Raw genomic sequence first — 288,358 nt, 5'->3', positions numbered from 1 at the left:
CTTAACGAACTAGGCTATGCCAGGCCTAGGTTTGAGAAATGTTTAAAATGTGTAGTATAAAACTGACTTTATTACCTTTTGGAAAAGCTTGATACAATAGAAAAAAAAAGGATGAGAATTAGCATCATTGATGATGGAAGAAGTTTCAAAGACAGCATAAGATGTGGAACATTGTTCTTATAGTGTGATTAACCCTCAATAGTCAAATGCCAACCACACTGATAATGCATTTCTTTGGTATTTCTAAATGTCTAGTGTTTAAGTTCATCATACTAATTAAGTAGTATTATGTGGATTTTTTTAAGGTTACAGCAGTGCTCAACATGAAATAATTCTACATTTCTGGATGTTAGACATTTAAGGTTGCCATGGCACACAGCCACAAAGAAAAGCCAAAAATGTCCAAGCATCAAGTGTTTAAGATCATCATACTAATCAATCCAATTGAAAATTTGATCAACTTTTTTGTGAATAGTCTGTTTATAGTTACATTACAACCAAATTCCTGTACATAAGGTTTTCAGTATAATGGGTTTAGGATTACTACTGTTAAGAAACTACAAGAAAGTTAAACAGTGAGCACATGTGTTTAAAATAATTATAATACTCATTATGGTAGAAATTCCAATCTGGAATTCTAATTTTGTTTTATTTAATTAAATTTAAGATATAAGATTCTAAAAGTGTTTCTGCTGTACTAAAGGTTTATTGTATAGCTAAGACAACAACAGTCTATCACACTATGTAACAAAATTTTTACTTTTTCTTGTTCCTGGGCAGAAAGTGTTATTTCCCAATTGCTCATGCCTAAAGTGAATGGAAAACATCTATTTTTCTCTTCAAACTTTGCTTTTGTGACCTGGGTAATGAAATTTTCAAATGTACCCTTTTTCCAGAACATTCCAGGTAAATTAAATGCTGATAGAGAATTTTCAAGAACTTTCTAGAATGTTATAGAACTTACAGGAATTTTCAGGAATATTGTAGAGCTTGCAAGAATTTCCTGTTTGATTTTATCAGAGATGGTCTCAAGAAGCTGCAAGCATTCTCCAGATGCATTCTGCTATGTATGTGGCCAAATTATCAAGACAAGAGTGAAAAAGTACTCTGTGACAGCATCTGCTAAAATGTGTGAAGCCTACAAGGTATATTTTGGCATGCTTGTCAAGGATGAAGACAAACCCTTGGCACCTCATTTTACCTGCAAGCACTACAAAACAACTCTGTGCTGCTCCATAACAGGAATAAGTATCCATCTATTCCCCTGGCTCATTCAGTGCACCTCAAAAAGGAATACAACAGTGTCAAGACCTTGCTAGAAGCCTTGAAGTATGATGAGTATGGCTGGGAGGTTATCGAAGACTCCAAAATGGTGGCATTCATGATAGACCTCCAAGGAGGCTTCACCAAGTTTTCCTGTTATTTTTGCCTTTGGGACAGCAGGGACACCTCAGCTCACTACAACAGGAAGCATTGGCCACAACGGATCGAGTTCTCTGTGGGGAGGCACAATATGAAGTGAGCCACTAGTGGACCTCCAGAAGGTGTTTTTCCCACCATTGCACATAAATTTGGGTCTTATGAAATGAATTGTCACAGCTATTGATAATGAGTCTGCACCCTTCAAGTACCTTCAAGACTTCTTTCCTAAACTGTCTGAGGCAAAGGTCAAAGTTGGTGTCTTTGTTGGACCACAAGTAAAGAAGATTCTGGAGTGCACAGAATTCCGTAAGAAACTCAGTAGGAAGGAAAAAAAAAGCTTGGGCAGCTTTGTTGCAGTGGTTTGGGGCTTCTTGGGCAATAACAAGGCTAAAATTATGTGGATCTGGTTGAGGCTCTGGTGTAGAATTATGGCAAAATGGGCTGCAGGATGTCCTTGAAAGTCCATATCCTTGACACTCATCATGATAAATTCAAGGTAAACATGGGAGCATACTCAGAGGAGCAAGGCGAGTGCTTCCACCAAGATATACTGGACTTTGAACACCGCTACTAAGAGCGTATAACGAAAACATGATGGGAGACTATATTTGGGGGCTGATACATGAAAGTCATTTACATTACAGTCACAAATCTTGAAAAACTACTCACTTCTAAACATTTTTTGTATACGTTTAGTATAAATACTTGTAAATCTTGACTCATATGTTGTTTTATTCAAACCTAATGTAAATGAAAATGTGCAAATTTGTCCATTTTTACAAATAAGATAGGTCAATTTCTAAATTTCATTATCCAGGTCGCAAAAGCAAAGTTTGTAGGGAATAATGACCATTTTCTGTACTTTTACAACATAAGGAATTAAGAAATAACACATACTATCCAGGAACAAAATTTGTGTTACATAGTGTTATAAATTAAGGAAAGGCTCTATGGTGCCTAGAAATTTCATGTTTAATACGTAACTAAACCAATCTGAAAAAAATATCTTTTTGTGTTTCACTAGTTTAATTAGTAATAGCCACCAAAAGGTGTTAGAAAATAATAAATTATCCATACTATAAAATTAATTAATTAAAGGTGAAGTTACCCTGTGCTGTTTGAACCTTTATCAAGTTTTACTTTTTATAATTCTTCTCTTGTTTCAAATTTAACACAAAGCCATAACACATTTGTGTACTGCTAAAAATTACTGCCTCAAAACTAATACATAAACTCTTTATTATTTGGAAAATTTGCTAGTTGTGATATAACTTTGGGATTTTTCTATTTCTGTTTAAACATTTACAAGTCAACTCTAGGAACAAATAATGATAGTTATGAATATTTTTTTGCATAAATTTGCTAATTAACTCTGTTTAGAGATGCATCTTAATATAACAGGCAACAGCAAACCTTTGTATCCTTTTTGACTTAGGTGTGCTAGCAATAAAGAAGAAAACACAAATATTTGACAATAGTAAAACTTTATTTTGAGATCTCTCAAATCATTATTATACTAGAGATTTGAAATTGTTAATGAAAAAATAGATTAATTCATACAAAACTACTGCAGTTACATCTTCATTAGCTCAACTGGTAAGATCTGCCTTGATGTAAAAGACTTAGACATTGCATTCAACAATGCAACAGAAAATACAAAACTTTCAGGAAATGAATCGTAACAGCAACATTACAAATAACATACTTAAAATATACCAGTAACATAAAATTATAATTGATGTATATAACAAGGTTACTATGGGTAACTTTTAGACAGTTTTCAGTCAATAAACCTTTTTAAATGAGACAATCTGATGACTTATCTTGGTAGAAAAAAGTATTGGATGAGCTGCACATAAGATTATAGGCATATACAGTCTATGAAAAGATAGTCAGGGACTGCAAAAAGGTAATACAAACATACATAATGAATTTATAGAACAAAGTAAGTTCAATTACTGTAATAAACTATACAAGACAAACTAAAAGATTCAGCTTCCTGCTCTGCAAATGTTTATATATGTTAAAACTAATTTTCACTTATCATTTCATACACAACTATTTGCACTAAAAGTACTTTTAAATTCAAGATTTCTAGCATAAGTTCAAATAACAGTTTTCTTAATCTGACATCATAGAATATATGGAGATAGTTAACATCCTAAGCAGACAGTGAAAACAATGTAACACGTATTTCACCTCATTCTTAAATGGCCTGTGAACAATAATTATCAAAAACATTATAATGTTTCCACACGTATCCCAAAACTCAAATCACCAAAGGAAATTACATGAAATTTAAATTTTTCTCTCTGGTTAATTTTACAAATTATATGCCTCCCAACCTGTACACACACACATACATACATATATACACACAAACAAACAAGAGCACTTCAGAACATTTTTAACATGGTTAGATTAATTTCTACAGATAATTTTCACAACTATCTTTTTATAAAATTGTTGGACAACCTTTGGTAGTCTTTCTCAATTAGGCACACAATTCAAGAAATAGCTACACAACATTTTCTCTATTAGAAAATATCCTACAATGCAGCAGCAGCAGCATCTGTTACTGGTTGTGTACAATATCGGAGTCCATTGATCTGAAACCAACATCGCGCGATAAATCACAGTGCATTGTACCAAATTAGTAAAATTTAAAATAAATATAATTTCACAATATACCAATATTCAGCAACAGGTTCAATTAATTTCAACAATGTTTTTTTTTATTATTTCAATTTCCTACAGGATACACTAGTAACATTTTGTTGTTTCATACTTATTGCTAAAAAAATATAATTACAATTAATAATTATAATTTATGTTATTTAAAGCTACCTTGTAAAACACTTAAAGATCCAAAGTAAAATTTCTGGGTAAACTTCCATACATACACCATTAATAGCTATAGTGACTGTTAAACTGTATCTAATTCCTTCAAAACATATGATTTGGAATCAGCATACATGTTTGATATCAATGTTTTAATTAAATACATTCTAGATGGAATGTCATACTCTAGCTCCAGTACATTGATTACATTTATAAAGCCAAGATTTCCTACAACAGGGAAAGCCTTAGTTTCTTTACAATAAAATTTCCAATACTTTTTTTGTGATTAGCTATGGTTTGGTGGAATTCAAACTAAGTCTGGATTTGAAATAAGCATGTAAATCAATTTGACTTGATTTTCATTTTCTTTTCATAGCATCTTTTAACATTTCAGGTAAAAAAGAATATTTAATTTCCTTTTTATATTTGTCTTGGGACATTTCCTTTATTTGTTAAGTTACCAGTATAGTTCACGAGTTTTGCATATTCAGCAAAATGCAATGGATTTATCAACAGTTCACCAACTTTGAGCATGTTTTACAGTTAGAGTTTTCATGGTCCATATTGTAGTAGTTTCATCTACATGGCAGTGGTGTAGCCAGGTTTTCCATTTGAGGAGGAGGAGGAGGGAGGGAGCAATAAATTAAAATACTGCAATTGATCTACATAGTTAATAACATTAAAACAAATCAAGTTAAATGTAATAGTGTTTATAGAAATTTTATTTTTTTTAATTAAATGACACAAGTTTATTCTACATAAAAGCTGAAAAATTATGTGTGGTCAATATGCCAACATTTTTCAGGGGGAGCTAGGCAATATAAGAACAGTGTTTCAGTACATAAAATGTGCAGGATTGGAAAGTATGCCAAAGAAACGTACATTCACGTGCATGGAAATGAAATTTCTTGGTTACATAGATGGGTAAGGACATAGTATCTAGAGATCCTACAAAGAATGTTGTGATAAAAAACTGGTCCCAGCTTGACACAAAGCACAATATTCACAGTTTTCTGGGTTTTTCATTATATTGCATGAAGCATTCTTTGGTCAAAGCATCAGTGCCATCTTATTTTCATCATGATTGCCCATTCTTCCTTGATACTGATGGCAGTCATGATAGAATTGGAACAGTTTTGTGAAAGGTATATAAGGTTTGAAATGTGTAACTGTGTGTTCTGTACATTTTTAATAGTATATGATAAAGGGACTACTTTCTGTTGAAGTATTTATTGTACATTACTTTTATGGTATTTACCATTCAGGTAGGCTATGCATCACTGAAATGGCAAAATAGCCATTAAACTTGAAAAGTTTTAAAGGTGTAATTATTTATTGAATAACAGCACTAAATTAAAAAAAAGAGAGTAAAATTTTGTGTTACAACACATTCAGTTCAACAACATGGAAATGCAAGTGTATTATCTAGCCTCTTCCTGGCATGTTCAGAATCTGAACACTATTGCATCAACAGTGATAAAAAATTAAATGTGATAATTCTTTCTATGTTTTAACAATACTTTAATATACACAAATTTATATTTTAAATATTCATAACATTTTATTTTTAATTCATGTATGTATACTATAAATAGGTTTTCATGCTTTTCAATGTTATACATTTCTTCAATGTTGATTTAATAAATATATCATTATTATTAAATAGTGATCTTGTTTTATTTGTATATTATATTATATATTATAAAGGTTTGTGTTTGCTACAAAAAACTTTTTCTAAATATTTTCTTTCATACTTTAGAAATGCATAAGTTCCCTGGCTTTTCATCTGTTTATTTGTTGATATTTGCATAAAGCTACATGAGGTCTCTCTGTTCTAGCTGTTCTTAATTTTGTAGTGACAGGCAAGATGGAAGGAAGCAAGCACTAGGCACCACCAACTCTTGATAGAGATGATGGAGCTTTCAGCATGGTTTTGAAGATCCACAGATGTCTGGTGGAAGAATGTAATTCAATGGTCAGAGACGTGCTACATCTTCAGAAGAATCATCAGATCTGTAACCCCTTAAAAAGTAAAGCATCAAATAAAAGATAAAAGCCTCTTCCTCTTCTCAATCATTAAGAAAGCAAAACTAACAACAAAAGTCAAAGAAACAGCAGTCAAGGAACTACTGACACTTTACTAATGACTACCCCAGAGGTTATTTCAAGCCATCTGAGAATGAAAGAAGTGTTACAGAAATAGTTCAATCAGCAGCATGGAAGAAACAGTAGTAGGACCACCAGCTACCCACTGTGAGCTTCTCATTAAGCCAAGATGTACCATATCTTAATGCGGGCTACAGAGAACACTCCAGAAAATCACCACTGAAATGTGACAATCTAAAGAGAGCCTTAATAGACTTTTGTTCTAGTTCTTTTATATTTCATTGAACATATTTTATCAAAATTGGTTTTCTAGAATCTTCAGTCAATCATTCTGCACACAATTTTCTCAAATTTTTGGAGTTTCTTCTGGGACTTGAGGTTTGTTTTTATTTTTATCTAAATGTATATTTGTTTGTTTTCATTTATGTTCATTTTGAATTTTCAAATACTGTTGTATGTTCAAATTTGTTTTTGTGTGTGTATGTGTGCACTGTTGTAATTTTAATGATGTGCATGTAATTGGTTCATCTTTTCAGTTTCTGATGGTTACACTTATTTCAGTTTTATATCCAGTTTTATTTATCTTATGATGTTTCTTATCTTTGCATTTAGTGTTGTAGTAATACCAGTGTCTCTGCAATATTTTCATTTTGACATGAAGTATCCTATTCTAATGACAATCACATTTGGACCATTTTAATGTGTAACTTTATTCAGTTTCTTAATGTTTGTTTTCACTGATTGTAACTTGTGATTTATAACTTGGATCAAATTGTATCAGTTGTGATTTTGGTTTATTACTCCTTAGTTTTGCCTAATTAACTATTGGAGCTTATATGTATGAATACAGTTTACCATTGCTATGTTTAACACTCATGGATGTGCAAATACCTTAAATTTGTGCTGATTCTCTAACTTAGACAGTTATGTATGACAGTGATTGTCCAATGAGTGTTTACACTGTTTTATTGAAACTTCAGAAGTGTACAACACAAAAGAGTAAGGTCACACTCATTTCCTGGAGTGGTACAGAGATTCATAGAAGTTATTATCAGTTGTGAGTTTTTCTCTATTGATTATGAAAGTAATCTAAGGATTGTAGTATACTGCAGTAGAACCTTGGTCAGTTGGTTGATTTAGTGTTTTATGGCACAAAGCTGCTAGGCTATCTCTGCCAAACACCCGGTAAAAAGGTAAAAATAAAGTAAATGTAGTAAAATTCATAAAAAGAAATGAAGGTAAAACAAAACAGCATTTAAAAACATAAATAGCATAAAACCAATTTTGACATCTAGTCTACAATGTTAAGAGAAACCAGAGTAGGAGAAGTAGTAAAAAACTTTCTGTAGCATAATGGTAATTATCATAACCTGCCAAGAAGATTAACAGGTAAGTACAAGAACCATGTCAGTCACCTGAAGTTGGCCTTTCCAGTCCCAGTTCCGGGTTACGTGTCATTACAGCCATTTTCAAAGAGTAAAGTAATAAAAGTGTTAAAAGACATGCAGCAAAATTGTAATAATAACTCATCAGAATGACTAATGGGTAGTTCAAACAGCAGCGTTACTCACCTAAAGTTGGTCTTTTCAGTCCTGGTGTTGAGTTATTTAATGTTATGGCCATTTACTAATTTCAAATTGAACTATAGAGATTGTGACTCTGAAAAGGGAACCACAAGAAAAAAGGTTTGATGAATAAATATGAAACACTTAAATGACATTAAAAAGATTAATGGCTGTTAAAAAACTAAAAACTTTATCAAGGTGGACAGTGTCACCATCACCAATAACACTGTCTAATGTTAGACAAACCTTGGGACAGAACATGTTAAAAATGGTGTCATCGTTGAGAGTCGTAACAATGGCAAGAAAGTAAAATGTGGCTTTAGTGATCTGAGTGTTACATAGACTACACACTGGTGGATCAGTTTCAGATAAAAGAAAACAATGAGTTAAAAAACTGTGACCAATGTGAAGTCTAGTTAGAACAACTTCCTCCTTCCAATACTTATGGAAGTAAGATGGCCAAAGTCCAGTATAGCGTTTTATTTGGAAAAGCTTCTTTTTGTGTTGCTCACTCCAAGTCAACTGCCAGCTCAGCCTTGAATACAGGACCATAGTCCATGTATGGAATAGGCACAGTGGTGATAATGCCAGAGCAGACAGATTGAGCTCCTGTGTCTGCAAGCTCGTTCCCGTGAATACCAACGTGGCCTGGTATCCGGAAAAACTGGATAGAAGTAGATGTTAATGAGAAATGGGCCTGTCAGTATTGAATATCAGTGAGAACAGGGTGTGAACTTAGTAACAGAACTAAGCGAGTCAGTATAAATAATGCAGTTGGAGTACTGCTTAGCTTCAATATGATCCAGGGCAAGAGAAATGGTGTATAGTTCAGCAGTGAACACAGAAGCTGTAGAGGGGATTCTGTGCACAACCACAGAACTGCAACAAACCATGGCAGAGCTCACAGAGTCATCTGATTTGGAACCATCCTTATAAATTGGAATGGAAAGATTGTTCGAAAGATGTTCAGTAAATAAAAGATGGTACTTCCAATCAGGAGTATCAGCTTTTCTCAGATGACTTAAAGAAAGGTCACATTTGGGGACTGTAATAAGCCATAGTGGGATGGGATGACCAGTGGATTCTTCAATGTTATCCAAGAACAGACCCAATTCATCCAATTGCACCTGGATGCGAAAGCTAAAAGGAGCAATGGCAGATCATCTGTTCTGAAAAAGTATGGCCCACCAAGGAAGGCAAACACAACCCCAGGTGAGATGCTTTGGCAAGGAACAAAGTTTCAGAGAATATAGTAAAGACAGTTGCAAACGGAAAAGGTGCAAAGAAGGTTAATGAGATTCTACGTATAAGCTCTGAACTTGGGAGGTGCGGAAAGCTCCAGTGCAGAGTCAAAGTCCTTGATGATGAATGAGGTCCAGCATCTTTAAGGCCAAGGGTCTGGCAGAGCCATAGACAATTGATCCATAGTCAAGTTTAGATCAAAAAAGAGCATGATATATCTTTAACATAGAACATTGATCAGCTCCCCAACTGGTGGTAGAGAGGACACAGAGGATGTTCAGTGCTTTTGTGCATTTGATCCATAGCTGCTGTAAGTGTGGTATAAAGGTCAGCTTACGGTCAAAGATAAGTCCCAAGAACTTGGTCTCAGGGACCACAGGCAGCGAAACTTCACTGATAAGGAGTTCAGGATCAGGGTGAATACCCTGTTGGCAGCAAAAGTGCATGCAAACTGTTTTAGAGAGTGAGAAATTAAAACCGTTTGCCGTGGTCTACTTTAGTACACGATCAAGGGCAGTTTGTAGTTGCTGCTCAATACATCTCATGTTCGACGACTGACACGAGATGTGAAAGTCATTGACATAGAGCCTGTTTGCAACAGTGAGAGGGAATTGTTCAGTGATGACATAAATCTTTATACTGAAAAGTGTGACACTCAAAACACAGCCCTGAGGGACTCCAAGTTCCTGTAGAAAAGAACAGGAAAGTGACAAAGTCATCCCAACTTGGAATCTCCTGTCTGTTAAAATGTTTTTAATAAAAATGGGTAAATGGCCACGTAACCCATATATATGGAGGTCTCGCAAAATGCCAAACCTCCATGTTGTGTCATAAGCCTTCTCAATGTAAAATAATATTGATACAAGATGTTGTCGTTTGAGAAAGGCTTCTCTGATTGATGTTTCATGTCAAATTAGGTGGTCCATGGTGGAGTGCTGTCATTGGAACCCACACTGGGTGGGCGAGAGGAGGATGTTTGATTCAAGGAATCAAACAAGACGAGCATTAATTATCCTCTCTAAGGTCTTGCAGAGACAGCTTGTCAAAGCAATTGGACGGTGGTTTGAAGGAAACTTGGGATCTTTCCCAGGATTAGAGAAAGGTAAGATAATAGCCTGGCACCAGGCATTAGAAAAAACATTCTCCTGCCAGATCCAGTTAAAAACAATTAGAAGAATATCAAGAGAAGCAGGAGATAGATGGTGCAGCATGTCATAGTGTACATCATCTGGTCCAACAGATGTACCGCCAGACCGATGAAGGGACAGTTTCAGTTCCACCAGTGTAAAGGGATGATTATAGTCAAAGAGACAGTCAGTTCAAAAGGAAAGAGGTGAATGCTCTGCCCGAGTCTTGATGGCCAAGAAGGTGGAGGAACGAGCAGAAGTGCTAAATACCTGGCAAAAGCTTTCACCTAGAGTATTGGTGATGCTCTGGACATCAGCTACTTCTTGGTCATCTGAGAGTAAGAATGAGAGGGGGACAGAATTGTAGTGCCCATTGACCTTTTAACCCTGTCCCATATGACCTTGTAACTGGTGGTAGAAGATATGCCAGTTGTGAACTTAATCCATGATTCCTTCTGGCTTTGATGTCTTACCCACATAGCATGTGCATGGGCCCACTGGAAAGCGATGCGGTTTGAAAGTGTGGGATATCTACGGAAAGTATCCCAGGCCTGTTTTTGAGCCTTCCATGCCATGTGGCAAGCAGGATTCCACCATGGACAAGGAATGGACACGTGGAAAATGTGTTGAAGTTTTAGGGATACATTGAGCAGCTGCTTGTATAATACAGTCAGTTACTGCTGCCACACAGTCGTCTATTGATGGCTGACAGACAATGGCAGGATCAAGTTTTGCGAAAACAGTGAAAGTGAACCAGTTTGCCTGATCCAACTTCCACTGGCGCACGCAGTTAGGGTGGCATTGACCACAGCCAGTTTCTCTCAAAAGTATGGGAAAATGATCACTGCCTCGTGGATTATTGTCAACCCTCCATGAAAAATGGGAGAATAATGAAGGGGAGCAAAATGAGAGATAAATAGCACTAAAGGACTGACTAGGTGTGTGAAAATAAGTGAAAGAACCAGTACTGAAAAAGAAGGATTGTGATCAAAGAGCATACACTCTATAGAGCGACCCCCCTATCAATAACAGCACATCCCCAGAGGGGATGATGTACATTAAAGTCTCTCCAGGAGTAGAAAGGAAAACGGCAACTGTTCAATGAGAGCATCAAGGTCTGATTGATCATATGTCTCTCCAGGTGACAGGTAGAGAGAACAAACAGTGATGGTATGACCCAAGGAAACATGGATGGCTACAGCCCCCAAGGGTGTGTTGAGTGACAAAGACAGGGTGGGCACATGCTGATCAACCATTAGTGCCACCCACCATGTACTCGTCCATCTCACAGCCTGCCATTTCTGTACAGAGAAAACTGCTGAAAGGTGACTGTATCGGCAGGTTTCAGAAATGTTTCTTGTAAGGAAAGACATACAGGATGGTAGGAAGCAATCAGTGTTTTGATGCCATCCAGATTAGAATGTAACCTTGACAGTTCCATTGTATCAAGGTGGCCATTTTTAATGATGCGTAGGTGAATTGGCTGGAGAACCCTTCTGTTTACGACCACATCTTTTTTCTCTACTGTCCTTATTCGGGGGAGGTAGATCGACCTCCATGGATCCTGCCCTGGATCGATTGGGCAGGTCTTTGTTGTTGGAAGGGGATTCCAGTGACTGAGGATGCGAACGAAGGATTGATTTGCATCTTGAGGTGGAAGAAAAAGATGTATCTGAAGAAATGCTTGTACCTGGAACCAAAGGATGTGGATCATGGGGTTTGTTGGAATGTATGGGAGGAACAGAGATGGGTGTAGAAGTTGATTCATCAACTTTTTTAACCATGAAGGTCAAAAGGCTTTTCATCTGTTTTGAGAACGATTCTCTTGAAGGCACAGAGAGATCCGTCTGCACTCCCACTATAGTGGTGTAATGAAGTGCAGCAGCATATATGTCCGAGATGAAGTAGTGGACAGCAATTTCTGAGCCTCAGGATAAGTAATGTTATGAGTCGTTTTCTTTTTCCTCCAACCATTTAGGGCAAGAACAAAAGTAGGAAAGATGAGAATCATTGCAGTTGACACAATGTGGGTCCATTTCACACTCATAGGCATCGTGGTCCTTTCCACCACAATGAGCACGTCAGGGAACCACGACATGACGTCTTTGAGTGGCCAAACCTCTGACATTGGAAACATCAGAGAGGGTTTGGAATGTACGGCCATACCCTACAATTTAGTTAACCTGCCTTGATGGTGGCAGGTGCACGTAGTGAGGTAAATGTCAAAACGAGGATTTTTGTCGGCAGTGTAACTCCATCTTTGCGAGTGGAGATGCGCCTCACTGCAGAAACTCCTTGAGTGGAGAAACCAGCAAGAATCTCTGACTCTGGGATGTTCTACAAATCCCTCTCAACAATAACTCGTCGTGATGAATTCAAGGTAGCATGAGGGGTAACCTCAATAGGTACATCCCAAATTGCCTTTGAATTCAGGAGAAGTTCACTGTGTTGGGATGTGGATATTTCAACCAATATTTTCCAGATCGAAGCATCTTTACTAACTGTGGAGAGCCAGCAAGTCCTTCCAGTCCCTTCTGAATAAAAAAGGGGGACATTTGCCCTAAAGGTTTTTCTGAAAGAGAATGTAGGATGAAAAAATGAGGTACAACTGGTGTTACAGATGTTGAAGATTGCTGATCAGAGTCTTCAAGACGTGGTCATTTACCTATTGACTGTTGCTTTCACTATTTTATTTAAATTTTTAGTAGGAGGATCCACAAGAAAAAAAGAAAAATTTTGGTACCCACTGACCCCACCCACCATGGAGCCCTACGAGGGGATGCACTACAATCTCAAGCAAGGACAATGCAGCAACACCAGGGATTCGTTATCACTATACCCAAACACCAGCATCAGATACAGAGCCCTTTATCATTTGCAGCTACTAGGCCTGACCAATGTCTCTAAGCTGTTTATTATTATATTATTATTATAACTATTATTGTTTATTACTGCTATAGATTGCTCATTTATGACTGTGTTTTGTGTATTTAATAAATAAATTTAAAAAATTATTTTGAAATTTTTTTTCATATTCTGAATTCTTACTCATAAATGTTGTTATCTGCATCGTTTTTGTCTTCGCCTCAGCCTTTTGTTGGTGAGATGCCGATTTTGTATGTCTGGAACAATCGTTTATCCTGCCATGCGCCACAGAAAAATCGATGTGACAAACTGTACAAAATGCATGACTGTCACTGACTTTTGATGCAATGACTGGATATTTTGCACTATACTCTTTCCTAAATTTTTTATTCACAGTTTTAGTCCTTTTAGATTTGCCAGAAATGAGACAATCTGGTAAATGAGGCCTCTTTTTTCATCTTGTGAACGATCGCATTGATGTTTCTATGCCGCTTAGAAAACAAGAAATACCCATCTACGCGAGCGCTGATTGGCTGACAATAACTGATGGCATAACTATGGATTCCCCCACATACCCATTATGGAGAAGCACTGCACTCAAACTATTGGTAGATGCTGGAGATACAAATATTTTTTATTATTTCAAGCACAAACATGATTATCGCAAATAGCCATTTGGACTATGTCTTTTATTTGTTATCAAAATTTATTTGTATCTCACTAGAAATTTTCTTTTCACCCCTTTCAAGCCATGGGGAAACAATTTATCACTTTACTGTATAGGCCTATATAATATATAATAATTTGGGAGTTGCAACAAGTCGTAATATTTGTCTGTATGGGTGTATAGTCGTAATGTATACACCAAAATCGTAATGATTACACTCAAATTATAATGGTTGGCATCTCTGCAGATGCAATGTCTACAACACCCATTGAGAAGTTCCAACACTGGCACTTGGTTGACTCTAGCCAAAGTGGACCAGCCATTTAATAATCAGAAAATTTAAATATGCATTACTATTTCTGATTATTTCAGCTAACGAGATCTCTAGTTTTTATATCTGTTTCCAAAATAGATACTGGATAAAACAACTGATTTCCAAGATAATCTTAAGAATGTAACATTTATCTGATGTTCAGGTATATAGCATTTACTTGGTATTGATATGCAAAAGCAGCTACAGGAATGTAATGCTGCTTACCCAATATTTATGATCAAGGTTAATTTCAGAGACATAGTGCTTGCTTGTTATTCATATGTAAGAATAACTCTGTTTATGTTTCATTAAGCCTGACGGTCAATTACTCCCAGCCTATTGAGTCAATCTCAAACAATTGTGTCAGGTTGATGGTTCAGACAGTGTTGAATGTTCTAAAGGAATTCAAGGTCAATGTATGAAAGTTACTGGATTGTTTCTCACACATCCATGCTTTTCACAATGCCAATGACATGTAGGGTGTCCAAAGGTGGAATCATCTCAAAATTTTTTTTTCTTGGTAGATGGAAAGCAAACTAAGTGTTGTTTAAGAAGAAATTTTGTTATAACTTTAAAATTTTGAGACAAAGTTTATGTTCAAGTTATTACTTTGAAATATGATTGCTGCTAAACTTATCTTGTTGTAATTACACATTCTCTGTCAGTTGAAAAGTGTTTCATCTTGTATACTGCTATTTCCAAGAATGCACTCTACAAAGCTTGTGTATGAAACTGACATTTAAAGCTGTGGTACAGCCCTCACACAAACTTTTATATAATTTTCTCTGAAAATGTAAAACAGGGAGTAGTCATACAAAGTTAATTTTGTTGTAATGGTTATCATGTTGCACTGGGGGTTGAAATTTCTGGGGTTCAAGATGTGTTGGTGCTGAATGTGACATGAGCTTTTGGCTGTGAGTGAATTATAAAAGTAATAGTCAAACTTGTCACTTGGTAAAAAACGAAAGAGCTAGACAAAGCCTTTGTAGCAACATGTGCTGGCTACTTTCTTCTGTAATATGTAGTTCATAATCAGGAACAGCTTACATGAAATCTATATGGCTGTTAAATTACAGATAAGATATCTTTAGGTTAAATTTCCTATTTCAATTTCAAACTTGAACTAGAATTATCTGTATTGTTAGTGTTTATAACTTCCTGTGATACTGAATAACTTGCATAGCTATTGTGAGCTTTTTTTCTAGGTTCGCAGACTGTTTTTAAATTATGTTAACTAGTTGACACTAAAAACATGGGAATGGCAAATAATTCAATCTGCAAAACGAATTTATCTTCTAAGAGTATTTTATGGCATTTTGTTACATTTATCACAATAGCTAAATTGATGTGCTATTTAATTTGTAGTTTTACTTATGGGTAGTATTTCAAGAAAGTTTAACACGTACTGCTTACATTACAATCATAATTAAAAACAATTCCAGGGATGAAGTGCCTACCTTACAGTCATATTCAAGGATATCTTCAGGGATGTCTAACTGTTCAGGTGGTATGAGATAATATAAATATTCAATGCCACCTAGTGATTGAATTTTGTTTTTGATTGTGGAAGCTGTAAATGTTGTAAACCACCAAGTCATCACCTGTTATAAGAATAGAGAAAACAAAGATACTAAAGACACAAAAAAGTGCTAAATGTTTTGAAGAAATGTGTCATATAATAAAATAACGCTTTATTCATGACAAACTTTCCAGAAAAAGATACTGAATATAATCACACAAAATTCTGACATGGAAAAACTTCAAGTTATTGTAATGTCATAATATACTGTTTTGTCATCTGTTTTACATTACACATTAACTCTGTACTTAGTGGCAGGCTAGTTGTGTTACTGTTTAGTGCAGCTAATTTAAATCTGCTCCTTTTTGATCAGTTTAAATTAAACTCTAAATGTTAAATAATCATGTACAGTTTTTGTTACCATGAAGAGTATACAGCCCCAAAATTTACAATTTATTTTATACAAAGAGATGGCAGGATTTCATACATTAATCAATTCCAGTACCACCCACAGCAGGATTTTAACATTAACCAATTCCAGTACCACCCACAGCAGGATTTTATACATTAACCAATTCCAGTACCACCCACAGTAGGATTCATACATTACCCAATTCCAGTACCATCCACAGCAGGATTTCATACATTAACCAATTACAGTACCACCCACAGCAGGATTGTATATATTGACCAATTCCAGTACCACCCACAGCAGGATTTCATACATTACCCAATTCCAGTACCATCCACAGCAGGATTTCATACATTAACCAACTCCAGCACCACCCATAGGAGGATTTCATACATTAAGCAATTTCAGTACCACCCATATGATTCATTTAAGCACTATACTTACTCTGCTCCAAAAGGTAGGGTGCACAACATAAAAAGAACGGAGATTTTTTTTATATGTACAGTCTAGGAGGCTATATATATCTTTGAGAAATGAAAGGGGAAGATGATTTTCTTTAGTTGTTAGTGAGTGGAAATAAACAACTACATAGTCCCGTCTTACTATCTGGTCCATTGTGTGGATCAAATATAATATTGCCTGAAAGAAAAGAAAATACTGTAGAAATTAATACCTACTATACAAAAAAGTTATTATAACTGGGTTATTTTTAATAAAAACCATCACTTCAATTAGGCTCCTACTTAATACTTGATTGAATCATCTTTCTCCATGACAATAGCTTAAACTCAATTCTGTCATATGTTACACAAGACACCTTGTGATATCTTATGCAGTGTATGCCAGACTTGAATTCATTACTATTTGGGAGTCAGAGACCTCTCTTTTTACCTATTTTCTTGCAATTATAATAAGATTATATTTTCTCATTTATAGCACTCAATCAGTCATTCAACACATTATATGATCAATCTCTTTTTCAAACAAAAATATAATTGGCATGTCCTCCAAATGTGTGTTGTGGGAGTTCTTATAAAGAAACCATTCCTCATGTACATAAAATTCACACTTTAAAATTAACAGCACACAGTTGAAACACTTTTTAACATTAAAATCACAAATTTAAATTTATAACTGTCAACAACTTTGGGCGAGAGGAAAAAATAAAAATACACAATATTTAATTCAGCATCTGAAAAACTTGAGGCACTAACAACATCCACTAGGAAACATTCAGAGTTTCAAAATACATAATACCAAGCTGACAGAAACCTAACACCTCATGAATGTTACTTCAGTTTCTGGATTCAAAAGCTTGTTTTTCAAATATTATAATGTAAAGAAGACAATCACTCCAGTGCATGGAAAGAAATACAACCCAACATCTGTAACACAAGTATATGCAAAACAAAAAACACTAATAAAAAGCTCAATAATACCTATTTAATATCTGCAAAGATTCAAACATTAGAATTAAAATTAAAACTATAGAAAATGATACCTATCATAAGTTATGGAGGGATATTTGGTTTAGCAAATGAAAAGACTAATAACTGTAGCATGCAGAGACGTTTAACTAAGTATCACAGGATAAGTAATTTGTCATGTTTGGCAGAAAACAAAATCTACCAACCTAGAAGTTTATCCTAGCACACCGAGAGAGAAAAGCAAACTACCATTACAATACAGTTATAGTTACTGAAGCTTCTAGAAGTTCAGATGTTTTCATCTTGAAGGACCCAGTTAAAAGCCAAATATCTCAGTATACGAAGAGAACCCAACCACCATTGCAAATAATCTAAAGTCAAGATGATGAAAACTCAAATTAAAAAGAGTCTTCATGACTAGTAACTGAACAAACAAAGATTACAAGAATTGAAAGTTGTTTATAGTGATTGCTTTTAAGAAACCATATTTTATAGTCATTAAGAAAATCCAAAGAATTAATTAAAACTGTTTTCTACTTACTTTGTCAATATTTACTTCTGACAATCTTAAACGGTTACCAATAAATACCACTACTGGACGACCAAACCTGTCTTCTCCACAGTGATACAGACAGTGGAGGCTTTCTATTGATCTGAGGTCTTCTGTCCTGGATCGCCGGACCAACCTCTCATATCTAAACAAAGGATCCAATATTAGATACTGGGTGATGCATTCAGAAACAAATGAATCTACTATTCTAAAATTAAAAGATGTCATGTTTATTTAAAAATAACTTTTAGTATATTTCAGGTTTTACAGTTAAGTCTGTTTGTACAAAATTAAAAGTTTTGATTTTAGAATTACATTAGACATTTTTTTAATTTCTGTATCTATAATTAATTTGACTTAACAATGTTTTCTTAGAGTATTAGTTTCATCTTTTGGGTATCATGGTATGCTTAACTAAATGTTGCTATATTATTTTTGGTTAAACACTAAGCACATATGGTATAACTGATTTAGGGTAATGAACATAGGAGGAAGCAGTAAGGGAAATCCCAGGTATCTGTCAGTGTTTTTCAATTATGTTTTCTTGTCTTAAACTATCTCTTAATGAGAAAAATTCTCATGTAAAGATGTATTCTTATATAAAATTATAGTTCAGGCCTTGTTATATTACATTATGTAACTGCCAATATTTTCTTCACCAGAATTTAATCAGTCTACTTTTTCTCTTGCTACTAACTAAAAATTCCTAATTTAAAATAGTAATTTAAAATTAATATAATCTAAGAATTGTTCAAAATTGTCCTGTAACTTAACAGCATTGCAATAGAACTATTATATGGCATAAGAGCAAATCTTTTGGAAAAAAAAATGAAATAGATTTTTCACAAATAATTTAAAACATTATTCTAAATTCTTATTTTCCTAGCTTTACTTTAATTAAAAATAATGGTTTTTAATACCACTTTTCTTTGTATACATAATTCAAAAAGCACAATATTATATAGTAATACAACTTATGTGTAGCAATGCTACAAGTGTATAACTTCTTCCCATTCATTCTATTGTTTGGGGATTATGTTTAAGACAAGTTTAGCATTATGGATTATTATTTTAATTTGCAAAATAGTACCCACCACACAGTGTAATTTATTGTCAATTATAAAAAACCTTTTAAAAATGGAAAAATACTAGAACACAACATTATAGAAAACACAAACTAACCCAAGATAACCTGGCCACTAATGGAACTAGAATATCACTAGTATAGCATTCACACATTATTTAGATAAAAGATCCCTTACAATGTAATGTAAAGGGAAAAAATGGCATCTTGTGGTTCAAACTATTTAAATCAATGCAAAAGAAACACTAATTAAGGAATTCCACTAACATTAAAACTGACAGATAAAGTTGAGTATATGAGATGTCAAAAGCAGAAAATGGACACTACGATAGAAGTTTTATTCAAATGGAAGCTTCCTGGGTTCAAATAGACATAGTGCAAGGCATTGTAGGAATTACGTCTGTCATGTTCACAGCATTAAGATCTAGATGCAGTAACTAAGCATCCATTACCTTGGCATGATACCAATGAAAGGTTAAAAAGGTATTCATTAGAAAAGTGTGAAGCTTTGACAGTGAAGCTGGCTATCAGTGTAGTTTTAAGAAGTCACTAGAATAACTTACTGATAAATAAATCTAAGCTTGTTGAATATGTCATTGAAAAAAATCTAATTAGGTGAGAAAAGTTCTGTTTTATCACTTGGAGAAAATAAATTCAAATCCCAAATAAGACTTACAAAACCACAATTTGAGGTTGGAGATATGCATTTTAAACTTGAAATAAACTATCAACAAATAACTAAATTGAGTAAAGATGAGCAAAAATCTGCATTAAGTGTTCATTGAGATGTCATTGTCCACTGTCTTGCAATGAGCAGTGAATTAAATGCTGAAAATAGATATAGATATGACTGAGTGTATAGTAATTCTAAAAACCAATGTTAATATTTAGTATCATTATTTGGTAAACACTGTCCCACTATTGTCGAACTAGAAAACTACATCCAATGTTGATTAATTTCAATGCAATCTTCACCTGTGATATTCAGATGAAACAAGTCTATAAGAAAGTCATTTTGTATTGAGCAAACGGCTGAAAAAATATTAACATTGTGTTCTCCCTGTGATAGTACTATCAAACTTTCATAATAAAAAGACAGACCTTATTCAGAAAGAAGTTGTAGATGGATTGGGATAAAAGATAAAATCAGAGAGTATTGGTCACTAAACAAAGTTACATCTGTAATAGAAATTCCTATTACAGTAGTTAAATAAATGGACAATTACAGAACTTTCAGTACATTACAAAGAGAAAATTTATTATAGCATGAAAATATAGGTTTTTGTCGGCTCATTAGCCAGAAAAATATAATTTTTAAATAAGTTTTCTGACTAACTTCTTTTGCCACACAAACAATTTGCGAACTTGAAGTACTAATAAAATCACAATATTATTGATAACAAATAGGTTATGTTTTCCAAAGAATATTTATCAGTTTATCAGGCTTTTGTTTCCTATTACAATAAAGAACTATCCTTTTCTCCAAAGTCCTGCTTTAAAATTATGATATATAAACATAAAAATACATGTATATGTCATTAGATTTGTTGTTTTATAGGTTATTTTCACACATAAAGATATAGCTGATTAAAAAAAAAGGCTTTAATAGGTATTATATGCTTATCTACATTCATTTGGAAGTTGAGATTCATTAAATTGAGATCAACTTAAGTCAAACAACCCTTAAGTTTGATGCAATGAAATAATTTGTTTTTTACAAAAGGGATAATACCTTTATCTGCTTTCTTGTCATAGAAATTTGACACCAGGTAACATTATTGCAGACTCTAATCAACCAATAAATAGGAAAAATGTTTTTTTTTGTAGTTATTATTATAATCATTGATTTTTGTATGCTCCAAGTATTTTTTAAATTATTTTTATTCTGGTAAAAGAAAAAAGTAAAATTAGATCTTGTTGGCAAATGTAACTCTGCCAATGGAACTTATGCCTAATATACGAATAAAAAGAAAAGTCAGTAATTGCAGGCCGACAACATTTTTTTTTTTTTGTACTATGCACATTATACCATTGCTCACTGGACTTGTTGAGTATTAACTGATTTAAATTTACCCAATTGACTGATATCCCCTCAGCCACGAGGTAAAGGTATTGCTGGGATTGGTAAAGGAGAGCTTCTCTGAACAGAAGTCTGTTAGTTACGTCATTCTACATGTAGCTTTAATAATGATTGACATGGTTGTAAAGGTTTCAGGTTCTATTTTACCTCCTGTCGCAAGGTGAATTAAAAACGTAATAAATTCACATCCATCATTTCCTTCCCATACATGTCACACACCACTACTTTTATGATGCTAAATGTGTTGTCTATGCAACTTTACAGTTTTTACCAAGATCCATCAAAGCTTCACTATACTTTGGATTTTATGTGACCAGTTTCCATGGTTTAGCCTTCCTTTTCCACAAAAAGATGAGACACAGTCACATCCACTAAATTCATGGAAGCCAATAAGGGATTTTAAGAAGTATTTGACATTTATTTCTTTGCAATATATGTTTTTCAAGTTGTAAATGATCATGCATAGTTTGATCAGTTACTTTTTTTGATCCTTTACTAACAGTCATGATCATATATACTATCATGTTAATACTGTGGCCTAGAACAAACATATCAGTGCCATCTGCATGAATAATAACTGGACACCCTTTTCATAATGTATGGTTGGCATACAGAATAATTCTGGAATCTGCCTCTTTTTAGAAACAAGGTAACTATGAAATGGTTTCTGCTTTACTTCAAACACCAAGATTTTGATAGACAGAGTGGGGAAGTGATTAATGTAAGGATTTTATTCTCCATGTAGAGTTGAGGCAGCTTAGTCTGCTATGTGATCGATAGCCAGATCAAGTGATATGTCCATCTCCATCCTTATCTTGTTTGTCTCCTTTTTTTCAAGTTCAGTAGCCAGCCCTACTTAGCTTTGTTATTTAGTGACAATATTTTCCCCTAATACTTTTCATATAAGAGGCAGTATGTAACTCATAGGATCCAAATATTACTTTATTTTTGTATCAAAATAAATATTTACCAAATTATTATGGCTAAAATACTGTTTAAAATGAGGATACCCTTTTGACTAAACAATGCATTCTAATTTTTATAAGTAGAAAATAGTAATCATTTTCAATCAGGGTATGTAATTCTGTATTTCTAAATATTTAACTCTAGTATTCAAGCTTTAAATAACATAACTGATCCAAGATTATTAAGAGCATTTAATAAAGCCAAAATTACCCATTAGTATTCAAATATGTATACAAGTTGGTGCCAGGTGATAATAAATGAAGTATGCAAAACAAGTGTTTTGTTTTTAAATTTCATGCAAAGCCACACTAGCTTTCCCTAATTTAGCAGTGTAAGGCTAAAAGAAAGTCAGCTAGTCATCACCACCCACCATCAACACTCTTACCAATGAATAATGGGATTGATTGACACATTATAACATTCCCATGTCTAAAAAGGAGAGCAAGGTTGGTGTGACAGGAATTCAAACTCATGACCCTCAGATTGTGAGTTGAGTGCCCTAACCACCTGGCCACAAAATATGTGAATAAATCAAAATGTTTAATGTAATTTATGGCATGTTTATATTGTCAGTGGGAAAGACAATAATAATAAAATAGCAAAAAAACAACAACAAACTAATTTGAGATACACAGTAAATCATAGCTGTACAAGAAATCTTTGTTGTGATTTCTTAGCACCATTACAATCATTGGAACAATAAGTTAGATTAACTATTTATATTTCTAAAATCTGAAGTAGGGCTAATATTTTCTTGAATAAAGGTTAATTATTTTAAACAACCAAACTTGGAAAATGTACATTGTCACATTCAAATAAAAAAACAGTAAGTCTATGAGCTTTAAGTTTTTAACATATCAAATTTACAATAACATTGGCCCTGTTGTTCAAATTTGTCAGTTATCAACAGAATAAATTTTGTGGTTTACATTATCTGTCAATCATTTTTGTTTTTAAATTTGCCAACAATTTCTGTGAAATAATGTTCTTATATTGACAAAAATAGTTACCTCCTACACTTCTTTTATAACTTTATTTATTCAACCTTCCGAGTCCTGTTGCACTAAAACTACAATTTTTGTATGTTTTGTTAATGTAGCATCATGTTTAATTCTTGCATTTGTACATAATAAATCAATGGCATTCTGTGACAAAAAAAGTGTTAAAATTTAAGACATAAATCAGTACTTTTCCAATAATGCCCAATGCTTCATTTTACACATTAAAACACTTTGAAGTTACTAAACATTCATAAACTTATTTTATGTTTTCTCTTTTCCTGCTTGAAAAAAATTAGATACAAAATAAAATTGTCACAAAATTTGTATATTTACTTACACTGAATTGAAAGGACAAATCTGAACTGCTGAATATACTCTACTTAGAGGTACTGTCACTAATCGTAATACTTTGCTACTAACCAGTTCTGACTATTTATTTATATACACCTGGTGGCACAATAGTAAGTCTTCAGGCTTATAATGCTAAGAATTAAGTATCAATACCCACTGATACTATAGTAAAGATAGCCCATTGTGGAGTTTTGTGCTTACCATCAAACAAAAAAAAATTTTACTTATTTATGAAAACAAATACAGCAGTCACATATCCATAATATAATATTAATGAAGTATGAGGTAACAGTAATAGACTAATGAATACCATAAAAAATTATAAGACTTATAACTGGTCTGGAAAATGCTTGAAGAACAGTTACAAGTAATCAATCACATAACACAACCATTTTACCTAACACCTAATGCCAGCAGATATTTACACTTTATCAAAGTTTAATATTATAAGAGTTAATTTCTCAATTTAAAAGTAAATATTAGAATAACACATCTAAATATAGATTTTAGTGTGTCACATGGTATGTTGAATGCAGCACTGTGTAAAATTAGATGTTTGTGATGTTAAAATACCAAGTCTATAGTTTTGTACAAATTAGGAACTCAAATTACCAATATTGACAAGTGAGAATATAAAATAAGAACTTTATATTTTTTTCTTTTGCTGAAATATGGCTTATGTACTAAATTAAACACAGTGGTCTCACTCACCTCTTTCCATTTTTCAAAACGGTTCCTTGTATACACTGACTTCAATATATGACATGTGAATACCCAATCAACAGCTTAGAATGTCCCCAGAGTGGTTTTCTTAACCACTTTAATCTGTGAAAAGGCTACCATATTCTTTTTATCCACAATTTCAAGGAGGTGGGTTGTGTCTTTAGTTTACTCGAAGTTTCATATGTTTTAAAATCTAAATACATCTCAGTTACTAAGCTAAATTATAGTAGAATTCTATGGTATCAATATATAGTTGTTTATGATTTCTTGGTGATTCAACTGTATATACAAAACCTAAAAAATATTTTTTGATATCCACCACATGCAAAATTTTAAAAGGCTTAGCAACTGAGTACAAAGGTTGTAGCGAGAAGAGATAATTGTCTGCTTTGCTTTTTGATTTATTGTTCCATATTTTAAGAAAAATAAGTTTAATAATTTAGTTCTAAATTGTAATAATCTATATATCATATAATAATTGAGACAGGACTCTATTATACTAGTCCACTAAAATATAGCTAAAACACGGAAGGCAAAAGGTAAGTTTTATATTACAGGATACATAACATGAATGTGTGTGCACCATGTCAATGCAAGTTATGTAATGCCATCTAGGCATGACTGGAAGGCCAATATATTAAAAAATAATAAATATATATGTAAATATAAAGCCTTATGAGACTTAAGCTATTTAGATTAAACATTTGTATTTTCATGTTATAATATGTAGTCATTCTAGCACTAAAAAAGGATAATTTATATTTATTTCCTAATGGAATCTGTCGCTTGACCAACCCCACATAGTCAGAGTATAGAAAATAACAAAATATAAAGCCTTAATGAAAAGTTAGATTTGAAATATATTTAGGACGTTCTAGAGATTATGCAAATATTTTAGATTTTTGGTACGAGGAATAGACTTTTTAATCATTATATGAAATCTCTTTTCACTCAGACTTGAAACAGACTACTTTCACAAACAAATTTTTAACAAAAAATATTTCATTATAAAATCTGATTTTTTGAATACAAAATTTTTGTAATCATGACTAAAAGTCTACCAAATTTTGTGAAGATACACATGTTGTATGAAAAGTTATAGTGCAGCATATCCCAAACTTTCTCAGTTCATGGCACTCTTAGTGTTTCAGCAATGTTTTCCTGGTGCCCCTTGGCAACACTAATAGTTCTGTTTATTAAGTAGTTTGGTCCAAACAACTCAATACTTAATAAGTCATTATGGTTCTAACAACTTAGTAGCCATTTGAAAGAATAATACATGCAAATTGAAAGTAAAAACAATATTTTTATTTCATTTTTAAACAACCACAATTACTAATGGAATGTGTGCACCTGTTGGGCACTGCAGCTTCTCAAACCTTGTAATCAGATTGGATACTGCCACCCTCATTTTCTGTTCCACATTGATTTTCGCACAGCACTTCCTTTTATTACAGCAAACACTGAAAACCCAGGTTTGCAGAGATATGATGTTGCAAATGGAAGTAGGATTCCCTAAGCTTTAGCACTTAGCAGTGGATATTCATCTTTTACTAATATCCAAAACTCAGTTAGTTCCATGTTGCCAAATTGTTTTAAAAGTCTTGTCACAAGACAGCTCAATAAGGTTTTCTTCTTCTGCATAGGTATTCAAATGAAGCCTGTCTTGGATCCATGTAAACTTCTCCATGTCTTCTAGAAAGTGATTTTCAAACCAGTCACTGACCTGTGTTAGGTGCTCCTCAAAAACAGATTTTAGTTTGTGAGTCAAATAAACTCCATTGGATGTAACAAACAGCTGCAACAGGGGGAAATAGTCTTTGCCACCATCTTCATTCATTTTCTTCTCCATAGTAGTGACTTTTTCTGAAGGCTGAAACCTTTTCTGCAAGTTTCAGAATGTGTGTGTTGCTTCCCTGCAAAGAGATTCAATGCATTCAGTTTTTTGAAGATATCACACAGGTATGTTAATTTTGACAAAAAATCAGTATCCAAAAAGCTTTTAGCACATTTGTTTTCTTCTTCTTTGAGATAATAGTAGAGTTACTGTCATAATTTGAATACATGGGAAAGCCATTGTGAACTACAGTAGTACAACAAAGATGTGCATTCAGATCCCATATCCTCACACAATTTTTCAAAAACCTTGCTTTCTGTGGCTGAGTTTTTATAAAGTTCACTACTTTCAACACACTTTTCAAGACTAGGTTCAATGAAGGACTCAGGTGCTTTGACTCAAGGGCTTCCCTGTGGATTATGAAGTGGGTCCACGGTGCATCAAGAGCTTTGCTTCACGAGTGTCTGCAATACTCCATAACAGCTGGACAGAGCGACCACCATTGGTACAGATGCTAATGCACTTAGTCCAACCTAAGTTGTTTTCACAGATAAAAGTCTCAAGGATCTGAAACAAGTCTTGAGCCTTTGCACATGCAGTGATTACTTTTACAAAAGAGAAGGTCTTTCACAATTTTGTCACCATCTACAAATCGTGTGTAACAAATGAAATGAGCACCCTTGTTACTATATGTTGCCCCATCTAGCTGTGACTTGAACTCCTTCCATTTCATTTTTTTCAATTAGCTGATCATTGAGATCTTCAACCATGTGTTGGATTCTACAACTTATTGTATTATTGGATAAAGGCACCTTAAAGCAGGTTTCCCACAGATTTACCAACTATAATGTTCACCATCTCCACTGCAGCTGTTAAAATCAGTTCTTTTGTGATTGTGTGAGGCTTTTTACATTTTGCAACTCTATATGCCACCTTGTAGGATGCTAACAAAGTATTGCTTGGTATTAATGCTTGTTTCAAAAATATAACTTTTTGTTCTTTCAATTCTGTTACCTTTCTGGTAAAATACTCATAGGATTTACTAGCCATGTTGTGATGATTGGTCTTTAAATGGAATTTTAGTTTACTTGGAAGCATGCACTCTGGAGCCAAAACTTTTGGACATAATATATGCTGCAGACACTCTTCATGATTGACATCTACCAAAGTAAAACCAAAATCTAGATAACTGTCACCATATTTCCATTTCTTCATAACTTTGCCACTGGTCTGTGGTTTGCCATCCTATTCTTCACTCCCACACTTCTTATTAATGTTCAAAAATCTTTCCATTTTTATGCCCAGGGACTAAAAATCAACTAAATAATTCACTGAACTTCACTAGACCTTACAGGCACTTGACCATGACACCCTCGAGTTATTTCGATTATTAATGAACCCAAAGAGTCAACAGGTATTTATATACAAAGTCTAAGAAACAAGAAAGTTCGAGAAGTTACTAGCATAATTGAAAGTACAATAGAACAAAAACATATCTCAAACATTTGAGAATGTCATTGAAAGGAATGTGGTGTGATCTACTGTTAAAACTGTGAACTGCCTCGAGCTAGGAGTTTGTGTGGTGTCCGAGAGATGTCGATATCACTGTTTCCTTCAAAAATTTGAAATATCCCATAGCACATCAGGTCACCATGGCACACAGATTGGGAACCACTGTTATAGTGCAAATACTTAATGTGTGCAAATATGTAGACAAACTCATGTATATTACACCAAGCCCATAGCAAAAGAGTTAGTAGGTACATGACTGACCCCTTTAACATTTTATTATTATTAATTTTATTTATCATTCTGATTTTAATCTGTTTTATGTTATTATAGCATTTGCTCCATTTTTATGATCAACAACTCAAGACTGTTCAATACTTTTATCATGTACACTTCTATTATATTGTCGTAGCTGTATTTTATTTTTGGTTACAGTCATATAAGATCAGTTTTGTAACCTATGACATTCACAGACCGTTGATAAAGGCATAAGCCAAAAGATGGGGTACAAATAATTCAAGTTATTTTCTGAAGTTGTTTATTCTCTTTACATAATAGTTTCTGTTCTTCATCAGCACTTAAAACTAAAAAAAAGTAGTGATATTTGCACAGTTATAATACTTAAATTGTTCCATCTCTTGTAAACAGAGTTTCAAAATGGTACATAATTCACATGGATATTGTGTGACAAACTATGTGCAGTTCCTATCATAAAAAATGCCACAGAGCATATTCAAAGTATGGGTCTAAGAGAAACAGTTTCTATTAAGATAACAGTCATATCCACAACTGCAAAATGTGTTTTGTAAGGTAACATTACCTTTTAGTGTTACAAAATTCTAAAGCTGAAGGGAATTTGAAACAAATTTAAAAGAAAATGCATAAAAACACATTTTGCAGTTTATACACATAAAAACATGACAGTTATGAATCTCATGTTTTGATTTTTTTTAAACAAGTTATTGATAAGCGTAACTCCAAAAAGTTTGTATCATATATGGAATATACCATTTTGGGGAGCAAATGTTGATGAAATATGTTTGAAATAGTTTATAAAAAATGGTACAAGTGCTGGAGCCAATATGGTTAAATACTTGTGTTAGCTATACAATTTTTACCTGTTAATCAACACATGACCAAGTTAAAAAGATACAAGTTTCATATCACATAATATCCCTGTCAAGCATGTCCCAAAATCATTTGAAATCACCACCCAGACTCTAACCTACATCTAGACCTAACAGCTTTTCAAACATATTATACTTTCTGCATATAAAAATTACCATATTTTATGCCTTGTAAGATGCTACATCATGGAAGAAGCACTCTAATTCTGAAAAGACAATTCTAAAAAAACATATTTTCACTCAGCAATCAACACCTTGATGCATACTTGACATTTTTCAACTTACTGAGTACAAACAGTCAAATACATCATATTCTGTACAGTATATCAACAACATTAGTTAAATTTAATGTTTTATGCTCTTGAAAATACTTATAATTGGTAAATAATGAGATATGATCTGTATGAGAGGCCATTTTGAGTAAACCATAAGCTAACCTCTTGCCTTAACCCCATCACTTTTGTCATGGAATATATATGGGAATTTTTCAATGTATTTTTAAAGAAAAAAGTGCATCTTACAAGACATAAAATACAGTATATGTATACAAATTGTGGTTTCATTGAGCAATGATGATTTTATAGCAAGTAATATATGTTTAATTTCATACTTTTTCAAGAACTAGTGGATAAAATAGAGAAGATGAGTTGCCCAGAGAAAATGTGTCATGTCTGTCACACCAGGGGAAATTCAAGATCTTTTTTAATATTGCATTGTAGAATTAAGTACAAGTACTTAAAACTTATATACTGTTAAATTATGAATTATTAGCTAATATTTTATACTATACTAAATGGTATGACAAACAAAAAGTAGCTTAATAAAAGTTTGAATATAAAACACAGGCTTTGTGATATGCACAGTAAAGGATGCTCAGGGCAGAAGAGTTAGTACTAATTTAAATTAATCAACCTTATATAACTGAAAGATGTAATAATCAGAAATATTCATTTTGATGAATCAATTAGTTTATGTACACTAGTCAGTGTAATTGCTGCTTGTGGATTACTGATTAAATCACCCAGCTCTAAGCATGACAACTTCTATAACTTTACAGAGTTAACCAAATGGACAGCTTTTTTCAATTACCAAGTATAATTACCAGAATCATTACAACTCAACTCTATCAATACACAATAACACCACCACCAAGACATCTCTTGTCTACCAATATGGATAGGGCAGTTGTTTTTATTAACACCTTAGTTGCAGAACACACCACATGATGCTACTGTAAACTAAAAAAGCAATTGTGAAACACACCACACTTTAATTTCTTTCGAGCAACAGCCTGCTGACTGCACCCAACTGATTACTAAATTTTGATTGGTTGATAAGTTATTTTCATTGATATAATTGGCTCATAGCATGCTGAATTACTTTTTAAAAAATTACATGCAATTTTCATTTACATATGTAGATATACATACTGAGCGACACTAAAAATGCAACAAATAATAAAATGAGTTGTTTCATACAGGTTGAGCAATAACAGTGCAACCACACCTGCATTCTACTCATGAGTATTCTCTGAAAACAATTGAGTAGTTCAGATAATTTTAATTACTGTGATCATGTGTCAATATTTAAACCAGTCAAAACTTACCCATCCCTTGCTGTTGTACATAATATGAGAGTATGGAAAAACTTTTTTATGCAGTACACACTGTTCCTTCAGCCTATAAAATGCCAGGTTTTAAAAGATTAATTTCACCACAAAGGAAGATGCCACAGATGCAAGAAAGTAGAGATCAAGGGGTCGGGATGCTAGTGACAGGGATGACACCAGCCAGGGTCGCAGCACATTTTGGGTGCACCTTTACGTATGACAATGCACATCTGCACACAGCAAGGGTGTGTACAAATTGTTTGAATGAGAACATTATGAATGTTTTGGACTGGCCTCCATATCTGCCTGATATGAATCCCACTGAGCATCTCTGGGACATTCTGGATCAGCACATCCATCATCAGGATCCTGTTCCCAGCTCTCTCACTGAACTACGTGCAGCACTTCTGGATGAGTGGGACATCATCTCCCAAAGGCAGGTTGACAACCTGATGCCATCAATGCCATGCAGAATCCAGGCTCTTCTCATGGCAAATAGAGGACATACTCATCATTAGTGTTCTGGATGTTGAAATCCTGCTTAAACTGCTTGTGTGCAGTTTCTAATCAAATTTGAATATTGTGTAGTGCAAAGACATGATGATTTCATGATATGTACATTCAAAACTTATGTTTAATCTAGGATATTAAAATTGTTTAACTGTATGTACATTGCTGCCTTTTCAATGCCTCTCAGTATATATATACACATACTAATATTACATAATACAAATGAAACATATAAAAATAAAAAATTATAAAATTCTGGGAAAAAATGTTCCACTCTGCACTGTCATTTTCAGTAAAAAAAATTCTGCAGCTTAGGGGTTAACATATAACTTTACCAGCAATGAAATAAATCACTTCTATTAGTGTGTGGTTTTAACAGCAATAAAACACATCCTTTCTCTTAACAAACAGTGTTAACAGCAACAAAATAACTACTTCTAGTAACAGACAGCTTAAACAGCTGCAAAATCCAGTTATTTTCTATAAATATAGCCTTAACCACAACAGGACAGCTCTCTTCTATCAATAAATACATTATTAGTAAAATACAACATTCTTCAATCAAGTATTTACATACTTGTTCTTTCTTTGTACTTCTGTTATTAGAGTATCGGGATTGAAACTAACTTTCTGAGAACTGGTTCTCCTCTTATCAACATCTCCATGCATTTTTGCAAAAGATGTCTTTCCAACATTGACTGAAGACTCTAGTTGCTTTGCTAAATCAACACTTTGTTCTAAATCTACAAAATGAAAGGGTAAAGAAAAAATAGAATATAGAAATTATTTTCAAGTAAATGAATGAAAATTAATTGCAGGAATTATGCTGAAAGTTCAGAATAAAAAGAAAATAACAAATCAGAATGGCAAATTAAAAGGTAAAAGAATAAACCATATTTAATATTACATAATTAGCAGGCAGTTAAAAGATGTGCACATTAATAGAAAATTAACTCGTAAATACAGAGAAATAATAAGGTTAAGAAGAAATACAAATACCAAATTATTTAATTGAAAATGACTACTTTAAGAACACATGAACATAATTTAACCTACCTGATAGTCATTCTAAGCAGACTAACAAACATATTCCATTTTTCTTTGTTTGATATATTTTCACTGTAATACATTATTAAACATCTCAACTATAAGACCCAACTAATTTCAGCCGAAGGTCTAGATCAGAGATATCTGCCAACTGTTCTACTCTAAAACAAGCATAAGATAGCTCAAGGGAAGTACATCAGAGACAATAACTTTACAAAATAACATATCCATTAAATAAATAAACATTGAAGACAATATCCTTAAACAATACACCACAGCACCCATAGATAAAAATGAATGTGCAATCATAATAGCATTATAAACATGTTACAAAATGCTTTTTACAAATTTCTTTGACATCTAGCCAAGTAAACCTATTACAAATTTCAGCTTTTCTTTTCTTGCAACAAGATTCATTTTTTTTCTGTCTAAAAAACATTAAAACTCCTGATTATTACTTAAGCCAGGAATTGAAGTGAACTGGCTCAATCAGATGCAAAATTACAAAATGCAAGCCAAAAGGTCTAGTTGGCTGAAACAAAGATGCTCTAAGTTTACAGAGAAACTAAGATCAATCAATTAGTAAAACAAACACATGGCAGATGGTGTTTGATTATGATACATTTTATATTGTACATGTGGATTATCATAACATAAATTATGTGCATAATTTATATGGTAATCCTTTAATTATGAGTATGAAAAAAAATCTTGAGGCATTAGTTAATACAATTCTTTTTGTTGAATTCTCTGGGCCTTAGAACAAAATAGCACAAAGTTAACATATGGAAAACAGTTGAACACAAATTCAATTTGGCAGTAATTTTATTTTTCTGACAGCACAATAAATCTGAGAAATGAAATGCAATTTAATGGTAAAGGTGGAAACCTTAAATGAGTTTAAGAAAAGGACTGATGAGTATTTACGAGATCAAGACTAAATTTAGAACTATATTTTCTGTTTGATGAGAGAGGATGGGAGTCAGGACATCTTTGAAGGGCCAAAATGTCCCACAGCTCAGAAAACTTATTGTCCATCTTCTTAAGCATAACAAATTTCATAAGCTTTTCCACAACAAGTCTGGAATTTTGAAGTACATTAATTTTACTTGAGATGTATATGAGATATCTAAGAGTTTGTTAAAGCAGGTTAAAAGGATGGGGGGATACCTCGATCTACTTACAGATCATCTAAAAGAATGTTAATATAAAAATTTATCATGCTCACCATCTTCGTCATGGAATGGTTTATCAACAATACGGATTTGTCTCTCAGGTAGGAAAGGTTCTCCATTGATGCCACCCACATCTGGGGGAAGATAATACATTGCATATTCTTCTTCTATTTTGGAACGTGGATAGTAAAGAGGCATCAAGAGGTCATATATTCCCACATCCACATCATCCACAGCAAATACAACAACTTCAATATCTTCCCCAAACTTTTCTATAAACCTCCGTACAGTTCCTATAACATGAGTTAAAATACAATAATATTCATAACCATAGTTTCCTTTACACTTTATCATAATAAATTCAAGTAATGCACATTTCTGAATTAATACTTTAACAACTCAATGATACACACAAGTCATAACAATCATTTCTGATAAATTTTAATATAAAATCCTGCTATCATATTAAGCACCATTGTATCATTCTCTTAAAACATGTATTAGCAAATAATTAAATGTTGTAAAAACATTGTCAATTTCATTAACATATAAAAATATAAAATATTTTTCCTTTTAATTCTGTATCCAAAAATTAAAAACTACCTCTTTATACTCAAAACTATTATAGCACATTAGTGGAATTCATTCATCAGTTAATTCTTGGGCTCATTAATCTAATATATTCAACCAACCAATTATTCTAACAGGAGACTTGGATAGGATAGTTGCAATAATAAAAAACATTAGTTTCAATTAATTTAATATAATCATAACCTAAGCTAACTAATCATTTTACCTGACACTAATTAATGAAAATGATGCTCATACATGATCAATTAAGTTAATTAATCAAGCTAGTTGTCTATTGATACAATAGGTATTTCACTTCTTCCTTGTTTTAAGTTCTAAAACCAAAAACACTACTATAGCAAAACATAGGTTTAAGTCATGCCATATGTTACAAATGTATGCATAAACTTGCAGTAAACTATGTGATTATACTGCATGAACTAAGACCATTCAAACTCATCCAACATTTTGGTAGCCTTGGTTTGTTATTATCTCTGACTGTCATAAAAAACCATGGTTCACAAAACATGTTTGGTCAATATGGATTTTTTTAATTCATGTAGTATAATGTTGTCACCTTTCTACTGTTTTATGCCAATTTAGCATTAATTGTTTTTTGCATCATTGCAGTTAGCAATTCTTAAGACCACATTTCCTCTTATTATAGCCTTCTTCTTTGGCTTCATCCTTCAATATTACAGTAGGACCCACAACATGAAGCTCTTCCCAATGTGAAGAGATAATTGATTCAACTATCCTAAAAATATGGACATAATACAACTTTACATACTCGTACAAACGTATTATGTGAATCTAGATCATTATATTTTATAATACATGGCAAATCATTCTTTAATACACACCTTTATTTAATTGTATGTGTTACCATTTTTCATGTGGAAAACTTAACCACCAGTCATAATTGATACCTCAGGTCTCACCCAAATAATAAATTGTGAGAGGTTGACTGATTCTTCGTATTGAGATTTGAAGGATCTGACAGATGTTTCATCTTATAAAATATTACTAATTTAAATTAATAAGCATTATTATCACACACACTCACACACACAAATATAAATAACAATTACATATACTAAGTCACTAGTTAATCAGTGTCAGTTGGTGACACTAAAACAATTGGTTAAAAATCACAATAATAACTGATAACAAACTTAGACAAGTCATACACAGTTAGTATTGCAAGTGGTGAAATAGTTAGTTAAACCAACAAGTTAGATAGTTATTTACTAAACCTTATGATGAGGTAGTTACTTACTAAACCAATTGGTGAGATAATTCACAAACAGTCAACTGCAACTCAAGAGACAGTTACTTACTAACACAGGCTAAAATAGTTACTAAATCAATTGATTGTTAAGTAACTTTCTACATTCACTGATAAAATGACTTATTAATAAACCTAAAGGTTAATCTGATGCTTATTAAGTTACTGATTAAACAAGCATTTCTAAAAAGATATTTGGTAAAACAGATAATGAAAAAAACAACAGGAAAGCATATTCTTATCACATTTAAGAATGTGTTAGACAAATACTTACTTAATGCAATATGTGCACCTTCGTGTGGAGGATAGCCTCTTCTCACAGAGTTGATAACACAAAGTCCTACTGACATCAATGAATGTTCCCTATAAAAAAAATGAATGCTATAACTTTCTAAATTAATGTATAGTGTATGAATGTTACATGGTCTTAATATTCTGTATTGTTGAGGTATTTTTGATGAGATAAAATCTATACAGCTTCTAGAAAGATAATACAATTCAGTTACAGATTTGTGTGATGGAACCTGATGATAAAATCTGATGATTTTGAGAAGGCTGGGTTATAAAATTGTTTTTTTTTTCAGGTTTTACTAATGAAGATTTATTAGACATTCCAAACAGTTGAGAGATGGAAACAGGACTGAACAAGATGATCACGTTAATTATTTACTGGTTAAGAAAAAATTGGGATGTTTAAAGAATAATAAGACTCCTGGCTCAGATAATATTTTCCCAGGAATTTTGAAGGTTAAGTACTGGATATGTCAGCCACCTGCTATTATTTTTGTAAGTCATTGAACAGTAAACAAATGACAGAGGACTGGAAGTTAACTAATGTCACTCCTCTTTTAAAGTGATTTGATAAAAATTGCCCAACTAATTATAAGTTTATTAGTCATCAGTTGTGGGAAAAATTTTTAGAAAGTCTGATAAAATATGTTTTACAGAGTCATTTAATGAAGTTTAGAATTTTGTTGGACAGTCAACATGGTTTCACTAAAGTAAAATCATTTGCTTACAAAGCTTTTGACATTCTTCAAATAGTTAATGCCTATACAGATGAGGATAAGAATGTAGGTTTGGTGCACCTGAATTTTCAGAAAGAATTTAACAAGGTTCACATAAAAAGCTGATAGAATTTTTTTTACAGGGAGATAATTTGGTTAATTGGAGAGAAAAGTGGTTGGAGGAAAGAAAGTGCAGAGATGTTAGAAATGGAGTTCAGTCAAAATAGATTAATGTCACAAATGGAATGGTTAATAAGTTGTTTAAATTTACAGATGATATTGAAGTCTTAGGTGTTGCTGATTATAAAGGGAATGCTGTTGCTTTACAAAAGGATTTAGACGATCTAGTGAATTGAGCAAATAAATGACAGATGGATTTTAACTATAATATATATAAGTTAATGCATGTGCATTATTATGATTTGAATTACAAGTAATTTGGCAGTGTTGTTACTGTTGTTAACTGTAGGCAAATAGTATTTTAGGTTTTAGAATACAAAGCTAAAATACTTATAATTTAATTGAACAGTTCACTGATTAGGCTTCATTTGGAATACTGTACCAGTCTTTAGCTTCTTACCTTAGGAAGGACACTATACTGTTGAAAAGGGTTCAGAAAAGGACTATTAGGAAGATACCTGGCATAGAAAGGTTGCTATATGAAGATAGGTTAAAATCTCTGAAACTGTTTTCTCTTGTAAAACAAAGAACAGGAGAGGATAGTACTGATGTATTATCTTTTTCATATTTGATGGTGAAAATGATAGTGCTACAGGGGGCATAAGTGCAAACTTTAGCAGTGTAGGAGTCATCTTCAGCTATGACATCTTTATTTTTCTAACAGTATAGTTAGCCTTTGGAATATGTAATGGCAGCAGTAAATTTAAGGGAAGTATTGATAAAGATTTGAATGATAAGAGCTTGCTTTCATTATTTTATATATTTTTTTATAGTTTTGGTTTAGTTTAGTAAATAGGACAGTCTAGATGGACCAACAAATCCCTTGGTGTCTCTAAATAGTGTGTTATGTTAATTATAAAATTATCACTATATCCACTAAAGCAGTTTTAATCCCTGTTATTCAGAAACAAATAATGCTTATCTCTTGAATGTCATTTATTTAGTTATAAATACATTTGTGATATAATTCAAAATATGTGTAAACACTTTACAAGTTTTTTTTTTAACTATTTGAAACGATGTTATTTTGGAGTTACAACACATCTGAAATAAATGATAGAGCAAAAGGTTTGTTGCTTTTTTTTTCTTCTTAAAAAACAAGTCAGATAAAAAAAAAAGATAAAATATGAGAATTTGTTGTCAGTGAATATAATTCACCACTGTATTAGTACATATAACCAATTTGTGCTGAAAAACAAAGGTGTACTGGTTCCACAGAGTTGATTTTCTATTATCATCAGTTATTGTTACTTGAACAACTGATTAGATTTAAGGTATGTCGCTTTCAATTGGTGCTGTTAATCAAAACAAGATTTTAAAAATTTGGTATGTCCATGTGTCATTGCATTTCACTTACCTGAAATCAAATAATTGTTAATATGCATTGTCAATATACGCTTTTATTGTTAACTTGATGTAATTGTATTCTAATACAACAGACCTCTGTATACTATCAAAATATTCATGGGATATGATATAGAATTTCATACCATGTACTAGAAAATTAATGGTAAGAATCTTTAAAACTCTTGCACTTGGATAATGAAATATAATTAATGATGAGTACACAACTTTAATCTAGAATTCTTGGATTACACAAAACATTCAGTGTGAGCATCTACAGTGTATTAAAAAACTTTAAATGCTTGTAAACAGCAAAAATAGGGTTAATTTTGCCAAATTAAGGCCTTATTTGTCATATATATATAGGAAAAGAAAGGATACTGCAAGGACTGCAGTATGAACATTTGTTAGGTATGACATTATTTGATTAATATGTGTTGAAAGTTAAAAATGCTGAGATATTAAAAAACAATACATCCTTTCACTACATTATAACACAAAAACCTACCTTACAAGCTGTAAAATTTTGAAGTAACTTGAAAACAATGCACTCTCAGCAGCAGTTTGGTATTTAACATTGTACTTAGGACCAACTGTATGTATTATATATTGAGCAGGAAGATTATATCCTTTGGTCAGCTTGGCTTCACCAGTCCTACATCCTGAAAAAAAAAAAGAAAGAAAATAGTATAAATATATGTTTTCAATTATACGTTGGGTATTAAATCAAAGAATTGTTTTAAAAATTATAAACAAGCTTAATTTTTTAATAGAGCACATAGAAAATTGATGAATATACAAAGTCCCAATATTTAAATAAACATTTATTCTTAACGTAAAGAATTACAAATCCTAACGTGCATTATACTGAATATTAGCTATAATACCATTTCCCTGGACAGTAATTATGTAACTTCATGATTAAAGAAAGGTTATCTTAGGACATGAAAGTCACCTCCCTTATATGAAATTGTAAAAAAATGTAAAAAGGCCCATAAAAACTGCAAATCTGTATGTATCTCCCCAAAGACTCAACAAACCTTCATGCCAAATTTGGTGAAGGTTTATCAACAGAGAGCGTGAAATAGTGGTAAAAACATAAAATGTAAATACTCCCATAAAAACTGTAAACCATAAAACTGAAAATTTGTATGCATCTCCCCACTCACCCAATAAACACCTCCATACCAATTTTGATAAAGATCTATCTGATCTGCACCCTGCAAAGTATTTACACGGACATACAACAAACAGTACTATTATAATTATGCAGATGCAATGCTGTATAACCTTCTAAGTCTTTTCAACTAATGAAATTCCACTTTCTTTGTTCTTAACTTTTTAATATGAAGGTAAATAATTGTGTTGTTTATGTAAGTTATAATTTCTTCAGTATTGCTTCTGACCAAAGCTGGATTATAATGAAAGGTATATGATAAACAGGATTTTCTAAGAGTGATTGTAATCGAAAATATACAAAAGTACATACATAACAATTGGATCCACCACCCAGCAACTTCTTGAGGGCTATTCACACAAAAGAATTGCATACAAGTACTCAATATAGGCTACAAACAGATATTTAGAATATGAAACATCTTCAATATCAACAATGTAAAAAAGCATCTTTTTATGCTTCTTTTTCTTTATGAAAGCTTAACTATATCAACTCAAAACAGGTAACAGCAGATCTGACAGCTATTCAGACAGACGGTGGCTATTCTTGAAACATTTCTCTTGCCTTTTATGTTTGTATGGAGGTCAATTTAAGTTGCAGACCAGCTCGACGTACTATGCGTTCACTTAGCGAGTTTTTGTCATTCAACGTCTCATTTGTTGAGTTTACTATAGCTTGAGCACGAAGACAAGATAAATCACCTGCCCTGAAATAGATTGAACAAAACAACACAAGTGTTGTTTCAGCACTTAAATGGAATAAAAAAATAATAATGTTGGAACATTTAGAGAATGAGATGTTTGGCATTAATAGTACAATGCATATAAAATCAATGGTGATTGATGGACTCAAATCAAATGGCCAAAGAACTGAAATCAATGGCTTTGACTCTTTATTTAATGCAATTACATATGATTATATAGACTTATATTGAATCAAAAAGACATTCAGGATCTTCATACCTTGGATGACTATCAGTAATGTTCAAAAAAGAGCATATACTATTTAAGTATATTATTTATAAACATGCTAAAGAGTTCTGACTACAATAAGAAACTTGTTCATCATTCCACATGACATACTCCTCACCATAAAACAATTTTCTTATTGATGTATTCACTATAAGGAAATGGACTGATCTGATGAATCTTCTCTTGATTTCCAAAATTGCTAGCATCAGGCAGATCTCTTGGTGTGATTTTGCTCCAGCGTTTCAAAGAATTTATTTCAACTACGTCAACTGGCACTTCTAATGACTCCATCACCTATAGAACAAATTACAGTGAAATGACAAACTGCAATAAATGGCATTTAAGAGTTATAAGCAATTATATCTCATGAATGTCATTTCTAGTAAAGTAAGTTTTATTCACTTTAAGAGAAAGATGTATATAATTAAATATCTCACTGTATGTGATACAGTTTTCTAATGAAAATATATCTAAAATGCAACTCTTGTTAAGAAAGAATAATATGAGCTCCACAAAAATAGAAATTGACAGACATTCCATACATTTACTTGTACTAAAATAATGTCCTGTGTGAGTCACCTGAGACTATTTCCACATACATGTAGTCAAAACCCAAAGTTGTGGAACATACTGAAAACTGTGTTAATTACAGGATTGAGAAAGAACTGTAAAAGAAAAGGGATATTTAAAATATGATTCAGGGCAGACATAACCTAATATAAAAAAAAAATTGTATATTCAATGAATTGTCAACAACAATGTTCAGACCAAATGCTGTGTGTGTGTGTGCTATTGAAAATATAATGGAACCTACAAAAACACAGCTTCTAAAACACTTAGTCTTGGTTGACAAAATAACAACTCTGCACAAACTATGCATAAAACAAGTTATTTACCACAGTTTTCATAATCTCTTTGTAATTACTATTAGCATATTAAATTACAAATCACAAACTGCCATGTCAGTCACAAGAATGTGATAATGAAAACATGTGCTAATTCATGTTTGATTTTAATCTAAAACTGAAAAGTATTATACCATATTGTTATTCCTAGTTTATATATCATATATTCTTTGTACACTTCCTATCCAGTATCACATACACACTAGGTAGTCATTATAATAATCCTCCTCAATACATATTACAACAGCTGCTGGAGATAATAATATACCTTGAAGTTAGGAAATGCTACAGTTTATATTTAAAACAGAAAAGTGACAGAAACTGTACATACTGAATAAATTATTCTTAATAATACTACAATATACAGAATCATATATATATATATATATTGTTATGATGCAAGTGTTATGAATCTTATATGATGACAGATGTAAAAAAGTAAGTAGGATTATGAACAACTCTTAATAATTATTGTTTATAATCAAACTCAACCCCAAATTTCACATGAGAGTAGCTACATGTCAAAAACACAGAAATAATGTATATTTTTGTGGTTTTTAATTTATTTGGATAGATTTAGTAATGTAACAGCAATGATTTCCATATATAGATATTTTAATAACCTAGGTACTAATTTTCCATTTAGTGTTGCTGGTATTTCATTTAAAAGTTTCCTTCCTATTTGATCGTGGACAAGCAGTGAAGGAAAGTGAGAAGTTTGTAGTGGTTTTCCTGTCAATAATTTATTGCTGTGGGAAAAGAAGCTAAATGTACAATTCTGCATTTTTGAGCTGAAAAGTGATCACAATATTATGCAAGATATATCTATTCTTTGTTTGCTTTGCATGTTTATTGTAGAAACTGTTGGTTTCCATGTAATACTTTTTCTGATAATAAAACATAGTTTGAAATAAAACATTTCACACAAGTGCATTACAAAACATTCACTAACACAACCTTAAGATACATAAAATGACACCCTGTAACAGTCAGTTAAAACAAGATTACCTACCATGTTATATTTTAAGACCTCAAATGGTGTATGGGTTGTGAATTTTTAATCTGAAATTATCAACACCATAATGCATAACCAACTAATTTTTCTAATCTTTACACTCACTCTACTTAAACACAAAAAGTATAATAACAAAGAACCTTTTAATAAGTATTTTCCCATTTTACAACTTATATTCAAAATATTACCCTAATGAAGTTAGAACTTATGCATATTGATATTACTTAATATCACCATATGTGAAGATTCAATGTCAAATTACTAAAGCGTATTTAAAGAATGAAGCGGGTTTTTATGCAAATTCAGCATTTAATTGCAAAAATGACTACAAATTAACAAAACATAGTATGTAAAACTCGTACTACTACTAAGGTCTGTGATGTTTTGTTAAATCTTTTTTATGCGTAAACAAAACTAATCACACAGTAACACTTATGTTTAAAAACGAAATATACAATAACCTTATTAAATATTACTAACGAATCGCTAATTTTAATATTACACGAACTGAAACAATAAAGCAATTGTGTTACCACTGGTTTACTTTTTCTGTTTTCAATTAGAGAGCTGGACTTTCATCAATGTGTCATCACCAAAAACAAACAAACAAAAAATATCACCCTGGTGAACAGAGTAATTAAATACGTTAATTAACCACCAGTAACAATATTGCACATTATTTTATGATTAGAAAGTTAAAAGGGAATGTGTCTTGATCAATTAACGTATTTAATTTTATTTAATGACTTTTCACATAGCTTACACTACCTCTATCTTAGATTGTTTCAAATAACTTGAAGGCTAGTCAGCTGACCACATGATCTGTACACCCTATTTACTTGAGCGCCCTCTAGTGTTAACATCTATGACATCAAAATATTATGTTAAATCAAAACTGTCAGAGAGTTTGTTTTGTGAATTTCGCACAAAGCTACAGGAGAGCTATCTGCGCTAGCTGCCTCTAATTTAGCAGTGTAAAAATAGATGAAAGGCAGCTAATCCTCACTACCCACCGCCAACTCTTGGGCTACTCTTCTACTAACGACTAGTTGGATTGAGAGGATTTTAAAATGTCCGTACAAATGAAAGAGCAAACATGATTCATTCTCGCAACCCTCATATTACGAGTTGAGCGCTCTAACCAGCTGACCATGTTGTCAAAGAGTAAATAACTTCAACTGAAATATGTTTCATTAAAAATAAATATTCTATGAAAAGTATTATGTATAAAGGGCAGACAAGGCCCAGTTGTTATAATGCTGGACTCACAATTTGGGGACGGGTTTCGAATCTCATAAATAAACATGTTAACTCTTTCAGCCATGAGAACATTATAATGATACAGTAAATCTCACTTTCCGTTGGTAAAAAGGTAGTCCAAGAGCTGGCAGTGGGTGATGTTAACCAATTGATTTGAAAAAATTAAAAAAAAAACAGACAAAACTATAATTAAGACATTTTATGACACAAATAAATAATTTAAATTAATTGCAATTGTAGCAATAAATGCAGCAGAAACTATAATTTTTGTATACCTATTCTTCTTTTTATAGCATTTTTAAATTCACACAAGAAGTTCGTGATTTTCAAAATGTTCTCTACCGAAATAGTGTGTATGTTTTTTTTATAGCAAAGCCACATCGGGATATCTGATAAGTTCACCGAGGGGAATCGAGCCCTTGATTTTAACGTTGTAAATCCGTAAACTTACCGCTGTACTAGCGGGGGAACTGTACAAAAAGAATCATATTATTTGCTTATTCTCGGTTGAAATCTGCACAAATGACTTTGTTTTCACCTTACCCAATGAATCTGAACTTGGCCCGGCAAGGCCAGGTGGTTAACGCTCTCGACTCGTCATGTTCTGTAAGTTTTCGCTGATATCTACATGTTTTCTTACTATACAAGTAAATTTCAAGAACAACACTAGGTTAAGTAATAGCAAAATAAAACTTACTTAGTTTATATTATAGTGGTTTTAAAATTAAGATTCAATTTACTCATAAGCTTGTTTTTTTTTTAATTTTGCTCAAAGTTGCACGAGGGCTATCTGCTTTAACCGTCCCTAATTTAGCAGTGTAAGACTAGAGGAAAGGCAGTTAGTCATCACCACCCAACGCCAACTCTTGGGCTACCATCGAATAGTGGGACTGACCGTCACATTATAACGCACCCACGGATGAAACGGTGAGCATGTTTGGTGTGAAGGGGATTCGAACCCGCGACCCTCAGATTACGAGTCGAGTGCCTTAACCGCCAGGCCATACCGGGCCTATGTTCATAAGCATTCATCTAAATCTGTGCATGACTATTTTGCGCGTTCTCTAGTAGTTACATTTTTATGCACAATAATAATTATTCAACTGTAATTACACAATTTCTGAAACTTAAGTATCACAAAGAAACTGTTTAAATATAATTCTTGACAAATAAAAAAGAAGGAATATTTATACAATGCAAAAGGATTAAAAAGTGAGCATTTACTCATTAACATTTTCATGTTTTGGTACTTCCACTCATTCACACATGTTTTAAGACAACAACGTGTAGGATGTCTGGTCTTCAACCGAATTGACCTTATTGTTTTGCCAGTTATACATCGTCTGGATTAATTCCCTTAATATTTTTAGAGCTATACATAGGTGACGCTGTTGTATAATTCCTTTTGTTTGTTATAATGCTTTGTTTGAGTCATATCAGTTGTATGAGAATGTAGGAGTATGAAAGACACTGCTTGCTTTTAATTCTAGACAAGTGATCAATAATAAGGGTTACGGCTCACTCTACGAGATTGAGTCGTATACATGCTTGGCTATCATTCTCAAGTACTAGTGGGTTGGTCATCTGTGCTCTTTTAATAAATACGTAATGTTTTGTTTCGTGATTAACATTACTGTTCCAATGAAATTCATCTTATACACACTCTACAAACATATCATACTTGAGATTCCAGATAATAGATGTTTGGATTGTGAATCGAAGGTTTTATGGTTCACTTGTGTAGCTTTGTACTAATATCCGAAAACAAAGACTAATAATATGTGCGAACAAGACACAAAATATCAAAATATTCAAGATATTTCATATTTTTATGATGGTCATTTCCTTATAATCAGCTATAGTGGTTTAAAAAATACTGCACCACTCATTTTCTCATACTTTTCTTGGTTCCTGTGATTTTTACGAGACTGCATTTTGTGTCAGGACTAATGTAAAACAGCTATGCACATTGCAAGGTGTCAGCTGGCTGATATTTCACTCATTCAAACACATATATGCATTTTGATTAACAAATCACCCGTGATAAACATATTAAGCAGTTGATCAACAAATACTTGGCAAATAGGAAATGTTTTGGAATAAGAAAATCTAGGTTTAAAAAAGTTGACAAAAAGTGGCCACATACAACGTTTCTTCTTTTAATACTTGTACGCGCTCCCTGGTCTTGACAACTACTTTACATCACCATAGCATAGAGAGCGCGTGAGATTGAAATTAAGAATTGGTACATTCGTGAACAACACGTGCATCTTGGACATTTGCCTCACCTCTTTTGACATGAGTCAAAAGTTAGTGAAATTTAATGTAGGAAAAGATGTTAACAGTGATCATCTACCTGTATGGTTGTCTTCGATCTCGCTCCCCATAAAAATACAACCTTTAAACAAGATAAATTCGATTACAAATAAGCAAATTGGCAAGAATATAAAAAAAGAATTATATTACATATTACCAGACAATATTAAGCATAAAGACAACAACCAATCAGAAACTGACAGCTACAGCCAAATAATCACAAAGTGTCTCCTAAAAGCAGCAAATGACACTATACCAAAGCAACAACAGAAAACTATAAATAATACATGAAAACCAAACAAACAACTGATAACACTAATTAAACAATAAAGACAATGAAGAAGAAAGTTTATGGCAAGAAGAGATAAAGAAATAAAAACACAGGCTAATAGTATTAGAAATCAAATCAGAGCAGAAATAAAATTGCTAAAACAAGATAAATGGGAAAACTTCTGCTCCCAACTAAATGAAAACACAGATTCAAGAAATATTTTGGTCACATCTAAAAATACTCACCAACGAAGAAATAACAAGAAAATGCCCAACACTAGAACATAACAACATCTTAGCGCATACCAACAAAGAAAAAGCTGAAGCCTTCAGACAACAACTACAGAACACTTACAAAACACATAACGAACCAAACATGAACAACTACTTTTACAATACAGTAAACAATCATGTAACAAATAACACAGAACTATACAAACAATATTTCCCAATCAATATCAACACTAATAACACAAACGAATATAATAATATACTGCTAACAAAAAAATCACAATAACAGAACTTAAACAAGCAGTAAAAAACTCACAAAACAAATCACCAGGAAATGATAGCATACAAGCAATTCTCATAAAAAAAGGCACTCCGAAATTAGTTGACCATCTATTAGCAATCTTTAATTTATTATTTTACTCCTGCTACATCCCAGTTTCTTGGAAGCAAACAAATATATTAGTGTTCCATAAAGAAGGAAATCCAGCCAGTAAAACCAAAGAGTTATCGACTAACCAGTCTGACCAACTGTGTAGGCAAATTCTTAAACGTATAATAAGCAATAGACTTTCCACATTTTTGGAGATAACATCAAATTACCCGAGCAACAAAACGGATTCATAAAATTTAGACAAACAACAGATCACTTAGTTGGATTAACTGAAACGATAGTAGATAGCTTTAATAAAATACTTTAAATTAAGAAATAAAAAATATGTTTCCACTTTTGCTATTCTTACATTTCATTTTATATTCTTAGTATATAGGCTAACGAGTATATAAGACAATATTTTTGCTGCTAAGTGACACGACATAAAAGTTGTTGTTGGAACGTAGTGTTACAAAAACGTACTGACTTTACTGTATTTTTGAAGTTGTTAATCTAACTCATTTTTTACCAGTAATAATTCTATGAATACACCACAAATTCATTTCACGAATGATCTTAATTTTGATTGGCTCAAAATGGAATTTTATCGACGTTTGACTACCTCGAGTGTACTTTTCTGCTTCGTGGCTGGTCAAGCTTGATTACGGAAAAATTATTTAATTTCAGTTAGCTATACGTTATTTGATAATAATTATAGTTTACATACTTAATTTAGTTCATTGTTGTTTTGTTTGTTTGTTTTTGTTTTTTGAATTTCGCGAAAAGCTACTCAAGGGCTATGTGCGCTAACCGTCCCTAATTTAGCAGTGTAAGACTAGAGAGAAGTCAATTAGTCATCACCACCCACCGCCAACTCTTGGGCTACTCTTTTACCAACGAATAGTGGGATTGACTGTCACATTATAATGCCACCACGGCTGAAAAGGCAAGCATGTTTGGTGCGACGGGGATGCGAATCCACGATCCTCAGATTACGAGTCGCACACCTTAACCCCCCCCTGGTCATGCAGGGCCGGAATCTAGTTCATCCTGCAAAAGTGGTTGTTTATGAAAACTGATAATATAAATAGCGTCTACTATTATGTCAGTCGTATCCCAGCCGGCCTGACCTACTATGTTATTGCTTGTTTATTTGTTTTGAATTTCGCACAAAACTACTCGAGGGTTATCTGTGCTAGCCGTCCCTAATTTAGCAGTGTAAGACTAGAGGGAAGGCAGCTAGTCATCACTACCCACCGCCAACTCTTGGGCTACTCTTTTACTAACGAATAGTGGGATTGATCGTAACATTATAACACCCCCACGGCTGAAAGGGCGAGCATGTTTGGCGCGACGGGGATGCGAAACCGCGACCCTCAGATTACGAGTCATACGCCTTAACACGCTTGGCCATGCCGGGCCTGACGTAAAGCCTAATCGGCTTTGGATATAGCAGATGTAGTGCAATTGACACTTGATAAAATATTCTTCTTTATTTTCACTCATAAATTTGGTGAATTATATAATCCAACGGATGTTAATGTTACAGTTGGTTAATACTACGAGTGTCTTATAATACGAATTAATTATATTCACATCATCAACCTATCTGGGAACGCTAAAATTATTTGACAGGAAGTTAGTAATATTTCTATTTGTAATTATTATTGATACACTATTAATTATATTGTTTCAATCAGGAAAAAAAACGTCTATAAAGAAACAAGCAAAATGTAATTGTTTTGTAAGAGACAGAATGCTGAATAGATATGGATAAAAAAAAAAAGGCAAATAGTTGGTAATTTCACATGCTAAGCACTCATAAGTTGTTTATGAACAAAGAACCAGCTTCCGGTAGCATTGCCCAATGAAGAAAGATGTTAAGTAATAATACTCAAACCCCACCCTAATTCTGACCTACTTTCCAAACTTGCTTTCAAACTTTTTTGTTGTTTAATTTTATCTTCTGTAAATAACATAAAAGTGGCTTTATATAACATCTGACTATTTCTTATGGTGTTCTAAAGGTCGTAAGGATTGGTTTTATGATTATAAACTTTATGGAAATATGGTTTATCCTGCAAAAAGGTGAAACAAACCAGAAAACAAACAAAAACTACCCGTGTAACCGTCTGGAGAAACATTTAATATATTAAGTAGATATGGTGAAGTTAAGTACTTTGTATCTCCAAGATATTCTGTTAACAAAAACAATTTAACACCTGTTCCGTGGCACATCCAGGTACAAAATTAGTAACTCAGATTTAATCTAATTATTCGTCCTTCAATATACTCTTATGCAAAGTCAAGATCACAAGTGGCCCAGTTGTTAACGTAACGGACTATGGTCATCCCAACATTTGCGTCATATTACCGCAAGAATGAGCAACTAAATACATGAATCGTGTTTTGAATTTTGAAATAGTGGAAGTGTCATAATGGTGAGTATTAAATCCCACTAATTGTTCGTACAATAATAATCCAAGAACTGACGGTGTGTGTCTTATATTCGCTGCTTTCCCTATAGTCTATCAGTTGAAAATTAGAGATGGCTAGCGCAGATAGATCTTGAATAACTCTGCAGTAATATCCGATAATAAACAAACAAGATCACAGGTATCATGTACTGCTTTGTCCCGGACATTACGTGGGGAAACCTTGAGTATTTTTCTTGATCAAGCGAAAACAAGAACAGGTAAGTGAAGTGAAACCGATAACCTTGAAAGATGTAAAAAGTTGAGTTCTGAATCGCTTTAGAAGTCTATATAAAATAGATTCGTGTTAGGGCGTGGTCAATTTTTGTGAGAAGTCTCTGAAGAAGAGAAAGATTTACCAGGTAGGAAAACAAGTTCCTGATTTATATATGCTGCAGCTCATGTGATATAAACTTGCGAAACGAAGAGTTTTTTAACGTGTTTATTATAGGTCTCAGGGAAAGAGAAGATCTATACATGAAAGGTGATTTAATGGTATAATCAAAGATTATATTACCAAAGGTTTATGTTTACTGAAAGAATATTGTGGCAGTTTTTTTTTTTGGTACTGAGAACAAAATAAGAGTGAGTTCGTTATTTCAGCATTTTGCAGAATAAGAATTAAGCTTCTATGTGCCACATAATTAGTTAAAACTATGTTACCAGGATATTTTTAATTTATGCTGATAATAGTACATAAACAATCCAGGGAAGTAAGTTATTCTAACTTTGAAATGTAATTCTATGTATGGCAAATGTTCATTGTCATTTGTTCTTTAAGGATAAGAAACAGAAATCATGATAAATTTTAACTTGTTCGGAGAGTTTAATTTATGATAGAGTGATGTATAAGCAATTGTATTAAACACTATTCCTTCTTTGTAGATTAAAAACCCTATCTACAATGAAGACAGTTGTTTTTCTTATTGGTAAGTCGAAAATGTATTTCTATTCTTGAAATATACATTTTACTTAGAATAGAAAATATAATAATCGTGAATGGTAATTTCACACAAAACTTGCAAACTATTAAGTTTAACAAAATTGTGATATTGTTTCTGAAGTAAGGCTTTAGTTATTATTCTTTGATATTAAAACATAAAAAACTATTTATTGCCGAAACGATGGTAGATGGTGATATGATGAAAGCCTCTAACACTGTAAAAAAAACTCGATTGCATAAGTCAAACATTTTATAGAAAGATAATAAGATTCCAAGATGTTGATATTATTTATGAAGTTTCAAATCATAGTTTTTGTTTTAACTGTCCAAAATACTGTCACTTGGAAGTCAGAAATTTTGTTTGTTTTGGAATTTTGCGCTAAGCTACAAGAGAGCTATCTGCGCTAGCCGTTCCTAATTTAGCAGTGTAAGACCAGAGGGAAGGTAGCTAATAATCACTACCCACCGCCAACTTTTAGGCTACTTGTTAATCAACGGATAGTGGAGTTGATTGTGACATTATAACGCTCCCACGGCTAAAAGGGCGAGCATGTTTGGTGAAATGTTGATTCAAGCTATCGACCCTCAAATTACGAGTCGAGTACCCTAACTACTTGGCCATACCTGGCTGAAAGTCGGAAATAGTCAGTTTTTTAAAGTATAGTACTGGGGTAAAGGTAATTAAATCATGAACGAAAGCTACAAGTCAACTAACTATCTTAGGTTATACGTCATGATTTTCAAAAACAAATTAAAGGAACCTGGATATAAGCGTGAATTGAAAGTTATAAAAACACGGTTATACACCAAAATTTAAAAAAATCATAAACTTGAATTACGAGTTTTTAAAACCTGGTTGTAAGCCACAAATTTCAAAGATCTGACTGTAATCTTGAGTAACAATTTTTTAAAGTTTCAAAGAAGTAGCTGCAAATGTAAGTCATAAGTGTCTGAAGTAAAATCATAAATTCCAAAGATCACAAGTGTCATTAACAGTATTTTATGGGTATCTTTTCAATATGTAGGCTAAGTAGCAATACCAAAAACAAAACTTATATCAAAGGTCAAAATACATAGGCCTAACATGGTCTGATGGTTAGGAAGCTGGAATTGCAATCTTTGGCCCGTCGGATCGAATCCCATTATCATTCATGCTAATTCTTTCAACACTGAGAACGTTATAATGTGACGGTTAATCCTATTAACCAATTAGTGTAGTTAAATAGTCCATCACTTCTCTATTATGGACGAGTAGCTTTGCTCAATATTTAGCAAACAAACAGCCAAAGGAATAATCATACACGTGAACCACAAATTATCTAAACATGATCAGTATTTGTTATTGTTTTGTGTCTTGCAGAATCTCGAGCAAAGCTACAAAAGGATTATTTTATTCGAATAGTAGTATTTAATCGTTATTTAAAAGAACCCAGGGTCGTAAGTCATAAATTCCAAAGATTATGTCGTAGAACATTACTTTGATTATCAGTGGGTTAAGCATAGTTTATGGATAGCATTCTAGGCTGTGGATTGAAAGGTATAAGGTTTACACTACAATGTCGTTGGCCTTATTGTGCAATTCCAACTGCTTAATCCCATTATCCTTTAACAACAGTCATTCCTTTTGTACTGTTCAAAGCCGGAAAAATTCATAATAATTGCGGGTGCTGTTGGTTGGCTTCATTTCTCCTGGGTAGAGGTTCAGAATTAGGGACAGTTATATCTGAAACCTAGAGGTTCTGACTTAACCATACAACCCATGCGTGCATCAGATACCATCTAGGTTGAAAATACCATTAATCACACTACAAATTCATAAAAAAGTTAAATTAACTATAACAGCATTTATTTTTGTTTAGTATGAAAAGAACTATTGTTCATAACGAACATATAAATGTTTTTAAAAAGGATTTCAAACACGTAAAGCTAGTATTATCTCATCACAACATTTTAAAACTAAAACTCATACATATAGACAGTGTTACTGGTGATATCAAATCTGACTGGCTTGTCAGCACAGCTAGAGTCTGAAAAACTAATAAATACCATTAGGCCTCTTATAATGATGAAGTAGTGAGACTGCAATACACAGCAAATAGTACGGCCAATCATATATTAACGGGGATTCAAACCAGGGATCCTCAGATCGAGTGCCTTAACCATCTGGCCATGCCGGGCCGTACGGCCAATCACGGAATAGTATTAGATTTCTTTTATTTACAGATGAACTTTTCAATTTCACCTCTGGTAAAATAGGAAAAAAATCTTTAAAAACACACACCTATATATATACAATCAACAACTGATCCTCCGTGTTATATGGAATAACGAATTCGATGAAATGTTATAACATTATAAACACACCTTAATTAATTTAGGTCACTCTATGGTGAAGCAAAACGGACTCAAACTCCAATGTATAATAAAATAATTTCTTGTTTCAATGTAACTTTGAGCAGAACATACAGAGTAGGTTAAGAACTTTAAGCAAATTAGATCTACTAGTTGAATTAAAAGGTAAAGATGTTTCGGCCTCACTATAGAAGCCACAACTTCGTTACCTTTTTATTCAACTGGCAGTTGTTGTTTTTTAAAGTCCTAAAACCTAATAAAAAGGGGCCTATTGGTACAGATCTGCACAATAAAGGAACAATAATTTAAGGTATACATTGTTTAATCGATTTTGTGATTTTTACACATATGTTCTTAAACAAATTTATTATCATTTCTTAAAATTAAGAATGCAGGATGTCATGTGTTTTCTTTATAACATTGTTAATTCTTTCAGGGCTAGTGGTCAGTGTCGCTGGTCAAGGCTATGTATATGTTAACGATAAGCAACGTGACATAGAATATAATCCTTCTAGTAATTTGTTTGACCTCAGTTCTTATGTATACAAACCACCCTCGGAAGTACATCAACACATTCCAACTCGAGGATCAACACCAAACGCTAAGACATCTTCGCTAACCGGGCCTCACATTAGTCAGTCTCATCAACCACCTCAGAACCTTCCTTTAAGGTCTTCTGGAGGAACTTTGATTCAAACTTCATCAGAACTGACAGGCCTTCTATCACCTATAACAGCTGGAGGGGGTTCTTCCTTGGAGGACCTTTATGCTTCCTTAGAGAAACGTGTCGATGAGTACCACAAGAAGGAAGCTAAACGTCTACAAAATTTTGTTCCCCTCACGCTATCTCATTTCGATGGACAACCCCAGTTTACTAACAGACGGCTCCGCCTTATTCATCAACAGGGCAAAGCCTACCCACAACAATATACCAGCAACCAGTATAGGACGACTCAATATGCTCAACTACAGCCACAACCTAACACCAGTCCTCAACAATATACTAGCGGGAAGTATGAAGAGAAGCAGTTTGATGAACACTCGCAACAGCCTAACTACAATCCTCAACAATATACTAGCAACCAGTATGAACAGAACGAGCCTTATCAATACCAGCAACAGCGTAACATATATCCTCAACAATATACTAGTAACCAGTATAAACAGAACGAGCCTTATCAATACCAGCAACAGCGTAACATATATCCTCAACAATATACTAGTAACCAGTATAAACAGAACGAGCCTTATCAATACCAGCAACAGCCTAACATATATCCTCAACAATATATCATAAATCAACAGACACAGACTGATTCCCAAATACAGCAACACACGCACAACAATGAGTACGAAAACACTCCAAACTTTATTTCCAAAGGTCGCCTTCAGTCATCCATACTTGAAGCATCTCAAGATTTGCCACAACTCAGTTCAGATGATAACTACCCGACAAGTGCTACATCCTCTGATCAGTTCCAATTCTTTGGCCTTCCACCCTTTATAATAAATGGCAAAGAAGATAAATCTTTAGAAGAGTTGTATACCGAGTTCGATGGTAAGGTTTTGGAGAAAGAAAAACAACAAGATAAAGTTATGCAGATGAGGCCAAAGGTACGAGGTGGTCAGCGACCTAGGTATCCTGAAGTTTCTCAAAAAGAGCCAGACACTCAACAAAATCATTATACTCCTCAAAACTCGCCTCCAGGAAATGAGCAAACTGATTATACACCACTCTTTCAGAACCAGTTTCAAGACGCTGCGAAGGGAAGAAGCTCACCGTTTAGTCCACAACCAGCCAAAAGAAAAAGACAGCCACAAATAAGAAGAAGAACGCGTCAGAGGCAGCGTAGAATGAAACAGGAAACATTTAACACAGTTAAAGAACCAGAAGACACTAGTCGTCTCACATTACCACTTCCAGTAGGATCTCGGAAAACTAATTCACAGTATTCATCCGAAGTGAGTCACCACTACGTAGACTTATCTACGGATTCATTACCTCAGGATCTGGATGGAGATGGAATTCCTGGACAAGCAGGAGTGGATTATCCCACACTGAGCTCTGTCCCACAGACATCGTTCTCTTGTCGCCAGCAGCCACTTAATGGATTTTATGCAGATTTAGAAACATCCTGTCAGGTAAAACGTTTGGATTACTTACACGCTTCCCTAGTGTATTTAACTTACATTAGTTCAGGTGTTTTGGAACAAGTATTAATATTCAGGACTGGCAAATAATAAGCTAGGGCAGAAAGTATAGGCGGTGGAGAGATTATTCCATCTACGGTTGGTAGAGGTGTATGAAAATATATATATATATATGGAATACATTTATGAGAAAGCACAATCACAGGTGGCGCTGCATGCTAAACTTGAAACACTATTTTATATTATCTTGAGAATAAAGTTGCGTGAATGTAAGGCTTAGAAAATGTTTAATGTGTCTTCCGTAGACGAGATCTAATTTAACAGACAAGGACACGAAAAACATATTCAATGACGCTTATCCCTTAATGTTGATCGTAATTATTTACCCATGTGTTAACACTGAGTATTTGTAACAAACTTTCTGAGCATCGAGTGAATGTTTTTATACACCTGTAACAATCTAGCAAAGTTGTAGGTTGTATGACTTTTCCACGACTTATACTTTTTACTGAAACATATTTTGTGATAATTCTGTGTTTCATTGTGTTGTTATAATAAACAATTAGTTTATGTTGTAATGTATTCTAAGTATAATTTAAATATATTGCAGCGTAGTTTTTAATTCACACCGTGATAATATATTATTATTACACTGTATACACCGTACCGGTGGCGTTGGGGTGTTTGTTGTATTTTTCTGCCACTTTCACAAGTGGTTCTAACAGAGTTCGGTAATGAAGATTGATGGACCACAAAAGTGTGTTGTATCTTACCTCAACATTCATGTGAAAGCATTTTGTGACATGTGTTCATTCAAAAAAAATATAATTGTAAACTGTATTTCTAACAGTAAAATCAAATACTGAAAATATATTATTTTTTTATAGGTAATGCATCTATGCCAAGCCGGCGGGGTTCAGGATAGCTTTCTGTGTCCGAATGGAACGATCTTTAATCAGGAAAAGTTCTCTTGTCAATGGTGGTACAAGGTGGACTGTACGAAATCTGTTAGATTTTATAACCTGAATGAAGCACTGTACAAGGTTCCAGAGCGACCTAAAGAAAGAAGACAGAAACAATGAGAACTGACTAATGAAACTAATTTAGTTTCATTCCGAAACAGGACTAGCCCTCTCAAACCAATTTGTTGTTCAATGTATAACGTCACTGTTATTTATACTCTTTCAGGATATTTATTTAACGAGTAAAAAACTGCACTTAATATAGGATAATTTGCAAATTATTCGCATAATAATTAATAGTTTTATAACGTACAAAAACTTCACATTTAAACCTTTACACTGACATGGCGTATTCGCTGACAGTAGATAATTAACATACACTATGAAAAGCGTATAGAGTCCATCACGGAAATGAAAAAAAAAAAAAAAGGAAACTGATGTGTTTCTATCCATGTTAAATGACCGCGTGTATGTTGTACTTTTGGAAATACCCCATCTAGTCTGCTGGACAGTTTGTGTTGTTTTGTTTTGCACATTTTAAGTTTGTTTTATCATATTTACATTTGCAAGCAATGAACTATCTACAAACAACAGTGAAATCAATTTTGGTCTTTATGAAAATTTTGAAAGCAAAAATTCCATATTTATCAGAATTACTATTACAGTATCATTACCAATTAAAAATAAATAGTTAACTTGTGGTATTTAAGGATTCTACTACCTTGATTATTTACGAAAGAAAAACACTTGAAATACATCAAATCAGTTAAACTATTGAAAGTTCTTATTATACCCTATAGACTTTTACTGTTTGTGATGTTAGGTGTGGTTTGGGTTAGATTCAATTCTAGATGACAATGCTTATTTTAAATCTACGTTTTATTAACATTGTTTTATTAGTCTTCATAGAATCATTATTATTTGTAATACATTTATATTGTTTTAATAGCAAACGAATCAGTTTTATTTATACTACTTACTTGCATTATTCTATTTTGATTTTATGTTGGTAAAACGGGTTTAACATGTTGTTTCGCAAAAGGCGATCTAATATTACACCATTTCCAGCAAATGGATCACGCTTGGATAAGGCAGCGTCATATCCAGTAAAACCTGTTATCTCATAAATAACTTACACAGGTAGCGTTTTATTACGAAGTTATGATCTACTATTAAAAGATGAAAAGCTTATGTTGAAACGAGTTTCCGCACTTTTACATTTTTATCTTCGGATTTCTTTTATTTGGACTAAAGCTGGATTCAGGGATGGTGCTGGCCCGTGTGGGCGTTAAGTAAATTTTTTTAAAACCTCTCAATAACTTCATAAAAACATTAATTACAATATTTTTTACAAACAAAAATAAACTAACATAACATATATTAACACATTTGTTTATAAGATCCTTTTACACTCTTACATTAACGCCACTACACCTATATCTTTCTCAAACTGTACACATTGTGTCAATATGCGCACTAGGCTTAGCAACTAATCAGCGCATTCTCATCACACTTGTGTCTAACTGAGGAATGTTTTGCTATTACAGTTTTTGAATGTCTTTCTGTTACTGAGTGACGTGTTTGCGTTAATATCACTGAAATATCTCTCTCTTTTTTATTTTCAAACGAGTTCAATATAAAAACTGACAAAAGTCAGTATTTTATGAAAAAATCGGAGGTCACCTGGAACTGCTCGAGATACCAAACATTCACTTAATCTACTTTTTCCTAGAGCCGCTAAGGACTGGATCAAAGAGGACAAGGGAAAGTGACTAAACTTGTCGTTCCGTAATAGTGAATCCTAACCTCGTTTTATTGTGTATTTACTTACTATTTCAAACAAGATCATGTATCTGTTGTGGCCCACTCACGAGCCTGATAAGTTCTGGTACTGTACGACAGGCCCTGTCAAGAACAATATACAACAGAAAAATCGTGGTTGATATGCTGTTATACATTATTTTTACATACAAGAAATCTTTTAACGAATCAGTAAAATATACATGACTACGATTATTATTAGGTTAATTTTATTTAATAGCACACCTATTACTAATCAAGGAATCACACTTTGCCAGCTTAGGCATTATACAACATTAAACATACTTCAGTTAAAACATCAAGTAAGAAGTACTACAATGGTTTCCATTGGTTTTTGAAATTAGACACGTTATATTTTCTATTATGCCAGTTATTTTATTTCTAATTTATATTAGGCGAATTACTTCTTGAACTAATCGCATTGTTTTTATATGGTTCCGCTAATACGTTATAAGATTTACCTCGTAAATTACATTTGATGAGCACTGATTTAACACAGTGATTTGATACTATTGTGAAAAAAATCCACCTCCTTTGAGAATGAGAAAGTTAGACTTTATGGTTGTTTAATACAATCACTTTAGTTACATAGCAAATACACGAGTCAACGTTTAACATGTTTGGCCTACTCGTAACTTCTATGCTTTAAAAAAAACGAACAAACGATGGTTTTTCATTCAAAATCTTATTTGGTTTCTAGAAAAGGTTTTATTTTGTTTGGAAATTTCGCACAAAGCTACTCGAGGGCTATCTGTGCTAGCCGTCCCTAATTTAGCAGTGTAAGACTAGAGGGAAGGCAGCTAGTCATCACCACCCACCGCCAACTCTTGGGCTACTCTTTACCAACGAATAGTGGGATTGACCGTCACATTATACACCCCCACGGCTGGGAGGGCGAGCATGTTTAGCGCGACGCGGGCGCGAACCCGCGACCCTCGGATTATGAGTCGCACGCCATACGCGCTAGGCTATGCCGGGCCGAAAAGGTTTTAATGGATTTAATTGATTAATACTTTATCACGTTGCACAATGTAAAAATAGTCTACAATTCGTTGGTTCAAATCTGTATGTTGATTTATTGATGTATACTGTGTTTTGTGTTCTGCAATAAACACTAATTTTGAATTGTCATATTTTCAGTAAGAGCTAATATCATTTCCCGTGGTTTTTCATGCAGGAAGTATGGATTCCTGATGTATTCTAATGTCTGCGATCAACACTGATGTCTCCAAGATTCTAAATTCGATTTTATAAAATATATATGAAACCACTTTTCTTTTCTTTTTACCATTTCCAAATGGTTGTACTTTTTGTATCCTAACAGCTTTAATGGTACTGTTGTTATTTCTTAAAGTAAAAGTGAGTGAAAAGTGCACTGTGAAAAACTTAACCTGTGTGTAGTAATGAAAGAATAACCAAACTAGATATACAGTGTTAAAATAAAATATTTTACAAAATTATTCACTGAGAAAGATTGTTTGTTTGTTTTTGAATTTCGCGCAAAACTACTCGAGGGCTATCTGCGCTAGTCGTCTCTAATTTAGCAGTGTAAGACTAGAGGGAATGCAGTTATCACCACCCACCGCCAACTCTTGGGCTATTCTTTTACCAACGAATAGTGGTATTGACCGTGACACTCTAACGCCCCCACGGCTGAAAGGGCGAGCATGTTTGGTGCGACGGGGATGCGCACCCGTGATCCTCAGATAACGAGTCGCACACCTTAACCTACCTGGCCATGCCGGGCCTTCATTGAGAAAGAATACAAACAAAAAGTTCAATCTCTTTTGAAGAATAAATTATTTATTTTATATTTGATTTCATGACATTTACACAAGAAAACCGTTCCTAGAAGATCAAAACTGACAGACAATTCTGGAGAAAACAATCATAAAAACTGACATAGCTACGTTCTAGAACGCATTACATGACGTTACATTTGTACTTCATCATCATCATCATTCACCACTCGATTCCATCAAGGAACATAGGGCCGCAATCACTTGCGGATTCTTCAACAGGTATTTAAGTGAGTAGGTTGTTAGCTCACTGCACCGAGCAGTCCCTAATTTAGTAGTGTAAGACTAGAGGGAATGCAGCTAGTCATCACCACCCACCGCTAACCCTTGGGCTACTCTTTTACCAACGAATAGTGAAATTTATCGTAACATTATAATCCTCCCACAGCTGAAAGGGCAAGCATATTTGGTATGACGGAGATTCGAACTCGCGACCCTCGGGTTACGAGTCGAGTGCCTTAACCGCCTGGCCATGCCAGGCTTTTACTAAGACAAAATAATTATAAGACTACAAGCAACAAATATGATATTTATCTACAACAACCCCCCTCCCATAAAACATTCTTCCTTTCAATGAAAGCTGAGTTTGTATTTGACGAAGAAACCCATGTTTTTCTCTAAAATTTTGAATATATCCCAGCTTCTCCTGGAAAAAGGAAAGCGAACCATTTACAGTTACGACAAAAAGTGTTCGTACCCCTACGTCCCGAGTGGTTTTTGCTCATAACTTAAAAAGTATCACGAGTAGGCTAATATAAGTATAATATAATATAAATATTATACTAACACACATTTACAATTTTTTATGAAAATTAAACGACAAATAAACTGTTTATAAACAAATAACCAAACATAGATAACTCTTATAGACTTTGCAATAAGAAATCACACACACGAAAGCACTTGGATGAAGTGGAGCACTTTTTTTTTTTTGTTGTTGTAAATGTGATTTCGAGAAGGACCGGTTTGAGCATTTATCAGAGCACGAGCGATCTTGATAAGTGTCCGTTACCAAACATACAAGATACCTCAGCTAGCTTTGTTCTTCAACGAACTAAAATAATTGGTTATTGACAAGGAAAGACAAAATAAAACTGAATGTGTATAAGGAAAGTTATGTCAGTATAACAGAATGCCTTTTGGTTTGTGTAAAGTATCTTTAACGTTCCAAAGATTACTGAATGTAGTATTATCAGATTAAGAGAAGTTAAAATCCCCTAAATGGTAATCTTTAGAGAAATAAAATAATTATTTTATTGTGTGATAACCAAAAATGGTTTAAAAATAGACTCGAAAATTTTATAAAAATGTAAAAATTATTAAGTTCCAAAAACAGTGAAATATGTTAGTGCTTTCTTAGGACTTGTAAATTTTTATAAAAAGTTTATTGCACAATTACAATTTTTCACTGCTTACAAGATCCTCCACAGAGTGTGCATAAAATGTGTAGCTTTCCAATAACAAATACACTACGTGGCCAAACGTATGTGGATACCCGACCATCATACTCATATGTGCTTCTTGAACATCTCATTCCAAAACCATGGAGTTGGAACCCTCCTTTGCTGCTATAACAGCGTTCATTTCTCTGGGAAGGCTTTTCACTAGATTTTGGATCATGGCTGCAGGGGCTCGCTTCTATTCAGCCACAAGAGCATTAGTGAGATCAGGCACTTATGTCGGACAAGAGGGCCTGGCTCCCAATCAGCGTTTCAATTCATCCTAGAGGTGTTCGATTGGGTAGAGGTCAGGACTTTGTGCAGGCCAATCAAGTTCTTCCACATTAACCTCAGCAAATCATGTCTTTATGGGCCTCGCTTTGTGCACAGGGGCTTTGTCAAGTTGAAACAAAAAAGAGCCTTCCCCAAACAGTTGCCACAAAGTTGGAAGCACACAATTATCTAGAGTGTCATTGTATGATGTAGCATTAAGATTTCCCTTCACTGGAACTAAAGAGCTTAGCCAAAATCATGAAAAAACAGCCTCAGACCATTATTCCTCTTCCACAAAACTTTACAGTTGGCACTATGCATTCAGGCAGATAGCGTTTTCCTGGCATCCGTGAAACCCAAATTCGTCCGTAAGACTGCAGATAGTGAAGTGTGATTCATCACTCCAGAGAACGCGTTTCCACTGCTCCAGAGTCCAATGGCAGTGTGCGTTACACCACTCCAGCCGGCGCTTGGCGTTGTGCATGGAGATCTTGAGCTTGTGTGCGGCTGCTCAGCTATGAAAACCTATTTCATGAAGTTTCCGACGAACAGTTTTTGTACTGACATTGCTTGCTGAGGCAGTTTGGAACCCGGTAGTGAGAATTGCAACTGTGGATAGACGATTTTTACGCGCTCTACGCTTCATCGCTCGGCGGTACCGTTCTGTGAGCTTGTGTGGCCTACCACTTCAAGGCTGAGCTGTTGTTGTTCCTAGCCGTTTCCATTTTACAATAACAACAGTTACAGTTGACTGAGACAGCTCTGGCAGGGCAGAAATTTGACGAACTGAATTGTTGGAAACGTGACATCCTATGACAGTGCGACGTTGAAAGTCACTGAACTCTTCAGTACGACTTATTCTATTGCCAATCTTTGTCTATGGAGATTGCATGACTGTATACTTGATTTCATGCACCTGTTAGCAATGGGTGTGGATGAAATAGCCGAACTCACTAATTGGAAGGGGTGTCCATATACGTTTAGCCATATAGTGTAAGATGCAAGAGGCATTCTAAAAAAAGATATCCATTGACAGAACCATCAGTTTCTAGTCATCAATGTTTCAGTAAAAATATTATATTAAATAGAGATGCTTCAAGTTATGTAGCAGAAACAATTTTCTTGCAATTAGATGCAGGAACATGCCATAACATATCCAAGTAGAAAAGCAGGTACAGCTGAGATGAATCAATAACAAATTCTAGATGGAATTAATGAGTTTAAAGAAGCAGGTTTGTTTATCATAGTTACTGAAACTAGATCAAACAACATCAGCTTATCTCCGTCGAGTGCACTGGAGGATAAGGCTGTTTGAGTTACTTATTTCTCAAAAATAAAGAACGAATTTGTTAATAGTGGGTGAAGGAAGGATTCCCATGCTAAGTTCAGGTTTTTAAAATGTAAAATTGTCCCAATATTTCAAAGCAGCTGTTTACTGCAAAATCAAACAAGGTTTTTAACTGTTTAATTAAAGACCTGTTTAACGGTTTGATTAATTTTTAATCACATAGTTTAATTGCTTTATAATTCTTTGTTTGTGTCCACGATAAGATTACATAGATTTTTGGTAACCTCATGGGAATCTTTCACTATTATTCCTTATCTGTTTATCACATCTTAAAACAGTTAAGAGTGATATATCTATTGGGTATAATGGAACATTAAAGCTTGTTTGATGATAATTAATTTTTTGTGTTCCAATCCACTGTTTTGATTGCTATTTTAATTTCTTCAATTATTTGCTTTTGTTTGTGTCATTTCAAAAGGAAGTTATTCAGCTTGTTTCATACAGCTAGTTCACGTTTTTGGTAATTTTGTAAATATTTCTTCATTGTTTAACATGTCAAACGCAATAAAAATGTTGTACTCGCAAATTTTTCTTTTCGTCTTTAAAACGTGTTATTTCATTGAAAAAATGTGAATGACAAAGAAGGATAATTTATCATTAGTTCAATACTTTCTTTGCAGTAAATAAATTAGTTTTGCCTTATCTGGGCTCCTCAGTACTGTTTGGAAAAGCGAACTAAAATACAGTTAGTTTTCTGATAGTGGTTTAATATAAACAAGTTGAAAGTAATTGACCTTAAATTCTTTATTAGTCACTAATAACTGAAAATTCTTTAAGTGTTTCTTTAGTTAGATTATTAAGGGTGAGTAAAGTACTTTACAAAAAAAATAATTGCTTTATTTCACTCAGAATAAGATCACATTTGTTTGCATTTTACTTTCTTGGTTCTTAATGTATATTATGTTTAAATTGATATTGGATTTTTTCAAGTTTCTAGAGCGAGGCTGCATTTGTTTTAAAATTAAAGTTAAGCAAGATATTTCCTTTAAAACTGGCCCGGCATGGCCAGGTGGTTAAGGTGCTGGACTCGTAATCCGAGGGTCGCGGGTTCGAATCCCCGTCACACCAAACATGCACGACCTCTCAGCCGTGGGGACGTTATAACGTTACGGTCAATCTCACTATTCGTTGATAAAAGAGTAGCTCAACAATTGGCGGTAGGTGGTGATGACTAACTGCCTTCCCTCCAGTCTTGCACTGCTAAAGTAGGGACAGCTAGCTCTGATAGCCATCGAGTAACTTTGCGCAAAATTAAAAAACAAACATCCTTAAAAACTACTTTGTTATTACAGTACGAGATGGCAGCACAAATGGTATAATGAAAATTAAGTTTCTCTTCCAGTTGGCCCGGCATGGACAGGTGGTTATGACGCTCCACTTGCCATTTGCGGGTTACGAGTTCGAATCTCTGTCCACCAAAAAAAAAAAATATTCGCCCTTTCAGCTGTTGAAATGTTGTAATGTGCGGTCAAACCCACTATTTGTTGGTAAAAGTAGCCCAAGAGTTGGAGGCGAGTGGAGATAACCAGTGGCTTTCCCTCTTGTCTTTCATTATTAAATTAGGGACGCGTAGCGCAGATGGCCCTCACGAGGCTTTGCGCGAAATTCAGAAACAAACAGACTCTCCATCTTATTTTTCACTTTGCATGTATGATTGCTAATAACGTCTTTTAATATATATTTGAGCTTCATGAACAGCTTGTTACTTTAACGAATAAAGTGTTCTTTAATTTCCGTGTGTCACGAGTTTTATAATAATTCCGAGTCAAGAGTAAATGTTAATACAAGACGCATTTTCAAATATATGAAACATCCCTTTATTTAAGACTAAAATGAAAACTCTCCCCCTCACAAGTTTTGTTTCTAAAACATTATACGAAGAAATTTTTGTTTTTGTTTAGCTTTAAGTAACCAGTTGTTTCAACTGAGCTCTTAGATCGGTGCTCCCCAAACTCTAAGCATACGTATACCAATTTTGAGACTTCATTTTTATCGGTGTACCACTACTAAAGGGGTTTAGATCAGCAATGTCTGACTGCTGTCTGAGGGAGGATGGTATTCATGTAATAATGCACATATTGCGTAAAAAGAGTTAAAAACACTTTGTTCGTTAAACGTAATTGTAAACTAATATTCATTACATTTAGATGTATGTATATACTTGAAATAAACAGATTGATAATTGTTCAGTGTCAGGGGTGGAACTGCTTGTGACCGGACAGATGCTGATAAGATGTGGCTCCCGCAAGTCGGGTTCAGGGACAAAACCTTTCAAAGCAGGTATCTAGATCTTGTTATTTTCCGTCCCTACCGGTGGTCTCTGTACCAAATTTTGACAGATTCTGGATCAGATAAATAAAGAACGTAATAATGAGCTCAAGATTTTTTTCTGCCTTGCTCTGCGACATCTGAATTTTTAATATATCACATAACTTAATTTATAAAGGTATAAACTCTAAGATGAGCAGTTCTCGTGTACGAAACTACTGTATCAGCATTTTACGTTATCACTTCTTGAGGTAAAAAGATATCTTACATATCTTTCATTTAGAAATGTCCGCTGGCTGGAAGGACACCTCACCCTAAGAAAATAACATCTGGAGATCGAAGTGAAAAACCTAAAGGTAAAGAAAACTTTCTACATATACACACTCTAAAACTTACGTTCAACAACGACACATTTCTGGAGATAAATAGTAATGGGTTACCACTGACCGACACAAAGACACATACAACTGCTATTCAAACCAAACTAAGAGCCATCTCGTCACCCAGTGAGCAAACAAAAACATCAGCTAAGCACCCACACTTACAATAGTTTTTTTAGGATAGAGAATAGTGTATTCACCAACAAACGTGTAAAAAGTCTTGATATTGAACAAACTAGTTTCGTCACATTCGAGTGTTCTTTACAGTCTCAGAGTTTTGATAGTTTGTTTTAATTATTGTGCGTTGTACTAACCGTTACACACAAGATATTTGTTCTTTTGTTATTATTATACCAAAACAATTATATTCAGTAAATGAAAACGTAATTAATTACTGATAACATAAAATGTAAAAGCGTAAGATATCAGAAAAGTTAATAAAAAACACTAATCAAAATTAAAATGTCATAAAAATTCATAATTAAATGATATTAAGTTTTTATTCTAACCTGCAGACGGGAATCTTTTGTAAGATCATGACCTGGGTACACTCAATGGCACAATGGTTTGTGTGCGGACTTAGAACGCTATAAACTGGATTTCGATAACCGAAGGGATATTGTACAGATAGCCCATTGTTTAACTTTGTGATTACTTACGAACAAACAATAAACAGCTGATATAGTCTGGTAGTTATAGCACGCGATTTACAATCTCCTTATGATATGATCGAATCCTCTCACTGAACATGTTCGTCCTTACACCTGTATTGTTTCTGAATTTGGTCAGAGCAACATGAGGTCTATACATGTGCTAGCAGTGAAAAACTAGAGAAAAGGCAGGTAGTTACCATTACCCACAGCCAACTCTTGGGCTACTCTTTTACCAACGAATAGTGGGATTGACTGTAACATTATAACACCCCTATTTCTGCTGTACTAGCATTATAATGTGACGATAAATCCCAATATCCGTTGGTTAGAAAAAAACAGCCCAGCTCAATGGTTGACAGTAAGCGGTATTGTCTAGCTGTCAGTTTTTTGTTTAGCCTATTACTTCAGTATTAGAAACGATTAGCGCAGATAGCCATCAGATAGCTTTCCACAAAATTCAACAAACAAACATCATCATTTAGCCTTCTGCTTTATCGATTAATCGAAAGTTTGTTTTGTTTTTAAGCGTAAAGCTACACAATGAGCTATCTACTCAGTGGGAAAAAGAGCATATCTAGAACCAGTTTATAAAATTGTAAGCTTGTGAAGTTAAACGTGTATCCTGGCGGCTCTTCTTTATTTACACCCTTTCAGTAAGGTTCTGTTATCAATGAAAGTCAATTGGTTCCCATTTTTATTTTATCATGGATACATAAATAATAATCATTAATAATCAATTCAAGAATACCTGAAAATATTATTTACATAAACAAAACAAAACATTATTGTAATAGTGTTTAAATGGATGTTATTTCATCAGTTGATCGGTATCTCCTGATTCAGTGCGTATGTTTTATAGACATATTCATCGTGTATTTAAGATTGAGCTTTTAACTAGATTTCGAGAGCTGATTTCTAAGCCTTACTAAAAAATCATACAATTTTCTATAAATTCTCTGTTCATTTTTCTCAAAAGCAATATTTTGGCACTAGTGACTGCAAGAGTTGAATCTAAATGAAAAACTAGAAGCGATCACTCATTCAGCCTTCAAGGCAATCCACCAGCCATGATTCGTAGAAGAAAAAAGCCAGCTGCCATTAGCATGAATTTTGTAACTTAATTTTTTTAATGAGCGAGAAACATAAGTAAAAACTAATGACACAGTTTAAACTTTTAAATTATATTACTTCATGTGTTATTGTCGTTATTCTGTTTTTTGAGTTGCAGGATTTAATGAAAAAGGTTAATACAAATATTGCTTAACACGAAGATCTATCAAAAGAAATGTGTAATTTGAAAAATGTCTTTGGCAGATTTAGTTGGCATACTTCACTGTTGGATTGTGTGAGGATATGTATATTTACAAATAATAAAAAACTGCAAATATTAAGTATGAGGTGGGAATGGCAATAACAAGAAGTACAAAAACAAGGTAGGGATGAATACACAAAACCATACAAAAAGTATTAGATGTGCAATCAAATCTTTCCAATAATAACTTTCATTTACAATAAATATTGTTTTTGCCAATTGTATGAATTCAACTTTGAATAAAAGCAATTAAGTTGAATAGTATTAAATATTGTCTTAGAGTGGCTAACAGCCATAAGCTTATGTAAGACTGACTCAGTACTTACTGGGTATTTATGTAAGAATATTTCTACGGTTTGTGTATATTCATCCCCACCTTCGTGATGTACTTTGCCATCTCTATATCATGCTTATTTTTTGCGAAAAATGTTTTATTACCTTTTCCCAATGTTTAGGCCAGTTTTATTGAAGTACGTTATTAAGTGAACTTTCATTTTTATAATTCAATGGTAATATATATACACATATCATACAATAATGGAACTTTTGCTTATATGATACTGGAAAAACCTTTTTATTATGCGATGTGCAACCCCTAAGTTCAAGTAATTTTTATTCTGTATGCATGTAGATTTACAATAGAGGTCACAATTTTCCCGCTTTGTCTTCGTTTTCCGTCACGGAAAATTTATTTTTCTCTATTCTCATATGCAGGTATGACGTCATAAATACGTCACACGCGGATCTAATGCACCGGCGTTACGGGTAATCGTCTAGTATAGTTAATATCATATTAGTGTCTCTAATTTTAAATTACACTGGGAGTCAGTGAAATTGGAATGATTCCTCCAGGACGATACAAGTACTCTGCAGTGCTGGATTGACGTTAAGGAGATATTTACAGAACATGTACCTTTCAAGTTCATCCAAATTCTCTGCATGCGCTAACAATTGATTCTACCCCATGTTAGAATCATGTCGATTAATAAAGAGACCATCATACAGATTCCAGGCCATGCAACATGATACCATAAATACACACAAAACTATGAGGCTCGGTCCCCACTGAAAATTAAGAAAATAGACTGTTATATAATGTATTGTTTTGGTAATTAATAAACTGGCATATTAAAACTCAAACATCAATAACATGTACACAGAACCGTCAGTTGCAAAAATGCTTGCACTCCTTGATACCTTGAATATTAAATTAGGTTATTCTTTCTTTCATTCTTTATCTTTTAATGAAAATGTTTTGGCATATATCATGTTTGTGCAATGAAACGTCACAACGGTTGTTACATAAGAAAAAATTGTACTGTCATCTTGTGACCAGAAATGAAACTCTTATTTATGAAACATGCTCACTGCTAAGTGGTTGTTTTCCTCTTTACTATTTCCTCATAAAAAAATAGCATATATTTAAGCACCATAGAGTAATAAATTGAATACGGCAGCCATTTTTCTCGGCTCATCCTTTCACACTAATCCCTGCCGTGCTTAGTGATATATGTACATGAACAATAATTTTATTTCACTTCAAATGAATTTTTAAACATTGGTAAGCACCTCGTAAGTTTTAACGTTTGTACATTTTAATGTGTAATCTATATTCATCTTCATTGAAGAGTATTTAAGTAAATACGGTTTACATAACTATTTAGTGTTATTCAGCAATGCATACTACAGAATAACAAAAACGGTTAAAATAAAAATCATGAAAGACTATATAAACAATGTGTTTTTAAATATAATAGTAGAGACTCGCAAAACATTTACGGTCAAATTAGTACATTTGTTGCAACATTACTTCTTTAAATACAGAATGTTTAAATTAATACAATAGAATTCTAATGGAAGACACCGAAATTTGTAAGTTTACTTGTCTTAGGCAAGTACAAATGACATTCAATAAAGAAATAAATTAATATTTTAACTTGTATAAATTAAGGCTAAACTTTACTGTACTTGTTTGTTTTGTTTTAGAATATCGCACAAAGCTACACGAGGGCTATCTGCGCTAGCCGTCCCTAGTTTAGCAATGTAAGACTAAAGGTAAGGCAGCTAGTTGTCACCACCTATCGCCAACTCTTGGACTTCTCTTTTACCAACGAATAGTGGGATTGACCGTCACATTATAACGCCCCCATGGCTGAAAGGGCGAGTATGTTTGGTGCGACGGAAATTCGAACTCGCGACCCTCAAATTACGAGTCGAGTGCCTTATCCACCTGGCCATGCCGGGACCCTACCATACTTAAGACTATCAATAAATAAACTTATAATATTATTATACGACCTAATATTAGACCTTTTGAAAAGATCGTTAACCTTTTAATATGTTATTGTACAAAATGTCAACTAATCTATATTTATATTCATCTTTGGTCTACATCTGTTGGAATGAAGTGTGCGCACAAGTTCACGATAGACAAAAACTAACTATAATTATGACAGATATACTTAGCAGAAGTACTCAGGAATGCCAAGCTTCAAAAATAATGCTACAAATGGGGTCATGGGTCATTAATCACGTTCGAAGGGCGTCAACATCGCATATTTTGCTCCCGACCTCCTCGCTCGGTTGAGTTCTTATTAGCTAACTAACTATTGGTTAACTGGAACTTTGTGTGTTTCCGCTTTACTTAATCTTCTTCAGATTTTCTATCTTTTCTGTTGGAAGGGGGGACAAATTCATATGTGTTTCTCTTCGAAATTTCGGCATTGACTCATCCAGGTCCTCTCAACAATTTGTGACATCAGACAATCGGACATCTCTGCTTCATGTGTACATATAAATATACATACCAACGTAAGAATTGTGGTAACTTGTGAATTTTTTTGAAAATTGAATGCAATGTCTTACAACATTGATTCTGTGTTCCTTCTGTCAGGTTCTCATTTAACATTAATCGAACAGTGAATAACCTGTTAGCCCTAAAATAACAAAATATGCGACAAAAAATTACATTTATTGAACTAAACAATCAACGATACATGTAACGAACTCATAAAAAACACAATGAATTAAGAAGTTAATACGTTTATATAATCAATAAAAAATATGTTTAAGGTAATACGTTTTTACGAGGAAAATGGTCAAAAGCTCCACAATGCTAAACATCGAAATAATAAAAGTGACTGTATTATAATCATATAAAGAATAAGAGTTGAATTTTGTTGATACAGATTTAGATATGAATATTCTTTCAGTTTCTCAGTGATGTCGAGAAAACCTACTTGTAGAGAAAAATATATGTAAAATTTTTTCAACCCAAACGAGCCGTTTTTACATATATATCTTTCAGTTTTTGTTTGTGTGCTTGCATTCATGAAATTCCAAGAGCCGATAAGATGGTTGTGAAACAATACTTTAATATACAAACTGTGTTTAGGTAATATTTTTAGCAGGGAGGCTGTATTTTTATTTATTTCTGTTGTCTCTTTTGTTTGCTTTTGATGAATGTTTTATGAAATAGATTTTTATGAAGGACTTATTAATGAAAAATAATCTTTGGCTAAATCCTGGTGTGGTAAAAATTCTCTTTTCTTTCACATCTCACAGTTTTCTTAAAGTATATATAAAACTGGATATTGTTATGTACAAAGCTACATAATTGGCTCACTGTGATATGCTTACCAATGGTATAGAAGTCGATTTACAGAATCGTAAGCTTACAGACTTAAAGATGAGCCACTGGTCGGCAAAGAATTAATACCTTCCATTTATAGGGATTCTAGAAGAGTTTAGGGTGATCTCCATTTTGTAGTTACAGGATAGTTCAGTGTATAGTTGAAAAATAAAAGACAAAAATAAGTAACAATTTAAATAAAATATCATTTGTTAATGCAGTTAAAAATATTAAAGGATTATTTTTCACAACAGTTAGTTTTATAAATATGATTTATCACTGTATTTAGGATTGTAATCATAGTTCCCGCTACTATTTACATTTGATTTATAATGTTGTTTATTTGGATACAGTCAAAAAGTCTGTTTTTTCTACATATTACCAACAAAACATTTTTGTTTGTTTGTAATTAAGCACAAAGCTACACAAAGGGCTATCTATATGTGCTCTGCCCACCACGGGTACTGATACCCGGTTTCCAGCGTTGCAAGTCCGCCGTACCAACAATTTCTTTTTGCCATCTTTAGACAGGATGAGAAAATTTTATTATGATTAAGACTATGATTCGACGAGAGTTTGAAAGTGTGTTGCTATTAACGACAACGAACAGACGTACAAACAACGTTATACCACCAGTCACAAATTCCTCGCCTTTCGTTGAATATTGTGCCATTTGGACATAAGAAACTATATCGAAACTCGTTGTGATTTCCAGGACACAAATGCCAAACCTGAAAGAGGAGAAAGCTTAATGTTTACGCTTCATACTTCTTTCAATGAAAACAAATTAATAATAAGGTGAAATTCAAGCCATGCTGATATTCCACACACAATTTTAATACAAATTATTAAACATATAAAAGTTCTAGCTTTAAAAATTAAGATAAGACAAAGCAAAGTTTCTTAATGTTTAAAAAAACAACAGTTATAAAACCTCAAACATAATAAAACAAAATCTTCACATTCTGGTGAGACCCCCAGTGGCTCAGCGGTATGCCTGCGGACTTACAACGCTAAAAACCAGGTTTCGATACCCGTGGTGGCAGAGCACAGATAGCCCATTGTGTAGCTTTGTGCTTAATTCAAACAACAACATACTGGCGAAACCGAAACCCGGTTGTTGGCATTATAAGACTTCACACTTAACTCTGAGCTCCTGAGGGGCCGACTAATTTGAAAGTATAAAAACTCAGTATAGGACACCAGAATTTCAATGAACATTTTGCAGTGTATTTTGCTTTCAATGAACAATGTTCCGTTTTCGTTCATGAGGAATTAGCTCATTACATTGAGAACCTTGTATTCAAACTTACTTGGCAACCTGTGTCAGGATCAGCAAAACTCCCACGAATATCTCCACAAACAAATGTGGTGACTGGAATGCGATTATAAACAGGAAAGTCCTTGCCGGGTTCACCTATCTTTCCATAGGCTGTGAATTTATTAATTGGGTTTTTATTAACTAACATGACATCCCATGGGTTCAACCCGTTTTTTGTTGAATCAGAGCAACGCTGTCCAAAAATAAAATTGCCGTCAAATTACTATATTTTAATTATCTATAATTATTACTATATTATCACTACAGATAATGTGACGTAGTTTGTATGCGAAACATTTGTTTTCAAAGGTATTTTATAACAGTTTTAAAACAGTTAAATGCCAAAACCAAGTTTTAAGGTTTTATAGTAATTTTTTAAAAGATATAAGCATTTTCGGAAGTTACTTAACAGGTAATGTGGTACATTTACTTATTTTTCGAATCCACACTTACAATCAAAGCAGTGTACTGCAAAAATATTTCATCAGACTGATATTAGCTTAATGGTTAGTTTACAATTAACCATTAGCCTTATACAAAGGCAGGTGACTGTCTTGTTTGTTTGTTTGTTATGTTTTTTATGGTTGAAAAAAAATCTCAAGAAATCGTTAAATTTGTGAAGGTAAGTGTAACAACAACAAAATGTCATGCCCAATTTAATTGTTCAAAATCTATGCAATTCAATAAAACTGTAATTTTACCGCTTACCTTAAATCCTTAAATACTTTCTATAACATTAGTTTGTTCTAATTTACCTACTCAGCCTTCCAGCTCTCCAGAGGTGTCGCTTTGGTACTTTAAAGGTTCAGGGCTAAGGCCCATAGGCGCGGGAAGTTTCGATATTTCAATATGATATGGATCTTGATTTTTTACTATCATTTTTCAAGACATCAATTGGGGATTCTGACCACGGGCACTGCGTGCGAGTGACTAAAGACGTCTCTGTAACTCTATAAAATATTCGCCCCTTCTACACATCTAACTACACAACCTTGTATTATACTTAATCCATTCTCACTAAATAAAAATCTACGATATTTGTCTTGTCTTCTCATCAAACTACATAATCTGATGCTACACTCAACCCACTTTTATTTAGCAACTTTTTAAAATGTTCTTCTACTTTAACTAACCATACATGTTTTATATATCACACTAAATCAAATATTTCCCATTAGCTCTTTACAGTGTTCTTCTACTTTAACTAACCATACTTGTTTTATATATCACACTAAATCAAATATTTCCCATTAGCTCTTTACAGTGTTCTTCTACTTTAACTAACCATACATGTTTTATATATCACACTAAATCAAATATTTCCCATTAGCTCTACAGTGTTCTTCTACTTTAACTAACCATACTTGTTTTATATATCACACTAAATCAAATATTTCCCATTAGCTCTTTACAGTGTTCTTCTACTTTAACTAACCATACTTGTTTTATATATCACACTAAATCAAATATTTCCCATTAGCTCTTTACAGTGTTCTTCTACTTTAACTAACCATACTTGTTTTATATATCACACTAAATCAAATATTTCCCATTAGCTCTTTACAGTGTTCTTCTACTCTAACTAACCATACTTGTTTTATATATCACACTAAATCAAATATTTCCCATTAGCTCTTTACAGTGTTCTTCTACTCTAACTAACCATACATGTTTTATATATTACACTAAATCAAATATTTCCCATTAGCTCTTTACAGTGTTCTTCTACTTTAACTAACCATACATGTTTTATATATCACACTAAATCAAATATTTCCCATTAGCTCTTTACAGTGTTCTTCTACTTTAACTAACCATACACGTTTTATATATTACACTAAATCAAATATTTCCCATTAGCTCTTTACAGTGTTCTTCTACTCTAACTAACCATACACGTTTTATATATTACACTAAATCAAATATTTCCCATTAGCTCTACAGTGTTCTTCTACTTTAACTAACCATACACGTTTTATATATTACACTAAATCAAATATTTCCCATTAGCTCTACAGTGTTCTTCTACTTTAACTAACCATACTTGTTTTATATATTACACTAAATCAAATCTTTTTTCAATCTTTACAATGTTCTTCCAGTCTAGCTAATAATTTCACCTTCTCAGTCCATCAATAAACTTAACCGGTCCTTATTTTTTGTGCTCCGACTCTGTAGTCGAACGTTAATGATTTGGTCGTTTTAATAAGCTGTATGCTACATAATACTATTATATATCATCTTTACACGAAAATTAACATTATTATGTTTACCTTTAGTTGTACGAGAAGTTAGATGTTTCGTCAGCTAGATTTGTATGGACAGGAACTACTCATGGTCGGCTTGTGTTGAGATCTTAAGTATTTTTTATCAATTTCAGAATTTCGCGCAAAGCTACGCAAGAGCTATTTGCGCACATTTTCCAACTCTTTAAAAGATAGAATAAAGGGAAGGCAACGTAAACAGCGCCTCCTGCCAAGTCTCAGATTACTCTTGTCTGATATAATAATGTAATTTGATTGTAACTCTTATAACGCACCCTTCACTATAAAGTGTGGAGTACATTTTTTTATAGCAAAGCGTTTTTATCCTCGAATTATCAGATTTACAACCGGGCACCCTAACTACTCGGCCATGCCCGGCATTCCTTCTTAAAAACATTGAAATGTTTCCCAAAACTGAACATACGTAATTCCTGTCTAAACAAATATGGTGAAGTAATTTCTACTATCAAAACCTTCTCTTAAAGCAGACGTTTTCTGTTGAAAATTTTCAGTATTTTCCATACTAAAATTATTTTCTCACAAGTAATGACTTTACCTCATGGCCTCTTTTAGACAATAAAAGCTGTAAATATCTGGATTTATAAAGCTTTCTGATGTGAGAAGGCACTTCAGTTGTTGTCAAATGTCTTACTGATGGTTCAGGAACAAATCCATCTAAACGATACAATGGAGGTCTGGTTGGTTTAGGCTGAAGTAACTTTAAAAGAGGTCGAGAGGTGGTAGATCTTGGAATGGGAGGAGTGAATATTCTCGGATTCATTTTTCGTCGAGCTGGCCAAAAAATAGTAGGACTGTTTACATATGATGATACTTCGAACGATTCCTCATACCCTTCATTTTCACTTTCATTTGCAGGACGAACTGTAGGGGGCGTAGCAGTCGTTTTATACATAACAGTGGTAATGTTCATAATCTTGGACTCAGACTGGAGGTGAAGGCGAGGAGGTATTATAGGAAATTTCTGACTACGCCAAGAGAAAAATAATCTTCGATAGTAACTTTTGGTGTGTTTTTCTTCGTTTTGCTACAATAATAAAAAACAAGAAATCTGTAACTCATCGTAGGAAAAGACTATCGATGAAGTATTATGATCGTTGTTGTGTGTTGTTATAGCTAAGACACATCGGACTATTTGCTGCGTATACCGAGAAGAACCGAACACCTCATTTTGACATTGATCTTGAAGGGTCGTCAGTGTTTTAATAAAACACATTATGACAACTTACTGCATTGAAGTTAGCTTATATTGTTGTATTACTTGTATGAAGAATGACGTCTAAGACTGAGGTTTGTATAAAAATGTGATTTCAGAACTTCAACAGTTTACGTCTAAAAAAAAAAGACCGCTTGATTTGTTTCGAATTTCGCGCAAAGCTATACAAGGGCTATCTGCGTTGGCCGTTCCTAATTTATCAGTGTAAGACTAGAAGGAAGACAACTAACACCTACCACAAACTCCTGGGCTACTCTTTCACCAGTGAATAGTGTGATTGATCGTATAATTATAATTTCCCCGCGGCTGAAAAGGAAATGGTGAACATGTTTGGCAGGAGGGGGGATTCGAACCACTTTAACCACCTGCTGTAATAATTCTACCACTTTATTACGATAAATATTATTTTATTATTTTATAATTCGTAATTGATTAGCAACATTTTCTAGAAGCCACCTTCATCCAATAACATACAGTGAAACTCAGATACATACTTGTACTCTTTTAAAAATAAATCACTACTAATTACCCTTGTCAAGTTCAACAATAAAAACGTGCTTATCATCTCTAAAATTTAATCTTTAAATTTCATTTTTGTTTCTGGTTTGTTTTGTTTGTTTTTAAATTTCGAGCAAAGCTACTCGAGGGCTATATGCGCTAGTCGCCCCTAATTTAGCAGTGAAAGACTAGAGGGAAGGCAGCTAGTCATCACCACCCACCACTCTTGGGCTACTCATTTACCAACGAATAGTGGAATTGACAATCACATTATAACGTACCCACGGCTGAGAGGACAAGCATGTTTGGTGTGATGGGGATTCGAGCCCACGGACCCTCGGATTACGAGTCGAATGCCTTAACCACCTGGCTATGCCGAGCCCCTTTTTATTCCTAATGTTCTTGATACTGAATGTTTATTCTCTCTATTTTCGCATGTAATGAATATCGGGATAGAAAAAAATACTCCAGAATGCATGATGACTAACTAACTACACACTCGGTTATTTACAAATGTGAAAATATATTGTTTTTATGATGTGCTAGGAGATTGCTTAAACCTTGATAATGGCAACGTATGGTCATATCATAGTTTGTTATCAAAACAATTCGTAGGAGCAAGGATCTCTATGGCTTTTAAACAATCATGATAGTGGGTGTCTGTTTAGAAATAATGGTGTTTCAAAACTGTTTTTCTGGTTTATTGTTTGAAAACATACGTTAATAGTGGCGACAAAAGAGGAATTAATTGCTCTCTAGGAAAACTAATGGACACCTCTCAGCAACTGAGCAGGCTTCTAAAACGCAAGAGAGGCCAAGCTATATTAGAATTGATCGATTCCTTCAACGATGATAAGGATTCGATTGTCTCACTGTACCATGCGAAGAAAATTTCTAAATTTGTCATATGACAGTCAATAACCATTTTGGAAACTGTTTAATTACCTCAGATACAAAGAAGAAAGCATATACTCAGTAATGTATCGAGTGCAAACTATAAACAGTAAGTAATTAGAAGAGAGTGATGAGGTCTGATAAATTGTGTTTCACCCAATGCTAAGACTATAAATGGTCGTTACAGTGAGGTTTGACTACTGATTTAGTGAATTTGTTAATCATTTTTCTACTGTCAAGCAGTTAGTTGAGTTTCTGAATAATAAGATTGTGAATCAATGACGTATTAGACTGTGAGAAGTATGATACATATGAGACAATTATGAAATACGTGAAATTGTTGTATTAATGATTACAATGAATATTAGTATGGCTATCTTGTAGAACTTGAAGAGTAAGAAATAAAATGCTTTAATTATAATTTTTACTGAATAATCCTTTGCAATGACACAGGAATAGACATAAATCCTACCAAAGTTAAAGCCATTACCTACACATTATACAACAGACTTGCTGATGAGAACAAACCATTATGATTCTTTGAAGGCACTACCTCGTTGACGTGCTTGGGAACAATGACTGTGAGATAACTTTACCAACACATTAACACCATGAGTAACCAAAGGAAACAACGTACTCAAAGTTTCAGCTAGGCCACCTACTAATGCTCTTCCAGTCTTATCTGTTTTATTCTGGATTATGCACTATATACAGATTAATAGTATTAGAACGCAGCTAGATAAGATTGGAAATATACATAACCCTTTTTTCAGCTACTTCATCAAAGACTTATTACACATCAGGAGCCTAAACAACATTGCAGAATACCAAAAGCACTTAAAAACATTTTTTGAAACCAGGGACTTACAGTTTAAAGACCACACATTCCATCTTCGAGCCAATGCACTTATTTAATTTGGGTGTTCTAAATCTGCAACGTCTTCACAGGCACCAATTAAGTACCTAAGATGTGCCTCGGGAGACAGTCGTGGGTGGAAAAATGCTATACAGCTACCACTAAGATAATGGTTCCCCATGAGGTATCAAGTGTTCTTTGTAAAATAAACATCTGGTGCCACTTAGGTATATAGAAATCAACCTGGACAGAAAGTGTAGAGAGTGCGCAGAGGGTGAACCAGATCAGGAACCTTTTGAATACGATAGAGGACAGTAAACTGTGCTGATGTCTACATAGATTCTTACACCACTTATAGTAAAAGGGCTGGTTGATCAATCGTCAGTTCACGGAGCAGCTCATAAACTGAGGATCGCGGGTTCGAATCCCGGTCACACCAAGCATGTTCGCCCTTTTGAGTCGTGGAGATGTTATAAAGTCACGGACAATTCCACTGTTCGTTGATAAAAGAGTAGCCCAAGAGTTGGATGTGAGTGGAGATGACTAGTGGTCTTCCCTCTAGTTTTTCACTGCTAAATTAGAAACGTCTAGCGCAGACAGCCCTCATGTAGTATTGCGTGAAATTCAAAACAAACGAACAATTGTTGACCTGTGCATGAAGACGAACAAAGAAAAACATTAAGTTATCGTAAACTTTAAATTTAATAATATTGTGAAGTGCTGAGTCAGTCTGATCAAAAACACAGATTTCAGACTATTGTTTATATACATACAAGATTAATGCATCAAAAGTGTTGAGCTGAAGGTTTCTAAAATAAGCGGATTCAGAGATCGTTTCACATACTTTTAGTATTTCTAACGTTTTTTCTTTACGAAACAAATACAGTTATAGCTTTGAAAGAACGCATCAATATAAAATACGAACTTAAAAAATGCCTCAAGATGATATACATGTCTGAAGAAGAAAGATGTTTTAATCGAAAATATGTAAACACGTGTCTACTTAAAATATATATATTTAAACCAGGAGCATGTTTCAACCAAAACATTTTTTAACGGTAACATAAATACGTTTCAGCGAGCGCGTGTGTGTTTTCTTATAGCAAAGCCACATCGGGCTATCTCCTGTGTCTACCGAGGGAAATCGAATCCCTGATTTTAGCGTTGTAAATCCGAATACTTACCGTTGTTCCACCGAGGAACTGTTTCAATGAAAAACATGAACATAATTCATTCAGAAAAGTGTGCAAAGTAAGAATAGATTATTATCACTGATATCTTTCAACTAATTAACACGTCTAAATAAAATCCAGGAATAGACATGTTTGAAAATAAATTTTTTCATGTCTCGAGTATAAACAAGTCTTGCTTACAAATATATAACTTGATCTTATACCTAAGTACTTTTTATCCAAAAGCATGACTCAGTTCAGGTATTTAACTCAGAAATGTAACTAGTTATTATACTTAAACACTGTTTTACGTCAGAAACATGTTTAAAATTGAAATAAAAATAAAAGAAGCAGATGATTTGATTTACTTACCGAAGATGAATTCTCCTTTGTTATACAATTGTTCACAAGAAAATCTATAAAATAAAAACAGAGTTCATTAATCCTTGTAAACAACGTGAATTAATCTCCCATAAAATTAAAACAGAGGTTATTAATCGTTGCAGACAGTTTGAAACAGTCATTCTGAAAAACAAACCAGGGTTAAGTATTCCTTGTAAACAACTTGGAAAAATTGTTTACGAGAACATGAAACCAATACAAGGGGAATCTGTTTTTGTAAACAACTTGAAACAAAAACAAAACAAAACAGGATAATCAACCCTTTCTGACAGATTGAAACAATCACTCATAAAACTAAAATAGGGGTTATTTATCAATCTTTGTAGACAACTTAAACAGTTATCTAAGAAACAAAACAGGATAATCAGCCCTTTCTGACAGTTTGAAACAATCACCCAGAATTTAGTAAAGGAGAATAAATTTTTGGAAACGGTTTGATACATTGTCATCTGGATAATCAAAACAGAGGTAATGAATCTGCAAACAGCTTGAAAGAATGATCTGATAACATGATGATGTGGCAAAGAAAGTTCACCGGATCAAATATAAATTTGATCCAAAGTAACATATAACATTTCTATGGTATTTTTTTTATTTCAGTTGTTCTTGTTACTAGAAGAAGAAAAAGGATGCTCCAAGTGCTTAGTTTATTCATTGCTACATAAGATAACAAATAACTATGGCTAGTTTTACTTAGTAACGTTTTCACACAGCTGGCACATATCTTTCCCTTTTTATTAACCCCCAACCTTAGTGGCACAGCAATATGTCTATGGACTTACAACGCTGGAAACCGGGTTTTGATACCCTTGGTTAGCAGAGCACCGATAACCTCTTTATGTTGCTTTGTGCTTAACTTCAAACAAACGAAAATCCATTTTGCTTTGTAGCACATTATTGAGAAAACTACAAACAGAGAAATCCGTTTCTGTTGGAGACGGTAGATTAAATGTAAATATGAAACTGTTCTTCAGGATTTACGTATATATCATTAGAAGCTGAGGATAATTAAATATTACTTATTGTTCATTAGATTAGTTAGTATAACCTTTACGCTTAGTCTTTAGCAAATGAAAAGCATTGACCATTGAATACATCTATACAGATAAATATCAGTATAAAGGATAAATAGATCTGGGAGTTTTATTTTTTAGAAACTAAAAACTGTAAAAAGAAAGATTCGTAGCATTGAGCGATACATTAGCACTGGATTCTTAAAATACGTTCTGTATAATTATAAAATTAAGTGTTTATAAGTTTATTTACAGTTACTGCTTATAAAAACATGTGCATTTGTATAAATAAACGACTAGAGTTTACCACGTGCCTTTCAATTTCTAAGAGAAATTAATAGTCTTACAGATGAATACCCAATAAATTGATTGTTCCGAAGCGAGAACTTTGTCATTATCTGTTTCGTGTTTTAAAGACAAGCAAACCATTTGTGAAAGATGTATCCACCAAACTGTATCACATTCTGTACGAAATGTCATTTTTCAATAGCAGCTAGTTAAGGATTGCGGAACTTGCTACATTTGTTAAAGAGGAATCTATACCAAAATCTTGGATTGAAAATGAAAAATTTGTTTTACACACGAAGACGTATAAGTATTCTTTTAACGTTTATCATAATAGATACAAGCAACTTTATCGAGTGTAAAGATATAAATTGTGAACCTACTTGCTGGTGAATCTACAACATAAAACCAACAACTTAATTTCTTTTGTTATATTTCCATTTATGCAGTCAATCATTATTCATCTGTATCATTTATAAACTATTTGATATGCTATAAAAATATCTTAACAATAAAATATCGTTTTCAATAATCAGTTATGTTCGTTAAAAAGATTAAAATACAAATTTTGAAAAAAATATACATTTTGTACGTGAATTTACAAAGTTTTTAGCACATGTGTTTCAACAGCAAAACATCGTTTGCGTCTATGCCGAATTGGTGATGTCGTATAACTCTACTACTGAATTTGTCTTTTAGCGGTCAGCGTACTGTTGTATCTCCATGATAGGAAAAACGAAACGAGGCCGCACTCGCAAATTTAATTGAGAAAATCAATGACTTCTTAAATAGTGTTATATCTTTTGTTGCACTCGTGAATGACTTGTAATTACGTGCTTATAAAATGTTTTATTATTATTTTGTTGTTGTTTTTTGAGGAGGAAACGGGTAAAATCTATTTTCTTTTTTTACTGATTATGACAAAAACGTTTATTAACGGATATACAACTGAATTATTCATAAGGGTTAGGTTATGGGACTAAAACTTAACATAGCGGAAGTTTTAACTTCTTGTTTCCACGAAGCCTTGTGAGTTTGAGATGAGCGATTCATCTTACCTCGCTGGTGAGAACTTTATTAGTCTAGGTTGTAGAGCCGAAGAAATTGGTTCTCAATGGACTACACACCCAGTAGGTGATCAGTACTTGTCGAACACCTGCTGTCAAACCATTAGTGCTTGTCTTTGGCTCCACATTATACTGTCTCAGATTACCTGTCACAGTCTGTTTACGTAAACAAATGCTGCTAGCGCCAGACTGTCTATCTTTGAGGTCAGGAACACAAACAATAAACAAGTAACCTGTTTTTAACTCTTGAAATATGGGTGAGTAACTGGACGCTGCTGTGCTTGCTCAAGTGTTCTTGACACACTTGAAAAGACTAACAATAACCAATTCTCTTAAGCTTCGGTCTAAGTTAATGATAACAATTTGTACACATCAAACTGTTTAAAGATTTAATGGAAAAGAAAAACTCCTCTGAAAACATCTTTCGAAAATATGGACTTCATTACATTAAATGCACAAGAAGACCGACAAAATCAGAATTCAGGAGCATAATAGATATACAAAGCTTGGTAATACTGATCTACTTGCAATAATAGTTCATCTTGTTCGAGAAGAAGATCATGCCATAAAATAATAGTCCATCATGTCAGAGAAGAAAACATACCATAAAATGTAGTCCATCATATTAGAGAAGATGATCATGCCATAAAATAATAGTCCATCATGTCAGAGAAGAAGATCATACCATAACATAATAGTTCATCATGTCAGAAAAAAGATCATACCATAAAATAATAGTCCATCACGTCAGAGAAGAAGATCATACCATAAAATGGAATAAAACTAACCTAATGATAAACAAGTCTCACATCAAAAAATAAGAAGAGAGAAAGAAAGAAGGGAACCTTCTACATTCACCTAGTTGATAACGCACTCAATTAACTTAACATAGAAGTCAGCAGAACCTGGATATCATCTTCAAATAGTTTAGATAGTTGATTCAACTCAAAACGGGAAGACCGCGGACGACTGAATTAGCATACCAACCAGGACTTAATACACACTACCATCATCAGGTATTCCCGGAAGATGGCATCAGCCGAAACTAAGATTAAAAATGTTTGTTTGTTTGTCAACTAGTAAAGCCACATCGGGCTATCTGCTCAGCCCATCGAGGGGAATCAAACCCCTGATTTTAGCGTTGTAAATCCGGAGACGTACCGCTGTACTAGCGGGGGGCTAAAAATTAGTATCTACAAATAAGAAATAATCAGTAATTAGTGATTAGATTAAGGAGATCGCATAGTTAGTAACCATGGCAACAAAACAATAGTTATCAAACATATAAAGTTCTTGAAACAGATTTTGGAGGGATATTACATGTATTTATAAACAAAGTTTCGTTTCTAACAGTGAGACTTGATATTGAAAGTCTTACAAATACGTCTTAATCACATGTATATCCAATCGAATAATGTTATTTGATATGATAAGTTTAAAAAGTAAATAACGTTAGAACTTCTGGAAATATGGAACTGTCAGATACGATTTACTTACATTAATAATGAATAAGAAAACACATGTTTTACATATACATAACATCGTTGATAAATTAATAATAAACTAAATTGTTTTCATAAACAGAATTTTGTATACCACTTCATTATCATTAGCATTACTTATTTTCATAGTAAAAAATCATATAGAGAAATGAAACTTACAAACTGTCGAGATGGGAGCAGATTCCTGCTGATAATTATAAAATAATATGTTTGGTTTGTTTTGAATTTCGCGCAAAGCTACTCGAGGGTTATGTGCGCTAGCTATCCCTAATTTAGCAGTGTAAGACTAGAGGGAAGACAGCTACTTAGCACCATCCACTGCCAACTCTTGGATTACTCTTTTACCAACAAATAGTGGGATGGACCGTCACATTATAACGCTTTCACACCTGAAAGAGCGAGCATGTTTGGTGCGACCGGGATTCAAACCTGCGAACCTCTGGTGACAAGTCGAGTATCTTAACCACATGGGCATGTCGGGCCGAATAATTTGTTTGTCTTAGGTCAAACACAGAGCTTCACCATGGCCTACCTGTGCTCTGCCCACCAAGGTATCGAAACCTGATTACTAGCATTGTAAATCCACAAACATACCTCTGTGCCACCTTGGGGCTTGTAGAATAATAATGCGATTACACGCCTCATTTTTTTCAATCTTGTGTTTGAATTTCAATGAGAAAATTACAGTCCAAACAGTTAGAAATATTTTTAAATTATTAAAACTGAGTTCGCCATCATGTTTCAAAAACATTTAATACGTAAACAGTAACCCAAATGATGATACACGTTAAAAAATATAATTACTAATAACTAAAACAACCGTGAATTCCGGATAATCGTATAAGTTCTCTCAATAACCGAATATTTCTTAGATTGGAAAATTAAATCAATCCATTATTACAGAAAAATATCAACAATGAACATGTATAAGGAATGAACTTTTCCTCAACTTCGAGCAGGTTCGACCTGGCTAGGTAGTTAAGGTACTCTACTTGTCCCGAGTTCGAATCCTCGTCTCATCAAAGATGATTGCTTATTTATGCTTGCTTTGCGTTGTCATATCACGGTCAATCCCACTATTCGTTGGTAAAAGAGTAGCCCAAGAGTTGGCGGTGGGTGGTGATAACTAGCTGCCTTTCCTCTAGTCTTACACTGCTAAATTAGGAATGGCTAGCACAGATAACACAGGTAACTTTGCGTGAAATTTAAAAACAAACAAATTCAAGTAACTTTTTGTAAATAGTAAAATAATTTCTCAGTCTAACTTTATTAAACTTCCCTGTTTATGGTTGTTCTTTAAAAACTATGTAAGGTATTATTTCCTTTTGATAAAAAAATAGAAAAAACGACGTTTACACTCCAGATACAGATACAATAATTTTTAAAACATTAACCAACATTTCATCTAAGTGGCTTAATTAGGTTTAATACACACGATTGTTTAATATTAGAATATTGGTTAAATCACTCTTTCCTTATATAACAATTATGTTTATAGTATATTGTATTTATGGATATTCCAAGGGCTTTGTAATAGTAGACACGATTATATGCATGGTATTTTGAGGGGCGTGGTTTCATTCTTAAAATACAAAAAATTAATTCGAGTGATAAGTTTCATTAACTATATGGTCTTCATGAAGTCTTAAAGCCGAAACATTGAGAAAATAAAACAACTTGTAAGATTCATTGAGTTCACTGTTGATTTTTTTATTCATAATTACGCTTAAGTAAAAATATATTTATAGATATTATTGCACTGATAATACTAAACAGTCTTTACTCACTCAAGAATATGAGAAGTACCAGCCACTGTACTGAAAGCATGTTCGTGAGATATTTCAGTTAACGTGTTCGGCGCTTTAACTACCTGTGGAAAATCAAATTGTATAGAACAACGATTACTTTCTTCAAAACACGAGTTTATGGGAAGTTGTCGCATAGAGATTATTGATAACAGAACAATATCCTTGTAAAATATCACAGTAATACGTTTTTTTCTGCAAAACAACTCGTTAGGAAATATTTAAGTGTTGAAGAAAAAACGTTTCAGCATAAAAGGTCATTTGTTAAAACTGAAATGTTATTTTCAAACTTATGCTAAACAACCTGGAGGAAGGACACTTTTGAGAGCAAATAAAACGAATAAACATAACACGTTTTTTATATGAAAATACTTAGCAGATATATGCTGTAAAAAAGTCTTTCTTTCTTCTTTTGCAGAGAAGGTTTTTAAAAAGTAAACTTCTATTCAGTACGTTATGAGAAAATAACTTTTAATAGTACAATATAACACAGCATTGGTATAAGTTCGTCTGAAAAAGAACAACAATCACTTGGCAAAAATCTTCTGTAATAACCCGTTAGCACTTACAGTAAATTAGTTATTATGCATTCTTTTAAAGAAACGTCATATAATTAAAATAATTATTTGGATCCTGTGTTATACTTTATCTGAAGCATGTGAAAAATATTTTATGAACCTTCGCAATACACTAGCTCAAGTATTCCATTATATCCTCTAGATATATTGTAGAAAGTACCTGTAATGTTCTAACAGTTATTGAATTTTGTCTTTCCTGTTTTTTGAATTAATTTTTATTCAGTTTTCAGAAATATTTACTCTAGGCTTACAGCCATCCATCAGTTAACCTGAGCATAAATAAAATATTGTAATAAAAATATTTACTTATTTTGATATGTATAGATTTAAAAAAAATGTTTAAATAGTGAAAAACAAAACTGAACAACGAAAATTCTACCTCCTATGCTCACCACATGTTTCGTAACTCACTTTCCAGCGCTGTAAGTCCCTAACCATGCCGCTGTACCATTGGGGAGAGGAAGGAAATATTATTAATTTCGTAACTCACTTTCCACGCTGTAATAACCATGCCACTGGGAGAGGAAGGAAATATTATTAATTTCGTAACTCACTTTCCAGCGCTGTAAGTCCCTAACCATGCCGCTGTACCATTGGGGAGAGGAAGGAAATATTATTAATTTCGTAACTCACTTTCCAGCGCTGTAAGTCCCTAACCATGCCACTGTACCATTGGGGAGAGGAAGGAAATATTATTAATTTCGTAACTCACTTTCCAGCGCTGTAAGTCCCTAACCATGTCGCTGTACCATTGGGGAGAGGAAGGAAATATTATTAACTTTTAAGCTATTTCTAACGTAATGTTCTGTAATTAGCAAACTGAGGCAAAAATCGTATCCTTTATATCATGCTTACCGGTTATCATCTGAAGTTAAGCTCAGTTCTTTTATTATTAACGTTTACTTCTACAGTAAAATAAATTTACCTCTGATTAAAAAGACTTGAATAAAATCTTTCTCTGTAAAAACACGTCTTTACATTGCTTATTTTATATAGAATATGATTTGTAGTTGCTAACCAAAAAAGTGATACTCTAGGCTCTTTAAGTTAGTTGTTAAAATTCTGTTCTGTCACTGGGCGTGGCTGAACTAGCCGTTAGTAAGTAGATTAACAAATCACGTAACTCAAGGATGTTGTTGTTTGTTGTAAAAGTGATGTATTACACTGTGAGCAACTACGTAACACCGATTCATTGGCTACTCTAATCGAATAGCGAAATTTGACTGTTACTATTGTAACGTACCCAAAGTGCGGAGCAAGTCTTTTTTTTTTTTGGAATAAAGGGACAGGTACCATGGGACTTTGGACCCCTAGTCCGTCACCCTAATCACTGTATATCTACTCAAAGATGGAATGCGTGCCTGTAAACTTAAACCTAACCGAATCTTCTTTCTTGTAAAGAGTGTATGTGAAGAAAAAATTTTATTAAAAATCTCGTATCGCCTAATTTGCTGTATTTTTTCGGTAATACGTTATTGCAATTTTCAGATTAACCTTAGAATTACAGATCGGATCCGATATCAACGTCTCTTTAGGCGTATGATTTTAAACAGTTTATGTACCAAATTACTTTGCTCATTAAATAGACCCTATTAACAAATGAGTCCAACAAAACATACAACCCCGCCAATCACTCGCTAACTACCGCAGGCGTTTCTTACGTATTTTACTCAAAATGTGAGTAAATGTGTATTTTTCTTATAGCAAATCCACATTGGGATATCTGCCAAGTCCACCTAGGGGGATCAAACCCCTGATTTTAGCGTTGTAAATCCGTAGACTTACCGCTGTACCAGCGGGGGACAAAAGTATGAGTGAATTGACACAATTGTTTTGGTTGATGCTTTGGGTTTGCTGTTGTAATAAACAACGGCATAAATTTATTTAATATGATGTAATGTGTAGATCCCCACGGTTGTGAATAATATATAAAAAAGACGGCAAGTTGAGAGTTAATTAACTTGTTATAATACTTTGCATTAACTAGCCTTTCAAAATACTAAATAATATCTGTTTTCCTATTATTGTTCATTGAAAAGGAGTTAATACTGTTGAAAAATTAAGTTATTGATAGAACAACGAGGAAACACATAGAAACCATATCTTATACACTTTGTTCGTATATGCAAATTACTTCTAGTTATAATTGTTTTTTTATTTGTAATTGCATAAATCTTTTAAGGTTTAACATGTAGAAAAGATGGTACAGATAAAAAGATTATTTTCAATACTTGTACAAGTTTAATATTTTTGTAACATGATAGACTTCATTTAACATGCGCATAAAACATTAAACTATATTATTTGAGACAACATAAGATTTAAAAAAGACTTTATTCATCTACTCATTGCTTACTGGAATCTTTTTTTATCATGAATTTAAATCATTTTTTTTTCTAAATTAAAAGACAGAGAGGAACTCTTAACAAAATTTGTTGTACGTTTAGTTATAACACCACAGCAGCAACAGACTTAATACATGGCTCTAAACCTATACATGATAAACCTAGAAACTGTTATGGAGATATAAGCGGTCATCAGCTATGGCGGATTATTCTTGTGATCAAGGTATTTAAAATAGTTTATTTAGAATCGAATATAGAAATTGCAGAGGTTCAGTTATTGCACTTTCTTTGGTCAATAATGTTCATTCAGTCATTACTACATCCCGTGTTTGTGAATTTATTTATCTACAAAGTTTTGCAGTAAGCTATCAGGCCCTTCAGACGAATTCACATTACGCATTTTTTTACTTATATACTCTTGTCATTAAACCTAAAGTTGTCTTCATACTATATGTATAAAATAGTCTATATAACCATAGAGGCAGGCGCCTTCTAGCGGTTAGCGTATCTAGACTAATCCGATGGTTCGTGGTTCACGCCCTATTGTTGTGAAAACGCGATTTGAACTTTGAGGCCGTTGGTACCTTATAAAAATGATGGTCGAATTCCGTAATGCAAACAGAAAACAGTAGTAAAGAACTGATTTTGGTTTGTCAGTTCTAAATTGAGAAGAGCTATGCACATAAAGCCCTTGTCTTGCTCGGACGGAAGCGTTAAAACAAACAAGCATTTTCCATACATAAAATAGTTGACGTAACAAAATACATATTTTTTTCGATAAAACTAGAGCAAAACTCAAGAAAAAAAGAACAGTCAATGAGCCTGCGTCGTTATTTTACAAACAAAGGTTTATTTTGAAACTTACACAATTACTGGTTATGTAGTTATACATTAAATCGAGACCAAAGTTTAACTCGATATTAATTCAAACAGTTTACTTGGAACATTCTCATGCTGTAAACTAGCAATAATTATGTGAACACTTTAAATGTAAACAAGGTTTGCTTTTTACGATTGGGTCTTCTAAAAATATCCTAATTAGAGCACTTTTTTCAGACAAATTGTTCCACAAAGGTATTATACATCGGAGTGGTCTCCAAAATATATCCAATCTCTGTTTAATGATGTGAATTTCTTTTAATTATCTTTTTCCGTAGGCTTTCAATTTTTTATCTTATCCAGGGTTAGTGATAATGAGTGGAATTCCCCGAAAGTAGTATAACTCAGTGACAAGTAGTGAATCGAATGATAGATTAGGCTTCATATTTATTCTCAGTAGTTTAAATAGTTCGTCTGCTGAAGAATTTACAAGAATAAATTAGTAACATCATTCCTACCTATTTTACATAGCTCACAGAAAATTACTTCATTGTGGTGAGCTTAATACATCTCAAGACACTATATATCTGATGTAAAATCATTTCTAGAATTTTCACTAGAAGAAGAAGAAAGACATCTTAACATTTTTCAAGTATCAATGAACACACTGTGCTTTAATCATTAGGCTTTTAATAGTTCAGTTCTATTTAGGTTCACTCTGGTTATTTATAAGATAAAGTCTGGTTGTGAATAAGGCCTTAATGGGAATACAAGTTTGTTTGTTGCTCTTTGTGATAACAAAATAAAAGCAAAGATAGAATAACTAAAAATTGCATTTAGCTGTTGTCTCTGAAACGTATTAGCAGAAGAATATGTTATGGAGGCATTTTTAGTAATGGAAATGCCCTCATGTGTGTATTAAATTAACCAGTAACTCTGGCTGCAGTATCTAAAAACTAAAGTACATGTGGTTGGAAGGAAGAAAGATCAAAACCACATGTGTTTGTGTGTGTTAGAACAAAGCTGCACAATTCATTAACTATCTGCGACATCTCCGCAGTGAGGATTTCACTTAAAATGTTAGCTTTGGAAAAAAATTATCTCTAAGCCTTAAAGAGATCTCGCGTTTATTGCTATATGATCAAGTACTCTTTGTCCATTGTTACTCCTAACATTTCCGGTCAAAGGCTAATTCAATTAAGTTGTGTTCATTTAGTTTGTTGGTGTAAAATATTAAACAAATATTCCTTTATCTATCGACAAATTGAGGGTGACATAATTATAAAGTATTCAGGATTGAAATATTTTCTGTCTTAAAAAAAGAAAAGGAAAGGAAACATTAAAGTGTTAAAAGTTTGACTGATCAGATTAAAGCTGACTGGTTTTAAGTTGAAAAAATGCTGAAAGTAAATTAGTTTTTCTTACATTGATTTTAACCAGATTTGAGATGTTCATTGGAAGTTAAAGAGTAATAGATAACTAATAAACCAGTGATTCATTGGGAGGGGGCTTCTGGACATCTATATTTGTATGCAGCTTTCTGTCAGGGTATTTAAGTTGAGTTATTTCGTTAATTCCTTTGGTCTCAAAAGTAATACTTGAATTGGGTATTTCTGTAGTTGTCTGTATTTTTATTAATCTTAAATGTCTGTTACTGTTTTTGTGCAAAGCTACACAAGTTGCGCTAACTGTCTGTAATTTTGAAGTATTGTCTAAGCCTCACCAAAATGATTGTACTTGATGCACAAGCTTACTACATAATCTAAATTGTATATTAATAGTTGAAACGTCAGCAGTAACATAAGTCAGCCATTTTTATTGCATTACGAAAAATATTACATACCTATGTTACTAATCCGAGTTCTTTTTATATTTAAAAATAATTTATAATCAAAAGTAAAGCAATCATACAGATCAAAACTAAAACGATTTGAAATGTAACTTGCAAATTAAAGAATAGAATCTTGTGTGACAACTAGCTAGCTAGGAGTACTTAGTTTTATATATCCGTACAACCAAATCCCGTAATAGTTGAGGGCATTTATTTTGTTGTGATAGTAAACTGACGGATCTTTCGAATATCACTACACATTCACAACCATTTATCATTTCTATAAGAAAATTATTAAATAAATAGAATAATGATTTGCTAACACAAACGTATCAAGAAAATAATTCACAAGTGTTTTGTAGCCGCTGGAGATTTTTAAAAGAGTGTGTATGTGTGTGTTTTTCTTACAGCAAAGCCACAGGGAGCTATCTGCTGAGCTCCCCTAGGGGAATCGAACCCCTGATTTTAGCGTTGTAAATCCGTAGACATACCGCTGTACAAGCGGGGGCATTTTAAAAGAGATGAGGTAAGGGGGGAAAATCCAATATCTAATCATTAAACTTCATGTAAAACGACAATTCACGTGTAATTTATTTTTTAATCAAAAGTTTACGTTCTGTAATATCAGTGATGACAAGAAAATCCACTGGTAGAGAAATATATATGTGTAAAAACGACTGGTTTGGGTTGAGAAACTTTTTTATCCAGAGGAGCGAACAACGTTTCGACCTTCTTCGGTCATCGTCAGGTTCACAAAGAAAGAAAGCGGTAACTGACCGATAGCTGACCACATGTTTGTGTAACTGAGTATAGGAATGTAGAGGGCGTGCTTAGACCGAAGAAGGTAGAAACGTTGTTCGCTCCTCTAAAAAAAAAATCTCAACCCAAACCAGCCGTTTTTACATATATATTCTGTAATATCATTTTACGTTGAACTAAGCAATTAGCGGCAACAATGATCCGAAATTATTAAACATCGTAATTGTTATTTGTAGTTAATAACTGTTGTACTTAGACACGTCAGTTGCTTTCATTTCTAATCACAAAAACATGCTATTAACAATCAACTAGTTTGCGCACACATGAATAGAAATGTGAACAAAAACTAAACTCGTACAGGGTATTTACTGGTGAAAAATATTTCCAACAAAAAGCTTGTAGCTATTTTCATAAGTTTAAAAGCTAACGTTTGATCTATAGGTTCCATCTCTTTGCTGTAAGGGCGATGTGCGATAACAAAGTCGAGTTATGGGAGAATGTTTGTTGTAAAGCTCAAACTTATGCAATGAGCTATCTGTGTCCTTCCCACAACTACAAAGGAATCCGGATTTTTATGGTTATAAATCCACTGGCTTATTGCTTAGCCTCTGGGGTAGGGGGAGATACTGTATAATAAAAACGTACAAAGTATTTAGAATTTTATATAAAAGTTCTTATTTTCTTTAATTTTTATGTGTAGTTTTCAGATTTTTTGTCTTCTGATAAACTGAAAGCACTTCAAGTTTCATTAAATAATCAACCAGAACCAGTAAGTGATGTAATAAAATTAATTAGGGGCTGCAAGTGAGTTAGAATCAGTAACTGAACCGACTAGAATCATATTACATAATTAAACGGAATCACAAACAGAACTTATTGCAGTATACTAAACTAGAAACAAAGAATACAAAGAATTAAATTGGAATAAATCACTAAGTTTTAATACAAAAACTAGAATCACTACATATTTCAATAATTATAATTAAAATCGGTATATGTATTAATACAATAAAGCTAGTAGTTGTTTAAATATATCTTATTAAAATTAATATAATCCGGTTGAAATATCAGAATATAATGAGTTACAGTTGTCACCTTCTCATCATGAGCTTCATGAAACTGTTAACTATTTTTTCACACATAACAGCGATCTAAAATTTCAAATGTAGTTCTAATTTACATTAAAGCCACTAGCTTTACGTTAATACTGCACTTAATAAGATGTATTTTTATTAACCTTAGATGTCTGTTGCTGTTTTTTAATTTTGTGCAAAGCTGCACGAGGGCTACCTGCGCTAGTCGTCTGTAATTTTGAAATGATACACTAGATGGAAGACAACTAGTTAACAGCACCCACCGCCAGCTCTTGTCTGACCGTTACTGTTAAAGCGCATCCAAAGCCCTCGCGTTAGAGAGCGCTCACAACATTTTACAAAGCTTGTTTAAAATCGACGCAACAGATTAAACATAAGTATTATACTAAACACACCTTGTACATAACAAAACTGAGTTCTACAGTCGAATTTTAACCAAGTAACTTAGTAACTAAGTTAAATCAAAGAGAGAGGAAATACTACTTGGGAAGCCATGTATTTCATGCTTGTAAAGTGTTTGATGTGAATATTGCTGTTTACTCGTGGAGTAATTTTAAAAACTTTATTATTTCAGCCAATGTTACACCCTTCTCAAGCTAGGAAACATCACTTAAGGCGTGAACAAGGTGCCACCATTCTTTCCTGTCCTAGGCCACATCTTGCACCTCCTTTATATTGTTAAAACTGTAAGGTTTTTCCCTTGCCGAGTGTTCTTTCCAGGAGGGATACCTTTCGTCGGCCCCTTTTACACCACCACTCCCACCCCTCAGCTGCACAATGACTTGCCTGACATAGCAGACGTCCTGGTTTCATTTTTAATATATGCCCCAAATATTTCCATCTTATGTCTGGATGGATTTGGATATAAGAGATTTTTAAACATTCTGACTGATCTCAGGATTTATTAAAAATGGTCACATTTAACACATTTTTTTGTATAAGACACTTGTTTTCAAAGACATTTTTATACCTGCTGCATTTTTGTTAGATTTACAGTTTTGTATATGTTAAGACAAAAATGACATTTGAATGGAAGAGTTATAGACTGGTCTTTGACTTGTAGATTTTGAATTATCAGATCTTTTAAGCTGATGAATGCAGAACCAGCCTTTTCAGTTGGTGACACTATTTTATTTTGAACAATTCTTTATCAACAATGGGCTATCTCAGCTATGCCTAGCACGGGTATCGAAATCAGATTTTTAACGTTATAAACGTTCAAACGCACGGCTGAGCCACTGGGGCGGGGCTTCTGGATATTTTAATTTTTTAAAACTTATTGTCAGGTCGTATTACCTGAATTATTTTCTTTTTTCCTTTGCCATTAAATTGAATTGGTTGTTTCTATGGTTGTCGTTAGAATTATTTTTGTAATGATTGTTAGTTTCACAATTCTTACAATGCTTGGTAAACTTTCAGTTTTTGTATGCGTGTTGATCGAGACGTCATTAAGAAAAACAAAATCTTACTCTTTAAGTGTCCCCTGCTAGTACAGCGGTAAGGGGTGCGATTCCTCAAGATGTTCTCTGGTGGGCTCAGGAGACCTTCTGAGGTCATTTTCAGGTTCAAAAGAGAGTTTGTGGCGTTTTAATTAGATGTTTGAAAAATATATATGTAAAAATGGCTCGTTTGGATTGAGAAAAAATTTTAACGTAGAGGAGCGAACAACTTTAAAAAAATGTCTCAACCCAAACGAGCCGTTTTTACATATATATTTTTCTCTACAAGTTGGTTTTCTCGACATCACGAATTAGATGTTAGGTTATTAATTAATACAGGTATCAAGGTGTTCCTTCATATTGGTTTAATTTTGATTTTAGTTGTTGTATAATTAGGGCTTCTTTAATTTTTCGTTTGTTTATATTTGTTTCCCTGCTTAGTATCTGTGTGTTTTCTATGGTTATTTTGTGTTTATTTAATTTGCAGTGTTTAAAAACGTGTGAAGGTGTTTTCTTGTGTTCTATGAATCCGGTTTTCATTTTTCCTGCTTGTTTCTCCGATATGGCTGATGTTGCATTGTATTTTATAAATAATGTTTGTGTTATGTTTGTCAGTGTAGTTTTTACACATTATGAATTCTAGTTTTGTATCTGATTTTTGAATAAATTTAGTGTTTACTGGAATATTATGTTTTGTTGTAAGCTTTTCCAAATGTTGGTTATTTTCTCACTAATATCAGGAACATATGGTATACAGCAGTGTAGAGTTTTATAGTTTGTTGTTTCTTTGAATTTATTACTGTTTGTTTGTTGTTGATCTAGGCGTGTGTGTGTATAATTTTTTTCAACGGTTTTTGAAGGAAATTTATTGAAGTTGATGAAGTGTTGTTTTATTTAGCTGATTTCATCATTAGTTTTATTGAGTAAGTATATTTTGTGGCTGTGTTTATTTGGTTTCTTGATATTTTGAATTTTTGTTTTTTTCATGTGCTGAATCCCAGGGAATATATAGTCCAGTGTGGGTAATTTTTCTATGGATTTCTATTTTGAATTGCGTATCAGTTCGTGTGATCTTGAGGTTGGAAAAGGTGATTTGGATACTTTTCTCATGTTCACAGGTAAACTTAATGTTGGTGTGTATGGAGGTAATGTGATTGAAAAGAACTAAGTGTGTGTTCTGTAGGTGTGAATCCAGCAATTGTATCGTCAACATACTTGTACCAGTATAGTGGTGTGTGTAAGGTCAAATTGATCGCTTGAAATTCAAACTGTGTCATGAAAATGTTGGCTAAAACTGGTGACTGGATTACCCATATTTAAGCTATTTATTTGTAAGTAGTTTTGGTCATTGAACATAAAGACAATTTTGGTGGTAGTGAATTCTATAGGAGTTGATAATTTAAGAAAGAAGCCAGGTGATGTTACATATTTAGAAAATGCTCACGTTATGTATTTACTGGGTTGTAGTTGAATGATTCATACGTCGACCTAATGGGTCATAGTAGTACAGTCGAGTTTGTGAGGCTTGGGGTGTTGTATAGTTGTGGTGAGCGTGAGTCGGTCTTGCGTTGGTAAGAATAAATATTTTCTGAGATGAATTATATTGGCTTTTCGATTTGTAGTAGCATTTTGTTTAGTTGGTCTTTATGTGGTTTTGTTGGATTTGTGTGTATTGGCTTAAATGTGTTTGTATCTCATAAGGTGTTATTCATTTTTGAATGTGCTCATTTGTGTTCATTATAACTATTGCATTACCTTTATCTGCTTTTACAATTTTGATGTTGTTGTTCTGCTTTGTTTACAGAATTAATATCTTTCTGTATAAGGCTCTTTTTTAGCTTTCTTTTCTGTGAAATTATGTTGATGGTTTTATGTGAGAATTCTTTGAAAAGGTTGTTTAAGATACTGCTTTGGGGAAATAGGTGCCTTCAGTTCTACCTAGAAAGATAGGTTGGTGAGTATCGATGAAACAGCTGTTGAGGTTGTTTTCTTTCTAATGACTGTTTTCTGTTGTGTTTTGGTGTTTTCAGTTTGTGTAGAATGGATCACTTGTCTTCTGGCTAAGCCTACCAAACAGGCTTTTATTTCGATGGATGGAACACTTCTTGGTATTACAGCAAAGTTGAGTCCTTTGTTGAGCAGATGTATTTCTTCTGTGGTTAATTGTCGGTCTGATCTGTTAATCTGTTTGTTGACGGTTTGTCGTGTTGACGTATTTGTTGTTGTTGTTACCTTGGTAATTACATCTGTAACATAATTTTATTTTTCACCTCTCTCGTTTCTTATACGTTCTTACAGTTTGCACAAGTTTTACGAGATGCCATAATTTGTTATATTGTGCTAAATGTTCTAAATGTTTCAAGTAGATAATGAAGAAGGATAAACAACGGCAACATAAAATTCAATATACAAAAAATATTCCAATAATACTTTTTACGTGGCTAAGTGGCAACACTGAGAACTTTTAACAATAAACATTAGATTTCGATACTCTTAATAGGTAAATCACACATAGCTTAGCTCTCTTTCTGTGTAACTTTGAGCTTAGCAACAAAGAAATAATTCTTTAATATACAGCCCCAAGTGGTACAGCGCCATGTATGCGGACGTGCACTGCTATAAATGGGGTGTCGATTCTCGTGGTGGGCAAAGCAAAAATGGCCCCTTGTGTAGCTAGCTTTATGCTTAAAGGTGAATTTTCAACAAATTTAATAATTGTCTTAGAAACTGTACTTTGGTTAGGTATAATTTCTGTGTGGTTGCCATATGTTTAAACACTTTAGTTTTTGAGTAAAAAATGAAACAAAATATGCGGGTCCTCGAACTGAAGTTTCTCTCTGTCGTTCGGCTGTTTCCGTAACGTTTTACAACTATGACGTAATAGTTGCCAAACACGCTTCGTTGCGCATCGACCATTTTGTTCCTTTCAGTGCTGGTGTTTTATGTAAATCTATCGGTGCTCTTTTCGGATTACATACTTTGTGAGACTATTTTTTCTCTTGATATTGTTACTTTATGTTTGTTTTATGATAACATGGTTTACTGCGTTGCTTATGTTTGTAAAAACGGTTCGGCATCAGGCAAAAGCTTCTCTTCGTTTCCGTGCAAGAAGAAGGAACCGGCAAGGTGGCGACAGTGGGTGCGGATGGTCAATAGGAAGAACTAGACTCCTTCACACCATGCAAAGCTTTGTCAAGATCACTTTGAACGCTCATGTTTTGTGTCGGATCCCACTGTTTTGGATTCCGTAGGTTTCAAGTCAGGCAGGTTGAGAGTGAATAGACAGGATCGTCCCCACCATCTTTCCTCGTGTAGAGCTGAGGACTGATCTCAGCCTGCAGCGTACAGGTTCCACCCCTCTAAAGCCATCCCTTGCCATCACGAGAAAAACAAACTTAAAGGTATGTGTGCAGTATAAAGCGATAAACAATAACTAGTATAATATAATAATTTAAAAAGTACAAGTTTTGAAGAATGTAACTTGACATAAACATTTCACATTCATGAGCATGTTCTGCATTTGTGGCACCTGAAAGTCAGTGAAACCTTGATTTCTTAGTCTAGACAGTGGACAAATCTATCCCAAATAGAGTATATTCCAAGTTTAAAAGCTGGTAAATCATTCTGTAAATGTTTTTGTATCATTTTTACATATGGAAAAGTTTGAATAATACCATTTTTCAAATTTAACATTTCAAGATAAATTGAAATAAGACTGTCTTGAAAATGTTGAAGTAATCAAGTACATGTTATGTATTTGAAAAAAAAAATACATTGTAGACTTGTCAACAAGCAAATATAAACTCCATAACATAGTTCCATAACTCATCATAATAAAATTAATCTTAACACAATACTTTGACATTGTCATATTAAATCTAAATCTCATAAACCTCATAAAGCATGTTGTTTTAATATATAATCTTATTTCTTCAGTATCACTCACAGTTCCACTACTCTCGCTCGTGGAACTGTCCTCATCACTAGAACTTGTCAGATCTGTGTCAAAAGTAACTGTTCTAGGTTCGTTCAGAGTAGGTTCGAATTGATATGGCGCTACTCGACACTGTTCAGAACACAAAGTCAAAACAGACTCCGCCTCTGTTTTTTTCCGAATGCACTGGCCATGTTTATTTACATTCAACGAGCTGGCGTTGACGGTTTGTTTGGCAACTATTATGTCACAGTACTTTTCCTAACGGCAAACGTAAAAACTAAAACGTTCTGATTGCCGCTCGGAAAGGGCTCTTTCTGTATCAAGTTCTATGTTTCATTTATTAGCACATATGTTTTATAAAAAATGTGAACCTGCAAAATTAATCAGTATGAATAGTTCTTTAGACTGCAAAGTTTTCTTTTTTCTGTAAAATTCACCTTTAACTACAAGCAACGCTTAATATACTTAATTTGTTCGTCGTGCCATCTAGTGAGATTTTGGAGGGTCAATCTTAGGTGTAACTTAGACATGTATGTATTTGCAATGTTTTCCCGTAGGAAATGGCATGTAACTGCACAAATGTGAGTATAAAAATAAGTATGAATCTGGCATGTACTACGTAAGGATATACTACGTAAAGAACGAAGCTGTTTGTACTTTTTGTGAATGTTCTCTTTTAGGTAAGATGATCCAACCAGTAATTTTCTATCGAAGCTTATTATATATGGAAGACGTTAAAGCCTTGGTTTATCTGAATATTTTATCCAGATCCAAACAACGAAAATGATTATTAATTACCTAACAACTCAATCATATCACGTATTTATTAATCTACACCATACTGCTCTATAGTTAACACTAACAAAAGAAATGGAACGTCTAATATTTTTGTCCTAGTATTAGAATTTTTAAGATTTATTGATTACCTCTTTATGGGGTAATTTGAACGAACTCATAATTACGGACTGTCATTAGATGTAAAAAGAAATAATGTATTTTCAAGAGATGATAGAATATAATCAAATATCTTGTGCTAATTTATTCAAGAATTCTTCTATTAAAAAAAAATGTTTAGATGTTTGTTGCAAATTGTTACACAGCGGGTCATCTGTGCTCTGCTCTACAGATATCGAAACCTGATTTTTATTGTTTTAAGCCTACAGATTTACACCTGTACCACTTTGGATCTATTGAAGAAAGCTGAATTATCTTTTAATGTTCTGAAGTTTTCTGTCCGACATACAATAACAGTATCGAGATACTGACGACTGTTTCCACTGGTGTTATTCGACTTAAACACGAAATTTAAAATTCCTGTCAGACAACACTTTTAACATTTTTTTTTTTCGATTTCATAACTTTGAGATCTAAAATCTCAAACCCTACCGGCCGCTCTTCGAACTGAATTAATTTTTATGTCTGAGAGTCACTTACTTATACTTTACCAAAGTCTTATCCTTTCCTTCCTAGATTATGCACTTCTGAGTGTTGCAAAGCTGGATAACATTGTAAATATGCAAACACTTGTTTTAGACGAACTATGGTATGTACTTCAGTAAATCTCTATCACCTAAATCTAAGACCTATTACACTTCGTAAACCTCAGCACCATTACAGGAATCTCCACTGGCTCAGCGGTATGTATATAAGCTTATAACGCTAAAACCTGGTTTCCATACCCGTGGTGGGCACATCACAGATAGCCCATTGTGTAGCTTTTTACTTAACAACAAATAAACAAACAATTAAAAAAACCCAATAGTGCTTAGAGGTAAAATTATTCACTAGAACCCTGCAGTGTAAAGACCATCTGTCACTAGAACCCTGCAGTGTAAAGACCATCTGTTTCATCATCATGCAACTGCCCCATTTCAGTTAGAGCATTCCAGCTCCACAACGATCCCACAAACACCAATTACCTAAAATATCTCTCAAGAGACAGATGATATACAACCATCACTGAAATCATGACTCAAGAGACAGGCACTATACAACTAGCACTTAAAAGATGTCTCAAGAGACAAGTGCTACACTTCCAGTACTCAAATCAGTCATCACCGTCGAATCTCGGAAGTTTCTATCAGGAACACACATCTGGTGCCACTGGGATCAGCCTAGACAGAAAATGTATAGACTGTAAAGACAGCATAACAGAGACGTCTGTCAGTATTTAATTTAAGACCATAATGGACTGTTATCTGTCGTCAAGTGGTTCCTATGCAATAGATAGCAAGAGACCTAACTGGGCATTCATCGTTTTACGACGCCACAACTTTGTACACGAGGCTGATGGAGAATTTAAGCTTTCCACAAACATTACAAGGGCAACGCTGAATACTATAGAACAAGCTCTTATCCGAATTTTTAAAAGTAAAGTACCACAAATAGAAATGACCACCAAGATAATATATGCCACTAGCAGTAATGACCCGACGTGGCCAGGCAGTTAAGGCGCTTGACACGTAATTCAAGGGTCGCGAGCTCACATCTGCGTCACACAAAACATGGTCGCCCTTTCAACCGTGGGGCGTTATAATGTTACGTCTAATCTCATTATTAATTGGCAAAAGAATAGCCCAAGAGTTGGTGGTGAGTGGTGAGGACTAGCTGCCTTCCCTCTAGTCTTACACTGCTAAATTAGGGAGGGCTAGCGCAGATAACTCTCCTGTAACTTTGCACGAAATTAAAAAACAAACAAACAAAAAACACTAGTAATACTACCTAAAGTTCAGAGTGAGGTATCACAAATAGATAGTACCATCAAAATGATATATGTCTAGTAGTACCATATAAAATTCAGAGCGGCTAGTATCCAGATAAAGAGGAAAAAGTAAGGCAAGTTTATGGTATGAACATCTCCTGAATGAATGTTGTAGGGTTGAAAGTAAACGTGGAAGCTGACAGGCTCACGGTACAAGCTCCTTTATGAAATTCAGTACAGCCATGCTGACAGGATATCGGCCTCCTCAACATTAGTAAAATAAAAGCAGCAACCATGGAAAGTCTTCACAGACCTTCAGTGGAAATGAGATTGCTGAAAATCAAAGTATCGTATTATGTAGATAGGATAAACAAAATATAGAAAAATCAGTAAGACAGTATGTAGTCAGTATATACTAGTAACATCAGTAAAAGAACTCTCTTCAACCTTCTGCGAGGCAACCAATCTCCAGATGAGGGCTTGTCATCTTCTACTCACCTAAAGTGAACTCAACTAAAACTCAGAAACACAAACTGATAAAGGACGTCTCGGTTAATTTAAGTTGAAATCTATAACTGAAAACAATGTTAGTTTTTTCCAGACTACTTAACAAACGACATTTATAAACAAGAAAAAGAAAAGAAAAACGCCTTCAATAATACGCTCAGTCCAACTAAGAATGGAGTCTGAAACACAGTAACACTACTGGTGTTTATCACTTCATATAAATCTGAAATACCCAATCAAATACCGCTGGTAATGTTTTACTTATTTTTATTAAATCACAAAATTTAAAGTAATATGTAGATCAATAGCTCTACACTTTTTTTGTGTGAAATATTAAACTCTGACAACTGCTATCACTTTTTCCCACAGCATTTTATCATATTATTACTGTCAGAGATCTTGTTCATTCTCCTAAACTGAAATTTTGAAACAGATAAGAACTCTATTAAACAGTTTCTATGCGTGATTCCTTTCTTTTTTCTGGCCTTGGAGATTATTTTTCTCAAAGTTCGAAACGCAATCTCCAAAATCAGACAGAAAGCATTAGTGCATAAGAAACTATTCATCATGTACACCTGTATACTGCTTGAAACGTTCTTTAAACTAATGGAAACGTAAGCGTTATTTTTAGTTCATTTTACTCTAAAATCAAAAATTCAAAATTTCTCCTATGAGTTAACAGTAAATTTACAGACTTAATAACGCTAATAACCCATTATGTAGGGTTGCCTTGTAAGAAAAACAAAAGTAAATAAAACTCAGTAATGCTGCCACTTTTTAACAGCTAATAATACTCTAGCTGAAAGTTTAAAAATAATGAATTCTTTAAATGTTTCTTAATTGTGCTTAATTGTAAACAAGTATGCAAATAGAGGAGACAAACCGAATAAGATAAGCAAAGAATACCAAGGAACTATTTGTTTTGTTGTTACAGTTCTATCTGGTCTTTTGTGTTTGAATTACTAGGAAACACGTGTAAACATTTTCCAATGAAACTAGTATACGATGTGGATGGATATTATATCTATAGAGATTTCTTGAAATAAAACTAACTGAAAAATTTTAAAATATATTTTACAACTGTCGCGTGACGTTCTGCGTGAACTTTAATATGAAATAACGTGTACTTACCTTCTTTTAAAACGTTCCTATTTCTTCACTTTTAGACTTAATAGCCGGAAAATCGAGAATCAGTGATAACGTGTGGACCGGAACCTATCAAACAGATCCTTGTTGGTTACTTTTTCAGTGAAGTTTAGAAGCTGATTGGCTTTCAGGGTTATGAGGCACCTTTCGGCCCTTCAAAGGATGTTGGCAAACAGCGCATTAATCTTTATTGCCGTTTTCCAGCGGATCCTGATTCGTGATGAAAGTAGGCCTTTATATATATATATATATAGAGAGAGAGAGAGAATAATTTTGACACAGGTTAATGGTTCTGAGACAGTTGTCCCAAATTCACAGACCAATCTCATCAAAGTCATTTACTTTCTCCAAATATCCTCGTGCGTTTCTGTTTAATTAGTGACTAGATATTAATTACAGTGTTTTTCTATAGAAAGTCACAGAGTCTTTGAACATGATAAAAATAATTAATTATTCAGAGCTACAGTGATTCATCATCTTTATGAGATAAAGCTAGTGATTTATTTTTGAAACAATCTGTTTTTGTTTAACAAATTTACAGAGTTTCAACCTTGAACAATGTTTTCACTCCCAGATACTTGTTTTAATAAACTGTGGTATCAGTTAGCATTAAAATATTTTATTAATGTTTGTAATAGCGTTTGTTTCTTCAGTGATATTTAGTAAAACCCATTTATATAGAATAAAGCTGAAACACACATTTTGACCTTAGGCGATTTTACATGGCTAAAGTTAGATGTTCTATAAGAGGAGAGAGATTCTTCCCTTTACAAACTAGGTTAATATGAACCTTTAAAAAAAAAGCGCTTTCTTTTTGACCACACCTACGTAGACGGATAGACTCGGAGAAGCTTCGAAAAGACGTTTAGTGGAAGATTGATGAAAGTTAGTTGTAATGATAGATAAGGTCGTTTGTACCTCATCGACAGAAAAATATAAAGTTGTGTATAATAATAGCTTTGACGTAAGTAAAATGATATAAAGAATAACAAGAAATAAAATAAATTGATACATTCATAAATGAAAGGTTAGGCACATGATTGTCGAAGTTTAACTACATTTTATAGATAATCAAGGTCTGAAGAATCTTAAGTACAGCAGATTACTAATCACAGGTACTCACACGTTAATGTTAAGTAAAGCAGATTACTAATCATGGGTACTCACACGTTAATGTTAAGTAAAGCAGATTACTAATCACAGGTGCTCACACGTTAATGTTAAGTAAAGCAGATTACTAATCACAGGTACTCACACGTTAATGTTAAGTAAAGCAGATTACTAATCACAGGTGCTCACACGTTAATGTTAAGTAAAGCAGATTACTAATCACAGGTACTCACGTGTTAATCTTAAGTAAAGCAGATTACTAATCACAGGTACTCACATGTTAATGTTAAGTAAAGCAGATTACTAATCACAGGTGCTCACACGTTAATCTTAAGTAAAGCAGATTACTAAATCACGGGTACTCACATGTTAATCTTAAGTAAAGCAGATTACTAATCACAGGTACTCACATGTTAATCCTCATTATCTGTTTAAGCATTTTTTATTTATATATATGTGACTATTATGATAAGATATCCATAGATTCAGCCAGCGGTGAACTAACTGGTTTATCGACGGTGAATTAATGTGATTGATAGCATTGTCCGAATACCTACTTGTATCTTCATTGAACAAAGTACTGTATAAGGCTGTATTTAGTTCATGAAACATACATTCGATAAACATACTGAACCATAAGGTTCCAATCATTTTAGTAATATCCAGTGTCCTTATCTCTCGTGCGAGCTACTCATATCCATTTTATAACATTTTCAGCTTGAGCTTGTTAAAAACGAGTTACAGACCATGTTTTACTCTATTCTAACTTTTTTTTTGCCGAATGCTTTAGACAGATATAGTTATTTTATTAGGTTAAAGCACAAAGCTGCCCAAATGATCACTAGGTTTTTTTCCACCGCAGGGATCAAACCCTAAAAACTATCATTATAAACCCTAAAGCTTGCTGCTGAGACATCAGAGGGAGATTAATTAAAAGAAAACTTCTTTATAATGTATTAGAACCCCTTAAAAACTGATGTAACTTGAAACAAAGATGTATAATACATATTCTTCAAATGATGTATATTAACACACTGGTTAAATCGATTAGTTTATCAAACCTTATACTTGTGAAGCTTTTTTTCTTTATTTTTAATTGATTATAAGTAAACAGACTAGAGTCAAATATTATCTTCACACAGTTTTTAATTTTGAATTCCACTATAAAATGCCATCATTATTTGCATCACAAGAATGACGTATTGTGAACTGATATCATGATTTTATAATTCGTAAGCCTAAAGTGTATGATGACAAAGTCAGCTGTATATGACAGGTCTAATTGATTTATATTATTACCCGGTTTGTTATGTTGATCGCATTTTGTTTATGTATGATGGCTACACCTCTCACTAAATGATATGTACCTATGTTAACATCTTATTACGTATGTTTGTCATTTGATATTACGAAACGCAACAAATTATCAAGGCTGGAATAATAGTCCCATTATCGTTCGTTATCGTATTTATTCTGTTCAGTAAGATATAAGTGCTTTATTCATTTAACTATCTAACTTCAAGATATACACTGGATAGCTATGTACTTTAGGCAGTACTAAAGTGAAATCCTAAGTATATCTCATATATATATATATAAGCTAGAATGCTGAAGGCTTAATCTATCCTAAATTTTAAAACAGCCATCTTGAAAGGCAACCTCGATTGCTTGACAATTCCTGTGCATTATTCAGTTTTACAGCATTTATGATTTAACCTTATAATAACACACTATTTTAAAATATTTACGACCTATGTTTGGGTATACAGTTAACCTTATTTGCATGTGATAACATGTTTACATCCATAATATTCCAAAGCACGCAGGATGAACAAAAAATAAGCTATTATCAGAAATGAAACCCAATAACCTGAACACTTGGAGAACGAATAAACTGATTTAGAAAGGTATTGACAGATAGACACAAAAAAAGCAATTTATCAAAATCTATACAAATCAGTAATTTCAGTCAGTTAATTAGTTAGTTTAGCTTTAGTTTTCTTTCTTCATTGTTTGAAGTCAACTTGGGGTCCTTAGAGAACTAGAGAATGAAACAAATGCGTTCTACACAAACCACTGACACACAAACTTGTATCACGAAAAACTTTACAAAACAAAACATTCTTTATTATTGAGAAGCAGAACATGGCCATAGACCCTGAAGACCAAGCGTACCTGGGTTCCTGTTCATGATATCTGTGCCTTCTGGCAGTACAAGGAGGACATTATGAAATAAGGGAAAGAAGAAACTAAAAACACGCGTGTTCTATTTGACCACTTTGGCCCAAAAGTTTCTGTCCTGTACTCTTAGTTTATAGAAAAAACTGTTGAAAGGTTTGCATATAGAAAGGTTCTTTTGTTCCAGCTAAAACAGCCTAAACTTTTTATAAGACAACATACTAATTAGTGCATAAATAAAGAGATAATTATAAAATGTATAAACTGATTTAGAAAAATGTATTGAAAGAAAGAAAGGAAAATGATTTAAGAAAAAATACAGATCAGCATCTGTATGGTTTCAAAAGATAGATCAACAGGGATGTACGTGTATGAATAGTTAAAAGTTAATAGTTAAAAGAGAAAAAATACTTTAGTACAAACGTATAAGGAAACAAACGCATATTACTATTATTAAAAACTTCTTGTCAACAGATATACAAACTATAAATATACATATATATTACACTTAACATAACCTAACAATTAATGAAGACTATTTTATATAACAAACATACTAGAAATGTTTAAAGTTAGAATAAACACATTAGTAAAACAAAATCTAAAATAGTGTAGGTGTCACTTTACTTACCTTCACGACTCCAGGAAGATTTGGTTTGGTTTGAATTTTGCGCAAAGCTACACGAGGTCTATCTGCGTTAGCCGTTCTTAATTTTACACTGTAAGACTAGCGGTAAGGCGGCTCGTCATCATCACCCATCGTCAGCTCTTGGGCTACTCTTTTACCAACGAATAGTGGGATTGCCGTCACTTTATAACTCCCCCACAGCTGAAAGGGCGATCAAGTTTGATGTGAAGGGGATTTGAACCTGCGACCATCGGATTACGATTCGAGTGACTTAACCACCTGGCCATGCCGTGCCTCTCCAGGAAAATGTTGTCCATCAATTAATTCAGAGACTGGAGTAACGAACTGCAGTAAATAATATTCATATTTCATTAAATACATTTATATATAACGTAACTCGTTCCTATTGTTAAACAAAATGATATATTGTAAATTTTAAATAGTAGAAACCAATACTATTGGTTGAAATTGTTACACAAGACACGCAAATAAAAATAAAATAGATCTCAATTAGTTCTGTGACCCAACATCTCAACTAAGGAATGTTACAAATATTATAAATATACACTAGTCTATCTGAAATATTATATAATGTAGGTCAGTATTTATAAGATTCAAATACATTACAAAATAATATTTTCTTATATTAACTCACCCCCTATTGGCTCAACAGTAAGCTAGGAAGCTTGTGAAGCTAAACTTTAGAATGTGATCTCTTTAGTGGGCACAACACAGTTATACAAGTGTGCAATTTTACACTTAAATGAAACAAGACATTTTTCAATAAAAACTTCAAGCAAATAGTGAAATAAAATTTCAGATGGCAACGTAAGCCTAACTTTCTGTAGACATATTATGAAATTATAATACTGTTACTGAATTCTTAGCGTGATGCTAGTTCTTTAAATCTGTTAGCAAACTGATTACTTTTTCCTACATGATATTTTCAAACCAAGGGAATCTATTTCATTTGAACTTTTAGAATTGTTTCAAATTGTTGTGAATTTTTAAAACTTGCCGATCAAAATACTACTGCTTTGAACTGAATGTACATCCACGTATGATGTATTAATTGACAGTAGTCTTACAAGGTGATTTGGTTATCGAACGAAATGAAGTATAGTGGAATAATTGAAATTATAGCACGTGGGTTTCAGCGCAAAAACTAAAACAACAACAAACAAACAAATACACAAGTTATTTCTAAAAGTAAAAACTTCCTTGCTAAACTGGGACAAAATCGTATATATATATATTAGAACGTGTCGAATTTGTGTCAAGACAAGAGCACAACGACTGTTTAACTGTAGAAATACGAGTCCAATCTAGCTTGAGGCGTTCTCGTTTCCAGTGTACGTTTTTATATCTCTAAATACAGCACGAAGATCAACATTTAAAAATGGATCATTAAACAAAAGTATACCAAGTATACTTATACTAGGATCACTGAGTATTCAGAAAAATAGGAGCTGTCTGGCCGTAGCCTTCCTGATACACACACACTACCTGATAGAGGAATAACGTTTCACTGAGTATTCCCTGTTTTCAGTTTTTATGATGGTACACGCCATTGAAGATAATGGAAATAATTATGAATATTTTCCGTAGATTTGAAATAAATATAAATTTAGTACATCATGCAAATTATGGGTAAACATATCTAAAAATGTAAGTTTAATCTTAATTAAAAACTGTATTAAACCATCAACTAAGATCTTTTACTCTCAGGAACAGCCCGGCATGGCCAGGTGGGTTAAGGTGTTCGACTCGTAATCTGAGGGTCGTGGGTTCGAATTCCCGCCGCACCAAACATGCTCACCCGTGGGGGCATTATAATGTGACGGTCAATCCCACTAGTCTTGCACTGCTAAATTAGGAACGGCTAGCGCAGATAGCCCTCGTGTAGCTTTGCGCGAAATTCCAAAACAAACAAACTCTCAGGAACTGTTCACCATGTTTTTATTTCATACGGAGATCTTCAGCAGGTCTCTATAGAGTACTTTGGACATCAATTACCTGACTTAGGTATTAGAAGAACCAAATGCAATCAGCAGGTCTTGATGTAGATTTCACTGTGTTCACCTCCACGACTTCGGGAAGATTATGTCCATCAAATGGTCCAGAAACTAAAGTAACAAATTTTAATAAAGAATGCCTACATTCCAGTATGTACATATAGATATAATACAATTCTTCTTTTTTTGAAGACAGAAAAGTCAGTGAAAATACATTTTACACTTACGGCACTCTGATATGTTCTGTCCACATATTTCACTCATCTGTTTGTTTCCCTGTCTTAATTGTTGTACCCATTTATTTATTAATTTATATGACTTTTCTTCTGGCATTCTATCCATCCGTGTATATCAACGATATAACATTGATATGATTATCCTGATAATGTGCATTGCTTATAAAATTTAACTAATTTGTGTAACATTACCATGTTGAGATATTGGACGTGCGCTATAACATAATATTTATTTTAGGCATATTCACGTTTCAGACACTAGTCAGTTGAGAATATTTAAATAAAGACGACAGAGTTATTATATGTTTTGCAAATAATAACCTAATCTACTGTGACGTAGTTCATAAAGTCTTATTGGTTAGAAAAGAACAAATTAATTTTTGTGATATATATTACAGTTAATCTTATGATTATTAATTTACTAGTCTATTTATTGTACAGTTCAACGAATAAGCTAGCTCTTCTAAACTTTTTAAACCTGACAAGCTACAATTTAGGTTACAGCCAAAAATGTAATTAACAGTGGTATTTTTGTGCATTCAGATAATTGACTTTAACATTTTGTGTTTCTGGTTTGTTATATTAGATAGTATTGTTTATTTTACACCTTATTTTACGTATGATGTACACAGTTAGTTCACATCATAAGAAGTTTTCAATAATATGAGTTTGTTTACATTTCCAAGTTCTATTTGAACTCAGGTAATATTTTGGAAATATTTTCCTTGTTTTGTTTATCTTTTAAAATAATATTTCTATTGATCTTATTGATTTTTGTATATAGTTTTTCTTTCTAGTTGTCACCTTCTTTTTCTAAATCAGTTTGCATTTTCTTTAATTGTGTCTTCATCAAATGTATCTGTTGATACATATCAATTATTCAGTCCTGGTATATGTTTATATGTATTTGATGATGTAGGTAGATCAGTCTGTTACGACGGACCTGAAGTGCTGGATGCCTTCAAATTTCACATTGGAGTATACCTTAATAAGCCTTACTTTACACGTTGGAAGAAATACTTATAGATGATACCTTAGAAGTAACTTAACTTTACATAACGTGTAAAAAAAAACAGTATTAGAGGTATTGAATATTTTTACATACCTTAGATGATGTGGTGGACAAAATTTTTAAATGATGTTGAGAAAAATACGTTTAAACGATTTCTTAGGTTTAAATTGCGCCAGATGATGAATTAGAGAATATTTCTGCATATTTTGATAGAGAGTACTTTTAGGCGATGTGACATATCGGGAATTTATTTACTTTTCGATGACTTATTTGACGTATGTTATGAAGGTAGGTGAGCTGGAGAATAAGCACCTTTAGATAGAACGTTAATAAGGTAGTTGTTTCGGAGACTCTCTTTAGGTAATTTGTCAGGGAACATTTATAGCTAATGTGCTAAAGAACGTCCTTAGATGATGTGTTATAGAGCATCTTTAAATGTTGTGTTGAAGAATGTTTTTAGATGATGTTTTAGAGAGTGTCGTTGAATGTTGTGTTGAATAATGGTTTCAGAAGAGATATTGGAAAAATTTTAAGATATATCATGTTGGTATGATAAGAGTAAAAATTACAATGAACAACTTTTTTTGTAGCTGTTTCTCTTAATGTTGGAGAATATCTAAATATCATTGTAACATATTAAAAATATCTTCAGATAATGAGTTGAAAAATAATTATTATTATTATATTTCGTAGCGCTGACTAAAAGAGCTTGAGATTATAAACATGATGGAGGTTAAACATCTTTAGATGGCGTGCTGGAGAGTACCTTTAGTGAAGAATATCTAGATTACATATTAGTAAATATTTTTAAATAACACGTTGAAGAATGTCTTCAGGTGACATGTCAATACGAAGAATACTTTTTAGATAGTATTCTTGAAGAATATTTTTAGATGACAGATTACGAATGTTTGTAAGTGATACGTTGAAAGCACTGTTATATCAGTACATTAGCCGAAGACGTTTCACAGTGCATAAAACAATAACAGATCTAAAACGTTATGTGAATTCGCTACATTTTCAGTTAAAGCATTATTTCAACCATACATGGTTTTGTTTGTTTTAATCATTATAGCAAAACTCGATCTTTAACGTCGTGGATGACACTCGAAATGGCTCTAGATAGCGTGTTTCATGACTGACAGGTCAGCGATGGTGAGTACATACTGTATTTGTGGCACTAGTACATCAGCACTCTCTCCAAGTGTTACCGAAACAGAAATAGAAATAAAACGTAAAAATCCTACAAGTTCGCAAAGAATTTCAACTTCTGTACCAACCATTAAATCAGAGACTTAAGTTGAGTTCACATTAACACACAGTAAAGTGGTAGTCAAGAAATAAAATAAATAGTGCTTTTTATAAAGCTATATAATTGGATATCGTTGTTGTGTCTTCCACGGGTATTGAAACGCAGGTTTCAGCGTTATAAGCCTTCAGACTTAAATATAGGATACTGCTTTTACATATGAAAGATTTTACGTACATGGCTGCGGACAAAACTTTGACATAAATACGAAATACCAATACAAACTAACAGGTTTGATAAAATGTTTTACACCTCTGGTAATTATTCATTTTATTACCATATTCAAATGGTAATCTCAAACGTTAGTTTGAGTCTCCATAGGCTTAAGTGATTAATTCTTCAAACTAATTAGTTTCTTCTAAATTATTTCTTTTACAATTGCTCTTTATACAGTAGCAGAAATAAATATATAAAGTACACACAAAAATCAGTGCAAATCGTACAGTACATGTCAACCACACCACAGTGAATAGTTGCTGACAATCTATTAGAATGACTGCCAAGAACACCGAAACGAAACAACCATGGTGGGTGTTCTGGTATTGAACCAAAAGGTATTGAAGAATTTCTGTTCGCCACGCTTATGGGTGGAATTTAATGTAAGCTCTTGAGTAGTGTGAATGGTCCTGATTATATAAATTAGGGAAGAGATCTCATACTCAGGCGGATGGAAGAGGCAGAGAGAATTGTTTGAATTTGCCCCTGGAGCCTCTTACCATGCTAGCGTAAGATATATAAACATAACTAATATATCTACCTTATTGTGTATCGAACAAAGCATGGCATCCAGGAAGGATATACTACATGACAACCGTATACTAACAATTGTTTTGGGTAACGAGGAGATATTTCTTGTGATAGGATCGATGGATCAGTAACTTATAAATGTGAGACACTGCGGGATCCGGAAATTTGTGATACCAATAACAGTCAAAGAATAAAACTTAAACTTTTCACCAGTAACGTCCTCTTTGGAAAACAATGGACATTTCATGGAATTCTGGTCAAAAGAAAAGGCTGGAATAGAGAGTAGAAATGAAACAGTAGTGTGAGCAATCCTGGCAGATGATATTGTTTACTCATAAAACTACGTATGAAGTTTTCAGTATGGGCAGAAATAAAGTGTAAAATAAGTGTAAAGGTGTTAAACATGTTGCCCATAATGCCACAACTCACATCATAAGTGTATAGGTGTTAAACATGTTGCCCATAATGCCACAACTCACATCATAAGTGTATAGGTGTTAAACATGTTGCCCATAATGCCACAACTCACATCATAAGTGTATAGGTGTTAAACATGTTGCCCATAATGCCACAACTCACATCATAAGTGTATAGGTGTTAAACATGTTGCCCATAATGCCACAACTCACATCAATTAGTATATAATATTAGAATACGCATGTTATTGTTAATAAATTGTAATTACCTTTCCATATTTCTTCTAACAATGTTAAAATATTGTTTCTTCACGATAATAGTTTTATATATTATAAAATAGTTCACCTTCAGATATAATTAAACATAATCCTGTCAGACAGTTACGCTTTAAGATATTAAATGACTACGAAAGTCTAGAGTAAAGATATACATTATGTTAACATAATAATAGGTAGACAAGCAACGATTCATAAGCATAAAAACTTGTTTGAAATTAAGCACAGAGATACACAATGAGATATCAGTGTTCTGCCCACCACAAGTATCTAAACCTAGTTTATAGTGTTGTAAGTCCGCAAACATACCGCTGTTCTTCTGGTGGCAAGAATAAGGAAGAGTTTTGTTGATGGTAGGACATATTACATAAATAAAACGTGTTTGTTAGACATATTTTAAAAAGTCGTAAACATGTACTAATGCTTTAACACATGTTAAGCTGCATACATTAAGGGCTAGGAATTTGTATCACTTTAACCACGTGTCTAGGAACCATTAGGAGGAGCAAGTTCACGTTAAAAGACGTTTCAGATACTTGTACAAATTGATATTAATTTGGAATTTTCATCACGTATATGTTGTTTGGAATAATAAGTAACATAGTCAGTGTTGGATTCTGGCATATTTTACTTCTAACGTTTTGTCCGATTTTCGATGGTAAACTAAAAATCTGTTTCGACTTTGTCGTTACTTAATGTAAATATAGTTTTTGATTATTTGTATTTCTTTTCTTTTCCACCAGAATTTTGTTTTGTTATTAACCGTTTTGAAACTGCAGTATAACGGATACAATCAACGAAGCTAAATACCGCATCTGACACTTTATCTGAAAGTTTATAGTTTAAGTTTAAAAAATAAGAAATTATATCTTCATCATCATGCATAAAAACGACACAATGGTTTTCATCGATAAACTGGATAATCTGTTACGTGTATATTAACACATTAACATACAAGATAAAATATGATTAATGGATTAACTTTTATAACGTGAATTATCTGAAGGTTTAAAAATAATTTTATTTGAAAGAAATACACAAGTTTATTACTGATCTACAAATCAACATTCTAGCAAAAAAAAAAAAGATCATATGGTTTTAAGTACCTTGTTAAACAGATTTGAAAACGGTATTAGAAATTTTTTATATTTGCAATTTCCACACATCTGTTTTTTTCTGTATTTTCACATTATTTCTTTTCATTGAATATTTATCACTAATTCCATTTTCTAATTGTTTATCTTTCTTTAAGCTCTGGAGACGAACATTAAAACATGGAAATCTGACTCGGATCTTACACTAACATCGTGGATTTACAGCTAGTAAATCAGTAGCTTAATTACGGAGTAGTTATTTAACATTTGATTTTATTGTAAATGTATGTATTTCTACAAAATACGTAACAAACAAGTTGTGAAAAGAAAGTAGTGGCTAAAATTTATGTATTATGTTATATATTGGAAACGTCTTTACTTTAAATAAATATCCGTATAGATATTTCTGAAGTATAGAATAATTTACAAAGTTTTGAAACTACAAAATAGCTAAAAGATAAGAAATTTAACGCTGTAGAGTCTTTAGAAGTTATAAATATGTTACAATAAGCTTTAAATGAACTTCTGTTTCTAGGACTTAATATTCTAATGCGCATCAGAAACTACATTCTAGACAAATATAAGCAGGCTATTAACGAGGGGGAATTTTATCAGTCTAAGGAAACTGATAACAGGAACGTTATCCAAACGCTTTAGATCTCTCAATGTGTATAAAACAGCCTGATGCTGATTGTGGTCAAACACACAGCTTTATGATCTATGAAGTAAAAAAAAAAAAAGAGTGTTTGAAGTTACTTATTTTTCTATATTATATATTGAAATGCTGCTGTACGCATCAGTGACACCTTACAAGACTTTAAGCGTAGTCATGACTGGAGTAATAAAAAGGTGTAAAACCAACGTATCGACTAGGATAAATGGGATTAATAGGTCCAGCACGAGCAGAGTTAGCGGTGTGGGTGACTTGTTCATAGCCGTGGTAAGGGTCGCGTCTAGAGTGGTGGGTGTGAGCGTTCTTGTTTTCTGCCAGGTAATTTAAGTACGCATTGTAAGCAGTGTCGGCTGCGTAATCGTCTTGTTTAACCTCGGCAGAAAGACCGTAGGGACCGTAGGAGGCACGGGTATTCTGGAAAGCATGACTTGAAACACCATAGCCATGACCCTGGAGCTCATGAACATCGCTTACATGCGATTTGCTGTAACTGCCTAATTCTGGGTGGTTGGCATTGTCCACCTGTGATGTATGAGCAACGTAAGATACTCCTTCAGGCACGATGGCGGAGTGAGCGCTGTGGACAGCATGGTTAGCGTGGTTTCCATATGGAGAGATAGAAGCGGCTGTATGCTCTTGCTGGATACCCTTGTAACCTGGAGCAATTTGGGCATCGTAGCTGTTCTTATCATAGGCTGCAGATGCAGTCAAAGGATTCAACTGACCAGCAATGTCGATGGAGTGGGCAGCAGCCTCGCCGAGGTAAGGGTTGATATGGAAGGCATGCTTGGAATGCTCGACATCAGTCTCTCCCGTGTAGGGGTTAATGTGTTGTCCATGAGAATCGTGATTGATTGTGTGACCTCCCAAAGCGTCGTTAGAGACAGATGTATGCTGCTTGTTGGATCCGCTAGGAATGAAACTGTTCGAGATGGAGTAAGTCAATTCTTTTTTCTGGGGATATACGAGAGGAACCAGTTCATTCGAGCCGAGATTTTGACTATAGGAATGGAAGTCTCCAGCGGTTACAATGACGAGTACAACAGAAAGAACCACCTAAGAAAAATTCAAAGTAGATATACATACGTTAATTAGGTAGAAACTTTCAGTAATGGTGAATTATTTTGTGACACATTTCAAATAAGTAAAACAAAGAAAGAAACTATTAATTGATTGGTTGATGAACAAAATAAACAGATAATGTCCATATGAGTTCGAACTGTAGAATCCAATAGATTTAAAATTTGTAATAAGAAACATCTAAGCTGTAAATGCTTTATTTTTTTTAAGTTTCCCATTTAAAAGTTGCGTACAAATGTTTCACAAAAGAAAAGTAGTGACTTATGTCTTATATTTTAGTTAGATTTTAATAGCCTTATTTCTTGCTAAAAATTTTTCTACAAATATGTCACTCTCTTTGTTTTTGAATGGATTTTGTTTATTTGTTCTGGATATTTGCTCATAGTTAGACAGGGGCTTTCTGCAGTAGTCGCTCGTAAGTTTGAACTGATATATGTATATAGCATCGATCGTCAACTCTAGTACTACTTTAATTGAGCTGTGCGATTTAATCATCGTTTTAATGATAAAAACACAGCCCCAAAATGCGGATAACATTTTACTTCAACAGGACACAAGTTATGAACTCGGACTCAAATTATGGCACGCTAATCACTAGGCCACACTCGGACCTCTTGAGACAGAGAGAAGAATATTTCTCACCTATAAAATGTAAATATAAATTGGTATAAGGCACACTTATAGTGGCATTTCTTTTAAAGTATCTCATATATTCTTACTGGACATTTTTGATGACCTTTGAACTGGTTAAATAATAAATAAATATTTATTCCGTGAACGAAATCACGTGTAACGTTTCTACACTCTTGGTTCAAACAGTATTTTAAATAGAATTCTGAAGAAAGAAATTTCAATACTGCTACAAGTATTAATTCTTAATCACTGATTTGTTAAAGTGTCAGATAATTATTACTGTGTGTGCTTTTGGTACATTTGTCTGTTTTTGTTAACATCTCGTTTATTGTTTGTTTCTGAATTTCGCGCAAAGCCACACGAGGGCTAACTGCTCTAGCTGTCCTTAATTTAGCAGGGTAAGACTAGAGGGAAGGCAGCTAATCATCACCACTCACCGCCAACTCTTGGGCTACTCTTTTACCAATGAATAGTGGGATTGACCGCCACATTATAACGCCCCCAAGGCTGAAAGGGCGAGCATCTCGTTTATAAAGCTATGCAAATAAATCCAATAAAATGCTCTATTTCACAAATACTTATATAGATGAAAAGTCATCGATAAATCTTATAATAAGTTTGGAAATCACGCATAAATAATTGACTTAAAGAGCCTATTGACATTATAGGTTACTATTTAGCCATATCTTTCCGACACTATAGACTAGAAAATAAACTTACCAAGTGAAACATCGTCTTCTACAGTTTTTACCTTACAACTGTCACTTCAAAGAAGAAATTGAACCAACTGGAAAATACACGAATACATCATTCTTTTATAGGATTGTTCGTGACCAGTAGGTTATGACCTTCAAAGTCCACCATTATGAGTTGTTTTTTACCAGATTTTGACCCAATTTATTAGTCTGTTTCGCAGCGAGTAGCACGAAAGAGAAGAACAGTATTGGTTTATAAGATGGGAGGGGCGGGAAAATTTGATGTGTCATAATATTATCACATGACTCTGTGATTAAGAGTTCCACACAAAACGGCTTTCTTTAAAGTAAGTGTAAGTTTGTACCATGGTTTTTAGTTTGTTTCGAAAGCTCAATTGGGTTAAACGTTATATTTTTTTGTTTTTTTAAATATTCATTTTTTTTAGTAACTCTACATTTTATCAAGTAATTCATTTGGTTGAAAACAGCTAAACTTATACTCGAGAACAAAAAAATATTCATGATAATTATTCTGGATTCTAGAAGGAGTAAAACTCCGGTACTCCATGTTTAAGTGCTTGAACCGAATAATAGTTTTAGCTCGGGCATGACAAAAAGTTTCACAGATTTATATTCATTTATTTTATTATTTTTTACTTCATAACTTGATAACACGTTTACGGGTTTGTCGAATTTCATATGAATCAAAAAGGAGAAAATACACATAATATATCACGGTAGATTTGAATAGAAAAAACATATTTTTAAGAATAAATCTAAGTGCTATTTATCGTTGTAATTTTCTAGCAGTCCTTACAGTAAAGGTTTACAGTTCTACCATCCATAAATTTGAGGTGAGTATTAAAGATGTGTTTAGTCTGAGGCAAGTGCAAACATTTTCTTCATTTAAACTTTCATTCAGTTTAGTTATCGTAATTCATAGTTATAGTATGTTTGATGTAAGGCAAGTTCGAAGGCTTCTGTAATTTACAGTTATTGCATGTTTAACGTCAGTGAAATCAAAAACGTTCTGTATTTTACCGATATAGCATATCACTATTAATACTAGTTACTCTTAAATCAGTATTCCAAACTTTAGCTTGAAAGTTATTTATAAATTCAGAAGAAAAAGAGAAGACAGAACAAGACATAGCTGTCTAACACGTGAGGATATATATTATATATCCCCTCGCTTTTTCTAGTTAGTGTAGATACTCTATTATTAAGAATTATGTGTAATTGACTTGGATATTTTTATTTGCCCACCCACTTCTGCCAAAGTTAAATACTTCTGGAATAAGGTCAACTCTATTAAATATACCTTGATTTTTTGTAACAGAAGATATTTTAGGTTTGAGGTCAAAATTATTTTGTATACCATTGTGGCATAGACATTAGAACAGAGAGAGGCTAAGGGGAAAGAGCCCATTTAACACCCCCTTTATTACTCTAAATAAATTTTGATAATCTAACGATTTCCCAACATAATTAAGTTTCAATCTGAAATGATGAATCGTTATAAACAGAAAAAGATTTTAAGATGAATTGGGTAATTGGAGATAGAGAGTAAAAACGAAGATAAGATTACTAAACAGGTAACTGCAAAAGAATATCAGTTGATCGTTAAATTGTTTATTGTTAGATTAACGTCTCTTGTATGTGTTACGTTCCTCATTCCTATCATACTTTAGCTCCCACATAAAAATAGACCCAGACTGAAACCTAACTGCATATTGTAAGTTCAAATAAAATCCATCACATTAAAAACTGTTCATTATGAACTTTAATTAGGTAGAGATTAAAATAAATTGCATTAAATTGAGATTAGCATATATTTAATAGAGTTTATATAGTTCAATATTCAGTGGAGATTCTATGTTAGAGTATTGTGTAGAGATTAAATAACATTATTTTGAAGAGATTAATAGTAAAAAAATGTATCAGAACTTTAATTACACAAAACCTTGAGTATATGACTCAGCGAAGAACAAAATGTTGTATTATGAAGTATTGGTTTAATTTTCTACATTTACTGAGTGTGATTCCTTAAGGAGACATTGTTTATTTCCAAAAGTTGCAAAAGAAGATGTATAACATTCTTTAACTGTATTTATCTATGCAAAACTCGATTTACTTGTTTTGAATTTCACAGAAAGCTACACGAGGACTATCTGCGCTTGCCGTTTCTAATTTAGCAGTGTAAGACGAGAGGGAAGGCAGTGGGTAATCATCACCCACCACCAACTCTTGAGTTACTCTTTTAGCCAACGAATAGCAGAATTGACCGTAACTTTATAACGCCCTTACAGCTGAAAGGACGAGTAAGTTTGGTGTGACGGGGATTCCAACTCACGACCCTCAGATAACAAGTAGAGCGCCCTAACCACCTGGCTGTGTCGGACCACTCAGTACGAATGGGATGTAGAATGCCTTATTTATGTTTGAAAAACTGGGTAAGAATTGGATATAGAATACTTTATTTATGTTTACCTATGAAAGACTGGGTAGAAATGGGTTGTGTAATGCTTTATTGGGTTATAAAATGCTTTTATTTCTGTTTATCTATGAAATACTTAGTAAAAATGGGTTGTATTATGCTTTATTTATGTTTATATATGAAAGAATGGGTTGTAAGACTCACACCTGGAAACACAATAAAATTAATTGGTAGTTATTTTGATGTTAATATGCAAAGAATTCATCTGTAAAAACGTGGTTATCATTCAACTTAATTTTCATCCACGTGAAAAGCTGAAGACGTTATAATCCTGTTTTTATAACGTTTGAAATACCTTGCATCTGAAAATAAAAAAAAGCCGAAAAAAAAGAAACTTAGGCTATTATCATAGGATGCCAAACAAAAGGAGATTACATATAAACTATCAATTTAAATCATTTCTTTTTATTAATAAAGGAACGATCTATATATTTATCATATCTTTTTTCTCATATTTTGCTTTTAGCTCATTAATAAAGGACGGATTTCATTTGTTTTTATTTCGGAGGTTTCGCGCCAAGTGAAACAAGGGCTTTTAGAACAAGCCGTTCCGAATTTTTAACTGATAAACTGAAGAGAAAGAACCAGTCAAGAACAACCACCACCAACTCTTGAGCTGTTCTAATCAAATAGTAAGTTTTGACTGTCATTTTTACAACATACATACGGCTCAAAGAGGGGATCGCGATTATGCGACTACGAGACGCGAACCATGGGCACCCGGATTGACAGTTTCACTCACAGCAAAATGTAGTAGAATAACTAGGAGCTACCTGCGTTGACTTCAATTGTTTTTTACGTGTAATATGGGATCATCTTTTGTTTGTCTACTTTTTAAAACTTTATTTGCTACAAACCTAAGGAAAGGGCTGAAATAAGGTTGCCGAAACTGGTGCATGTTGCTTCATTTTATTAAGAAAATCGTCTTTTCAATATATATATACATATAAATGTAGTACAAATCCGTGTTCAGTTCTTTGCCTTTTTGTCTCGTGCTCTCAAGGTCTACACATTCACTGTTACTCTCGCGTGATTAGCACACAATGATTCAGTAATAATCAGTATTATTCGGTTTACTAGGTTTCCTTCTTCATGAAAAATCTAAAATAATCTAGTTTTATTCGGTATGAAACCTACTAAAATAAAAAAAATAGGGTTTACCCTATATTTTGTTTGTTTTTAACCGTATTACTTTCAAAGATTTAAAAATGCCCTGGTCATTACATTACTATTTATGAGCAGAAATACCCACCCTCCGAGCAGGTATAACTAGTAGTTCTCGCGGAAGGCTATTAGGCCTGTGGCCTTTTCTGGAATTGTCTGACAGTTCTACAACAATGCACTCATACTTGACATTTAAAAATATTCACCTTCCGTGAGAAAAGGATTTTATTGAAATTTTAGTTTAAAAATGAGCTATCATCATAGCATTTCATAACATAGCAGGTTTTACTGAAGTAGTTCATTGTAGATGTAATTATATCAATGAAAGTTTCTTGCTTTTCTGTTGTAACACTCATTAAATTTTTACTGAAAAACAAACAATTTTTAAACTTGTTTTTTATTGTCTTATATTTGAAACTTACTGTTTCCTTGTAATTTTTATTGATTTAATCCGACACATATAATTTCTGTGGAAATGTTAGTTGTTTTATATTTTGCTCAGCTATAAAAATACCGCCCAGTTATAAAAATATTATTATTCTGCTGTGATTGGTGCGTTAGTTTCCAAGATCCAAGTTTTGGACGTACACATCGCAAGCTCCATTATAATAAGATATATCTGACTTAGCCGTGGAACACAAGTTACTGGGGTGAATTTAATCAATATTAAAACATACCGAGTAATAATACATAATTCACACACATTCGGTTATTATTAAAAATTCTTCAGCTTATCTTACAACCAAAGGTACATGTTTAGATACAGTGAAACATATAAAATCTCACGTAAGTGGAAAGAGAAGAGAAAGGATGAAATAATTCATAGAAAATTAGGTATAAAAATAGAGAAATGGAAAGACTGAAAAGAGATTGACGAACAAACGGATAGTGAGATGGGTGATTAACGATAAAAAAATGAACAGAAAACAGAAAGAAAACAAGAGACTTGTAGAAAAAATGAATAGATAAAGAAAATCTATATATATATGGATAGATGTATATAGAAGCAGACAAATACAAATGCCTACACTATATCTATTATACATACATTTACCACGTTATATACACCGTAAGAAACAGTTGCTATGTGTAAATTACGGTGTATAATTTCTCCCTTAAGTACTTTTAATTAATGGTTTTTAAAATAATAACAGTTTGTTTGGAAATTTCGCACAAAGCTACTCGAGGGCTATCTGTGCTAGCTGTCCCTAATTTAGCAGTGTAAGACTAGAGGGAAGGCAGCTAGTCATCACCACCCACCGCCAACTCTTGGGCTACTCTTTTACCAACGAATAGTGGGATTGACCGTCACATTATACACCTCCACGGCTGGGAGGGCGAGCATGTTTAGCGCGACGCGGGCGCGAACCCGCGACCCTCGGATTACGAGTCGCACGCCTTACGCGCTAGGCCATGCCGGGCCAATAATAACAGTAGTTGTTGTTTTGAATTAAGCACAAAGCTACACAATGGGCTATCTGTGCTTTGCCCACCACTGGTATCGAAACCCGGGTTTTAGCGTTGTAAGTCCGCAGGCTTCCGCTGAGCCACTGTGGGGCATAATAACACTAAGTTGAATGTCTTATGATGCCAAAAGTTTGAGTTTGATTCCAGCGCCGATAGCCCATTGCGTAGATTTTGGCTTTTAAAACAAGAGGTGAACAAAGGAGCTAGCCCTCCAGTGGCTCAACGGTATGTCTGCGGACTTACAACGCTGAGAACCGGGTTTCAATACCCGTGGTGGGCAGAGCACAAATAGCCCATTGTGTAGCTTTGTGCTTAATTCAAAATAACAATAATAACAAAAGCGCTCGTGTTTTTTCACTGTTTGTTTTCTAAGAAGTGTTGCACGAACCTCTTGACAGGCTGACATTCGAACGTTCTTTGTGGTAATACGTACCATATCCAAAAAGTGACTTCAGAGAAAATCACAGAGAAAACTAGAGCACAAATACCAAATCAAAGGTCATTAATTTACCACAAGTCATCGAGAGCAAGGTCGACTGAGGTAGACGCCAGACAGTCGAACTTTTAAGACATTTAAAACATCGATTTGCCAGTCGAGTCTTGAGTTATCGGAATTTTACCTAACAAATGTAGATCGTTTATGATGAATCTCATACAAAATCATTAGTTAATAAAAAATAAAAACTATAAAATATTTTAACAAAAAAAACGAGCCGACTCATACGTTTCAACAGCAAGTTTGACAATGAAAACAGGATGAATGCTAGAGTAATGGGTGTTTTGTAATTAATCTTGAATGAGTTGTTTTGTTGTTGGACAGTCTTACAATTCTTGTATGATTAAAACTATTTAATTTGTTTATTTTCGCAGAGCTTTATTTGTGTGTTTCTTACTGCTGGAAGTTTTCTTAAACCTGTATTTTTATTTTATTGTAAACTCATGCCTTAAAGTTTGATTTTTTATTTCTTAATAAATTATTATTATTATTATTTGATTTTATAAGTTCATTCAAAGCTATCTTCTATACCTTGATTTTATTATTGTTATTGAATATTCAAACGATACGACAAATATGTAATACAATTTTTGCTCGACCATCCAGGGACCAAGCGAATCATTTCATTTGTCTTTCTATCCAATTAGCTTGTTTTCAATGTGATTTTACTTCATTCTTTTTCAATAAAATAATTTTGTAATTTGATTTGTTGTTGTTTTTTTCCTAATCGTGGCATTAACTTTTGTTTTGTTTTGAAATTCGCGCAAAACTACACGAGGGCTATCTGCGCTAGCCGTCCCTAATTTAGTAGTGTAAGACTAGAGGGAAGATAACTAGTCATCACCACCGATCGCCAACTCTTGGGTTTATCTGAGTATTGTTGTGCAGATAAATTGTATTTTCTATTAAAATGCTAAAAAACAGTTCACTTCCTACAGAAAAAGTTTATTAATATGTGTTAGAGTATAAATGTTTTCACATTTTTGACAAATTAATAGTTTATAACAATAATTTATTATAAATTTAAAGGCTTCTATACTGATCGACGTTTGTTTTCTGAATTTCGCACAAATAATTACCATATTCAGGTACGCTGATGTTAAAATAATTTTTTATTAATAGTAAAAACAAATACATTGAAAATATTAAAAAAGAAATAATGAGTGATATAAGTACAAAACCCGAGGTAACGAAAGAAATGCATGCTAATAAAATTTTCGAAACAATAATAGAACTTTCTCTGTACAAACTAAAAACTGAAAATGTCTTTATACTGAGTGTTTAACACATAAAAATGATTGAATTAATATAAAACAGAAACAGTTAACTGAAAAATTCATAAGAAAACGAAGAATCAAAGCTCTAATTACACGTTCTAGTTAAACACAGATATTTTTATCAATCTCATTTTTAAACCTATCTAACGTAACAGTAGTAAATGTTTTCACCCATTTTGTTCTGTTCTAGCCCATTTTATATCAATTTGCTTTCACCTTTCTACCAACCTTGTCACAAGAGTTATTAGTGTCGTTTATCATGTTGCGCTCTCCAGGAAGTGATGTAAAAAAAATCGTTAACTCTCTCAGTAGTTCGAAAGTTGTTTAATGTTTTGTTGTTGTTGTTTTTATTTCAATCTCCAACGTTGAATTAGCTGTTTTTATGTTGTTAGAATGAACTCGAGGAATGAAATATACATGTACAAAAGGTCTAGTCAGGGATCTGATTGCAAGTAAACATCATATAAAGTGTTCTTAATCAAATTATTTTATTTGTCTGGCTTATAAACTCTTTCCAGGACCGTCTGAACACTGGATTGATTTATTTTTTAGAGAAAAGGTTTTGGTTTGTTTTAAATTTCGCTCAAAGCTACTCGAAGACTATCTGCGCTAGCCGTCCATAATTTAGCAGTGCAAGACTAAAGGGAATACAGCTGGTCATCACCACCCACAGCCAACTCCTAGGCTACTCTTTTACCAACAAATAGTGGGGCTGACCGTCACATTATAACGCCCCCACGGCTGAAAGGGCGAGCATGTTTGGTGCGACGGGGATTCGAACTCACGATCCTCAGATTACGAATCGAATACCTTAACCCACCTGGCAATGCTGGGCCTATACTAATGTAACTAAAAAATTCAAAACTCCGTCACTTTTCTAGCCATCCTTTCTTGCAGTGTTTCACATTGTTATTTAAGTAACAGAAAAAATAAAATAAATGTGAAATGCGTCCCTTAAAATAACATTATGTATTTAATATTTTTATGATATAACAAAATACTCTTAAATATTATCTTCCAAACGTACAGTAAAAAATAAATAAACAAATTACTCAATTTAAAAAACAACAACACAGAGAAACTAATATATTTTTATTCTTTCTTAAGTAATTGTCGTCAACCATTCAATAATATTGGCTTCATTGTTTGGCGCTCAACTTGCGACTTAAGAATCGATGGAACGAATCCTGTCATCAAATACGCTCGTCCTTTTATCCGTGGGGCGTGATAATGTAATGATAAATCATAATTTTAATTGGTAAAGAGTAATCCCCAGCTTAGCAACAGCTGGCGTTGACTAGCTGTCTTCTCTCTAATCTATAATTCCTGAATCAGGGACATAAGGCGTAGATAGGCCTTGAATAACTTAAGAGTAAGATTTCACAAAATGAACAATCAATAATATATGTACATATATAAATACTTATGTCTAACTTTACATAAAATAAATCTTTCCTATTCTTATATATTTTTGATATTTGTTTACTGCTTTCGATCTTTTTTATACATTATTTTATTATTATGTATTTAAATGTACGTTTATCGAGATGGTTTATTTAGCTACTACAACTCTTTAAAGTATAATTATTCATCGCCTACATGAATAATTATAGAATGAATTCAATAATATGTGTACATATATATACTGTAATTTTTTTACCTTTAGTATATATATATATATGTACGCTTTACTTTAGTTACAATTCGTATTTTCCATCTGAACATCACACTATGTAATAAATGAGCAAAATAACACAGTAGACCCTATTGAACTACCGACCAGAAGGAAGGTAACCAGCCAGCAATATCAGAGGTACTGTAGTGGGACATGAACACTTCATCCGCACCCCGGTACACTTTCCAGGAAGGCCACACTCAAGCAAATTGTGGTACTTTGTGAAGAATAGAAAACCAACTGTTTGTTTGTAAAAGTAAAAACAAGTATTGTTTGTGATATTTGATCTTTATTCATAAACAAACATTGAAACATGATGAAATAGCCTTAACCACAATAATTGTCAAGCGAGAGGACATCATGTGTAATACAACACAGGAATGTTTCAACAGAAAACACCAAACTGTTTTTGCCGTTTCGATGAGAATCTGTTTTTGTTTTTCAGGTTATCATTTAAATAATGTAAAATAATGATAGCATAGAGCACTTTTATGATAGTATAAATAATACAATATCACTATATTAAATAAGAAGTATTCATAGTTACAACTAACCCTGCTTTAAAGAAGTAAAGACAAAACTGAGTCATGAAAGTTAACACTAAACTATCATAGTTTACGTACAACTCGAACTCCTGCTCAACTGCTAATAATTGGCAGCTGTGAATGAAGGGGCATGATATTTGTTCAGTTTATATGGCGAAACGGAGAGTCCACTTGTGCTAATGGCTCCGTGAGGTGGAACAGCGAATCCGCTTCTGTTAACCACTCCTTGAGGTGAAACGGAGAGTCCCCTGATTGATAACGTAGCAGGATTCACACCGTAGGGGGAAGGATAGGTCAGAGCCCCTCGGGCTGGAGCAGGACGAGGAGCCAGGTAACGCCGTGGTTGGCTGTTGCTGCGATCTGTTGACCCTATAAATGCCTTGGGTTTACTTGGAGCATAGTAGGTTTCCTGAATATGTGCAGGAGGTTCTTTGCTGTCGATCTGCACAAAGGCCGGATCGTCACTGGTGATTCCTGGTTCGTTGGATTCGATGTCCGCACGGAAGCCATCGGCATCAGCGACGTAGTTTACTTTACGGAAAAGACCATAAGAATCAGTATAGCCGTAGTTTCCCTGCACATTCCCGCTTTCGTCTCCTGCCTCTTCTCGTTGCTGGATGTTGCCATCATCGTCTTGAGACTGATAGCCAAAACTGAAAGGCTTTGGTGGCTCCTGCTGTGAAAGTGATGAAATTTGTGACTCATATTTTAATATCTTGTATAGAATCCATCATCAATCGAGTAACACCGTAAAAATAAGAAATAAAACTCCTTGGAATATTATATAATGCTCATATACCAAACAACTAACTGCTTTATTTGTTCTTTCTAACAGGAGAGAGGCCCGACATGGAGAGGTGGTTGAAGCACTCGACTCGTAATCTGATGGTCGCGGGTTTGAATTCCGGTCGCGCTAAACATGCTCGCCCTCCCAGCCGTGGGAGCGTATAATGTGACAGTCAATCACATTTTTCGTTGGTAAAAGAGTAGGCCAAGAGTTGGCGGTGGGTGGTGATGACTAGCTGCTTTCCCTCTAGTCTTACACTGCTAAATTAGGGACGGCTAGCACAGATAGCCCTCGAGTAGCTTTGCGCGAAATTCAAAACAAACCAAACACGAAAGATGAAGAAATATTCTCTCCACCCACTTTTATAATTGTCTTTCAAATAATCTACAACTAATTAGATCAGCGAAAGTCCGCTTGTCAGTTCACCAAACTGTTGACCTTGGTTGCAAGAAATTGTTTCAGGTTTAAATAGAAAAAAGTGACACCTTTTAGCATTATTTACTACAGTTGAATAACTGCTAGACACTGACACTTATGTACGATTGGGAGGCTTACAGATAGGTACCCTTGGCTAAGTGGAAAGACTAAAGATTTATAATGCTAAAACTCGGGATTCGATCTCCTCGGAGCGATAAACACAGATGGTTCATTGCGCAGTTCTGAGCTAAAACAAAGTTAAAGACTTATAAAACCTGTGATATAATCTTTATTAACTTCGATCAAAATTTAATTAAAACCTGCATCAAAAGTTTTAAGAGTATAATTTTAAAGGGTATTTATAAGAATGCTTCGAAACTACATCAAACCTTTCATGATAATCGGTAGAAGGTTACTTCACTCTTATTTTTGTTGGTAATGGAAGAAGTTCATAATTCTTTACAACCGTGTATAATAACGGGCTAAATCACTAAATTAATCTTTCAAATAACGAATACTTTAAACATTTCAGTATTCGGAATTTTAGCATATAGGAATGAGAAATAATTTTTTTTAAAAGTTATTTTTGTTTTATAAAATTTGAAACACCTAAAATGTTTAAGTTTTACTATTCTGTTAACCGAAGGATTTTAGTCTTAACTAGAAATAACATTTAAAAGTTTAGGTTACTTATGTGTCACTAAACTATTTGTGCTAATTCGATTGTACCTCATACACATCAGGTCTATAGGTTTCTCTGCCTTTGTATAACTCGGGTGACTGAAAAGCTTGAACCGGAAGTGAAGTTCCATATGAGTCTGATGGAGTACAAGTGATCCAGCTGATCATACAGCACAACAGCACTACCTAGTGAGAAGAATCTGACTTATTAACAGAAGACGTTATACTGTTACACTGAGCAGAGAAAGCCTTAAAAAAAAGCCTAAACTTATTTCATTAGAAACTCGAATCACAATTATATAGAGCCTTGGCATTAATTATTTTACTATATGATAGAATATCAATATCTTTTTTTATTCTTTATTATTACTCAGGTATTGTATCGTCATTTCACCTTACTTTCAGATCATACAAGTAGTATTTCAAAGTTACTTATATTGAAGAATCTGAACACTGTTAAAGCTGTATTCAAGATGGAACTTCTCACCATGATCTAACACTCTGCTTTCTAATATCAAATCGTATTAATAACGTACTACTTGCAGACACAGGATTCTGTTATATTACTAATGAATGTTTTCAAGGTGCCAGTAGTACTTTTACATAATCCTGCGATACTTATAACTACTCAGTATTGCAAGAACAGTTAAGAAATATTCAACATTAGGTGCTAAAATATAAACATAGCATGGAGATGGGAAGTGTAGTGACATATTAATTAACTTGTAGAGAAATGAAAACGAAAAAAAAACATTGTTTGAGAACTTCGTAGACATTCAAGACGTATCACAAAGTTATCTTGACACATAAGATAAACTCACCTTAGTCAACATATTTCCTGATTGACGATCTGATTCTGTCAGATTCTAAAACTATTCTTTGTACATTTCTGCGAGGTTTATATATCCTATCAAACTTCTGTTTCTAGGGCAAGAGGAGAAAAAAATACTATATAAATGTTTGTAGTTCCATATTACAACACAATACAAAACGGTATACTAATGCCCTTCCGTTCTCACCTGCCCTTAAGGGGTCATAATTATACTAAAATCTCACGTGCAGCCCGTCAGTGACCGAGATTCTCCCGACAACTCCAGAAGGGTGAGGCTTCTTTATTTGTTAGGCAGCCATCACCTATAAAACAGGTGTTTTTAGTTATATGCATGTATCCCACGCTATGCTAGAGATGAGAGTTCAAGAAAAGTTGAGAAATGCAGTAGTATACTGTCAACTTTGAGAGTTTTCACATAATATGTGTGCCAAAATGTTAGTTTTAGAATTATTACTTGTCATTCTGTTCCACGTATAGCTGTATATTATACAAATATACTAACTGTTATGGGTAACTTTGGTGCAGATGAACTAAATATAATTCTAGCGTACTTATTCCCAAAATATGATTTGTTTTTTCGATGTCGGCCTGGCATGGCCTAGCGCGTAAGGCGTGCAACTCGTAATCCGAGGGTCGCGGGTTCGCGCCCGCATCGCGCCAAACATGCTCGCCCTCCCAGCCGTGGGGGCGTTATAATGTGACGGTCAATCCCACTATTCGTTGGTAAAGAGTAGCCCAAGAGTGACTAGCTGCCTTCCCTCTAGTGTTACACTACTAAATTAGGGACGGCTAGCACAGATACCCTCGAGTAGCTTTGTGCGAAATTCCAAAAAACAAAACAAACAAACTTTTTCGATGTTACTATGGAGATGAGCCATTATGATGGGGTTTTTGCTTAAAAACTGAAGTAGGAAACATTTCCTCTTTGTTTATAAAGTTCTCGCTTGCATTACCCACAGTTGGCTGGTTCGATTACCGTAGTTTTTTTTTTTGTATGCTATTGAAAACTGTCTTGTGGTATATATAGGCTATTTTCTTTTATGAACTATGCCCGAGAAAAGGAAGGGAGGTAAAAACACCATGAAATAAGGCGTATTTTTAATATCTTTTTTTATAGACGTTTTAATTTGAATTTGAAAACAAATATTAAATCATATATAACAGTTATTCCCTTCCACAAAACAATTAGTATATAATATAGTATATAATAAGGTCCTTGGAGATTTAAAAACGAAAGAAAGAAGGAACTATTATTTATCATTATCCTTCGTATAATGTTTTGGTTTGTTAGTGTTTTACGCTCAGCTGGTATCAATACAAATTAGTTTTTTACTGACACTGAAATAACCACGTAGATAATTACACTCAAACGTGCAGATAAGTTTAAAAGAAACACATTAGCGGTAAGAAAGAAACAACAGTATCTCTTCTCTACTCATAGTTTCACCATTTTACTATTTTTTATTTTTTGAATCAGCGACTTTCGCTTCGTGTGTCAGTTCAAATGGTTTTCAGTATGTCAAGTCTGCATCAGAGGTGCATGGTGTTCTACATCCAAATCACTTTCCTCCCCCCAATATCTGGCGGTTACAACATCATACGTACTCACGAGATGCTCGCGGGTTTACACGTTACACTTGCTATGCTACTAATCTCCAGGAAGTCAACCTACTGCACCAAAATAGCACGTCACGCCTTATGCAATTACTTGTATCGATAATAGTTCCAAGGTTTAATATCTCTAGCCTCTCTATCTAGGATGTTGCCTAGCTGCAAGCATAATTCTTGTATAGCAATGTTTCTATTGTATTTAATCGTTATATCACTTTTGTGACCTGTTATATAACTATACGGCAGCGGTTCCCAAACAAGACATAGTGAAACATAAACAAACTTTTATTTTTAGCTATTTATAACATTCTTTTTTTAAAAAAAAGATAGAACAACAACAACAAAGCAAGAAGAGGTTGCACATTTCATTGAAATATATTATACAGTAACCCTCACATCCCCACATGAGCCCCCGATAGTTGCTTGGTTATTCCGATGGGCCATGAGATGGAAAAGTGAGGGAGCACCCGATCCAAGATTAACTGTTTGTGCTGTAAAATTTAAAATTACATATTTTTAGTTCATATACAAGCTTATTATTTAGAATCCTTATTATTGAACTGGTTGCATTGAGTGAAATTCGCCAGGTTTAAGTATTGCTTGAGTTGCGTTTAAGCCAGATAAAATGTAATTGATTTCTCAACAATTTTTACGTTTAGAAATTGTCGGGGCCCGGCATGGCCGAGCGCGTTAAGGCATGCGCACGTAATCTGAGGGTCGCGGGTTCGCATCCGAGTCGCGCTAAACATGCTCGCCCTCCCAGCCATGGGGGCGTTATAATGTTACGGTCAATCCCACTTTTCGTTGGTAAAAGAGTAGCCCAAGAGTTGGCGGTGGGTGGTGATGACTAGCTGCCTTCCCTCTAGTCTTACACTGCAAAATTAGGGACGGCTAGCACAGATAGCTCTCGAGTAGCTTTGAGCGAAAATTCAAAACAAGAAATTGTCGGCGACTTAATTTTTTTGTTTTCAAATTTCTACGACGACTTCCAAGAGTTTGATTGAAGCACCACCTATACAACAACTTGATTGACGATAATTTAATAATTTATATCTAGTTTTACTTTGAGCAAGGTTGATACTTGCGAATAGCGTTATTTATATTTGAAAACACCAATTATATGTATTACTTTGGTGTTTAAGGAACAAATAAATCAGGTTCCTAATTAAAAGCTTCCTTCTTTCAGCATTCCAAAAATATGTGATGAGAAATGTTGTTGTTGTTTTTTTTACTTGGCGTTATGTATGATAATCATTTTATTATAAACCTATCGTATCTATAAGGCTTAGGCTACTGAATGTTCATGGGCAAGGAAAACGTAATATCAAGATGTATCATTCCGTTAAATTTCATTCGATTCTGTGTTACGTGGGCACAAAATTTGGTAAGTGTACGTGTTTTTTAAGTAATAAAGTACTCAATATAATAACATTCACTTTTATCAACCTCAGCCACTACGTCATAGTCACTTTACTACATAGTATTTATCTAAGGTAGCATAAATGTTTGTGGAATCATGCAGTTGTAATTATTTACAATAGAAATTATATGAATGAATAAAAATTATCAAAATCCTGCTTTTGTGTATTGAAATGGTCTAGTTTTTAGATTTGGTTTGAATTCCGCGCGAAGCTACACGAGGGCTATCTGCGCTAGCCGTCCCTAATTTAGCAGTGTAAGACTAGAGGGAAGGCAGCTAATCATCACCACCCATCGCCAACTCTTGGGCTACTCTTTTACAAACGAATAGTGGGATTGACCCTCACATAATAAAACGCCACGGCTAACAAGGCGAGCATGTTTGGTGTGACAGGGATTCGAACCCGCGATCCTCGGATTACGAGTCGAGTGCCTTAACCACCTGGTCATGCTGAGCCCTAGTTTTTAGAGTTAGTTGACGACAACAACCTCAAAATGTTATGAAAATAACTGAAAAGTATTTTAAGGTTTTGAAACCAAACACCATTCTTTTAATCTTGTATACTTCAATACCTTCTATCTTTCGTGTGTGTGTGAAGTAGAAAAATGATGTTACTTTGGTGATTTACACTTGTTTTACTTAAAACATTATGTGTCAAACTCTACATCTATGTGGGAGTATTTGTACGCTAGAATTATAAAGTAAAAATCCAAATAAGGGCAAATTTAGGAAACGAAATAGGTTATTTACGTGGTTTTATGTGAAGCATAGCAAGCAGGGTGGAATTACTGTTGGCTAGTTTAAAAAGGGAAAATTGCCACACCACCTACATCGTGGAAATATTTTAATTTTAACGGAAGTGTGTAATGTACAGCCTTAAAGCAAGTTGCTCATTGGTTATTCACGTACTAAGTTTATCACGTTTTACTTTATAAAAATATACGTCTATTGAACGTTCCGAAAGCAAACAAGAGTTTTAGACAGTAACAAAGATCAGTATCTTTCTCGTTATTTTAATTGTTTTTTGTCTCTTGTAAACTACGTTATCCATTTATGTATCAAAATGTATGTGTTTTCTTAAGTGTGAAGCTATGTTTCTTTTGTGTGTGTGTTAATATACAACGTTCTTTATTTTTGTATATGCCAAAACACACGTTTTACTGTTTTGTATCATAACTCTTTGATTTTAAAAACCAATTGTTTCTTTTATATTCAAATCCTCTTTGTTTTTGTTTGTTGCATAGATGATCACCTAAGCCTACTTATTTATTATTCGCTTATTTTATTAATGGTCACTAATTACTTATTGGTTTCTATCCTACGCTTTGGTCGTTAACATGCTTTGTTTGTTTTGGAATTTCGCACAAAGCTACTCGAGGGCTATCTGTGCTAGCCGTCCCTAATTTAGCAGTGTAAGACTAGACGGAAGGAAGCTAGTCATCACCACCCACCGCCAACTCTTGGGCTACTCTTTTACCAACGAATAGTGGGATTGACCGTCACATTATAACGCCCCCACGGCTGAAAGGGCGAGCATGTTTGGCGCGACCGGGATACGGACCCGCGATCCTCAGATTACGAGTTGCACGCCTTAACACGCTTGGCCATGCCGGGCCTGCTAACATGCTATTGTCTATAGAGGAGTCCTAAAAATAAATTGTGCCATTAACATTAAAGATATGCTACAGACTTAATTGAGGTTTAATCCCTCCCTTGAAAGCTCTAGTGTGGTTTGTTTGTTTCTTGAATTTCGCGCAAAGCTACACGAAGACTATTTAGCAGTATAAGAGTAGAGGGAAGGCAACTAGTTATTACCACCCACCGCTAACTCTTGGGCTATTCTTTTACCAACAAATAGTGGGATCGACCGTCACATTATAACACTCCCACGGCTGTAAGGGCGGACATGTTTCTTGTGACAGGGATTCGAACCAGCGTCCCTCAGATTACGAGTCGAGTGCCTTAACTCCTTAGCTATGTAGGGCCTAATTGTTTGAAAATGATACTTAAATCTTCAGAGAAATCTCTTGTTGTTGTGTTTTTTCATTCCCCGTAAGCTGGAAATGAGTTTATTATAGGGTTCGCTGAAAAATAGGAGGTTAGTCTTGGTATTTCAGCGTCGTTGTTTTCTGGACACATTGCATTGAAAATATGACAATCATCAGTTGGTTTATTGTGGTAATACCATTGTTTTGGATATTGAATAGCTCGTTTACTGGAATTAACGAAACAGAAAAAACAATGTTACTTAAATATTTATTTCAAGCTAAAAGCAAATGATAAAATCCTTCAGTTTAAAAATAGTTTTGTTTCTTGAAATAGTAGGTAAAAACAGAATTAATAACGAAGTGGCGAAGAGAGCACAGAGTCTGAAACAAACAGCAAGAACAACTATTTCGCTATAATACACACACTGAGATAAATGTAAACTGTGTAATACAATGCTCTTGTAAAAAAATGATAGAAAAACAAGTTGTTTTTTAGAAAAGACAAATTCTCATGCACAGGAAGCAATGGTTCTATTAATTAACAGATTTTTACAGAAAATTTAGTCTTCATCACGGTCGTTATAGTGAACTAAAATTTGATAATTAATAAATAAACCTTAATAATTAATGTTCTGGTGATAACTTTTTACTTTGGTTTTATTTCTTTGTTTAGAGGCATTAAGGAGCTCGAGAAATAGTAAGTGGTTTTATTTGACGCTCTATGGTATGAGACAATAATTGTTGGACATTTTTACAATCACTTTATAACTTGTTTTTCTTCCTTGAGGACAATATTGCATTTCGAAACATCCAAAATCATTTCCATTATAGCAAAATATTTACAGTTATTTTAATATTAATATGACAAGTAAATTGTATGAAATCTATTATATAATGTCTCCGTTGTAAATAAAGTGATTCTTTCTCTATTCTTTTCTTTTTTAATTTCAACCAAAAATTATTAAAACTTCTATTGCTATCAGCACCGCTACTTCTGCCACTGCTGATATAACCATTATCACAGTGTTCGATATATTCGCTACCATTTCTATGTTAACTACTACCGCTTTTTCTACAATTATATCTACCACTATTGTAATAATCTAAGCTTCTGTAACGACTGTCATCACCACTTTCTCTAATCCTATCAAAACCACAAGTGTTACCTCAGCCACTAATATCATCTTATCTGCTATTATAACGTTTATCACTACTCCCAGTCATCACTTCCTCTAATGCTGTCATGACCAGCAGTGTTACCATAGCCACTAATATGATCTTCTTTGCTATTATAGCGTCTGTCAATGCTCCCAAAGTCGCCATCACTTCTTCTGATGCTGTCAAGACCACCATAACTTGCCTTCTCAAGCTCCGCTGCTACCGGACAATAAGGCTAGTAAAGAGGCCCCACCCATTTACCTCTGCTACTCTTGGAACCACAACCACTGCCGCTGTTACCATAAGTAACAGTGTCATCTCCAGGACTACGATTATTACCTCTAGTATTGCCCTTGGTGACATAACTTCCCATCCTTCTCATACTACCATCATATGTAAATAACTTGAGTAATATTTCACTTCTAGTGACTTCCCATCCTTCTCATACTACCATCATATGTAAATAACTTGAGTAATATTTCACTTCTAGTGACTTCCCATTCTTCTCATACTACCATCATATGTAAATAACTTGAGTAATATTCCACTTCTAGTGACTTCCCATCCTTCTCATACTACCATCATATGTAAATAACTTGAGTAATATTCCACTTCTAGTGACTTCCCATCCTTCTCATACTACCATCATATGTAAATAACTTGAGTAATATTCCACTTCTAGTGACTTCCCATCCTTCTCATACTACCATCATATGTAAATAACTTGAGTAATATTCCACTTCTAGTGACTTCCCATCCTTCTCATACTACCATCATATGTAAATAACTTGAGTAATATTCCACTTCTAGTGACTTCCCATCCTTCTCATACTACCATCATATGTAAATAACTTGAGTAATATTCCACTTCTGGTGACTTCCCATCCTTCTCATACTACCATCATATGTAAATAACTTGAGTAATATTCCACTTCTAGTGACTTCCCATCCTTCTCATGCTACCATCATATGTAAATAACTTGAGTAATATTCCACTTCTAGTGACTTCCCATCCTTCTCATACTACCATCATATGTAAATAACTTGAGTAATATTCCACTTCTAGTGACTTCCCATCCTTCTCATACTACCATCATATGTAAATAACTTGAGTAATATTCCACTTCTAGTGACTTCCCATCCTTCTCATACTACCATCATATGTAAATAACTTGAGTAATATTCCACTTCTAGTGACTTCCCATCCTTCTCATACTACCATCATATGTAAATAACTTGAGTAATATTCCACTTCTAGTGACTTCCCATCCTTCTCATACTACCATCATATGTAAATAACTTGAGTAATATTCCACTTCTAGTGACTTCCCATCCTTCTCATACTACCATCATATGTAAATAACTTGAGTAATATTTCACTTCTAGTGACTTCCCATCCTTCTCATACTACCATCATATGTAAATAACTTGAGTAATATTCCACTTCTAGTGACTTCCCATCCTTCTCATACTACCATCATATGTAAATAACTTGAGTAATATTTCACTTCTAGTGACTTCCCATCCTTCTCATACTACCATCATATGTAAATAACTTGAGTAATATTCCACTTCTAGTGACTTCCCATCCTTCTCATACTACCATCATATGTAAATAACTTGAGTAATATTCCACTTCTAGTGACTTCCCATCCTTCTCATACTACCATCATATGTAAATAACTTGAGTAATATTTCACTTCTAGTGACTTCCCATCCTTCTCATACTACCATCATATGTAAATAACTTGAGTAATATTCCACTTCTAGTGACTTCCCATCCTTCTCATACTACCATCATATGTAAATAACTTGAGTAATATTCCACTTCTAGTGACTTCCCATCCTTCTCATACTACCATCATATGTAAATAACTTGAGTAATATTCCACTTCTAGTGACTTCCCATCCTTCTCATACTACCATCATATGTAAATAACTTGAGTAATATTCCACTTCTAGTGACTTCCCATCCTTCTCATACTACCATCATATGTAAATAACTTGAGTAATATTCCACTTCTAGTGACTTCCCATCCTTCTCATACTACCATCATATGTAAATAACTTGAGTAATATTTCACTTCTAGTGACTTCCCATCCTTCTCATACTACCATCATATGTAAATAACTTGAGTAATATTCCACTTCTAGTGACTTCCCATCCTTCTCATACTACCATCATATGTAAATAACTTGAGTAATATTCCACTTTTAGTGACTTCCCATCCTTCTCATACTACCATCATATGTAAATAACTTGAGTAATATTTCACTTCTAGTGACTTCCCATCCTTCTCATACTACCATCATATGTAAATAACTTGAGTAATATTCCACTTCTAGTGACTTCCCATCCTTCTCATACTACCATCATATGTAAATAACTTGAGTAATATTTCACTTCTAGTGACTTCCCATCCTTCTCATACTACCATCATATGTAAATAACTTGAGTAATATTCCACTTCTAGTGACTTCCCATCCTTCTCATACTACCATCATATGTAAATAACTTGAGTAATATTCCACTTCTAGTGACTTCCCATCCTTCTCATACTACCATCATATGTAAATAACTTGAGTAATATTCCACTTCTAGTGACTTCCCATCCTTCTCATACTACCATCATATGTAAATAACTTGAGTAATATTCCACTTCTAGTGACTTCCCATCCTTCTCATACTACCATCATATGTAAATAACTTGAGTAATATTTCACTTCTAGTGACTTCCCATCCTTCTCATACTACCATCATATGTAAATAACTTGAGTAATATTCCACTTCTAGTGACTTCCCATCCTTCTCATACTACCATCATATGTAAATAACTTGAGTAATATTCCACTTCTAGTGACTTCCCATCCTTCTCATACTACCATCATATGTAAATAACTTGAGTAATATTCCACTTCTAGTGACTTCCCATCCTTCTCATACTACCATCATATGTAAATAACTTGAGTAATATTCCACTTCTAGTGACTTCCCATCCTTCTCATACTACACTTTACCTTTTGCAGTACTGAGAGAGATATAGGAATAGCAATTAGCTGTGCAGTTTGTCTACCACCTGGTTCAGGTCTTCTAAAGCCCCTTTCATTGCTGTAACCAGGAGCCAACACCATACGGTTCTTGATGTCCACTTTGATCTTCTGGAGTTTATCACAACGAGTCTGTTAAAACTAACAACGCAGAAGCAACAGAACAAATAGCTTAAAAATATATATAAAAGATGATTTTAAGAAACACGACATAAATATTTTACGCCATTTAGCAGAAAGTAACATTTTTAAATCTCAGAATGGATTTGATGTAAATTATTCAAATGTTAGTTAGTTATCACCATTATATTCCATCTAGGAACATAGAGCCGCAATCGCTTGCAGATTCTTCAACAAGTATTTAAGTGAGTAGGTTGTTAGCCCACTGCACCGAGCCGTCCCTAATTTAGTAGTGTAAGACTAGAGGGAAGGCAGCTAGTCATCACCACCCACCGCCAACTCTTGAGCTACTCTTTTACCAACGAATAGTGGGATTGACCGTAAATTATAACGCCCCCACGGCTACGAGGGCGAGCATGTTTGGCGCGACGGGGATTCGAACCCGCGACCCTCGGATTACGAGTCGCACGCCTTACGCGCTTGGCCATTCAAATGTTAAGATTATTTTTAAAAAAACGATCAAGTTCATCTTCATGTATCTTTTTACAGTAATTCTAGGTTCCATTGTTATAAGACTGTGTGATTTCTTTGTTAACTATTACTTGTATAACCATCTTTAGAAATCTTTATGGTTATTTTGAACAGTTTGTCAATGTATCACTTGTAGTTTTCTACGACTGTCCTGAACAAACGTATTCCACAATTAGCAATACTCCTTAATTTTCCTAGAGAACAATATAAAGTTTATAATGTAAAACCGTAAATTGAAGATCTGATAACTCATATTAGTATCTTCTTGAAGCCTGAGTTAGTGCAAAGGAAATGAACTTTCCTTATGCAGGTTGAGAAGGTATATATATATATACCTTGTTTCTTTGTTTAGCGACGCATGTCTGAGGATTTAAGTCGATATATACCAGGTTTCGATACTCGTAGTGGGCATGGCACAGATAGCCCATTGTGTAGCTTTGTGCTTAACTACAGAGAAACAAACATTGACCACATCACTAAAAGTTTGGTATAAGATTTAATAACTCTCTCTCTCTCTCTCTATATATATATACTCAAAACTTGTATACACTGAATGATAGTCAGGGTGACTTTGTAGGAGGAGGTAGTGGCAGTAGGCGTATTTTCTGTTAGCCCTTTCAGCACCCAACGTTTAATGTCTTTCCATAGTGTTTCACGTGATTATTTAATAATGGTAATTGGCAGTAGTTATGGACCAAAGTTGAAACGTCGCGAGTCAAATTAGGAAGTAAGTATAACTCAAGAAATGGCTTTTTATATGACTATCGGTCTTACGACGCCTATTGGAGCAGAAACTCCAGTTGAGTTTATGTATTATTGCAATAGAGTCGGCCATTTTTCTTTGTATTTCTCCACGGAGAATGCTAATGCTCACTCTGAGACATATAAGACGTTTGTGTGCCCTCCCTGAACACTGTGTATATTGAATTATAAAAAAATTGACATTTTATTTGAGGACGTCCCGGTGGGTTAAGGGGTGCGTCTCGTAATCTGAGGGTCCCGGGTTCGCATCCCCGCCGCACCAAACATGCTCGCCGATTAAGCCGTGGAGGCGTTATAATGTGACGGTCAATCCCACTATTCGTTGGTAAAAGAGTAGCCCAAGAGTTGACGGTGATGACTAGTTGCCTTCCCTCTAGTCTTACAGTGCTAAATTAGGGATGGCTAGTGCAGATAGCCCTCGAGTAGCTTTGCGTGAAATTCAGAAACAAACAAACAAAACAATGTAAGGATGTAGCCCCATCTATCGTACGTAGTTAACATTAACTTACGTTAAGATAATAAATGTTCCATAATAGCAATAATAAGGAGAGTGTGTTGTTGTCTCTAATTAACATGCTTTTTGTTCCAGATTATCATTCCATAAAGTTTGTTTGAGATTGGTCCAGCAACAGAGGGATAGTTAGATAATGAATAGACATATTTTTTATGCTTTATATATGTAGTTAAGTGGTGATTACCGATAGTTCTAATGGTTCTTGTGTTGACCATCATAGTTAAAATGCTCTAGTATAAGAATTGCATTTGTTTATTAAATGGGTTTGCTTTTGCATTTTTTAATGTCTGCTGTATGATAGTTGTAAGATAGATACCTTGTCTAACTGAAGCTTTTATTATGTATCAGAATGTGTGGATTTAAAATTATTTTAAGTTGTTAAAATCAGGTGGTTTATTTCGTAATTTGTATCATATTGAACCGTACCAAACATAGTTATTGTGAACGTGGTTTGTAGCCACAGCAAGAAAAAACCTATGCATTGAACATGCGAAGTGAAGAAAAAGTGTCATCGGCCACTGTTCAGTTCTTCATACTAATATGGCTGGACCTATCCAGTGAATAGGTTTCTCTCATAGTGACAACAAAGCAAGTTCTCACCAACAGCCTGTTTGATAGTTTTCACTGTAATATAGGTCCAGCTTGTCTATCTTTGGTTAACTTATGTTCAGGGTTACTGATGAGGAGTGGAATTCTCTGAAACTAGTATAACCCAATAACACATGTTGATAAACGTGCGTATTGAACTGGATTTACCTGAATTTAGACTATAAGATTAATCAATTTTCGGAATACAAAGTTTATTTATTATGTTGAACTATAGTTGTACTTATAGTCTGTGTTAGAGGATTTTGCCTCTCGTTTTCCAAGTCCTGTAAGTTTTTGTTTTTTGGTTTCGCGCAAAGCTACACGAGGGCTATCTGCATTAGCCGTCCCTAATTTAGCAGTAAGACTAGAGGGAAGGCAGCTAGTCATCACAATCTACCTCCAACTCTTGAATTACTCTTTTACCAACGAATAGTGGGATTAACCGTAACATTATAACGACTTTACAGCTGAAAGGACGAGCATGTTTGGTGTCCTGAAAGTGGTTCTTTTATATTTATTGTAATTTTTATTTTTGTTGCTTTTCTTTGTGTAAAAAGAGAACTGTTTTGATGTGAATAAAATACTTTTGATGATATCTGTAAAACTTTTCTTCCTATTTGGTATTAGGTTGAACTGTCTTGAAACATGTCTTTAGTAAAGGGGTTGTCCCTCGCTGGTACAGCGGTAAGTCTTCGGATTTACAACGCTAAAATCAGCAGTTCGATTCCCCTCGGTGGACTCAGTAGATAACCTAATGTAGCTGTGCTATAAGAAAACAAACACACATACTATAGGGTTTATTTTTGTATCGTTTCAATAATTCTCTGTTAAAAGCATTTGATGTTAGTATAACAGTAATTTCCCTACTTTTCTTTTGCAAAATATTTTAATCATGACTACTGTATTCGTTATTAAAGGTGTATCTTCTAGTTTTCTTTCATTTTGAGTCTAGTTCTTTTTGTAAGTGAATGGTTCTCGCTCGAAGTTTCCCAGATAATTTTTTTTTATTGTAGTTGAAATTTCACTTTATTTTATCTTATAAGTGAGATCGTTATAAGTATACATTGATGAAACATTCTGTTAGAATTTTAAGTTATATTTTGTGATGCAAAATTATTGATCATTATGTACTGTTTTGTTTTTAGTGTGTTCTTGTACCTATGTTAATGTTTTAGTATACACTGTATTCTCATTGTTAACGTGTTTTATCTGTGTTGTATGTAAGTCTTTATAAGGATGGGGAAATGTTACTGCTCTATTTGATCAATGCAGATATACAGATTTTGTGGCAGAAAGTTAAAATTATTCATTGGCTTGAGGGCAAACTCGAAGGAAGGAAAGGAAGAAAAGTGTAATAGAAATACCTTATGTTCTTTTCTGTCTTCTTACTTTAATGTGTTGTTTTTGGAATTAATCGGTTATTCTGTATATGTGCAGTTTTTACATATAAACACACATTGAAGAAGGTCATTAATTTGTTTTCTTTCTAGATGCCATTATTCCTTAGTCATTCTCTGGAAACAATACTTGTTTTACTCAAAGATGGGCATAATAGACACATGGGTAGCCTCTGAGTTTAGTCGTGAGGTTCGACTTTACGCTTGTTACTAAGTAATTTATTTGGATTTTGGGTCGTGCTGACGTGAACAGAGCACACAAGTCCGCCAATGTAAGGAGGTTTAGGTATGGAATAGAGAACTCATACACAAAAACCTCATCACAAATCAAATAACTTATTTATTTATATATATACACTGTTGAACAGTTTATTTATATCAAAACTCTCTTGGTTATTTTGTGATAACACTACTTCTAAATAAATGTGTTTTTCATGTCGAAAGCCTAGATGTTTGTTCGTAAGCCCTTCTATTACATTCAATAACATAAATACATTAGCTATCAATTAAGCTAACATGAAACATTCTCTCAGTCTTAATCTATATAACTGCATTAATAATTCTTCTAAGGCATCTTTCATTAGTACCACTAGAATCAATACCAAATACACTGTTTCTTCAATACACTTAATGTTTTTTCACTTTCCTTTCTTAATACATTGTATATTTTTAAACCTCAAGTGAAACACTGTTAGACTAGATCAGAAGTGGAATACTTACAAGGAGTTTGTGTGGCGAACTTCTTGTAGATTCTGGATTCTTGTTATCTTTTTGTGAAATCAGATCAGTGTGAAGAAATGCCACTTTTACTCGAAATTACATACACAAATTTTATTATATTGTTTCCGATTGTTTAAGAAGTGTAGTAGATCTAATTTCAATAAATTATTTTAACTCGACTGTATAAGTGGAATCTTCTAATAACAAGTGGACTGTTCAATTAGACTTTGACCAAAATCCACTTTGTTATTAGCCCTTACAGAACTTATTTCTATCTCTTATCTAATAGCTATGTTGAAATCGTTCAAGACAATTAACTTGAAGAGTATAGAGACAAACTGTATAATGCTGGATTCTTCACTAACTCTATCCCATTCTTGTCTTTCATCATAGTTTCATAAACATTATTTATCAAACTGGTTCATTTTGTGGTGCCTTTTACCTAACTATTGGAAAATTCTCACATATCACACTTACAAACTGTGAGTGCATGCTTTTTGATGTCACAGCTGTAATGTTGCGGTCTACTCATGCCTGCAACTTTCCTAAGTAGTAGGCCTGGCACGGCCAGGTAGTTAAGGCACTCGACTCGTAATCTGAGGGTTGCAGGTTCGAATCCCTGTCACACCAAACATGCTCGCCCTTTCACCCGTGGGAAGCATTATAACATGACGTTTAATCCCACTATTAGTTGGCAAAAGAGTAGCCCAAGAGTTGGGGTGGTGACTGGCTGCCTTCCCTCTAGTCTTACACTGTAAAATTAGTGACGACTAGCGCAGATAGTCCTCGTGTAACTGCGCGAAATTCAAACCAAACCCTAACCAGTATTGCAGTTCATGTAACATTTTCTGGTCTGCTATACATTATAAAATAAAGATGTACTTCTTGAAATCCTTCACACATTTAATATACTTAGTATATGTATTCCACATATACTTCATGTGTATAGGTTGTAATGTTGGAAGAATACAGGCAGAAGTATTCTCCAATCATCAAGTGACAGCTTGAGGTTACAATGTTCCGTTCGTTTGAATAAGAATAACAGGTCACGTGTAACACTAGATTTAAAGAATCTAATAGAAGTTTTTATCAAGTGAAGTTTGAGGAAAGAACAGCTCAGATCTAGTAAAAGCAGCAGTTTAGTGTCTAAGCCTGTACACAAACCATGTTTGTATTATTTAATAATGTCAAGTCTGGTTAGTTCCTTTAATTATCACAAACTTAGGTATTCAAAGAAATGTAAAGTACTCTGCGACAGAAAACTTATCGAATCTCCTATTGCTTAGCAGACATATCCCATTCTCTCACAACAGTTTCATTTAAAATACCACGTTAACAAAGTTTAGGTATGATTTCTGCATTGTATTCTATATGTAGTTCGAAAAGTTAGTTCTATTAAACTTGTATATTTGCTTTATATTAAGTAGTTATATTTGTTTATCCCTCTGTTATGTACTTAACACAGTTACGTTATATATCCGATTTTTAATTTATTTAAAGTTTACTTAATTACGACTGTGTGCTTAATTTCATTCAGCAGTTAGTTTCTCTATTTGGAATTCGAAGAACAAGTTTTATTCCAGAGTCTAACTACGGATTATGTTCACCATGACTTTGGATCCTGTTCATTCGTATTCAATTTAGCCTTGATTTTACTTCATAATCTTCGAGTTGAAACTTGTATTTGATTTCACTATTTACCATTACAGTATTTATCTTCTGAGCATTGCATGTTCACCTTGAATCTGTTAATCAATTTTTCTTCTTATGCAGTTTCTGCCAATATTTTGAGTTATGGTTAATTTGAACTTTACCTGGATTGGATTTAAGCTTTAATTTATTCATGTTGTTCAAGTTTGATGTTGGAGCCTTCCTCTATTATGTAGTGAAGAATTACAGAGAGATATCAAGGTAATAAACTTTGTATGCCAGCAAAATAAAAGACCATGTCTTTCTTTTCCCACTTAAACAACTCTGTAGTTTCATTTAATTCGCTGGTCTGCATTCTATCTATTACCTGCAGTATAGGTCCTTTCAATCTTCCTGTTATCTGTGGAGTTTACAGCTCATCTGTTGGTCATAAGTGTAACTGAATATTTCTGCTTATTAGTGGTTTTTTATAATTAAAATTTTATTTGTTTAATAAACTGTGCAAGTCTGATATTTGCTGTGGAGACAGAATTATATTACACTTTACTTTTCAAATATTTCAACCTCCATTTAGTGATTTTAGTAGCTGTTCAGTGTTAGTTCCCATAATAATATCACAACTCACAGTTTAATGGATAACGTTAACTCCAACTTCAGGGTACTCTACAAGATTTACCTGCATAAAGCTGTGACTAGAACTCCCTTGAGACAAAGATATACAGTACATGTATACAAAGTGGGGCTTTTTATTGTTCCATCAATTCGTAATTTACAAAAAAAAATAACCACTCCAAGAAAGTCAATCTTCAAGTTGCCATGTGCAAATAAACCAATGAGAACAGAGCAAGTCACCGACTTTCCAAGTTCTTTCTCACAGTGGTTCAGCATGTACTTTCACAGGCTATCAGTCTAAGCATACAAATGATTTTTAAACCAAGTAGAAATCACTATAGACACATAGGTTTAATATTACTGTTGTAAGGTAACTAGCACAGATCAGCCTTCCTTTTAGATGATGTATTTTTTCTTGTTCAGTTTTGAGTAGGCTATTCAAGGTCAAACTCTAGAAAGGTGGATTCAGATTAATGTTAACCTGAAGATGACCTAAGAAGGTCCAAACCTTGTTTTGTACTTTATTTTAATAAAAGTTTTAATACTCATAACAGCAGCATTGATAATATATTTTTCATCAAGTGGGTTTCTCATCATCACAAATCTGTTTTCTGTTGTCAAGCCCTAGTTTGCTAAGTGAGCTTTAAGTCCAGTCACAGACCATCTTTAGGTTGTAAGAAGGCATTCAAATATTAATAAATGAGCCACATGACAGTTTTTCCAAGATAACAAGGCCTACCTTAAAATTCCCTCAATTCACATGTAATTTAGGTTAATTTCATTTATTTTCATAACTTCATGTCAGCACCTTAACTTTCTAACACAAGACAATGGAGCACAAGCATGGGAACAATTACTTGAAAAGATGACTAAAGCTATAGGACTAAATAATTGAGAAAAAGATATGGTTTATATAACACTGTTACTACAATGTCCATAGAGGTTTTTCATTCTAATTCATAATGACTGTTAGTACTGTTTACAGTTATATGATGAATAAATGATTACATACACCATGAAAATATATTTTCTTCTCCTTAATCAAATTAACAGAAATCTAGAGAATAATTTAAACAATGTTTCTCTTCATTAAATGGTAAAAAAAAAACAACTCCTGCAAACTGCTAGGTGTTAAGTTTTTTTAAAATTCCCCTTATCAATTACTTATGAGAAATGGCACAAACTTGTATTTATTAAATGATAAGTGAAGCACGTATTTAGATACAGCAGATTTATTGTTCAAAATCATGTTAGGAGAACTTTATTTAAAAAAAAAAAAACATTGTCTTTTCTGAAAATTTTCAAGAAGACGATCTAATACTAAGTCAACTTTATATGAGAGAAATCTTTCAATTCATACAATTGAAATATTTCTCTCATATAAAGCTGACTTGTTCTAAAACTTGTTATAACTACTTGGACAGCATCTCTAAGATCTTTCCTTCTTCTTCTAGTTAATATGAAATGGTATGAAAAAACACTAGTTTCAGGATATAGTGATAATTAAAATGTTTTATAATAAAAGGTACACACTATTTCTTAAGTTATTTCAATTAATAGAAGCCTTCATTCAAAAACATTACAACTATTTCTTAGGTATTTCAATTAATAGAAGCTTTCATTGAAAAACATTACAACTATTTCTTGGTATTTCAATTAATAGAAGCTTTCATTCAAAAACATTACAACTATTTCTTGGGTATTTCAATTAATAGAAGCTTTCATTGAAAACATTACAACTATTTCTTGGGTATTTCAATTAATAGAAGCTTTCATTCAAAAACATTTCAACTATTTCTTAGTTATTTAAATTAATAGAAGCTTTCATTGAAAAACATTACAACTATTTCTTGGGTATTTCAATTAATAGAAGCTTTCATTCAAAAACATTACAACTCCACCACATTTTTTTTCTACATTCATGTATTTTTGTATAAACAGGACTTTTTTGGTTATTCTTAAATGTTTTTTCAGAGAAATTTTAATCCAAACAACTGTGTTTTGAACCTTATTATCACTGACTTTTCCTGTACAATTCACTTTCAATGGGGTTCACATATTACATCATAAACAATAATTTTACGTTTTTGCTCGCTAAAGTTCTCAATGCAAAGAACTGACTACAAACATCACATGGCATCATTGAATTGCTATAGTTACACCCCAGTAACAATTGGTGAGGTTAACTGCCATATTGATCGCGAGCGTGCAGGTGTGTGTGCATGCACATGTAACTAAGAAAATCATGAACACACAAGTGATTTGGTTAATGTTCAGTTCAGAAAATGTGTTTAAAAGCCAATGGGGTCCATGAACCTAATTAGTATCTCTACAATCAGAACTCTGAATGTTTTGTACACATTATGCATAAAGAAAAACTTGACATATAATTCTATAAGTATTACTTTAAAAATCCATAACAAAATAAAAACTGATTTTCCAAAAACCTCTTGATAGTCCATGTATTTCATCAACTCTTTTTAACAAGGTAATAATTTACTTATTTAGGGAGTTTATTTTATTCTGTATTTTTTTTCTTCTAATGAGAATTATATTTAGTGAACACCTAGACAATTCCAATAATGCATTTAATTATTTTACAAAAGTTAAAATTTACTATAAAGATAGTTGGTAGAAAATGTAAGTTATCGAGAGAGGTAAATACCAGAAGTGTTTCCAATATTGTAGTTTTGCAAAACTAAAAATTAATCAAAATTTCAATTATTGAATACTAATGCAACCTCTGTAAAATAATATTACATGAAAAAAGATTTTTCCTTATACTTTTCTGGACTTTGATACATGTAATAACATTAGGCTCAGTGAATTTGTATCTTTGCAAGACATTTGTTTTATTCTTAGAAATAAAGATAAGTTTCTTTACAGCAAAGTTTCTCCTCTTACTACAAAATTGAGAGTAGCATTTCCAGTGTGTTTAACATAAACCTAGCAAACTACATTAAGAAACAGTTTTTCAACAACACAAACAAATTTATTTCTTTAGGTTTTACAACTACAAATCAATTACTACTAGTGTTAAGTTCAAATCACCTCAATAATAATAATACAAAATATTATTGACAGAAAATGATGATTAAGCCATCAGACATGGGTGAAAAGCATGTCTATTCACAAGAGAATACATACAGAAACAGCTCCTTATTCAGTTTCATGGACACTTATTTCCTGTTTTCTAGATATTATATGTAGTGCTCTCTCTGTTTGTTTCTTCTCTAGCTCTTCCAAGTTCTCATTTCTTGACTCAGAACTTTGCCTCCGTGCCTATCAGAAAGCATATTTGAGCTGACCATAAAGTTTGTGCTACTGTGTAGTTCCCCGATGGTTACAAGTTGTTACATTAACCATAAATAGCCTTCAATGTAGTTTTCTCTAAAATTAAGCTTTGATGGTAAAAATCAACACAACTGCTTAAACAATCTTGAAAACTAAAACTCCCACAAATTACTTATACAAGAAAGGCTATTACAAGAAAACACACCCAAAAACATGTTTTGGAGACTCAAAATGAAAATCAGAAATTTAATGAAACAGGTGATTAAAACAAACATGTAGAGCCAGGTGACATTATTCACTTGATTAATGTTTTGCGAGATTGGTATCCCAATATACATTAACATTTTTGTTTACTAAGAATCCAAGAGTGCAAGTTAAAATAATGTAGTTTTGACATTGGCTGTTATTTGATCTCTGTTTTTATTAAACTCAGTTTTATTTTCACACCCATGCAAGAGTACTAGAAGTAAAATAACAAAAACAATTCAGGGTGTAAATTCTAAATTTGTTACATTACATAACTGCACTTTCTTTTTTACTATCTTACTGTTTCCTCAGTGCTCTTAAGACAGAATTTCATATACATTTAAACATAACAGGTTAATGAAATCTTAATGATACTGACAAAATATGAACTGCACAAAAGTCACATTACTCAAACAGCACTTCTAATTACAGCTCTGGTAGTTTTTCGCTCACTTATTTTGGTAAAAATTAGATATTTCTTAATTGTTCTTTACTTAAACTTGTATATTCATTATTTTAATACCTCTCAACTTTCTGTTCTAAAAATTTTAGACATTATGAAATCTAATTTTGATTAGTGAAGTGCTGACAAAAGTTTTACAAAATCCACTAAATACATGATAAAAGTTCACCCACTGTCATTTAAAGAGCAGAGTACAATTAACTGTAAAAATACATTTTTCCTGACTGACTGACAAATATTTCAAAGTTCCCATTAAACGGTAAGAACGTTGCACAAGCTACTGATTTACCTCTTCCTTCTTGTGTTTCTTTTGCTTCTTATGTTTTTTTGTTTTTTTATGCTTTTTGTGCTTTTTTTCTTCTTCTTCACACTTTCTTCTTCAGATTCCTGTCAACATAAAACCATAGCATCAAAATGACAACTTTATAAACCATAAACAAGGACCACTAACCCTTAAAACACAAGCTTTTCATTAACTGTCACAGAACAAGCCCTCAGGTTACATAAAACATTTTATTCCCTACCATTTTGGTTATGAAACTTTACCAAGGGAGTTTCATACAGACTTTCTGAAAGACATTAAAGTATCAAATGGTATTTTTTGTAAACAGCAAAATAAGTAGTATACTGACATTATTATCAAAGGGATATTTGTAAATACTCATAGTTTAAGAGCACATCCATGGATTGTATGTTGAAACTAATGTTATAAACAAAACAAATATGATCTGTAGAATGTACATTCACTTAGCTTTATATAAATACACAAGTCCATTTTTTCTACAGTTAATGAATTTCCTTCCAAAGGTAAATTGAAATATCTTAAGCATATTGTTTTGTCTTACCAAAATTTTTACATTATTGAAAATCTCCTGAATTTAAGAATATGTACACAGAATTATGTACTATGTACACAGATAAACTATGAAGTTCAAGTTCTAAGTACAGTGTATAATATTATAAACACAGATACGTTTGAAGAATAAATTTGTAAGCCAACAAGCTAATTTTTGGAACCATCTGTGATATTTTAAAAGTTCTGTATTAAATCAAAGTTTTAGAACTCATATCATATATTTCATGATGTGTTTACCTGCCCAGCAACAAAACGTTACTTTAAAAATCAATTTTGAAAAAAAAAGGTATTTTTAAACGCATTTCTCCAGTACACTGAAACATTAAAATAAGGGTTCAAGGGGTGTGTTTGTTAATCAGGAATGTTTTAAGATAAAAATATGAGTTTAAACAGAGAAAAGTCTAATCAGTTTCTATGCTGTAAGTCTATATTCATATGTTCCTATAACAGAAGTACTCAATAATATGGATGATTTAATTTTTCTGCCATGGGACATAAAATTTTACTCATTTTTGAAGTTATCTTTAGGTACAAATTGAAAAAAAAACACATTTTAGAACAAACCTGAAAAGATGGAAGCTTTTCTTTTGTTTTTTGTGGACTAGTACTTTGTGACATGGTCACATTTCAATTACTATATATGTATGTAGGTTATTACCATTTAGAAACAAATTATTAACCTTGCATTTCATAAAATATAGAACAATAAATCAAGAAGTAAAGCAAGCAATTACCCCTTTTTCTCTACAATCTTTGTACTTGGTTGCTGCTGGACATAGGTTGCTAAGCTTTTTAAAATTTTGCTTGTGGAGAATATATTAAAAAAAATTGTAGGCCATATATATACACTTGAATAACCAAAAAAATCAAGTAACTACACTGATACCATAGAATTCCACTATAATTTTTATGCTTAGTAACTAAGATGTATTTAGATTTTAAAAATATGAAACTTCGAGCAGACAAAAGAAAACACTAAACTTATTGAAAGTGTTGGATTGAAAGAATGTTTTAGCCTTTTCACAGATTACAGTGGCAGGAATAAATATTCTGGGGACATTCTAAGCTGTTGATTGGTCATTCACATATCAAATATTGAATAAGTGTATATAAGGGACCATTTTTAAAAATAGAAAGATGAATGGGGCCACAGTGTATGGTTCAATATATAAGGTGTATCTCAGCAAAATTAAAAGATGAGGTTATAACTATATTCTAGTTTGTCAACATTGGTAATTTGAGTTCACAATTTGCATAAAACTATACTTATTTTAACATCACAATCACCTATATTTAAATGTGTTCTTTTAATATTTACTTTTATATTAAGAAATTAACTCATATAATATTACTTTCAATTATAATCTATAATTTGATTCCAAAATTATTCACATAAATTCATAAAATAGGAATTTAATAAAATTTTGAATGCAAGTAAACAAATGCAATGCCTTTGAACCCTAACCCATTGTAGAAGTACTATCGATTTAACTTTTATCAAGAAATGCTTAATCAAGTCTGTATTCAAATTTAACTTGTTACACCTCACAAATTGATGTATTTTCTTTTACAGAAAAAAAGAAATTAAAACAATGATGTTCTTAACATCAATGCAATCAGTATTATTGTAAAACTTTGATATTCTAAATGTTGACTGCCAATGCATGTTACCTAAACTGCCTAGTTTAATTGATACGAAAGTAGATGTATTTTCTGATAGCCAATATTACCAATACGGTCATATACCAGTCCAAACAATATGTATATTATCAGTTTCAGTACATCTCTAATTTTTAACTATAGAAATACCACAGAAAATTCAATATTATAAAAGGGTAGAATGTTTGGATATGTGCCACAAGATAAAAACACACAAGGAAAGAAGAATCTTATTTCTCAATCACTATTTCAAAGTATCAACATTTTAAGTTATTTTTCAAGCACTTTTCCAACTGTATACAAACTTATAATGTTAATGTAACTATACTCTATATGTATAACAGCAATTTGTAAACAGATACAATATTAGACAATCATAGAAACAGTGAAGAAATGAATATAAAAGGCAAATACTACTGGAATACCAGCTCTTTATTATGTAAAAAGTTTCTGTAGAAGAGTATAATCATGAACTAACAGTACACAATGTGTTTCATTGCCATTCAACCAACTGGAAAGTGCAACACCACTATAAAGCCTATAAAAATACAGGCATTATACTATGCCCATTAGTAATAGTGAAAATCCAGTCATGGCTATCATAACTGAAATACTACATGACTAACATGGAGAAATCAAGTTGGTTCAAATTTTTTGCTCTTTACTGATGAATCTACATTTAAGCAGTTTGGCAACAATTAACTGCAGTTTGTTTGATGGCAGTGGGGAAAATAGCATCATAGTCAATGTTCAACATCTACAGTGATCTATGGGTGTTGGATCAGTAGAAATTTAGATATGCATATATGCAAATAGAGTTGATAATTTACAAATACCTGATGGCACCTTTACTGTTGACAAATACCTGAAATTCTGATTAATCAGTAAAGAGCAAAAAATTCGAACCACATTTATTAGTTAATGTCCATTTCATACTTTTGAAATAGTTGCATCTTCTCAGCAGCATTTCTGGCAACCATTCATGTTCATGTGTGCCTTGCTGTTTCCAAGATAACATTCACACTTGTACTTAGAGTAAGATCACTTGCAAGATCTGTAATCATAGTCTGTCTCATAAAGAACATATTCAGAATATTAACATTACTTACAGAGCATCTGATTTTGTACCACAGTGTTTTTGTATTATTTGCTTTCAATTTCATATACGCTCTTTTAATAGTTTCTATGGAAAAATAGTTTTGCAACAACTTGATTTCTCCATGTTAGTCATGTAGTATTTCAGTTATGATAGCCATGACTGGATTTTCACTATTACTAATGGGCATAGTATAATGCCTGTATTTTTATAGGCTTTATAGTGGTGTTGCACTTTCCAGTTGGTTGAATGGCAATGAAACACATTGTGTACTGTTAGTTCATGATTATACTCTTCTACAGAAAACTTTTTACATAATAAAGAGCTGGTATTCCAGTAGTATTTGCCTTTTATATTCATTTCTTCACTGTTTCTATGATTGTCTAATATTGTATCTGTTTACAAATTGCTGTTATACATATAGAGTATAGTTACATTAACATTATAAGTTTGTATACAGTTGGAAAAGTGCTTGAAAAATAACTTAAAATGCTGATACTTTGAAATAGTGATTGAGAAATAAGATTCTTCTTTCCTTGTGTGTTTTTATCTTGTGGCACATCTCCAAACATTCTACCCTTTTATAATATTGAATTTTCTGTGGTATTTCTATAGTTAAAAATTAGAGATGTACTGAAACTGATAATATACATATTGTTTGACTGGTATATGACCATATTGGTAATATTGGCTATCAGAAAATACATCTACTGTGATCAATTAAACTAGGCAGTTTAGGTAACATGCATTGGCAGTCAACATTTAGAATATCAAAGTTTTACAATAATACTGATTGCATTGATGATAAGAACATCATTGTTTTAATTTCTTTTTTCTGTAAAAGAAAATACGTCAATTTGTGAGGTGTAACAAGTTAAATTTGAATACAGACTTGATTAAGCATTTCTTGATAAAAGTTAAATCGATAGTACTCTTACAATGGGTTAGGGTTCAAAGGCATTGCATTTGTTTACTTGCATTCAAAATTTTATTAAATTCTATTTTATGAATTTATGTGAATAATTTTGGAATCAAATTATAGATTATAATTTAAAGTAATATTATACGAGTTAATTTCTTAATATAAAAGTAAATATTAAAAGAACACATTTAAATATAGATGATTGTGATGTTAAAATAAGTATAGTTTTATGCAAATTGTGAACTCAAATTACCAATGTTGACAAACTAGAATATAGTTATAACCTCATCTTTTAATTTTGCTGAAATACACCTTATATATTGAACCATACACTGTGGCCCCATTCATCTTTCTATTTTTAAAATGGTCCCTTATATACACTTATTCAATATTTGATATGTGAATGACCAATCAACAGCTTAGAATGTCCCCAGAATATTTATTCCTGCCACTGTAATCTGTGAAAAGGCTAAAACATTCTTTCAATCCAACACTTTCAATAAGTTTAGTGTTTTCTTTTGTCTGCTCGAAGTTTCATATTTTTAAAAATCTAAATACATCTTAGTTACTAAGCATAAAAAATTATAGTGGAATTCTATGGTATCAGTGTAGTTACTTGATTTTTTTGGTTATTCAAGTGTATATATATGGCCTACAAATTTTTTTTAATATATTCTCCACAAGCAAAATTTTAAAAAGCTTAGCAACCTATGTCCAGCAGCAACCAAGTACAAAGATTATAGAGAAAAAGGGGTAATTGCTTGCTTTACTTCTTGATTTATTGTTCTATATTTTATATACATGTTGACCTTTACTGTTGACAAATACCTGAAATTCTGATTAATCATACCATTCCTCAAAAAAATACAACTGATTAGGTAGGGGATTCATTTCTCAGCAAAACAATAATGAAACATTCCACACATATAGCAAAATGTTAATATCTTGACAATAAAGAGAAATAGAATAGTCACAATAAAGCCCCAATATGAACACTTTTGAGACTGTATGGGCTTATGTAAAAACTAAGAAACTCAAAAATTCATCAAATAACTTCATCAATAAAGAAAATTCCTGCAATTAGTGAATTATTATCAGTTTTACCTTTTCAGAGCTTTGAGCAACTTTCTCTCTTTCTTTTATCACAGCAGGTTTAACATCATCATCATTTTCTTCATTGAACTCAGCAATCTGTTTTTTGGGATGTGGAGGTGATTTTGAGACAGATTGTCGTTTCTATAAAAAGAATCATAGTAACATCCTCTGAGAAGAAAAAGATGACTAACCTGTATGTATGCTGTTAATAAAATGTTTATGGTCTTAAAAACTCAAACAATACATTATAAAACTTTACATATAATCAGTTATTCCATCATCAAACATGCACATAAAAAGAAACTATTAAAATGCACAAAAAGTTACTACAAGGTACATAATATTTAGCTGGAACAAAATAAACATTAAAGTAACTTTGTACTAGAGGTGTGATTTATGTCTTCATTTTGAATGTGTTTACAAGCTTAATTCTCTGGTTATGAAGACAAGTTGAATTTACTGACCTTGCAACATTTTGCAATCACTGTAGTTTTCTACTATAGCTTACTAATATACTATGTATCTTCAGAAATTTTAACAGACTTTAGTAAACATAAGACTTTTGTTCACAAAAAATAAAAACTTTTAATGAAGTATTTTTACTAAAACTTTGTCTGCAAATATATATAGCATTTCTTTATACTAATTCAAGTACCAAGTGATTTTCATGTTAAACTTAAAAGTACTTTTTCCCTCTCAAAATCACTTCGTAAATGGATTAATCAAAACAAATACTCAATATATTCATGGACAAATTTTTTTTTTGAGTATATTAAAAAAATACTTTACAAAAAAGATATTTTTTGTATGTGAAAAACTTAATGTTTGCTGATAGACTGCCAAATTTCACAAAGATATACACACTATATTAAAAGTTAATAGCATCAAATCTATACACTTAATTAGAGGTCACATTGTCAGTCAAATTGACTGAGCATGTACTGAGAGTTAAAAGTTGCAAGCACAAGGCTTAATGCTCATATGCTTATTTTTATCTTGCTTGCAAAGAATACCTACACATTCAGAAAATTTTGTAAACCATTCAGAGAGTACAGTCAGTTTATAAGCTTATCAAGAATTGTAAATTTAAGCAATAATTAAGACAGTTAGGCTTAGCTTCATAGACTAATTGATTAATGAATTGGTCAACAATTTACAAAAAGAAAACATTTGAGTGTTTGTGTGTGTGTAATAAGCTATTTGTGCTGTACACATCAGAAGTACCAAATAATTTTTTTCCCCATCACAACTCCACAGAGTTATCACTGAGACAATGGGAGGTAATTTCTTTGAACTAATGTAATTGATTTTGTACATTCTAATCTGCTAGCCTAATGTTTAGTTACAAAAAATGAAATGTTGAACTCTTAGAGGGGTAATAAAACTTTACTGGACTACCTAACAGCCATATTCTACAATGTAATGTTTGTCATATAAGAGTTTTAACTCCCTAAATGGTATAAGAATTGCTTCAGGGAATTGCTCTACTAACTACTTGCCACATCCACTAAAGTATCGAACATATGTGGCTTAAAATTAGACAACAATTATATTCTTACCAAGTTGTTAACAGTCTTCAGCCTAATGAAAGTTAACACTTTCTTAAACTTAAAATGTATTTCCAATAATACTTGCCTCTGCTGACAATATAGCCATTTCTTGATCTCAAGGTTTTCCACTCTTTGCTCATATAAACATAGAAAATGCTTGCTCCAGTCTTTTATACCTCTCTTAAATGCCCTTTGCAAATTCTAATTTGCAAAATTCTCCACCAACTTTAATGCACCCTCTATCTAGGTACTGTATATAAGCATCTCATTCAGATAATGTAATCACTTTTACGAGATATAAAACAGATATTAGTGGGGAGGCAGGGTAGGAAAGTATAGTGAAAGTAGGTATTGTTGGAAATAACATTTTCAGTTTAGGAAAATGTTAAAGTCCAAAATGTACTTAGAATCCACTGACAATATGGATAGAATCCCACACCGAGAAGGCAAAGGAGCCAATGTAAGCATGATCCATATAGAAAGAATCTCCATAATACAGAAGTATACTAAAATAAAATGGTACAAAAGGTGGGAAACCACAATACATACAGAACATGTATGATTTTTACCTGTAATTTAGTTCTAATATCAAATGTGAAACAGAATATGAGAAATCATCAGTATAGGCCAGCCCCAACCAGACAGTCAAGGTTCCACAACTTGGGGTTGGAATTAAGGGGTCATGGTACTTACATCCCACCACTGAATCACAAGAAAGCAAGCAACATCTAAGTGGATAAATTTTCTCTTCCACCTGAAGAAGTCCAAAAGGCAACATCCCAGGCTGTGAGTGACAGGATCATGTATGCTGTGCTCAACCAAGGGAACAGAAATCATCTGGTCTGGAATTATGAACATTCATCCTTCATGTTTGGAATTAATTGGAGACAGTGGATCTCCTTCCATAAACAATATACAAAATGATAATTGATCAAAGAAAAGGATTATGCATACCCCAACCAAACAGTTTTGTGTTAAATCTCAATTGGAATCATGAATATACTTCCACAAAGGTCGGTGCCATTCTTACTGACATCTGGGAAAAACATTCAGGGACCCAAATAACAGTATCCCCAACTTCCTCCTCTCCTTCAAAATAGAGGAAAAGCTGAAAAGTGTGAAAAATAAGGACTCCTGAGTTCCACTAGTAGAGTCGGGAGGGAGGGGGGTACACAATGGGGAGCCCTGAGGAACAGTGAATAAAGTTTCCTACATTTTAAAAGCAAACCAATCCTGATTTATTCAACCTGAAGACTGCTAAGTGCCTAGATGGTCTTATGGAACACACCATTTCAGAGATTTGCAACCTGTAGTAATTATAGTGAAAATGGTTGCTAGTGCAGAATTCAGAAGAGAAAGCATACCTGCCTGGGTAACACTTGCCACAGAGTGGGATGCTGTGGAAAATAAGGGGAACCTGGAAATAAAAGTGTATATAATTGCAAACACTAACCTCTGGTTAGTTTAACACACATGATCAAAATAGCTACAGGGGGGTAGTTGAAACCCCTCAAAAGAGGAAACTGTCAGATCATGTAAGTAATGAGATAAAGTATTAGAAGTAGCTCATATACCAGCACACAATATATTCCAGAGAGCAATTCAACCAGGTAGCTAATGACAAAGATATGATGAATCTGGTGACATGCAAAAGATTCTTCTCCTGTAACAATAATTCATTATTGGCCATGTGAATCAATTTATGAAGCCACCTCTTTAGGGTAATGAGAGATAGGTCATGGAAAGTAAAACAATCCTAATGAAAGAAGATTTGATTCATAGCACATTAAAATGAGTTAGTATGAGCCATATAACACTTGAGGGTCCTGACAGGATGTACAAATGATCAGGATTGGAGCAGTCACAGAGATGAGAAATAGCTGGCAAAGGGATTGGTTAAAGGGATCTTTCCCCTTCCCTGACTGTCAGAATCTTGGGAAGAAAAAATCTGTGGGAGAAAGCAGGACAAATGTGGAATAATAGAGTCCTATTAACATGGATTGCAAACAACTCCAATCACTGACTTCATAAGTTAACAAAAAAAAATACAACTTCAGAGAAAGTAAAACAAAGAACACAAAGCTAAAGGCTCAAAAGGAGAATAAAACAGTGCCTGTAAAACAAGTGTAAAATCCTAATTCAGTAACTGATAAGGTTATTTGGGACAAAGAATACAAAAGGATTTTAGTTGACCTGATAGAACTGGATATTCAAAAACCTTCCCATTATTTGAAATACTTAAAAGTAGTAGATAAAAATGCCTTATATAGAGCCACTGTAAATGAAGCAAGACCCTTCTCATACACCCAAATCATAAAATAGGATAGGGTAGAAACTGTTAGATGAAAGTTTAAAAAGATTTTAATACACAAGTGATGGTAAATATTCCATTTACACTGATAAATGGTCATGGTTGTCCTACAGAGAAATTAAGTTAAATACAGAGAAATCTTAAAAGTTAAACCTTTATGTCAAGTTAAGGACTACACAATTTCCAAGCAAGAAGACTGAGTTTCTGAACATTTGGATGGAAAATGTCTGATCATTATTGTCTCAATAAACATTGCCAATGTGGAAGAGACAGTTGAACATTCCTGCAGATACTGAAGAAGCAAAAACCACATTTGAGCTGGTCAACATGGTGCAACCAAGAGAACAAACCATAGTCAGAACTTAGAGCAATAGCTGAATGGGGAGAAAGGCATGCAGACGTAAGCCTGTCCAGCTCTGACTGAAAGTATCTACTGGTAATGCTTGAGGATGAGATATTAGAGACCAAAACAACTGCAGCTAAGAATTCCAATGAGTTGCAAAGGCATTGACTGTTGAATATTGAAAAACCTTACAATATAGCATCCATTTTTTTTAAATATCATTTATAATTACATGAAAGTATTAACAACTGTTTACTTGAAGACAGCCAAAATATTGACTGGTTTTTCTTATACATGTTAGTGGGAAGAAATACAAGATAATGACAACATAGAATCAACAAAAAAGACAGTTGTATCTGCTTAGCAGAGTTTTAGAGTTGAACTGTCATTCAATACAACCCTATTAAACAGTACATAACTTATCTAAATGAAATGTTTCTTTAAATTGAAATTATAAATAAAAATACTTTGAGTTTCTCAGCAGATGGAGATACTGATGAAGTGCGTTTCTTTCTTTCCTTTACACGTAGAGGTGATGAAGACCCTGACGTCGATGAAGTGGATCTCTTTTTCTGCAGTCTCTTTTTCATTGGTTCAGGTGATCCTGATGATTCCCTGGTTAGAAAATCAAAATAATGTTCTGATAATGTTTTCTTGTATATTAACAGTTTATCACACAGTAATGAATTTAAAATATCTTTTTTACTACCCAAGTTCATAGAAAAATGAAATTTGTATAAATTCCATCTTCAGTATTTCTAAAATCCAGAGAAGATCGTATTATTATCAATTTCACTTTTCTTCATCAAATCAATTATCTTCTGGAAAAATTACTTCTAAATGTGAAAAAATTTACGAAAAAAATTACCATTAGGAAAAGAAATTAAATAACTAAAGACCTGTTTTTTTTATGGGCTGGAGATGAAGATTGTTGCCTTCTGTTATTTCCTTGCCAGTTCTGGTTAACTAGTGATCTACGATTTCTAGGGCTAAAACCAGATTTTGTAAATTGATTAACTTCTGGAGAGGAAGAATTTTGTTTATCTTCTTCAGATGATGAGAATGTTCTCCTTCTGTGAATTGGCGATACTGAACGTTGTCTCCTCTTCTCATCTAAAATGTAATATTACAAACAACATATGAGCACAGATTTTATCATTAGCATGTTAAATATATACATGAATGTAATTGTGTCACTGAATGCAAAATCACTAAAATAAATACAAAGGAAAATAACTTTTTGAAAATTATTTTTGTTTAAAGCTGTATCAATTTTTTAAATGAAAGATCAAGTTTATTGGAGAGATGAATTTGGCCTACTAAATTGGTTGGTTGGTTGGTGTTTTATGGCACAAAGCAGCTAGACTATCTGTGCCAAACATCCAGTAAAAGATTAAAATTAAAGTAAAATTAGGAAATTTATAAAAGGAAACTAAGGTAGAATAAAACAGTTAAAAAAAAGACATAAAACATATGTTTACATCTAGTCTACAATGTTAAGAGAAAAACTACAGTAATACAAGTTGTAGGGAACTATCTGTAGCATAACTGTAATTATCATAACTTGCCAGGAAGACTAACAGGTAAGTACAAAAACCACTGTCAGTCACCTAACATTGACCTTTCCAGTCTTGGTTTCGAGTTATTTGACTTTACAGCCATTTTCTAATTTCAAATCAAATCGGATGGACCATGACTCCCAAAAGAAAATATCATTAAGAAAAGTTCTAACGTATAAATTAAAAACTTAAATGGCATTAAAAAGATTGTTGGCCTTTAAAAAACTAAAAACATTTCCAAGGTGGACAGTGTCATCATCACCAATAACACTGTCTAACATTACGGACAAACCTTGCGACAGAATATGGTGAAAATGGCACAGTTGTTGAGAGTCATAACAGCAGCAAAAAAGTAAAATGTGGTTTACTGTGACCTGAGTATCACACAGACTACACAATGGTGCATCAGTTCCAGATAAAAGAAAACGATGAGTTAAAAAACTGTGACCAATGCACAGTCAAGTTAGGACAACTTCCTCTTCCTGATCCTTATGGAAGCAAGACGACCAACATAGGGTTTTATTTGGAAAAGCTTGTTGTCACGTTACTCATTCCAAGTTGACTGCCAACTGGCACAGAGCCGAGTCTTGAATAAAGGACCATAATCCACGTATAGAACAGGCACAGCAGTAATAGTGCCAGAGCAGAGAGATTTAGCTGCGGTGTCAGTGAGCTCATTCCCACAAATACCAACATGGCCCAGTATCCAGAAAAACTGGATAGAAGTAGATGTTAAAGATAACTGGGCCAGTTGGTTTTGAATATTGGCAAGAACAGGTTGTGAACTAACGTGAAGCAATTCCAGGGCCAATAGAAAAACTAAGCGAGTCAGTATAAATAGTGCAGTTTGAGTACTGATTAGCTTCTATGTGATCCAGGGCAAGAGAAATGGCATATAGTTCAGCAGTGAACACAGAAACTGTAGAGGGGATTCTGCACGCAACAACCGAACCACAACAAACCAAGGTAGAGCCCACACCATCACCTGATTTTGAACCACCTGCATAAATAGGAGTGGAAGGATGGTTCAAAAGATGTTCAGCAAAGAACAGACAGCATTTTCAATCAGGATGTCTGCTTTTCTCAGATGACTTAAAGAAAAGGTCATATTTAGAGACTGTAAGAAGCCATGGTGGGATGGGCTGACCAGTGGATACAGCAATGTTATCCAAGGACAGACCCAATTCATCTAACTGCACCTGGATACAACGGCCAAAAGGAGCAATGACAGATCATCTATTTTGAAAAAGTATGGCCACCAAAGAAGGTAAACACAATCCCAGGTGGGATGCTTTGGTAAGGAATAAAGTTATGAAGCACACAGTAAAGACAGTTGCAAATGGCAGAGGTGCAAAGAAGGAAGAAGGTTCACCAGACTATGTATAAGCTCTAAACTGGGAAAATGCAGAAAGCCCCAGTGCAGAGCCGAAGTCCTTGATGATGAATGGGGTCCAGCACCTTTAAGGCTGAAGTCCTGGAACAGCCATAGACCAGTGATCCATAGTCGAGTTTCGGACGAATAAGAGCATGATATATCTTTACCATAGAACGTCGATCCACTCCCCAGGTGGTGGAAGAAAGGGCATGGAGGATGTTCAGTGCTCTTGTACATTTGATCTGTAGCTACTTGATGTGTGGTATAAAGGTCAAATTAGGTCAAAGATAAGCCCCAAGAGCTTTGTCTTGGGGATCACAGGCAGCACAACTTTGCCGATCATGGAGTTCAGGATCAGGATAAATACCCCATTAGCAGCAAAAGTGCATGCAAGTAGATTTATAGAGAGAAGTTAAAACTGTTTGCCATGGTCCACTTCAGTAAATGACTGAGAGCAGTCTGTAACTGCTGCTCAATATACCTCACATTTGACGACTGACAAGAGATGTGAAAGTACTTGACATAGAGCCCGTTTGAAACAGTAATAGGGAGTTGTTCAGTGAAGGCATTAATCTTTATACTGAAAAGTGTGGCACTCAAAACAGTCCTGAGGGACTTCAAGTTCCTGTAGAAAAGAACAGGAAAGAGTTGCACCCACAAGAACTTGGAATCTCCTGTCAATTAAAAAATTTATAATAAAAATGGGCAAGTGGCCACATAACACATATATATGGAGGTCTCACAAAATGCCATACCTCCATGTTGTATCATAAGCCTTCTCAATGTCAAATAATATTGATAAAAGATGTTGCAGTTTGAGAAAGGCTTCTCTGATGGACATTTTGAGTTGAATCAGAAGGTCCATGGTGGAGTACTGTCGTTGGAACCCACAATGTGTGGATGAGAGGAGGTTGTTTGATTCAAGGAACCAAATGAGACGAGCATTAACCATCCTCTCTGAGGTCTCACAGAGACAGCTCGTCAAAGCAATTGGACAGTAGTTTGAAGGAATCTTAGGATCCTTCCCAGGCTTAGAGAAAGGTAGGACAATAGCATGGCACCAGGCATCAGGAAAAACATTCTCCTGCCAGATCCAGTTAAAAACAAGCAGAAGAATAGTAAGAGAAGCAGGAGACAGATAATGCAGCATTTCATAGTGCACAGGTCCAGAAAATGTACAACCAGACCGATGAAGGGCCAGTTTGAGTTCCACCAGTGTAAAGGGACGATTATAATCATAGAGACAATCAGCTCGAAAGGACAGAGGTGTTTGCTCTGCCTGAGTTTTGATAAATAAAAAAGTGGAGGATGAAGCAGAAGTGCTAGATACCCAGCAAAAGTTTTCACCTAGAATATCAACTATGCTCTTGATATCAGCTACTTCCTGGCCATCAGAGAGTAAGATTGAGAGGTGGATGAAATTATACTGCCCACTGACCTCTCGAATCTTGTCCCATATGACTTTCGAACTGGTGGTAGAAGATATGCTGGTTGTGAACTTAATCCAAGATTCCTTCTAGATTTGATATCTTACCCACCAAGCATGTGCACGGGCCTGCTGGAAAACAATGTGATGCGAGAGTGTGGGATACCTACGAAAAGCATCCCAGGCCCATTTTTGAGCCTTCCGTGCCATGTGACAAGCAGGATTCTACCACATATAGTGGAAAACATGAGGTTTTAGGAATACACTGAGTAGCTGTTTGTATAATACAGTCAGTTAATGCTGCCACACAATCGTTTATTGATGGCTTACAGACAATGGCAGGATCAAGTTCTGGGAGAGCAGTAAAAGAGGGCCAGTTTGCTAGATCCAGCTTCCACTGGGGCACATTGGTCAGGTGGCATTGACCACAGCCAATCTTGCTCAAAATTATAGGAAAATGATCATTGCCTCATGGATTACTGTCAACCCTTCAAGAAAAATGAGAAAACAGTGAAGGGGAGGCAACTGAAAGGTCAACAGCAGTAAAGGACTGACTAGGTGCATGAAAATAAGTAGAAGAACCAGTATTGAAAAGAGAAAGGTTGTGATCAGAGAGCATATGCTCTATGGAGTGACCCCTCCTATCAACATCAGCAATTCTCCAGAGAGGACAATGCCCTTTAAAGTCCCCCAGGATTAAAAGGAGAGATGGCAACTGTTCAATGAGAGCATCAAGGTCTGATTGATCATAGGTCTCTCCAGGTGACAGGTAGAGAGAACAAGCAGTAATGGTATGACCCAAGGAAACATGGATGTACGGTCTCTCCAAGGGCGTGCTGAGTGGCAAAGACAGGGTGGGCACATGCCGATCAAGCAACAGTGTCACCCCTCCATGCAATGGTCCATCACACAGCCTGTCATTTCTGTACAGAGAAAACTGCCAAAAGGTGACTGTATCAGCAGGTTTCAGAAATGTTTTGTGTAAGGAGAGACATACAGGATGGTAGCAAGCAATCAGTGTTTTGATGTCATCCAAATTAGAACATAAACCTCGACAGTTCTATTGTATCCAGGTGGCCATTTTTATTTATGTGTAGGTGAATTGGGTGGAGGACCCTTCTGTTTATGACCACTTTTTTTTCTATTGACCTTCATGGATCCTGCCCTAGGTCAATGGGGCAGGCCTTTGCTGTTGGAAGAGGATTCCAACAATTGAGGACACAAACGAATGATTGGTTTGCATCGTGGGGTGGGAGAAAAAGATGTATCCAAGGGACAGAAATGGGTGTTGATTTAAACCTTTTTAACCATGGAGATCAAAAGACTTTTCATTTGTTTTAAGAATGATTCTTTTAGAGGCACAGAGATCCATCTGCACTCCCACTGTAGTAGTGAAACGAAGTGCAGCAGCATACGTCCAAGATGAGGTGGTGAACAGCAATTTTCAAGCCTCAGAATAAGTGATGTTATGAATCGTTTTCAAGCGTTGCACCTCTTTTTCTTCCAACCATTTAGGGCAAGAACAAAAGTAGAATGGGTGAGAGCCATTGCAACTGATGCAAAGAGGGTCCATTTCACACTCATAAGCATCATGGTCCTTACCACTGCAACGAACACATGCCAAGGAACCATAACATGACGTCTTTGAGTGACCAAACTGCTGAGACTGGAAACATCAGAAAGGGTTTGGAATGTATGGCCATACTCTGCAGTTAAGATAACCTGCCTTAATGGTGGCAGGTGGACGTGGTGACATAAATGTGAGAATTCCATCTTTGCGAATGGATATACGCCTCACTGCAGAAGCTCCTTGGGTGGAGAAACCAGCAAGAATCTCTGACTCTGGGATATTCTCCAAATCCCTCTCAACAGTGACTCCTTGTGACAAATTCAAAGTAGCATGAGGTGTAACATCAATATGTATATCCCCACTTGCTTTTGAATGCAAGAGGAGTTCACCGTGTTGAGATGTGGATGTTTCCACCAATGTCACCAGATCGAAACTTCTTTACTGACTCTGGAGAGCCAGCAAGTCCCTCTAGACCCTTCTGACTGAAAAAGGGAGACATCCTAAAGGTTTGTCTGAAAGTGAATGCAATATAAGAAAATGAGGTACAACAGGTGGTGCAGATGGTGAGGATTGCTGCTCAGAATCTTCTAGACATGGTCGTTTACCTAAAGACTGTTTTTCACTATTTTAAAATTTTTAATTAGAGGATCTATAATGAAAAAAAGGAAAATTTTTGGTGCCCACTGACCCCACCCACCATGGAGCCTTATGAGGGGATGCACTACAGTGTCAAACAAGGGCACTGCAGCAATGCCATGGTTTTGTGAGCACTATACCCAAACACCAGCATCAGATACAATGTCCACAACACCTGTTGAGAACATCCAACACTGGTACTTGGCTGACCCTAGCCCAAGTGGACCAAGGCTGCCAGTCTATAGAAATTCAAGGCCAAAGTGGTGTGTTAGGGTTGGACCCCTCAACCACCAGGATCCTCTCCTTCCCTTCACAAGTTGCCACGCATGGCAAACATGTGGGTGGATGTTAAGATCCCAGAGGAGGTAAACTAAAAGAATAGAACCTTCCCTGGGAGGTCCCCTCACCACATACAGGGATCCACACTTGAGGGGACCTATTAAATACAATATTTGAAAGTGTGATGACACCAACAATTTTCAGTTGTTTGTATACTACGTAGAAACGATTAGTTAAGAACTTCAGTACCTTTTCACGTCTTATTAAATAAAGTTTAAGTTCACATCCTTAATAATTTTCACAGCTGAGGTAATTTAACTCAAGTTATCCCTTTTCTGCCAGTTTACACAAGTTTGGTGGTTTCTCTAAACTTTTCATAAGTTCATTGTGAAATTAGAAGCAAAACAAAAGTCTGGCATGAATAAACCTTTAAAACTGTCTCAATTTAGAAATTTATACGTTTTCACTTTATTTTTGATAAGTGATATAAACTCTTTTTTCCCATTTTAGTTATACTTCCCCACACATATTTTAGTAAAGTAATTAGTTGAAAATTAAAAACCAAGACTAATTTATAATTAATGAACATTAACATTAATTATGCAATTGTTTCTGATTAAAACAGACTTTCTTTCTATATGATCAAGATACTCTCTTTGTAAAAGTAGGGAAGCAAAAGTAACCACACTCAGTACACAGTTTTCATGTATGAAGTACAGTTTACACCACAGAGATGGTAACATAATGGAGATCTTAATTATTTCACAGAAGTGTATAATGAAGCAATAAAAGATGATGTATTTCACAATAATGTAATAACAGATGTAAAGCATTTTATGACAGAAGACAGGAAATACACAAATTTTATAACAAAATTTGTGTCAAAACATCAGAGAACATGCGTAACTTTAGATCAAAGCTGTAATAAAACAAAAATAGATGATCACTCTAGAGCAGTGAGAGATTAAACAGGAAAAAATGTGAACTATTTTACTGCCCGAGGTATAATGAAACATTTGTGATGCACTTTATATATGAAATATTTCATATACAAAAAACAGATTCTTTTTAAGAATTATTTTTACTGAAACTTTATTTGTGAATATATACAGTATTTCTACATATTAGTCCAAGTGCTAAGTGATTTTCAATATTAAGATTAGTTTTCATCTCAAAAATATCAAATTTCATTTGCATAATCTCTAAAACCACAAAAACAAACTTAAATCTAAATTACTCGATTCTTCTTTCTAAAATGACTTCAAATTGTTGCATAAAATAACATTAATTTATCCTAAGTGTCTTTAGCCTTGTAACAGTACACATCTATTCATACTTAAGATCCACAGTTGTAAAAAAACAATCCAACTTTAGAAAAAAACAACATCAGAGCTGAAAAATGGATTGGAGATGCTAGACTGATTTTAATTTAATAATACAATCTAAGAAAGCTTTGTCCTCTGATTGGAAAAATATACTTATAAAGGCAATCTGTAAAACTCTTTGCCAGGAACAAAAACACAAAAGAAAGGAGACTGCTGTGCCTGTAGCATTTGTAGATGCTTCCTACCTTTAGATTCATGCTGAATAGAGCAAATATCACATTTCACACATGAGAGGAAATTCAGGATTTCTTATAAAATTAGAAATAGAAAAACATTAAAATATGAATTATTAGCAACAATTTTATGCTACACAAATTGGTACAACATGAACAAAACTAGTTTAAATATGAAAACTATTAACCCAACAAGTCAAATACCCTTTAAACTTATTCATTGCATTTAATTAAAAGGAATGCTTACAACTATCAATTCTGCTTTGTGAACTTATTCCTTTCTCTTGGGAAGATAGTTCTCTAGAAAGATTCTGCTCTCTCTCTTGAGTCTGTTCTCGTAGTTTTCTACTCCTCTCTCTTGCTTCTCTTTCTTTCTCCCATGCTCCTTTTGCCCATTCTCTTTCCTTCCTTCTCTCTGTGTGATCCCTTACTGCTAGTTCTCTTGCTCTTTCCCTTTCAACTTTTTCTCGTTCCCTCATGCGCTCTCGCAATTGCTCCAAGTCTTTATGCACAGGAGATACTGGTCTTCTGTCATACGGGCGAGAATTAGGCCAACTCTGTCTGTTTCTTTCTGGTGACAATTGGTGATGAGATCGACCAAAAGTTGATGACTGTCTTCTGTTATAAAACTGTTGTTGGGTTCTGAAGGGAGGATATCTACGTTGTGGTGATGAATCTCTAACAAAACATTTGATGAAATCGATATTAATAAAAACCCAGAATACGAGATGGGAAACATTAATACAGTAATACCATAAAGATAGATTTAAGCATTAAATGATAGAGGGTGTTACAGTTATCAATGAAGAAATAAATAAAACTGCTTTTCCAGCACAGCTAAAATTACCTTCTTCTTCTTGAAAAAGAACTAGATCGACCTTTTCTTCCAGGATCTGAAGAATAAGACTGTGAACGAGAAGATGAAGATGATGATCTTCTTCTTCTTCTGGGTTTATCCTAAAATATGAACCAAAGTCATAACAATACTTAAACCTCAACATAATTTCTGTCTTTTCAAATTCTTATATGATCTTGTACACCTGAACTAAAGTACTTAGTGATAAGAAAATTGAAGAGCATTACGTCACTGAAAATCTTCAGAGGCCACCATAAGCTATATAAACTAATATATACATATAATGTGATATTAAAATCTGTTAAATATTAACTAGTACATATATGACAAGTGTAATACAAAATTAAAGTATCTTCCCTATTTTAATGTAAGTTTCATAACCAATTTTTGATAAATAGAACTCAAATACATCTAAACTTTTGATTCTCAATCAATCCATGAATGCTAAAGTCAAATTCATTTTGCTTACAAGTACATTTAAAGCAAAAAAGATAACTTTGTTGGTTTTAAACTCAACTGAATAAATAACTTAATACCACACAAGAATAAAATTATAACGTTTCATATTCATCTTTTAGATTGAAATAAATCATTCAGACATACAAAAAAAATCTAGTTAATTACACAGAAGTTTATCTTAAAAGATTCTTTTCTTGTCTTATATTTTCTATTGTTTTTGACTTTCACTTCATGTATTATCCCTTTGTAATTGTACAGATTACTTTATTTTAGTGATACAAGATAAGAGAAATGTTTTTATGACTAACAGATTTCTGGAGTAAGTGAGATTAATTTATATGTAATATACTATAGTTATAAATAAATAAGTTATTGTACTTAAGTATTTGAACAATATATTTAATAATATATTCAAAAAATTGTTTGCCAATGTAGCCATTATTTACCATACTTGTTACACCTCAACATCCTTACCTAAAGTTTCGCCACAAAAAATACTTTAGTTTCTACACAGCCACAATATAAAATCATTTTTAGGAAAGATAAGAATAAGCTATTTGGGAAGTATTTCAATATTTTCTCGAGATATCTTCATTACCCTTAACTATATCCAACTTTAAAATTTCTAAGAGCACAAATAACATGCAGAGAACACCATGAAAATTTAAATTAAATTCTGTTAAAAAATTGCATCTCCTCTTTTGACAGTTACTGCCTCTCAGGTTTATTTTACTTAAAAGCTGATAACCAGTCAAAGTTTTCAACATCCCTCTAGACAGTTCAATGAACATGTGTTTGGTCAATAATATTAGATTGGGAGAAATAAACATAACCTCAGGAACCAGTAAAAAAAGTTAAGAAGCATAAGAACTAGAAATGGCAGAAATGAAAGCTTGGCTTGAACACATTTTGTATATGTATTTATAAAATACCCTCGACACACATTATACAGGGTGTTCAGAAAGTCACTGTGCAGTTTTAAAAGCAGTGATAACAGCATTCATTCAGTCCATTTCAAGCCAGCAACTGATAGCAGTGTTTAGAAACAAAATAAGAAGGATCCAGGCCTGTATTGATGCCAACAGGGCTCACTTTCAACATTGTTTATAATTGTCATTCATATTTACCTCCTGTATTCTATATTGAAATATGCCTGTTAATAAATATACAAGTGCATAGTGACTTTCCGAACACCCTGTATAATACTAAAATATTAACTTTGCAGTATTTTTATGACTAAATTGCTAAAACAGAATTGGAACTATTTTTTCTAGTAAAACTTTAAAACTGTGGTCTCAAAGTGACCTAAACATCTGTTAGTTGGAGATTAAGAAAAAAGAAGTAAAATCTGGAAGTCTGGAACAATGAGGGTCATTTTTCTTCATTAATTATATCACTAAAACTTAAAAACAGATTTTAAACAAATGTGATACACTATTTTTCAGGAATCTGTTGTTTTGTCCATTAAAATTAAAATACTTTTCACTACAAAAATCTCACTACATCTATCTAATATTCGTGTTTACACATACAAACAGAATACCACTTCTTATGTCCACAGTTACAAAGCAACTGTATTGAAGGGCATAGTTTTCTAGAACTTAAGAGGTTTGCTATTGAAATTACTCACATCTTTTCTTTTGATATTATCATCAACTGATTTCCTGACTGCAGATTCATTTTCAGAACTACTTGACTCTTGATTTTCATGAGAACGATAGTGACGTTTGTTCTGTAGAGATCCTTTCTTTTGTTCAATTTCCACAGTAGGTAACTCTTTTTCCTTCAATGGAGAAACCTAGTTTAAATACAAACATGATGTTACAGCTTACAACTCTTACATTTATATTCACACATCCCACCTGTAAGTGAAAAGATACCTCTGAAAACAACTATTTAACATCTTGATGATGCTACATTCAAATAACCCTGCGGTATATAATAACTGTAATCTTATACCTTTTGTTTCATTTTTTTGTATTTAATGAAATGACAATTCTTTCTGGAGTGTGATTGATAGGCTGTGTAAATGATGGATGAATAACATGAAAATACTCACTTCTGCACACAATAATGTTTTCTATGTTATTTTAAAAATATGAGATGTGTTTTGCAAAGTTATGTTTCTCATCTGTTTTGCAACCTGTAAGCAATATTCCCAATATCTTAGATTTTAAAACTTTTGAACTCCACAGACCCACTGAACTGGAGTAAATTCCTTATGAACTCAAACTAGTTATTAGCCTATATAGACATTACTCTGTAACTATGTTTTATACATTCTTTCACAGCTCCTTGTAGATCTCCCAGTTGAAAGTCTGTATTTAAACAGCAGCTTCACCATAAAAATAAATTGTTGTAATGAGCACAATAGAAATTTAGAAATATTATATTTAACAAAAACCAGATAAGAGATCTGTTAGTTAAAATTTAAACTATAGAATCTCACAGAGGAAGAGACTTTCACTAACCGTGCAAATTAATATTGTCACAGTTTGGTTACAATTATGCACTCAAATGTTTCTGCACTCCCACTACCTGTTTTCTTTGATACTACACTCCAAAACCCTTTTTTTTCTGGCTACATCAATTCTGATATTTCTGTAAATAATAAATTGCCGTTTGTATCCTTTAAAATAAAATAAATGAACGTAACTCTGCATAAAACATAATACACAAATAATTAGATTATTTTGACATATATCACACACATAAATAAATAATAGGTTCTAACAATACATTTGCTTTAACTGTAAAACTGGTAACCAAACACAAATCTTGAGGAAACTTTAGATCAAGACATATGGTAGTGTGTTGTTCAGCCAAAACAACCTACACAACACATTGTGTGTTATTAATTGAGTGACAATTAAGCAATTTTTCATGTTATATAGCTTGGACTGTGGTAATTCAAACTATCACACATTTCCAAGGCAATACATCAAGAAATACGATATAAAATCTCCAATTTTGATTTGCTTCCTTTTGTCTTCTTTGTAACTAAGGTACAGAAACTTTGATAGAAAAAATATTAACTTTATGAATTTTTTTTCAAATTTAGTTCACTACTAGATCTTTACAAACTTGATTTAAATGTAAATCACCTGTGTGAAGTTATTCAACAAAATCTGCTAAAATTTGACCCAATTTTTTGCACATGCTTATACAAAAAGTCATTTAAGCTATCCATCTAAAATCTGTACCACGGCTTTACCTAAGTTAATAGTGAAGCATTTTTAGTTTTTTTATCCTTCAGATTAAAAACAGCTGGCTTAGAGTATTAAAACTACAGGGTGAAAACATGTATAGATACATACGCAGTTTCTAGCTAGGCCACATTGTTTTAACCAATATCATGTCCCAAGTTGAAAAAAGTTCTAATCAATGAATGTTTGCTATAAAATATTTATCAATGCTATAAACGTAGCTACCACCATGACCTATAATTCTGATTTCATTCCTTTAAGTAACAAACTCAATCCTTTTATTGCTGCTTATTTTTTTAAAGACCATCTACTTCAATAGTTTTGAGAGATAAAAACAAAATAGTTTAAGGGAAAAATTTGTTTGGCAATAAAAAAGGTATTCACATTGGAAAATGATTTTCAACATGTACAACTGCACAGATTTTTTTGTTTGCTTACACCACGTACATCACAATTCAATGTTTTAAATAAACTAAGTTTTAATTCCTTTATTTTAAAAGAAATCTTAAAAAAAAATACGTAAACTTCAGTTTTGTTCCCAGATCTAAACTTTTTGTCTTTGTTACTTAAACAATAGTACATGTATGCCTAGTCTGAATTCTACTCCTACAGAGGTATTTGCTAGTTCAAGTTTCATAACGTTAATTTTGATCAATTCAGAACACGAGAAATAAATATTACCATTCCTTGACAGTAGACATACCCACATTTTAAACTTAGATTTGAGAGTTGCATGTATTTATTTCATACACGTATTTATAACCAAAAGAAAAAATTAATTTTAACTACAATCTCTCAACAGTTATTCTAAAACTGGTGTGCAAAATTCCTTAAGTGCTTCAAGTCACTCTTAGTATTGTTGCAATTTTGCCCTTGTCAATACCTAGCATTCTTTGTAACCTTGATACATATTAGTTTGATAGTTAAATTGTATTTAGGTTTTACTTTTATATTTTAGCTAATTATATATTATCTGTTACAAAATTCATATTTGAAATGTTCAATAATTTTTTGAAGTATAACCCCAACTTTGCCTCACTCTGCAAGCACACAAACATTTTGCCAAAGGCTAAAGTATCTCTGCTGATGAGTTATATAACCCTGGCGCACCTGTTGACCACTGAGATGAATAACAAAAGAGTAATTGACAAGTGTAAAAAAATATCAGTGAAAAGTGTAATGATGTGAAATTATGCATGTAATACAAAGATATTTTACAAATATTTTATGGATAGTTGAAAGATATTTACATGTTTACAATTAAGGAATAGACATTTTATTGTATTGTGCATTAACGATAACTATAGTTATTGATATGGTATAGAAAATGAAAAAAATATAATACCTACATTAAAAAAACTTTTGGTATTCATTAAGAAGGTTCTAGAGGTTATGCAAATGAAATTTAAAACTGTATGGCTCAGAAATATATCTGTACTTAACACAAAAATCACTTCACACTTTAACTATTCAGCATCTTAGTGCAAATAATGACAATAAATAATGAAGTGTCAGTCGAGAAAAACAAAATTAGATGCTTTATTTTTCTGAAATTGCATGCCTTAAGAATAGTTCCTGTCAAGCTTCAAACAATTTAATTCACTAACTTTACTTTTGGAGTGAAATATGATGAGAGTTATATTACATCACCACAATGTAAAGACCTGGTAACCAAAGGATTAATAAATTTCTGTAGCTGCTTTATTATCTAAACATTTAATTTAAAAAGCAATAAGTAAAATGCTAATAAAGTTTTCTTTTAGTACTTTTTGTTTGCTATTTTTGTCCTTTTCTATGTAAATAGATCTCTTATTTTTCATGCCAGCTTTATCAGATGAACAAGACGATGACCTCGATGATGACGATGTTGAAGACGACGAAGAGGTGCGCACTGACTTTTTCCTATCAACAACAACAATGCTTATATATATATATTGAATTCATACTAAGATCTTTGAAATAAACTATTAAAGGCATAAACCAAGTAAATTTATTATACATAAAATTCAAAGTACAGCTCTGTTGTTATTGGAAGAAAAAGGAAAACAACTAAAAAACAGCAGTCAGAAAATCAATTTTACAACTGATTGTTACTAATTACTTCAGGATTCCCAAACATAACAGCAAAAATGATAGCCACCAATAAAATGATTCCTATTACACAAGTGAGCTGTCTCTTAAGTAATAATTCAAATATATTTTATTAATCCTCTTGCTACAGATAGGTCAAAGTGTGTATGCCATGACCTTTCATCAATTACATTCATTCAAAATTAAATTAATTTATTTTATTATCAATTTATTCAAATAATTCTGGCATAAAAACAGTTAATAAACCAAATCTTAATAACATACAAGTTGTAAGTTCTTAATTTTATACAGAAATATTAAAATATATAATTTTTTTATGGTGGCTAAAAGGTCTGCCAAATAAATTGAATCTGTGTAGAGAGAAAACAAAATAGCTATTTTAACTGAAGAAAAACATTTGATATTATTTAAGAGGTTTTAGAAGTTAAACAAATGAAACTTAAACTTTTTACAATGAAGAAAAGTACTTTTAATCTCAGCATGAAAATCACTTTGCACTTGAAGTAACCAGTCTTGACCATGTATTCACTATCAAATCTTTATAAAAAAAAAAAAACCACAAAAAAACTTAGGAAATCAGATGTGATGTGTACAAAAGACTTGTAATGTTCACTGAAAGATTGCTTAATTTTGTAACGGTACATAAAACAAAGTTAATAGCATGGAAACTTATGGCTACAAGGTTGGTCGAAGTATGGAGAATGTTAATATGAATTTCATGCTTTACATTGAATTCAATCATTTACTTTTAATACCTTTGGGTAAAACCAGAATTTTTTTCAGAAATACTCAGCTCAACTTAAACTTGAGCAACATAAAAAGGAAAAGACAATGGAAGTTGGAAGGATGTAAGAAATGAGGAAGGAGTATCTTAGAAATACACTTTCAGTGCAGGAAAATATTAACTTCCAATACAATATCTTACTACTTCTCCTATAACAGCTAGAATACCACATTAAACTGGTGGAGAGACTGGTTTAACATCACCTAGATAAGCACCCTTTAGAAAATTCCCATGGGGGTTTGAACAAAGATTATCTAATAAAACACACCAATGGAAGACCACATCACTTATGAGCCATTTCTGCCCATGAAATTGATATGTTGCAATAAGGGTGAAATCATTGAACAAACCCCTTATTTTAAATGAAGGGATCCTTGGTATAGAGTGGCTAGGATTCAGCAGACAATAATGAAGAGTTCTACTTCTACCAACACCGACTGTACAGTGATGTGAATACCCAGCCAATGGTAAGAAGAGGGTCCTCTACTGTTCACCTCAGACACGGGAACTGAAAGATATATTTTCATTCCAAGGATCCACATCATCATGCATGCGTATTCAACACAACCAACACTTGTTCTTCCACAGAACTGACATCTGGACAACAGCAGAAAGGTGGACAGCATTGTACTGGTTTAACTCCAGTCCAGAACCAGGCAACACTGGGAATAAACTGTGTAATTCATGGTAGGAGAAGGATAGATGGACCACTTACATATGAGGACTTGTATGATTGGTCCAGCTCCATCCAATACCAGAGCTCCCTGGGAATTGACATTGAAATGACAGTATTAAGGAGGGTGCCCAGCTGTAGGGGTGAACTGCATTGTGGTAAAAATCATCCAGTCCATAACCAGGCAGTATCTGGAGAAAATATCAGGTCATTGGTAGGAGAAGTGTCCATTATCATCTAAACTATCAGAACACCACCACCATACTTTCAACTGAGTGGAATTAAGCAAACTTGGAAGGAAGCTTCCACAGTTCACCACCTCACTGGCTAGAAGCTGGTAAGTGGTAAAGACTTTTGTACACCACAGCAAGTAAAGGTGGAAATACATTGGAGAAAGTGTAACAGGTGACCATGAAACTTTATATTGAAAACAGCCAAATCATGGAACAGCAATCTCTTCTGTTTTACCCATGTTAGTCCATAAGAGTACTGGGAAGAGCAAACATGTTTATGACACATGATGCTGTAAGGAAAAACTTACAAGAAGTCTTGCAGAACACCCTATCTCAACAGTGGGCATTATAGACCTCAATAACTGTACAGTGCAAGTTTAAAATAAGTGTACATGATGAAGCAACACTCAAAACTGATTGGGATACTTATATGTAACAGAGACCCCTGTAAAAAAGAAGAGTACAAAAAGAGCACCAACCCACTCAAAGACAAATTATGGAGCTTAAGATGGAGAAAAGAAGTAGACAGTAACCTATAGAGCAGAAATTGCCAGATGATGGAGATAATGTGGGATAAATGCACAGAGAATAGTCCACATGTCAATGTAAGCTATATCTTCTAAAGGATAATGGAATTGTGTAGGTAGTGATGTGGTAAGGTGAAGGATTTGATGGGAGGATGTTTAGAAGAAATGACAATCCTTAAAGAGAAAGAGAAGAAAGCCAGACAAATCAACTGAATAATCAAACCTGTAAGGATAATGAGAAACAGCATAAGAAAAGACAGGGCTTCAATGATAAACAAATGTGAACATGGAAGGTAGCAGTGCAAGCCACATAATAGCAGTGCTCCCAGACAGGACATAAGAGCTGCTCCAGATTAGAATGATGATAGAGGTGAGAAATGGAAGGAAAAGAAATTATAATGAATGCAAATTCACCACCATGTGCAGCTGAAGTTTTGGGCATGAAAGATCGATCCAGGCAAAGGATGACATAGGACCACTAATTTAATAAGAGATTATATAAGTAACTGAAAGACATGGGCTTGAATGGAGGAGGAGTGAGGACATGAAGACAACACTGTGTTTCCAAACAAGGAAGGTGGCAGGACAGTGAAAGTGAAAGAAAAGAAACAAATTTGGATGAGGAGATAAGGGAAGAGAGAAAGAAAATAAACGAGGTCTTCTGAGAGCACCCACAAACACCATGGGCCAGTGGTAAAATGCAAAAGCCAAGTCCCTACCTTACCTGTATCTACCACAGTCACCAGGACTGCTGTAGGCATTGGAGTAATATAAAAAAAACAATGATGATTGACCTCAGGGGCTTGTGAAGCAGGAACCTGTAATGGAGAGAAATGAGACATGGAAACAGGCTCAGAATGAGGATGAAACAAATAGGAAACTCATGAGGAAAGGATGATGTGCAAGGAGACTTGACTCTGGATTATAATAAGTCAGGAAAACCTTAAAAAGACATCTCATTAAAATGGAACAATATGCAAGTTCCATGAGGTTGGAAGTAAAAAAACAGGACAAAAGGGCATCCTGACCCAAAAGATTCCAAAAACAGAAGAGTCATATTTGGAGGTAAAGAGCAGAAGAGGAGAATCATATCAGAAAACATATGATAATACTAAGGGGAACAATGAAGAGCCTCAGACAAAGAGGCGAACAAAAGAAAGGGAATGAAAAAGGGAGGATGAGTTAAGGCAGGTATGGGAGAACTGAGGTTGGATAAACACTGCTGAAGTATTTGGATTTCAATGCCACAGAGGGAGAAAAGAATCCAACTGCTGAGAGTCCAAAAAAGGAAACTCAGCTTGATGTTAAACCAAAACACGGACCTCCATATTACCCAGGGGTCAAAGTGTACCAACCCAAGAATGTAATTCGTCTGCAAACCAGTTGGTATGAACCTCATTATCCGGTGCAGGGAAAGAACAAGATGTTGGGACAAAGGTGTCTCACTTAAAAAGAGAAGGAGAGGAATCAAATGAAACATGAGAATTACAAAACATAATAGACCTGGTTAATCAATTCCTGGAAAGGAGTAGGAAGAGACCTTGCTACATCTACTTGAGCCAAATGCAACTCTGTGGCAAAGGATTGGGGGAGCAAACAGACTGTTGAAATCATCATCCTCTTACTCAGTTAACCCTGAGCAAGGCATGACAGTATAATCTTCAGGCAAATCTGAAGCCTTCACAAAAGTAGCCAACTCAAGGTGAACTGAGGCTGTAATCCCTTCCACTGACAACTGTAGAACCTAAGCTAGTGTAGATGAAGTAAGGGTAACTGCTAAACAACAAACAATCATAATGGAAGTAACACTAAATGTGAAATTCACAACAGCTATGAGTAGTTTTCACATAAGAATAAGTTTATACAGGGAGTTAAAAACAAATATATTAAAACACACAATATTAATGCATAAAAATAGAAAGAGAACCAAAGTGTAACTAAAAAAAACAAACAAACAAGTAACTGATCACAAAATTCCTTGAGTGAAACTTGAGCAAAAAACACATCTGAACACTATTAGTACCAACTGAGAAGTTGAGCTAAGCTGCATACAGGAAGATAGCTGTGCTAGAAGTTGTGTTCCGCTCCTATTGGTAGAGGGTTTTTGCATGTTGTCATTCAGATGCATCATGTGAAAACACATGAGGGTAGAAATATTAAAGCTAGTAGTGACAAATATTTGAACATAAAGAAGGCAGTACAAGTCAACAAAAACTGTTAAGTGAGAAGAGGTAAGATACCGTATCAGAATATTTCACTACGGTTAGGTGTTAGGGTAGACAAAATAAGAGATAAAGTTTCACTGAAAATAACTTATGATTTTAATTTAGAAGGCCCTGGATGTTATGCAAATGAAACAGAAAAAGCTGTAAACTGTATTATTAGCATGAAAATCATCTTTCAACCACAGACAAATCTTTAGTAAAAATACTTTATTATAAAATCTTATTTTTTTATGTGTTCAATATACTTGTACTGTTTAATAAACGCTTTTTAAATTTTATGAAAAAATACTTTATACAGAGTTACTGTATGTATAATTTCATTGTTATGTGGTGGTCACAAAGTCAGTCAAATTTACTGAGCCAGTCTACATATGAACACACACAGTTACACACACAAAGTTTAAGAACCTGAAAAATCGGCTTCTCATTTTCACCTTCTTTTCTACTTTTTCAAGAAATGGGAAGATAAAAGGTTTCCTATTGGAAATCCTAATTTTACACAAACTAGCATAAAAACTATTGTTATGGGTTGTCTAAGTTACAAAGCAAATTCAAATCCTATTACTTTAGAAAGAATACTGATGATTATCATTCAAACATTGTAGATCTGTGATAAACTTAAATAAAAGCAGCTTTAATTTTATGGATAAAAAATATCAAATTTAGAATCTTGTTAACCTTTTTCTTATGGGATATGTTTTAAATATCTTATGTATGTGTGCATTAAAATTAATAGTATGGAGCCAGCCAATCATGTATACAAGATATTCAATTTTGAAGAGAAAAAGTAATATCAAAAATTGTTGATATAGTTATATAATTTTGATCTGCATAAAAAAATGTAAAAGTATAAATAAAAAGTAGAACAGATCTATCAAAAATTATAGTACATAAAAAACAACTTAAAATAATTACTTACCTGGCAGGAAAAGATTTCTTATGGATGGGAGAGAGTGAAGATCTCCGAGAGGTATTTCTATGTCTGATTGGAGACCTTCTTGATGGTGATCTCTTTCGGGGACTCCGTAATCTTGGTGGCATTCTTCTTCTTGGACTTCGTGACCTAAGTCTAGGTGACTTTGACTGATGCCGCTGGGAATGACTAGAAAAAATCTAAGGTTGTAATATCTATGTTACAGTCACCTATTGAAATACTCACATAAATACAAACTACACTGCAAATTAGAATCAAAGGTAACTACAATAATTTATATATCTATGTTACTGATATAAAAATGATTTTGCCTACCTTGTTTTAATACCTTTTTTGTTTCACCTACTACCAAAGACAGAAACTTCAAAAGCTGTTTTGCATTCAGTACTGTTGTAGTTGACTAATTACACTTTCCAACTAATTTTGTTATGGTATAGCAAACATTACTGTTTATAAAAAAATACACATTTATGGGAACTATTTACATCAGGTTTGTTTTTACTGAAGTTCCTACACCATGAAATATAATTTCACACTTTGTCTTATAATATGTACTACACTGATAAATGTTGTGTTCATAGTCCTACAAATAAAGATGTTTTGAATATTTTCTTTAACCTAAAGCCATTTTCATGTTTTGAATATTCTTCTCTTTGTGTTAATGTGTAATTTGAGTGAATCAGTATCCACTTTTTCCCCAAACAAAACTTTTTCATAAAAGTCAACTTTTGCACAGTTCATTTCAGATGAAACTAAAGCAGCACTCAGTATGCATACACTTGTCATGCAGCACTGATCATATTTGGTTCTTAACAAATACGAAAATATATCTGTACGTCAGTCATGATCAACAACATGAACCATTTTTGTCAAGACAGTGAGAAACAATATTTTATACATGTCCATCAACTTTCATCACAATACGATCATTTTTGACTGAGTTATAAAACAAAATAGTGCTATAGGGATTTTTTTTTCATGACCTTCAACATCAAAAAACTAATCACTTCTAAGCTGGGTCATAGCACAAACATTATAACAACTTTTGTCAAAATGCATTCAGCTATCTTCAAGAAATCTTGCTGACAAACACAACTCCCATCCAATTTTGGTAGAAAAGATAAAAAAGGAAATATACAAAAATATAATTTGCCTGTAGCACAAAACTTCTAGTACAGACAAGCTCTGTTTCATAGGTTTCAATAATACCTTTTAGCTACAACTTCTACGTAGCTATGGAAGGTATCACTTCCTAAATGCAAGGTAAGTGATAAAAGATGTCAATCTTTTTGTTTGTTTTTAAGCATAAAAGCTATGCAATCAGCTATCAATGCTGTGACCACCATGGGTGCCAAACCTTAGATTTTAGCACTGCAAGTTTTCAGAATTACTATCAAGTCGGGTGGTATCAAAACTTGATTTAATTATGCTGTTCAGGGTTAAGAATAAAGAGTATCTGCACAGTTTTTGATTACTACAAGAATTAGAACAAAATTATGCTAAAACAGACAATATCAAAGACCTAATTAATGGTATTCATTGCTTTAAAGTGTTAAGTTATCAAGAAAATAACACTGAAGTATGTCAAGACAGATAAAATCAGAAAACAAAGATGAATTCCAAAACATAAGACAAATTACATATTCCAAAGTAATTACTAAAAACCTTCAACAAGAATTTTCCATACATCATTTTTAACGTTAACTGTGCCTTAGTAATTTTTATAACAAGATTACAGATATTTCTATCATACCTGGTAGAAATATTCTAAATTTTCAGCAGGACACCTCAAAATTGTCACCGGACATTACCGAAAACAAGAAATCAAGTAGAAACAATTATATAAAACAAAATCATTTTATTGATGGCACTGAAACATTATTTCAAAGCAAGTGGCAACAAGCCTTCTATTCATTAAAAATTACACAATCAAACTGGTAGCTTTAGTCATCCAGCACTAAGACATCAGCTGATGTAGACTTAGTATCTCTATTGTCTCTACGAGTGTGAGTTCCATGTGGACTCACAAATCATCTGGTTTTTTTACTGTCCTTCCACCAGGATTCTACAGACTTGCACAGTAATTCTATGCTTGCAAGATCACAGGTCTTATTCTTAGCTAATTTTATTGTCATCAAGTCATTAAGAGAATCATTTGTTAGTTTGGACTGCCAGTCATCTTTAATAACTGCCATCTGGGAAAATCCACATTCTGGTTCAGCAGATGACACAGAAATCACCTGCATGAGGCATACCAAGGCCAACACTGTTGATCCATGGAAAGGTTTACCGTCCTCAATAGTAATTTGACTTAACATCTGTGCCCACAATCCACTTGCACTACTAGCCAGGAACTCATCTGATTTGGCAAGTCTTGTTGCTCTGAGCAGTGTCTCATGTAAGTCAGCTTGGCAAATATCAGCTGCAATGATGAAACCCTTAGCTTCTAGCAGAGCACCAAAGTGGTCCAAATGTGTCTGGAGTTTAATTAATTAGGAATTCAGGATAAATCATTATGCCAATGATAAACAAGCAGTTATCTTCACGAAGTATATTGCAGAAACAATTGGAATTAATGTCAGATCTCATCTGCACACCTCATTATTCTTTGGCATTATGACTGACGGCATTGAGCAGGAGATAGTCTATGTAAGATACTTGGACAGTGACTGTTACCCAGTAACCCACTTCCTGTGTCTGCAGTCAGTTGAGAAGGCTGATTCTGAACATTTGCTACAGGCACCTAGTTCAGGTAAAGGTTTCTTATCATTGGCATAATGTTCTGTTAAGTTCATACCAAAGTTGTGTTTCTGCAGCAACAGAAGCTCTTGAAAATCGCTGAATGGTTTGGCATTCAAAGCCATTTCAAGGGCAGTCCTAAACAGCACAAGCAAATGATCTTTCTCAGTCTGGTTAAGTTTGCTCAATTCTTTCATCATGGGAGTTAAATCAGGTGTTTCTTTTGCTTGACAACTTAGACTGTGGACACAACTGTTTTCATGCTCTTTAACAGCACTTTCTCTCAGATTGGAAGATCCTGTTATGAAGATGTTCTTCTGCCTTCCACTACTTTGGTCACATTCCTGACAAATTGAGCAAAACATCAGTCCGGTAGCTTTATTATATTCCAGCCATGGTCGGACTCTATCCCATTCATCCTGGAAACAATGAGTAGGCTTAGCGCCAGTACTAGTAGAAACAGTTTTTGCTTTAACACTTGTGCTTGGGTTTTTTCACTCGGGGTTCCATAGTATTGTCTTCTGATTCATTAGTCTTGCTTGTGAAACCAAACTGAAATAGATCATGAGACTTTCCCGTTTTTTTACTATCAGACGCCATGGTCAGATTGTCGTGAATGTTTGGCAGTCACGTGACTATCCAGGACGGCACGGATAAGGCGACCTAAAATGCGCATTTTGTGAGTGTTCACGACAGTTTTTTAAATTTTGCTTTTTTTGTCTCAAATTAAATCTTAAATTTTACAAGTTATTTACCACTCATTATAGAATATACTTTTAAGCAAAATCTTTGGGCTGTACATACACAGCTTTTGCCTCATTTTTGAAGAGACAATGTATTTGTGTCCAATATGTTAGGAATATGACCGCCAGTCACAATGTCCGATAATAGATGAAAAAATGCCGGTCAAACTTGATTTTTTAATGGACATGTCCAACTTTATATAGAAAACTTCGAACCCGGCTCATGAAACAGCACAAATATGACAGCCAAGTTACAGTATTAATGTAAAGTGAATGTAATACATATAAAAAAATTAAATAAAAAACTACAGTAAGGATTTTTCTATTTTTCTTATAACCTATTAATTAAAACAAAATTCAGCTCTGAGTCATACAGAAAAATTGCATCTACCCCTCTATCTGTCTTTTTGTCTGTGGGGATGAAGAACAAGACTGATCTCTTGATATGTTTTTTAGCTTTGTTTCCTTATCATCCTGGCTGTCTGTAGAAGAACGCTTTTTATCAAACCTGGACTTCTTATCTTTTGATGCTGGTCTAGAGCTGTATCTGCTAAAAATCATTTTGAAATTTAAAATAAATTAAAAATTATACAAGTTTTTTGTTTTAAAAAAGAAAATATTCAACCAACTAGTTACTTATAAATGCTATGCATCTTGGGTGAAGAATGTAAAATAAATTAAAAATTTAAACACTCTACAACTGTTTTGCAACTAAAAGTTGCAAGTTGTTCATGCACATTATAATTACTTTCTTCTTGTTTCGAAACATATAATTACAAAAATAACTTGTCAGATATTAACCAGAAAACTACTCAAAGTAAACTTCTCTAATTACAAAAAAAAAACTATACAAATACCATTTCAATGTGATGAGTAAGACAGTCAAAACATTGCAGAAATAGATTCAGTACACAACTAAAAAATGACTAGGGTTGTAAAAAATGATGAACACTATTTAAATAATAAAAAATTACTATATGAGATGCTTGTGAGTTTGTAGTAAATTAAATTATAACCTTAAGATGTTTTGAACACTTTCTATATTCAGTACAAATTTTAAAAACTAGACTAAATTAGCTCAACAAATTAAGTCTGCCTTACCTGTCTGAGGTTTTATCTGTCTCTGTTTTTGTTTCTCCATTTACATCACCAGTAACATTTCTAATTTTTTCCTTTTCATCAATCTTCTTTATTTTGGCTTGAATCTCATCATGTTCCTCCTTTCAAAATTACATTTAATATAAAAACAAATTTAGCATTAACTCATTCTCCTATTATTAAAATGTTTTGTTATATTTTTCAAAGTGAATTAAGAATACTGTATAATACAAAATACTCAAACTTTTCTGTACATCTGCTGAAATAGTTAAAAAAATTTACTTCTCTAGGATCAACTCATACAGTAATTATTGTATTTTCTCAAAATAACTTTATTGTTGTTCATAAAAAATACTGAAGACTAAGATGTTTAACTGTACATGCACAGATGGGGTTAAAATGTGTATGCAGTGACTTTTTACAGAGTGCCATTCAACAGAGTATTGAGTGTTTGATGTCACAGCTATGAACTGTTTATTCTACCCCATATTCCTGATTTAGTGACTGTTCGAGATACAGGAGAATAAATGTCAAATAAAATAAACAGGGATATTAGAAAATGTGTATCTTCAGTTTTCTCAGGTTCTGGAACTTATGCAAATACAGCATAAAAACTGTACAATAAACATGAATATTAACATGCACTCTGACTTTTCAGAATCTGAATCAGATTGATATTTTAAATTCACAGATACACTGAATAAAAATGCTTTGTAACTCACCTGATTTTTACGTCTATAATAGATCCATACATCATTCTAAAAGCTTGTCATATTTCATGTAGATACACATACTAATATTAGAATTATAGCCAATATTACTTCTAATGTGGGTGCAATCAGTGTACATTCAGTTAAGTACTTTTTGACTATGACTTAAACAGTTGCTTGTGTAAATTAAGATACTGGATATTATAAATTTAAGATAACAATGTTCTTAAAGTTTCTTGTAAACTCACAAGCATTTTTCACATTTGAAAATCCTGTTAAGTTGATCTGCTCAATGCCCTAGATATTAAAAGTAGTTTTAATTAAGTTTTTCTTTGTACCATTGTTTGGTGACTTATTGTGATAGGTTCAAATATGAAAAAAACTTGTGTATTTACATAAAAGGTAATGCACTTAAATAGGGGAAGGATGAAGTACAAGCACAAAAATCTTAACATTTCTTCACAAAGTGTTAAATTTGTTTCACTCCAGCTAAAGCCTGTTTACATACTCTATGATTAATTGATTAAACCTTTTCACATTTTTTTCTGTATATAATCTGTTAATACGCTAATTTTTTTACATTTTCAATTTATATAATTAAGCTTCTGTTTTCATTGAAACCCAATAAAAATGTTTTGCATTTTTAAAATAATTTAATATCTAGAATAGTAGTTTCCAAACAGCTTTTACTGGTAACATCCTAACTCATCTTAATTTGCAAACAGCTCTGCTGTCACCACATGCAATGTTTTTTGTAATTGTTTTTTTTTTACATTGTTAATTATTCTCCATTTGGTGAAACTCTTGTAACACCCCTAACAAATTGTCATAACACAGTTTGAAAACCACTGATCTAGAAGCGCTGAGCCTTTCTTTGACCTACTAAATTCTACTACACTCAAATAATATCAAAGTAAAGCCTCCCCTCAAAAGACTTGTAATGTTAGAAATCATGTTTTGATACCTGTAGTGGGCACAGGACAAATGGTCCACAGTGTAGATTTATGTCAAAAAAAAACACAAAGAAAATTAAATAACAAAAGCTATATATGTATAATTATTAGTAATTTCTCAAAAAGCCAACCTGTTTTTTCTTAATTTCTTCCTTCTTTTGTTCAATAAATTGTGCTGGAATGCCACCAATATTTTCTTCTGCACTCAAAAGAAGAGCCCACAAATCACCCATGAACTCACGAGCATTTTTCCCATTCAAAAATCCTGTTAAGTTGATCTGCATAGTTTTTGCATCAGGATACTATAAAAACAGAATGAATAAAGGGAAGAAACATAGCTGTATATTATTATTATATCTAAGTTAACTAAACTAGTTAATATGATACTCTACATTATACATTTGTCAGCAATACAGTACTTTTATTTCCATTATTAAAAAATCATGCTGAAAATTTTGTCAAATAGTTTTGAATAGTCCAAATAATTTCACTATGACTAAGACACATTTAGAAAAGCTTAACAGTATTGTAGATTCTAATTACTGTTTTTAAGTTTCCTACACTTTCGTAGTTTTCCAATGAAGCTCTATATTATATTTGTTTTGAGTTGAAAAATGATGTTTGTAGTTTGAGAGTAAGCTTATGATCATTGTCATACAATAAAAATAACATTTTACTGCAACATAACTTATAAATTTTAATCAGAAAGTTTCACTGAACATACACTAAGTGTAAATCCATTTTATATTCAGATATTTTGTTCTGCATTTCTTTTATTGTGATTTCAATTGCCTATTCAAGCAACTGCTTAAGACAACAGGATCTAAATTAAATATTGTCTAACAAACAATCTTGTCAGGAAAACTAAACTTAATATTGTAGAATGTAAAATGACCTAAGCCTATCTAATCTTATTTCATGAAAAATATTTATTCTCCAATAATACCTCATCTTCATAATTAAAAAGAAATATAAAATAAGAATACCAGCCTTCCACAGGCCTTCCACATAAAAAATGCAACTGTAGCAGAAGTGTTTAAAAACACTGTCCTTTAGAAAATACCACTATGCAAAGTTCTCATTACTTTGTTCTAATCCCTACATAGGTCTCTGTTGAATGTGAAGTCATATTGGCTTACACAGTTAAAAATAGGAAAACTTTCATTACATATTTACATCATTAACCTACGACTTCTCTAAACTGAGCAATTACATCACCCCATGACAACTGGAGATTAGAAACAGTGATTTCCTAATATTTATAAGAAACATTGAAATTAAGAGGTACAGACTAGTGCTGTACTGTTCAAAACTATTTTGACAATTCTCCTTAGTGGATTATGTGGCCACATTAAGCTTAGAAAAAAATAATTAAGAAAATTCAAAAACATTAACATGTTTATTTGGAGCACACTGACATCATTCTAAAATAAAAATCTAATTTTATTAAACATTTAAATTGTATAAAATTGAATAAATAAAACCTTTTTGTTGAACAAATTTGGCGTGTAATATTTTTTTCTAAAATGTGGGAGATTAAAAGCAAGTTCATTTTCTATAATTAAAATTTTGCTATCAGTCAGTATAGAATTAACACTCCTATGAAAAGTGGCCTAATAGGCCCCAGAGCAACTTGAAATGTTATTAATATTAGGCTAATAAATTTGTATTTAAATGAAATTGCCCTATGAAATCAAATGAAATGGCAATTTCATTTAAATACAAATTTATTAGCCTAATATTAATAACCTTTTAATAAGTTGCTCTGGGGCCTATTAGGCCCCACTTTTCGTAGGAGTGTTAAACAATTATTTCATTATGTAGAATAAACCAGTTTAACAACTAACTTTCCTATATCATTAATTATCCTGAATTTTGTCATTAAACAATAGTCTTGTCACAGATCAAAGTAGGATTTCTTCACAAACAAAACATCCACAGACAAGTTAAGAACTGTTGCAACTAAATTTCAATTGTTATGGGCACATATTACAAGTATTCAACCATTATAATAGTCCATTAGGTATAAAACATGGAATATAGAATACAATTTATTAGCAAGTTTTTTCTATATTACTTTATGATTTAGAAGTATATTCCAACAGTATGTTTACATAAATTACAGTAAAGAATAACAATCAGGTATTTGTTATTCTTTCAATAATAATTTAAGAAATAACTTCCTATATTTGAATTTAACAGATCTGTGAATCAACAAAAATTTTGTAGCATTCCAGAGTGGCACTATTTTTTAATATTTAACTTTACAATGTTTATTCACCTAACATGTAGTACATGATTTCCATTGAACATTTAAAATATACTCTTCAAAAAAAGAAATGCAAAAGGGATATTTTTGTTATTTTAAAGAGAAATATATGTAATAACATTACAAGCTCATAGTATGTGATGTTACACGTGTTAAGGCACTGATTGTCAGACCAAAATGACAATAAAAGTTGTGCACTTTGAAAACGGAGGAAAACATCGGATTTTTTGCCAAAACGCATTCGTGTCCAATAAACTTGTTTGAGAGATCTGCATGTGCAAAATCCCTATAAAAATGCCGGGTTCTCTGTTTCCATAGCTCAGTGTTAAGCCACAGACACGTAATACAGTTACGCCAAGACTGACTGAAGCACAACGCCATTGGTCGCTTGGAAGCAGGCGAATCTCGATCAGATGTTGCCAGAGCTGTGAATGTCCACCTAAGCACCATCACAAGGCTATGGAATCATCACCAACAACATGGAACAACTTGTGACCATCCACGATCTGGCAGACCTCGTGTGACCACGCCCGCACAAGATCGCTAAATCTGGTTACGTTACTTTTGGGATAGGACCACCACTGCGACGTCTACTGCCTCAACCACATCAGGGCTGCGTAGGATTTCCGATCAGACCGTACGCAACCGTCGACGAGATTCTTAGGCCCCATGTGCAACCCATCATGGTGAACGTCAACGACATTTTTCAACATGACAAGGCCTGTCCTCGGACAGCCCGACTCACCACTGTCTTCTTGAGACCACAACATCAACGTTCTTCCCTGGTCCTCCAGATCACCAGATTTAAACCCCATCGAACATCTTTGGGACGAGTTGGACTGACGTCTGTGACGGCAACAACCTCAACCGCAGACTCTACCTCAGCTTGCAGCAGCTTTGCAGGCTGAGTGGATATGATTCGTCATCTCGTCGCTTCCATGGGCAGGAGATGCCAAGCAGTTATTGATGCTCACGGGGGGCATACTCGTTATTGATGTTGAGTGACGTTGAACGTCAACTAGTGAGCGTGGAGTACGCTTTTGCAGACTTTGGATGTTCAGCAGTGAATGTGCAAAGTTTCACACATCATACAGAACTACTCGGAATAAACTTGTTAACAATGTCTCAAATTTTGCCTTTTGCGTTTCGTTTTTGAAGAGTATATAAATATGCGAGTTGGTTAACATTGCTATATATATATATATATATATATTTCTTTATAAGGCACAATGCCTGATGTACTGAGACAAAACTGCTACAGTTATTCTTCATATATTACACAGTCACATTTTTATATAGCTACATTTCTAAGCTGTTGAATAAAATTTGACTGCTACAGCATTGCTTAATATGTTCAATAGCTTTATAGCTACTATAACAAAAATAAAACTGGTAGTTGTCATAATAAAAAATTTCAGTTAGGGGAAATGGGATTAATAAATTTAAACTCACTACTAAAACTAATTCAGTATCTAAAAAAAAAAAAAAAAGACAGTTACAAAAAAAGCCAAAACGACAAGAAAGAATTAACCACACTTTTTCTAAGCCTTTAAAACTTCTTTGTGAAACATTCATTCAAACATAAATAGAGCTAATTAACTTTGCACAACCTAGGTTTCCTTAAACATTCAATCATTCTAGTAAACCACTTGTGTTCAGGTTTCTTGTTATTTTCTTCTGTTACACAAAGTTTACAATTACTGCTGGACCAGCACACCACTGCTTGGACATTCACCATGTTAAGAACCACCTAGAAAACTGAACCAAGATAGAATAAGTCACTGTAACAAGGTAAACCCCATATTAATTTCTTTATAGCAGATGATTATGCAATGACTTTCATACAGATGAACCACCAAAGCATCATGTTGCACTAACAAGCACAAACTTAATCTTCTTTAGATACACTTTGTAGCTGCTAATGCACTATTGCACTTCTGTGGTTCATTCATACAGAAGTCTTCCCAGAATACAAAAAAGAAAAAACAAAAAGTCTTCCATTTATGTGACTCATTTCAATTTAAATATGTTTGACAAATGTTTACTTCAATCTATGTACAATATACATTGATTGTTGAAATTTTAAGAAACATTTATTTTCTTGAAACTTTCACACTTCCTTGGAAAAAAAATACATATGAATTCAATGTAGTGAACAACTGCTTATGCACTGTTAAACTCAAAAGTATATATTTTGTAAAAAATATATGACAGCCACTACATTTGTATAGCATGGCTATACACTTGGAGGGAAGTGAAATGAAAAAATTCTATCTTAATTTCTACTCACTAACCTAAATGAAATAAACCTGTTCTGTATTTTAACTTTCCTCAATGTAAATACATCTATTTTATCATACTGCTACTTAAGCAATGCATAAAAGTATGAACAAGAGCATCTTTATGACCAATTTTAAAAAATAAAGTATTATCTAATACTTTGTCACATACATAAAAGGTTAATTTCTTACTTCACTAAGATCTGTACAGAAGAAACAGTTGCATTCCTAAATTATAAAATTTCATTTAAATACAATAAGCAATTTTATATAGCCATAGCTTCATCCATAAACATGTTATTTCAAACATAACTTGAATACACTTACTTTGAATCAAAATTTGAATGTTATGTAAATTTTTCATATTTCAGGTGAAAAGATTTTCAAAGACAATTGTTTTATTCAAGTAGTTTATAATCACACATGTAGGAAAACCCAAAATTTGACATAATACAACATAGAATTAGTTGATCCATTTTTCTTACATGTATCTCATTCTGAAAAAAGTAGTTAAAAATTACATGTTTAGCCAAACAATTGAGGTTATTACAAATATCCATTACCACCACCAGTTTATTTAACAAGTTGAACTTGTACAACACTAAGTTTTACATATGGGCACCTGCTTAAAATGGATATTTATGCAGTCCTGCCATACTGGTTGAGACCTTTTATATCACAATCATTTACAGGGCTTGCCAAATCACAGATGCCAGACTGCTTCAATATCTAAAGAAAAACGTGAGCTGGTATTTTGAAAATATTTTAATGAATTTTTCATTAAAAATGGTGCTTTTGTGTGTGTGTGTGTGTGTGTGTGTGTGTGTGCGTGCACATATGTATGGTGATATTTGTAATAAAATGTTATAGAAAGGACTGGTACTCTATTTGCATCTCCAATCAGTCTAAAAATATCATAGAGGAGGTCCAAATTAATATAATTCTGCATATAAACAAGTGGGCTCTCAGTTGCAGTCACACAACCGAGATGGTAAGTGATGAGTTGTCTTGAATGTTAAATAATTTTATATCATACAGAAAAGCATGATTTTCCACCTCCAAATCATTATCATGAGCTGCATGGAAACAAAAAACATTATAAGAATAGTGAGATGTTTTTGGCCATTTTCACAAGTTTGCAAAGCAGTTTGTGTATTTTACACAAAACTGAAAACTGAGATATAAAGTTTCTTGAAGAATTGGGTTTGTGGACAAGATGGGAGCGAGCCCCGTATTTCTCTCGACAGAGATACGTTTTTTTTTGTCCTTAGGTTTATTGCTGACTTCAATATGTCAAGGATATGTAGCAACTTTGATGATTTAAGTAATGTAGCAGTTAAAAGGCATAAATTTTAAGAACAAAAGTAATTACACACATAACAGACAAAACTGCCAGAGGGTGAGTGACAGCATATAACTGTTTAGTAATTGCTCTGATAAATTACTGTTGCTATCAAATTCCAAGCAATCCTATATCATTTGCTTCTTTGTCATGTTTAACTCTATCTTTTGAATGGTCTTAATATTAAGAGCACACATTTATAAAGATATGCTAAATACCCAAATACAACTTTTTACAACAGTACAGTCTGAAACAACCATTTTTTGTTTTGTCAGGGAAAAAAAAAAAAGAGAAAGAGACTTTACTAATTATTAGTTAACTACGGGGACCATTACAAAATTATACAGTATTTTGTATCACACTACATTTCATGCGAGATAAGAAGATAGTTTTCACATGTATCAATAAAACTGCTTCAATGATAATCTTACTACAATAATAAAATTTTTACAAGGCCAAATCCAGCCCATGTTTTCCTACAGAAGACAGTGGATGAGTTTTGAAAGAAGAGTTTAGGTTCTGCTATGTTCACAGAACTTTGGTACGGACTGCTTTGTGTAATGTACATGACCTTGTATTTGCTGAGTCATTTACATAATTTCTAACAATAATTTTATAGTATTAACAGTGATTGTGTTTTTTTTTCACCTCTGAAGGTCCCTTTCCACATTCAGTTACTTCAATATCACAGATAAGAAAACTGCAGCCAACAGTATGCTGTAAAACCCATGCCAATGAAGTTGATTAAAAAATATATGGCTGCCAATCACCAAATTAATCTTAATACTTTGGAAATTTCTTATATCATCTGTCACTCTACAGATTATTATTTATAATTAATGTCTAGTCTTTATTAGTCTTTTACAATACATATTTTTAAACTAATTACTTTATTTACAACTTTCAGTTATTCCTATTTAAATTTAGAGAGTTTATTGCTTTTAATTTTGTATTGCAAGGGTAAATTCAAGACTCCACTGCTAGTTTAAATTAATTGCTACAACCTTCAATTATTCAAAATTTTCTGAATCTTTAGTTGTGTTCTTAATTTTATTATTGTACAAAACAAGAATAAACCTTAACATAAAATAAATTTCTAGTAGTAGTAGTCCTAAGACAACTCTGTTTCAATCCCTGTCACTAAAATCATAATGAATCACAGTTATCAAGCTTTTGTGACTCCTACTTTGAGAAATTAAGCATGATGACAAATACATTGGCTTTTATACATGTTAGATCATGAACCACAGCAACTTGAAATTAAAAAAAAAAATTCTTACAGATTTGATTACCTTCATTATCAGAAATAAGACTTGTGACAGTTCATTTCATTTGTGCAATCAAGTTTAATACACAGATTCATACCCAAAGCTCCTAAAGCAACTGCACAAACACCTATGTTTATATGACATTCACTTGATGCAAGTTTTGAAATAAATGGAACGTCAAACAGCAACATTAGCATTGATAACTGTAACCGCTCCATAATGAAGTACAATATTGAACTGATAATATAAAATTTTAATTCTTAAACTCATTTAAAACAACAGTTTTAAGAGAGCTTTGAAGAAAGGGAGATATCAAAGATACACTGATGAAATAAATTTTCAATCCACAATGGCTGTGTGAGAGCTTTTGAATCAAGTAAATAAATCCTGATTGAATTAATACACCTTAAATGTAATAGAAACTAGTCAATCTAAAGCTCAGCACTACTGCAATTACTTTACAAAATTTTAAAGGGTTAGCAAACAAAACTTTTCCAGAGAACCCAAAAGTCACTGCAATTATGAACAGATCTACAAATTCAATGTTCATAGTCCTAAAAGATTTTCATATTTCCACTGTTTTTACTAAGCTTTATTTTCCTTTGAGAAAAAGTTTTTTTCAGATATTCTTGCAAAAGCTATATAGGCTAGCCATCCCCAGACTATGCCTAGTCTTAATAAAATATATTCATGGATAGAAATAATGAAATAAATTTCATTCACTCAAAGGTAAGCTATCAGGAAGATTACATTCTCTCATAAAGTTGCACTTCCTTATAAATTGTATTTCATTTAATCAATGCATTGTGTTCACTTTCATAGAGTATAACCAAAGGAATATGGATGAATCATGCTAACCAAAAGATGAAATTCCTTACAAATGCAAGAATGTAATATCTGATGTTTATCTCGTAGTTCAACTTGCTTCTTCCAATCAAACACACCTGTGATAAGTAAAGTTGACATGGTATTAAAATTATTTCTTTCTTGAACTTTTTCAAATCTGATATCTACTATATATTTCAATTAATTTACTCAATTTTTAAGCACTGCAAATGAGAATAATGTAAAATATTCTGTACACATGAATGTTTTTATTATAAAAACTGTTTGAAATCCTATAAATCATCCTGAAATTACTTGAAACAGCTCATTAAAAAATAAAGTTAGCCTAAATTGGAAGTTTAACCCATTGTCTACATAAATAACATTTTCTGTCTTAAAATATTTACTAATTAACTGTAATAAGTGATTAAAAACCAAAGTCTAATTTGTTTATCAATCTTTTCTGATTCCACTTTTCAGCTTCACCTTTGTCTGCAGAAAGTGGAGTTGATACAATTATTGTAAGACATAAGCAAAGGGAGAACTTGAGGACTTCCATTGTAAGTATACCACAGTACCAGCTGTAATGACATGCATCAAAACAATATCTGACAAATTCTGTAAGTAAACATTACTTCAAAAATGCTTGGACTGCATTACCCAAAATCCTAACAAGTCACTGAATCACACAATTTGGAGAAGACACCCCAAGTCTTCATTTGTTGGGGTGCTGCTGATGTTCTATGCACCTTTAATGAAAGTGCTGCATCCAAAATAAAAGGACTTCAAGAAATAAAAATGACTGCACGACCACACACAAGAAAACGTCTGAAAAAAATTGACTTAGGAAGGGTGAAAGGAGCAGAAAGAGACTTCCTCCAAAAATGGAAATCAAGAACACATGTCATGTAGAAATAAAGAAAGAGTTTTGAGAAAGATGCTTTAAAAACAAAAAGGCAATCTATGTTTCAGGGCTGTACAAGATGAGAAAATTATGTTAGAATAGCTCCTTATACCTATAATAGGGATGTGTATTCATCACATTTACTAAAAAGCTTACTGGCATTTAAGAGCAAAAAGAAATGTTAATAGCTATTTTCTCAAAACAGTTTTCACTGGGGTCACCACAATTTATTAATACGATAACTTCATCATTAAAGCCAATATCACCATGAAATTTATCACACTCATATTATACAGCTTAATTTTTTAAATTAAAAATCTTTATCGACTGTCTATTTATGAATTTAATTACCACTAATAAAAGCATTAATTAAAATTAATTGCCAACAGCTCATTAATGATGTTGCAGAGAATTTGCAGTTTTTAATTCAAGCTTTCAGGATATTTAAAAGAGCATATGCATCAATTTTTATATTTTTATCAATCCTAGGTTATGGTGTTGAAACAATTTATATTACATTTTTATTTTGCTCTGCTGCATGAATTATGCAATTAACACATGAATGAAAGTGTACTTTCAGAAGTTTCAATGCTATACTTTTGTTTTGTACTCAAACTTTATGGTTATAAAAAGCAATTAAACTGTTTCCTCAGCATGTAAATTTGTCCAGTTTTAAGGGTCAGTGATACCTGAAATAAACATTTTAAATTATCTTATGTATATGATTAAAGTTATTACTCAAATCTTTCATTTTCTGATATGCAAATGCACAACTGATAAAATCTTAAGAGCTTTTAACTTCAACAGCAAACATTAAACTTTAATATCATTCATGTTTTTACAAGAAAGACTATCATTCCTATACTACAAGTTTCACTTTTTAACCCTAAAAGAGAGTTGATCATATAGAAATTGCTGTTTTGATGGCATATTTGAATAAGAGAAAATGTACTAAACTAAGTTCTCACAGGTACAGAATTTGAGTCTTTTGTTTAAAGAAATGGAATGAAACTCCCAAAATGTTGATTTGGTGTTACCAAAATGTCTTTCAAAATAAGGTTACGTTTGCACAGATACATGCATTTTAAGCTTGATTTGCTTTTCATGAATCTATGATGCTCACTGGAAATTACAAATGTTAACTCTTTCTTATGACTGTTGTATGAGGCCTGATTAATCATATCCAATTTTGCAAATGACTGAACGATCTAAGATAATGAAAGTGGATACAATAAGAAAAACAAAGTATCTTATCCTTAATATTCCTTCTACATCAATTAATTTATCTTCTTTTGATTGGAATCTAATATTTTTGGATGGCTTCTCTATTTGATCTTTTCAACAGTATTCCATGTGACTGCATCCATTACATTTGCACACACAACATCTCACCCTCCAATCTTGCAACTGAGACTAATGTAATAATTTTTGGACATTTACAAGTTTGGCACTGAAAACAGATCCCTATATAACTTACAAAATGCAAAGAACTTTTATAAGAAACTTAACCATAAACAGGGAAGAAAACCCATTTTCAAATGAAGATTCTTCCTGCAAGAGGTAAACCAATGATAACATAGCTTGTATTGTATGAAAACTTGAATAATGTATTGTTGTCAAAAAGCAATTTCAATGTGTCTTTTTTACCATTTACCAAAATATTGTGATGACTGGAGCAAACTAATTTCTGTATGACTGACTCTAAATTTTAGGGTTAAAAAGAGTTTAAGAGTTTTTATTCTTTGAAACAGAAATGCATCATACAGTTACTTTTATCATGTAAAATTGAAAATCTCATTCTTTCTTACTAGTTTCTAAAAGGTTATCTTATTATGAATTAGAGAGTGAAATTAAGATATGGTTAAAATATAATTACAGTACACACATCTTTTAGCTAATTTAATTTTTTTTTGACAAAAAATGAAACAAAAACTGGGATGTGGAGATTTTAGTATTAAGCAGTTATATAACTGTATGTTGCCTCTGAAACATAAAATAGTGATTCAAATCACAATAAACACATTCTGAATAAATTTCACAACATGAGATTTCCATTACTGCAGTTAACCAAATCAGTGATGTCGAGAAAACCCACTTGTAGAGAAATATGTATGCAAAAACGGCTCATTTGGGTTGAGAAAATATTTTACGTAGAAGGTCGAAACGTTGTTCGCTCTTATATGTAAAATATTTTCTCAACCCAAATGAGCCGTTTTTGCACACATAGTTAACCAAATAGTTTTTTGTCATATTCTATTGTATTTTAAATTCACAACAGTATTTTCTCAAAAATTAAACATTGCATAATTTGAATTTTTAAACACAGTTAGTACTGAACAAATATAATATTGTTAATACCATTGCTAATAATAATCTTAGCAACCCTAAAAGTAAGACTTTGAAAAAAGTTCTTTCCACAAAGTCATATCAGTCAACCTAGACCATGTTTACTGACAATGTTCTCAATTAACTACCCTTCAGTTAATATTTTATAACTAACAAGTATCTGCTAGACTAGTTTTCACTTTTAAATTGTTAGATCTTACTTTATTTTCTTTACTTTTGACTCAGCACTCACTGTAACAGCAAAGCCTTAGAAAATTTGACAAGCTTTTGTGATATACCAGATTACAGGAAAATTAACAACTGTTTTTAAATGTTTCATATTTAAATATGAACCGTACAAGAAAAGCATTACATGTTAATTTGTATTGAAAATACTTTTATGAGTGTACTTACGAGGTCTGTTCAAAAAATACACGGACTGTTTGAATTGCGTGGCTCCAGTTGGTTCCAGGGGAATCCGCTTGGTGTTGCTAGGTTCGCACAGATCAGCTGATTACGACGCCATTTCCCGATTGCAGATATCTTCATTTGTGTATTAGCTACGCGGTTTTAAGTGAAGTGCGATTTTTTCATTTGATGGATTTCAGAATGAATGACCTGAAGGAGCAACGACTTGCTGAGAAATTTTGTGTTAAACTTGGAAAATCTGCGACTGAAACTTTTGCTATGCTTAACACGGCTTACGGTGATGTTGCCATAAAACGTACGGCATGTTTCAAGTGGCATGAATGTTTTAAGGATGGTCGACAGTCCATTGAAGATGATGACCGTCCTTCCACGTCAACTGACGACCCACATGTCGACAAAATCAACACCCTGGCGCGGGCAAATCGACGTCTGACTGTCAGGGAGCTTGCTGAAGAGTGTGGGATATTTGTTGGATCTTGTTACGAGATTTTGACCGAAAAATTGAAGATGCACCGCGTTGCTGCGAAATTTGTGCCTCAGAACTCGTGAGTTTTTGGCCAAACACTCAATCACTGTTCTTCTCCACCCCACCTTACTCATCTGACCTTGCTCCTTGCGATTTTTTCTTGTTCCCCAAACTCAAAAGACCCTTGAAAGGAAGAAGATTTGAGACGATTCCCGAGATTAAGGCAAATGCGACGAAGGAGCTGGAGAACATTACAAAAGAAGCGTAGCAGGACTGTTTCAACAAGTGGAAACACCGTTGGGATAAGTGTGTGCGTTGGGGAGGAGAATACTTTGAAGGGGTCCCAGACTTGTAACTTCTAAATAAAGTACATTTTGTTTTATGACGTCAGTCCACGTATTTTTTTAACAGCCCTTGTATACAAACAAAAATTGATAAGAAAATGGTACTACATAATTACTGATTATCTGTGAGCTGAAGAAAATTAATCCCCTTTCAATAACACTAATAATAATGCAAAATACACAAGTGTACTTACCCCATACTCATTAACATTCAGTGGTAGATTTTCCTTTATTAATATTAGTAAAATAAGTATTGTTGAAGCAATAATTACTCTGAATTACAAGGGGCAGGATGAAGTTTATAAAATAATTTCAATGGGGTAATGTCAAAGTTTTTGCTTTATTATTCATGACCCTGGTAATGCTGGAGATAATTTTATAAAATAATTTCAATGGGGTAATGTCAAAGTTTTGCTTTATTATTCATGACCCTGGTAATGCTGGAGATAATTTTATAAAATAATTTCAATGGGGTAATGTCAAAGTTTTTGCTTTATTATTCATGACCCTGGTAATGCTGGAGATAATTTGCTTTTCTTTGTTAAATTATAACAGATGATTTCAGTATGAAAAAAGTGTCTGCTCATCCATATAGTACAATTCACTTCATAATTCTTTTCATTGCAAGCTGTTGTATAGAAGTAAAATGTGCTTCACTTGAATAAATTATTTTAAGATTTGATATGAAGGATCAGCCAAATTTGGCACTTGATTTTAAGTACTTTAATAATAAGTAAAACATGTGATATGTGCTTACTGTTTATCTGTTACTTTCTATATAAATCCTGTACAGTAAGAATAAGACTCCCTAGTGTCTCAAAGGATATTTCTTATGGATTTGGAGAGGACAAGTAACTTCTCAAATTATAAATGAATATTTGCTTTACTTCACATGGCATTGCAGAAATTTTGGCACAACTCCAACAAAAAAAGAAACCTTTACAAAAGTTTGTGACACTGCTTTTCAGTTTTGTGTGATGATATTGTTCTTTCTTTTACTGTGAGAATAATTTAACCTGTCAAGTTCAGAATGGTTGGCCTTTACAAATTTTCACTATAATAGCTTTCATTAGCACTATCATTTTGGTTTTTATTATTTAGCTCAAAATAAATTTTATGTACACGTCATGATGTGGACTGTATACAAATCCACTAAACGTACCTTTCTTTCATATACACTTAAGTATTAGAAAGATATTTCAGTTATTTTATGTGAGATGCATTCTGTATTGAAAAAAACAAAAAACTCACTGTTGCTGTAACTTATTATACTTACCTATCATTTTAATAGGCTTTAAAGCAGTTAAAAGCTGCCTCCCATCAAAGCAAAAAGGAGAGGAAAACTAAGTACGATGAAAAGACGGTCTGTAGCATCCATGATGTAAGGTAGGCTGGTGAGAAACAAGAAGCCCAGGCCTTTCAAAGGTTTGACAATCATTCATTGCAGTGTCTTTTTGATTTTATAACATCTATTTGTGGAAAATGAAATGTTAAAAAATGAGACTATGCAAAAAAAAGGGGAAAAAAACAAGCAGTGCAAGCATACAAGTTTATGTCGCTCAAAGCATGTTACAGTAAAAACTATCTTCTTATACTCAACAAAGGAGAGTCATCTCTGTAAACCCTCCATATCAAACCTTATTCTGGATGACTGTCTGTAGAGCACATTTAACTTTGCAGCACACTATTCACTCAAATTCTGCAAGAAAACCACAGAGTTCCTGAAAATAAGCCCAATTAGGGTTGGATATGATGGAAAATATTACCATAAATCACCAACTTAAACTTTTAAAAACTAGAAATAAGGGATTTTTTGTATTGAAAAGAAACTTGACTTCACTTTACCTTCTCACCCTCAAGTTGATTGAAGATAAAATCTATAATCACATCATCTTCTATTCCAAGCAGACTTGTTATCTTTTTAGTGATCCATGGCTTGATGATATCCAAGTTCACTTTTTTCATATCCACCTGGCAAACAGATGCTACATATATCACACCAGCTTTGAACTTTACAAAAAAACCTATATAATGAAAACACTATACAAACTGTACACTGTACAAAATTTTCATTTCTCACATGAACATTGCCATGAACCCCCAACTTGTCAGTTCAGAGATAGTTTGAATAAAAATAGTTTTGCAACATCTGGTTTATTTTGTACAATAAACTTGTATATTTTACTAAAAGCTCACCTCATTGTGTAGTATAATACTAAATTCAGAATTATAATGAACCTTCCTTCCCCCATATGGGATTGGTCAAATGACTTGATCCCATACACAGTTAATCAAATACTATCAAAAAATGTTAAAATTAAATATAACATTAGATATATGTAACTACTGTTCACCCAAAATTTTCAAAGGAGATTTGTAATTCAAATAACAGACTTAAAAACTTTTGTTATTTAACTTTACCCTTTTTTCCAAATTTTCATGGAACTTTAATTGCTTTAATAATTTATTTTGCTTGTTGATGAACCGATTGTCCTGCTCAGCACTTGTACCCTAAATGGGAAAAAGAAAAAAGTTTTAAACACTAATTACCAGTACATGTGCATTATAAAATCATAATTTTAAGCTATGTCTATGATACACAGAAACAAGAGATATATAAACCATGCCAGCTACACATGTATGCTGATATTTTCATTACAGGATGGTTAACAGCAGGTGAACATAAAAAAAACATAATAAGATTGATATCTTATTTGATGAACCTTTAATGAAAAAATAATTTACAATAAAAAACAATATTCACGTGCAATAGCCCATTAACTTCTAAACAACCAAATACTTGTTACTAAAGCAGTAACTATTACGTAACTGTTTTATAATGCTGCTTAAGATACACCATGTTTTATAAAAACAAAAAAGCAAGTTTTTTTCACAATGTTTTTCAGTCAGTCTAATTTCTTAAACATGATCACATTGAAAAACACTTCACATAAAAAAATTCACTAAAGTTTTATTAAAGTTCTATGCCAAATTTAGTAAAACTTTCCACTCACGAGTCTTATGGCTTACTCTGACCCAGCATGAGCTTAGAAATTACCACTCCTATTAACTTAAGAATATAGCACAAGGAAAAAAACAAATGAGGCCTCTTTATTAACAAATCTCTTACTAATCTTTTGAATTCAATAACCCTTCAAGTTATCTTTAAATTTAGTGTCAAACCTCCAAGGCTAAGGTGAACTACTTCAAACCAGAATAGTTTATTTCATACATGCATATATAAATTTTGAATATTTGAGAAAATAATTTCTCCAAATAATCAAACTATTTATTTTTTCTTCTTATTCTATGTACAGGAAAAGAAAATCTTAATTCCCATCATTTATTTTTCTTTGGCATTCACTTTTTACCTTTACAAAACCTCTAATTAGAAACTTAAAATTAATTGGAATCTTGTAGTTGACTTTGTACTGGCAAAATTTCAGAGCTTTTAGAAAATGGATTTTCTGATTTATCCAAACCAATATCCTTCGTTGTGGTTTTGAAACAATACTTAATTTCACATAAATATATGTAGTCCCAAATACTTGCATACTATAAAGACATAATTTGGCACACTCATCATTTCTATTCCAAGGCAGAGACCATATAGGAATACTTTTACAAGGGTTTTTCATATTGTGTATTTGTGTTTTTTTACAGCAAAGCCACTTTGGGCTACCTGCTGAGTCCACCAAGGGGAATCAAACCCGATTTTAGTGTTGTGACAACTGTACCAGTAGGGGAATTTTCATTCTGAACTAAATGATGTACTTTTTTTGTTGTTGTTGAATTTTTTCATTAAAATATACATTGGTCAACAATTAACTATTTCATAGTTTTCTATGCTTTCTGGGAATACATAACATCAAACCATAAAAGGGTTTTGTGTACTTGTTTCATCATCTTTTGGTAGATGCTAATACTGTAATTGCTCATCAAGCCAATCAGTATATTTATGAGTTATAACAGCCTAATAACAGAGTTTGAATGGTCAAAATGTTACATGATCACCATTTCCCTTACTTTTATGAATAACTTTGTGTCTAAAATTTCATATGCATCTTACAATTAAATTTAAATTGTTCTTCCACACTGATGCTGGAATCACAAAAAGCTTTTGAATAAAATTAGCCCTTCATACACATATTCACAGAGAAAGAAAATTCATTTCTGTTAAGATGCAAATGTCTTTTATAATCTGGCAAAGCATAATTATCATTAGATTATAGTATTAGGCCTATTATATCAAATAATACATTATTTATATAGTACCTTAGGCATTTCAAGAATTAGACGAGTGTATAATAGAATTCCAAACATGTTACATTTATCATATCCATTTATCTTGACATGTACCATTTACTACTACTACTACAACAGTTGTTAGTGTGTGCATACCATTTACAAGTTGGCAAAGCATGATTATAATTACACTGGAAATAACACATTATATTAGGCCTATTACATTTTTTAAACATTAAAACCTTACAATGCTTCTTTAATCAATTTTTTTTTCTTTTATTGAAATATTAATATTTGTCAGAAGTTAAGACCAGTATAGTTTAAACCAGCTTGAAAAGCTCATCTTATGACACACTGAAGTATAAAAATTCATCTTTTTTATTCAGTGTAACTATTCAGTAAAACAGCATATAAACCTTTTATTTAAATAATAACATTCTTCACTTTTAAACTAATATTCAAACAGTTTTTAAATATTTATCACAAGATGTAGTTTGAAATACCTTTTGGAACATATGATGGATTTTTCCTACTAAAATGATGCTTCATCAAGTAATATACCTACTTCAAACTTTCAAAGTACTTAGCATGAATGAACTGGGTCAAATTACATTTAATATGAAAACACTTCAAAAGAACTTATAAGGTAAAGTATATATACTGAAGTATTACAAGTTCTAAAATGTTACACAGGGATAAAACTAATATAAAAATATTTTCTTTTCACAGATTTTATTTCAAAAGTTTTTATGCTAATGTATTTGCTCCCAACATCAATACATATGAAAGATGTAAATCAGTAAATATATAATTGTAAATTTTATGCTTGGAAAAATTAATAATTTTAATTGATTTATTTTTAAATTTCACACAAAGCTACATGAGAGCAATATTTGCTAGCCATCCCTAATTTATTAGTGAAAGACTACAAGGAAGGCAGCTAGTCATCAACACCCACTATCAACTCTTAAGATATTTAACAAGAAATAGTGTGATTAACCATATAATTATAATGCTTTCATGGCAGAAATGGCAAGTATCTCTGATGGGACAGGGTTTCAAGCATACAATTTTCAGATTACAAGTCAAGCACCCCAGCCACCTAGATAGTTTGATTAGATATCACAGACTTAATCTAATTCAAAATGTTAAGCTGTAGTAGAATTATTCCAATTACCCAAAGTAACTGAATTAATTATGTCTGAAACATCTTAAAGTAAGTGTCTAATTTCATGCAGTTACAATCTAATAGAATACTAGGAGCACTAGTACTAGGCAAATGCCAAAACATCCAATTTCCATTTCATTTTCCTCATCATAAATAATAAAGTTTCCATGTTTAATAGCACTTTGTTAAAAATGTCTAGGAAACTACAATTATTATAACATATAATATTTAATAATAGCACTATTAACAGTTAATACAGTGGAATTCTTGCTCTCAGTCTTAGAAACTTTTTAATAATCGCCATAATGTTAATATTTGACATAACTGGAAAACAAGACCTCATTTTTAAATATTAAAGCTAAATAAGCTTAAATGTTATCATTCCCCTATTTTTCAACATTTTAAAACGCTTAACACTAAGTCTCGGAAGTTAAACCTAGTTCTACTCAACAAATCTAATTATAGGCTTAACGACTTCGTTTAGCCATATAATTTATATATTTTGTTTTTAACTCTCCACGGTAATGAGTATTAAAACTAGCTTATATCACATTCACAGTACCATTAAAAATTACAACAGTATTTCAAAAAGTTACATAATACATACACGAAAAAAGCCTGTGTCTGTCATTTTAACTACGTTTTTGTATTAGAATCAAATCATAAGACCAACAATACCACGTAACTACACTTATCCAAAACATAAGCTTAACAGTGTTATAACTATTAATATATTGAGTAGATGGCGCATTTTGTAAATAAGAAAATGGCATAAACATTAACAATTATGTGATTTCTTTCAAATACACGTCATTTTTTATTTTATTAAACACAGATTATATAACGCTTCTACAAAAATATTTTTCAAACTCTAGTAAGATCTTACTTTTTCGACCTAAACTGTTTGAATGTTTGTTAAAACAAAATGATGTTGCTTTACGAGCGCAATAAACTACAGGCGATATAAATTGTTATGGTGTGAAAGCCTTTAAAAATATGACGAAGCATGATATAATTTATTATAGTTGTCATGGTTTACTGCCAATTTCTCCAAGTTAGAAGTAATGAATTCAGATTAAATTTTTATGGAATGAAGTATATGGTCATATATTCCAATCCCCCTGCCTTACTTCAGCGGAGATCGCAGTAGTGGCATATCCATGGAAAGACAACAAAATATAGCGCAAAGACGGTAGTTAATATTTTAGATATTTGGGGATTTTATGTGAACAGCCATGCAATTGTTTAAACTGATTTCATGCGAAATTACTTCCAGATTTAACTTCATAGCACTTCTTTTTTTTACAAATTTTCTGAGAAACATGTCCTTAGACGATCGAAGCGTTAGCTTAATCCATGATGACGAGAAAACCCACTTGTAGAGAAAATTATATATTTAAAAACGGCTGGTATGAGTAGAGAAGGACAACAACTCAAGCCCAAAATAAACCAATACAAAAAAACACCTTTATACCAATATTAATAAATATAATCCAACATCTAAGCATGCCCTCTCCATTTCTACACTCAATTACACAGGCACCTTCAAACATGTGGTCAGCTACTGGTCCGTAATCTTTTCTTTCTTTGTGAACCTGACGATAACCGAAGAATGTCGAAATGTATAGGTCGCTCTTCTATTAATGCCTTCTCTAGCCATACCAGCCGTTTTTAAATATATTACAAAGCATTAGCATGCTTTACATGGTGATTGTACGCATAATATGTGTTGGCTTTTGATCTCATAAAATAGAACCCCCTTTTGCTTACAGGCCTTATGTATGATGAGAAATAATTGCTTTCAGTTGCAGTTTTCTTAAAAATTATTACCATACTAATATGATAAGAGGTTCAATGTCCACGTGGGAATTCTTTAATGAAATAGTTAATAAGCTTTAAAAATTTACAAGAGATTGTTACATATTAGATAATAATATTGCGAGTATATTACTTTATCATAATGCATCGCCCTAGTCCAAAACACAAAAACATAGATAAATTATCTCACCACTCTGTGAGACTATCCACTTGTGTAATGCCCTAAAAACGGATAACATTTGCAAATTGAAACCATTGTAGTAATAGCAGCATCAAGCTATACAGTAATAACTTCCCTGAACAAATGAATACCACAATTAATACTTTCGTAGCTCTGGGAAAAACGACAAGAGGACCTAAATTTAGTATGAGAGCTTCTTGTCTTATAGCAATATAACCATGACCAGCATAAACTGAGTAACGTAGCAAAGATTACTGTAACCTGTAGCACTTGCATGATCCATTATAGACACAACAGACTTGCCCATTTCACTAAAAACTTGTCAAATTTTGTGTGTATACACACAGTAAATTCGGTATTACAATCGACATTCTTTCTCCAGCACGGGATCAGTCAACTGTGTACATTTGTAGGTACAGGGTCTCGTACCAGTTCCGGGAGAATGTTGGCCACTTGGTACTAATTTCTTTAAATTTAAGTGTATATCCTAAAATTTTATTTATGGGTCTTTTATACATATAGTTATAATTTTACCATACCACGCGGTCAACCAGTGTGTGTCCTTTTTGATGCAATTAACAATGTTTGGGTTTGCATTAAAAGGTATTGGTTTTGTGTATATTACTTCTAGAGTATCTGCTGATTGCTGCTATATTTTTATCTAAAGGATTCACACAGCAATATGTTTATTGACTTAAAGTGCTTATATCTGGCGTTTGATTCTCCATGGAGGATAAGCAGAGAGCTCAGTGTGACTTTGCTCTAGAACAACCAAGCCAAGTCAATCCTCCTGTTATGATAACGAACCCTTATTTAAAGGCAAAGACAATGATACAAATAGCATTTAGTTAAATACTAGGAATATCTAAATACACAATCAGTGATAACGGTGCATAGATTTTTAACTCAATGAAACCTTTTTCAATAACAAAGTCACATATACTGTTTATTAAAGTTTATTTATATGACTAGCATGCTTCATAAAATATATTTTAAAACCCTTACATTACTATTTAGAAATACCTATTTACACACCATAAAATTATCATCTGATGGCAAATTATTACAAGTTTTGAGCTTAACGACAAAATACAACTTACAATGAATAAGAAAGAGAGTAAACTTCTTACCTTAATGAAGATAGTATAATTTGCCTGGACTATACCGGGTTTTCAGGCGTTTGTCTAGATTTATTGAATGTTGCTTCACTGGTAGACTATTACTGTTGAACTGCTTTTTGTAGACCATTCACTCACCCTCTCATCCCATGTCAGTTTTTAAATTAAAGTTTCAAAGGTCAATTTTGGTGTTGGTTTGATTCAATTGATAGCAGCCTTAATTATTCATACATTATTGTTGATTTCACTTAGGATCATCCTTCCGACATTGCAACTATGTCATTACACTTTTGTGGGTTGGCTTTAATGGGGTTAGGGTATCTCGAAACAACTTTCATGCAACATCATGTGAAAGTTTTGTAATGAATGGCTTGTAAAACCTTGGCAGGATAACTTTGGTTGGTGGTGAATTTCGTACAAAGATACACAAAGCTAATTTAGCAGTGAAAGACTAGAGAAAAGGCAGCTAGTCATCAGTCTCTGGCTACTTTTTTTACCAACAAATAGCGAGATTGATCGCAACTTTATGATGTCCCACGGCTAAAAGAGCCGGTAGGTTTGGTGAGACGAAGATTCAAACCCGTGTGCCGTAGATTGCGAGTCAAATGCTCTAACCCCATGGTCATGCTGGGCCACCAGGATAATGCTCCATAATTGCATCATTATACTTGTGTATATTAGTTCTAATTGCAGCATAAGGTTTTTGACCTTAAACACACTTGAAGCTTTTCAGATTCATCATCTGTAATGGAAGCAAAGAGATACATTATGGTTTTGTACCCCATTTTTAGTTTGTTGCATCTGGATGGGCACTATATTTTGTGTCTGATAACCTCTTTACTATTGGGAACATTACTTTTTCAAGCACATCGTATAAGCACTTCCACTGGCAAGTTCAAACTGAACGAAACATAAAACTTTTTCATAAAGAACAAGAATGAACAAACTTCAGTACAGCAGTTTACAACCCATTGTCGAACCAAATTGGGTGATTGAGCACAGCAGATATCAGGGCTTGCATACCAACGTATTTGTTGCTCATATCAGATGCATTTTCGTGAACCTGCACATAGCATTCTTGAATTTTTGTATTATGCTTTCCAAGGAAGTTACTGGGAGCTCCAGCAAGGTCTGATCCTGTGTAAGTACTTACTGGTAAGAATATGGCAACTCTCTCTAGACGGCCACTATCTAGGTTTTATCCAAATATCATTAGTTGATCGTAGAATCAACAGACACAAGGTAATACTTGGATGTGCACAGAGTAAGCTAAAGATGTCAGAATGGCCACCTAACAGTTGCATCATTTTCTGTACTTGCTCAAAAATTTTAAATTTTGCACTTGGATGACAGGGATAGGTTTAACAGTCAGCTAAAGCTAACTGGACCCCTAATTTGCTTTCGTTTGATGTGTAATATTAGTATGAAAAGAGTCTGTCAGACCACATTTTTTTTTTAGCTAACTAGGCATTTAGGCTTAAACCCGCCTCTGTTGGATGACTTGTATTTTATATATCGTCGATTTAATAATGCTTTTCAAGTTAACAAATTATTTATATCTGTTAAATGAGCCAATGTAAGCCAAGTAATTGTGGATTTTTTACTGGATAACACTTTGCAAATTCTGTTTAAGAAACACAAACAATTGATACTAAAAGCTTCAAATGCTGTTACATATCTTGTTTGCGATGATGGAACTCTTTCTTTTCTTGAACAAAATCCAAAGCTTTTAAGAATGAGGAATCAAAATATTTCGATATTTTCAATCTAGCCTAGCAACTTAGGTGCAGTCAGATTTTAGGCCTGCTGCTTGATCATACGATAATAAAAGACACGTCGAGCGCACCCTGCGACGAAGAATGAAAATCTGGAGTAAATAGATTTTGATTGGTTGAAGCTCATGATTCGATTAGTGCAGTGGTTCTCAACCTTTTCTGACTTGCGGCACACTGCGACAATCTGAAAATTTTCGCGGCACACCTGAAAAGCCTTAACGATTTTTTTATATACACGTTTTGCGGCAAGCGTTAAAAAGCCTTAGAACGAAAATCACGGCCAAAGCAAGCGATATTAATGACATCTGCACATTGACAACACTATCGCTTGCTTTGGCCACGTGTGTCGTTCTAAGGTTTTTTAATGATTTTGTGGTATATCAGAAAAATAAAAACTTTTTAATTTTACATATGTCTTCAATGTGACGTTTGTGCCTGCTTCTGAGAGCAAATCAAGTTGAAGCGAGGCTCTAACGTAGACAAACAAGCTCGCATTTCATCATCAACTGTAAGAAGCCTCTCTCTCTTTCTGGCTTTAATTTCAGTCAATGCTGAAAAGCCAATTTCGCAAAACCACGAAGATGCAAATGAAAGCAGCATTTCAACTGCTTTTGAAATGATTGCAGGATTTGAATTTATAATGGAGATCCAAAATTCATCCAAGCTCTTTTCGGGAAACAATGACTGATAAAATTTGTCGTTTCGTAAATCAATGAGCTGTTCTTCCTCCTCAGTTGTAAGATTTGTTGTCTCATTTATTCCGAATGGATAGGTCACCCAATTATATTCGTCTACAGCAAGTGACGGGAAATAATGTTTTAGTGCGGACTGTAGGTCGCTTAATGTGTTCAAAATTTGAGGGACAATTTTCTTCTTTGACGGACATTCGTTAACGGAAGGAAAACAATCAAGGACTCCGTTCGAGATCTTATTCTTCCACAGCGTCACCTTTTCATTGAAGGCCTTTAGTTTGGACGTTTAATTATTAGTAATAATGTTTTCAGATGATCCTTGGAGACTTAAGTTCAGTGAATTTAATTTGTCAAACAAGTCGGAGAGAAATTAAACTTTCAACCACCAGATCTCATCATGAAAAGAAAATTCAAAAGCTGCTTTCTCAACCTCCAAGAAAGAAATTACTTCAGTTTTTAGTTGGACAAGACGCTTTAACACCTTTTCTTTTGAAAGCCATCGAACATCTGTGTGATACAGTAGCTTTTTGTAGTCTGAATCCATCACCTCACAGAGAAGAGAGAAAGGTCGAGGTTGAAGTGGCCGAGACTTGAGGAAATTCACCACTTGAATAACTTGATTCATAACAGACTGTAAATCTTTCGGCAAAGATTTGGAGGCGAGCGCCTCTCTGTGAATTATGCAATGAACAATCCTTATGTTTGGATTTTGTTGGCGCACCAGAGTGACGAATCCCTTCTTTTTTCCTTACATTGAAGGACAGTCATCGGTGCAAACGCTGACAATGTAATTTGAAGAGCAAAATGTTTTCATTCACCAACTCGAAAACGTCTTGGTCTTTCGCTGTACTTTTTAAATCTTTGCAAAATAAGCATTCGTTTTCGATTTTTCCATATTTTATAAATCGAACAAAAGGCAGAACGTAAGCTTTTCCACTAACGTCAGTAGATTCATCAACTTAAAGAGACCATAGCAGAGACAATTCATCTTCAGGCGCTTCGAAGTGTTCGCAAACTTGATCCTTCAAATCCGACGACAAGTCTACAATTCTGCGCGAAATTGTATCATTGGACAATGGAACTTGCTTAACCTTTTTGGCGGCATCCGTTCCAAACATAGTTTCAACGATGATTGCTAACGCTAGCGCAATGGCTGATTTGGCCTCCGTATGCGCTTTCTCGCGTTTTGCCAACAATTGAGCAACCTTATAACTTGCAATCAATCCTTTTTTGGGCAGCTTCATGTTGTTCACAAGCTTCCTTGATTGTTCATATTGTTGAGCTGCGAGATTCTCGAAGTATTCTTTTGGTTTATCCTTCACAGCTGAATGTTTTATTTTCTACTGTCTCTTTAGTTTGCTAGGAACAAGCGCCTCGTTCGATAAAGCTGCATTGCAGAGTAGGCAGAATAGCGATTGAGAATGTTCCGATTCCAAAGCGATAAAACCGTATTCGATGTATTCGTTTTTGTACTTTCGTTTGATTCCTTGCTTTTGATTCAACACATTCACTTTTGCAGCATCAGACGTACTTAAATATTTTACCACAGATAAATGATAAAGCTAATTCATACACGATAAGCACGAAGTTCTGCAGTTGATATAAAATTCTTACCTACATCGTAGTAGCTGTAGATTACCGCAGAATGAAAACGTGTTCCAGAAAGCAGTTTGATTGTTTGATCCATCATTTATGACGTACGAAGCGCTTGTTGCGTCACAATTAAACTAACAGTAGAACCGTTGCAGTCGAGAATGAAATTTAAGTATGAACTTTTCAGTGCTCGAGTTCAATGAAAACCATCGAATGTTTTGGAAGGTTTCAGAGTGCCTCTATAATAGCTTTTATTAACTGATGTGTTCGACTTACTTGTAAAATCCCAAGAAAGTTGAATGTGTTTCAAAAACACCGCGGCACACCTGCCAATCTCTCGCGGCACACAGGTTGAGAATCACTGGATCAGCGTGACTAGATCCAGCCTTGCTTAGACCTAGAACCTTTGAAGTGCAAATTACATGCAAATATGCTAGGTCAGAGAGGAGCTCCACTTAGTTACAATCTTCGGAGGAAACCCAATAAAATGTCTCTACGTTTCATCCCTCCCTCTTTTCAAAAATAAATAAACTCGGTCGAATGATCTAGATTGAGCATTTATCTTTAGAAAATGAAGATGAGTATTTTTTATGATGGGCTTTTCTTGAGCCGGGGCCTGAATCTAAAACCCAAAAAGCATCCACGCCTTAATTTTCTCCTGTCTATAACAGATTGGATAGAACAATCAAGGAAAAGTCTAATAATTCATTGGGCTTCATGTTTAAATCCATAGTTTGGTATAAATATTCAAGAGTAATTTACTAATTGCTATAGTTGTATTCATGAAAAATAAGTAAACACTAAAATCATAGTCACCTTAATGCTTTTCCACACATACATCAATGTACTAATAGAAGGTTGTTATGGTAGAAATTACCGATCGTGATACCAACAAACACGATAGAACCAAATTACAGTAATAAATTTATTAAATCGCAATAAGAATAATTTTATAGTGACAATATTTATACCATTATTAAACTAATAATATTTACACAATTATGAAGCGTTAGTGACACAATCACAGAAATACTAAAAATTAACTGACCAGGTCAGAATCCAGAATTTAAAAATAAAATATGCGTTGACAAGTCCAGTTTCGCTGTCAAATACATTAGCCCGGCATGGCCAGATGGTTAAGGCACTCGACTCGTCATCTGAGGGTCGCGAGTTCGAATCACCGTGGCACCTAACATGCTCGCCTTTTCAGCCGTGGGGGTGTTATAATGTTACGGTCAATCTCACTATTCATTGGCAAAAGAGTAGCCAAGAGTTTGCGGTGGGTGAGGATGAGTAGATGTCTTCCCTCTAATCTTACACTGCTAAGTTAGGGATGGCTAGTACAGAGAGCTTTCGTGTAGTTTCGCGTGAAATTCAAACCGTGAAATACAATCCTGTTCTTTTTTCTAACTGTCACATATAATTCCGAGTTTTTTAAAAGCTTGAGCGTGATGACTTTCGGCAATCAGTTAGATCTCTACAGAAGCTACTAACTACATACCATCCTTAGTGACATTCATATACTATCATAGAAATTTAGAAACTTACAGAGTCTAGAAACGTCCGCGTGTGAATGCCATCATATTCATTTCCAACTTCCAATCTGCATTCCAGACAGTTTAGAAACTGTATAGATTTCTAGGCCTAAGTCACAGGCGTTCCAGAATATTCTATAACTTCTCTGTGGTTAAGGTATATTCAATAAGATTCAATTATATTAATTATGCTAAGGATTTTGAGTAGGTAATAAGTTAAAATTAAAAACAGCAAGATTTACTTATAACCATTAAAGTATTACTAGTATTATTTACTATTTACACTTCTACGTCTCCCCCCGCTAGTACAGCGGTAAGTGCAGATTTACAACGCCAAAAACAGGCGTTCGATTCCTCTTGGTGGACATCAGCAGATAGTCCGATGTGGCTTTGCTATAAGAAAAACACAAACACACATTACTGCCTAACAATGGCAAATACACGATACCGTATAAAATAATCTAAAATGGAGTTTAGATCCAGTACTATAAATTTATAAGGAAACAAGTTTCGACACTTTGGCGTGTTCTCTTCAATAAACAATTTTTGTTCGTGACAGAAAGATATATTCAGTTTATTTTATAGAGGAACTTCTAAGTTTCTTCCGGGTAGCAAACATCAGAGGTTGGCAAATTTTGGATTAGCGAACTTTCCAGAATTCATCTTTTGAATAATTTCTGTTGGCAAACGTCCAGTTGATTTTGGGATACAGACTCCCCATGAATTACATAAATACTGTTATTTCTTTCATCATTTTAAATCTGCGACTCTTCATCTCGATTTCTTCCTGTTTCATAAATTTAAACTTTTTTTGCAGAATTGACATAGTACAATATATACACCCTTCCTGCTTTTTTCCGGAAGTGTAGACTTATCCGAACGTAATACATTTTTAATGGTGATGGGACATACATAAACAACTTCTCGGACACGTTTCAAAAGTTACAATACTAGGACTGCAGTTTATACTAGATATTTAATATTTACATATACATGTTGATAGTTGATATTCCTATAAAAATATCTTTCTCGCATTTTGATAGGAATTTTTAAAAATAAAATCTATACATTATTGTAACATCTTAAAAAGTATGAATAGATTTGATTTTTTTAATTAAGGGGTGTGATATGACGTATACTACTAGCTTTGTATGATGTTCTCTCTGGAAACAATGATAACGTTTGGACTAGCTTCATTGTCATAATGGTATCTTCGATAGCGGTAGTACACTTATATGACCCAATGACGTATTGTGATTAACATACCGCATGCTATGTAAATGCTTGTAAGAAATATATAACTTTCACTACATTTACTTTTTTGAATTTTTTTTTACTTTTGTATAAAAGCACTCCATAGAAAAATAGTGCAGCTAAGAGTTCAATCCTTTCCGTTACATCCAATGCATTTATTTATCTTTGCACATTACATTAAAGAGGTAAAAAGATGTTTAAACTCATACATGTAAAATATGTACAAGGATAGTTTGAATTTCGCGCAAAGCTACACGATGGCTATCTGTTCTCGCCGTCCCTAATTTAACAGTATAAGACTAGAAGGAAGATAGCTAGTCTTGGGTTAATTTTTTACCAACGAATAGTGGAATGACCGTCACTTTATAACGCCCCCACGGTTGAAAGTGGGAGCATCTTTAGTGTGACGAGAGTTCGAACCCACGACCCGCATATTACAAATCGAGTGCCTTAACCACCTGGCCGTACGATGGATAAAAAATAAAGTTAAACAGATTTAAATCACGTGTATTTTTACAGGTTTTTATTTTAGATTTTGCGCAAAGTTAATCGAGGGCTATCTGCGCTAGCCGTCCCCAATTTAGCAGTGTTAGACTAGAAGGAAGGCAGCTAGTCTTGGTTTAATTTTTTTGCCAACGAATAGTGGGATTGACCGTATATTATAACGCCCTCACGGTTGAAAGGGCAAACATGTTTGGTGCGATGGGCATTCGATCCCGCGACCCTCAGATTACGAGTCGAACGCCTTAAGCCACCTGGCCATGCCGGAACATTTTTTTAGAGGTTTATTCACATATTATTTAATATTATTCTCTGTTTCCGTTTATTCAGAACAACATGTTTTTTTTTTTTTTTTTTGTAAATAATGCTCATATCGCCTCTAAATTTATGATCCGGCTTATTATATAAATAAAATTAGCGATATTCCTACAAAGCGCATTTTTACTTTATCTACCTCATTTTACAAAAAACAAACGAACAAAAATCACTCTAAAAACAACCTTTTCTCATTCCTAGCTGCAAACCCTACATTATGGTAGAAACGTGTTTCCTTGTAACTTAAAAGAAATAGACGTGCCATTTTTTTACGGTATAAAACACAAATTTATTTAATATACACCACAATGTAACGTGACATAGCAAGTGAAGAGAGCATTTAATCTCTGATCGTCCATGAGTGACATTCATAATCCGTGCCGAGGGTAGACAACCACAAGCTGGGTCGAGACAACGTGGTTCGAAACTGTAAGTACCATATAGTCTCAAATGATCTAGTACCTAGGATGTCAGGCTTTTGCTTAAGGAGCTCTAATCCGATTCTTAGTTAGCGATTTGGTTTGAAAATAAATTGGAAAATAACTACCAAGCGTTGAGCACGCATATACTTGATTCGATTTTATTACTAATCATAATGTTTACGAATATACCCTCAGATGTAAATATATGTACATTAGTATCCTTTTCGGCATGAGAATGGATCATTGAAAACCTAGACTGAAGAGTTATATGAAAGAATGAGAGTGATAAGGTTCTTCATCTTTCTTTCTGCGTATCTAATATTCACCTGTATGAAAATTCGAGAAACAGTGACATTTTGATTAGGTGTCTAAACACGTATTTTGTCGGCTTTGTAAATATAATGTTTTAGTTTTGCTCCACCTGTACTGTGAAGTAGTCATTGTTAATATTCAGACATTTTAAAAATGGTTTTAAACTGAATACTTTTATGTCTGTCATTATGTGTTATCAAAACCATTATTATTAAATAATACTTTGCATATTAAAAGTAAAACAAATCTTTACTTGTGTTAATATTACATGTTTAGAGAATTATTTATATGTCCCATGTGGTCTAGTGGCTAGGATACCTGGCTTTCACCCAGGAGGCCCGGGTTTGATTCCCGGCATGGGAATAAACTTTTATTTTTCAGTTTTGGTTTCTGAAAATTTTAGGAGTAAGAAAAAGATTTATCAGAAATTACTGTGAGAAAATATGTTGAAAAATATAAAATAAGTTTCTAACTGAAAGTAAGGATAATTATTTTCTATCGGAAGAAATAGTAGATTTACAAAAATATAATGTGGAATATAAATAAAAGCAAACGCGAGAAATTTTGCATTGTCCAGCTTTTTAAATATATTTTTATAAGGATTTCGTTTGCTAGCTGGACTTACTGTAATTAAATTGTCAATAACACAACGGCAGGCGTTAAGAGGCTAGGACTGTGCAGTGATTGAATGGAAGAAGATGGTGTTGTATAAGGAAGTACTGTGAAATTAGTCCTTGTTTGTTTGCTTAAAGCGTACGTTTGTGTTTTTTCTTACAGCAAAGCCACGTCGAGCTATCTGCTGTGTCTCCCGAGGGGAATCGAACCCTTGATCTTAGTCTTCAATTAAAACAACTTTCTGACAGAGGGATTAGCTTATGGAGGGAGTTGTCGTCACTAATATAATGATGCTTTCCTGAATAATAGAGAATGTGTTTTATTTTTACTTTTTTACATGGTATCGTTTTGTCCATAGTTACAGCTTTACCTTTTCTTAACTGAGGAGGCCGGTAAGACAAATAATGGGGCAACATCTGAAATAAATTTAAAATGTGATTAATGAATGGTCAGAGCTTAGAATGAACAATGATATTTCAAAGAAACCCGGCCCCTTAAGCACCCTGTTAATGCCGGTCCTTATTGATCGTATATTGTATAGCGGAAAGAGATTTATTTTCCAATAAAACAAAATTATATATTTATACACTGCTGGCCAAAATCTTAAGGCTAATGAACATAAAGAAAAAAATAAGCATTTTGCGTTGTTGGACTCAACCACTTGTTTGAGTAGAGCTTGGAAAATGAAAATAAGAAAAGAGGAGAAAATTAGCATTTAATAGGGAAAATATGAACACTAGAAAATTAGCCTAAATACTAGCTGATCAAAAGTTTAAGACCATGCTGAAACGAAGCGTTAATTGGTAAACACGTAACGAAATTTAGTCATTTGTGTTCAAGCATTAGCGTTGTCAACATCTCCCACTGACATTTTCTGTGTTACATTCGATAAAAAAATGGCAAAGGCTAAAAAGTTGATAGAGTTTGAACGTGGCAGAATTGTCGAGCTGCAAAAGCAGCAAGGTCTCTTTCAACGTACCATCGCTGGTGAGATTAGGTGTAGTAAAACTGCTGTTGGAAATTTCTTAAAAGACCCTGAGTGATACGGAAAGAGAATTTCAAGTGGTCGGCTCAAGAAAATTTAGCTGGCGTTGAGCAGGAGGATTCGACGAGTTGTCCGGCAAGACACCAGTCGATCATCGAACCAAATTAAGGCCCTTACAAACACAGAATGCAGCTCAAGAACAATAAGACGGCATCTACGAGAGAAAGGCTTTAAAAATCGCAAACGTCTTCAAAGGCCACGCCTCCTTCCACACCACGAAATCATTCGGTTAAACTTTGCTGAGAAGCACTAAACATGGGACGTAGAAAAGTGGACGAAGGTTTTGTCTGATGAGAAAAACTTTAACCTGGATGGTTCAGATGGTTTCCAACGTTACTGGCACGATAAGGATATTCCACAGGAGACATTTTCTACACGACACAGTGGAGGAGGTTCCATCATGATCTGATGTGCTTTTTCCTTCTATGGAACAATGGAGCTTCAGGTTATACAGGAACGTCAAACAGCAACTGGCTACATTGGAATGTGGGAGAGAGCATCCTTATTGACTGAAGGCCCTCGCTTGTGTGGAAATAACTGGATCTTTCAGCATGATATCGCTAGAATTCACAATGCCCGCAGGAGAAAAGACTTTTTTGTGGCGAATAACGTGATTCTTTTGGACCACCCAGTGAGTTCGCCCGAACTGAACCCCATTGGAAATGTTTGGGGGTGGATGGTAAGGGAAATCTATAGAAATGGACGTCAATTCCAAACAGTGCATGATCTTTGTGAAGCCATTTTCACCACTTGGAATAACATTCCAGCCAGCCTTCTGCAAACGCTTATATCGTCCATGCCAAAGCGTTATTCGCAATGATGGCCGTGCAACTCACTACTGAAACCTTTTGTTGGGCATTTCCTATCCTGTTTAGGACTTCTTTTTGGTATGGTCTTAAACTTTTGACTAGGTAGTATTTAGGCCAATTTCCTGGTGTTCACATTTTCCCTATTAAATGCTAAAAGTTTTCTATTTTTATTTTCTCTTTTCTTATTTTCATCTTGTTAAAAAAAGTTGTTTTATTACAATTTGTTACTTAAATTATTATGGATTCAACTGTTTGTATCATTGGAAGAGCATATAAAACCTCACTTGTGGTTGGATTGATTACCCTGGAGTGTAGGTTAGTAGTTTAAAAATAATTTCTGTGAATTTCTTTACAGAAGTAACATGCTAGAGGTTCCCAGTGGCACATATGGATGTCTGCAGACTTACAAGGCTAAAAAGCGGGTTTCGATACCCTCGTGGGCAGAGTATACATAGCTCATTGTGTAGCTTTGTGCTTAATTCAAAACAACGACGTCCTAAATCTGATTGAAAATAGAGGGCGCCCTATACACCGTACTAAAAAAAAAAACTTTGGTAAACAACACCGGGTCGTTTCATACACCAGCAAATAGGGTAACTAGTTCTTATTTATTACAAATTGAAGAAATATTTTTAAAATTTTCACCTCAAACGGTTAGGTAAGAGACAGGCATATTCACCCTTAATTTAAGATTGTTGTCATGTAAGAAGCGCAAGTTGTTAGTAACGTCTACCGCCAATGCGGCTAGTCTTAATGCAAGGGGAATTGTTTGTCACTGTTATAACGCCCCAAACCTGAAAGTGCGAAGAGAGTTCAGCAGCTAATCACATTTAAAAACCGATCCGTCAGGCAGGCTGACCACTAGGCCAAGCTTAACCCTTAGAAACAAATAGAATACACGGCATCTCTAACTCTCCTAGTGGGTATTTTCTATTTCGAAATATTGCTTCCGTTTAAACAAAGCTTTTAGATGCGTGACACATTATTGGTAAATATAAATCCAAAGTTAAAAATTTTAACAATGAACTGGATCTTTAGCATAGTAATTGATTAACAACTGATTTAAATGTTTTAAAATACTGTATTATGTTAATAAGGTTCGGAACTTCTTTTCTAGCTACAACTCAACAATTTATTTTAGACCAATATTTCTAAAATTAATATTGTTTGTTACTAATTTTATTAACTTCATTCTTTTTATCTTATAAACAATTAATGAAACACAGCTTAAGTTAAATGTTTTGGATGTAAAAAGCTTCAGGTGAGAAAGTTGTAACCAAACATTCCAACTATTAAATATTAAATACGTTATAACACCATGTATGGCTCATAACTGAAAGTGAGTAGAGAGTTCAGCCGTGTATCACAGGTAGAATCGTGTACAGGGTAGCCCGTAAGTCTCTACCCATCCATATGTTATTATAAACAACGTTATAATACTAATGATGAGTTGAAGGCAGCTGTTACCGCGGCATTTGGAACAATAACCCCTGCTATGTTGACGAAAATGTCTCACAGAACATGGCGTCGCATAATATTATGCAACGAGAATGAGGGACAGCACACAGCTACACTGGATACATAAGATATATGGATGGGTAGGGACTTGGGGCCATCCTGTACTTCCAGATTTGCAGTTCGGCAGGCTAAGCCTAACCGCTTAAAATTAACAGGACAGGATCACAGGACAGAAGGGAAAATTTGGGGCATACAGGTTAGCTCTCAATTAAAACAGTGATGCATGGCCATAAAGATGTTGGTCAGCGCCTTGTAGAACCTATAAATTCAGTTCTCCCCAACTCAACCCCCCAAAACAATCTTGTTATTCTAAATGTTTGCCATACATTAATAGTTACGAAGTACAGTTTTGGAAAACAATATCGTGCATACATTTAGTTTACCGTTTAGCACAATTTGAGTTTTGAATATAATCAGCCAATGCATTCTCAGTAAACAAGAAGCAACAATTTCGTGACTTTTGGACAGCCAATTGTTGGAAAGTACACATTCAACAGGCAATACGAAACTGTTCGTCCCTACCAACAAAAGCTGCTTTGATGCAGGAAAGCAACTAAGCACGATTTATTAGTCAATTGGTAGGTGGCGCTGTGTGTAAAGGCACCGTTTTTGCTATTTATAGTACGGCCTAAAGTGATTTGCATATGGAATAAGTTGCGACCAACACATTACAGAAGAGTAAAATGCAAATTGATGCTTTCCTAAATAATAAAGTATGGGTTTAAATTTTTACTTTTTTCAAGGATGAGTCTACAAAGATAGCTTTGAAGTATCAAATAGTAACAATAGGTTCAATATTGATTTAGTTATACGTCGCAGTACATCTAATGAAAATAAGTTTTAAACGAACAGAAGTTAATTGTTTCATTTCCAAACTTATAGATTAACAACTTTCCCTATGTTAGGCTTATTTTTAGATACACAATTAAAATTGAAATACTGATACACTTTTGTAAAAATTAAACTTGAATATTCTTTCTTCATGAAAGTACAAAATTTAGAGCTCTCATCGCATCACTATGAAGGGACAAAAGTTTGTTTTTTAATTTCGCGCAAAGCTACATGAGAGTTATCTGCACTACCTGTCCCTAATTTAGCAGTGTAATACTAGAGGGAAGGCAGGCAGCTAGTCATCACTACCCACCGCCAACTCTTGGGGTACTCTTTTATCAACTAATAGTGGGATTATCCGTCACATAATAACGCCCGCACGGCTGAAAGGGCAAGCATGTTTGATGCAACGGGGATTCAAACCCGCGACCCTCCCACTATGAGTCAAGCGCCTTAATCACCTGGGACTAAGAGGGAGAAAAGTATACATATGCTAGTAACAGTGAATAATTGGTAGGTAAGCATAAGGAAGAATATTATTAATGGTAGCACGGCAGTTCGCCTTCGGAGTTACAACTCTAGAAACCGGGTTTCAATATTCATGGTGGTCAGAACTCAGACTGCTTATTATGTAGCTTTGTGCTTGACTACAAATAATGCAAGTTTTAGGTCTTTGATGTGATAATAATATTCTGTGTGGAATCAAAGTTAACAATGATTTAAAGATACATTATTGTTATTTATTACTACTAAAATAACAAGTGTGTTCTGAAGTACGTTTATTTGCATATATTTCAGTTCATTTAATTGATATACTTTCAGAATCATGTGATAAAGTAGATGGGATATGATTCATATATTTACATGGAGAATGGAAAAATATTACAATGACTTAGAGACTGTTTTTATTTTTCAATGCTAAACCATATTTGTAAAAGACATTTATTTACGGATGTATTCATACAGTTTTTTATGAAAATGCTTATAGGTAGTTTTTTTTAAAGGAATAAAGATTGATATAATCTTCTCACTCAGTCATATATTCATATATCAAGAATTTGTGTGTGTGTGTGTGTGTGTTTTTTTTTTCATAGCAAAGCCACATTGGGTTGCCTGCTGAGTCCACCGAGGGGAATCGAACGCCTGATTTTAGCGTCGTAAATCCGTAGACTTACCGCTGTACCAGCATATGGTGAACGACAAATGACTTAAATCTATCAATTTAAACAGAATTATTGATTTGAACTTTTCTATTCAACAGATATAAACACGGTACCAACTGTTATCATAAAAAATTTACAAGTTTTCAAGCTTTAGAATGGTGTCTGAGATGTTTAACGTAATGAATTGTCGTTAGCTACGTTACTTCGTAAAGTTTCTAAAATCAAACAAAAACACTTGGCATATGCAGAGATTGTATCTTCTCTTCAAAAACTAAGATAATGGTGTCTGATGTGTAATAACCCAATGAATGTTTCAAAAAACATCCGTTGCTATTGTGTTAGCCCTGTATAGCCAGGTATTTAGGGCGTTCGACTTGTAATCTGAGGGTCACGGGTTCGAGCCCCCTTTACACCAGACATGCTCGTCCTTTCAGCCGTGGTGGCGTTATGATGTTCGGTCACTCCCACTATTCGTAGGTAATACAGTAGCCCAAGAGTTGGCGGTGGGTAATGATGACTCGCCTCCCCCTTACACTGCTAAATTAAGGATGACCAGTGCAGATAGCCCTCGTGTAGCTTTGCGCGAAATTCTGAAAACAAACAAGCTATTGTGTTAAATTAGGGTTACAAAAGAACAGACAATTTCTAAAGAAGTACAAAATGCAGTCTAACCAGTGTTTGACAATTGCAAAGCGACAGAGAATACCTCGAAATTAAACATTTTGCGTTAGATTTCAGACCGTAAGATTCCATGCAATCCAAGCTTAATTTGTACATTTGTACCTACCAAGATTTGTTAATATACAACCTAACCTTAATATTCATTTGTACCTACCAAGATTTGTTAATATACAACCAAACCTTAATATACATTTGTACCTACCAAGATTTGTTAATATACAACCTAACCTTAATATACATTTGTACCTACCAAGATTTGTTAATATACAACCTAACCTTAATATACATTTGTACCTACCAAGATTTGTTAATATACAACCTAAACCTTAATATACATTTGTACCTACCAAGATTTGTTAATATACAACCTAACCTTGAGTGCTGCATAACTACCTTCAGTGCATTACACAGGTTACAGTGTTAATGTGTGAGATGGTATCATAAGATACCTATGATATAGATGTATATTGATATTTATTTATACAATGGTAAGCCCTTGTGAATGATGACCAGTCGTGGCTGAAATGTCGGACAGTTTGAACCTTAGTATATATTCTTAATCATTGATATATGTATAGATATTTTCATTTTAGAGGTTTATATTTTACAACTTCTTTGATCAAACTGTTTTCCGTTGTAACTTTATTGTTGTTTAAAACTGCAACGTAACCAAACTCTGGAGCTTATTGCTTAATTCTAGGATTAGTGTGTTTCTGGTTTAAAAAAAAAAACTACTTTAATAAGGTTATAAAATTTCTATGTAGTTTTAATAAAGTTCATTGTATCCCAAAGATATCATTAACACTAGGGATTGCACTTTTAATACCCATGTAATTGGTTTGCGAGATCTATTAACGATTTAACTTACAGAGCAAGTGAACTAATTTGTAGCTCGCCAGAATTTAGCTCTTCTGAACAGTAATGCATATACTTATAATAACAAGCAGATTTTTTACCTTTAAATATTTTACCTTGTTTTTATCATATATGAAACTAAAATACATCTAATTTTACTTGGCTTCAGTAGGCGAAATAGTCAAAACATTAGTAAGTACTCTAAGTAAACCATATATTATCACTATAGTCCAAATTATTCGAGTTTAATAAAAATATAATTATAGAAAGTAATGAGCAAATCAGGTCATTGATATTTATGATATTTACTAAAGTGTGATTGTATTTATTAAATTGTTTTTCCAACAATTATATTAAAAACGAATTGTTATTGATCAGCAGTATGAGTAGTGTAACCTGTTGGAAGAAAAACGAAGCAGTATATAATCCGTGATGACGAGAAAACCCACTTGTAAAGAAAAATATATACGTAAAAACGGCTGGTATGAGTTGAGGAGATTCTTGTATGTAGAGGAGCGAACAACTTTTTCTTATTGTAAGTTTTTAAAGCTGTTAAGATTAATTACTATGAGATTCTAGTGACAAATAAACTAATTAGATATGAACATGAAAATCCTAAATTCGTGCACTAAGTCAAAAATGCTAAACAACGTTAGAAAGTTGAGTTTGACCAAAATATCTTTAACAAAATATTGCTCACTTAATTACAGGCTTTGGATAGATGTTTTTTTATCCAGTCAGTACTTTTATTGTTCATTGGTGTTTTATACTATTTTTGCAGATATAAAACTGCTTTAAAGGGTAAAGATAAATAAAAAATATCAATAATTGATGAATATCAAACAAGCTAGGATTCAATTGATGTATAAAATAAAGTTTTTTTGTCAATAATAAGTGATCATAACTCCAGTTTTCTATCTTTCTGCTATGTTTCCCGTTGGTTACTTTCATTGCATGTCAAAGATTGTTTGGGCAGGAAAATGAACACGCTTTCACTAAAATAAAGACAGACACAAGAGTAGAACTTTTATTGAAAAAAATATTGGATTGAGGTTTTAGGCACACAATAAAAAACAAAACCAACAGAAACTCTATTACAAAGGGAATCTTTTATTTTTTTAACTAGCACTTTACAACAATATTTCCGAAATTTCATAACAAAGAAAATTATAAATATAATAAATCAAATTATGTAATGTTTTTGTCCAGAAACTAGATATTATGAATGAGTGTACTTTATTTCTTGCAGTTTTGGTAAGCGTTTTCAGTGTTAGAAAAAAAGACCAAGAAATATTAATGACTTCCGACTAATACATAAAGGATTAAAACAGCTCAAAGCACGAAGAAGAGAATTTCACGAGAACTGGTTATTTTTATGAATGACCTGTATCACCTACACAAGTGAGCAGCTGCATTATCTGAAAACCAAAGTGGATAAATCAATGCATTAGTACATAGAACCTTGAAATGTATGAGCAGTGTATTCAGGATGCAATCTATTGCATTATTACCATTTGCTTTGACAGAACCAATATATGTATCGTGCTGCATTTGTTATATCATTTACTTTTATGGGTGCCAGTGTTATTTTTAGGTATCGTTATGCTGACATAGACTAGCTAGAAGTCAGTTGTTGATTCAGGCCATTGGACTTAGCTTCTGGATGTTGATAAGCTTATCTGTATTATTAGAACAGATCTAAGACCACATTCATCATCTAAGGTAGCTTGTACGAAGTTTTGTCAGAACATTTGGCCAACGTAATGTTCTTGATGTCTGGCTGAACAGTCAAATCCACAGACGTGGATTTCTTGAGGTACATTATGGGTAGGGACAGAGTGTATAAACACACAGAAAAACAGCAGTAGTCAAAGATGGGGTCCAACCCATGACTAAATGAGATATCCATGATTCTTACATTTTGCATCAAATTATCAGTCTTCTATAGCCAAGTTCTTCAAGATAGATGCACATTGTTTGCATTGATTAAAACTAAAGTTTATTTTAGGAGAAGTAATAATTGCACTGACAAAAGTGTGCTTAACTTGAGACTCTAGGATTAGAATGTCTGTAGTAAGATTATTCATACACATTAGATACTGATGTTAATAATGGTGGAATTTTATAACATTAACATGTGAACATGTTTATTAACTCTTCCATAGGTACTGCACAAGAAAGAAAAAAAGCTTATTGAAATCATAATAATTACACAACATTGCCACAACTTCTGTTGACAATATGTCACTGAAATGACTTAACTTCAAACATTCTGAAAGAATGATTATATGTTGGATAACAGCATTGCTAGAACACGACTTTGTTGTACATCATTATATAAACCAGAAACACTACAACGCAGATGAATTATTCTACCAAATGGTAAGTACATGTTTGTTTATTGGGTGTTCAAATCCTTCAGATCTTGGGCATCACCACTGCAGCAACAGTGACCACAAACTGTTTAGTGATTGGTTCTATTGCTAGCAAATAGACTCCATGAATGACATTTGAGGAGCTCAAAAAAAAGCAACTGGTGGACAAGGGTACAGAATAGTGAAGCACAATTGTCAAAAATAGATTAGAGTTGTACACATGGACATAACCAGTAGCCCTTTTATCAGTAATTATTAGGAACAAAAATATGTTTTGTAGCACTGCTGTAAGCCGCTGAGCCATGATTCTGAAACTATAATGCAACTAGTGACCTCCAGAGTTCTACATGATATATTTCAGACTTTGTATAATTCAAATACATGAGATTACGAAAACGATTTTTACTTTTGTGAAAAAGCAGTCGTCTGTAAACATTAGCATTGAGATGATGAGCAATGATGAAAATACTGTAATGGTTATGCTCCCAAGATGGACAGTCATCTACTTTATGGAAAGCTCTGGCAAAAAGTTTTAGATTTTTTTTTTTTGCATAAAATAGCCTTAAATGAAGCTGATCTCTTTTCTAAAGACTGGAAAAGCATATTTAATGGTTAGTATATTTACATTGATGCATTGGAAGGACCTTGCTTTCAAGCACTTAAGTAGAATTTGTTAGTGAGCATTGACAATTATTTATATGAAAAACAACTTTACAGAATGCTTGTGTCTATTCTATTTTTGAGCTTGAAATGTTTCATAAGTTTGCAGCTTTATTGTATATTTTCTTATAATTTATAAGCTGTACAAAATGCAATTAGAACAAATATATTAGTTTTGACTGGGGGAGCGTGGTTTGAGGTATGTGTACTTGAAATGGCAAATGAACTTCAAATACCTTGAAATAATGACAATATGTTGAATAACAACATTGCATGGTTATGACTTCGCTGTACATCATCATCTGGACCAACAACATTGTAATGCAGATATAATACTTTTAATTTATTCATGTTTTAAGGTTCTTGTTTTAGATGCTGAGTAAAATCGACGTATGGCGCTTAAATTAATTGAATCTCAAGGTCATAATAGGAGGTAAAAGCACGTAAAGATGTTAATCTGGTTTAACCATATAAAAACATCAGACTATCAGATTCATCTCTCCTTATCTCATTAAATCGAGAATCTGTTTTTAACGACACAAAGATAGTTGAAAACACATGTCTATGTGAATGGTAACCATTTTATATTGTGGGAATTGTCATTGATAGACAATCACCCAGACAGAGTGTGGCAATATATTAGTCAAGTTTAGATCCATGAAAAATCTGATGGATATTTACGGGTACTTAGGAGATATATATTAAGGCAATAATATATGCGTATATGCCTGTAGAAACACCACTCGACCAAGGATATTCTTTTGACGTCTAATATATAAAATTTTATTATATGGTGGGTTTTTAGTTTTAAACATCCATTTAAAACTTTTAACACACATTACGAGCAAAGCTTATGATCTATTAAAAGTTTTATCAGCCAAGCATTTATAATTCTAATCTTAACTATATTAGATGACGCTCTTTAACCTTTGGCTTTTTTGTAGTTTAACTAGAGTTTGCTAATTACAGCAGGTTAAGTTTATTATGACTAAACGTTCCATTTTGAATATCATCCACAGGTTCCAAATACGATACTTTTTTCAACAAAAAGTTCACATATTTGATCTATTTTGGAGGCAACATAAGATCTTATTCAGGAGTTATACCATCTACATGGCGTGCTAATAAAATTGCTAAACTTCCTGACTCCAGAGCTGACTGAGATAGCATTCATGGTACACTTGAACCAAGCCTGCTGGCAACTCCATGACCTATGACCTTTATAGTTATAACCAATTTAACCATTAATAAGTTAAATTAAAAATGTATCTCAGGATGGCTGATATGGGTATTAACACTTTTTCCAAAATAAAACAGAGAACAACGTTTTGACCTTCTTAGGTCATCTTCAAGTCGAAATGTTGTTCTCTGCTTTATTTTGGTAAATGTGTTAATACTCATACCAGCTGTTCTGAGATACGTTTTTACTTCAAATGTGTTTCTCGTCATCACAAGTAAAATTAAGTGTTATGAGTAGCTAGCTGACCTGTTATAAGAGTTAACTCCAGATAAATCAACACGTGTTAAGAGATGTTATCATATTAACTACTTACGAAGTTCTATGATCATATTAACTACGAGTTAGGTGTTCAATCAGAAAAAACAATGTCTTTATTATAAATGCTTCTAAGAATGTTTTATTAAATGAATTTTCGCTATCCATATCGATGATCTAGTGTAATATAAAATTCACAGCACTTAAAGAAGCTGAACAATTTATGAATTTTTGGTAGTTTTATTCAAGATATTTTATTTTTCATATTTTATACAAAGTTATAAATAATTACTGAATTACTGCCTTATTTATAGTTGCAATATTCTTATCCTGACAATTTGAGAAAAATTGTTCATTTTATTCTGAAACTAAGTAATTGACATAATACTTTTGGAATAGCATTTCGGCATAACTTCATAATGTCATACTGTTGGTTAATGACAATTTATAAAAATGTGTTCCTGGTCAACTTCTAGTTTTGGAGCTACTTCCTCTATTCTGATGACAATGGACATGCTGCTGTCTGACACCGTTTCTACCTTGGCATCAAACTTTTGTGAAAGATGACGATGCCAATCGTAGAAAACACCTCTTGACAAACTTTCCACATGGGAAACACATTTTTCTCAAAACTCTCACAGAACCTCCACAATACAAAACGTATGTGATCGAAAATGCTATGATTTCAGCTTCTTCGGCGATTTGTCTTGCGAAAACAATGGTTGATTTCAAGATGTAGATGGAATTTTCTGATTTTTTTTTTCGTTTCTGAGCCTTTTTAATTTACAAATCTTTGTTTATTATTTTGTTAAGGATAGTAGGAGATATCCTCAGCTTCATCTCAGTAGTTTTTTTTTTTTGTTTGAGATGGAGATGTCTGATTAATTCATGTACAGCTAGTGAGAAAAAACTATTTTTTACATATTAATAAACGTCAGCTATTTTTCTAATTGCTTGTGATCATTAGCTGTAGAAACTACCTGAAAGTTGTTTAGCATTTACTTCATTTTAATGACGTTGTTGCTGAAATAGTTTGTTAGGTGGCGCTTCATCCAGTTAGAGATTTTGTAGTACGTCCGCTTTTGAAATATTACAGTAACATATTAAATTTTTAACGTCAATTAAGGGTAAATATAAAATAAAATAGCAAATACTTCTCTACGATAGTATAATGCAAGATACAAAAAAGAGAATCGTTTTGTTACATTTCTGTGTAAATAATTTTATCGTTTGAATAAAATTTTAGATAAAGTACTGTCGTATAAAATTAGGTTTGTTAATTAAAAGAAAAACAAGCAACGAACAATAGAACAACAACAGAAAGATTTGTTACTTTCGCCAGAGAAAATATATATATATTTATTTATCACTTCAAAATACAGTAATAGCTCTGAGTTTTTATTATTTTATTAGGGATTGTACTGGTAATATAGTCAATGAGAAACTATCTGTGGGAAAGTTATTTCTAACTACAGTGGGATATTTTATATATATTTAGAAAAACAGTTTTTATAACAGTCATTATTATCTACCCTTATAAACTTTTTCAACTAAAATCCATTGTTACCATTGTTGTTTTTTGGTTTTGTACGAACACTTCCGATAATCGTTTTAATTATATACAATGAGAAGTAACTACAATATTTGTTCTGGAAGTCTCACCATAATATGAAAGTATTTTCTGGAAAACATTTTAAACATAGCGTTATGAAGAAAATATCGTTTAAATATGTAAATATTAATTACATATCCATATTGCTCAACGTCAATTCGTTGAAGCAATTTTGCTACGATCACTCTTGATGTCTATATTATTTTAATTGTAGTTTAACAGTTTTAATTTTTTTTTTTAAATTTCTATGGGGAAATGTTGTCAATATGTTTGTTTTAGCAAAAAGCTACGTAACAAACTCGGAAAATCGAACCATGACTTTTAGTGCTGTAAATCCGTAAACGTATCACTGACCCATTTGGGTGTGTGTGTGTAGGGGACATCCTGTTAATATTTTCTTTTGCTTTACAATTTAGAATGGCATTTGTTATTTAATAATTTCAGGTAAGTCAAGGGCTTATACTCGATATTAGTGTCTAAAATGACTTGCTATGATTAGTATTTGTATAGCTTTTCAAAGTAAAATAAATTAATATGTCTGGCATCAAAATACTTGATTTGTTTGTATTGCACAAGTGAATAAAATTACTTTAAGCATTACACCATTTATTAAACAGTATCAATTAGGAAAAACAGTATAGCACTTTAAACATATGCTTGTTAAACATGATATCAAATTATATTCACATATGAATTTAACAGAAAACGGTTAGTAGTAATTAAGCTGATACTGTTAGCCGAAACAACATGAAAACATAACTAGAAATGTTTAATTAAAAATCTGTAACATGCTAGTCAGTCATTGTGAAACATAAATCAACATGAAATGCTATTATGCAATGCTCACATAACGAATTATTTATAATAATTACATATAATATATTTTAAACATGGTTTTATTTCTATCTGCTGTATTTTATAATCTTCATTTACAGTCATTGTTCATACAAATCGTACTTTTATTACAATCGGAAAGGAATATAAATAACAGTTAGCAACTGCAAGGTATGACCAGAAAATCTAACAGCGGCCACGTAAAGATACGGTTTAAAACACGTTACTTTGTTCTTTTTCATGCAAAATATAATGATACTGTGAGAACCGCTGAGTTTGATTTCAGGTAGACATAAGCACGAGACTGTTTGTATAAAAATGCTATTAGGATTACTTTAGGTCATTTGTTTGAATGGAGCTTACATTTCTTGACAAATTTGGTTCTTTAAGCGTAATCCATGTATAGCGATATATAATATGCACTCTCAATTACGAAATAAATTTTGTACGTATCAGGAAACAAATTTTCCAAACATTTATATCTTTTTCAATATAAAACGTATTTATTAGAAACATAATTTGTATACTAATTTATGTTTCTATTTAACACACATCGCCGTCAATATTAGGTTAAGAATGGATATAGGTTACAAATGTCAGTATTCTACATTTATATTAAAATATTTCGAATAAGCTGAATATTTACGTAAGACTGAACCAGCTCTCTAAGGGTTTTTTAAACAATTAAACCAATTTTCTAGCACTGTATCGCAACGAAACACCTCCTGCCAGCCTTAAAGCCGCAAAACATATTATACTGTTACAATATCTTTTCACAAGGAAAATGCAGTGAAACTAATAATAAAAGATATATTGAATTGATAAAATGGAATACACGCCTGATATTATGCACATTTTAAACATTTATATCTGGTTAAAAGGATTTATAGGCATTGCGATTATAGTTTTGTTTGGTTATTTTACAAATACTGATCTACTACTCAGTGTTTCATGCTCTCACATAAATTCATTACCTTTTCATCTTAAATACAACTACCAACTTCTGTCATCCACACGACTCTTCTTATTTGTAAACAAAACCTTCATAAAACTCCACTATTTTCTGTAAACAAAACCTTCATCAAACTTCACTATTTTCTGATATAAAATTTCTTCTTATTCGTATTCCGTAAACAGACTCTCGTTTTTGTTGTTTTTCAATATTACTTGTTCATACCGGGAGGTTTTAGACATGTTAAGCTTCATTTTTGATGACGAGAAACCCACTTGAAATAAAATGTATCTCAGAACGGTTGGTATGGGTATTAACACTATTATTGATAAAGAGAACAACGTTTTGACCTTCCTAGGTCATCTTCAGGTTAAGAAAAGATGACCTAGCAAGGTCGAAACGTTGTTCTGTTCTTACCAATAACAGTGTTAATACCCCTAACAGCTGTTCTGAGATACGTTAAGCTTCAGTTCACATATTTTATGTTGTTTAGTGTAATATTAAAAGCAATAACAAGAGCGCTAAGAAACCTTGATTAACAAAATAAGTTAACTGATTCAAAACTATTTGAAATCTTAAACTTAAGTGTCTTGGGAAGGATAAATGTTGCATTTTATTAGCATTATTGACTTAACCCTAAATTAAAATTAATAATAAATTTAAATTATGAAAATAAAGACTTTATACGCGAGTAATTTTTGTTTACAAGATATATTAATTAGAGATTAGCATAAAATAATTTTGGAATAATCAGAATGTAAATTGTTTAATTCAGGCTTCTTAGTCACAACATTCAATTATAAATGAAAAATGTGTGTCTTTATGTATCATTCCGCATCACTTATAGAGTACGTTAGTATGACTGGTTAACCTGCGTCAGTACTATTTCCAACAGTTTTTAGCTGCGACCTAGAAACTTATAGAATGGCTTTGGTTTTTTTTTTTTTTTTTCAAGTACAAACTATTAGCTCATGTCTTATCTCCCGACTGATTTGAGACCTAATTACATCTGCGGCTATTGAGGTTTCTTTCTTGTTCTTAACATCCATTAGTTACAACTGTTTCACCTAGTATATACATTTACACAACAGTGGCTTAAAACTGTGAATAATCACTGCTTTCGATAAACAAATCTCAAAAAAGTTCTTAATTTTAATCTGCTATCTGAAATCTATCTACATACTTAATTGTATCGTTTACACTGATAGAACCTACATATATTTGATTAGGAAACATACATTCGACATGGGACCACGAGTGCTAAATCTACCAGTTTCTGTAGTGAGTCTCTATGGATCAAAGTGCAATCGAAGAAGAATATTTCGAACTGGTTTCAATCCCTTTATACATACTAAACTTATATAATGTAATCCAACGTCGAAAGGACATTGGAATTTTAAAAGAACTTTGTAAATTACAAGGCCAGGAATCTTAATAGGTTATTTTCATATCTAAAATAAGTATGTTTGTATAAATGAAAGGGAATTCCGTATTTGGTGATATGTTCCTAATGGTTTTGATCATAGATTTAACAATTGGTTAAAATCAACTTGGATGCTTTGATTCACATAATTTTCTGAAAATAAAGCTCCAAGACATCAAGTGAAATTAACTACGGTTCATAAGCTTCTAATATCCGTTGTAAATACTATAAAACAATGTCAGGTTATGGTAATATTCACTACTTTGTTATATACTATGCTCATACAACATTTTGAGGTGCAACAATCAAATATAATTCTGACCACCATATTAATACTTTTGGGAGAAGTAGAAATATATATATGTATTAAGATCTGTAGTTTATCATTTTTCGTTTGCTATTTTTCTATCCAAATAGCGAAAACATGAAACAGTTTATACTTTGCAGTGTTTGACAATATTTTGAGCACAAAGTAAGATCAAATGAATAAATATATCCAGTCTAAAATCTGAACATATTTCAAACTTTTCTCACAAATGCGTGATCTTTACCTCTGCAGTCCGAGGGTGTAAGTCGGCCTCTTTCACACATTCACTATCGTGTAAAATATCAAAAGTTTTTACAGGATTATAAATTTAAGAGTGAACGTCAAAAGACGCTTGAATAGTTCTCATGGAAACGATGCTTAATGTGAAAGCTGCTTGGGTTGCTAAGAAACATATAATAATACATAATAACAATCACTCGAACAATTTAATCGTTATATTCTGAATATCTCTGATCGTTACATCAATGTTTGAATATCTCCTGTACGAAAGCGCGTCAAACTGGAACACATAGCCTAAATATTCGTGGTGGGCCAAACCGCCGGAAAACAGTCGTATAATCTACTTCTTCCTACATCTGTAGTTAAGACAATCAGGCTCTCTTTGTGTCTGATACAGATTTCATAGTCATGGTTTCATTATCTTTGAAATTAAATTCAGATTTTCTTTCTGTAAACTGAATAGATGTATCAGCATTCACTTTTTAAAATGATAACAAGGAAACTGAAACTGGTTATTGTTAGTTCGCAATACTTAAAGTTCTTATTGATCACTCGTTTTTTTCATTATGTGCATTCAAACACTACCCTAGCAAATCGATCATAATAGAATAGAGGGCGCTAAGGTATTCGAGTTACTGCTCAACATGAAGACTGCACCAGTTGTTTAGGGAACATACAATAACACATAATAGCGTCTGCTTGACGATAAGGTTGTTTTAATTCCAAATAGACATAAATATGTATACTGATGGCTACACATTTCGTATTGAAATTTCAAAATTTAAAATGTGCTCAGTGTATTAGCTACAATCTGAGACACCAATAACCACAAATGTCGCTGCACATGACATAAGCATGATATATACATTAACGAAAAAAATGTCATGGAAAACAGTTCCTCTGTATGGATAATCTACTCACAAGAAAGTAACCTGAAGGGATAATTTTGATTACGCTTGGTAATTTACAACAGTATTGATTATAAATATAAAGAAGTTTAGAATTAGATGTGTTAAAGCTGTCCAAGGATATGTGCCACGATAATTGATATACATAGCAATTGACAAATTAATTTTAAAAATAATATTATTTTAGCTGGCAGCACCCACAACAAGAACTTTACCATTGTTTCTGAAATACTGTTGCGACCAAACAACCATACATCGTCTACCAGGCAAAGGGCAAAGGTAATACGGATATTAGAAAGTAAAAAACAGTGAAAACAAAATATGAATTTTTAAACTGGTTTATGTAAGATAAATTATGAAAAACAAATATAAATGCATACACACACACACGCACATATATAATTTACATAAATTAAAGGACGAAAATCATTAATGATGATGTAAAATTTATGAATCAGGCATTTAATAATACTTGTATTTTTACGAATAACATATTGTAACCAAATATACTTGAAGGAAAGAATTTTTCTACCGTCATATATGTTACGTCAGTAATATTTAATCCTACTTTTGAACTTTAATTTTGGAAACGCAATCAAAAACCAAGAATGCAAATGAGAATACAGAATATACAAAAATACTCGCACATATAGAGTATTTGAAAGTTAGTTCTAGATTGTCAAGCTGCGAATTGTAACCCTCACTAAAAGGTTCTTCCTTACGGTATTAGTTCAGTTTGTTAAACAAAGTATTAAAGCTGCTAAAAGTGATTAGTTAAAACCGGTTATAAGAAATGAAAATAACTGTAAAATAAAACAGAACCTACCAAATAAATCTTGGACCTACCAAGAAATATTCTTAATTTTGACGTTGCGAAATAAATATTAGTTTCAAGATAATGGATGGTTGAAAATTGGGGATTTAAAACAAGGATTTGGATGTAAAAATGTGGAAACTGCCTAGACTTCACTCTTGAGTTTCGTCTTGGTTTTTTCCTCAAAATCGTCCTCTCGCCCATCTTAATAAAGCATCAGCTAACACATCTAGATGTGTTTTCGTCTGAAATAAAATATTTTTAGTATTGATACTCTTATATTAAAATAAACACATCTTAGTAAATGAATATATATATATACATATTTATTTGTTAATATTTCAATATTTGTAAAGCTCTATTTATATTACCTTAGTACTTATAAATAAAAGTAAAACATTTACCATATGTATTATCATGAGATATACGTTCTTTTAACTTAGTTATTCACACTTTTCGTTTTGTAACAATTAAATAAACTTTGAATGTTTTATTACATTGCAACAATAAACTTAGTACTTCTTAGGTATCTAACAATACTTCTTTTTTCTGATTGTTTATGTTTGAATCACTTAAAATAAAATTATAATAATTATTTAATTTTGTAAAATTTATTTCTGCTCAACAATTATCAAACTTGAGCTCATTCAGCTGATAAAATTAATTTAATATATTAATATTTAAGTGTAAATCATATAGAAGTGAAATTATTCTATTCTCCAAATTATTTATTACATTAACCTATTCAATTTTAAGTTACAAAAACTGAATGCATTTATCATGCAAATTATTCAATATTTTTATGTAACATATATAAAAGTGATTTATTTCTTCTGTTATTATATTTATGGTTAAAAGTGAAACAATCTCACTATGTAAGCTGTTTAATTAAATTTGTAACTGTCATTGCTCCGGCGCGTGGAATAACATTTTTTTTTACATTTAGCTTGATCATATTCAGGTCTTACTTTTGTTTGTAAATAGTAAGAAAGGATATATCACTGATCATAGATAACCAGTAATGAACTGTACAGTGGTAGACGAATTTTGATTTTTTCTTGTCTCTGATTTATAACATAATGGCCCGGCATGGCCAGGTGGTTAAAACACTCGTAATTCGAGGGTTGCGTGTTCGAATCCCCGTCGCACAAAACATGCTCGTCTTTTCAGCCTTGGGGACGTTATAATGTGACGGTCAATTCCACTATTCATTGGTAAAAGAGTAGCCCAAGAGTTGGCGGTGATGACTAGTTGCCTTCCCTCTAGTCTTACACTGCTAAATTAGGGACGGCTAGCGGAGATAGCCCTCGTGTAGCTTTGCGCGAAATTCAAAACAAACTATAACATATAATTAATTAATTGTCATCTCGTTTTTAAGAGCTAAAATGTGGCACGCAACAAACACAATCTACTGTAGGTTCGTGTATTCCAAATACACAGACATCGTAGAGGGCTATCTTTATCAAGTATTCACACCAGATGAGGGAATCTCTATAGCAGAAAGAGGATGCCTCCGCCTGAAGATTACATAACAATTACATAACATGTAAATTATGTCGACACATGTGGATACAATAGCTCTTACGTAATAGGCACCAGAGGGTAATAAAGTCCACGAAGTGTTATTTAAAGAGCGCTGTAGTCTTAGGGGAGACGTGATATCATAGTTCAATACCAGAGGGCCCGTTATTATAGGCGGGTATTCTTACCTAGGTTCTGTAGATGAATAAGATGCACAAACAGTTTTCAGGAAGCCACCAGAGAGTGATGTAATCTAATATGTATTAACATGTCGTCGGCTTTATATTAACAATTAAAGCCTTAAATTAACAATTGAATCTAATTTGCATAATATCGTTTTGCAATTATCAGTAGTGAAAAGGTTTTTTTCCCAATTACAGTTTCATTTCATAAGTAAAACGTTAAATCGGGGATGCTGTTATGAGGGGTCTGAAAGTGGGCATAGTGTTTGTACAGGTGAACGGTCTTCTAAACGGATGGTATTACTAGGTGTATTGTGTGTGATATACAAAGGCAGTTGATGCTTATACAGGCAGACAGTGTTATTATGCTTCTGTAGGACTGTATACAAATTTTATCATGTCTTAGATTATGTCTATATATATATATAGTTTTCACTTATGTACTTAATTGTATAACTGTACCCAGTGGTACAGTGATATGTCCGAATTACAATGCTAAAAAACCAGATTTCAATACACATTGTGGGCAGAGCACAGATAGTCTATTGTATAATTTTGTGCTTAACTTGTAACAAACCAAAACTGTATTATATGTATTTCGCAAAAGCAGATGATGTTAGTAGACAGACGGTGTTACTCAGCTTCTCTAGACGGACGGTCTTACTCAGCTCTTCTAGACGGACGGTCTTACTATGGACAGTGCTTCTATGGCTGATGGTATCTTTGGGCAGTTAGTCCAGTAAGATGATGAATGTTGTTACTAAGGTTCTATAGGCGGACAGTACTACTAAGGGCAGTTTTCTAATTATAGACTGTGTTACTAATGATAGTGTTTGTATATGCGGATAATTCAACAAGATGGTTAGGTCAACTCAACGTGTTTCAACGTGTCTGAACATGTGATTACATCATCAGCTTTTTACTTTTTTATAATTTAGTAAACATCTAACGTATTGTAGTATAGCTTTCACTTCTGTATTTAAATTCCGTGTATTTTTTAGAATCAGTGTTCTATTCAGGACGGATTTTTCTTTATGATAACACAATGAATTAAATATCTTACTGTTACATAATAATTTAACATACAAGCTTACTGCTTCACTTTATAAGTACATATATATAAAGCATGGGTATTAACACTTTTGTTGATAAGGAGAGAACAACGTTTCGACCTTCCTAGGTCATCTTCACACGTTTTTGAACACTGCAAATCAAATAAACACAACATAACCATAGAAAACACCAATATATTAAGTAGGGAAACAAATATAAACAAACACAAAATCAAAGCCCTACTTATACAGTAACTAAACCCAAAATTAAACCTGTATAAAAGAACATCATAATACCTATACTAATTAATAATCTAATATCCACCTGCAACGCCCCCTACAATCCCGTACACCTCGTCCCTAAGACATGAGTCCGTCAACGGTCACATTCAAATTCTCTCTTTCTTAACCTCAAGATAATCTAGGAAGGTCGAAAAGTTGTTCTCTCCTTATCACTAAAGTGTTAATACCCATAATAGCCGTTTTGAGATGGATAGCTCTGTTATCATCCATACCTCTCATTTTAACAAATGTTTAATAAATCCGTTAGTAATTCATGTAGCTACATCCAACTGTGATAAATGAATGACTTACTATTTAAACAATCACTTTATTATTACAGAAATTATTTAAACTAGCAACATTTACCATTTTATAATTTTTTTATAGAACAATCACTTGAAATACAATAGTACTATAGATTAAAATTCACGTAAAACTTTGTGATTTTATGGAACAGCTTACAAACGAAATTTCAAGTTTATGCATAAATCGAAACGTTTGCAACGATTATTTTGCACAGAAATTTAACTCACACTAATACTATTTAAGAAGTCCTATTCAAACTGCGTTGATAAGCTTTGATTTTAGAAAATATAAGTAGTCATTGACAGTAAAGGGCGTCAAGTCGCCAAGTTATGTGAGTTTTAGATCGAAAACAGAAAATAACTTCCCATTTACCTTCAGATTTTGAGAATGTCATGAACGTACGCTTATATTTTGCGTGTTAAGTAAGGTGAAAAATCGATAAATTCGATTTTTACTGACTGTCAAGTTCACTGACACACAAAATCCACTCTTCATTGTTAGACTTACATACAACTCATATTGGTTATAAATTATATTCTGTAATGATAAACAGTAAAAGTGATGGATATATAAAATGTGAAACAATAATCTTTCCTTGCAGATCACATCTTTTACTGTAAAAGGCAACAAAAGTGATAAATTTTGTCAAGATATTTTATCTTTATCACAGTTACTTTAAATATTTTGTTTTTAAAATATTCAAAGATACAATGCATACAGTGCCTTGGAAAAGTATTCATCTTATACAAATAATGTTACATTTTGATGAAATACAAATATTTAAACAAATTTTAATAAACATGTTTCTATTCAAAACACTAATGATTAAACTTAACACTATTACGTGTGAAGGAGGTCGAGTGTCAGTAACTCCTGCAAAGAAAATATATAAATTGAAATTTGCTGATTGCGTAAGTATTCGGTTCTCAAGTCTGTACATGGTGGAAGCACCTGTGACAGCAATTACTGCTGTGAGTCACTTTTCGATAGATATATTCTAGTTTTTCACAGGTGGGTGGTGTAATTTTTTGCCCATTCTTTTTGCTAAACTTGCTTCATTTGTGACAAGTTTGTTGTAAATCGTTGATGGACTGCAATCTTAAAGTTTTGCCGTAAATTTGCTATTGGATTCAAGTCAAGACTTTGACTGGGCCACTCAAGGACACCCACTTTCTTCTACTGAGAACATTTAATTATGGATTTGACCTTGTGCTTCGGGTCAATGTCCTGCTGAAGTGTAGGTTTTCGATCCAGTTTTAGACTCTTGGCTGAATAATTATAAAGTGACATTACTTTAGGCTGTTACATTTCATTACAAACTAGAGATAGTATATTTTACGAGAAAAGCATATGTCGCTGTGTTGTAAACATTCTATAAATTTAGACCCTTCAGTGGGATTCTTGACGACGAGAACGTACCCGTCCCTATACTCTCGTCCCTAAGACATGTGTACGGCAACGGTCTCTTGCAAACACTCTCTTTATTAACCCGAAGATGACCTAGGAAGGTCGAAACGTTGTTCTCACCTTATCAATATATGGGTATTAATATTCTTAAAACTGATGGGACTGGTTATTTGGCTACATGACTCCTGTCTATAATTACTTGTATTTCTTAAAATTAAAGTTTATGAACACCATGTGAGAAAGTAATTACACACAAAGCTACTCAAAGGACTCTTTGTGCTCTGCTTGTGCAGAGCATACGGATATCAAAAACTGGTTAGTGGTGTTGTAACTCTGTAGACAGACCACTGTGCCACTCAGGAACAATAGTATTAGTGTGAATTAGAAATACACTACATGGCCAAAAGTAGATGTGCTTGTTGAACATCTCATTCCAAAACCATGGGCATTAATATGGAGTAAGGTTCCCTTTGCTTCTCCAACAGTATCTACTGTTCTGGGAAGGCTTTTCACTAGGTTTTGGAACATGGCTATAGGGATTTTCTCCTATTCAGCCACAAGAGCATTAGTGAGGTTGGCACTGATGTTGGGCAAGAACGCCTGGGTCGCAGTCGGCGTTCCAGTTCATCCCAAAGTTGTTCGATGGGGTTTAGGTCAGAGCCCTGTGCAGGCCAGTCAAGTTCTTTTACACCAACCTTAGCAAACCATGTCTTTATGGATCTCGCTTTGTGCAAGGGGGCATTGTCATGCTGACACAAAAAAAATGGTCTTCCCCAAACTGTTGCCACAAAGTTGGAAGCACACAATTCTCTAGAATGTCATTGTATGCTGTAGCATTAATATTTCAATTCACTGGAATTAAAGAGCCTAGCCCAAACGATGAAAAACAGCCACAGACAATTATTACTCCTCCACAAAATTTTACAGTTGGCACTATGCATTAAGGCAGGTAGCAATCTCTTGGAAACCTCCAAACCCAGATTTGTCCCTCAGACTGCCAGATAGTGAAGCATGATTTATCTCTCCAGAGAAAGCGTTTCCACTGCTCCAAAGTCCAATGGTGATGTGCTTTACACAACGCCAGCCAACACTGGGCATTGCACATGGTGATGTTAGGCTTGTGTGTGGCTGCTCGGCCATGGAAACCCATTTCATGAAGCTCTCGACGAATAGTTCTTGTGCTGACGTTTGGAACTCGGTAGTGAGTGTTGCAGCTGTAAACAGATAACTTTTACGCGCTTCAGCACTCGGCGGTCCAGTTCTGTGAGCTTGTGTGGCCTACCACTTCGTGGCTGAGCTGTTGTTGCTTTTAGACGTTCCCACGTCACAACAACAGCACTTACAGTTGACTGGAACAGCTCTAGAATGGCAGAAATTTGACGAACTTACTTGTTGGAAAGGTGGCATCCTATGACAGTGCCACGTTGAAAGTTACTGAGCTCTTCAGTACGACTTATTCTATTGCCAATGCTTGTCTATGGAGATTGCATGGCTGTATACTTGATTTTATGCACGTGTTAGCAATGGGTGTGGATGAAATAGCCGAACCCACTAATTAGAAGGGGTGTCTATATACTTTTGGCCATGCAGTGTATGTGCTGTATAATCGTTGAATATGTTTTGATTTATGCATAAACTTTAAAATTTGTTTATAAGCTGTTCTATAAAATTAGAAAGTTTTTAAAAATTTAACCATATAGTACGTCTTTGTACTTCAAGTGAATGTTCTATAGAAAAGCATAAAATGGCAAATGTTGTTATTTTAAATAGTTTCGGCAATAGTAAGGTGATTGATTAAACAGAACGTTATTCAGTTATCATACTTAGTTGTAGCAACATGATTTACAACCGATCTTATTAACCATTCAAGTTTAGAAACATGAATGAAAAACTACATACATAGAGGGTTAGCATAATAATATGTTTTAAGCCAAACATTATGACTCGAAAATGATGCTTTATATGTATACATATATATAACTACATATAAAGTGAAACACTAAGCTTGTATGTTAAATTATTGTATATTAATTAGAAAAATATATATTATGTTACCATAAAAATCAATCCTTTTCAAGATGATAATTGTAAAATGTATGCTATGCAAATTAAAGATAAATGAGAAAACTGGTGCGTTATGTTAAGTTTGTACTAAAAAAAACACAATCACCAGTAGATCTATAATATAGCTGTCTCGTTCAATATTTATAAAGACTAAACACTAGGTATGATAAATCCTTTCAGGACAGATAATTGTTAAAGTATGTAAAGTAAATTATTGGCTGTGCTATAATATTTCCCTGGTTAAAATTATGATTTTAACTGTCAATTTTAGGATATGTGATTAAATCTACAAGTGAAAACTACAAGGTTATTGATGTAATCACATGTTGAAACACTCTACAATGAGCACGTAATCCTATCGAGCCTTTACAAACACTATCCACAGTAAAACAATCCATCTATATAAACTTTGGACCCGCATGGCCAGATGGTTAAGGCACTCGACTCGTAATACGAGGGTCGAGGGTTTGAATCCCCGTCACACCAAACATGCTCACCCTTTCAGCCGTGGGGGCATTATAACGTGACGGTCAATCCCACTATTCGTTGGTAAAAGTGTGGCCCAAGAGTTGGCAGTGGGTGGGGTTGACTAGCTGCCTTTCCTCTAGTCTTACACTGCTAAATTAGATAGCGCAGATAGCCCTGGTGTCGCTTTGCACGAAATTCAAAACAAACATACAAATAATAGAAAACTGCCCTTAGTAACACCGTCCACCTATAGAACCTTAGTAACAACATGCATCATCCTACTGAGCTATCCACTTGCCTATACAAACATTATCTTTAGTAATCAGTGATGTCGAGAAAACCCACTTGTAGAGAAATATATATGTAAAAACGGCTCGTAAAATATTTTCTCAATCCAAACGAGCCGTTTTTACATATATATTATCTTTTGTAACATAATCCATCTATATAAACTCTATCGTGAGTAATATCACTCGCCTATAGAACCTTCGTATAACATTCATCATTCTATTGAAGTATGCGAAGTATGCATCTAATAATGTACCACCATCCATATAAACAATATCCTTATTAAGACCATCCGCCTATATAACTTTAGTAGTACTGTCCGCCTAGCAACACCATTCGTCTTTGTAAATCATATAGTGCAGTTAAATATATAAACGAAAACTATAAACAAAATTTGAGACATATTGAAACATAGTCCTACGGAAGTATAGAAACACCAACTTCTTTTCTTCCTTCCTTATGTTGGATATTTTCTCCCTTATGCCACTTCACTTAAAATCTCCAAGTTCATCTTCCCAAACCCCGACTTTCACCTATATTAATTTTTGTATTTTCAAGACTGCTGGTATGGGTGTTAAAACTTTAATTAAAATAAAGTGTGGAACAACGTTTCGACCTTCTTAGGTCATCTTCAGGTTAACAAAGAGAGTTTGCAACTGACCGTTGCCGAGCACATGTCTTAGAGATAAGAGTGTAAACGGGTACAGGATTCTAGGAGACGTTGCAATTAAATGATAAATTATTAGTTAGTCAGAAACCAATATAACGGAACACCTTTATTCCTATACTAAGACATATGCCCGGCAACTCTCAATTGCAAACTCTCTTTGCTAATCTGAAGATGATCTAAGAAGGTCGAAACCTTGCTCTGTACTTTATTTGAACAAAAGTGTTAATACCCATACCAGCTGTCTTGAGAATACACTTTTACTTCAAGTGGGTTTCTCGTCATCACGTATATTCATTTTTGTTCACTGTTTACACATATGTTTCTCTAAGCTGAAACAGCTATTTTACTTCAATTCTGGCCTGTCATAGAAGGCTATACAATGCAGAACCTCCTCAGATTCTGCGTACCTTCATTCTGACTTCCTTTGTCATGTCGACACATATCTCGTCTGCACGTGATATTTCCTCTGCACTGACTGATACTGGGCTTCCTTCTCGTGTTATTTTCTGGACCACTTCCTGCTACATAGGTCATGCAACAGATTCAAAGTATTTCAACGCGTTTTTCTCCAAATATCTTTTCGTGGAATACTTTCATCTCAGTGCTGTACTTTGCTGACTCAGCTATTGTCTTACGCAACAGAATACTTCATCTTCTCCTTTAACCTTATCACGCTTCCTTCCTTGACCATTTCAAGTGACTCAACTCTCTTACATGCAGAAGATGAATAATTTATTTGAACCTCTTTCCACACAACAACTTGGCCAATTTTTTCTACTTACAATCTAGAATGATTTTCTTCTGAAGTGCCATTCTTTGGTATTGATCTCAAATTCTAACCCTAACTAGAATGATTTTCTTCTGAAGTGCCATTCTTTGGTATTGATCTCAAATTCTAACCCTAACTAGAATGATTTTCTTCTGAAGTGCCATTCTTTGGTATTGATCTCAAATTCTAACCCTAACTAGAATGATTTTCTTCTGAAGTGCCATTCTTGGTATTGATCTCAAATTCTAACCCTAACTAGAATGATTTTCTTCTGAAGTGCCATTCTTTGGTATTGATCTCAAATTCTAACCCTAACGTTTAAACATTACAGTTGATACACTTCCACAGACAAAATTTCTAATATTCACTCACATTTCTCCCAAGTCAATATTGCTAACGATTGAGATACTGAAGACGACGATAATTATAACATTTCCAAAGTTTCTCTCTTCTGGATTCCTTCTGATACTCGTTATGTTCAACTATACTCTGTTTTAGACGCCATGTTCTGAGCTTTCATAAACTCTTCAAGATTCAAAGTTATTTGCTCTCTCATATACACTAGTATTGAAACTACTTTTCTTGGAAATTACACTGAATACCACTTTCTTCGAAAAACTTGATTGGAACTTTAAGCTAATTCCGTTTTTCATGTCTCTCAATTTCATACATAAATTTCTTTCCCATTCTATGTCTTCACGTCGACTGACGATCTCTTTTTGTTTGATTTCCAACAATTTTTTGCCATACTTTATCCATTTCACTACATGGAAATCCATAATATCGAGAATAGGTTTGTTTGTTGGTAATTAAGCCTAAAGCCACACAATGGGGTAACCGTGTTCTGTCCACTGGTATCGAAAATCGGTTTCTAGGGTTGTATGTTTGAAGATATACTATTGCGCCACTTGGGGGGTATAAAAAGTAGGAATAATAAGGATTGAAAATCTCATTGACTTTTGTGGCGAAGCAAATGTCATACCACATTTATAGCTACAACTTTATGAGACATTCTGTTGCTCGCTGTTGTCTGTTTCAGCAATGACAGTATTTTTATCCTTTCTCAATATGACATTTAATACGAGTTCATGGGCCAGGACCCATAACAGTTGACTAGCTTTGGTGCTATGTTGTGTGGAGTGACGAATTTATCATCTATAACTCACTATATAAAGGTAATACTTACGTGAGGAGAACAAAAGGCATTCTGCACAATTACAACATTGTAGCATCCCACGTCTGTAATGACGTGAGACTGGATATCTGCCAAGGGCATTGGTCTCTTATTTATAATAACTGGTTCAACTGATGCTGTAAGTTACGTTACAGTACTTAAGTCTAGATTGCTCTATTAGCAAGAGAACTGTTTCCAAATTACGGTTATATAATCCAGGACGATAACATTTCATGCTTTTGGACCAAAATCGTTAAAAATGGTATAGAGAGAATTATGTATCGAGGTTGGATTAGCCAGTATAGTTGCCTAATTTTTAAACCAATAGAGAACTTGTGGATTGAAGTAAAAGATTATTTCAAGAAGTTCCACCCAAAAGCAAAATATTAACTAATTAAGACAGTTACTGCCTCTTGAAATCATGTGGTTAACAGTGAAAACATAAAACGTTTCTTGTCAGCATGCTATGAATATGCGTCTATGCGTTGAAAACCAAAGACGTCCCATAAAGTATTGAATACATGTATAACATGTGGTTTATTTGTAGCTAAGCACAAAACTACACAATGGGCTATCTGTGCTGTGCCCACCATGACTATTGAAATCTGGTTTTGAGAGTTATAAGCCTTCAGACTTACTGTTGGATGAGTGTTATTATAGCACTGACGCTTGTTTCTTTTATATTCGATAAAGGTTAATTTCACAATATTAAGCCTCCTCAGTAAGTCTTCAATGCTACAATGCTAAAATCAGGAGTTCGATTCCCCTCGGTGGATGCAGAAAATAGCAAGATGTGGCTTTTTTATATGAAAAAAACACAAACTTACGGTACCACGTTTTTACTGATTATTCATGATACTGTATGATTTGGAATAAAACTCAACGCATGAGAAATAAAACTAAAATCTGTTTTTAACCTTGAATTTAATGTGATATTTTCTCTCTTTTAGAATGTATGCGGATAATTATAATATTGTAAACAAATATTTCTGCGAGAAGTATAGAATAGAAAATTTCTTCGGTTATTAGTTTGTAATTATGTATTCTCAAGATGGCTGATATGGGTCATCTTCAGGTTACCAGTCGTCTTAAGAATACATCTTCTGGTTACCAGTCGTCTTAAGAATACATCTTCTGGTTACCAGTCGTCTTAAGAATACATCTTCTGGTTACCAGTCGTCTTAAGAATACATCTTCAGGTTACCAGTCGTCTTAAGAATACATCTTCTGGTTACCAGTCGTCTTAAGAATATATTTCTACTTCAAGTGTGTTTCTCGTCATCACGAGTTTGTGTGCAATGCGCACAACGGATATCGAAACCCAATTTCAAGCGTTTTAAGTCCGTAGACATACCACTGTTCTACTGGGAGCAAGTTTTCCGGTTGTAGAAGACTTTTGCCAACCACTTTAAATAAATAAATTGCACAAAGTACAAGAAATGATCACAACATCTCTAATACTTCACCATCAATCACCGTTCTTTACTGTAATTATTTTTTGAACATTTGAACATCAATAACATTTTTCTGTAAAAGAGAACAAACTCCTTCAACCACTGTTAAAAAAAAAAAGTTAATTTTCCTCTTTTATAGATTAATACCTTGAAAACCGTTAGTTAAATGCAGGGTGTATTAGTTGCGTCACTTATAAAGAATGTATGTATTTTACCAATAATATATATATATTTATTGTTAGAGCACAGTAGAAGCAAAGAAAAAACGAGTTTATGTTGTTAGGGAAAATATGCATTGTTTCAGGTGTGCATTTTAATGTTCATATATTTTAAACGTAAAAGGTATTGAACATCTGAAAAAAATATTCAAAGAAAACAAGTAGTTATGATATACGTAAATGTTGTTAAATGCATGTTATATAGGAAACGTCAACCTGCCATAGCTTTTAATGAAATGAACTCATTAATTTCCCTAATTGGCTTCTTTTGTAAAACTAATTAATGGGAAGTCACTATATTTACTTCCAGAAGTATTTTGTTATATAAAGCAGCAGAAGTTATTAATTAATCACCCGTGAAGAACTTTTGTATAAACGCCCACGTTGCTGCTGTTAATTATTTAAAGCACGTATATATATAAACTAGTTTGCATTTTTAAAACATAAAAATCTCAGCAGTTATGCGTTGAAGCGCACTAACTTCTGAAGGGTTTCTTTTCTTAACATACTCATCAAAAATGATTTGTTTTTCAGCCTAATATAAATTATGATTTACTTTTGTCAGAGCTCCTAGAGTGTTGGCTCGAAAAGAATGCAAATAACTCTGGAGTTACCCAATAGTGAAAGTTACAAGTTTATCTCAGGTGCTAAGAGTAAATTAACGCATTTATATTTAATATACAAAGTAAGGACAGTTTCCATTAAAAGCGGATAAAACATATTTTAACCGCCCACTAGTCACACACCTTTACTAGGTAAATACATGTTTTTGTTCCTTTGTGACAACGACGAAAAACTGGATCTCGTTTCTAAAGAAAATAATAAAATTTGCAGAATAAATAAGTTATTAAAAAAATGTTTAACTCATCATTGTTCGACCGAAGAGTTTTTCGATGAAGCATGAAACCTACACATGACTTTGTATCCATTGTTAACTTGAATAATAATGTGAATGTGTTGACTGAAAGTAGACTGGTTGAAAAGTCTTGAACAGATACACTCGCACACTAGAACACAGTGCAGAAGGAGCGGGACGAAGGTGTTACTCATGCTACAAGTTTTATATATGAATGTTTTTAATGACTTGTAGATTTTCGTAATATTTGCGCAGATAACTGATGATACAGTTACAGATAGTTGTTTTTTAATTTTTGTTAAAAATTACCCTAGAGTTCTATAATAAATTATGATCACAAATGTAAATAAATATGTTCTGTGGAAAAAATAATATGTAGCTAAAAGTTAACACGTATAGATTTTAATAGAAGAATTGATAAAAAAGATGTTTTTAAGTTCCCGAGAGATCAGTAAATGTTGGTATACACTTTACAAGAATGATAAACGCTGATGTACATGTGTATAGATATAGTAAATAATGATAAACATTGATGTACATGTGTATAGGTACGGTAAGATAATGATAAACATTGATGTACATGTGTATAGGTACGGTAAGATAATGATAAACATTGATGTACATGTGTATAGGTACGGTAAGATAATGATAAACATTGATGTACATGTGTATAGGTACGGTAAGATAATGATAAACATTGATGTACATGTGTATAGGTACGGTAAAATAACACTATGTAACAAAATTTGTACATTTTTCTTGCTCCTGGGCAGAAAGTGTTATTTTCCAATTGCTTATGCCTAAAGTAAATGGAAAAGATTTATTTTTCTCTTCAAACTTTGCTTTTGTGACCTGGGAGCGTATAACGTATTTGGGGACTGATACTTGAGAGTGATTTACATTAACGTCATAAATCTTGAAAAACTACTCACTTCTAAACATTTTTGTACAACTTTAGTATAAATACATGTAAATCTTGATTCATATGTTGTTTTATTCAGACCTTATGTGAATGAAAATGTGCAAATTTGCCCGTTTTTACATAGAAAATAGGTTAATTTCTAAATTTCATTATCCAGGTCACAAAAGCAAAATTTGAAGGGAATAATGGCAATTTTCTGTACTTTTACAACATAATCAATTAAGAAATAACACGTACTATCTATGAATATAATTTGTATTACATAGTGTAATGATAAACGATGTATACGAACGCTTGTTTTTCACGTATACTCAAGAGCTAGAATTATATATAACATTCGTCACGTTACCTTGTTCTTCACTAAGTGACCTTCCACTATATCCTCCAACAGCTAGCATGTTAATATTTACACCAACGGCTAATATGTTAATGCTATACGTTAACAAGGGGTTTACGTCTTATTTTACATTCTTACAGTTAGCCAGACGAAAAATTCAAAGACAGTGGTCTACACTAATGTAGGTGTTGGAAAGAGTAGTGGAGATATTTATTTTGCTGCATTTCTAAATCACATCACTTAAAAGTGGAAAATTCCAAAATGTATCTCCTGTTGTGACATTTCACGTGTGTTATTACTTTGAAACAGATCAAACATAGCAGGATTTGACGTTACACAGTATATATGTTGTAACATTATACTATAAAAATGCTAATATTGTTTTGTATGTTTGTAATTAAGGCCCATTTTAAACTCAATATTACTTGAAATTAGCATTTTACGCTTTAAAACTTTTTCTCGTGTCCTTCATCTATTTAAAACTGAAATGTGTTGCTTATTTTTGTAATGTAATGTAAAATCACACAGAGAATAAATATATATATCATCAAACATGTACATCATCAGTTAATTTATGTAAATTATTATTTGCAATGTTAAATAAATCATTTTACCATTTCTTTTATGTCGAGAATGTTTAATATTTCCTAGCTGCATATCTTTCAGACATAACTGATATTGTTAAACCGAACACAATTACGAGGCTTTCAGGAGTAGATTTAGATTGTTACACAGTATAAAACTGCACGTCTTCCGTCTTCAGGAGTAGGTTGAGATTGTTACACAGTATAGAACTGCACGTCTTTCGTCTTCAGGAGTAGGTTGAGATTGTTACACAATATAGAACTGCACGTCTTTCGTCTTCAGGAGTAGGTTGAGATTGTTACACAGTATAGAACTGCACGTCTTTCGTCTTCAGGAGTAGGTTGAGATTGTTACACAATATAGAACTGCACGTCTTTCGTCTTCAGGAGTAGGTTGAGATTGTTACACAGTATAGAACTGCACGTCTTTCGTCTTCAGGAGTAGGTTGAGATTGTTACACAGTATAGAACTGCACGTCTTTCGTCTTTAGGAGTAGATTTAGATTGTTACACAGTATAAAACTGCACGTCTTCCGTCTTCAGGAGTAGGTTGAGATTGTTACACAGTATAGAACTGCACGTCTTTCGTCTTCAGGAGTAGGTTGAGATTGTTACACAGTATAGAACTGCACGTCTTTCGTCTTTAGGAGTAGGTTGAGATTGTTACACAGTGTAGAACTGCACGTTTCCGTCTTCAGGAGTAGGTTGAGATTGTTATACAGTGTAGAACTGCAGGTTTCCGTTTTCAGAAGTATTTTAAGATTGTTACACAGTATAAAACTGCACGTCTTCCGTCTTCAGGAGTAGGTTGAGATTGTTACACAGTATAGAACTGCACGTCTTTCGTCTTCAGGAGTAGGTTGAGATTGTTACACAGTATAGAACTGCACGTCTTTCGTCTTTAGGAGTAGGTTGAGATTGTTACACAGTGTAGAACTGCACGTTTCCGTCTTCAGGAGTAGGTTGAGATTGTTATACAGTGTAGAACTGCAGGTTTCCGTTTTCAGAAGTATTTTAAGATTGTTACACAGTATAGGACTGCACGTTTCCGTTTTAAGGAATTATTTTAAGATTGTTACACAGTATAGAACTGCACGTTTTCGTTTTCAGGAGTAGGTTGAGATTGTTACACAGTATAGAACTGCACGTCTTCCGTCTTCAGCAGTAGGTTGAGATTGTTACACAGTGTATAACTGCACGTTTCCGTTTTCAGGAGTATTTTAAGATTGTTACACAGTATACAAATACATATCTTCCAGAAGTAAGTTGATACTGTTTAAAAAGTTCAAAACTGCATGTATTTCAGGACTAGGTAGGGATTACTGAAAAGTGTTAAGTTGTTTAGAAGTGCACATACTTGAATAAACGAGTTTGTGAGAACCTCCAGAAGTAAGTTAAGATTGTTAAAATGTTCGTTTGATAAATTATAATTGTTTTTCATAATCTTATTGCAATTATTCCAATGCTCAAAAGAATATTCATGAAGTAAATGAGCACTTTTTAGATAGTTTAGAACTTTTAGCACTTTTATAAGTTGGCTGAAACTGTTAAAAAAACCCATAAGTAACGTGATTTTTTCACGAATAACTTAAAGTCATTAATCATTTCAAAAATATTTTATAGAATTAAGTTGTCTCGCATTTCACACTTCTTATGGATGCCAAACGCTCTACTAGCTCTCAAGTTTGCCCAGAAACTGTGATCCTACTATAACCTATTACAAGAGTTTTTATCAGATTCTTAAACTTTTATGGTTGAGACTTTTGACAATAAAGTAAAAAACTGTATAATTCCCTGTGAGTTATCATTCCGAACTAAAATAAAAGTGTTCCTGGTATTATACTGAACTTATGAAGACTTAAAAGTTGTATTGATGCTGTACAAATCTTCCGTTGAGGACATCATCGTCTTGCAAGCAGCTGCCTTCAGAGAATTCAAAAACCTCAAATATCGCTTGAGTAGAATCCAGTAGGGAGTTTTAGATCTCTAACATGCAATTGGGAAAGCTGACTATAACGTTACTTATGGGTTTAATAAGAATAGAGCCTTAGAAATGAAGACGGACTATTGTATAGATTTTAGTTGTTGTAGGTGCGATCCACACACGCTATGATCTCACTGATGTAATAAAAAAAATATTACTCTTCTAGTGTCCCGAAGAAGATTATGATGGAGTGCATTGTTCTCACGACAAATATTTAATTTGAATGTGTTGAATGACAGCTTAAGTTACAATAAATCTTTGCTTTTAGAGCAGAGGTTCCTGTAAGAAGTCTATCTAAATGGCAGTTCACGGAATAATGTATTGAACCACGTTAATTTTGTCTCGTAAATACTTATTTAAGTGACTTGTACACTATATATTTTCGTGGTTATTATCACCATCATGATGTTAACGTTAACCGATATAGAAATTATATTCAAGGAGGTTGGAAGGTCATATATCTAATGGAAGAGGTATTCTTTTTGTTTTGTTTTGTGCTTTAGGTTCTTACATCTGATTGGTAAGGGGTGTATCAGATGAGGCTGGTTAAAATTGTCAAACATACTAACAATAATTATTTGTTTGTTATAATTAAACTTCCATATCTCAGTATGTTAACTAACTGCTCCATCGAAAATATAACATTTCTTAGAATCTTTTAGATAATCCAATTTCAGATATGTTATTAAAATGTAATAATTTCACTTTTCTTTGTTGAGGTATAGAAATATAATTTTTACAGTTAATTTCAACATAAACTTTTGCATATGACACGTAGATAAGAAACATTCAGTTTTCTGTAGGTGTTTATGAAACTGTTAATTAAATTAAGAATTGTTGTATTATTGCTAGGTCGTAGTATACTCAATATTCCTCTGGTTTATTCGAATAAAAATATAAAAGTACTTAAGTTTATGAATCATTTTTCTGTATAAATCTTTTATTGCACATTATTATCCATGTAAGCCTACCCAGTTTATGAGGTTCATTGAAATTAAATAAGAATTACTGTGTTTTCAAGTACGTATTTCTCGAAACAATATCCTGTTCGAATGATTTTCTAAATATCTTCAATGTTTATATGGTGAGTCTCAATCCTTCGTTTGTAAATTAATTGCTTTATTTTTTTATGTTAATTAGAGCAGGACTTAGTTGAATGAGGTGGGGGAAGAATCTAAAAGAGGAGCAATAAGGAAATGCTGATAGAACATAATCGAAAAATAAAAAAAACTTGGAAGAGTAATCTACAGCAGAGGTTTGGAGGGTGGTAGGACTTTCACAGACGCTCGAGTGTTGAAGGAGGAGCAACTCGAGAATAAAAAGAAAAATCGAATACAAAGAAAAGAGCAAAAACAGAATCGAGTTTGATCTGTGCTTCATTTTAACAAGAACGAATTAAACTGGTGTACGGATTTTTTCCCCTTTCTATTACGGAATTACGTGCCCGCAGACGTGGACATTAATACTGTCTGAAACAAACTTGAAGGATTCTAGAGCCAAGACAAAGGATTTGACGAGAAAAGCCTAGGATAACACAGATAATTTAGTTTTATACATAAAAGCTAAAGTGTGAACGAATATTGGCATTTCAAGGGATTTTGTTGCCTTGGCAACTATGTTGGAAGACAGAGATTGGCTGCTATTTTAGAATGACCTTAGAATTACAAAGTAGTTTTTTGCCTGGCAGGAAATATAAACTTTTAATGCATTGTTTTTTTCGATATTAAAAAAAGTACTTTATTTTATTACAACACACAAAATGACTGATATTAATGCTGTGTTGTCAAGAAATTCGAAATTTATTTCTAATCTAAAAAGAAATTATTTTCTGAAAAATTTCCTCTGAAGTAATAAGTTTTTAATGTAAGCGCCTTTGGAATTCGTCCCCCCCCCAGTGGCACAGCGGTACGTTTGCGGACTCATACTAGTTAAAAAGGGATTTCGATACCCGTGGTGGGCAAAGCACAGATAGCCCATTGTGTAGCTTTTTGCTTAATTCTAAACAAACTTGAAACTTTAAGTAAAATATTTGATTTCTTTTTACCTTTAAAACAGCAGCTGTTTGCTAATGATGAAAAAATGATCATCTTTTGAAAGCATTAAGGTTAAAGGATTTCGTATTTTTGTGTTTAAACAGTACTAATAGAAGATGCTGTGAAACAAATTCACCCACAGCAAAACCTCATATAACATTAGATGAGTGCAGAGTAAAACAGTATGAATCTTGATTAGTGTTAAACAGCACATGTTTCTTTCAGTATTAGTACCTTTACGTGCATTTGTTGCACATGTAACGTTTATTATGTTAGGAAAAACATAGAAGCACAGTTTCTTATCCTTTGTTACAAACGAGGTTTTTATTTCACCAGTCTAATGTCAGCTCGTTAAATATTATACTAGTCATCAAAACTTACGGTGGTATAGATAAGGTATCAAATACATATAATTAAAATCCACTAAATAATGTAATATTATAAATATTTTATAACATTTAAACTTAAAGTAAATTCGAACCAGATCACAAGTTATCATCCAGTATCTTAAAAGAGTTTCACAAGTTTTCTTGTGAATAGCAGTTTTTACTTATAATTTATTTGTAGTTTGTGTTGTATTGAATATTAAGTAACTGTCTGAAGGAAATGGAAATTTTAGTCCCGTAAGTCAGGGTTAGGTTTCGTTCGAACCCAATAGCAATTTAAAATTTCAACACGAACATACTTTGTGTACACGTGAACTAATTGGTTTACATTTACCCCTTCTTTATTTTGAACTACTACAGGGAAGCTAGAGAATCAGTAACAACCACCGTCAAAAGCCTTTGTCTGGCTCTTTAATCTGGACAACAAGGTTGACTGTCACTTTTAGAACGCATATTTTGTATGAAATATATTCAGCGACGTGACGTCTCGAACGCCGAACCCTTCGATACGTCAACTACTACACCACTCTCGGTCCACTCCTACGGAAATCGTTCAGTTCATATATTTGAGAGCCCATGAACCAGAACGCTACAGTGTTAACTAAAATTGCTTAGGTAAGTTTAACTGGCTATATATATTGAAACTCATGTATAAAATACACCTACCGTCTTATAAAACATACAGGCTTGCCTGTCCTCATCCTCTCCCTGTGGACAGTCAATGAAGCCGTCACAGAGTTCGTGGTCATCTATACATCGGTACCGACTCAGTCTATCCGGGGTGGGACAAGCATACCTTTCGGTTCCGTCCTCGGCTGGTGGGCACTCTGTGAAATCGAAAGGTTAAAGTTTTAAATTAGATATGTTTTCTCATCCAGTATACAATGTCCACGGAAGAGGCTTTGGTACAACTGTTAGTGGTTTCAAATAATCTACAACTTGCATAGACACCAAGTTAATATTTTAAATTTACAGAACTTATGTACAAATGAAAACTGATGTATTTATCGCATTTCTGTCTTGAATGTTGTTGTGCAGCTGGTTGGATGAGTTTTGATATTAACCAAAAGTCTTCTTTGACTGCGACATAATATAAAGCACGAAACCACATTTATTGTAATATTTATTGCATACTCGATTATTAAACTGCCTTATAGAAAAGATTTCGGCCCGGCATGGCCAAGTGGGTTAAGGCGTCGACTTGTAATCCGAGGGTCGCGGGTTTGCATCCCCGTCGCGCCAAACATGCTCGCCCTTTTAGCCGTGGGGGCGTTATAATGTGACGGTCAATCCCCCTATTCGTTGGTAAAAGAGTAGCCCAAAAGTTGGAGGTGGGTGGTGATGACTAGCTGTCTTCCCTTTAGCCACTGCTAAATTAGGGATTGCTAGCGCAGATAGCTTTTGTGTAGTTTTTCGCGAAATTCAGAACAAATTAAATTCTTCGAGCAACTTGCAAAGCATATTCAGTGGCTAAAGATGTCGCTAATTCCATTTTGAAAGCTGATTTAAAATGTTTTACTCTGAGGAAATTGAGCTAATGTATATTTTCTTATAATCTTTGATTGCTTTGTTACATATATGCACAACAGTTCTGGCAATATTGGTTTAAAATATTCTCGTGTGTAAATAATATGAAAAGCTGAAGCATGTTTATTACTTATTAAGTACAAAGCTAAACAGTGGAACATCTGTGCTGTACCCACTGCAGCTGGCGAAACTTGCTTTTTAAATCTCAGGTTTTCAAATATTTTGGTAAATCAAATAAAAAAGGACGACCAATTAAAGTCATAAATAGGGTCATGAAAGGAATTTGAACAAAATGGTCATATCATATTCCCAAAGGCTCGAGCCGTGATATGCCAACGAGTACATAATGTTTGTGTTTTTTTGTATAGCAAAGCCACAAAGGGCTATCTGCTCAACCCACCGAGGGGAATTGAACCCCCGATTTTAGCGTTGTAAACCCGGAGACATACCGCTGTACTAGCGGGGGGCACGAGTACATAAAGTTCTAATTGTGAAACCCAATTTGGTTAAAGGTAGACGAATATAAGAGCGGTTTTGTTAACTGTAATCTCTGATCTGGCTACTTAGTTCAGTGTCGCATAAGGTAACTTCAAATTCAAGTATCAACTCAATAACTGCATGAAGTGAAATCAATAGATACAGTATAATTTTAACATCTGCATAAAACTCGCAAATAAATAATCAACTATTTGGGACGCTAAAGAAATAATAGGACTAAAGCAATTACATGAACAGTATAAATTACGTGACATAAGTATTACTTGGAGAACCAGATATAACGTAATTGTTTGAAAATATGGACCAATGAAATATACTCAATTTGAATAAATAAGGGTATTACTAGAAACTTGTTAGAGCTTAAACAACTACAGAAATAGAACCAAGCACATATCATGAACAGTATTTGAGGATATCAAACAAATGGTGGTACTTCAACAGCTACAGAAACGGTACCAATCAAAGACCATAAACAGAGCTAGAGAATAACAAAAAATGGCGGCACTTTAATGGTTACAGAAACAGAATTAATCACAAAAGATGAAAAGCGTTTGACGATGAAAATAAAATGGTGGTAGTACTTCAGTAACTATAGAAACAGTAGAAACGAAGGACCATGAAAGGCGCGTGATGAAGCTATAACAAAAGCTTACATTCTAAATAACACAAACAAATCGAAATTCCAATTTCATTTTCGTATCCATTGTTTGTTTTATAAATTAGTGTAGTGAAAACAAATCCTACTTAAGTAAAGTAGCTTTGAACACTGTATAAAAGTATAATACATACATAAACATTTATATGTGTATAATTCCAGAACGTAATGTATATTGCTCTACCGATGACGAAAATACATTGCCTGAAATCAGCCAAGTTGAATAAAACTGTCATTTTGCAACTGAGTAAACCTTTTTGTAATGTTTGATTATAGTAATTCGTGAGATACGTGTTTGCTTATAGTGTTCTGGAATTCATCTTGAAGCAGCTGAACTGTTTGGCACAAACTACAGTTTGAGCAATCCAATTTAAGATAAAACTAATATAACATTTAATATATTACGTTGTTTAACAGTGTTACCAGAAACATGAGAGTAAATACCTTATATTTCAGACATCTAGTAATATCATAGTTCTATTAGTGCAGAGCTTTGCTTTGCCCACTGATTAGGTTTCCGAACTATAAATCTGAAGGTCTTTAGCTGAAAAATTACTCTTTGGCGTTAAAGGGGCGTGTGCGTGATATAACATTAATGTTCAAATCGCATATCTTTATTAGAGTAGTCTAAAATTTAACTGTGGGTGCTGCTGACTAACTACTTCTGCTTTAGTCCGCCAGATCAAAACTAGGAAAGTCTAACTCAGATACCCTTTGTGTAGTTTTGCTCGAATATCGTAAACAAACAACTTATTAGTGTTGCAACATTTCTCAACGCGTATTTTCTTATCATTGATGGATGCTTTTCACTTAAAAAGCGTACCGACTGAATTAATATTTACACTTATTTATAATTGAAACAGGTTTACAAAGTTAATATATAAGTGAAATGCATGTTTAAGAATTCAACATTAGTTAGCGAGTGGCAACATTCAATCTTATAATAGATTACGTATATGTTTAACTTTGGATGTAAAACGTTAGAATGTACTCACAGACACTACGTGTTAAAGTTCAACAGTGGTAAATATCTGATAGGTGCAAATATTGAACCAGTGACGTTACTGTGTAATCATGGAAACTACTTGTTAACATTTTGTTACATTTATAACAGTTTAACGTTCAAGTACAAAAAATTATACACAGGACACAAATTGATTTTCTATTACAGATAAGAGATTTAACGTTGAGCCATAAGGAACATATTTTAGTGGGTAACTATTCATTAATTATTACGTTTAGTTATACTAAAAAAATCTTCATCTGTTTAGACAAAGTACGTGTTATACGTATTACTGTTAACCCTCATTTACAGACAACATAAGTTTTTATTTAGGTATATATAAGCATAAAATCTCCGCTCGTTTCTTATCAAACTGTTCTTTATTTAACCGGTTTCGCAGCATCGTTAGCTACTCTTCAATATAAAATGTATAAAAACCAAAGACAACTAAACTTTTTTTGTGCAAGTTTTACTTTTCAATTGAGCTATTTAACTCTCTATTTTCTATTGAAAACTCAGGTTAACAAAATACATTATATTATTTCTAATATTTCAAATCAAAACCTAATTAAAAAGGTTTTAAATTGATACCAACATCAATCAATTTTCTAAATGTTAATAAAATTATTATAATACAATACACAAATGTTGCAGACTACAAATATTTTTGAAAGATACGAAAGCGATTAAATAAAGAAGAATTTGATTAAAAAAAAGATTCTAATTTTCATATATATATTCATTTTGAGGTGAAACCATCTTCAATTATGAACGTATTTATTGTCAGCTCACGTTTTCCTTTAGTTCCAGACAGAGGTTTTGTTTATTTCGTTTCTTTTTATCTACTGCACTCTGACCGAACTATTAGAATGACAATTGTTCTAGAACCGAAGGTAATAACGTATGGGGAAGGATCAAGCAATGGTGGGAAGTAATTTTTACGTCTTATTGTAAAAGTCAAAGTTGACCGACCTCCAAAATCCGAGAGTTAACACAACAGCTATAACAACAAAAGAGTTGCGTTGGTAAGTTGATAACGAAGAGAGTGGGATCCTGTAAGTGGATTTTCTTTATGATTGTTTGGGAAACATTTCGTTACTAGGTGTTTACTAAAGCAAAGCTTTTCAAATATAAACTCCGCTTTAGATTTTTAACTTTAAAACTGCGAGTCAGTCGTAGAAAAAAATGCTGTGGTTTTTGGTGGCAATTTTGAGGAAATCCGTTTGATTGATGTCTTACATAAAACATTACATAAGTTTAGGATTCGATCTCTTGGTTAAATAAAGTTCCACAATGTTTTATAGTCTTAAATCAAGACTACCTTTGCTTAGAACCGTCGTATTTTGACATTATTTATACAATATCTTAGATATTCTGCGCACTTAGTAGAAACAATAATGACTGATCTCCATTTACTTATTTATTGTGATTTTGGGGGAGGATGAAGTTCTGATCAATCTTATCTAAGTCTGAGAATCACTGAATAATATAAGACCGTTTTTGTTTTTTTCGGTTCAGTTAAGTTTCGCGCAAAGCTACTCAAAGGCTATCTGCGTCAGTTTGAATAAAATTAAACTAGTCAACATCACTGAACGCCAACTCTTAAATCATTATTTACTAACAAAAAATGTGATTGCTGAAGCATAGTATATTTGGAGACAGGGTTTGAACTCACGACCTACAGATTACGCGTCCAGCGCCGAGACGATCAGTGTATTCTAGGCCGATTATCAAAGATCACCTTCTCTTCCTTTCTTTCTGTATATATACATGCATAGGATAAGCTGAATGATCAGTTACATGATTGATTATTATATGCTTTATTTGCATAATGATCAACTGAGAGGTGAATTGACATATATGCATATAAGTCACTCTCGGGGTAAAATGTTTTTTTATGTCAGCAGCGCTCTGTTCTCTCCGTGTAGTGTTTAAGTTGGTGAAGTGACCAATCTCAAATAGAAGTTTCTACTTCAAATCCCAGATTTATTTAATTGTTAACTCATCATGTTCAGAGAAACTTATTATAGTATTGGGTGAAACCACAATAACATGATAATTTAAATTTAGTATTTCAATTATTTGTTACTAGTCGATGACTACAAAGACTAAAGTAACCGTCGTATTTTGACATTATTTATACAATATCTTAGATATTCTGCGCACTTAGTAGAAACAATAATGACTGATCTCCATTTACTTATTTATTGTGATTTTGGGGGAGGATGAAGTTCTGATCAATCTTATCTAAGTCTGAGAATCACTGAATAATATAAGACCGTTTTTTGTTTTTTTTCGGTTCAGTTAAGTTTCGCGCAAAGCTACTCAAAGGCTATCTGCGTCAGTTTGAATAAAAATAAACTAGTCAACATCACTGAACGCCAACTCTTAAATCATTATTTACTAACAAAAAATGTGATTGCTGAAGCATAGTATTACATAGCTCATTTCTCGAGCTTTTATGCTACTTTGTAAATATATTTTCTCATATTTACAATAATCTCTTTGAATATTCGGAAAATACAAATAATATTCTAAAAACACGAATGTCCAAGAAGTCTTGATAAAAATGAAATAGAAACCCTATAACCCGAGGGCTTTCGAAAGGTGGACCTTTCTTCTTCAGGGGCAAACTCATAAAATACGAATGTCATTACAGATTAAATCAGGGATCATATCATGTTACATATTTCATATAAACACCAGTGTCTTTCTGTGTTACACCCCAGTAACACCACAGTATATGTCTCCGGACTTCCACTATTAGAAACTGTATTTTGAAACACATGGTGGGTAGAGCACAGACAACCCATTGTTTAGCCTCGACTTAACTTAAAGCAAACTGTGTCAAACACAACTTGAATATACTTTTAGTCACTAGATGGCAATGCAATACATTATTATTATTGATGTTTTTTATCTTTTAACTTTATGAGATTTTTATGAATTTAGTCAAAAATTTTGCAACCATTTTCTATGAAACGTTATACCTTAGCGCATATTCCATTTATCATTTGACCATGAAGAAATATGTCTTCAACAAATAGGTATTTCGCATGATTCAGCTTAAAAGGCTTTAACAAAAAGTAGGTTTGAACGTTACATAAAATGCACATAAATCAAAATTATAATCAATGCCGTTCTCATGAAGTATTACAAAAAAAGATAAACACATATTGTTAATATAACGTAATTAAATTTCAGAAAACATGTTCAAAATATATATATATTTAATTTCCAGGAATAAAAATTAATCAGAAATACCAGTTAGGTGACGTTCATTTAGTTAGTTATTTTAGAGTAGTGGGCTTTTATCTTGTCAAATTAACAATACTCAAATTCTAATTATCCTTTAGTACTTATTTGCAGTGTATTTTTACTAAGTTTCTTGTGTTTTTACATCAATAAACGTTCCGACCTTCACACATGTTAAAAATTGGTGTTTTTCCTATGATAACCTTGAGACTTTCCATACCACAAAGGGAATATTTTCCGTTTTTTCTGCTCATTAGAGTTCTTTTACCCGAAGAACACAAATAGATCTTTTACTGTCTGTATTAACTGTTAAATGTGTCTATCGTGTAGATGCTAATAGTGGTTAAAGATGGAAACAAAGTCATTAATAGGTGTAAGTTTCTTGTTTACCTTCCAACCTTTAAGACAGATAGCTGTGCATAAATTTGAATTCCAACAGCATGTATCCATCTAGTGCTCACTCAGAATCGAAAATAAACAATCATAAATATATAAGTACGTGTTAAAATTTTATGTCTAAGAGAAACTCTCTATCGCATTTATTCTGAGATTTAAAAGTAGAAAAAACAAATTTTAAATTAATTAATAAAAATCCTCAGTAATTCATGAATTCAAATTACTATTTGTTCAAGCTCAATAGAATATCAAAAACTCGTTATTTCGTTATGTTATCATAGACAAAATCCTATAGATAAAAATCTCTGTATAATTCAGAAAAAAGTTAGTGTATAACGATATAATTTTCTAGGTATAACAATCGAGCGTTGTAAGTTTTCAGACATATCGCTGTGCCACTGGGGGACACATTCTTTAATTACAAGTTAAAATGGATATATAATACAGTAACGTTTGATATTATGAAATCATTTCTTTTTTTAAAGTTATTATTATAACTAAGCCTATTTTTTTAGGTTTACATACCAACTCGGTAAGTTTTAAGGATTGCAATAACGGAGGATTGAGGAGATTTATTTGCGTGATAATAAATTTTTGCTTGGAGAGCAAAATAAAGACTCAAACACTCATTTGTAAAGAGAAAAAAGGAAAAGGCTAGTTATTCTTCAAGAAAATCTGCTGGTCGATACTTTGTATACTGAAACAAGAAGAGAAAGTATGAGGCTTCTTCAAATTACGATGATGTGGTTCTTCACTCCTAGTGTGGAATCTCACAGTCCAAGGTTACCCATTTCAGTATTATTCCCGTTTTAGATGTTCGAGGCGCATGAACTCTTGGTTCAACCTAAGGTGGACAGATTTCTTATCATTTCTTTCACATTGCTATGGCTTACACCCCAGGGGATGCGAACACAGAATAACAGCCAAAGAAGTATAAGTTCTGTGTAATAGCTGTCGTGGGATGTAACCTTAGTCTGAGGTAAGAGTTTAAAACTATTTATATTCTGTCTATAAGTGCTTACCTAACTGAAAAACTTTTAGATAAACAAATTTAAAGTTATTAACTGAATATTACTTAATAAATATAGATCTATTCATAATTATGCATGTGTATTAATGCATGTTTAATGTACAATAAATTAAGTGTTTTTGTTGTAGCTCAGAATATATTTAAAGTGGTTTTCAGAAGGAATTAAGTATATCATTTACAAGATAATAAAGTTGATAAACTATTTGTGAGTATCACAGAAGTTATATAATGTGTAATGAGAATGTAATCCGAAGGTACTAATTATTGCAACACGATTTTTAGTGTCGTGATTCAAAACAGAGCTCAACATTTATTGCTGAAGAAATTTATTTATTACAAAGATATAAATAAAATATTGAAGAGTACATAAGGTACTTTCATTTTATAAAACAGAACTTATCTAGCGAATAATACAAAAGAGATTTCAGTTACTTTTACGTAAGTACGTAATACAGAAGACATCTACGTATAATGTAAAAAATACTCTACATATAATACTGAAGGGTGTGTGTTTTCTTATAGCAAAGCCACATCAGGCTATCTGCTGAGTCCACCGAGAGGAATCGAATCCCTGATAATACTGAAGTAATTCAATATATAATACAGAAAGTATGATGCAGGCAGTAGTGCAACATTTATGTGGTTGTTTCGATCGTTCATCGATATATTGTACTCTTAAAGACAACATAACCAGCCTAGCCATATAAATATAATTCACGATGTTATAAAAACACGTACGTTCAAGAATGATATAAGTATAATAGTATTGTCTGTTGTATGTCCATTTAACTACTTTGCAGGAAGTGGATGGATCTTCACCAAAATTGGTATGGAGATTCATTAGGTCCATGGGGGGTATATAATGTAACGGATTTACTATTATATACTTATTTTAATATCTATATTTGTTTCAGTTTAATATACATTTAGAAATGCATGAAACTTATACTGTTAAATATGTATTGCAAAATTCTCGTCTATTCTCTAAATTTGTAGAAGATTCTCGAGTGTAAGAATCAACAATGTACTATGTCTGTACGTAGCAATAGCGATTGCCGGTGTTGTTGTCAACTGAAATTTCTAGAAACTCTCCTCTCAAGCTTATAAAAGGTAACCAATCTAACGCGAGAGACAGTTTTATATTGTTGGTTTGCTACATTTAGTATACTGTATAACCTCGGAAGCTATAACTGTGATAAACGCTTAATAATAGGGAAACTACAGATATTTGACCAGGAACGTTTATAGATTTTTAACATTTCAAACCGTTTAACTACAGCGAATTAATTTTGAACGTTAATATTTTTACAAAGGCATTATATAACTTCAACAGAAAAAAACTCAGTGTGAAGGGACAACAAGCTACCCATTAAGTGTGATGTACTGATATAAACTTGAAATTAATTCGTTTATTATGGGCCGTCGAGAAAATATTCAGTTCCAGACCAGATAGAAGACTCAATGTTACTAGTATGTTTGTAAAAGTTTTGATGTAAATAATTATTTGTAATAACAGTTGTTGTGAGATGTATTACTGTTTTTATATTAAAATATATTTGTGTTAAGAAAGAAATTGTATGTGTATCAATATTGTTGCCAAGTTTCATAAATTTAATACATATCAACATTTAATTAACTTCCAAATCCAAATTACAATTTAACTCGGCTTCAAGCTATTTGAAATCGTAATACGTAACATAATAAATCGGAGTCTCGTCCCAGATGAATTATAACAATACAAAACTTTCAATTTTGCATTTTTGCGTTTCACAATTTTTATGGGTAATTTTTGTTTTTTTCCCACTGCTTCGTCCCCTGACGATGGATTTTCTCCAAATTTGAGTGTGAAGTTTGTTGGTTCCACGTGGAGGTACATGGAAACTTACGATTTGACATTTTGTGTTTTGCAGTTTTATGGGCGTAATTTTTACAATTACATATAAGGGAAGTAACTTTTCATGTTCTGAGATAACCTTTCATTCACAATAAATTTACATTATTTCCATCGTGGGGTACTCTAGCTAGTGATATAATAGGGGGGTTTTACTGTACAACACAGAAACTGGGTGAAAGTAACAAAGAAGGTCCTTGAACAGAAAAAGATAATAATGTTTTTCTTCCTGCGACGATACATACATTGGAGAAACGGGAAGGAAACTCGCAACAAGAACAAAATAACATAAAGATAGTACAAGACTCATGAAAACACAAACATTCATCCATTGCAGAGCACGTCACATCAACTGGGCACAGAATAAACTGGGAGAAAACTAGAATCATCGACACAGACAAATTCTGGAAGACAATAAAAATCAAAGAATAATTTATATTAACACTATTAAACAAACTTTCACTTAACGGAGATTCCGGATTAGAGATGAGTAACCTGCGGCTGTTACTGGTTGAATATACTGGAAATATCTCCCCAAATCAGAAACAGTGATAATCCAACCAATCATAACACTCTCTCCACAATCCATCAGGACACTATAAAAGACCGTTAACACCTACACACACAGTGACTTGAAGACGAAAGGCGGAAAACTTTCGAAACGTCGTCCTCTGCACTTGTGTCTCCACAACAAGCAGTTGCCATCCATTCTACAATTTCATCACGATAATTATATTAATAGATTCACAAAATATATAAAAACATATTTCATTCCGTTACTTATAAAATATTTTCATATCAACTTGTGTTCAACAAATAAATAATTATGAAAATGAAAACTTGTTGTTCTGATTCCATCCAATGTAAAATCATATACAGGGGTGGGCAAAAAATATGTGTCCTCTTCTGAAATTTTGTTAATTTTTTACATCGTTTTTTAGGTAAGAGAAAAAAGTGTAAAACTATATAATTTAAGAACGTACTCAACGAGATTTGTTCAAATATGATCTCAAATCCTAATTTCATAAATGCCTGAACTTTTCATGATTTTAGTTACACATACTCATGTGCATCTCCTGTGTAGTTTCGTAGAGATTCTTATTACAATTAGCCTACAAAATGATCAAATAAGTTTCTCTGCAATTGTGGAGTCGTTAAAAGATATCTTAGGAATAAGAGAATTAATGTTATGGACTGGTCAGATCAATCACCTGGTATCAATCTCATTGAAAATTTATAGGCTGAGTTAAACCGATTAACGAAAGATCGCAAGCCAAACATGGGAGATGAATTTTTTGAAGCACTCAGTTGCCAATCAATCACTCAGGAATATCTGTAAAACTCATTGAAAGCGCGTCACTTAGATGTGAAGCAGTACTGAAATCCAAGGAAATGCCGACAACTAAATATTAACTTAAGAAACTGGTTCGTGTTATTCTGAGTTTCACTTTTACGTTCGATTATTGTAGAGAAAAACTTGTTTGATCATTTTATCGGCTAATTGGAATAAAAAGATCTAAGAAATTACAACAATTACACAACATTTTTGTGATAATACACAATTAAATTCATAAAAAGTTCAGGTATTTACAGAAGCCATGTTAAAATCAGAATTTGATATAATATTTGAACAGATCTCGTCGAGTGCGTTCTAAAAACATATAGTTTTACATATTTTTCTGCTATCTAATAAGAGATATAAGAAATTAACAACATTTTCAAGATGGACCACATTTTTTTTTGTCCACTACCCGTACATAAAAGAAAGAACATCCGCTGTCAGCTATCTTTAACTTTTCTGTAAACTTATAAGAAGAAACTTTGCCAACACAATCAAACGTTTTCTACGTAGCTTTGACGTCCCTGGAAATTCGATTATCTGTTCAGCTGCTTTATGTGTCTATCCACAGTCTACAGCTCATTTTACCGGTGTTGGTATCCATTCAGTATTCTAGACGAGTCAAGACTGAAATATTATTTTTCTAAGTAAATAATAAAAGGTTGTGTATGTTAGACTGAAAACCACATGTTTCTACCCTAGCACTTTACTTGACAGATCTCCTGATATCTAATGATTCGAAGTTATTTTTTAATTGCATTTATATAAACAGCGAGATAATGCTGCCATATTTGCTTACGTTAATTTAAAATATCTTTTTCAACTTTGAATAGTGGTAATACGCTCAACTTTATTCCGTACAAGCGTAAGAGAAAACCGAATTTACAAATTGTTAAAAATATTTTACCTGTTTTATATTTCCTAAATTATTAACTTTCAATAAATAATAAAAAATACGAATATATACATTTTATTGTTCATGACAAAAAAATTAAATAAAAAATGAGCAACTCCACAAATGTTATTCCATTCTTAAAGTCAGTAATGTACCAGTTTATCTATCGGTTTCATATTATTTAGGTTTTCATTTATCTTAAAAATTCACTCATATTTTGTACCCTAATGAATATCGTATGTGACAGAAGCATGAATCTGCTAGAAAATAAGGTCACACACATACTTTGTCGAAAGAGAACAATACGAAGTAGAAATCAAAGACTGGATCCGTTATACCTTATAATACCATTACACTCATAGGAATTTAAATTACTTATTACATTTATATCAGTGTTGACCTGTTTCAGTTTATTTTACAAGAGCAAGGGCACACCAGCTTGCTGAAAATCTGGTATAGTTAATGAATAGGAGCAACACTTACTTAACACTACACACGTGTTATGTGAACTGACACGAGGTAAGAAGAGGTTGAATAATGATGTTTCAAGTGTGATGTATAAATTGTATGTATCCTATCAGCGCTTTATGATGTCTTCACATTAATGTCCACATCGATCCTACCTTCTTGAAATCGCCGTACATTACAAAGACACCGATAGTCACGCTTAGTCAGGCTGTTGTTTGTTCCATTCTTAAAGGGCACTTAACAAGACTGATACACTTATGTTCTGAGGGCCAAGACCTTTCCTCCAAAGCCGCTGAGATGGCAAGATTTTTCAAACAACCTAACTACCTGGACAACATTATTTAAAAAAAGGCCACAACCATAAAAATAATGTATCAAATGTCAACGTAATCCAACCTAGGAACAAAGGTAAAAACGATTGAGACCCCTTGATATCAACATACTGTCCTCACAACAGGTTAGCAACAATTGTCATTCAGAACAAATTATTAACGGAATATCTTCTACACCACTATTAGTCTTTTATGAACGTGATCCCAACCTCAATGACTATTTGGTGTACTCGAAGATACAAGACAACAAAACGTCATCGTACCAGAAAAAAATTGTTGTCCATACATTTCAAATGACACCATAATAACTGGCTCTATTTACACTTTCCACGTCAGGAGACATTACATCTGCACGTTAGAATGCCTCATTAAAACCAACAGACTAGGTGATCGTTTTCGCGAAAGAAGACCTCACCAACATTCCAGTTTCTAAACAGTTCAATTCTCCTGACCACAATGATACTTCTGACATCGTAATCTTAATCATGAGAAATGCAAGCTTTACAGTTTAAAACAAGAAAACCTTCAACACCGCCTTATCTTCCAATTTAACACCAAATTCCCATATGGTATTAATTATAGATTTATTTCAAGTAATTAAAAAGAGTTCGTCTACCTAATCTCTCTCTATATATATATATTTAAACTTTTGTCTTAAACATGTTTAACTACTTGTTAAATTTCTATTTTCAGCATTATTTTGTTAAAAATCTGCTCCTCCTATTAATTATTTTCTTGTATTATTATTTTATTTTACTATTACACTATTTTATGTTTATATTTCAAAATCTAATATTAATTGCTCTAATTACTTGTTTTTCATATTTTTGTTAATTTTAGTAATAATTACGAAATATGTTCAAGAATGTTTTTGCCAGTATTTCACACTGAACTCGTGTATTTAGAACCTTTATATGTTTTTATCTTTCAATGATTATTTACGAGCCTAATTTCATTGTAACACGGTCTTTAATGCTTGATGAATGGCATATCCTCAAAATATTCCAAAAAATAAACCTATGAAAAGTTTTTATTTAGAAGTGTCAATATATTCTTCATTATATTTTCACCACATATAGTGCTCCATTACTCTTAAAGCAAATTACATACACTGCTTTTAAAATCATATTTGGTCCAAACTGATGAAATTTGAAAAATTAAGACGACAAACGCAATTACCCTGAGAACTGTACTGGCCCCTTTTAATTAATGTTTTGTTTTGATAATAAAGTTTTTACATAATATATCTGAAGTATAATGCTCATCCTTTCATCTTTTACTGTTAATCCCACTATTCGTCGGTAAAACAGTAGCCCAAGAGTTGGCAGTGGGTGGTGATGACTAGCTGCCTTCCCTCTAGTGTTACACTGCTAAATTAGGGTCGGCTAGCGCAGATAGCCCTCGTGTAGCTTTGCGCGAAATTCAAAACATGATCGCGACTGTAAGCTTCAATTTTAAAATTACGCAATTCTTTTGATAAATATTCAGAAGATGTTTGGTTCAGCTGTAATGAACACGACCCTGAACAACCTTGGCCTCTCATACAACAACGTACCAGATCTCATTTTAACTTTATAAGGAATGAAACTGATGTTTTAAACAGCCCCACATTTTGTTATTACATCTTATGAATAAATAATCTAGTTAACTGTATTCACTAACTTTATATTATTTATGACATGGGCATCAAAGCGTTTAAAAGTAATTAACTTCTGCCTTGAGTTTTGATAATAAATACAGCCAACATACTGTTATCATTATTAAGATAAGTATGTAAATATGTATACATATAGCTTCTTATTGATTATTATAAATTTACTGTTATTGCTGTGGAGTAGTTATAAAATTATATGGATGTCATGCAAGGTCAACAGATCATCGTGAATGAATAAAAACTGGGATTTAAAGAATATTTTAAAAAATTGCAATCGGTCTCCAAAAATATTGAATCAAATGTAACTTCTAAGCAAGGGACAACTTTTCTAAAGAGCCACATTACCACTTTCCTAAGATAGGCTAATTATTGAAATAAACCATACTGAGTGGTTTACCACTGATCATATCTTAGTAATAGATTGCAAACAACCAGTTTCTTGGGATATGCTCATCCAACGTTTTTTTTTTTTTTTTTTTCAAAATAGGAGTGTAATCCCCCGTGTCCAGATTTTAGATCTTCTAAATACGGTGAGTAACTATGTTAATACCATAAAGGTGTGTACAAAAACCTTTTATAATGTTAATATTTTACTGTTTGATTCTTTGTTTTTATTAAATAAAACGACATTGTTTCTGGAGTCAATGTCTTGTAAGTTATTGTTACGCTGCATAGTATTAATAAATGACACTTCATAAAATATTTTGTTATATTAAATTATCATATTACTCGATGGAATAAACAAGCTAGTTTTATTGTGTTCTTCTTTTCTGTTTGGATAATCTGAAATGTGATCGTGTATTAGCTAAATGGTAGGAACACACCACTTGTTACGTCTTTCAAAAGGAAATTTCATTATTCTCTTTTAAATAAATTTCTAAATTCAATTTGTGTATATATATGATACTATACAGTACCTGAGTTAGAAACACAATTCCATGAATTAGTGTTAAAAGGTATTTAAAGCTCCATGTGTGAAGTGGTGAATATTCGTTTAGTGTGGATGAAATCTATTGCTACGATTTCTTTAAAGCCAACAGTAAAACAGGATGCTGAAAGCACAGGATGTATTTAATATTTTTGTTGATGCTCAACTCATAGAGCCAAATGTTTCTGTTCCTTTTTCAAGAATATGTAATTGATCCCCCCAAAGATTGAATGTAGTGAATCTTTTAAACAAGTGACGGCTTCCTTAAAGAACCACAAAAATAGTAGAGACTTCTTTTTATAGTTCGTGGAATATAAGGAGTTGGACACCCATTTGAGCGACTTTATTCGTCTAGATACACTTTGTCGAAAATATGTATCCACTTTCTAGAACGGAACAAAAGTCTATCTTATAGGAAATATTTTAAAATATTGCATTAAAGATTTTAACCTTTCTTTAAACAAAACAGAAAAAACACATTTATTTTTTATCAGACTGTATGTGGGATTTTTTTAAAAGGAAGCTTAAGTATGAGATGACATGTTTTATGTTTCCTTTAATTTGTATACTTGAAACATGGTACGATAGGTCATTTGTAAATGCTTTCAGTGAGGATTTCAATTGTTTTTCTATTATGTACAATACTTATTTTATTTTTTAATCGAACAAATGGAATTGGATATAGTAAATGCCGCGATAGCATTAGAGTAAGTTAACCAGTTGGCACTTACTCATTTTTCCTTTAACTTGTAGGTTACGTACACACAGATACCGATGTAGTAAACTGTTTATAAAATAAGCCTTATATAGTGTAGTGAATGATAAATGTGTAGATAGCTATCCTTGTGTTATAAATGAGGAGATAAACTTTATTTGCAAACTGATTAAAGTTTCTCCCGCGCATGATTTCATACTTATAATACTTTAGTGTTGGACTTAACAAATTAACCAATACCAATTTAGGTTTAACTCGGAAATTAGGAGCTCGTTAACAAACAGCTGTAGAGAAAATGAGAAATATCACAAAACGTTAGGGGTTGCTAACGATACGGAACGGTAACCTGAAGTTTTGATGTAGATAAACAGAGAGAGGAATGTGTGTCTTAATTCAAAAGTGAAAAATTAATGGCAGTGAATTAGGCTGTTGACAGAAATTGTAATTACAATCTTAAAAGATAACAATGTTAGTCTACTTGTAGGATATGAGGTGAATACTAATGAATTAGTTATTACTGGCTTGTATGTTTAGGTATTTACATTGCTAATAAAATAAAAGGAGTGCCTCGTTATGCCCTTTCTAAATAAAAGATCGATTTCTTAGACCTACATTACACTTTCCGTGGATAAACACATAATGTATTCTCTTTTTATCCAGCAGAGTAAAGTAAATGTTTGTGTTATTAATTGGTAGAGATTTTACTTATTCAGAAAAGTGTTGTTATTTTTAGCAGCTTAAACCAGAACATAACCAATTAAAACGTGTTTACGTCACATGGGTCCTCCGATATTCTAGAGTTTATACAATTAATGTTTGCGTAATTTGTTTACCATACACCATTAATGTCTCGTCAAAACTAGTTTCTTACATGTATACTTTAAGCTTAGTCTAAAACTAGAAAGAGTAATCCTGTTTGGTAGTTTTAGTAGCTGTCAACAGCAGTGTGTTCTATAGAAGTTTGGTGGAGCGTCAAAGACGTTCTTAAGTATTGAATATTATAATGTTTTTAAAAACAAGCGTGTTTTTTGTTTATATTTATTAACAGCTTTTAAAAGTTTATTATTACTCTTTTATTTATCTGATAGGAACAAAAATACAACAGTTTGTATATAGATACTATTACATTTTTTCGTCGTGATCTGAGACTCGACTATTCTTTTTCTTGTATACAAGACCTAGACAACTATACATTCTCAGACAATACATGAAGGCGTTATGCGTTAAGAGTACTAGGAGAAAACAAAGCCAACTCGTTACTATATTGAGGTAATAGAAATAATGAATTAGAATGAAAACAATGTTAATTAGTTACAGTACTATTTCTGAATTACAGTGAAAAGTATGATAATGTGGGGTTTATGAGAAAATCGTTAAAATATTACTATGAATTTTCATAAAATTTGCCAAACTTGATATTACTCTTTGATAAGTAGGATATGCAATAAGCTGAATCAGTTAACTATTAACAAACTACATAAAACATATCCAAAGATTTCTACAGTCTCTTTTTAAAACTGTCTACTATTTTAAGTTATGTTTTAAGGTCTAAAAATTCCTAAGAATTTAAAAAAAAGGTAACAAAGGAACGTATAACAACACGTCAACCACACTACATCTGTCATATCCAGTGGTGACGAGTTCCCCCCCCCCGTACCAGGGTTTATCAATTGTTTGTTTGGTTTAGTTTCGCGCAAAGCTTCTCGAGGGCTATCCGCACTAGCCGTTCCTAATTTAGCAGTGTGAGACAAGAGGGAAGATAGTTAGTTATCACCACCCACTGCCAACTCTTGGGGTACACTTTTACCAACAAATAGTGGGATTGACCGTCACATTATAATGCCCTCACGGCTGAAAGGGCGAGTATGTTTGGTGTGATGGTGATTCGAACCAGCGACTCTCAGATTACGAGTCAAGTGCCTTAACCACCTGGTCATGCTTTGAAACCGGCTTTGATACGACAAACACAGCAGTGGTCAAGGTGCTATTTGCATTATCAAATTACGTGAACGATAACTTTTACGGTGTGAATTCGATTAAGTTGGTGAAGTGTAATGATATTTCTTTTCTTAAAAACTAAAACTGTATTTTTGTAAAGTTTATACTTTAGTATTTCAAATTGCTTTTTGCAAATCTCGTTGTGTTTATGATTTTTCTTTGTAATTTTATTTCTTATTAACAGCGTTTATATTAACATACTGTCAATACTTCAACGTATGCTGCTAACCTCTAAAAGTTGTTTACAGAGATATTTTGCCAAAACATTTTCGAAACTTTTATTAATGATTTGCCGAATGAAGTTTATATTATAACTGAACTGTTTCAAAAGGATTATTTTTATTCACTTTTTTTTTGTTTAACGTGTTTATAAAAACTTACTTTGTTGAAATAAATATTATGATGTTACGTATTCTTAAAATTAACTGTATATTTAGAAAATAGTTATATCGGAAATACAAATATTTTGCCCTAACTGTTTCACGTTCTTTTAACAGGTATATTTTTCGAAGTTCGAGAAAATACGTTATTAAGCAGAAGTTATTTGTCTAATAATTGGATATTTAGAAAATGAATCCATTTTGTGTCTATCATTAACACAATAGCTAAATATAATTTCGTATTTCTAATGCTTTTAAATACCAACCTTTCTTTGAGGAGTTTAGTGTTTAACTTTCAACAGTTTGAGTTGATTTCTTTGTTTTCGCGCAAAACTTCACAACAGGATTACTTATTATCTGTTCACTGTGGCCTGGCATGGCCAAGCGCGTAAGGCGTGCGACTCGTAATCCGAGGGTCGCGGGTTCGTACCCGCGTCGCACCAAACATGCTCGCCCTCCCAGCTGTGGGGCGTTATAATGTGACGGTCAATCCCACTATTCGTTGGTAAAAGAGTAGCCCAAGAGTTGGCGATGAGTACTGATAACAAGCTGCCTTCCCTCTCGTCTTACACTGCTAAATTATGGACGGCTAGCGCAGGTAGCCCTCGAGTAGCTTTGCGCGAAATTCAAAAACAAACAAAGCGAGTGACCGATTGATTCTATTACCCCCCACCTTAGTACAGCGGTAAGTGTACGCATTTACAACGCTAAAATCAGCGGATCGATTCCCCTTGGTGGGCTCAGTACATAGTCCGAGTTGGCTTTGCTATAAGAAAACACACACACATTTTTATCCCCATCAGTGTTTTAATTATATTCATAGCTGTGTTCTTCTAGGCAAATAATATAACAGTTACGAAACGCTTTCTACGTATTTTGATTCATTGTTGACTTGTTATTCCGTTTATTTTCAACTATTCATTACAGTATTTAAAGTTGTTAACAAGTGATACTGAAACCAACATTTAGTAAGCTAACATTTAACTAAATTAAAATTATTACATCTTAAATTAAATTAAAGAAACTCAACATAAGAATTTACTCATAGCTATTACTAACAGTTGAGTATGACAGTAAATCAGTGATATTTCTGTAAATATTAAACAGAAACCCCACTGTAGATATATTGTTGTAGATAATGGTGATACTGAATTACAGCGAAATATCTTTCAAGTGGTTCCTTTATTTCATGTCTTGATGTAGTGAATCGGTAACTGTGTAATATTGTAAAACACAGATGATGTTTAATTACTAATAACTGTGCACAGATAGGCGATAAACCGATAAAAAGAAGTATTTGGAAAACCACATCACATACATCTAAACATAGATCACGGGTGGTCTAAGAAAAACCTTATGTATTGAATTTTGATCGTGGATGACCACGTGAAGATTCTATTCACTTGCATCTAAATCGTGAGTAATTTTTAAGAAGGAGCCACTTACTCGTATCTATACTATAGGTGGTCTTAGGAACCCATTGTTATAAAATTAAAATAAGCAATGTTTATGATTATTGATAAATCACTACCATTACAATTTGTTTCTGTTTTGAATATGCTAACTTTTGTCGTGCTTATCAGTATCATGATTTTACAGAATCGTGTGTTACTGATTAGAGAAACTTCATTATTCATATTTTATGTTAGGTGGGTCTATATTACTAATCCTGTAAGTATATTTATGCTACCACAAAATAAACTCTGTTTTGCTTATACCGATCACCAATGACTCTTGTCTACGAAAGGTTAATCAAGCCTCTTGTTTTACCGCTAAGTGAATTCATTTGTTTAAAAGACCTTCATGGTTATTATTATTACTATTACGTTATTATTATTAAATATTTTTAGGGTAACTATTAGATTTTTGTGCTGGATAGTTATGATGAAAATATATTACTGCGAATACATTGTTTGTTTGAAAGACAATCAAGTAGCACACTTATATCACCACCAGGGGAAGCCAAAACTCCTAATCAAACAGAGTACGACCAGATCAGTCCAGTAGTTCCTACATGAGAATCGACATTTTACTGATATAATAAATATTTGATTTAATTTGAACGGAATATTTAGCTTTGTGACTATGAATGTTTAGCTATTATAAGGATTAAATATAATATGTACTGTAGACGTTTACACAAGCTGAATTATAATGCGTTAGCTCAAGTTTTATTTTCAAAAGGTCAAATGGCAACTCCTTCCTATGCCAAGACGACACATAGAAATGGTGATGAATTCTGTTTTTATTGACATAAGCGGATGAAAATGGCAATACATTATCCTTAGATTGCATGCAAGTCCATTACAAGTTAACTTCTAACTAACAGGTGGTACCATCAAGTTTCTGGATGAAATGACATAATGGGGAAAGCACCTCGTCAAGAACTCAGCCGTATGTTTCAAGCTAGCCTCTAACTTGTAACCGTCCAATTATGAATTCAAAGTTCGAAGCCACTGAGCTACGCTGTCATATGTTATGTTCTGTCTACATAGTAATCGGAAAATATGCATCGTCCGCAAGAGTGATAACTCACGTAGGTTAATACTGATGGAAGCTTTCATGCAATTTAAACAATGTAAGAACATATAAAAATATTCATTAATAGCCTTTCTGTCCTCATAGAACTATGTTTACGTTTGTAATATTTTAAAGTGTAGTGTGTTTGGTCAATGAAAATATATTATTTCGTATAATAGCTGGGCCCCTTTCTTTCAATATTATAGATAATTACACAGAATATCGTGTAACGCCTTGACAAAAGTTCTCTTCATACATAGCCAGCAGCTATTGACTTAAACACCACCTATCTTAAAAAAAATGAAATAACTACTGCTGGTAGATGTTGTTCGAGTCAAGAGAGAAACATGACTGTCATTGGGCTGCTTTTGATTCAACCGTCTTAACTCCCTTAGTTTCCTAGATCTCCACTGTTCTCATACATTCTAATTGATTTGCTTTTGTGTAAACAACACTCATTATTAAATTAAATGCTTACTATACAAGAAACACAGTAAGAGGTACTGTTCTAACTGTCCAATGATGAAATGTGTGTGTTTTTCTTATAGCAAAGCCACATTGGGCTATCTGCTGAGTTTACCGAAGGCTGTCCAATAGTGAAGTTGTGATAAGTGTAGAGCTTTTTAACATTTATTTATAAATGTGTTAATTATCGAAGTAACTTATATATACATGTTGGAGTACTTGTTTTCTACTTGCGACAACATTTATTTATAAATGTGTTAATTATCGAAGTAACTTATATATACATGTTGGAGTACTTGTTTTCTACTTGCGACAACATTTATTTATAAATGTGTTAATTATCGAAGTAACTTGTATATACATGTTGGAGTACTTGTTTTCTACTTGCGAGAACTCCATAACTTATTTCAACTGATAAGTTTAATTCCAGTAACTTTAGAGAAACGTGAGATTACTTCGGGTGTAAAGAGAAATATTTCACATGATAAACACTTATCACGATACGGTTTCTTGAAAGTACAAACACATCTGGAAAGTAATGAGTGAATCGATCCAAAGACACATCCACTAATACATCATCTAAAGAAGAATGTAATTTTCTTAATTCTATATGTGTAATCACACCAAACAACAAAGCTGTTGTTATAAGATGATGTCAGCTACTCTCTTAGCTTATTGTTAGGTAAATCACATCACTTTAAGCCCTTTAAGGTTAATTAATGTGAACTGGATGTAAATTATTGATTATGTAGTTGATTCTATATATCTAATGTCTCACATAATGTTCTTTCTTGTCTATTCGAAGTATGTTACTGAGTTTAAACTTTCAAATCGTTCAAGAATAATGATTAGGCCTGAAATAATGTACTTAGATGTGTCATTCGTGTGGTGAACCAGAGATGAGTGAAAGTCAGCAAATAATAGCAAGGCAGACCACTATCTATGAGACTGAATCAGAAGTCCGCAGCCGAAAATGGACACCGTATAATGCAGAGAATACAAACATATTTCAGAGGTTTTGTATCCTAGATGCCCGGAGGTTTATTTCGCTCAAAGCAAGTAACAAAACAGATCGTGTACAAATTCACGTCTAATAAACTAGTGAAATGAAACGATATATATATATATATATCTTACAGCTGAATCGTACTTCGTTTAGTTTTCTATAAACAAAATTTCAAGAGGACTTTAAAACCAGATACAACTCCTAGTTTAGTAAAAGAACATGAATTTCACAGCGATATTAAGAGTACGGAGTGAGGTACGAATAATTATTGAGCATACCATTTTCTAAATCTTGCTAAATAGTACTATTCATGTCACCACCTTTTATAAAGGCTGTATCTTGTATGTTCTCTTATAATGGTGTAACAGATCCTGTCTATAATCTAATCAAATGTACATCCCGAACCGACAGCTAATACGGACGGAGAAAATAGGCTGACTCAAGAGGTCTGTACGTTTCAAGTCAATTCTACGTGTATGAAGTACTTTTGACGGTCACGATGCGTTTCATCAAGGTACTCTAATAATGACGTTATGAAAACGTCTATTTCAGAAAAGTGAGTCTGGACATCTCGGAATCTTATACACATAAAATAAGGGTCAGGTTGGCCATGTTGTTAGTGCTGACTGCGCTTCGAGCTGACATGAAAGTATAAAGATCTAAAAAAAATCATATAATAAACGTTCAAAAACATAGGCGTAATAACAAATCGCTTGCACTTCAGATCATATGATGTATCATAGAATTCCTGATGTAAATAAAAAGGAACTTAGAAATCATTTATATTATTTTGTTTGGCTGTTGCTAAAATTTTATAAATATAAAATATTCTTTTAGTTTGCTTGGCGCAATGTTTTGTGGATTTTAGTAACAACAGAATACAAAGAATGAAAAATGCAAAATTAACTTACATTTAACTTTGTAAAAACATAAATCTCAGGCTGTGACGTGACTATAGAAATATTTTAAAATAAATGAATCTACTACCAGAGGGCGATACATCAATTAGTACATGACATAGATTTGTTGTTGTGTTTTAGAATTTTGCACAAAGCTACACGAGCTCTATCTGCATTATCCGTACCTAATTCAGCAGTGAAAGACTCATCGCTACCCATGGTAAACTGTTGGGCTCATTTTTTACTAATGAATAGTTGGATACATTATAAAAACACTCACTGCTGAAAGGAAGAACCTGTTTAGTTGGACATGGATTCGAAACCACGACCCTCAGATTGCTGGACAAGCGCCCTAACCACCTAGCCATCTCGGTCCACACAATATTGAAAACTATTTTTTTCTTGTTTTAAATATTTTACATAATTTTTTTCCATGAGAAATTAACTTCATTTATTATGATTCTTTCTACACCATTTTTAGTTAAAATTCCTGAAAAGCGAACTATTTTATCAAAGTGTTAAAATAAAACTAATCAATAAAACCTTGGGTATCAATACATCCTTCTTGTGATGCACTAATTGGTTTAGGTTAACCGAATTTCTTCAGCATTAAAATCTGTCGAAAATTACTCTTTGCGTTTTTTTTTTACTTCATACATCAATTAACTTACTTGTGTAAAGACACTTAAATACGTCTTTCTATAAACATTTATCTAAAAGTTTAATAATCTTCTAACTAAATTACAGCTACAAAGGGCATTTCGATTCACTTCGCTATCACATATAGCTGTAAATAAAACTATACAGTGTCAATAAAGCTCGATAAGAGAGTATAGACTTTTTAGAGCGTGCTGTTTTTTAACATAGTATGCGTTGATGTTGTTGACCTTAGAATGTTGTAAGCCATTTGTTCACGACCATTTTCTAATCGGTACACATGAACTCTGGCATTTCAAGCGAATATGATTGCAGAATCTGCAAAGAAAAAGTTTTTCTCTGAACAAACTGGGGGGGTGTATAACGGCGATTTCAGCTAAGTTGCTGAGCAGCTCCCTGGATTATAGACCATAGCCTAATGATGGCACACTTTTAAGTGTTACGTAAATATTCAACTTATATACATTACAATAACTAAAGCGCAGTAAGTCATTTTTTATCTATCTCAATTAAATATGACAAAGTTTTTGTCATTAGGAACAAGATAGTTTGATGATGATTTGCTATGATTAAATTACACAAGTGTCGTAATACGACTGTTACTATAGGCACGCTTCTGTATCACCTCAATCAGTATTTCAATTTTTATCTGATTTCTTTTTGAAACATTCAACTATATAAATCATTTAAAATGTGTGTTTAAATTATTGTACTGATAATGCAAAAGATTTTAGAATTAGAATGTTTAAACTTTCATATAAAACACGAAATATGTGAATATAAACTTACCGTTCTTTGTTGTTGGTGTTTTACAGTCTCCAAAGACCTGTTACGATGTTTACAGAAACGTTTTTCACTTACCCATAACACATTCTCTGCTTGCTCATCTTTCAGGACTGTGTAAGGATATTAAGATAAATCTTACGTGCTAAAACATACAAATAAGCGCAGCCGTGTTTTTGTAAAAGCTTAATTTGAATAATACAAACGAACTGTTTGCTAACACTTGTAAATCCAATGGTTGCATATTTAGTTATGCGCTATTGTCTATTGTTTATGTTTTTAATCAGTTCGTTCATACATCGTATTTAAAACTAACTACTGCCATGCCCAAAGCGATTAAAATTCCCCATACAAAGCAATCAAACTTGGAAATTATACTTTACCTATGACAAAGTCAAATTCACTGTTCTAGTACGTCTGTATAAATGATTGGCCATTGAGCTTTTCTTCATAAGTAAACATTTCTTACAGGCTGCTGTAAACTCTGAGATTTATGTCAATTAATAAATGACATAAGGCTTTATAACACACGATGTTCCCCGCTAGCAAAGCTGTAAGTCTACCGATTTACAGCGCTAAAATCAGGGGTTTGATTCCCCTCTGTGAACTCAGCAGATAGACCGATGTGGCTTTGCTATAAGAAAAAACACACAATAATACACAATGAAGGACCGGCATGGCCAGGTGATTAGGGAGTTCGACTGCGAATTGCGAATACCAATCCTCATCCTATCAAACATGTTCACCCTTTCAGCCGTAACAGAGTAGACCAAGAGTTGGCGGTGGGTGGTAGAGACTAGCTGCCTTCCCTCTAGTACTTCACTGTCAAATTAGGGATGGTAGCGCAGATAGCCCTCGAGTGACTTTGCGCGAAATTCAAAATAAAGCAAACGTCACGATATGCAGTAAAAGTTGAACGATCATTTACGTTAACATTTCAAATTAGATACCTGATTAGAATAACAATTAAAGTAATTGAAATTGTTTTGAATTAGTTGTTTTGCATTGTAATAGCTAGAATATCACAAATTATTATCTATATTTAACTATCTTGTGCAATCTATGACTGAACATATAGTTTATACTCACACGGGGAAGTCAAGTGAAGAAACTGAATATATTCGAGCTCAACTGACTAAATTATTTCAGTCGTGCTTACGTCACCTGGTGCGGCATGGCCAGGTGGGTTAAAGCGTTCGACTCGTAATCTAAGGGTCGCGGGTTGGAATCCCAGTCGCACCAAACATGCTCATCCTTTCAACTGTGGGGGCTGGCGGTAGGTGGTGATGACTAGCTGCCTTCCCTGTAGTCTTACACTGTTAAATTAGGGACAGCTAGAGCAGATAGCCCTCGTGTAGCTTTGCGCAAAATTCAAAAACAAAAACAAACTTACGTCACCTAGTGGTTTACTAGGAAGGTTCATAATTTTCACATTGTTAATAAACGCCAGCTATTGTTAAGTACGATTATGAATATTTTTAACAATAGCTGGCTTTTATTTACTTTTCCATGAGTGACTTGATTCAATTTAAAAATACACACACTAACTAGATAGCACTGAGACGCTAAATTGTAAAAATATAAGAGAATACCCAGTCCTTTAAAAAAGATTGAAGTCAGAATACGAAGAAAGAAAGTACACAAAAATTTCATACAATTCTGTCATTTTGTTCACAACACGAACTTCTTGATGATTTAGACTAAAACCTTCTTTTGACAGGAACGTTGAAGATGCAAATAAATATTTATTTGCGCTAAATCAAATGGACTTTTTTAAAGTTGATGTACTTATAAATTAAAGATTATATTTGCTCGGAAACTGAAAATTCGGATCTACATTTTACTTTTTGAATTTTTTTTAGAATAAATAGCTTGTGAATAAGTTATTGATTTCTGTGAGTATTGTCGTTGCTTTCACAAGTTTAACGAGTGCGCAACTTTTACCACATAGAATATTTTTATTAAAAACATAAATTAGTCCCATACTTGCTTGTAGCGAATTTAAACAGAAACTAGAACACTAGTATTGCATACTATGAATTGCAAAAATGTAAAAAAAAAAATAAACGAATGATTAGAATGAAAACATAACAAACTAATTTTGTTGTAAACATTTTGCGTTTCGTCATCAGAAAAAGAAGAAAACTTTACGGCTGTATTCTTATCCCGCTGTACATATAAACAAAACCTAACAACAGGCTGCATTCTTATCCCGCTGTACATATAAACAAAACCTAACAACGGGCTACCTTCTTATCCCGCTGTACATGTAAACAAAAACTAACAACAGGATGCATTATTATCACTCTGTACATGTAAACAAAACCTAACAACAGGCTGCATTCTTATCCCGCTGTACATGTAAACAAAACCTAACAACAGGCTGCATTCTTATCCCGCTGTACATGTAAACAAAACCTAACAACAGGCTGCATTCTTATCCCGCTGTACATGTAAACAAAAACTAACAACAGGATGCATTATTACCCCTCTGTACATGTAAACAAAACCTAACAACAGGCTGCATTCTTATCCCGCTGTACATGTAAACAAAACCTAACAACAGGCTGCATTCTTATCCCGCTGTACATGTAAACAAAACCTAACAACAGGCTGCATTCTCATCCCGCTGTACATGTAAACAAAACCTAACAACGGGCTGCATTCTTATCCTGCTGTACATGTAAACAAAACCTAACAACAGGCTGTATTGTTATCCCGCTGTACATGTAAACAAAACCTAACAACGGGCTGCCTTTTTATCCTGCTGTACATGCAAACAAAACCTAACAATAGACTGCATTCTCATCCCGCTGTACATGTAAACAAAACCTAACAATAGACTGCATTCTTATCCCGCTGTACATGTAAACAAAACCTAACAACAGGCTGCATTCTTATCCCGCTGTACATGTAAACAAAACCTAACAACAGGCTGTATTCTTATCCCGCTGTACATATAAGCAAAACCTAACAACGGGCTGCATTCTTATCCCGCTGTACATGTAAACAAAACCTAACAACAGGCTGCATTCTCATCCCGCTGTACATGTAAACAAAACCTAACAATAGACTGCATTCTTATCCCGCTGTACATGTAAACAAAACCTAACAACGGGCTGCATTCTTATCCTGCTGTACATGTAAACAAAACCTAACAACAGGCTGTATTGTTATCCCGCTGTACATGTAAACAAAACCTAACAACAGGCTGCATTCTTATCCTGCTGTACATGTAATCAAAACCTAACAATAGGCTGCATTTTTATCCCGCTGTACATGCAAACAAAACCTAACAACAGGCTGCATTCTTATCCCGCTGTACATGTAAACAAAACCTAACAATAGGCTGCATTCTCATCCCACTGTACATGTAATCAAAACCTAACAATAGACTGCATTCTTATCCCGCTGTACATGTAAACAAAACCTAACAACGGGCTGCATTCTTATCCCGCTGTACATGTAAACAAAACCTAACAACAGGTTGCATTCTTATCCTGCTGTACATGTAAACAAAACCTAACAACGGGCTGCATTCTTATCCCGATGTACATGTAAACAAAACCTAACAACAGGCTGCATTTTTATCCCGCTGTACATGCAAACAAAACCTAACAACAGGCTGCATTCTTATACCGCTGTACATGTAAAAAAAAACCTAACAACAGGCTGCATTCTTATCCCGCTGTACATGTAAACAAAACCTAACAACAGGCTGCATTCTTATCCTGCAGTACATGTAAACAAAAACTAACAACAGGCTGCATTCTCATTCCACTGTACATGTAAACAAAACCTAACAATAGGCTGCATTCTTATCCCGCTGTACATGTAAACAAAACCTAACAATAGGCTGCGTTTTCATCCCACTGTACATGTAATCAAAACCTAACAACGGGCTGCATTCTTATCCTGCTGTACATGTAAACAAAACCTAACAACAGGCTGCATTCTTATCCCGCTGTACATGTAAGCAAAACCTAACAACAGGCTGTATTCTCATCCCACTGTACATGTAACCAAAACCTAACAACAGGCTGTATTGTTATCCCGCTGTACATGTAAACAAAACTTAACAACATAGGATAATAAACAAATTAAAGAACAAAATTATTCTTGTTCACATTTTCTATTATGGCTCTCCTCTAAAACATGTTAATACCATACAAGTGTACAAAGTAATTTAAATGAAGGCTGAGTGAGTTCTAAACAGAATACAGCTAGCTGGATAAAATAAAAAGACAACTAAATTGATAGAAAAACAGTTAGGCAGACAGAAATGATATTGTAGAGAGAAAGAAAGAGAGATATGTAGGCAGGCAAACAAAAGAATGGATAGTCAGGCGGAAGGATAGAAAGATAGGCAGAAAGACGAGGATAGATAGAGGCTGACAGGCAGAAGGGTAGATAAACAGGTAGACGAATAGAAGGATAGTTAGACAGGCAGACAGGCAGAAGGACAAACATATAAATATATAACAAAGAGTTAGATACACAGATAAAATAATAAAAAAGATAGGTAGACAGACGTATAGATAAACTGAATAAAGACAGATAGACAAAGAGATTGACAAAATAATAGACATGCAGATAGACATAAAGACAAACAAAATAATAAACACCCAGCTTAATCGATAAGTAGGTATTTTTTTCTGGTTAATTTTAAGTTAATATGCAGTTTCCAAAAATATAATTGAGTAATATTTGTATTTTAAAACCATCTGCTATACAGCTAGGCTAATTCAATTTCGTAACTAGTTTCATAAATTTACAAAAAATAACATTCTAGGCTTAAGTAAGTACTTTTTATAGTAATAAAAACAGAGTTTGTAAAATAAACAAACTTTTTCCATTTTTGTTCATATAATATTGTCTTTTTCCGTATGCTTATGTTCCCTAAAAATTGTTCTAAGATGATATGGTTTAAAGCTCAGTAACATCTGATATTTATGTTTATGGTCAATCTGGCATCAAATAAATTTAAGATTCCAAACTTTACAAAAAAACGTTAAAACAAACGTTTCTCAACTCCACAGTATTGTGTATAAAATAAAATATTAACCTTGATTATTTATAATTTGGCAGCTATGAAAAATTATATTCATAAATACGATCGATTAATAATTTTATTAATTAGCCAAGTGAAATAGATATGATAAGAGACTCGATTTTCTATCTACAGTTAGAACATATTTCATTGTCGACATGTTTAGTTCGTTCCAAATAAGCTGAAGAAAATATTAAAAAATGTTATCGAATATGTTAATCATACTAAAGAGCTAAAGACGTATAAATAACTTTTTTATTTTTAAAATGAAAAGTTAGGTTTAACTCATTAGTTAGTTTCGAAAGATTGATGACACTTATATGATAAAAACATCCAGAGAAATATGAAAATCACATACTGTAATAGCTGTCTTTAACTGACAGACTTGTGGTACATTCAGGTGAACAATTAACACGAGAACCATATCGAATGACTCCGCTAAGTAGGAGATTTGATAAAATACGGCATTACGGGACAGTGATGAATGCATATCAACTAAACTTAAATCTAGGATTACCTGGACTGAATACAAAATGTAAGCCATTACGAACACAATACTTATTATACACTTAAAAGACCAAAACGAAGTGTATTTACATGCGGATGCACGTTAAGCCTTCACTTAAGCGAATCAGGATAAGACCAGCCATTGTAGAGACTTCAAGTAAGATTATCTAAATAAAAGACTTTTATCTAAACTGAGGTCTTCTATTTATATAAAGCGACTGTGATGTCACGTCACTGGTAATTTTCATTTCACTTGGTAGTACTATGATCCCTAGAGGTATAACCTATATAGTCATGGAATGATATTGCTATAACCTTACACAAAGTCATATGTAGCAATGTTGTTTACGACTGGTAGCAGGTAATTTAGAGAATGACAAATAAGCTAATGTAATCTGATAAAAATCAACACATCTTGACCACGTGTTATGTGAAAACATGTGTACATATTGAAAACGAAAAATGAATTTAGAATTAAATATTAAAATAAACTTATGGTATATTCCTATATCACTGAGCCACACTCGTCCTATGTAACGAAGCGTACATCTTAGTGATGGAAAAAGACATTAAACAAATTATTTACAAAGCCATCCGATACCTGAGATGTAAGTCATGTTTGAGGGTTTATAACTGAGTTTCGACATGCGCGGTGGACAGAGCTATAAGAGTGTGTTTTCTTATAGCGAAGTCATATATCAGGCCATTTGCTTAGCCTACCGAGGGGAATCGAACCCGTGATTTTTTACGTTGTAAATCCGTAGACTTACCGCTGTACTAGCGAGGAACACGTGGAAAAGACTGATGTGCAGATAAAACTATGTAGCACAATTTTGTTCCTGGATAGTATGTGTTATTTCTTAATTGCTTATGTTGTAAAAGTACAGAAAATGGCCATTTTTTCCTTCAAACCTTGCTTTTGTGACCTGGATAATGAAATTTAGAAATTAACCTATTTTATATGTAAAAATGGACAGGTTTGCACATTTTCATTCACATAAGGTCAGAATAAAACAACATATAAATCAAGATTTACATGTATTTATACTAAAGTTATACAAAAATGAATAAAAATGTTTAGAAGTGAGTAGTTTTTCAAGATTTGCAACTGTAATGCAAATCGCTTTCACGTATCAGCTTCCAAATATAGTCTCCCATCATGCTTTCGTTATACGCTCCCAGGTCACAAAATCAAAGTTTGAAGAGAAAAATAAGTCTTTTCCATTTACTTTAGGCATAAGCAATTGGGAAATAACACTTTCTGCCCAGAAACAAGAAAAAGTAAAAAAATTTGTTACATAGTGTAATGTAGCTTTGAGCTTAACAACAAATAAAACAAAAACCACACAGTAATTAGTATAAAGTCATGATTCCATCTGTTTAAAGTCTATTTAAATTAATTTTTAATATTTGTACTAGATACAAAACAATATACAACGAACTATTAGTACTATGCCCATCACGGATGTCAAAACCCAATTTTCAACATTATATGCCTTCAGATTTATCGTTTAGCTATTTAAAGTGCATATATTTAGAAATATTGTTAAATGGGTTATTCTTTACGTTCTATCACATTCACGTCGCCATAATACTATGTACAAAAAATCGTTATTTAGTTTTGTTAACTAATGTATATATTATTATGCATTTATTCCAAACTTATTTGCTCTTCATTTTGGTCAATTTAAGATGGTAGGAACATGACTCAATAAGATAAATAACACATTATAGGAACACCTAGCCTAAGTAACAAAAGTATGTACGTGTACTTGTTTCTACATACATATACTAGCTGAGAACACGCACCTACGTACTGTACTACTATCTATTAATACAACGGCTGCTTCATTAGGTTTGCATAATAACTAATCCCCGCGGACATCCCACAGGACTTAATATTTTTAATATTCAAGGAATATAAAAACGTCATGTGCACGCAATGTTATGCGCATTGGTTCTAAAAATAAGACGAAAATAATTAACATTTTATATTACGACCAAAATTTACATTTGTTTATCATTACGGTTTGATTTCAAGACGAGTATTTTTCTATATAAACTTCGGGGATTAGAATTATAAGTAACATCAAAGTATTGAATTACACTGAAAATGTAAATCGCAAAATTATCGAAGACAATGTTTAACTGATATCGAGATGATCTTGTAAAATTACAGTTTTTATATATTACAAGATGAAAAAGTTTGGCGTTAATTTAAGCAGAAGTCGTACTATCTAATAAAATACCTTTCGGTTTTAATATTTCAATTTGCTCATTAGGGGTATTTTAAAACAATAAATATTGATATGAGTTTTAATTCAGAAAATCGAAAGTGATACGTAAGCAATTAACTAGAGTCCAGAAATCTATGAAAATATACTTTAGAAAATAATGCTCAAATTAAGATCGGGAAAATAATCTAAGTTTTACTGTCTCTCTTACATACACTAGCTACAATTTTCTACTTCTGTTCTTTTTATATTTTTAAAGTCTAATCTATGAGAACAAAATAACAAAACTTTATTTCAATTAGTACATTTGTTCGAGTCTTTCCTTTACGAGGTTAATAAGGGGACCTTTTGAAATTGTTAAATGAATTAGCTTCATTTAGCCTGTACGTAAAACCTACGATTTTATATGACCTTATCAAAATTCTGCATTCGTCATGAACTATGCTAATTGCCATTATTAGCATAGTTCATGACGAATGCGACTCGTAACAGCCAAAGTTAACATATGTACTAGAAATGTTTTGGTTTATCAGGAACGTGACACATTATGATCGAGGTTTTTTCTTTTATAAAACAAAAACATCTCTGAAGAAATTATAATGATAAACTTTAACTTAATGACTCTAAAATCCTTTATTTAGGAAATTGGTGACGTGACATTTGAAGCGAATATGTAAAGAGTAGTGAATATAACTAAATAAACAATGATTTCTACAAAGAAAACTCACTTTCAGAGAGAATTAGTGAGATGTTTCAAGACTCATAATTTTGGAAATAAATCGAAAGCCTAAATAATATTTAAAACAAAGTAGTTTATACTCCCATTCCTTTTTTATATGAAGAGTATGTATTTTTCTTGTAGCAAAGCCACATCGGGATATCTGCTGAGTCAATCGAGGGGAATCGAACTTCCTGATCTTAGTGTTGCAAATCCGTAGACTTACCGCTGTATTAGCGAGGGACAATTTATATCACTGAAGAAAAATATTATTATTTCTAAGAAAAAGTGAATGGCTTAAATAAACTCGACTTTTAGACTAGAGAAAACAATATTAAGGTAAAAGAAGACATTTAATTAGTAATATTTTAGCTGGTATCATTAAAGAGATATGTTTAAAACACAATAGAGGTAAAGATTTTGATTGTTCATTCAACTTACAGCTACTTAATAATTTGTAGCTATTGGTCCTTCCTTTATTAGATCACTTTCTTGTTACTTGCTTATTTTATGTCAGAATAGCTAACTGAATTATTATTCTTAATTTTGTTTAGCTCAAATTGGAGTTTATTACGAGAAGACATTTTTATAAACGTAAATAAAACAACAACGTATGTCTACAAAATGTAACTTTATTAGTTCAATATCTCGCTATTACAGTTTCGTCAGGAGCTGTCGGTATCCAGGTATCCTGCCAGTTCACTGGTACAGTTCAATCTCAAGTGGATTAATGAACTGGTAGGATACCGGTAGCTAATTCACTAACTTGGATGCATTAATGCAAGAGAATCTCAATTGTATTAGTGAAATTGTAGGATATCGATAACTCTTGACGAAGATGTGGTGGCGAAGCATTCAGCTAATAAAGTTACATTTTGTGGACATAGATAGTTATTTTATTTAAGCATACTGATTCAGATTTGTTTAAATGAACTATCGGTACAGTATTTATCGTTACTCTTTTATTTTAGATAATATGTTCATAAACGTCCAGTTTTCCATATGTATCAGCAGAAAAACGTTAGTTTTAAAAACTCGCACATAAGCTGATCAAGGGATGTTTGCCCTAGCCATTCCTAATTTTTATCTGTTAGGCTAGAGGAAAACAGATACAGTTAACGGAATTAGCTACCAGCTCTTGGGCTATTCTAATTAACTAGTGGGATTTGACTTTTATAACGTACCCACAATCCCACAATGTAGAGTGAGTTTTTTTTTTTTTAAGCAACAGGTTGGAAACCATAAATCGTCGAATTTACAATCAGATGCACTTGATCTAGCAGAAGAAAAAGCTATTTCTAGGAACATGAGACAACTTAAAGAATCAATAAAAACGTAGTATTAAGTCAAAAGTTGTTATGCTATTTGTAAAGTGCGCTCTGTACGTGAGCGAAGTTTTAATTATGTTTAGTGGCCACAGTTAAATATTATCTCACTGCAACAAAAATAGTAAAGTGCACCAGATTATAAATTATTTTTACCAAATCTATTTATGTTCGTTTTAAATTATTCATATTATTATTATTTATCTAACTTTACATGACGTCCGTTGATATGAATGTTTAGTTTTTAATTCTGGAATACATCAACCAAGGTAAATAGCTGGTCCATTATAAAACAAGTTTATTTAGTATGAGTTCAACGATATTTTATTTCTAATACCTAATGCCTGAACATAGCAGTCGTATGTAAACGTCCATTTTTTGTCCATTGCAGCATTTACTAACGAAATAAAATTTAACAGTTTTTGCTGAAATGTATTTTCAAGCTGATACCTTTTTATATACTATAGCCCCCCGCTAGTACAGCGGTATGTCTCCGGATTTACAACGCTAAAATCAGGGGTTCGATTCCCCTCGGTGGGCTGAGCAGATAGTCCTTTGTGGCTTTGCTATACGAAAAACACACACACACATATATACTATAAGAAAAGAAAGGCGTTAACCTGCCTTATACTGGTAAGATTAAGTAAAACACAACTCTTGAGGGTTTTCGTGTAATTGTTCCATGTTCCTGTGAACTTTTGAAATTACACAAGTTTACGTATTTGTGTGGAGGAATCAGAGTTAGTGGTAATGAATAATAAGGGTAAAAAGGTCGTATGTCTTGTGTGTGTTTGAAAAAGAGAAGCGGAGAGAAAATATAAAGAACAAATCATTCTGTATATATATATACACATCAAGTGTGTCAAGATCGGTACAGTTACCATATATACACATCAAGTGTGTCAAGATCGGTACAGTTACCAAAAACAAAAAAATGTACAAGCTTCAAGAACAATTTAATGTTACTTTTACAGTATTTTCTTGATTTTAATACTAAGTACTCCCCCTCAAAAAAACAACAACAACGAGTTATTCGCATATCAACATAGAAAAGAAGGGGACGTAAGGTATTTTTAATATAAATTTGTATTGGATGAAATAAATGGGCCAGATTTTTGCAACTCTCCATTTGTATTTAGTTAGATGAAAAATAAAGTTCAAACTATTACTATGACACTGTGAGCAGCTTTTTACCGTAACTTAGGAGCTTCAAGGAAACAACAGTTTTACAGGGACATTATATATTTTCGAAAAGATAGAAACTTTCAATAGTAGCATTCTAATGGCTTTCACAAAACTTTGAATGGTATTAGGAAAACTTATAAAAGACATTCGATGATATATAGTAAAGCTGTATTTACCAATCTGGGGAACGTCGTACTGACGAAGTCCGTTTCGCTGTTGGACATACAGTTCATCATTTGACGTTCTTCGTTCTCTGTGACCGAAGGTTGAAAAAGGCCAAAAGTCAGGATCGACCTTTGGTCGCCATGGCCCAAAAAGTGGTAGTTGATTCTTGCTCTGAAACTGCTGCTTGAACGACGGGGAGAGATAATTTCTAGTGCGATGAAGGTGATAAAATCTCTGGTGAGCCCTGCTCGACGTTATTGATAGGGCCATCAGCAACGGCGGCAGAAGGGCCAACACTGGCGCTCTTCCCATCGGGGCTGATAGCAGAACACTTGTAGTTACTAACCTTTCTTCTGTATGTGTTTACGACTGAGAGAGGCGTCTGTTTCTCAATGAACCATTCCACGTCCAGCCTCTCCTGACAGGTACTGTTGGGTTCAACTAGTGCGCCTGCGTCGATCAGAAAATTACAAGTTAAGAGAGATAGTAGCACAATCCAGGATGTGATGATCTTGAGATTCTGTTCTAAGCCATTGTACTTCGCTCCATGAACTAAATATTTATTTTATTTATTTAGTTATTGCACAGTAGCTTTCAAGCCTTCAGCCCCTCTAACAGTAACTT

The 288,358-nt window shown here is 33.3% G+C and overlaps 7 protein-coding genes, 2 long non-coding RNA genes and 1 other non-coding gene across 14 annotated transcripts; 3 read left to right on the top strand and 7 right to left on the bottom strand.

Annotated features, from left to right (window-relative positions):
• Positions 1-2,889: 2,889 nt before the first annotated feature.
• LOC143222018 (protein GDAP2 homolog) lies at positions 2,890-42,215 on the bottom strand. Its single transcript, XM_076485264.1, is given in 12 exon segments — positions 2,890-4,031; positions 15,606-15,749; positions 16,524-16,718; positions 18,048-18,201; positions 31,431-31,596; positions 33,129-33,368; positions 35,208-35,296; positions 37,973-38,126; positions 39,206-39,229; positions 39,232-39,347; positions 39,731-39,906; positions 42,077-42,215. Coding segments are annotated over 11 exon segments (1,515 nt in total). The 5' UTR covers positions 39,904-39,906; positions 42,077-42,215; the 3' UTR covers positions 2,890-3,971.
• Positions 42,216-48,655: 6,440 nt separating this feature from the next.
• Positions 48,656-58,139, top strand: LOC143247813 (uncharacterized). Its single transcript, XM_076496323.1, has 5 exons — positions 48,656-48,674; positions 49,339-49,382; positions 52,185-53,890; positions 54,787-57,387; positions 57,669-58,139. Exons 2-4 carry the CDS (start codon positions 49,358-49,360, stop codon positions 54,979-54,981), a joined length of 1,926 nt encoding a protein of 641 aa, XP_076352438.1. The 5' UTR covers positions 48,656-48,674; positions 49,339-49,357; the 3' UTR covers positions 54,982-57,387; positions 57,669-58,139.
• A 5,222-nt stretch (positions 58,140-63,361) lies between these two features.
• On the bottom strand, positions 63,362-64,793 carry LOC143249003 (uncharacterized). The gene is made up of 3 exons (XR_013027336.1): positions 64,699-64,793; positions 64,078-64,159; positions 63,362-63,883 (listed from the first exon to the last, which is right to left on the bottom strand). It is a non-coding gene; the product is annotated as an uncharacterized LOC143249003 (long non-coding RNA).
• Positions 64,794-70,095: 5,302 nt separating this feature from the next.
• LOC143232410 (uncharacterized) lies at positions 70,096-78,526 on the bottom strand. Its single transcript, XM_076467844.1, has 4 exons — positions 78,397-78,526; positions 73,927-74,415; positions 71,099-71,299; positions 70,096-70,516 (listed from the first exon to the last, which is right to left on the bottom strand). The coding sequence occupies exons 2-4, from the start codon at positions 74,299-74,301 to the stop codon at positions 70,379-70,381; spliced, it is 714 nt and encodes a 237-aa protein (XP_076323959.1). The 5' UTR covers positions 74,302-74,415; positions 78,397-78,526; the 3' UTR covers positions 70,096-70,378.
• A 33,663-nt stretch (positions 78,527-112,189) lies between these two features.
• Positions 112,190-115,573, bottom strand: LOC143247808 (uncharacterized). The gene is made up of 2 exons (XM_076496308.1): positions 115,382-115,573; positions 112,190-114,004 (listed from the first exon to the last, which is right to left on the bottom strand). Exons 1-2 carry the CDS (start codon positions 115,391-115,393, stop codon positions 113,093-113,095), a joined length of 924 nt encoding a protein of 307 aa, XP_076352423.1. The 5' UTR covers positions 115,394-115,573; the 3' UTR covers positions 112,190-113,092.
• An 8,365-nt stretch (positions 115,574-123,938) lies between these two features.
• LOC143247797 (uncharacterized) lies at positions 123,939-127,371 on the bottom strand. 2 transcript variants are annotated; one of them, XM_076496296.1, is made up of 3 exons: positions 127,184-127,371; positions 126,411-126,548; positions 123,939-125,150 (listed from the first exon to the last, which is right to left on the bottom strand). In XM_076496296.1, exons 1-3 carry the CDS (start codon positions 127,193-127,195, stop codon positions 124,578-124,580), a joined length of 723 nt encoding a protein of 240 aa, XP_076352411.1. In that variant the 5' UTR covers positions 127,196-127,371; the 3' UTR covers positions 123,939-124,577. The 2 variants fall into 2 exon arrangements, with proteins under 2 accessions (XP_076352411.1, XP_076352402.1); XM_076496287.1 differs by having other exon boundaries at positions 123,944-125,153; positions 127,184-127,365.
• Positions 127,372-146,283: 18,912 nt separating this feature from the next.
• Positions 146,284-202,384, bottom strand: LOC143247785 (uncharacterized). 2 transcript variants are annotated; one of them, XM_076496266.1, is made up of 16 exons: positions 202,254-202,384; positions 198,655-198,744; positions 198,079-198,204; positions 183,914-184,084; positions 182,123-182,241; positions 181,413-181,571; positions 177,525-177,707; positions 171,839-171,974; positions 168,497-168,664; positions 166,399-166,508; positions 165,799-166,229; positions 158,048-158,261; positions 157,616-157,763; positions 152,954-153,085; positions 147,606-147,703; positions 146,284-146,595 (listed from the first exon to the last, which is right to left on the bottom strand). In XM_076496266.1, the coding sequence occupies exons 1-16, from the start codon at positions 202,275-202,277 to the stop codon at positions 146,547-146,549; spliced, it is 2,358 nt and encodes a 785-aa protein (XP_076352381.1). In that variant the 5' UTR covers positions 202,278-202,384; the 3' UTR covers positions 146,284-146,546. The 2 variants fall into 2 exon arrangements, with proteins under 2 accessions (XP_076352381.1, XP_076352390.1); XM_076496275.1 differs by having other exon boundaries at positions 181,413-181,568.
• A 10,263-nt stretch (positions 202,385-212,647) lies between these two features.
• On the top strand, positions 212,648-227,293 carry LOC143247781 (uncharacterized). Of its 3 annotated transcripts, XR_013026711.1 has the most exons (5): positions 212,648-212,857; positions 221,058-221,214; positions 222,845-223,061; positions 224,734-224,889; positions 225,686-227,293. It is a non-coding gene; the product is annotated as an uncharacterized LOC143247781 (long non-coding RNA). The 3 variants fall into 3 exon arrangements; XR_013026712.1 differs by having other exon boundaries at positions 212,650-212,857; positions 221,061-221,214; positions 224,734-227,286; XR_013026710.1 differs by having other exon boundaries at positions 212,652-212,857; positions 224,734-227,283.
• TRNAE-UUC (transfer RNA glutamic acid (anticodon UUC)) lies at positions 213,454-213,525 on the top strand. Its single transcript has one exon. It is a non-coding gene; the product is annotated as a tRNA-Glu (tRNA).
• Positions 227,294-227,339: 46 nt separating the features above from the next.
• LOC143247775 (uncharacterized) lies at positions 227,340-288,128 on the bottom strand. The gene is made up of 3 exons (XM_076496235.1): positions 287,746-288,128; positions 251,923-252,083; positions 227,340-232,544 (listed from the first exon to the last, which is right to left on the bottom strand). Exons 1-3 carry the CDS (start codon positions 288,044-288,046, stop codon positions 232,482-232,484), a joined length of 525 nt encoding a protein of 174 aa, XP_076352350.1. The 5' UTR covers positions 288,047-288,128; the 3' UTR covers positions 227,340-232,481.
• Between the last annotated feature and the right edge of the window lie 230 nt (positions 288,129-288,358).

Source organism: Tachypleus tridentatus, chromosome 1, assembly GCF_004210375.1.
Source record: "Tachypleus tridentatus isolate NWPU-2018 chromosome 1, ASM421037v1, whole genome shotgun sequence".
Taxonomy (NCBI): Eukaryota; Metazoa; Arthropoda; class Merostomata; order Xiphosura; family Limulidae; genus Tachypleus; species Tachypleus tridentatus.
The sequence above is the reverse complement of the archived record's forward strand: the minus strand, read 5'-3'. Positions and strand labels throughout refer to the sequence as shown.

What these genes read in the sequence shown, in the direction of transcription:
- LOC143247785 (XM_076496266.1), bottom strand. Translation starts at nt 202,277, where the DNA reads ATGACAGACACAGGCTTTTTTCGT. An exon ending in ACAAAAAGACAGATAGAGGG is followed by an intron (nt 177,708 to 181,412) that starts GTAGATGCAATT and finishes GATTTTTTCTAG; the next exon opens with TCATTCCCAGCGGCATCAGT. An exon ending in TTGCTCAAAGCTCTGAAAAG is followed by an intron (nt 147,704 to 152,953) that starts GTAAAACTGATA and finishes TTATGTTGACAG; the next exon opens with GAATCTGAAGAAGAAAGTGT.
- LOC143247775 (XM_076496235.1), bottom strand. Translation starts at nt 288,046, where the DNA reads ATGGGAAGAGCGCCAGTGTTGGCCCTTCTGCCGCCGTTGCTGATGGCC. An exon ending in GTACGACGTTCCCCAGATTG is followed by an intron (nt 252,084 to 287,745) that starts GTAAATACAGCT and finishes TCGATTTCACAG; the next exon opens with AGTGCCCACCAGCCGAGGAC. An exon ending in CCTGTATGTTTTATAAGACG is followed by an intron (nt 232,545 to 251,922) that starts GTAGGTGTATTT and finishes ATTTTATTTCAG; the next exon opens with ACGAAAACACATCTAGATGT.
- LOC143232410 (XM_076467844.1), bottom strand. Translation starts at nt 74,301, where the DNA reads ATGAACATTACCACTGTTATGTATAAAACGACTGCTACGCCCCCTACA. An exon ending in TGTCTAAAAGAGGCCATGAG is followed by an intron (nt 71,300 to 73,926) that starts GTAAAGTCATTA and finishes ATTTTTGGACAG; the next exon opens with CGTTGCTCTGATTCAACAAA. An exon ending in ATCCTGACACAGGTTGCCAA is followed by an intron (nt 70,517 to 71,098) that starts GTAAGTTTGAAT and finishes CTCCTCTTTCAG; the next exon opens with GTTTGGCATTTGTGTCCTGG.
- LOC143247797 (XM_076496287.1), bottom strand. An exon ending in ATAGACCTGATGTGTATGAG is followed by an intron (nt 125,154 to 126,410) that starts GTACAATCGAAT and finishes TCACTTTCACAG; the next exon opens with CAGGAGCCACCAAAGCCTTT.
- LOC143247813 (XM_076496323.1), top strand. Translation starts at nt 49,358, where the DNA reads ATGAAGACAGTTGTTTTTCTTATTG. An exon ending in GACAGTTGTTTTTCTTATTG is followed by an intron (nt 49,383 to 52,184) that starts GTAAGTCGAAAA and finishes TAATTCTTTCAG; the next exon opens with GGCTAGTGGTCAGTGTCGCT. An exon ending in ATTTAGAAACATCCTGTCAG is followed by an intron (nt 53,891 to 54,786) that starts GTAAAACGTTTG and finishes ATTTTTTTATAG; the next exon opens with GTAATGCATCTATGCCAAGC.